The 243,793-nt window shown below is 42.1% G+C and overlaps 4 protein-coding genes, 2 long non-coding RNA genes and 2 pseudogenes across 14 annotated transcripts; 5 read left to right on the top strand and 3 right to left on the bottom strand.

Moving 5' to 3' along the window:
- The first annotated feature begins 1,065 nt into the window (after window positions 1-1,065).
- Window positions 1,066-33,176, top strand: LOC136152661 (RE1-silencing transcription factor-like). 8 transcript variants are annotated; one of them, XR_010660268.1, is made up of 5 exons: window positions 2,238-2,367; window positions 10,100-11,003; window positions 15,120-15,203; window positions 18,949-21,634; window positions 32,705-33,176. XR_010660268.1 is itself a non-coding variant. In XM_065913976.1 (5 exons), the coding sequence occupies exons 2-5, from the start codon at window positions 10,109-10,111 to the stop codon at window positions 21,138-21,140; spliced, it is 3,123 nt and encodes a 1,040-aa protein (XP_065770048.1). In that variant the 5' UTR covers window positions 2,238-2,367; window positions 10,100-10,108; the 3' UTR covers window positions 21,141-28,003. The 8 variants fall into 8 exon arrangements, 5 of the variants coding, with proteins under 5 accessions (XP_065770047.1, XP_065770052.1, XP_065770048.1 ...); XR_010660269.1 differs by lacking the exon at window positions 32,705-33,176 and adding an exon at window positions 30,238-30,256; XR_010660267.1 differs by lacking the exon at window positions 32,705-33,176 and adding an exon at window positions 22,814-28,006.
- Window positions 33,177-35,639: 2,463 nt separating this feature from the next.
- Window positions 35,640-46,137, bottom strand: LOC136153033 (nitric oxide-associated protein 1). Its single transcript, XM_065914675.1, has 7 exons — window positions 44,743-46,137; window positions 43,521-43,685; window positions 42,696-42,901; window positions 40,210-40,341; window positions 39,077-39,193; window positions 36,231-36,351; window positions 35,640-35,956 (listed from the first exon to the last, which is right to left on the bottom strand). Exons 1-7 carry the CDS (start codon window positions 45,998-46,000, stop codon window positions 35,760-35,762), a joined length of 2,196 nt encoding a protein of 731 aa, XP_065770747.1. The 5' UTR covers window positions 46,001-46,137; the 3' UTR covers window positions 35,640-35,759.
- LOC136153037 (uncharacterized) lies at window positions 36,359-39,070 on the top strand. Its single transcript, XR_010660322.1, has 3 exons — window positions 36,359-36,930; window positions 37,980-38,107; window positions 38,221-39,070. It is a non-coding gene; the product is annotated as an uncharacterized lncRNA (long non-coding RNA).
- On the top strand, window positions 45,565-90,193 carry POLR2B (RNA polymerase II subunit B). Its single transcript, XM_065914674.1, has 26 exons — window positions 45,565-45,688; window positions 46,693-46,882; window positions 50,652-50,724; window positions 54,329-54,479; window positions 58,686-58,798; window positions 58,925-59,144; window positions 59,497-59,655; window positions 63,076-63,240; window positions 64,977-65,173; window positions 65,324-65,443; window positions 66,207-66,393; window positions 69,152-69,295; window positions 69,538-69,677; window positions 69,774-69,885; window positions 73,202-73,356; window positions 74,464-74,662; window positions 74,961-75,129; window positions 81,520-81,616; window positions 82,791-82,885; window positions 83,882-84,132; window positions 84,213-84,302; window positions 84,759-84,866; window positions 85,741-85,854; window positions 86,262-86,422; window positions 89,228-89,423; window positions 89,942-90,193. The coding sequence occupies exons 2-26, from the start codon at window positions 46,864-46,866 to the stop codon at window positions 90,029-90,031; spliced, it is 3,525 nt and encodes a 1,174-aa protein (XP_065770746.1). The 5' UTR covers window positions 45,565-45,688; window positions 46,693-46,863; the 3' UTR covers window positions 90,032-90,193.
- Window positions 48,542-49,240, top strand: LOC136153021 (vesicle transport protein SFT2A pseudogene; annotated as a pseudogene).
- On the bottom strand, window positions 57,712-58,210 carry LOC136153054 (coatomer subunit zeta-1 pseudogene; annotated as a pseudogene).
- On the bottom strand, window positions 90,101-166,294 carry IGFBP7 (insulin like growth factor binding protein 7). Its single transcript, XM_065914677.1, has 5 exons — window positions 165,761-166,294; window positions 103,617-103,726; window positions 92,445-92,561; window positions 91,676-91,802; window positions 90,101-90,374 (listed from the first exon to the last, which is right to left on the bottom strand). Exons 1-5 carry the CDS (start codon window positions 166,233-166,235, stop codon window positions 90,355-90,357), a joined length of 849 nt encoding a protein of 282 aa, XP_065770749.1. The 5' UTR covers window positions 166,236-166,294; the 3' UTR covers window positions 90,101-90,354.
- On the top strand, window positions 114,755-127,286 carry LOC136152881 (uncharacterized). 2 transcript variants are annotated; one of them, XR_010660282.1, is made up of 3 exons: window positions 114,755-115,549; window positions 117,917-125,015; window positions 125,326-127,286. It is a non-coding gene; the product is annotated as an uncharacterized lncRNA (long non-coding RNA). The 2 variants fall into 2 exon arrangements; XR_010660281.1 differs by lacking the exon at window positions 125,326-127,286 and having other exon boundaries at window positions 117,917-125,079.
- Window positions 166,295-243,793: the final 77,499 nt, after the last annotated feature.

The raw sequence follows: 243,793 nt of genomic DNA, 5'->3' as shown, positions 1-243,793 counted from the left end.
AATTCTCCAGACCAGATTGGATAATCATCTGCTGTGACTGTTTCTAGATCCTATTAGAAACTAGCTTCCTCCTCTAAACCCCCAAAGCACTTGCAGCATGCTACCTCTTGTAATATTAGTAATAGTCCAACCTATCTTGGTCTGGGTAGTCAGGGCCTTGAATGCCATCCTAAGGAGTTTAAGGGAGTCATTAAATTTCTGAGGATAGCTGTGAATTACAATACTTAGGCATTTATGGGGCAAAAAGAAACTTTTTTCCCCTCTCTCTCCCTCCCTCCCTCTTCCTAGCCTATTACTGTGTGCCAAGTAGCAGGCTTGGTTACTCCACTTTATAAACATGGACGCAGGTTACTCTCCAAAACTTGCTCAGGAAGCAGCCTCCAAGTCCTCACCTCCCTCTTTACCCTCTGTAACCTGAGGGTAACTGCTGCACTGAAACGGTGCTTTGAAGGCTCCTCAATGACTTGATACCTTCCACGTCGAGGGACTTGTCCCCTCTGTCCTCATTCTCACAATTTTGAATCCACTTCCTTCCTGAAATACTTTGTTTTCACAACTTACTGCGTTTTTTTTTTTTTCCTGGCTTATAGCTTAAAATTTGGAAAGTTTTTTTTTTAATGTACACTCAAAACGAAGGTTAATTAGTTAAGGGTGGCTATGGGTCGAGATTAGAAGAGATTCTGAAAGGTATTGTTCAAGCATTTTAGACTTGAAAGGGAGGTGACAAAGCCTATAAGAGCGCTGCTTTTCAGAGCGCTAGTCTCTTGCATGCATTCCAGGGTTGGGGGATAACTTTTCTGTTGTTCGTTTATGAAGGAAATCAACAAAGGAAGCGGGGCTGGCTTCTTTTCTGACCTCAGAGCCCGAGTTCGAGACACTGGGGGAATTCTGGGCGCTCCCCCATCCGAAGCCCGAGCCCCCAGCAGACTCCTTCGCCCAGGGGCGGGGCGCGCCAGGCGGCTCCGCTTCAGGCCGGCGGAGGGGGCGTGCCCGGCGGGCGCGCGCGGGCGCGGAGGGGGCGTGTCCCGGGAGTGGCGGCGGCGGCGGCGGCGCGGGTCGGGTACGCGGCGCAGCCTCCTGTGCTGGAATGTGCGGCTCCCGCGAGCTCAGGGCGCAGGAGCAGAGCAAACGCCGCCGAGGCCTGGGGCCCCAGAGCCCGCTGTGGCTGGCGGCGGCGGCCCGGAGCGCAGGAGGCGAGCCCGCGGCCTGAACACTCTCTGCAGCCCCACTGGGTCTTTGCGGGCCTCGACGGGCCCAGCGGCCAACTTTTCCAGCGCCTCCCTCCCCTCCCCCGAAACTCCTGCAACAAAGAAAAGTAGTCCGTGAAGGAGCGGCGACGCGGGTCGTCGCCCCTCCTCGCCCAGGAAGGCCGGTAAGCGCGGCGCGGTCTGAGACACGGCCGGGTGGGGGCGGCGGGCCGGCCGGGCGGCCGTGGCCGCGGGAAGGGGAGGGCGCGGAAGGACGCGGAGCGAGGCGCTGTCCAGGGCTGATTTGCAGATACTGTGGCTCGGGCGGCGGCGAGCGCCGCGTCGGGCGGGGGCGGGCGGCCGGGCGGGATCGGGTTACATCGTCGCCGCCGGGGGGCTGGGCCGGGGGCGTCGGTGGGGAGCGGCGCGGCGCCGGGGCCCCCTCCCCAGTGGAGGCCGGGCCGCCGCGTCCGCAGACGGCGGGGATGTCTTGTCCTGAGGCCAGGAGCGGAGCTGCTTGGGGCCCTAGTCCTGAAACTTCCTCTCGTTCTCCTCCTGCTCCGGGTCCCGCCGCAGCCCCTCGCCTGCCGGCGGCCCTCGCGTCGTCCTCCCTCCGCGGCCTCTCCCTTTGGCCGGAAGGCGCCGTTGAGTGCGGCCGGGCGGGTTGAGTCAGCCCGGGACCCGGGCGGTTCCTCCAATGGGGCTGGACAGCGATTTCTGCGCTCGGGCCGCCGGGCCGCCGAGGCCCTGCGTGCGGGGTCGTCTGGCCGCCGCAGTCGGCGGGGCCGGGGCGCGCGTCCCGCGGGGCGCCGTGGGGGAGTGAGCCTGAGACTTCCGGGGCGCAGGGGGCCCCTCTGGCGCTCGGGGCCCGGCGCCTCGGGAGGGCGCCCGCGGAGGCTCCCGGCCCCCTGCGGAGGGCGAGCCCTGGGCGGGCGAGGAGCCGGACGACGACGACGCGGCAACTTCGCTCACTCTTCCCGGACTGGGGCGCGCGGGCCGGGAGGGGGCAGCCTGGACTGGGAAGACTCGGTCTGGCCCAACGGCGCCCCGAGTTTGCCCGCCTGGCGTCTTCCGTGGTGGGGAGCCCAGGAGACGCTTCAGGACGACCTGGTGCGTCGGTGGTGCAGCGAGCGGGCCGAGGAGAGGGCGCCGGAGTTTGCGAAGAGCTGCTTTGTGTTTGGTACGTATTTTGAGAAAATGGCCGAATGCCTATTTCAGTCAGGAATGCCGCGGCCGAGGCCGGCGCTGAAGGCAGCACGTAGGATCCGAGCGGCACGTTGGGCTTTCGGGCGGTGCGCGGACGGCCTTCCTGGGTGGTGTGGGGACGGTAGTTAGGGTTGGGGGAGAATTAGGGCTTGCGAGTCGCCTGGGCTGTTTCGTTAAGGCCTTGGACAGCCTTGCTTTGTGTGATGGCATTTGATTCCGACTTTCGTTGGTACCTATGACTCAACGTGTTCGTGTTTATGCACTTGGGTGAAACTGATTACTGTTTGTATTTTGGGTGTAAAAGTTTTTTAGCCCTTGCCACTTTGCTTTTTCTAATTCGTAAGAGAACGTCTAATTTGAGAATTAACACCTTTTAGGCTGGAAAGTAATGAGGTTAAGACACTTTATTAAAAAGCCCAACGTTTTTTCAAAGTGATTTTGTTATGGCTCCTCTAGGCAGTTGAGTCAGATCAAACACGAGGCAAGAAAGTTGCTAATTTGAAGATGAGTTATTCAGTTATGGGTGTTTGAAAGCTCTTGTGTTTTCATTTGTGTATATTTTGAATACACTAAACTTCCCTTTTCACAGGAAAAAAGATCTTTAATTTTTGTTTACTTTTAAACAGATCGTCAAGAAAAGAAACTGAAGTAGTACTTTAGTGGTATTATGTACTTTTTCAAAGTACATTGGACTCTTGAACAACAGGAATTTGAACTGCGTGGGTTCACTATATGTGGATTTGTTTCAAGAAATATATTGGAAAATTTCTCATAGATCTGCAACATTTTGCAGAAGTCTACAGATGACACACATAGCCTAGAAATATGGAAAAGTTAGAGAAAGGTACATCATGAATGCATAAAGTATACATAGATAATAACGTATTTTATCATTTACTACCATAAAATGTAACAAATCTAATAAAAGTTATCAAAAAGTACAGACCACCATGGCACCATTCCTGTCCAGAGAGATGTAAACAAATGTAAAGATCATTCACCCATAACTGCATATTAACTGTGGTCCATACTGTAGGTCTGTAATCATTTCATAGCTACCTCTTGTTGCTATTTTGGTGAGCCTCAAGTGTTGGAGGTATCCACTTAAAACGTCTTGTAAGTCTAATCATATCCGGGTGAGCAGTTCTCTCCAGTAAATTGTGCTTGCAGAAAAAAGCCACCTCTCCCATTTCCTGAGTGTGTTTCATTGTGTTTGTGGGATACCAGAAACGGGACCCACATAAAGTGCCACTGGTGATGCTGGAAATCCTCCCAAGCAGTAAAGTCGTGACATTAGAAGAAAGAGTTAAGTTGCTTGATATTGACCATATCAAGTTCTGCAGTTTCCATTACCCACCACTTTAAGATCAGTGAATCTATTGTAAGGGTTATTGCAAAAAAAAGAAAAGAAAAGGAAATTTGGACACTATCTCTGCATTTTTTCCAGCAGACACGAAAGCCTTACACTTTTTGTAAAATGCCTTCTGTCTGATATTAAAAATACCTTTTTGGGAATTCCCTGGTTGTCCAGTGGTTGGGACACCATGCTTTCACGCTTGAGGGTTCAGGTTTAATCCCTGGTTGGGGAACTAAGATACAAGCCACCAAGCCGCGTGATGTAACCTTAAAAAAAAAAAAAGAGAAAATGAAATGAAGTCATTGTATGACAATTTAAAGCAAAAGGAAAATGAAGTTTCTAAATCTGGAGAATTTAATGCTGGCAGAGAATGGTTCGGTAATTTTAGAAAGAGTTTTGGCTGAAAAAATATCAAGATAGGAGAACCAGCTTTGAGTTCCTGGATGCTGTTAACAAAATTATTGAAGAGAAAGGCTGTCTGCCTAAACAGGTTTTTAATACAGAGTAATGTGCCGTAATCTGGAAAAAGTTTCCAAAAAAGTCATTCATTACTAAAGAAGAGAAGTGAGCATTAATTTGGATTTGAGACTGGTTGAAGACTAACTTGTTTTGTGCAAATTGAGTTTTTGATCAGGACTGTTCTTATTTATAAAGCTGCCAAGCCCACTTTTTTTTTTTAAATGGAATTGTTTTTCTTTCATTCTTTGTCTTCCTTTCTTTTTTTTGGCTTGCAGGATCTCAGTTCCCCCACCAGGGACTGAACCTGGGCCACTGCAGTGAAAGCCCAGAACCCTCACCATTAGGCCACCAGGGAACTTCATAAGCCCACTATCCTTAAAGATATACACCAGTTACTATTCTTTTGGTTGTATAACAAGAAGGCCAGGGCAGTGAGAATACTTATCTAAATTGGTTCCATTGATGCTTTATCCCTGATTATGAAGTACTTTGCAGTAAGGGGACTGCATTTTAAGGTTCTTTGGTATTGGACAGTGACCCTGGCCCCCTTAACCCCATGAGTTCAACATTGAAGGTGTCAAAGTGGTATTCATGTGTGTGTGCTAAGTTGCTTCAGTTGTGTCCCACTCTTTGCAACCCTATGGACTGCAGTTAGTCAGGCTCTTCTGTCCATGGGGTTCTCCAAGTAGAATACTGAACTGGGTTGCCATTTCCTCCTCCAGGGGATCTTTCCGACCCAGGGATTGAACCCAGGTCTCTTAGATCCACATTGGCAGGCAGGTTCTTTACCCCTAGCACCACCTGGGAAGCCTGTCAAAGTGGTTCCCAAACACAGTGTCTTTGAATAAAGTCTATATTAAGGTATCATAAGGACCTTGAAGTCTCATTACACATGGTACTCTGTAGAAAGGATTGTCAGTGCTGTGGAAGACACCCCTGATAGAACATCATGAAAGTCTAGAAGGATCATACTGTTGAAGATGTTATCATTGTGATAGAAAAAACTATGAAGGCCATCAAGCCTAATACAAGTTTCTGCTAGAAGAGACTGTGTCCACGAGTCGTGCATGAACTCACAGGATTTACGGCAGCCGATCAAGGAAGTCATGAAAGAGATAGTGGCTGTTGGAAAAAGGTTGGGGGTGGGGTGGATGAAAGGCTTCAAGATACATATTTTGGGAATATTCAAGAGTTAATAGATAGCATAACAGAGAAATTAATGGAAGTTAATTTGGAGATGAGTCCTTTTGAACCAGTGCAAGACCATAAGGAAAAAGACATGGAAGAAGCAGTGCCAGAAAACAAATTGCCTTTAGACAGTCTGGCAGCAAGGTTCCTTTTATTGAGGACTACTTTTGACTTCTTTTACAACTTGGCCCCTTGTATGACACTTGTAGACACTAAAACTAAAGCCCGTGGTTGAAGGATTAGTACCAAATAGAGACATTACTAGAGAAGTAGAAAAGGAAAATTTGGACAGAAATTGAGATATATTTCTCTCAAGTTACGCCTCTTTCCACTTCCTCCACCTCTTCTCCCTCTGCACCTCCTTCTGCCTTCCCTTTCACTTCTCTGCCTCTTCTCACTGCCGCTCTTGACTCAGCAAGAGTAACCCCGTCCCCCATCCTCAACAGAAGACAGGAGGATGAAAACCTTGATGAGGATCCACTTCTCTGCTTAATGAATGTTAAACAACCATGCTGTTCAGTTAATAAACTTCTCTCTCTGTCAGGTATGCGTATGAGTGTCTTGTGAAAATCTAGTAATTGTACACCAAGAGCTGGAAGACATTGTGTCATCACCATTGTTACCTAAGTATTCATTGTGTGCAAGACTTGAGAAAGGTTTAAAAGTGATATTTAATATGAAATTTATAATGTATTAGTTTTTCTACTGTTGTATAATTTTCTTTTAAATAATTACATTACCTGGAACTTCCTTGGTGGTCCATTTGTTAAGAATCAGTTGCCATAGCAGGGGATGTACGTTCAGTCCCTGGTCTGGGAGGATCCTGCCCACATGCTGAGCAGCAATTAAGCCTCTGGGCTGCAACTACTAAAGCCTGGGCTCTAGAGCCCCAGCACTGCAACAAGAGAAGTCATTGCAACTACAGAGCAGCCTCTGCTCATCGAAACTAGAGAAAGCCAACACGACTCAGTACAGCCAAAAATAAATTTTCAGTCCAGTTCAGTCGCTCAGTTGTGTCCAACTCTTTGTGACCTCATGGACTATAGCATGCCAGGCTTCCCTGTCCATCACCAACTCCCGTAGTTTACTCAAACCCATGTACATATGCAACAAGAGAAGTCATTGCAACTACAGAGCAGCCTCTGCTCATCGAAACTAGAGAAAGCCAACGAAGACTCAGTACAGCCAAAAATAAATTTTCAGTCCAGTTCAGTCGCTCAGTTGTGTCCAACTCTTTGTGACCCCATGGACTATAGCATGCCAGGCTTCCCTGTCCATCACCAACTCCCGTAGTTTACTCAAACCCATGTACATAGAATCGATGATGCCATCCAGCCATCTCATCCTCTGTCGTCCCCTTCTAGTGCTTTCAGTCTTTCCCAGCATCAGGGTCTTTTCCAGTGAGTCAGTTCTTCACATCAGGTGGCCAAAGGTTGGAGTTTCAGCTTCAGCGTCAGTCTTTCCAATGAATACTCAGGACTGATTTCCTTTAGGATTGACTGGTTAGATCTCCTTGCAGTCCAGGGGACTCTCAAGAGTCTTCTCCAACACCCCTGTTCAAAAGCATCAATTCTTCAATGCTTAGCTTTCTTTATAATTTCTTTATAATAAGTCCAACTCTCACACCCTTACATGACTACTAGCCTTGACTAGAGGGATCTTTATTGGCAGAGTAATGTCTCTGCTTTTTAATATGCTGTCTAGGTTGGTCATAGCTTTTTTTCCAAGGAGTAAGCGTCTTTTAATTTCATGGCTGCAATCACCATCTGCAGTGATTTTGCAGATCACTGCAAATCACTGCAGATCACCCCCAAAAATAAAGTCTGCCAGTGTTTCCACTCTTTCCCCATCTATTTGCCATGAAGTGATGGGACCAGATGCTATGATCTTAGTTTTCTGAATGTTGAGCTTTAAGCCAAGTTTTTCACTCTCCTCTTTCACTTTCATCAAGAGGCTCTTTAGTTCTTCACTTTCTGCCACAAGGGTGGTGTCATCTGCATATCTGAGGTTATTGATATTTTTCCCGGCAGTCTTGAGTCCAGCTTGTGCTTCATCCAGCCCAGCATTTCTCATGATGTACTCTGCACATAAGTTAAATAAGCAGGGTGACAATATACAGCCTTGATGTGCCCCTTTCCTGATTTGGAATCAGTCTGTTCTTCCATGTCCAGTTCTAACTGTTGTTTCCTGACCTGCATACAGATTTCTCAGGAGGCAGGTCAGGTGGTCTGGTATTCCCATCTCTTTCAGAATTTTCCACAATTTGTTGTGATTCACACAGTCAAAGGCTGTGGCATAGTTAATAAAACAAAAGTAGATGTTTTTCTGGAACTTTTTTGCTTTTTCCATGATCCAGCGGATGTTGGCAATTTGATGTCTGGTTCCTCTGCCTTTTCTAAATCCAGCTTGAACACCTGGAAGTTTATGGTTCATGTACTGTTGAAGCCTGGCTTGGAGAATTTTGAGCATTACTTTGCTAGTGTATGAGATGAGTGCAAGTGTGCAGTAGTTCGAGCATTCTTTGGCATTGCCTTTCTTTTGGATTGTAATGAAAACTGACCTTTCCCAGTCCTGTGGCCACTGCTGAGTTTTTCAAATTTGCTGACATATTGAGTGCAGCACTTTCACAGCATCATCTTTTAGGATTTGAAATAGTTCAACTGGAATTCCATCACCTCCACTAGCTTTGTTGGTAGTGATGTTTCTTAAGGCCCGCTTGACTTTGCACTCCAGGATTCACTCTAGGTGAGTGATCACATCATTGTTATTATCTGGGTCATGAAGATCTTTTTTGTATAGTTCTTCTGTGTATTCTTGCCACCTCTTCTTAATATCTTCTGCTTCTGTTAGGTCCACACCATTTCTGTCCTTTATTGTGCCTATCTTTGCTTGAAATGTTCCCTTGGTATATAATTTTCTTGAAGAGATCTCTAGTTTTTCCCATTCTATTGTTTTCCTCTATTTCTTTGCATTGATCACTGAAGGCTTTTTTATCTCTCCTTGCTATTCTTTGGAACACTGCATTCAAATGGATATGTTTCTTTTTCTCCTTTACCTTTGGCATCTTTTTTTTCCTCAACTATTTGTAAGGCCTCCTTAGAGGCCTTTTTGCATTTCCTTTTCTTGGGGATGGTCTTGATCACTGCTTCCAGTACGATGTTAGGAACCTCTGTCCATAGTTCTTCAGGCATTCTGTGTTTCAGATCTAATCTTTTGAATCTATTTATCTCTTCTATTGTATAATCATAAGGGATTTGATTTAGGTCATACCTGAATGATTTAATGGTTTTCCCTACTTTCTTCAATTTAAGTCTGAATTTGGGAATAAGGAGTTCATGGTCTAAGCCACAGTTAGCTCCCCGTCTTGTTTTTGCCTACTGTATAGAGCTTCTCCATCTTTGGCTGCAAAGAGTATAATCAGTCTGATTTCAGTGTTGACCATGTGGTGATGTCCATGTGTAGAGTCTTTTCTTGTGTTGTTGGAAGAGGGTGTTTGCTATGACCAGTGCGTTCTCTTGACAAAGCTCTTGTTAGCCTTTGACCTGCTTTGTTCTGTACTCCAAGGCCAAATTTGCCTGTTACTCCACGTATCTCTTGACTTCTAACTTTTGTATTCCAGTCCCCTATAATGAAAAGGACATCTTTTTTGGGTGTTAGTTCTGGAAGGTCTTGTAGGTCTTTGTAGAAAAATAAATTGAAAAAAATATATAATACTTACATTACTATATGCTGTTTGAGAAACAGCATATCAGCCCATCATACATATATACAGTTAAAAAATATTTCTAATACTATATTATGAAGATGCCTTACACTATATGCCATAAAAATTTTATGACTCATTTGTTTGCATATAGTCTTGGCTACTGGGAAGCTGTCCTATCGATTGCAATAGATTTCAGTAAAGCAGTCATATCGTTGCTTCAGTGTTATCAGTGCTTTGTTATAACTGTAAATAAGTATGAATTTCTTTTTCACAATATCTTTTCTCTTTTGTTGACTAGTGTTAGTAATGTGTATAATATCTGCAGTGTTTTGTATCATACAGTATTGGTAAATGTATGACAGGTGTAATTCATCTGGTACACAGGGGTTGTAAAGTTACTGTATTTATAAACACAGTACTGGAAATGTAATCCTTGTGATTTTCTTAACAACTTTTTCATGTATCTATTATATAAATGCATGTAACATGCCAAATATATGTTTACTGACTTACCCTTAAGGCTTCTGGTCAACAGTAGACTATTGGTACTCTTAGTTTTTGTGGAGCCAAAAAAATGCGATTTTTAACTGCACTGGGGATTGGTGCCTCTAAACCGTTTGTACAAAGGTCAATTTAATTTTAATTAGCACTAAAAATGAAGGTTACTTACATTTTTCCAACAGAAATGGTAAAAGTGCTTGAGGGAAGGCACGCTGTTGGTAGACTTAGTTGATAGATGAGTTGTGTCAAACACTTGATAGAATTTCCTATAGGAGTCATAGAAATTTTTTTGATGACTGCAACAAAGAGAATTTGGAATTACAAAGCTATTTTAAAGGCTTATTTTCAATAGTTAATGAAGCTGATTGAGTTTAAAGATTATATGGGGAAGTGTATTTTTTTAAGTTACAAAGAACTACGTGATGTTTTGTTTTAGACCGGTACACGCTGTGCTTAATCTGGTGCTTCCGTGTGTTTTGTTTCATTTGAATGCAGAGCACAGACATGGCCACCCAGGTGATGGGGCAGTCTTCCGGAGGAGGAGGGCTGTTCACGGGCAGTGGCCCCATGGGCATGGCCTTGCCAAATGACATGTACGACTTGCCCGATCTCTCTCGAGCTGAACTGGCTGCGCCTCAGCTCATCATGTTGGCAAACGTGGCCTTAACTGGGGAAGTAAATGGCGGCTGCTGTGATTATGTGGTTGGCGAAGAAAGACAGATGGCAGAATTGATGCCTGTTGGGGACAGCAACTTCTCAGACAGTGACGGAGAAGGACTTGAGGAGTCTCCTGAGGTGAAAGGCGAACCCAGTGGGCTGGAGAAGATGGAACTGGAAAGTTTGGAACTCAGCGTTGTCCAGCCACGGCCTGTGTTCGAGGCGTCCGCTGCCTCAGAGACGTACAGCTGCAACAAAGACCTTCCTCAGGAGACAGCCGCAGCAGAGGACAAGTGCAAGAACTTGAAGACCAAACCCTTCCGCTGTAAACCATGCCAGTACGAAGCTGAATCTGAAGAGCAGTTTGTGCATCACATCCGAGTTCATAGCGCCAAGAAATTTTTTGTGGAGGAAAGTGCAGAGAAGCAAGCAAAAGCCAGGGAATCCGGCTCTTCTCCTGGGGAAGAGGGCGATTTCTCCAAGGGCCCCATCCGCTGTGACCGCTGTGGCTACAACACCAATCGCTATGATCACTACACTGCTCACCTGAAACATCACACCCGAGCCGGGGACAATGAGCGCGTCTACAAGTGCATCATATGCACGTACACCACAGTGAGCGAGTATCACTGGAGGAAGCACCTGAGAAACCACTTTCCAAGGAAGGTTTACACATGTGGGAAATGCAACTATTTTTCAGACAGAAAAAACAATTATGTTCAGCATGTTCGAACTCATACAGGTAAGAGGACCTTTCTCATTTATGAAGTGTACTGTACCCCCCAAAATGGAGCAGTCTTAAAAATGTGAAAAATTTCAAACATCTCAGAAGTAAAGAGAATTAAAGATGTGTAAATTTCATCTCAGAAGTAAATTACATCTCAAAAGTAAAGAGTAAAGATGGGCACGACAGGTACCCATCACCTATCCCCAACAGTTATTAGTTATTAACATTTTATCACATTTGACAATTCATGTTTTAAAATAACAGCTTTATGAGATGTACTCCCAATTCCACGCAGTTCATCCATTTAATGTTAGAATGCATTGGCTTTAGTATGTTTGCAGAATTGTGCAGCCAGTACCACAGTCAATTTTAGGACATCTTCACCCCAAAAGGAAGCACCTCTCAGTGGCTGCTCCTCATTTCCCCCAATACCCCTTATTTATTCATTTTTAAATTGACTTTCAAATCTTTATACTTAAGGGGTCTTATTTTTTGAAAGCAATGTTTATAATATTGATAGTTGCATTACAGTTTCCTGGTAAGAATTGGTACCTTTGAGGACCGATTACTGGTCTGAATAAGATGGATAGGGTAACCTAGTACTCTGCTCCTCCCATCAGCAGTGAGAAGGGCTGTGGCATGCTGTTTGCATCAGATCCCACTTGCAGTAGTTGTCACTCTGCAGCACTGAACCCTATGGGGAGTCCTAGTGAGGAGAGGAATGGATGTTGAGTGGTAGACATAAACAAGAAGACTTGCAGATGAAATTCCATTACAAGAAAGACATGTGTAGCAAGATTTCTATACTCCAACAGATGGCTTCTGTGTAATTTATTTATTTATTTTTAAAGGCAAAATAATAATTTTAATGGCTTCTGTGTAATTTAAAGCTTAAAATCTAGTTATATAAAAGAATTTGGAATCTCTTTGGAATTTGTTATAATCTGTGATTGTCTCTAGGCTTTGCAACCATTTTATCTCAAAAGTAAAAACGTTTCAAAATTACATGGCATAGGAAATGAGAGTTACCGGACAGAATCCTACACCATTAATCACTTAAAGAGTTTTAATTAAACAAACTGTTAGACTAAGGTTAGACTGAACTAACCTCACCTGCAGTATCATAAAACAAACCCCAGGTACCGTATACACTTCAGCCATAAGTACTTCATGTTCCTTTAACAGTCTTGTGAAAACTTTGGAGCCTGATTTATCATAGAATTGGCCATAATCTGTAGAGCTTTTAGGTAATAAGTGTGATATATAGCGTAGTACATGACTTTTTTGTGTACACATTTATGAATTTTTAAAAATTGAGGTATTGTTGACTGTGATGAATTTTTACAAATATATATACTTAATAACCACCATGCAAGTCACCATAAAAAATAATACCAGTGTCTTTATCTTACTAAATTTTTTTTGGGTGTCAGTTATATTTTTGATACTTTCAAAATTGTTGAGTCATTGAACAATTTAAAAGATTTTCCCCAAAATCTAAAAATGTTTGAACAATAAATTTAAATTAGTTGATTTAAGAGATTTCAGAGTTAAGGAGAATGGAGAGAACTGGAAAAATTTCAGTTTGGTACGTATTTCCAATTTCTTATGTATACTTTAAAAAAAAATAAAACATAGGATCTCTACTTTTTGCCATTTCTTCTTTTTTTCTTATGGTGGTTTATTTTCATTTAATTACAATCTAGGCAGCTAATTTTAATGGCTGTTTTTATATATTTCATCATTAATATTTTTTCTATATTAACTTAAAGTTGATATTTCCACAATTAAGGTTATGACTTACACAGCTTACTCTGGTTGTATGTATCTCATTTCACATTTAGTGTTAAACTTATTTGATCTTAATACTTTTTTTTTTTGACCTTAATACTTTTTAAAAGCTCCCTCACTGTTGTATTACCTTATTTATGGTTTTTTAAAAAAAATTTTTCTAGGCAATTTGGTGGTACATAAATAGAAGGTTATTATTTTAATTATTTAAAATCTGAGAGTATCAGTGGTATTAAATGCATGGTTCTAAAAATTGTATTTATGGAAAAATTAATTCATCTAGTGCTGAAGAGCAGAGATAAATGATCATCAGCAGGAATCCATTATTTCTTATCTCTCACTTAGGTAGCCAGCTTTTCAGGTTCACTTACCAAGTCTGGTATGTTTCTTTATTGAGTGCTCAGGGTTAGGTGCTTTCTTCTACTCTCTGCTAATCGTCAGAAAAATATGTTAAGAAAAAACAGTGAAGTGTTTATTGAAAGCCTAAAGTATTGTAGCCAGGGTCACATACAGCTAAGATTCAAAGTTCTGTATCTTTTTTTATAGGTAGTATCATGGTAGGGGGCTGAGAATTTTCATTTGAGTCTTCAGTAGAAAGATTTTTCATTTTGTGGTTTTGCTGTCTAACCAGTTCACAAATTTTATTTTGAAAGATGACATTTTTGCTTATATGTGTGAGTGAAAAATTACTAGTGTTTTTAGAGTATTTATGCCTATTTTGGTGAGTTGCACAGATAGATGCAATCTATTTTGTTACAAAGAATTTAAAAGTATCTGTAGTTGATCCTTCATGTTAATCTTTAGGGTATTAAATTTTTCTCAGCTTTTTTTGGTAGCAATCTGACTGATACACAATTGATACGCCGTAGAGTTCACTGAATTGAACTGTTCTGAACACTTCCTATCAATGGAGTCAGATAATACGGGGCCCTCAGTGGCTACCTTGTTTCATTTATGTTTTCAAGGTTCATCCACATCAAAAGTACAGTGCTTGTTTTCCTTTTGTTGCCAAATACTGCTCTGGAATGGGTAAGCAGCATTTTGTTTTTCTATTAGTTAAAGGATTTTTGGATTATTTCCACTTTTTGGCTGTTGTGAGTAATGCTGCTATTGCCATTCTTATGCAAGGTTTTGTGTAGACATATGTTTTTATTTTTCTTAGGTAAATACACACCTAGGAGTGGAATTGCTTAGCCATATAATATGGTAATTATGTTTAATCATTTGAGGGACTGACAAGGTGTTTTCCAAAGTGGCTGCACTATTTTACAGTCCCACCAGCACTGTATTAGGGTTCTAAATTGTCCACAATCTAACAAATAAATGTTAACATCTGTTATTTTGATTATAGCCATCCTGGTGGGTGTGAAATCATCTCACTGTGATTTTGATTTACATTTCTGTTGTGGCTAATGATATTGTGCATCTTTTCATGTGCTTGTTGTCAATTATGTATCTTTTTACAGAAATACGTTTCAACATTTTTTAAGTTACCAGAATTCTTCCAGGCTAAAGTAGGCGTCCTGTTGCCATGAACTATTTATGTCTAATCTATAGGTACCAGCTAATAATAGCTGGATAGCTACTAGGAACACATTTCACAGTTATCACCACATTCTTTCTTTCTTTTTTCACTTTGTCTTTTCCTTTCCTTGTTCCATGGGTTTTTTGTTTGTTTTTTGTTTTTGGCCAAGCCACATGACATGTGGGATCTTTAGTTCTCCTACCAGGGATTGAACCTGTGCGCCCTGCAGTGGAAGTATGGAGTCTTAACCAGTTCACTGCCAGGAAAGTCCCTCCTTGTCCCTTGTTATTAGATACGTCTGTTGCTGTAATGCATGATATAGACAGAATAATAACGTATTTATTGAGGGCTCTATTTGTCAGGCACAGGGCTGAAGGCTATCCATGTATTATCTTAATTTAAATTCTCACAATTCTAGAAAGTTGAGGTACTGTTACTTTTATAGATGAGGATACTTGCCTGAGGTCCTGATTGTTATCTTGTGGCCAAAAAATAGACAAATGTCAAGGTGTTTTTTTAGTATATTTTGTGGTCGACAACCCATGTCCAAAAAACACAATTTCTGCCTTTGAGACTTAGATTCTATAGTTCTCTTATCTCCAGTTGTTGTCAGTCCCTGTGGCTTTATGAGTATAACTGGGACTTCCCTGGTGGGCATGAGTTCGATCCTTGGTCTGGGAACTAAGCTCTCACATGCTGAGTGAGCAGCCAAAAAAAACCCCCCAAAACTCAGTATTAAATAATGTATGTATTGTTAGTGAGAATTGTGATTGCCTTATTTTATCATTTGAACATTAATCACTGTATTTTTGTAGGTGAACGTCCATATAAATGTGAACTTTGTCCTTACTCAAGTTCTCAGAAGACCCATTTAACCAGGCATATGCGTACTCATTCAGGTTGGTAAGAAATGGGAACTTTTCTATCATTTTTAGTAAACTACCATTATAAAGAAGTTGTTCTGTACCTGGAACTGGGTCATTACTTATGATTTGTTTTTGATGTAATTTGGATATTTATATATTTTTTACATATAATTTCAGTGTGTGGTTGCTGGGTTCCAGGGTTTCCTTGTTAGTTGCTTAGTTCCTGACATTTGGTTTTGTTCTCTTGAGAATTGTTAAGGCTTCTGAAGATTGATTTACAAAAGCCAAACTTTAAAGAGTGATGGATAATCCATGTTCCTAATTTATTCACTTATAATAAATAAAATATAGGACTATAGCCCCTGGGAGAATTGTCCACTCTAGAACTGAAATGATCATGATCAGCATCCAGAATTGGCCCCCATTATGAATGTATGAAGATTGCAAAGTTAAAAAGTCAGTATGTGTAGGTGGTCTTGAGTGGATAATTATTTCATTTTTGCCACACTGACCCTTGGGAGGTCCTGTTACGATCCACAGCTCTTCCTCTTCTAATTCTCAGTAGTTTTGTTACCATTTCATCTTGAATGAAACATTTAGAACTGGAGGGAATGTGTCCAATTTGCATGTCCCTTTGTAATATTTTTGTAGGTATCATATTGGATAGTTCTTCCATCCTGCTAGCACAGGAATTAATTTTGAATATTTTCCAATTACGAGCACAGTGAATGTTTGTTAAAGGGAATTAACATCTTACTGAATTCTGTTACGGACTACTTATTTTTAAGATGGAAAAGTAATTTTTTCAGCAAAAACTATTTTCCCTCCATTGAGTCCTTGGTGATTATTATGGAGGCTCTGTTTTTTTTCTTTCCTCTTGGCCAGGTGGCTCTCAGGATCTTAGCTCTCCAACCAGGGATCAAGCCTCTGCCCACTGCAGTGGAAGCATGTAGTCCTAACCACTGGGCCACCAGTGAATTCCCTGAGAGGCATCATGTTTAATAGCTGGTCATTTGAAACATACTATGCTTTGAGAGTCTTTTTGTGGATTTTAGAATAATTTTTTTAAAAGATTTATTGATTCATTTATTTACGTTTTTTGGCTGTGGTGGGTCTTTGCTGCTGCACGTGTGCTTTCTCTAGTTGCAGGGAGCAGGGGCTGCTTTCTGTTGCGGCACGTGAGCTGAGTAGCTCTGTGGCATGTGGGATCCTCCCAGACTGGGGATCAAACTGGTGTCCCTTGTGTGTTGCAAGACAGATTCTTAACCCCTGGACCATCAGGGAAGCCCTAGAATAACTTTTTAAACATATTTTATTAAGGTTTAATTTACCCACGTGAAAATGCACATGTATTAGGCATATAGGTCAGTGATTTTATGTATGCTTTCTCTTGTTTGACTGCCATTTTGGTGTAGATATGAAATATTTCTACTACCCTTAGAAATGTTCCCTCCTTACTCTTCCTAGTCAGTACTCCCATATTCTTCCATCAAGTGATACTCTGATTTATATTAAAGATTTAACATCCTTTTGTAAAATGTTTTCGAGAGTAATTTCATTCTGCGTTATCAGAATGTTGTGTTTATTGCCGAGTAGTACACCCCTATTACTCTTGAATTAAAAGTTCCTTTGTTTTTCTATCTGGGCTCTACTTAATAAGAATGTGTATAAGCTTATAAAACTCCCTTTTTGAATTTGCCTTACATTTATAAATTAATTTGGGAAGAATAAAACAGACACCTGGCACATTTACAAAGATGAAAAACAGGTAAAAATTTTTACTAGAACTGGAAAAGGAAATTAAATTGAAACTGTTGGTACAGGGCAAAAGAATCTTCATTCAGCTAGGTATTAATAAACTAATCAACTTGATGAATTGGTCTTCCGATGTAACAGATTTAATGGCAATAAAGCAAAAATAGGGTGGGGTGAATGAAGCAAGTAAATGACGCCATTGTAGTTTTATTTAAACAGAGTACTAGGAACTCCATTCCTTGATCATTTCACAGGTGAGTGCTTGCATCTTGCTTGATGCTGGCTGTGAAAATGCTCTCATTCATTAGGGCTTATAAAGTGACATTTTCTTTATAATTCTTTTAAGAGCACAAATATTTCCCTAACGAGATTGACTCCATTCATCAGCTCTTTGTTTACTCAAAGGTAAGGTTTATATAGTAAGGCAGGATAAGCACCTGAAATCTTCCTTTGTGTTTACCTATTCTATAGTATACCAGTTCATTCCAGAAGTCATAAATTACAGGTAATATGTATTGACTGGCCATCTGTTCTAGACTATAGCTTACAGCACGTAAGAATAGTTTACAGATGAGGAAATTGAGCCTTAGAGAGTTTTCAGTACCTTGCTCAAGACTTCACAGTAAGTTGCAGAGCCCTTACTTGATCCCTGTAGGTATTCTTACTGTGAAACAAGTTGTTAACTGTTATGTCACATATCTTGTTTCCCCCATTCTGTTTCTATATATATTAAGTTCTATATATATTATATATATAATAAATATACATGTATATTTATATATATATTAAGATGTTTGTCTCCACTGAAGTCATTCAGTGGGAAGGACAAGATAGCACCAAGTGGAGAGTAATTTAGCATATTGTTAGAAACCTCTCTTCATGAATCTGTTAGTGGACTAATGTGGAAAAGAGCTTATAGTTTGACACACTTGAATAAGTTTTTGTTTTTGTGGTCAACTATTCTGTAATCAGATATCTTCTAATCATGTAAAGCTTACTATCTATGGTTTTACGTAATGTCTGAGTAGTTTTGCTTTACGAAAAAATTTAATAAGATTTTATGTGAATTTGAGAATGTTGAGAGATGAATTTTCATAAATGTCAATTTCCATTTTTCTGCTCTGCATTCCATTGGACCAGTGGGGTTTGGATACCGTTTGGTAATATTTGCTAGACTGTGATCTAGATGGGTATGTATTCAGGTAGAATGAATTAAATCTCATGCCTTTAATTTGGGGGTGGGAGGGCTTCTGGTCTTGTATGTGCCTGTGATTATAACTTGTGCTTATTTTATATGCCATATCTATTTGTATGCCCCTGGTTTCTTTGCTCACTCACTAGAAGAAAGTGGGAGAAAATCTAGAAAGGATTTTTGACTTGTTATACTTTGCTGTAGAATAGCAGCTCTGGCAGTGGAAAAATTTGCTGAGTGAAATCTGATTCAGCTCTGCTACGATGGACAAAGGGTCAAAACATTGTTTTAAAGCTTTCACATAAAGGTTTGGGAGTATGGCCTAGAGTATGAAGTATTTTTTTTGAAGTCTCAAGGTTTATATTAAATGTACAGGAATTTTATGTTCTGCTCCTTTATAATTTAACTACATAAAAACGTTATAATTATGTTACCTTTTTGAGTGCCTTTGCCCAAGAATTAGCATCAAGAGCCTAAGTCACTTTTTCAGTAATTGTGTATTTCTTGATGAATCTGTGTTCTTTAAGAGTATTTGAGAGCACTAACCTGATGAACTTTTTAGAAGATGATTAAGATAATTATTCCTTTGTTTAGAATGAGAATCAGAAGTCAAGGGATAGAGGAAAGATACAAATAAATACGAAAGATATACAAATAAATATGGTAAATATAAGTTGCATGATAAAGTCTTCATGAAATAGTTTCGGTGGTTTTGTTTTATTTATATGTATATATCTGTATCTCTCTCCACTTCTTGATGAGCATATTTGAATAAATCTTGAATTCATTTCCTAACGTGTGCCTTCTGTCACATGTCTTGTCTGCCTTCAGGTGAGAAGCCGTTTAAGTGTGACCAGTGCAGCTACGTGGCCTCTAATCAGCATGAAGTAACCCGCCACGCAAGACAGGTTCACAATGGGCCCAAACCTCTAAACTGCCCGCACTGTGACTACAAAACAGCAGACAGAAGTAACTTCAAAAAACACGTGGAGCTGCATGTGAATCCACGGCAGTTCAACTGCCCCGTGTGTGACTATGCAGCTTCCAAGAAGTGTAATCTGCAGTACCATTTCAAATCTAAGCATCCTACTTGTCCTAATAAAACCATGGATGTCTCAAAGGTGAAACTAAAGAAAACCAAGAAGCGAGAGGCTGACTTGCCTGATAACAAAATCACCAGTGAGAAACCAGAAACAGAGCAGGCAAAAGTAAAGGGGGATGTGACTGGGAAGAAAAACGAGAGGTCTGTAAAAGTGGAGAAGAAAGAGAACGTTTCAAAAGAGAAACGGCCTTGTAGTAATGCCTCAAGCCAGGTGACCACCAGAACTCGCAAATCGGCCATGGAAGCTAAAGAAGTGGATGTGTCCTCAGGAAACAATTCAGAAAAGAGCTGCAGAAGCAAGAAAAGCAAAAGGAAGGGGGAAGCTGAAGCCCAATCCTTACAAGAGCCTGTTAATGATGAGGAACCTGTGACAAAAAAGAAAAAGAAGGCAGAAAGCAAATCCAAAAATAGTCAGGAAGTGCCAAAGGGTGACAGCAAAGTAGAGGAGAATAAGAAGCAAAACATTTGCTTGAAAAACAAGAGGAAAACTGTGAGAAGTAAACCATGTAAGAAGAGCAGCCAGCCTGCTCAGAGGAGGCCCACTCAGATGGAGTCTGCTCAGGTGGGGTGTGTTCAGACGGAGCCGCCCCCTCCTCCTCCCCCTTCCCCTCCCCCTCCTGTGCGGGGTGTTGAGGTCGAGGTTGTCCAGAAGGGGCCTGTTCAGATGGAGCCATCTCCTCCCCTGGAGCCTGTTCAGGCGACCCCTGTTCAGATGGAGCCTCCTCCTCCCATGGAGCCTGTTCAGGTGACCCCTGTTCAGATGGAGCCTCCTCCTCCCGTGGAGCCTGTTCAGGTGACCCCTATTCAGGTGGAGCCTCCTCCTCCCATGGAGCCTGTTCAGGTGACCCCTGTTCAGATGGAGCCTCCTCCTCCCCTTCCTCCTCCTCCCCTTCCTCCTCCTCCCCTTCCTCGTCCTCCCCCAGAGCCTGCTCAGGTGGGGTCTGTTCAGACAGAGCCGCCTCCTCCCCCTTCCCCTCCTCCTCCTGTGGGGGATGCTGAGATGGAGGTGGTTCACACGGGGCCTGTTCAGACAGAGCCTCCTCCTCCCACGGAGCCGATCCCCAGAAGGTCTCCTCGCAAAGATCATAGAAAGGAGAAGTCCAGCATGCTGAGTGAAAGGGCGCTTAAGGAGCAGGTCCTCATTGAGGTCGGCTTAGTGCCTGTTAAAGACACGCAGCGTCTAAAAGAAAGTGCCTGTGCTCAGGATCTCTTCCCACCATCACCACCCCTGCCAAAGGAAAACTTAAACGGGGAGGAATCAAAAGACCAAAATTTGTTCCCTGCAGGCGAAGGAAAGAAAGAAGCCCCTCTTCAAAAAGCGGGAGCAGAAGAGGCAGATAAGAGTCTAGCTGGTCTTGCTGCTGTTATCAAGGCATCTGCCAACACTTCATCCTCTGAACAAAACTTGAATATGCCAGAGGGTGAAACTTCAGAGGATAAACATCAGGCCGAAGCTATGCTCTGTGAAATGGAGGTGGACACTGACGGGAAGAAAGCAGAGAATTTCCCCAGCAGAGACGCGGCAGTTGAAGAACCAGTTTCACCACCACTTCCTGCTCTGCCGCTAGAAAAACAAGCCGTGTCCACAGCGGCTGTGGCGTCCCCTCCTCTCACCGTGGCAGTAAGTGAGTCTCAGGAAATGGATGAAGACGAAGGCATCCACAGTCACGATGGAAGCGACCTGAGTGACAACACGTCAGAGGACAGTGACGATTCTGGATTGAACGGGGCTCGGCCAGTCCCACAGGAGACCAGTGGGAAAGATGGAAAGGAGGCCTTGGCTGCCAGAGTGGCCGAGGGAGATTTCGTTTGTATCTTCTGTGATCGTTCTTTTCGAAAGGAAAAAGATTACAGCAAACACCTCAATCGCCATCTGGTCAATGTGTACTTCCTTGAAAAGGCAGCTCAAGGGCAGGAGTAATGACACTGTGGTCCAGGCTTCAGTTCTTAGTGGATGAGGTCTCTGACATTTTATATGCATTTGCAGTAGTAGACAGCCTTTGTTTTTAAAATTAATTACTGTCCAATCTTGATTTTTAAGTGGCACTCTTTTTCTTGGACTCAGTGTACCTACTCATGTACACATTTTAGTAAATCCAAGGGGGTTACTGTAGCAGACATCTAAATCTCTTTTTTTGCATTTAATTGAACTAAGGAGGCCAAGGTGGTATTAGAGCATTCTGTCAATTTGTTCAGCTATAACTTACCAGTTTTTTCCTCATGTTGTCTTCCTATTTCACTTTAGTTTATTCTTTGTTTATAGCCCCATAAAAATTGGCTTACTTAAATAGCAAATTACTTGAAGAATTTGCCTGCTTTATATAAAGTTAGCACTTTAAATTGTTCTAGTGATAAGAAGAGAGACATTGAATTTGAAGAGAAATTCTCCCAACAATGGATGTTCTATCAATCCAGGTATTTACCTTCCTGAATTTTGATCAGTATGTACTTTTATTTGTGTATGTGTTAATTGTCATGAAAACAATGGTTTTGGTGGGTTTTTTTTTTTTTTTTTGGTGCTTTAATGCCTTAAGATGTTGCACATTGTTTTTTTTTTTAACCTATGCAGTTAAATTTTTTCTAGAAATAGCATTTGTGTTGTAATACTTTATATATGCATGTTTATTTTGATCTCTCTGGAGGGATGCTTTTTAGTATTGTTTGCAAAAGGGGCAGTTTTCTTTTTCCTTGCCGCAGTTGTCTTTTTTGCAGAATAGTAGTCTCTAAAAATTTGTGAGCAAATGAAAGATGCAGGTTTAGTCCATTGATTTTGATTTTAACATCTATGCCAGAATCTGTATTTCATATAAGTTATTTATTTTAAATTGATGTAGTGAGCTCACACCTTCCAGTTTGAACTTTGCAGTAAATAAACCACTAGATCTATGTTGAATGGATTTTTATATCAAATACCAACCATAAGTAAATTTTTTGGCTCATCTTAGTACATCTACTTCCTCAATGTGTGGTGTTAAGTTGTATCTTATAGGAAACCTCTTTTCCTAGATGGTTGGTGTTTATTTATGTCTGCTCCGCTGAATAAAGAACTATGATTTTTATTTGGAAACTGCAAATCTGGAACTAGGAGGCATAATTACTCCTTCAAGTTACACAGAGTATCAGTTTGTGAGATTCCAAAGCCATAGCAGTTACACAGAAAACCTAGGATGAGAAAGGTAGTATGAGTGCTGGCAGCCCAGCTGCTCCTTCCTGTGAATATAGTGGAAAGGGCTGGCGAAAACTGAAGTTCAGTCCAGATGAAAAAATCACACTTTCTCAGGGATCTCCTCTAACTAGTGGGTGTCCTGGCTGTTACCGGGACAGCGTTTTGCTACAGGTGAGGCATCAAGTGAATAACTATTTTGGTGTTCCTACGGGACCACTTTGTATGGAAAAGAGTATGTGCTCCAAACTTGGTAGATTCTTTGGCCAGTCACCAAAGAATATGAAAGAATCTAACATAGGTTTTTGTTTTTCCTTGTAAAATAAAGTATTCCGGTAAGGAACCTTGATTCTTATCCTCCCAGGTTCTATTCTGAAGTAATCACTTTATATATTGTTTGTTTTCTTTTGTCTGATTGATCTCTGAGGCAGGTTTCAGGGTTTGGCAATGCAACATGAAAAATTAGGAAGAAGTATTAAACTGTGTGTGGAAAACTAGTTATTCTGAGAGTGGACGTTTAAGGTAAAGGACATTTGAACTTGGAATTGACTGGGAGGCCAAAGATTTAAAGAAGCAGAAAATTTTCTCAAGACATGAGTAAGTTGTGTATTAATGATGTGTGTTTTCTGTACATAATAGGGATTTGTAAATGATGTTGAATTCTAGGTGAATTCTCGGCTCCGACAATCATTGTCAAACAGATCAAGCTGCAGATATTTATGTTTTAAAACTTAAATTATAAAGCTAGTTAAACCTTTCTAACAACTAGATTTAATGTTCATGAGTACATTTTATATTAAAACGTTACCTTTTCCAGTACATACAAAAATATTCATATTAAGTACAAATTGGAGATTGGGAATCAGTTTGGATTCTTTGATACCTCAAAAGAAAAAAAATGACTTCTGGGGAATTGAACTTATTTTCTTATCTAGATTTTAAGACTAGAATGCCAAAATGAAAAATATGAAAGAAATTAAAACCCCTCATTAAAGTGATTTGTGAAAACATTGTTACTGGAAATTGAATGGACTTGAGGCCTTTCCTCCAGAAAACAAGGACTTGTTTGTCAGGCCTATATTAGGTTCTGAACCTTAGTGCCATGTATTTGTTCTTATTAAAAATCGTTTGATTAAAAAAATTGTTTCATTGAAAAATATATTAGTAATATGAACTTCTGGTCTAGTTCTTCCATTTGAAAAATGTGCTATTTGCGTGGGACTATTTGAATCTTTTTTTTTTCTCGCTTTCCCTTCCACTGGATAGGATTGAAGCTAGACTTTTCCCTTTTGATAAAGGAATAAAAAGTAAACATGTTGTAAACTGATGTTTAGTATTAAAGGTTGAAATACTTAGAATACCTTTATAAGCCTAATCCTAGGTAGCTTTGTAAAATATATCTCTTAACTGTCTTCTGAACCTATGTTCATGTTGCTTTTCAGGATATTTTAAGTTATGTTTTTTTCCTCTTTTCAGAGCTGCTTCATTGAGGCTTTTTTTTTTTTAATTGATGTGTAATTCATAAAGAGCTATTCTTTTTTTTTTTTTTTTTTGATTAGGCTTCTTTTAGCTATTGCCAGATGTTTTGCTCTAGTCTTCCAAGAAAGGCCATTTTATTTTTTAGAGTCACTTCTAAAGTCACGTGGTCTTTAACTTTGGGGACTCTTGCATCTGAGTGCTAATTCAGATTTAAGCCTAAGTAACCTCATTGCCTCTCACCCCAAGAATGTTGAAATGGAAGAAATATTTTGCTGTAGTTCTGGACTAAAAAGCTGGGGAAGAAACTTCATTTTCTTTTTTGCACAAATCAGAAAAACAGCTACTGTGCAGAGTTTCCTTTTTGACTTCAGCTGATGAACTGGACTGATAGTGTTAATTCAGATTTAAGAAATTATCTGAATCTTAGTTTGAATAGATTTGAGATCTGCATGTAATATTAACTAGATCAGATAGCTTTTTTATACTTTCACATGTATACATAGGCTCTCCCTACCCTTGTCAACATCATTAGTTATTGAACTTTGTGAACTGGCATTGAAACATTACAGCAATGTTTTGTTGTACCAGTGTATAAACTTTTACAGTGCAATACATGGTGTTTTTCAGAGACAAACCAAAGGTTTATTTCTCAAGGTTTCTGCTGTTTGCTTTAACAGCATTTGATGGAGAATCTTTTATATACATCTTTAATAGATGAAAAACCAGATTGCAAATCCTTTTTATTGTTTTTTGTTTTTTGAAGCAAACCATGTACCAGGTTTTTGGTCCCAATTGTGTAGGATAAGTTAAACTGCATTCTATTAACCCATATATGAGTGTATTTCTGTAAGCATAGTAATGTTGAAATAAAGTTTTAAAAAGCATTTATTGCCTTTGTTTATTTGTGGTACATCAAATGTTAAGGAACCCAAATTTATTTGGCTGGAACTAGAAATATTTTAATAATTCTCAAAACATTTTCACTCTGATAACCCAGGGTAAATAGGAAAGTGGTGAAAATCTTTGTTTGGGGATAACCAGTCTGTGGGTAGAAGTCCAAAGCCTCTCTTCCTATAGTCTGCTTTCTGGGAAGTGGATGTGTAGTAGGTAGGAGAGAAACAACCTGAAGACAATTTATAGGAAATTATATACTTCCCAGTCACAGGTCCCTTAACAGTCATAATCTACATGTCTGTTCTCAGTAGCAAGCCTGCTCTCAGTAAATATTCACTTATTGGAAAAAAGTGCATTGAACGGAAAATAAGAGGAGTTACACTGACTTCACTGAGTGCTGGGGCGCTGTTGTGACTAGTTTTACTCTGATGGAAGCCTGAGAAGGAAATGAAGTCCACGGGAAAGCGATAAGCCAGGTTTTAAGGTTTTGCTTCCTTTGTTGCTGCTGCTCAGTCACTTCAGTCGTGTCCGACTCTGTGCGATCCCATAGACAGCAGCCCACCAGCCTACTGTCCCTGGGACTCTCCAGGCAAGAACACTGGAGTGGGCTGCCATTTCCTTCTCCAGTGCATGAAAGTGAAAAGTGAAAGTAAAGTCGCTCAGTCATGTCCAACTCTTTGCGACCCCATGGACTGTAGCCTACCAGGCTCCTCCGTCCATGGGATTTCTCAGGCAAGAGGACTGGAGTGCGGTGCCATTGCCTTCTCCAGCTTTCTTTGTTACTGGAAATGATTGTGCTGTATGTTGAAAAACAGTGTTGAAGACTTAGGTATTTCTGTGGACTTGAGAGAAAAGGGAGAACAAATTGGAGAAACATCAGAACAACTGGATTGCATTTTGTCTTGATAGAGTAAGTGACCTAAAAGTTCATGAGTCAGGAAAGGATATTTAAATGTTATTGATGTGTGACTTGTTTGTTACCTTTAAGTGTGTTACCACAACTGTGTTTTTCCAATCCCTTGGGATTCCCTTCTCAGAGGCTCACCCTGTTATGCTTTTTACAAGTGTCCATTTTTCACTTAATCTTTGGCCATCCTTGTATTCTACCCAGGGGCAGTTAACGGTCCAGTAGTGGGCCCCCTCCAAGGGTACTCATCCTCAGCTCCATGAATGTAGGTTGGTGAAGAGGCTAAGAACAATGTGCTGATCTTTGGTAATCAGGGGAAGTTTCAGTGTAAACAAAAATTGCTTATTTAAAGGATTATTGTTGATGTTTGCTGTATCAAGTGCTCTGTGGCCCTTGCAGTTAGAGTTGGGTTCACTGTGGGCCTCTCTTCCTTACAACTATAATTTTGCAAATCATTTTTAACTTTGTTAAATCTGTTTCTTCATCCTGAAAATGAGGTCATGTGGTACTAGTATCCATATGGTGACTCTTGAGTGTTAACTGCTTTTGTTGGGTTTTTAAAATATCTTTTTGACTGTGCTACACAAACCTTGGGGGAATCTTAGTTCCCCAATCAGGGACTGAACATGGGCCACAGCATTGGAAGGGCTGAGTCCTAATCACTGGACCGCCAGGGAATTCCTGAGTGTTAAATTCCAGCTGAACTATTTCAAATCCTGAAAGATGAGGCTCTGAAGGTGCTGCACTCAGTATGCCCACAAGTTTGGAAAACTCAGCAGTGGCCACAGGACTGGAAAAAGTCAGTTTTCATTCCAGTCCCAAAGAAGGGCAATGCCAAAGAATGTTCAACCTATCACACAATTGCACTCATTTCACAGGCAAGCAAAATAATGCTCAGAATTCTCCAAGCTAGGCTTCAACAGTATGTGAACCGAGAACTCCCAGATGTTCAAGCTGGATTTACAAAAGTCAGAGAAACCAGAGATGAAATTGCCAACATCCATTGGATCATAGAAAAACATTTGCTTCATTGATTGTGCTAAAGCCTTTGACTCTGGATCACCACAAACAGTGGAAAATTCCTCAAGAGACGGAAATACCAGACCACCTTACCTGCGTCCTGTGAAACCTGTATATAGGTCAAGAAGCAACAGTTAGAACTGGACATGGAACAATAGATGGGTTCCAAATTGGGAAAGGAGTACGTCAAGGCTGTATATGGTCACCCTGCTTATTTAATTTAATATGCAAAATGCTGGACTGGATGAAGCACAAGCTGGAATCAAGATTGCCAGGAGAAATATCAACAACCTCAAATATGCAGATGACGCCACCCTAATGGCAGCAAGTGAGGAGGAACTAAAGAGCCTCTTGATGAAGGTGAAAGAGAAGAGCGAAAAAGCTGGCTTAAAACTCAGCATTCAAAAAACTAAGATGGCATCTGGTCCCATCACTTCATGGCAAATAGATGGGGAAACAATGGAAACATGACAGACTTTATTTTCCTGGGCTCCAAAATCACTGCAGATGGTGACTGCAGCCATGAAATTAAATGACGCTTGGTCCTTGGAAGAAAAGCTATGACAAACCTAGACAGCATATTAAAAAAGCAGAAACATTACTTTGCTGACAAAAGTCCATATAGTCAAAGCTATGATTTTTCCAGTAGTCATGTACGGATGTGAGAGTTGGACCATAAAGAAGGCTGAGTGCTGAAGAATTGATGCTTTTGAACTGTGGTGTTGGAGAAGACTCTTGGACTGCAAGGAGATCAAACCAGTCAATTCTAAAGGAAATCAATCCTGAATATTCATTGGAAGAACTGATGCTGAAGCTGAAACTCCAATACTTTGGCCACCTGATGTGAAGAACTGACTCATTAGAAAAGACCTTGATGCTTTGAAAGATTGAAGGCAGGAGGAGAAGGGGATGACAGAGGATGAGATGGTTGAATGGCATCACCGACTCAATGGACATGAGTTTGAATAAGCTGCGGGAATTGGTGATGGACAGGGAAGCCTGGCATGCTTCAATGGGGTTGCAGAGTCGGACATTACTGAGTGACTGGATAACAACAACAAATGTTTATTTGTTTATTGAGCACTTAGCCTAGTGCTTGCCATGTAATTTTAGTATTAAAACCTTTTCCACTAATAAAAAAAAACAACTAAGTATTCCTAAATATATAAAAGTGCTTCCTCTATTTGCCATAATTAAGGTGTATAATCCACCTGCCTCTCTTGCATGTCTTTTATAGTAGCTTTTAATGTTAAAATAGTGTGAAGGCTTTTGTGTCAAATGATATAATTGCTACTAGAGTCAGAATGATTTTGTTCTCACTGCTTAACCCAAGTACCTAAAACAATACATGGCCCTTGGAAAGGCAAATAGTTGTTGATTACCCAGGGCTACAGGTGTGTGTGTGTGATATTTTTCTGTGGGTGTGTTTCTCCTTGATTGCAACCAGTTCATATCCAGTGGTCATTTTACTGTAATTTTAAAATTCTGGTGATACATAAATACTGTTTCATAGACTGAGTATGTCTGAATGCATTCATGAGGCAAGGAGAGTTCACTCAGGTAGCAGGAAATAGCATGTCTTGAGAAAGTGACTTTGTTAAGAAACTGAGAAATGCTTAAGCTTACAGAGAAATTGTGGGAATGGTACCCTGAAATCTTATGTACCCCTTATTTGGGATCTACAACTCAACATTTGTTTTCTGCATATTATGTATATTATGTGGTGGAAGTCCAGAAATTAAGTTGAAAGCATACCTCTTCGTCTCTGATTGTTTGTATTTCCTAAGGATAAGAGCACTCTCTTATACAATCATCCTGTAATAATTAAATTCAGGACTTTAAAGATTGGTGTAGTCTGTATAGCCATAAGTTCAGATGGTACCAGATAACCTTAATAACTTTACATATCTCCCTGCTCCTAATTCCCCATTGTGTCTGGCTGTCACCTATTCATTTCTTTTAGTTTGGAACAACTCCTTAGCATTTGTGCTTCACAACATGAAGAGTTTGAAACTGTTTAAAGAAAGTTTCTTAATTTGAATTATAGTATCATAATTACTTTCTCATGCTTCAGGTTATGTGTCTTGGCAGGAATAGTCAGTACTGGTACATTACATCAGTACATCACATCAGAAGGCACATGATCCTGTTATTGGTTGTGTTAACTTTTATTGTTTGGTTAACGTGTTGTCTACCAGATTTCTCCACTGACATTATTTATTTCCCTTTGTAATTAATATTCCATGGTATTATATAGTGAAACTATCTTAATCCTTGAACAAACTCAGTGATTTTCTCATCTATTGGTTCTAGCTTGAGTCAATTATATCTTTTATGGTAACTGATACTCTTTATCAAGAAGAGCTTCCTTTCCCTTTTACCTATAGACCCAGGGCCTTGTTTCCTGTGGTAACTGGCACTTTACCCCCATTCATACAGTGGAAAGGGGAGGGGGATACTCTTTCAGGCTCTAAATGAGATTCTTAAGAGTGAGACTATTACACTGAACAATTAAAACTCATATATCACATTTCTCCTTGCTTATAACAGTACTATAAAATTTATGAAAGCTTGAAAGAGTGTCTTAAGGATTAAATTGTGCAAACTTACCAGTACAGGATTCTATCAGCAGAAGGGGCAATTTTAGAGACCAGTATCCTAATTCTTTATGTTGATTTTGAAATACTGCACCTTTGATTTCTTTTTCTTTGTGCTCTAATTACTTTTTAAAGATCACAATGCAGGTACAACAGCAAACTCATAACAAGTTAAAATCTATCGTAACTAGCTGTCTTCCTGCTAATCCTCTTAGTCTCATTTGTTTCTTCTGCAGAATTAATTACTGTTAATGGCAATTATTAACTCTTTGAGAGTGGACGGGCACGTGAAGTGAGTGGTTCAAGGAACCCATAAGATATTATAACCTTACAAGTTATGGTTATGTTTGTGTCCTTAAAATAGAACTTTCAGACTTGCTATAATGATCAAGTCTGTCCTCTTCATTTTTTTTTTTTTAACTGAAGATGTGTATATTTGGGATGTTTAATTTACTGTGGCTTAAAATAACAGAATGATGGGTAACATGTTCATGTAGCATTCAGCATTGATACAGTAGGGAGAGGAGATAACCTACATGTGCATCTGAATGGATTTTTTGCATTTTAAATTTATAGAAGTAATAGTGCACACTTTTCCTTAAAAACTTCCTAAAAGATTTATGATGAGATCAAAATCGCACAACCTGTGTTCCCTCCTGTTCTCAGTCACACGGCTGTTCTACGTATCTGACTCCTGAGGTAAACTTAAGTCAGCATCAGTTTTCTTTCACGTTCATTCATTTATCTGGCTGCATCGGGTCAGAGTTGCGGCACACAGGATCTTCACTGTGATGCATAGGTTCAGTTGCCCTGTGGCATGTGAGATCTTAGTTCCCCACCAGGGATCGAACCCACTTCCCCTGCATTGCAAGGCGGATTCTTAACCACTGCACCAACAGGGAAGTCCCAGCATCAAACTTCTTGTTTGATAAATTTACAGTGGGTTCTCTTCATATAGGTCGGAACATACAGCATGTTGTACTGCGTTTGCCTCAGGGTGATGAACCTGCTGAAACTGTGTGGTGGATGAAAGTGGATTCTTGGCAGCCTAAGTCCCCGCCGCCACCGTGGCTTGCTCTGACCAGTGGAACACAGCAGAGTGACGCTGTGGATTTGAGCTTCAGCCTGCAGAGGCCTTGTAACTTCTGCTCTTGTTCTTTCTGGACACCCATCACCTGTGAACGAGCCAGAACTGGCCTCCTGAGGGTGAGAGCCTAGGTGGAGAGAGTGACCCCTGGGAAAAGACCCAGGTTTCTCAGCTGTTACAGCCATCTCAGCTAAAGTTCCTGACATGGAGTGAGGTCTGCAAATGCATGTCCCCAAGGGCCGGAAGAACCACTGAGCTGAGCCCAGATTAAACTGCCAAACTAAAGAATCAGAGCAAAGCTTTCAATTCACTAAGTTTTGAGGTGGTTACTTACTCAGCCATTAGATGTGGATACAAACCTAATTATGCCCTCAATTTAGTTAAAAGAGAAGCATTTCCAATTGACAAGTGAGCAATTAATTACACCTAGAAGTGACTGAAGCCACTCTGAATGGAGGAGTTAACGGGTAAGTGGGACTGTTAAGCATCATTTTGTTGAACAATCTTAGCCAAGTTCCATTGTTGCAAGTCTTCAACACATTCCTCAGAACTAACTTTACAGAATAGCCTTCGTTGTCCAGTAAAAAAGCCATTTTTTTTAGTAATACTTCAGTACATCCTTCATCTGATATCTTAGGGACACTAGTCCCCATTTTTCTAATTTCCCTTCCTGTTGAATATTTAACCATAATTTAAACTCAAAGACAGGAAAAACAAATCTTTTTAGGCCCAGTGTTACATGCTGAGGAAAACTGGGCAACCAGGATCCCCTATTTTAGTTAAAGTAAATGTGAAAAGGAACAGGAAACGAGTGAGTGCTACACAAGTAGAAAAGACAAGGCCATTTGAACAAGTTCAGGGCCAAGTCTGGTTTTTGGAGCTATTTGATTTGTGAATACATAGGGACCACCAGTTCTCCTATGTCACTAAAGGATCAGGTTTTAGATCGGTTTTTCTTTTAGGATAGTTTCTTTCCTATGGTATAATTCTTTGGATGTTTGCATTACAAATTTCCTGTGTAATTTTCTATTAGAATTGTGGGTTAGGATCTCCTTTTATGCTGTGATCTGTCTGTGGTACTTAGCAGAGATCACTAACAATGTGTAAAGATTTTTAGCCGGCCATGAAAGTACTTTGAATTTTTTTGTTTTTTAAAAATGTATTGAAGTATAATTGATTTCCAGCATGTTAACGTCTACTGTACAAGTGACGCAGTCATACCTGTACCTGTGTGTGGGTGTAGACACGGCCCGGTGTGAGGCGCTCCCTGCTCCCCTCTGCAGCCCTCCTCGCTGACGCTCCCACTGCAACCTGAAAACCCTGGACTGCTCTGCTCCTCGCTGACGCTCCCACTGCAACCTGAAAACCCTGGACTGCTCTGCTCCTCGCTGACGCTCCCACTGCGACCTGAAAACCCTGGACTGCTCTGCTCCTCGCTGACGCTCCCACTGTGACCTGAAAACCCTGGACTGCTCCGCTCCTCCCGCACACCTGTGCCCTTTCCTCCCTTCGTTCCAGCTATTAAGAGGTTTTCTCCATTTTTTTTTGAAAACTTGATTCTGCCCTCCTCCCAGGCTTGGGCTATTTCCAAATAGAACTGTTTTGAGGTACTGCCTTTAGGCAGGACAGGAAGAAATCCTAGAAAAGTGTCAATGCTAAGTCAGCTTTTCATTTTTCAGAGAAGGCAAAATCAAGCCCTCAGAAAAGTCCCTTTGTTCTCCTAATTCATTGATACGTTGAATCCATACAGCTATTTTCTGGGGACTTAGTGAAAAGTTAGGAACTTTGGCTGTCTCATATGTCCAAAATCACCTGATAATGTGGTCTGTATCCCACATTGAGAAACATAATGTGTCTTTCTGTGTGTGTGCATGGCCTGTTTTCTCAGATCTACTAGTGCTCCTGGCCAGGGGTACTCTGTCTGTGATTAAGCATCATACCTATTGTACCTACCAGTGAGCATATTAAGACCAAAGAAATCTTTCCATTAGGTTTATGACTCAAGGCAAATTCTGAGAATTATATGAGAAACAAAAGGAAGCATCTGAAAAACAGGAACCTGAAGCTCCAAGCCACAGGTATTTGCTCTATAACTCTAGACTTAGGAATTGTCAGATCATGAAACTCTTGTATTAAATGAGAGAATATCTGTGGTCTCTGACATGATGGGGAAAAGTGATGCATCATTTGTACATGATGTTAAATTATTAATCTGTTCCCACCCACTACAGGGCATCAGTGAGACAGACAACAGGACAAAGATACTAAGAGCAGGCAGAGGTGCTATCTGTTGGTTTCACACGAGCCTGAAGTTTTGTTTTTGTTTTTATTGTTTAAGCATTACTCTGACATTTGAGAGAAAACAATCCCTCGGGGAGGAGGAGAGCAGCCAAGAGAAAATGGAGCAGTCTGAGAAAGAATGGAAATGATTGTTGTTCCACAAGACAGCCAGGTGGGAGGGAAGCCAGGGTAAATGAGCAGAGGCCATGTACAAAACAGCTCGCCTCAGCTGGAGCACGGGGTGCCTGCTCTGAAGCAGTGAGAGGTCTGCCACGTCTGGCCCCAGTGGAGCTCCAAGTCAAGTCATCTGCAGGAAACCAGCGTGATCATCCTGCAGAGAGTGAGTGATCAAGCACAAGCACTCAGGATGCGTCTGTGCTGCGCTTCTCGGCTGTCAGGGGAAGTGTTGCAAGTTACAGAGACAAATTAGACACTGGGGAGCTACACAGTAAAGCCCCACTGATGGGTAGGGCTTGCTGGTTATGGTGATGAAAAACAAAATACATTGAACTTCACTGAAACTTTGAAGAAAATGCTGTTATTTTAAAAGAGGAGAAAAAGAGAAGATGGACATGAGGGGCTGTCCTGATACCTTGCTGTTAACTTCTACTCTTTGCTGATTCCTGCATGCTGCCATGGTATAAATGAGTAATGCTGGAAGGGTCCTCTTCATATTGTGACCAGTGGATTAAGAAGTATCCGTAAGCCGATTTATACTCAGAAACCAGCACAGTAAGAGAACTTTCACACAGCAAATCCACTGTGGATCAGTTGGATAGACCAGCAGTGATCTGGGCTGCACTAGGTTGGCAGAATGTGGTGTAAATTAACAGCAAAACCTAGCACCAGTCTCTACTGTCTATGCCCAGAGGGCTTTTTTCATCTGAGGTCTTGTAAACACCCTTTCTTGGCTTCCCTGCCTGTTTTTGCTGAGAATCCTATAAAGTTAGGACTGAGAAATATATAGTGTAATTCCCTCATTTTATAGATGAGAAAATGAAGACCCAAAGAGATTAAAATCAGGGAAACTGAAACTTAACTTAGTAAATTGCACTGTTTAAAACTGCTAGCAAAGTACCTTGGAACATTTTTAGATGTGCCTCAGTGAAAACATAACCATTGAATTTTGGAGGTAAGAGAAACCTGAGAATATAAACTCTAAACATTTAAAAATGGAATCTCTGCTTGTTGAGACGTCTGAAAGCCTAAAGAAAAGGGAGAAATGTTCGGCTTTCTAAAATAAGTTTTCAGGGTAAATACAGCATCAGGTTTTGGGTTCTATATTTTTCCATAAATGCACGTCTACCATATTTTCTTCTTTTTAATCTAAAGATTCAGGCCTAAGCTCCAAACTGCAAACAGTACACAAATACAATGGTCACAGTTTTAAGTTACAAAATTTACAGTTTCATTTTCTCCAAAATAAACTAGAAATCAGCTACCATTTTCTTCACTTGGGAAACTGCCGCCCTCTAGAGGGTGGGTCTGGGAACGCCGGGGTTCTCCATTGTCAGTGAGGAATGGGGCAGGGCTGCTGCTAGTGGCATGTGGCATTTGGGGATGAAGGATGCACTTAGAGAACCACTTTCCCCAAGATGCCAATCGTATTCACTTTGAAACAATGAAAGGGAGACCTACGGTTTTTACAAGTAGTAGGTTTTTTTTTTTTAGTTTTTATTTATTTTTGGCTGTGCTGGGTCTTTGTTGGTGAAGCTGACTTTTTTCTAGTTGTGGGTAGCAGGGCCTACTCTAGGTGCAGTGCATGGGTGTCTCACTGTGGTGGCATCTCTTGTCATGGAACACGGCTCTAGGGTGCGTGGGCTTCAGTAGTTGCTGCCCTGTCTCTAGAGCACAGGCTCAGTAGTTGTGGCTCACAGACTTAGTTGCTCCACAGCACGTGGGATCTTCCCGGACCAGGGATTGAACCCGTGTCTCCTGCATTGGCAGGCAGATTCTTTTCCGCTGAGCTACCAAAAAGCCCTACAAGTTGCATCTTAAAATACTGACCATTTATCCTATAATGACCTACTTAGTGAGGGGGAAGGGGGGGCCTGGAGTATATATGTTGTCAGAGAATGCAGGACTATTAGAAAGTTAATGCTAACCCGAAGTCTACAGGAAGTTCAGGGATCTGTTTCAGGCCAGTTAGTCACAGCATTCATCTCGTCATGGGACCTGGGACTTGACTTGCCAATTCATTGTCCACAGCTGTAGGGCCACTTACTCTACTAGGAATGCCTGAAGGTAAAGATTTCTGACTGGTGTAATGTTTTATGTACAATATTTACAGACAAATGTTATAAAATGGTTGAAGTGCTCTGATCCTTGCAGAATAGACCTCAGATTCCAAAAAGATATAAATCCTTTTCTAAGATTTTCAGGCACTTTTAGATTACGTAAGGGAAATTTCTAATTGTTTTCCAGATTTCTTTCCCTGCTGCTTCCTCTAAGTAATACAAATCTGACTCCGCATTTCCGTTTACATCCTCCAGCTTCCTCATGGCAGGGTGTGGCCGTGGAAATATTGACCACTGGACACTGTGATGTGGGCAACTTCCAGCTCTTCCCTTCTTTCAGTGCGGTAGCTGCGTGCTTTTCAGTCTCTAATTTTCTCTTCCCATTGCTGTGAAAGGATGACAACCTGAGCAACCACCTTAGACCCAGAGACGGAAGCCATGGAGTGTTCCCCAGTTGGGTGCTTGGCTAACCACATAAAGTGCAGCCGTTTACTCACTTCTCTCTCATTTAAGCCAGCATAGTTTGGAGAAATTAACTTTCTGCCATTTTCTCTTAAGCCAACTGCTAAGCTCCTCTTTCAACTAGATTCTAAATGAGAAGTGCCATCTGGTCTCAATAACAAATACTAGTGGGAGAAAACAATGTAGCAGAACTCTTTTTTAGGTATGTTTGAATCACAGATACACACGTGTATGTACCCTCCTAAAAAAAATAAGGTGTTTACAAACTCGATTCATTAAAAAGAGGCATGGTCCTTGGCAGTTTAAAAAGGGTGAGGGGGCTTTATTATAGCAGTGTTTAATAAAATGCGGTGCAATGCACACAGAATGTTCTATACAGTTCATCTTCAGTGTGAACAGGTCAGCTTCACGTGTCTATCTTTTCTTCTGCAGATTGTACACGAGGGCCGGAGGCCTTTTGGTTTGATATGCCACACTTCCTCTGATGCGCTTTCCTTTGATGTTAACTATATGTGGCAAGAGAGGACGCCGGACGGTCAGAACTGTCCCTTGAGGTGTATAGCCTCGGAGGTGCAGTGTGTCCTCAAGCTGCGGTGTTACTGCTACCCAGCCTGTGCAGGCACACGAGAAAAAACAGACGGTGTAGGCAACCATCCTATCAAAAACACCAAACACAGCTCCAGATGGAGACCCAAGGGAGGCTACTGCTGCTTCACTCTATTTTTTCTAAAAAGCATCAATGCATTTGTGAAAATGTACAGATTCATTTTCAGAGCAGGTTGCATCTTATGAGTAATCTAACATGTATTAAAATATTTCGCTGATGTCAGTTAAGGCAAATCTGTATAAAAATATGCTAAACTCTTGTGCTTGGTGTAAAATTACCTGCAGAGGAGAACTTGATGTCAGCCACTGCTTCAGATTGCCCAAGTCCTCCATCTAATGTGATGTCTTCAGCAACAAGAGGAGGAAATCCTGCCATTCTTTCTTCTCCACCCATTGGTACCTTCCATTGGGAGGAGATAAAGTTATTTGGAAATTCAAATGAAACCCCTGATAACTAATATTAAAGATAATACTGTACAGGTATCAAAAATAAAATGCTTTTAACCATTAAACTATTGAAAAAAAAAATTCTCATTCACCTCTAGATCAAATGAAAAGCCCAGAAGCTCTGTGACGGGATGAAGCCTATGGATCCCAGTGACGAGGGCCCCAGCTGGTGGTCACCTCCAGACAGCAGAATCTTATTAGCTTACACTGTTTTGAGAGCCCTTCATAATGGTTTAAACATAGTAACTTTGGGCAATTAAGGCACCATCCCTCCAACTACCTTAGGTCTTACAGGCCTGTCTGGACACACAGGTTAATCCCTGCCTCATTGGAAATCAAGGGTACATGGATAATGGTTAACATCAGCTCTGTGTTTACAGGTGTTTCCATGTATTGGAAATAAGTGAATAATAATTTACTTATTTATTAATGGATTTCTCTGTGTTTATAACTAAGAATACAAACATAGATGTTACAGTATGGTCCCTGCTCCCGAGGAGATCAGAAGGTGGAAACAGCAAGTAAATAAAAGGTAAGAAATGTGATGAGAGGCAATCTCTTAAGTACTATGATTATGAAGGGAATAATGAATGTGGCTTGGTCAAGTAAAACATTAATGAAGAGCAGAATTTTGAAAAATAGATTAAAGTTACTCAGTGTTGAAAGGTATTCTGAGTAACGTACAGACATAAAAACTGGAAAAAGGATGATGAGTTCAGAGAATTGTAGTTTAACTGTGCAGAGTGTGTTGTGTGTGTGTGTCTGTATTAGTGATGAGGCTTTCAGTTTCGACTTCTCAGTAATGTGGAACTAACAAGGAATTATAAGCAGGAAAGAAAAAAGAATGAAAATACTGTAACCTGCTTTATATTTTGGAAAAACCTGTACAGTGCAGGATTTGTCAACTTCAGCACTACTGACCTTTTGAGTCAAATAATTTTTGTGTTGGGGGAGGCTGTCTTGGGTATTGCACAATTTTTAGCAGCCTCTACCCAGCATCCATTAAGTTGTGAAAACCAAAACTGACTGCAGGCTTTGCTAAATGTTGCCTTGCGGGAAGAGTCAAGCCTGGTTGAGAACTACAGCTGTAGTGGAGTGGGGGTGGGAGGAAGACAATAAAACTGGAATCTAGGAAATACCTCATAATCTCAGAAAGCAGGCTACAGTTTGGACTGTGAGCCTGATCTCAGTGGTGATTAGGAGGCAGGACTGACTTCGACTTGGGAGATGAATGAAAACCAGAAGGTAAGGCGGAGGCACAGAGCGGCCCAAGAAACTGTATGATGAGGGGAGAGAGACCTGAGTGTGGCTTTGAGAAGTATCAGTGAGTCCACCCTGAAGACTACACAGATGCATGAAGGTGGAGCCCTCCCCTCAAATCCTACATGTGTCTGGAGCATCAACTTTAGGCCAATTATTGCAATGGAGTCTTAATTTCACGCTGGCTTTTTTAGAGAGAAAGAAGCATTTGCTTCTGCAGTCAGGTTGGTTTTATCCTGGTTGAAAGGCAGGTGTGCGTTTTGACTTATTTATAGTTGTATGAGCATTCACTAATGTAAATCACACCTGCATTGGATGCAGTTGGTGTTTTTGCAGGAGCTCTGTCCCAGCCCCCTCCTCATCACCACGAACACTTACACGGCAGGGACAATGGTGCCCGGGCACTGGATCTTCTCCACAACCGCATGGTGTGGTCACAACAGACAGAGGTAGAGGACTTGCCCAAAGTCACCCAGCGTCACTGAGTGGGGGGAGGGGGGGCGGGCAGAGCGGGACGTGAACCCAGCCTAGCTCCAGTGAGCTGAACCGTCATGCATTACAGGCCAGCCGACGGTGTGTGCGCAGGTCTGCTGAAAGAGCCGCAAACCGGCCCCGCCTCTGGTGAACGTGGAACATTTCAGCCGCACAGAAAGGCCACGGCAGGGACTGCAGAGGATGGGAGGTGAGGAGCAGGAGTCGGCGTGATTGCAAAGAAGAGGAAGGAGCGGGACAGAGTTTTGTTTTGTTTCTGAAAGATCAGAGAAATGTTCACACACTGCTTCACAGGTCAAAGGAAGGATCAAGTAAGCAGGAGAGAAGATGTACGATAGTCTCTAAGTGTCTGTGATTAAGAACCTGGGAGGAGAGCTTTCCCACCCAGACGAGGGCTGCTAAGCTCAGCACTCACATGTGGACCAGATAATTCCCTGTTGTGAGGGGCTGTCCTGTGCATGCATTATGCTGAGCATCATCTCTGGCCTCCACCCATTACCTGCCGGTAGCATCACCCCGTTGTGAGAAAATCCAGTGTCTCCTCACTCACATTATCCAATGCAGCTTTTTGAAATGATGTGACTACTGGGCAGTTGAAAAGTGGCTACTGCAAGAACTAAATTTTAAACTTTTTTTAATTTTAATTAACTTACTGAAATAGCCACATGTGGCTACCATACTGAACAGTGTCATCCAGAGAAAACCCTCCTCTGTCAGTATCCTGGGATCAGTCCAATCCAACATCCCTTTTCTTATTAGAGCCTGTCTCACTTTATAGCCAAAATCCTCATGGTGAACAAGGTCAGGGAGAGCTAGCTGATGGTGTAACAAAGATGGTTTTGTCCAACAAAGGCTTTTTATCAGGGCTGTGGGACTACCAGGGTGTATTAAGGTAACTATTCAACCATCAAATCATATTGGCTCACCTTCAGTAGCATATGACCTGCGTGCTTCTGATACATAGTATCCGCCTTGTCCAAGGAAGTAATGTGAACAGGAAGGAAGTTGGAAGCCACAACTGTAAACCAAGCTGACTGACTTCCCTTAAGAAAGGAAGAAAGAACTTATCTGTACAATGAAAACTTGGAAAACCAGCACATTACAAGGTACAATTAAAAAATTTGGGGAATTCCCTGGCAGTCTGGTCCTTATTACTCTGTGCTTCCATTGCAGTGGCCTGGGTTCAGTCTCTGTTCGGGGAATCAACATACTGTTGGTTCTACATAGTCCTACATACTATGTGGTGTGGCCAAAAAAAAAAAAGAGGAAGGTAGGAGAAGGATGTCAGAAGCAGTGCACTTAACCCATGTAAATAAACCTATGATACCTTATATACACTTTGTGGATACTAAATGTCTGTTTTTATGAAAAATATGAAAATACCATCTGCTTTAATTGTCCCTGTATAAAGTTTGGTTTAAAATGTTAACATTGTATGATCTCTAAAAATGTATGTAAGGTTTGAAGTGTGTAAGGCCAAATTTTCAATAAATTATGAACAAACAGAAAGCAAGACGTGTGCTAAGGCAGCGCCCGCAGGTCGCACTGAGCGTGGTTGGACATATCCATCTTTCACTTTCCATTTTTCTGCTCACTTTGGCAAAAATGGGGAGCAGTTCTATAGATGCTCTACAATCTCTGAATGATGCTATGTAAATGAATACCAAACCAAAAAAATACATGTATAAAGGTATACATGTCATCGGATATAGAGTGTGGAATTAATTGAATGCATATTAACCCTGCCCCTAAACGTATGACCTCTGATTTCCACAGAAAAGAATACCACAAGAGAGGGAAACTCTTTTTTTAATGTCAAGCTATATGGGACATTGAACTGTTTTTTGAAGATAGTTTTTTAAAGACCTATTACTTTTTCCCACCATTTCATTATCCCAGGTTTCTATTACATACATTTCAAAACACACACATAAAAGGATATCAACCCCCACACAGTCATGACCTAGTTATCAACATTTTGCTAGTCTTGATAATATCTGCTTGCTTAAAGTAAATCCCAAAAATAAAGTCATTTTTCAATGGTACAGACTTTCCTTACCTTCAGAAAATCTATGCGGCCTAAGGCACCCAAAAATAGAACCATTCCTGGTTTTAGCATAAAAGTTCTTGGAATAATGGAATGTGTTGGCAATACAACATTTACTTCTTTTTCCGTTAGAAGACTTAAAATCTGTAAAGCAAAGCGCAGATTTTTTTTTGAGAATTACTTTCAATGAACATATGCTGTATCGTGCTTTACCTATAAGATAAAAAGTTATGATTATATATTCCAGGCTTCACAATACATCAAAGTATGTATTCCAGAATTTGCTGCACATAAAATTCATAGCTTCTGTCTGTCTAATGGAATCAATTTTTAGTTGGCTCTACTCTTGTTTCACAACTTAATCTTAAATAATGGCAATATACAGGTATATGAAACAACAGCATCCTCCGAATTTTGTCAAATTTGGTGTGATCTGAACACTCATGATTCAATCCCAGGATAGAAAAATATGTTCTCTTGTCAAGGCTTCTAGGGAGCAGCAGTTCTCAACTAACGGTAAGGTCATGTGCTGTGTTTTGTCCTCGTGGCAGCTATGTATGCATTAAATGAGAGTGATCACCCCATTCTAGGCTCAAGTGAAAAGCTTGAAGAACCTTTTCTAAACTCTAATACACTTTCCTTATTTCGTACAAATACTCAGCAAAAAAACAAAAAAACAAACACAAAGATTGGATCCTGTGACTTCTGGGGATGAAGATTCCTAAGTAGACTAGAGAAAGTAGAAAAGAAAAGCCAGGAAGTACAAGATTCTGGTGAGACTAAAATCAAAATCTGACTCAAAAAATGCGAGAAAGTAAAAAAATGGCTTTTTGTGAACTTGTTTCTTAAAGAAAAGTAACAAGAAAATTTTAAAAAATGTAATATCTGGGGAGACTTGAAAGAAAATATGTAAGGGGTGGCAAGTAGTTTTCTTCGATGCTTGTGTTTGAAAAGCACATTTAAAGCCCCTGACAGGAGAGAAATACTTTAACCCTTTTAGCAAAGACCCTCATACTTCCATTTGACAACAGAGTTCCTTGCTTTAGTTTGGGAAACACTGGTTCAGGCATTAAATAAATATATCAATAAACGGACAGAGAATCAAACTGCCTGAGAGAACTTTTCTATCTAAAAACTTGAGGGTCTCACTGCTGGCTTTAGTAGTTAGCAGATTCTTGCCTTTCTGACCAACTGACAAGAGGGTGTACCTGACTAAAGGAACTGAATCCCTGACCTGCTGCTGCTAAATCGCTTCAGTCATGTCATTGCCCTAACTGAATCTAAAAGTTAAAGATGAGTGGGTAAAGTTAAAGCGATAGAACATTACTAGGAAGCAGTAGGAATGTTCAGTAGTAATGGGAACCAGTTTCCTAAGCTGAAGCAAGGAACCCTGTTGTGAAATGGAAGTATTAGGGTCTCTGCTAAAAGGGTTAAAATAACTCTTTACTGCATGTGCTTTTCAAACACAAATACTGAAGAAAACTACTTGACACCTCCTTAGATTTTCTTTCGAATCTCCCTAGATACTACATTTTAAAAAATTTCCTTGTTACTTTTCTTTAAGAAACAAGTTCACAAAAGTTTTTTAGCCATTTTTTTTACTTTCTCAAATTTTTAAAGTCAGATTTTGACTTAACTCTTATCAAATTCTTGTACTCCTTGGCTTTTTCTTTACTCTGTGAAGTTCTGAATTGCTAAGGGAGTAAAGATTGTACATAAACAATGAGTTGATCCTATTCTAAATGAGGTTCATCTGCGGGGGGCACCTACTTAAGAAATTTAGTACTTTGTGTCACTTTAAGAACAAAAACAAATTAGAACTCATGCTGGAAAGTGTCCTGTATTCATAGCTATTCTCAGAATAGCTCCAGGAAATGAAGACAAAGCATCTGGATTATGTCAGCACAATCCCCATGTTTGTAGGACGAATTAATGACAGAGAAGAAAAGTGTAGAGTAAGAAAGAGAGGCCATTATACTTTAAAACATTTCAATGTCTGGCAAAGGGACCGAGGCATTACATTTATTCCATACACCTTTGGGGAACGATAAGTACAAAGTATGTACAGGGAGACTGCCCAGTTCAATATAAAGAGCAGGTCAAAGATCAAATGGGTGACCTCGGGACGTGAGGTGACACTGCTTTAGCTGAGGGGGAGTCCCTCCTTACTTCAGTTCAAGGTGGGTGCACCTCTTGGTGAATATGTTATAGAGGGAATTCAAGTATGGAACAGGTGGCTGGACCGCAGTGACATTTATGATTTCTTCCAACCTTAAAATCTAGGATTCTGTAACTATTTCTCTAACTAAGGTAAAAACCACAACGATAGAAGTAGGTTGTCAGCAGCGACGCCTACCAAATGGCATATAAATTCACCAAGGAAACAGGTGAATGAATCAGAACTGAGTCTAAAATGAAAGGATGCCTTTTTTTCTGCTGATTAAAATAATACTCCTGCACTTGAAAGTTAATGTTTCTAAAAGACATGAAATACATACACAATTTTCTTTTGTAATTCCAGGGGTGTCATAAAACCAGTGGGCATCTTTCACATCTTCTGGGGTCAGTTTTACTCCTTTGGTGGATTTATCTGCAGCCATAACAGGTTCATTTCCCATGTCAAAGGCTAATGAATCGGCATCAAATTCAAAGGCAGCTTTATCCTTCTGTGCTTCTGAATATGAGAATGTTCTTCCAACCCTTCCTAGAACAAGTTATACTGAAGTTAGCAGTCACTCGTTTAAAGCTTTTGACTCGTAATTTTTATGTTTGCTTCAAACAAGTTACTAAGACTAACTATGGTGTTTGGAGGGAAGTGAGACTACAGTGATACTTTTGCTGTTTCTGAATGCACCCGGAGTCAGACTCTTGCGATGATGAAATGCGTGTGGCTGGCTGTACACATCTGGTGGAGGAGAAGAGTGTTGGAAATCAGTTTTTCGTAAATAGAGGTTGGAAAGAGATACCAAGGAAAGGGGGACAATCCAATTTAAAGCTGTTACAGTTCAACAACGTGTATGGTTTGCAAGTAGGGGGCTGGTATCTTAGTACAGATACTTCTACTTCCAACAACAGCCAGATAGGCACTTATTCACATTTCCTTTCCTGGATTTCTTCAAGTAGCTACCGTCGCAATTTTCCCAGTGCAATGAATTCTGGACTTCCAAACAACAGCCTTGCCTTTAAAAGGTCTCTATGTTCTAAAAAGAGGAAGTGTCTTTTCCCATAAAAAACTGGCTAGCCCTAGAGAGCTGTATTTCAAAGATGCTCAACAAAAAATTTTAGCATAGAGTTACACTAGTTTTCCTATAGAAGACACTTACCTACTAAATAACCATGCTTTTTTAAGAGATTCAGTTTATTTTGTTCTTGTTGACTAAGATTTTCTTCTGCTTCAGTTGCATCTCTTTTAAGCCTTTCTTGCCTTTGAAACATTCTGTAAGGAGTTGGGTTACAAATAGGAAACTTCAGAAGGTTTAATGTAGTACCTGAAATACCAAATACATACACTGTTATAAACACTGTACAGGAAAATGGAATAAAACATTTAAGATGACCTATACTGTCTTGAGTACTGTGATTATTTCTCTTCACTTTCATGACAAAGATGAAAGTGAAGTGGCTCAGTCATGTCCGACTCTTGGCAACCCCATGGACTGTATCCACTAGGCTCCTCCATCCATGGAGTTTTCTAGGCAAGAGTACTGGAGTGGGTTGCCATTGCCTTCTCCAGGGGATAGTCCCTCTACAAAATTATTCTTACTCTACAGTTAAGGCAATAGGCTCAAAGACTGCCTCACAGGCTCAACTAGGATATGAATGCCAAATGTATAGGCCTGATCTCTTTCCATCTTCTGCATACTACTAACTGATATAAAAAGCACTTCTGTGCATAAGTCTCCCAAAGTCCAGGACAGAGAATACAGTTTACCATGCAAAGTTAAACACTGCTTTCAAAGGAACAAATGAAGTAGGTCATTTTGCCAACTGTTACATAAAAACAGGTCACAGAAGGATTCATTCTGCAATTACTACAGGTGTTTCTTGGAGCCACAAAGTTGACTTTTATTTTCAACAAAGCCACACATCATATTGCATCAGTGAATTATTCATATGTTAAATCTGTATAGAATTCTCATGAGTAAACTCAAGATATGAAGGGTAAGACTGAGGGATGGAAGGAGACTTTTCTCCACAAAGTAAAAGGACTTTCTGGAGAAACTTACAAAGGACTAAAACTACAAGGGAAACCTTCAAGAGAGCAAACACTGGTTTGTCCTCTGGTTCACCTACAGTGCTTAGAACAGTGGCTTGAACACAGGAATACTGAGTATTTCTATTTCTTTTGAATTCAAAAGTTACAACATATACTGACTTTGCAAGCACTAAGCTGCCACGGAAGAGAAATGTGAACAAAGAAGGTAGAGAATTTTTAAAGGGAAGCCTCCCACCAGCTCCTGATGGACATTAAGGAAGAGTACATGACTAGGGAGAGTGAATCACGATCAGGCTACCAGCTTCTCAGAATACGAAGGGGACGCTCACCAGGCCAAGGGGAGATGGTGGCCCTGTCGATAGCTTCAGAGCCCTTGGCGATGCAATAATCGGACTCCAGAAGCGTATTGAAAAGAGTGGATTTGCCAGCGTTGGTGGCGCCAACCAGGTAGACGTCGCCGCGGTAGCGCCAGGAGCGCTGGAGTGCGGAGATCAACTCCTCAACTCCATAACCCGTCTTGGCGCTGATGAGCCTCACGTCTCTGAGCACCGTGCTGGACTTCGATGGAAGATTCGCGTTGTCCTCCCCGTCCCGTGGCCGGTCCCCACTGGGATGTTGAGGTCTTCGGTAGCCGCGAGGCGGCAGGAGCCCGGCGCCGATACATTCGTCCCACATTCGCTCCCGGAGCCGCTGCCGGTAGTTGGGAGTGTCCTGGGGCAGCAGGTCCACCTTGTTTCCCAGCACGATCAGTTGCTTGGGGCCCACCAGGGCGGGCAGGTGGGGCAGCAGGGCGTCGGGCAGATCCAGCAGGTCCACCATGTACAGCACCAGGGCGGGTTCGGGCCGCCGCAACGCGGCGCTCACCAGCTCCAGGAACTGCTCCTGGCTCACCTGAAGGCGCAGGGCGCGCCGGTGATGCACCAGCAGCCAGCACCGCTGGCAAACGGTCCGCTCCAGTCCCCCTTCCTCCGCTACCGCGCTGTTAAACTTCTCGCTGGGCAGGTAGCCGGGCACGCCGGGGTCCTGGCAGTGCAGCTCCGCACCGCAGCCAGAACAGTTCTGGCCGCTGGGCGGCACCGTCGGGTCCGGGTGCCCCACCGCTGGGTGCACCCGCCGACCGGCGCCTAACTTCCGCTGCCGCCTCTCCTCCCGCCGCTGCTCTATCCGTTTCTCCTCCTCCTCCTGCCGCTGCTGCAGCTCCCGCAGCTGGTCTTGGAGGGTCGCTTCCGATTCCGAATCCGGGACGTACTCAGGGAACAGAAAACTCTCCTCCAGGTCAGCCCCTCCTTGGTCACCCCCAGTCGCCGTCGCGCCACGAGGAAGGCCACGTCCCAGGCCCGCTGGGTGTCGGGGGGAGGAATCGGTAGCGCATCTCCTCTGGAGGAGCGTCTCGCGGACGCCGTGGCGCGTTACAGTGGGAGTGGGTCCCCGCAAGAAGCCGCAAAGAAGCCTGCGAGCTAGGCGCGCGGGCAGCATGAGAAATGCAGCAGTGGGCAAAGGGGCGGAGCCACCTTTTCGCACGTGCACTGTGGCCCCAGATGAGCGTAAAACTGCAGAGACAGGCCGGGAGGACCTGAGAGCTGTCATTCGTCAGCGTCGCACTGAAGCGCCTCCTTCCACGTCTAATCTCGCGAGTTCCCGCGATGAAGGCTCTGTGGCCCAGAAACCTACTTAAAGCGAAACCGGGGACTTAGCTTAGCGTAGGTCGGTCGAATAGGCTAGTTAGTGAGGGTTTATCCACTTTCAGACTTGTTTAACGCGCTGTCCCTGGCACCACCTGCTGTTAAGAAATCACATTGTTAGAAGCTACGTGTTTGTCTTTTCAACTGGAAAATTAAAAATCGAATGTCGGAGACTTACAGCCACAATTAAAACCTTTTATTAATACATCCGCTTGGCTTTTTTCGGGTATCATTCATTATTCGTGCAACAGCATTAAAATCACATTTCTTAAACATTTTTTTTTCTAAAAAATATGACACATAGTTGGTGTACACAAATCCTTCTTAAAATCTTCGTGTTTTTAAATCTTTGGAACTGAAAAAAATAGAGCACGGGGACAATTAAATCTTTTATTATTAAATCTTTCTTTCTTTTTTTTGGTGCCATTATTTGTGCAACACTAGAAAACAAAGCTTCATTTGCAGGAGCCAGCTCGGAGACAGTAAGCAGCGGTTCTCCCACTCAAGAAGAGGAAACCTCAACCCATAAACCGCGCATGTGCAATACTAACCCTTAACCACCTTTTTTTTTTTTTTTCCCCCCTGCCCTTCGCGCAGGCGCAGACCTTAACTGGAGCCTTTTTGGGCGGGGCTTCGCGTGGGACGCAGAGTATTCTGGGAACGCCGGAGACGGAAATTACTTCGCCTCACTCCGCTGTGGTCGGTGGCAGCTACGCGCCTTTCTGTGTGTGATTTCGAGATTGAGGGGCTCGGGAACCGTTTGCCAAGATGTATGACGCGGACGAGGGTAGGTGACCAGTCAGGGCACTCCTCAGCGACACATTTAAAGGGGGGAAGCGTTGGGAGTTGGACGAGTGAAGGATTTGCGGCCCCCTCCCCAGCCTCCCCCACCACGTCCCCAGCCGTTTCCCCACATCCTCAGGCCGGATCCGAGATTTTGAGAGGTGGAGGGTGCGGGGAACGTAGCCTTTATGATCTCGGTCAGGAGGACTCTTGTTCTCTTGGTTCAACCTGATACTGCCTTCCCGTATTGAAAGTAGCCTGCAGAACCATACGACAGGTACAGTTTTGATTTCGTCTGAAGCAGAGCTCCTTTTCTTTTCTTTCTTCATTTATTTTTATTAGTTGGAGGCTAATTACTTCACAGTATTGTAGTGGTTTTTGCCATACATTGACATGAATCAGCCATGGATTTACATGTATTCCCCATCCCGATCCCCCCTCCCACCTCCCTCTTCACCCGAATCCTCTGGGTCGTTAAGGCCAGCGCTAGTGGATTTGTTGAATAGTTTTTGAGCGTCAGCCTGTGCCAAACATTGCGCTAAGTTCTGGAACTACACCGGGGACAAAGAATATAGTTTCTGTATATGTGTGTATGTGGAGGTGGGGCAGAGTTTGATCTAGTTTGGCATTCCCGGTAGCTCAGACAGTAAAGCGTCTACCTACAATGTGGGAGACCCGGGTTCGATCCCTGGGTCGGAAAGATCCCCTGGAGAAGGAAACGGCAACCCACTCCAGTATTCATGCCTGGAAAATCCCATGGACCGAGGAGTCTGGAAGGCTGTAGTCCATGGGGTCGCAAAGAGTCGGACACGACTGAGCGACTTCACTTCACGTTGTTATATGCCTAAGTAAATTATCTTAAAAAGTGATATTTACATTTTCTCTGACCACGAGATGACACAGTTCTCGATGGTATGTATTTTACTGAACAGGGACGCTATGTCTTTTTTTCTTTTTACATGTAGAAGTCTTAGTCATGAGTAGTGTATTTTCATTGTATATTTTTAATGCTCCCTCTTCCATTCTCCACAACTCCTTTTTCAGAGTTCATTTTTTTCAGCTCCCAACCTCCTGGTTGCCCCTCACTCTTCTGTTCCTTCACTTACTTCATGGAGAAAATAGAAGCAGAAACTTAAGGTCTACTGTTTAAACTTCTGTCTCATTTTTATCTTGCATCTAGAAATTTATTAATATCATTGTATTCTTTTTCTTCTATCTGCGAAAAAGATTAGAAAAAAAACCTTAACTTAATTTTTTAGTAGGTGATATATTCTCATTTCTCACAAGCTAGAAGACATAAAAAATGTTAAAAGGGATAAATGGTCAATAAGTATAAAACTAACTTCATTATTACAGCTCCTTTTCCAGCTTATTAACTTCTGTGTGCCTGTGATAATAACATCTAGTGTGTCATCAAAACTAGAAATCTCTTGAGCCATTTTAGATACCTTAGTTTTTTTTTTTAACCTCTTTTCTCACATGTAGGAGTCAGCAATTCCAGACAATTCAAGAAGCATTTATTAATATAATTTATTTTGGATTATACATCAAATTTTGAATCAGAGTTCTTAAGTTTTATACACTGTGTATATAGGTCAGAGTAGAAAAACAAACAAACGAAATTACAGCACACATATTCTTTAAGATGATGAGACTGTTTGTCATGGAGAAGCTTCCGCAGGTCCTGAGTGGCCATGACAAGGAGGAACAGGGCCTGACTCTGCCGGTCCTTGATGCCTTGTCCCTTAGTTTTAACACCAAGCTGAAGTGGTTTGCCTTAGGCTTCATCAGTGGTATCTTCTGCAACCTTGGAAATGGATTGCTGTGTCTCCCTGGAGGCATAAAGCTTTTTGCAGTGTTTTAAACCTTTGGAAATACTGCTACCTTAGCCAGTACATGCTTTTTAATGGGACCCGTGAAACAACTGAAGAAAATGTTTGAAACGATGAGATTTTTTGTAACAATTATGCTTTTGTGTTTCGTCCTCATCCTGTGTGCTGCTCTTGGGTGGCAGGAGAAGGGACTGGCCGTATTCTGCAGATTGCAGTTCCTGTCGATTACCTGGTATAGTCTGTCATACATCCCATGCGCAAGGGATGCAGTAATTAAATGCTGTTCTTCTCTCCTGAGCTGAGAACTCTTTGAAGAGAAGGAGACTGGAAGGACCTTTTGAAAGTCCATGTTCTGTTTTTGGTGACGTGGCCTTTTCCTGATACAGTGATCACTCCAGAACAACTGCAGCGACCATCTAAGACCATTTTGTATACTGATAAGACTACATACCCATTAAACTGTTAAGTGCTTGTGACAGTGAATTCATTATGTGCCATTAATATGCTCTTTCAGAGACAAGGATATTTTAATCATTGCCAATTGTAAGTGATTTTTAGCAAGTTTTAAAATCTTTTCTAAACAGCATTTGAGATGTAAATACTTAAGGATAAATCTACACTGCAAGATATAGTCAACTTTTTTGGTGGCTTCTATGTGTTTACATTTTAAAAATATCTTTTTAAAATAAAAACTTTAAATGTGAAAATTTTTACTTTAAGCTAAGCATTGCTTTATTGTATGTAATAAAAAATAATGTAGAAATTTCATAATTTTGAAATAAACCCACACTTGGAAAAAAAATTAAAAAAAAAAGATGAGACTAACATTAGGACCAGTACACACTGATTTTTTCCAGTGCTCCATTATACACATGACTATTGCTGCATGACTACCCCAAAATTTGGCTGCTTAGAAATTATTTAATATGTTCGTGAATTAAATGGGCTAGGAATTTGGGCAGAGCATGATAGGAATGGCTTGACTGTTGCCTGATGCCAGTGGTTGGCAGACACAAAGGCTGGATATTGACAGCTGGGGATTGTGATCTGGAGTGTTTACTCACACTCTGCTCTCGGTGCATCTGGCACCTAGCCTGGGAAGATTCAAGGGCTAGGATTGCTGACTGGAACATCTCTTAAGTGGCTCCTCTGCTTAGGCCTTCTCACCTAAGTATACCAGTCTTAGAGTAGTAGAGCTTCTTAATCACAGCTCCAGAAGTAAGTATTTCAGCAAACAAGGTGGAATTGCATTGTTTTTCCTGATCTAAAGCTTCTAAAATTGTGTAACATTGGTTCAACTGTATTCTGTTAGTTATGGGAGATTCAAAAACCCATCCGGAATCAAGGGGAAGAAGCATAGACCAACCTCCCCTGCCCTTATATCTTGACGGTAGGAGTGTTAAAACCACTTTATAAAAGCATATGTAAAATGGAAGATACAGTGTGGCCATCTTTGGAAAATATAGGCTGTCATCCCTGTCCGTATATGAAATGTTGCTGTGATAGACACTGTGCCTTAACGTATTGCCCAGCTACTGGAATCCTTTGCTGACTCCTCCCTCTTAGCCTGATCTCTGACTTCGGATCAGAGGACTGTGAGCTTGCTGTTAGTTATTATATATTTCGCTGTTAATAAGAGTAACATGAGCTTTCTGGAGAGGATGGAACAGTTATAAATTCCTATGACTTGTACTGAACATTTCTCATGAGACCTCTTTGTGAATTGGGAGAATACCTATGTGACATAGACTCATGTATGTGTACATACATATATACAGTATTTCATTACAATTCAAGTAATGATTGAGATTTTACAGAAATGGGGTAAAGCAATTGTTTTTTATTTAGTGTAGATAAATGTGTTTCTGCGACCTCACATGATAGGAGTGAGATGTGAACTAGTACTACTTATTGCAAGTGAGAATAATTTTTTTTTTTCAGATATGCAATATGATGAAGATGATGATGAAATCACCCCAGATTTATGGCAGGAGGCTTGCTGGATTGTAATTAGGTAATGTTTTAGACCAAACTGAATAAGTTTTAAAAGGCACTGTAAACCATCCAGTGTTTTCCTGCTTATTCTTTGCTTGAAAATTAGATGTTTTATGTGAATACACTTCATGAGTGCTGGCTTGTTATTTATTTAAGTATCTAACTTTAACTTGCAAGGTATTTTGATTTATAGAAAAATTATGCGAGAATTCATGTGTATACTTCACCTAGATTCCCTAAAGGTTAACCTAATGCTATGTTTTCTTTGCCTTATTCTTTATCTATCTGCATTTTTTTCCTGAAATATTTGAGACTTAGTGACTTACCTAGGAATATTCTTTCACATAATCATAATCTAAGTTATTAAAATAAGGAAATTAATTAATACAGTAATCTCATTTAACCTAGAGACCTTACCCAGATTTTGCTAGTGTCCCACTAAAGTTGTTTGGAACAAAACAAAAATTTTCTGATCTTGGATCCAATATAAGATCATATATTACATTTAGTTTTCATGACTTATTCTTTTGTGTCTTATAATCTAGGATAGTTCCTTAGTCTTCCTCTTTTTTGTTTGGTTTTTGGTTCTGAAACCCACTATCTTTCCAAAGCGTCCCATGGCCTCACTTTTTTTTTTGACCTTGATGTTTTTGAAGAATACAGGCTAATTATTTTTTAGACTACCCCTCAGTTTGGGTTTGTCTGATGCTCATAATTAGATGATTACTTTTGATAACAATGATGTTCTGCTCTCAGTGCATTATATCAGGAGGCATATGATGCCTGTTTGTTACATTACTGGTGCTGTTAATTTGATTCCTTGGTTTTCTCACTGTTTTAACTGGATAAAGTCATAACAGGTTGCATTTCAACCCACATTCCCATCCAAGTCTAAGTGTAATTAAACTGTTAATAAAACTGAGCAGGAAGCCTTACATATAGGTAAGAAAAATAACTTTTAAGTAATAAAGTCACTTCTTGCTATGTTAGGATGTAAAATGCAACAATTCTCCTCTCTTACCAAAGAGACAGTTGCTTTGTAAATAGTAATATGATGACGCCTCAGCCTCTTCTCTTTCGAAGAATACACACTTCTGGATTCTGCTAGTTGTATTTGGAGTAAAACTGAAGCTTTGCTGAAGATTGTTTTGTTAAAAATATATTAAGTTTGTGGGATGTAAGTATGTATTTATTTGTCCTATTAAACGTGGACTGTAAAGTTCATACCGAGACATTTACATCTTCTATGATTTTCAGTATTAAACACCAAGAGACACTTTACTAGCAAACGATAATCAGCTAGATGTTTGGAGGATGCCTGTATTTGGTGATCGCCAGGGAGAAAGAATGTTTTGATCTTAGCCAAAAAAATAATTGTTTTCAACTTATGTGGCAAATTGCTGAAGGATTAAATACACTGTTTGACAAGTCCTTGCATTTAATGTTTCTTAGAGAATAAAATATTGTTTGATTTTTGCATTTTAATTGATTATAGGAGCTTTATTGTGAGATGATGTGTTTTGTTTTTCCACTATTTGATATCAAGTGATCTTTCCCAGGCATTGTGAATGTGATAATACTTAATATCATAGTGACTTTAGTAAGATGACCTCTTGTACATCAGTCATGGTAGTTGTTATTTAGTCACTGTGTCCGACTCTTTTGTGACCCCTTGGACTTATAGCCTTCCAGGTTCCTTCTTTACGTGAGATTTCCCAGGCAAGAATACTGGAGTGGGTTGCCATTTCTTCTCCAGAGGATCTTCTTCACCCAGGGAATGAACCGATGTCTCCTGCATTGGCAGGCGGATTCTTTACAACTGAATCTGGGAATTCAGGGATACCATTGTAGTAGATACCATAGATAAGAACTATTTAAAATAATAACTATTCATAAGTAAGAACTATAGGTGTTTAAAGGGTGGCATTCTAATGAGGTACTGTTGTGATAATTTGGGGAAAAGTAGAAATGGTTCAGCTTCTTGGGAGGATGAAACTTGTCCTTAGTTTTTTAAAAGATTTTTCATTGTAAATTGTCCATAAAAGCCATTGTTGTTTACTTTGCAGCTAGTGCCTTCCATGTGTATCTTATATACCAATGGCTGACCCAAATGGTTGTGAGAAGTTTCTTTCCTGTTAGCTCACAGTCTCTACTGAAGGAAATTACCTTCACCATTCTATAAGTATTTACTTACTTTTCTTTATTTATTTTCTGTACCAGGTCTTAGTTGTGGCATGTGGGAATTTTTAATTTTGGCCCACGAACTCTTAGTTGTGGCATTTGGGACCTGGTTCCCTGACGGAGGGTCACAACTAGCCCCCTGCATTGGGAGCACAGGATCTTAGCCACTGGACCACCAAGGAAGTCTCTGCCTCCCTCTTTCTTGAAGCTGTACCTTATATACGGGTGATTGTTACTGTGTTCTCTGCCATAGAGAACTTGGGATGTTGGTAGCCATGGGTGACTGAATCAGGGTGGGACCCAAAGCCAGCCAATCTGCAGGCTGGCCAGCAACCTGTCAGATGATCTCCTGATGCGGAAATGGGAAGCTGATGGTTTGTTGGGCTATGCATGTCGCTCAGAAAATTGGTGTGAGATGAGGGAGCTGGTTAATAAGCAGAAGGGGCTAGAAGCTAGGTCCAGCTATGCAGCTCTTCCTGTGTGGTGGTGAGGGGAAAGGGTCTTCTTGCAGATAATAAGTTGTTTCTTTTTGAGCCTCTGTCCTTCATTAGCGCTTTCACAGTTTGATTTCTGTGTCTATACCACTAGGTCTTATCTCTCAACCTTGCTCCATTTCTAATGATCAGTCATTTGCTGAGTATTTTCACTTAAATGACTTTGCCTCATCTTATCTTTACTGCAGAGGATAACCTTTAACCTAAAATTGAAATTCTTAACATGCGCTATTTTAGTCACTGACATCATCATCTTTTTTCTTATTAAAATTAAAGTTCTTATAGTTGAACATCTGAATATACCACAGAGGGATCACCGCCAGAGTCTAGTTATCATCCATCACCATACATTTTACCCCCTTCACCAATTTCACCTATAACACTAACTGCCTTCTCTCTCTGGCAACCTCTTATCTGTTCTCTATGTCTGTGAATTTTTTTTCTTTTGTTTGTCTGTTGTTTTGGGTTTGGGTTTTTTTTCTTTTTTCTTTTTTTTTAAAGATTCCTCGTATGAGTGAAATCATGTGCTGTTTTTCTCTTATTTATTTCTCTTAGCGTAATATTCTCATGGCCCATCCATGTTAATGTTTTTCTCTTTGACTATACATTTTCTTTAGTTTCAAGAAATGTTTCAGAGAGACTGGATAAAGTTTATAAGGGATAGTTATAAGTTAGGGCTTCCTTCCTTACAGTTCTTATGTTGTGTTTTAGTAATTTTACCCACAAGTATAAGTCTCATTTCCTCATACTTAACAATAAGTTCTACAAAGAAAGTGTTCCTAGTCTCATCCCCTTTTTGGATACATGATAGTATTTTATATAGTGATGGGTACAAAGTAATTTCTATTTTATGATTAATATTTGTTGAATTTAATGATAATGAAAATGGGGAAATATGCTAAAAAACATCAATGAGTTGTAATTGATTGTAAACTCATATTTTCCCAGTTCCTATTTTGATGAGAAAGGTTTGGTGAGACAACAACTGGATTCTTTTGATGAGTTTATTCAGATGTCTGTTCAAAGAATTGTGGAAGATGCTCCACCTATAGACCTACAAGCTGAAGCTCAGCATGCTAGTGGAGAAGTTGAGGAACCGGTAAGATGGTTATTTTAATAAAGTAACATAAATAAGGGTATTGATTTGAAATTTCAGTCCTTTTCTCACCTGGCTTAAAGGTTAAAAAGAAAGTTGGTGTTTTTTGTAGTGTACTTAAAACAGTTTCTGTCAGCTCTTGATTTAATCTTAAGAGATGCATTTTTGCAAGTAATGCATAATTGTTAATTCTTATTCAGATAGTAGGTATTTAATAGTCAGGAAGAGGAAACAGAGATATGATGAGCTACTAAGAGAAGCAAGCCAGAAATAGTCATATTACTTCAGAAAATCCTCCATTTTTCTTTCCAAGCGTAAGGAATCAAAAGAAAAAGTAGATGAAGGACTTTCCCCTTGATTATTTGTTGCATGAAATACATTATTATATCAATATAAGAGATAATAAGGGGAAATCACCCAAATATATCAGCTCTTTTAATTTTTCTAAATTCGTTTGTAGTTTTTTTTTTTTTTTAAACACATGCATGTTTTCAGCATTGTTAAAATCATAGCAGGGCTGTCATTTTAGAATCAATCTAGTTTTAAGTGAGTGATTGTAAAGAAGTGCGTATGTAGTCGAAAATAATGACTGTCCCTAGTTTTTTTTTCCTTTTTTATTTTTAATTGGAGGATAATCGCTTTACAGTGTTGTTGGTTTCTGCCATATGTCAACATGAATCAGCCGTAGGTATACATATTTCCCATCCCTCATGAACCTTTTTCCCACCCCAGTTTTTGTTTTTGTTTTTTTAAAGCACTATTTATTTATTGGCTGCATGGGTTGGGGGATCTCAGTTTCCCCAACCAGGGATCAAATCCACGCCATAGCAGCGAAAGCCCAGAATCCTAGCCACTAAGCCACCTGGGAATTCCATGTTACCAGTTTTTGAGTAGAGAGACAGCTTGATTGCTCTTGAGGAACAGGGAAAACTGAAAACCAAAATGAGGTAGAAAAGAAGTAGAATTAGAGGGAGGGATTATTATTTCCTGCCAGATGAGTCCCTCTTTTCCGTAGCTCATCTCATAAGGGCTGGCGTATTATTCTCATTTTGGGTGGAGATATTGCATAGACTTTGCTCTTGAGAACAAAAATAATTGACTCTTCTGGCACTGTGTTGGAAAAATGGGTGTAAAATGTCTTTTTTTTTTATGTATGGCATTTTTTTCTATATGGTCTTTTCAAAATGAGAGATAACAATATAGCATATTCAGAGTTACAAAATAAGTACAATGGAAGGAAGAGATCTCTCAAGCTTTGGTATCAGAGCTTAGTGAAGAAGATGGGAGGGACTTAAGCTGACCATGAAGGGCGTTTGTCTTAGTAGAGAAAAGGTATTTAATCATTTCAGCAAAAGATACTTTATGTATTTGGCTGTGGTTGGAATGGAGGGACCACTGTAGTCAGTATATTGTTTTTGACTTGAGCTCTTTGATAGTGGAAGGTAAGATGGAACTAGGTTGTTACATGCGTGGATGTCATTGGCTGTCATGGGAAATTGTGTAAAGACTGTCAAAGAATGTATATAAGGCATTATTTTAAAAAGGTTGCTTTGGAAATGATGTTTACTGGGAATGGGAAGAAATTTTGAAATAGCTTAAGTTTCAGATAATAATGGCTGAATTCCTTTTGTTTCATTATCACCAGTAGTTCTTTTTGCTTTTTACCTACTCCAGCTTGGGAAACTTGGGTATTAATAATTTTCCTTTAGTGACCTGCTTAGTTCCATCTTTTCCTTTTCTGAGGTTTGATTTAGAGAGAAATTCTGTATCCATTTAACTCTGGAAAGTTCTCTTGGATCTTGTTTTATTGGGTAGCAGATAGATATTTAATTGAAAAATTTTTTCTTTTTTCTTTCTTTTCTTTTTTTAACTGTGAAATAAGCTATAGTCAGCCATGGTTGGAAATTCTCATTCCTTTATGTAGAATAGTAATTAGGATTTTCTGTTGTTGGTGGTTTTTTTTTTTTAATTCCTCTTTGCACTCAGTATTATAAGAAGGTGGCTATCATACTGATTCCATACATCTCTTACACAGAAATGCCCCCTCAAGGATTCCCAGTTATCTGCCCGTGGGAATTGGCAGTTAGTGAATGGGACAGAATGCTAAGTCTCAGGAAGGTTTCTTGAGACATTTTTGTGGGAAGTTTTGGGTCAAAGGGAGAGATGAAACCCAACAATGAGCATTCCATCCTTCATCTTCCTGGGGAAGTTCCCATCCCAAAGGTTTTCTGAAGAAAGGCACCTCTCTCAGCAACCTAGAGATGGGAGGTGTCCAGACCTACTGCGTGGATTGGGTTGAGGCAGAAGAGGACAGTGTTAAGCAACAGAGTTCACAGACCAGGGCAGAGAAATGAAATGCCTGTGGGGGAGAGAAGGGGACTAAAAGAGCCCAGAGGTCCAAGTCATAAATTCCACCCTGTCTCCAGTTCTGAGCAGAAACTCTTCTTCCCAAGACTCAAGTGGAGTTTTAATTCAGGGACTGGCTTTTCTCCAGGGCACAGAGAGGACAAGTCAGGCGGAGATCCGATGGTAGTGAAGGTGGAGAGTTAAGGTATCAGACACAGAGGCGGACACTCCCACAACAAACACAGACCTCAGCAGTTTGGAAGCTATAAGCCAGGATCAGGGTAAAAAAAATTTCAACTGTGTTTGAAATATAGAATTTTGTAGACCCTCTTCAATAAAATTTAAATCACTGCTTCCATGCTGCCCCTTCCTATGTTCCCAGTATTTTTTCCAAGACTAGAGGTCTGGGCAGTAAGAAGAAATAGGAGGAAATACCGACACTGGAAATGCCACTGCCCACCCCCACTATTCTATACAAACGAGTGCTCTCTCCCTCCCCTCGCTGTTGGGGCAAAGGCTGGGTGAAGGCAAAAGGAGGAGAAACCTCTGCACGGTCCTTCTCGCGCTTTGAAGTGTAGTTGCATCACAGGGCATAGAAGTGGTGGAGAAAATACAGGCTCTAGGAGATCACGGGAGCATAATCCCGTCAGAGGAGGAGGAGGGCGCTTTCTTCAGACGCTGCCTGTGTCAGATGTGCTCAGAGCCTGCCTTCCAGTGCTGCAAAGAGGACTGAGAAGGAAGGGGAGGCGGGCACCTCCAGACAAGATGGAGTCTTAGTCCCTGTGACCCCAGATGATCCTGCAGGCATCACTTGGGGGACTGGATGAGAAGTCACCCAGGAGCTCTTCTTGGATTTTTTGAGGGAGTGAAGAGCCAGGAATGGCGGTCTTCACCGGAGTGACTGCTGGATCTTTTCTTTGGCTGACTGCAGCACCTGATACTTGATCTGCTCCTTAATGCCACCAGGTGTACCACTTTATGGGAATTACTGTCTCGGATCACCCCTGCGTCCATGATTTCTTCCACAGCTGAGAAGAATGTTCACCAGCAGAGCTCGCTTTTCTACATTTTCCCTCAGCATCTGGCTTGATTAGTTGAAGAAGCAGTTCAAAACAGCCATGAACTTCAGCTCATTTTCATAGGAGCTGCCAATCATACAGAAATAGAGATTGATACTGCTTTTGTATACCACTTTCAGGCTTTCTAAAAGGGCAGCTTCACTGTCAACCCTATGGGTCTTGTTGAAAATATTCTTCTCAAAGGCCTTTTGCTTCTTGATGCTGGTATAGGTGTCATTGTACTTGGCAAAAGGTTGATCTCCATTATTGTCCCGAATAAAGACGGCTTTGATCAGTATACAGGAAGGGTTCCAAGATCAGCGCCTCCATTCCGCCCTGTGACTGGTGCTGACGTCTTATGTTTAATTGAAGAGTTAGGTCTACTTTTTCCCTTGTTCTGTTGATTAGTTTAGAACACGTTTCTAGTTGTATGAATTTATTTTTTCTTTGTTTTCCGGCAACTTTGTTAACCTCAGCTAAGGAGAGGGCACATGAAACAGCTATACTGATCATTAATGCAAATCCATTTTAGTTGCTTGACATGAATTCAGAGCCTATGATATGTGCTTAGTCTTTGCAGTCTCTTTTTGTCTTTCACCTTAAGAGAGTGATGAAGTGTAAAACTTGATGTCTATGGAATATGGATAGTGACTGTGGAGAGTCACCATTTTAGTAAAGTGGATGAACTTTGGCATTTTCTAGAGCTGTTTCTACTCAAAATGTTAATGTTGATTAAAACGAAATCATTAAATCTTTTATGGAAAAAATTATTTACTTTTTTCCATGGTTTTTGGTTTCATTTTAGCCAAGATATTTGCTGAAGTTTGAACAGATTTACCTGTCCAAGCCCACCCATTGGGAAAGAGATGGTGCTCCATCACCAATGATGCCAAATGAGGCCAGATTAAGAAATCTCACGTAAGAAACCATGTTTCTTTTCCAGCAGCTGATTTTGAAATAAAAATCAGAAAATAAAATTTTGGCCAGTTGAGAGTTTTAGCAAATACCTTACTATTAACTTGTGATCTACTTTTATTTTCAAAGGTACTCTGCTCCACTTTATGTTGATATAACAAAAACAGTCATTAAAGAAGGTGAAGAACAACTTCAGACACAGCATCAGAAGACTTTTATAGGAAAAATTCCAATTATGTTGCGTTCAACTTACTGCCTATTGAATGGCTTAACCGATCGTGATCTTTGTGAGTTAAATGAATGTCCCTTGGATCCTGGTGGCTACTTCATTATTAATGGATCAGAAAAGGTATAGTAGCATTATTTATAAAAAACACCAAATGATCACTAAGCTCATGAAAGGTGAAATTAAAAGTAAATTTTTGTGTAATAATCTGGAAGTAGCAGTTGAATTATTAGGGAGGTGACAGCTGAATTTATATTAGACCAAAACTGTTTAGCTATATATAATATACACTAGAAATTTGGTCACTTTGAGCTTAATGTGTTTCAGTGAAGTGTTTATGAAAGTGGAATATGTGAAGTTTAAGAATTGTTATCTCACTGAGCTTGTACAGTCAGATTAAGATGCAGCTTTCACTGTTCTTTCTAGTTCAAAGACCTTGTGTGTTTTATGGCTATAACTTTTATTGTCCATGTAGGTTCTGATTGCTCAAGAGAAAATGGCAACAAATACAGTCTATGTGTTTGCCAAAAAGGATTCTAAATATGCCTACACAGGAGAGTGTAGATCATGTCTGGAGAATTCTTCTCGACCCACCAGCACTATCTGGGTTAGCATGCTGGCGAGAGGAGGACAGGTATGGAATATTACATGATGTTGTTTGGGTTTATTCCTTCTGATTTAGTTCTGTAAGTTATCAGGCTGCATGCTTTGTCAAAAAGTTTTTCTGGAACATACAATCAGTGTTGTATGAAAGGCATTTTATTATTTATTAGTACTTATTGCTGTGTAACAAATGACTCCAGTAACAACATTTATCTTGTGTCAGTTTCTGAATGTGGATTAGCTGGGTCCTCTGGTCGCAAGGCTGCGATCAGGGTTTTTGGGCCACAGTCATTGTGAGGCTCCTTTTTGTGGTTGTCGGCAAGGTTCAGTTCCTTGCCGCGTGGCGCCCCTCCATATCGCCCCTGACAGCATGGCAGCTTGCTTGTCAGAGTGATTGAGCAGAGCCACAGAGCGTATGAACAAGATGGAAATGGCCATCTCTTATGCCTTAATCTTGGAAGCAACATCCTGTCGTTTGTGCCATGTTCTTTTTGTTAGCTGCACTTCAGCACATCCAGTCTATTCTCCAGGGGGACCACACAAGGCAGTAATAGAGGCAGGGATCATTGAGCACCGTCTTAGAAGCCACCCAGCATAGGCATGTTACTTACGATAATGTAATCTAACAGAGGCATTTCTTGACTATAGCTGTGTGCCAACTATGTTACTTAGGTCACTTGATTTAATTTTTGCGTTTCCCTGGAAATTTGTTGTAATTAATTTCATGTATGTTTTTATTTGTTAAAATTTTTAATGTAAGTCATATATGCACATTAAAGTGGTTCAGAAAAGTACAAAAAAAGTATTCTATAAAAATTAGTCTTCCTTTGACCTCCAGATCTCTTCCCTCAGAAGCAGCTACTTTTGATAATTTCTCATGAGTCCATTCAGAACTAGTCTTCATTCAAAAACAATGTTTGCACCTTGCTGGTATCTTTTAAGGACAAGTTTAGATCAGCAGTTTTTCATTATTTCTGAGATGCAATACTCCATGTATGGATGTAGTATAATTTATTGAGCCATTCCCTTGTGATGGACGTTTAGGTTTCCAGTCTTGTGCTCTTATAAACACTTCTGCAGAGTGTCGTGTCACTTTGATGTTTTATAAAGAAGAACTTGAACATAAGAGGTTGAAGAGCCTCAAGTTAAAAATCTCATGTAGAATAAGTGTTTTAAAGAATTTATTTATTTATTTATTTTTATTTTTTATTTTATTTTATTTTATTGTTTTAAAGAATTTAAATGGTTTTTTCTTGTGACTGGGGGTAGAATGGAGCCCAGCTACAAGTGTTTGGGAAAGATCCCCCGGTGATTGTGATGTGGATTCTTAATTGATAAGTATTGGCCTGGATTATGGAGGGCAGAAGTATAAGGAACACAGTATATTAGGGAGATTATCATGGAAGCTATGGGCAAAATCAATTAATCAGAGGCAGAGAAAGGAAAATTATCTAGTTTTAGTGATAAAGTTTGATATAATATGAGGATGACTCAGAATCATATGGTTCTTTCCAGAATTTTCATTTAATCAGTTGAGGAATTGGGCTTGGGGACTCATGTTGTATTTAATTCCCTGGAATATTCTCATGCGAAGCCAGAGTTGAAAATCACTAAGCAAAAACATAAGGTCTTTGTCTTATAATCATGAAATAAAATTAAAAGGATAACATTTTAAAGGGAACGAAATGAGCAGTTGAGGTGTATGGTCTTTATTTTGGTGACATTTCAATATACATGTATATTTCTATGTAGTTATTTTTAGGGGATTTTGCTTTTGCTCTTTCTGACTGCCATGTGGCTTGCAAGATCTTAGTTCCCTAACCGGGGATTGAACCCAGGCCCCAGCAGTGAAAGGGCTAAGTCCTAACCACTGGACCAGCAGGCAGCTCCCTCTATGTAGTGTTTTTAACTTTTTAAAATTCACAGATAAGTGTTCATAGTGATTCTGTCAACTTGGAAGTTGTGGCTAAAAGGTGTCGCCACCTGCCCGTTCCCGTCCTCTGTATGCTTATGTTGTGCTCTAGTCAAATCTGCCCGATACCAAGTGTGGGACGCTTGGTATCACAGCTCTTTGCATCAACCAGGCTTTGTGTAATCATTGCCCAGGGCCTCACCGTTTTTGGCCTGTTTGTGCCCACAGTAGCTATTTTATAAAAATCTGAAACCTTCCTTCACCTCTCGAAATTTACAAATTAGGAAATGGAGTTTAATTACTTGCATTGGGCCTTGAGGCTTGCTGACAAACAGACTGAAATTAGTATTCTCAGCCATTGAATTTCCTGTACCTTATTAAGCTCCTCAAGTGCGTGTGCCCCAAAAGATGACTAGTCAGTCTGCCTGAAGTGCAAACACTGTGGTTATGAGCGTCAATAGCCTATAGGCAGCCATGGGAAAAAAAAAAGATTGTATTGTTCTATCCTGAGGTTTAAGATAAAGTAGGGAACTTCCAAGAATTGATTTTTAGAGAGAATGTAGTGATGCAAGCAGTACATGATGTAGGCATTCTTTTTAAATGTTTTGCATATTCTGAAAAAAGGTCTATGATGAAACAGGTGGGATAATTGTTGAAACAATCGAATGGAGGTTGGAGTTGTGAGGATTATGGGTACAGGAAAAAGACCAAGGTGAAGATTTAGGTATCATTTGTGAAAAGTTGCTACTGAACACTCGTGAGATGAAATAAGGTTTCTAAGGAAGGAGGCCTGAAGTAGGAGGAAGACAACAGAAACAGTTATTAAATGGACCATGATAATGTAGGATTATGAGGCTAAGAGAAGATAGAGTTTGATGCTAAAGGAAAGAAATTTGATTAAAATTGAGATACCACGTGTTTGTATGCCAGTGAAGACTGGTGACTTATTTCATTTCTGTGTGCAATTGAAGAGAGAAATTGTAGAAGAGAAGCTTATATGAAAGAGACTGTTTTTTAATATTGAATAATCATTCATATTTGGAGATACCTCACCGACCAACTCTCCATTTATTTTTCATTCTGTTCTTAGATTTTTCCCACATTTGCCTATCTATTGTCTCTCTTATTTTTCCTTCATCAATTTCTTCCAAACTTCCTAATTTTTTTGATTGGAGGAAAGGACGAAGGGTAGTCTGTGTTTATGTTCTTTTGCAGTCAGAGTTTCCGGATACAGCCTTGAGGTGTTCTAGAGAATCTTGGCAAACAGAAAGTAGAGAATGGAAATTCTCTCAGGTCTGAATGACCAGCCTATCTGTCAAATAAGTAAACCTGTTGCAGTGGTTTTTGAAAAGCAGCTGTAGGAATATGAGTATTTCCTTAGAGTATGAGAAATTCCTTAGCGTATGAGAGGCATGAAAGGCATGAGAGGCGTGCTTTTTTTGAAATACATACAATGGACATTTATATGAAATCATTCTTATGATGTTTATATATGGCTGTAATCTCTGTATTCTCATTTTCTAATGATTTTTTTCCTAGGGTGCAAAAAAGAGTGCTATTGGTCAACGTATTGTGGCAACCCTACCGTATATCAAGCAAGAAGTTCCCATCATTATTGTGTTTAGAGCGTTAGGTTTTGTGTCTGACAGAGATATTTTAGAGCATATTATTTATGATTTTGAAGATCCAGAGATGATGGAAATGGTAATGTGCAAGCAAAATGTATTCATAGTGTTTTTTAAGAGATTTAAAGTTACTGACTGTTGTTAATCCTAAAACACAAAAGAAAGCTGCTCTGAAGATCAGTTTAACTGTTGTAAACCCCGTTCTATTTACTGTATAGCAAAAGCCTTCAGCCCTGCCTTGACTTCGTTTTCTGACAATGGTATGTAAAATTGACCTGAAAACTAGAGGCAGCCAGAGTTCATTGACAGCAGTAAAGCAGAAATAGTAATAAGGAAAATCGTAAAGGCACACTAGTCTGATGCAGTTTAGTAAGGGGAACAGAAGAGTTGGTGTCTTTAAAAAAAACAAAACACTTTTATTTTTAAAACATTTCAAGCTTACAGAAAAGTTACAGATAACTCTTATGTAGTCTGTGCCTGTCTTTAGCAGCTGTTACCTTTGCCACATTTGTTTTAGGATTCTTTTTATCTATGTATATACATTGTTTTTTTCTGGATCATTTGAAAGTGAGTTTTAGGCATCATGCCCCTTTATTCCTAAATACTTCAGTGTGTATTTCATAAGAATCAGGATATTTACCCATAATCATAGTGCAGTTTTGAAAATTGGTATTTTGGTGTAGTACATACTGTTAACCTGGAGATACTCAAGTTTTTGCCAGATATATTGATAATGTCCTTAAGGGCATTTTTTCCCCCTGGTTCAAAATCCAGTCAGTCATCTATTACATGTTGTTTTTAATGTTTGCTTAATCTCTTTTAATCTTTCCTGTGTCTTTCTGTTGTTTCATAACACTGAAGTATTTCAGGCGGGTAGGCCATTATATTTTGAAAATCCTTCAACTTGAATTTTTCTGATATTTCCTTATGATTAGATTCAGTTTACGCCATTTGTTGGCAGGACAAATCTAGAGGTCATATTGTGTGCTTCCCAGGGCATCACATCAGGAGTCACATGATGTCATTTTGTCCCATCATTGGTAATGTTAACTTCACAGCGGCAGCTGTTAGATTCCTCTACTGTAAAGTTACTCCTTTTATGGGAAGATTTGTTGAGTCTAGATAAATATGCATTTCCTCATCAATCATCCTTGTCTAAGGAGTACTTGGTATTCTTAAAGTTGTCCTGAATTATCCAAAGTCTTTAAGACTACAGAGAAATAAAGTAAAATATAGGCTAAATATTGGTCACAAAGTTAGAAAGTGAAGTATATTTTAGAGTATTGATATGATTACATGACAAAATGGATTCTGTTTAGATTTTACTTTAAGTTTTTGGCAATAGTTATGCCTTTTTTCCCCTTAATACTTAAAGATAAGTATTTAGATAGTTAAAAGAAAGGATAAACCTCTTAAACCAAGGCTGACAACATTATGACACATTTATTCATTTGAGCTTAGTTTGGGTGTTAAACTTCTCTAAATTGATTTTAGATATTTGAAAGGAACTTTTTTTAAGCTATTGTTTATTAAAATGTAAAAAAAAAAAAACCTCAAACCCACTGTGCTCTGTTATAATGGAATTATTTGTATTTTTCTGGGAAGTATGATTGTCCATGCTGATCATTTTTTTCAGAGTTCCCTAGATCAATAAGGTGTTTTTAAGTTCTAGGATTTTGTGGTTCCTTGAATTTCTAAAAATATATGCATATTTAGTTAGGTGTTCATAGGGATATTTAACATATTATAAATTGACAGTTGCCTTATCTTAAAGATAATGAATTCAAAAATAATTTTATTTTAATTAACAAATAGGTTAAACCATCACTCGATGAAGCTTTTGTCATCCAAGAACAGAATGTTGCACTAAATTTCATTGGTTCAAGAGGGGCAAAGCCTGGTGTTACCAAAGAGAAAAGAATTAAATATGCCAAGGAAGTATTACAGAAAGAAATGCTCCCTCATGTTGGTGTCAGTGATTTTTGTGAGACAAAGAAAGCTTATTTCTTGGGGTAGGTCATATTTCATTGTTTTAAGTTCTTTGCTAAGATGTGGTTGAGATGAAGTTTTTCTTAAAGCTGAAAATGTCAAAATTGATGTTTTTAATATATGTTAAAAAAGAAAGCCAAAACCATGTGCTTTCTCTTTTTCTTTTTTTAAAGGTACATGGTTCATAGGTTGCTGCTAGCAGCTTTGGGTAGAAGAGAATTAGATGACAGAGATCACTATGGAAACAAAAGATTGGACCTTGCTGGACCACTACTTGCATTCTTGTTTAGAGGGTAAGAAATTATAGAATGATACTGTTAAAAGTAGATAAATTTCACTTTAGATTGGTTACGGCACATGGGGGTGCTAAAAAACTATCTTGGCGTGCATAATGGGTACATGGAAGTTAGCTACGTTCTTTGCCAGTTGTGCAGTTTAGTTCTGCTTCATATCTGAGAATTTCAAGATTGTGGGGACGTTTATCACTTGTGTACATTTTCTTTATTCCTCTCCACCATTGCAAAGCATTTGAGAAAGCTCAATTATTGACTGACTTTCTGAGTGCTGATATTAGAATTTTTATTAACTCCTCTTTGTAGTTTATAAAAACACAAAAGCTAGAGAGGAAGCAGTGGTTGTGTCAGAATTAAGGTTATACATGATTTTTATTTTATTCTTCATATGTTTTTATATTTTCTATAATGAACATATACTTCTATAGTTGGAAAGACTTATTTGTAAAAATTAGGTAGACAATTCAGCACAAAAATGATATTAGCAATGTTTTGTATATGTTCTGTTATTTATTGTGTTGTATATTAGTGTTTTTCAGCCTTGTTTTGTTACCACCCACTAAGGAACCCTCTTTCGACTGTTTTTTCCCTTAATGCTTTGCTTGTGTATGTTTTTGTACTGTATGTACATCTGTGCTTTTTATATAAAAAAGAATACCCACCCCCCCATCTCAACCACTTTTCACCTCCTGTGGGTAACAGTGTCCTTGTTAAAGAATTCATATTACAGACCTTGACATGTTTAAAACATTTTATTGGGCAGAATGTTTAAGAATTTGCTTAAAGAAGTACGGATCTATGCCCAGAAGTTCATTGATCGTGGAAAAGATTTTAACTTGGAATTGGCAATTAAAACAAGGATTATATCTGATGGCCTGAAATATTCTTTGGCTACTGGAAACTGGGGTGATCAAAAGAAAGCTCATCAAGCCAGAGCTGGAGTATCTCAGGTAAGGATGTCAACTGTGACTACAGGTTTGGTAAGAAAGCATTACGAAACTAATAGAATCTTTATTTATTGAATATAACTTGCTTTCCCTTTTTTTTTCTTGGTCAGATATAAAAGCACCTGGAGGCCTTTGAATTATGAAGGTGAAAATTTTCTTAAGTTAGCTGTTAGCATTACTAAGAGATTTTAAAGTTTTGACTCTCATCAAGATATCTAGTAAATTCACATAGGTTCTTAGGAGGTAAAACAGTCTATGTTCATGAAATTTTTGTCTTAAAAGTTCCATATTAGAAACTGATACTGAGGGAATAAATTAATTTGTGTAATGTAATACTTGTAACACTGATTTCTGTATATTGCCCTGTTTTATGTACAGTGACTGCAGTAGGTACTCTCAGAATGATTAATGGGGGAAACATTTTACAAAAATGTCTCACCAGGTGTTTTTATTTTTCATAATTACTTTTCATATGAGATTTAAAACTTACCATGTACATGTTTAGCTTTATGGAAGGGATCTCCCCCTCATTTGCTTTTTTTTAAAAAAAAAAAAAAAAAAAAAAGCCTGCACCAGCATCAGCTGAGTAATTTGGCATTCAGACACCAACTTTAACCTTCTGATTCCTGGAAGCCTAAATATCTTAAGAATTATGGAAGCATGCTCATAGCCCAGTTAAATTCCTAGTTTCTTTTAGTTTAGTAAGGATTTGTTGACTCTAGTTGGTGTTTGTGATGCTGGGTTCACAGGTTGATTCCAGCCCTCAAGGAGCTCACCATCTATTAGAGGAAACATTTGCCCTTGTATGTCTCACCATGCCTTGAGCCGAATTATGATAAATGCCATCCTGCCAGTTGAGTTCAGTTCCTGGGTTGTGAAATGTGCCAAGAGCTCTGTCACACATTGGATCTGCAAAAAATGAGTAAAACATGATCCCTGGTCTTCAGTAGCTTACAGTCTGTACTCACAGATGTAAACAGATATTACGGCATGGTACAGGGAGTATTGAATGAGGACTATGCACGCTTGCTCTGTGGGCGTGCTGGAGAAAGGCATATAGCACTGCCCGAGAGTGTGAACAGAAATGTTTTCTTTAGGAGGTGGCACGTGAGCTGGAGTTTGAAGGTTAGTTGAGAAATAGCCCAAGCCTTGGAGGAGGGTAGAACCAATAGCTCACAGGAAAACTGGAGAAAATTTCTTTATATCCTGAAAAGAGGGACAGAGGGAGAAAAGGGCACGTGTATGTGGGAGGAGCTAGATCATTCTAGTGTTTTCAAATCAAAGTGGGAGAGTTAGGTGGGATTGGAGAAGGGAGTTTGGGAACACCTCGTAGAGGGGCATTCATTTTTGCTTTTAAGGTAGCTTCACAGTAAATGTCATTGTGGAGAAAAGATTTGAGAAGAGCATAGTTGGTGGCAGAAAGATTGTTGCAACAGGCTGGGTGAGAAGTGGTTAGAGCCTGCAGTAGAACAGTTCTATGGAGGTAGAGAGTGGTGTCAGATTTGAGAAATACAGGAAGTTTGGAAAGCTTTGTGATTGGCTGAATGATGGAAAACTCCATAGAACAGAGAGAAGAGAACAGTTCTTGGAGGTGGTCAGATGTCTTCTGAAGAAGTGGTCGAGTTTCCCCAAGCAGAGCAGAATGGGGCGTGCATCCCATGCCGTGGCAGTTGCGTGTCAGAGTTGTGGAGGTGAGGAGGGTTTTGGCAGTGTGGGTGGAGCACAGGAGTTCTGAAGACTCTGGGAGGGGAAGGCTGTCTGGGACTCCCTTGAAAAGAGCTTCAGTGTCATGCTCCTCTAGCTGGTGGCGAACTGTCTAATATTTTTTAATTCGGTGAGTGATGTGAACTTACCTGTATCTGTGCTTTAATAATTCTGGTAACTGAGCAGAGTAGATTGGGGAGGACATTGCGGGGACTTAGGAGCTGATGATAGTAGTACAGGTAAGAGGTGAGGAGCTGGTTTTTTGCTGTGACATTGGGAATGGACGGTTTAGCTTTTTGGGGAAGTTGGGAAATAGAGTTGACAGGATATATTTATTAATGTATGAAAGGAGGAAGTCAGAGACAAAGATGTCATGAGATTTCTAGATTGGGAGATAAAGGGAACCATGATAAATTTAGGAAGAGGAAAGAGGATGAATTGTTGTAGATGTGGGGAAAGAGGTGATGTGTTACTAGGTACACTGAGATGGTGTTGATTGCTTTATATCTCTCTAAATATTACCGTACTTAACACAAATCTTACCTTGCTTAGTGTTCTGTAAATATTGAATCTCTGTGTTGGGTTCAGAGGCCTCAACCTGGAAAAAGTTCTGGGATGGGTTAGTGATGCTTGCTATGGTCAAAGGAATGAGAGTTGGTAGCATGTAACACTTAGTGCCTGATGTTTGCTAAGGGCTGTTCTAGGTACTGGGATACAATGGAGAACAAAACAAATTAAAAAAACCCCACTAACATCCAAATGTTTGGAGATAGGCCATAAAACATTTATGTACAAAAAAAAAAAAAAAAACCATTTATGTGGCATGTTAGAACTGTGTATCATATATTTGCCATCCTTGCTGTAAGGGTCAGTTAAGTTACAAGAGTGAACAGAATTATCCAGGGCAGATTGGAGAAAGGAAGGATGGAAACAGTTGGACACTGAGTGGATTATATGTGAAAATATGACTTTGCCTCATTTTAGCATTTGCCAAAAATATAGTAGTGTGAGTAACAGAAATGCCTAAGCTCTATAAAGATTTGTTATTGTTTTCTAGGTATTAAATCGCCTGACTTTTGCATCTACTCTTTCTCACCTACGTCGTTTAAATTCTCCCATTGGTAGAGATGGCAAGCTAGCAAAACCCAGACAGTTGCATAATACATTATGGGGAATGGTGTGTCCTGCTGAGACCCCAGAGGTAATACATTAGAATTTATGTTCAAGACAAAAAGTACAAGAATTATCATGTAGAGTATAATTACTTTTATAAGTACCTTTTAATTTTAATTATCTAAGTGTAGTATAGAACGTAAGATATTATAATTTTGTTTTTAGGAAGTAAGAATATATTCTGAAATCAAATTGGAGGGGAAGTGTGGAAAAGAATTTTGAAAGGCATGTTAAATCAGTATGAGTAATATGTGCTTTATTTATTCCAAGGGTCATGCTGTAGGACTTGTGAAGAATTTAGCCCTGATGGCTTATATTTCAGTTGGATCTCAACCTTCTCCAATTCTGGAATTTTTAGAAGAATGGAGTATGGAAAATTTAGAAGAAATTTCTCCTGCAGCTATTGCTGAGTTTGTATAGATGCAGTTAAAAAAAAATTGTTAATTTTTGGTTATAGCTTATTACAGAGTTACTAAGTACAAAATACTTTTGGTTTTCTATTTTAGTGCAACCAAAATTTTTGTTAATGGCTGTTGGGTTGGAATACATAAAGATCCTGAACAACTTATGAACACACTACGGAAGTTGCGGCGTCAGATGGACATCATCGTGTCTGAAGTAAGAATCTTTAATTATTTAAGAGGATGTGATCTCTGGGATTTCTGAACAAGGCATAAGGCTAAGTGAAAGTTATCTTTGCATTGATATCTTTCTTGAACTGGTGTCCTTTGAATTTTAAAGTACGCTGTCAAAAGTCTAGATGATGTTTTGAGCTAGATTTAATAATAAGGTATTGCTTACTTTAATGCCTTAGATATATACATCTAAAGTTTTGACATGTAATTTATTATTGTATTTTGGAATTCAGATTACATTTTAAAGTATATTCTTTTGAGACTCTTTTTGTGACACTCACAGTGCTTTTAAAAAGGGAATGGTCATCTCTGATAACCTCTTTTGTTGGAATCCAGAGATTGATTCTTGAAATGTGGTACACCTCTATTAGATTCTTTTATGTTTAGGTGGATGTTGACGTGCTCTGGGTATAGGATTTTTTTTTTTTAATCATCAAAATGCCAAATGAACTTTATTCCTCCCCAAAATATGGCTTTTGCTTTCAGTATAATACGTTGAGGGCTGGACTCAGGCTTTTTTTAATTTCCCCAAATCTGCACCTTTGGGTCTTGCTGGGTGAAAGTGGATTTGAAGAGAAGCTAACACACTTAAGCTGGCCACCTGTCTACCTAGCATAGCAGAGAATCAGGTTTGGCTGCTCCAAGCCTTCCTCTAGCAGGCAGACTCTGGGTGTTGAGCCAGGGGTATTCAAGAGCTTGAAGTCAGGAGCAGCTTGCTTCACTTGAGGGCAGTGGGCAGAGATAAGAGAAAGCCCAAGAACTGGCATTGTCTTTTTTATGATTGAGAATTTTGTTAATGCCGCTTGTTTCTGCTGAGGTTTGCTGCTGTGTTCTCCAGGATAAAATTAAGTTCTTCCTGCTGTTTAGGCCTCTTTACCTTTCCATGGGCCCTTTCCCTCAACCTGGAATGCTGTGCTCCCTGTCACCCATGCCTCCTCAGAAACGGGTAATAGGGAGAAGGGGGTTTTACTTATTTTTAGCTAAATCTCACTTATTCTGCAAAACTCACTAGTATTAACTCTTGTCTTCTTCAGGATACTTTACCTGAGCCCCCAGTTTGATTTAGATCAGAGGTTGGCAAACATTTTCTTTAAAGGACCAGATATTAAATATTTCAGTCTTCGTTCGCCTTAAGTGTCTGTTGTGTATTCAGCTCTGCTGTTGTAGTGAAAAGCAGCCATAGACAGTACACAAATCAGTATGACTTTATTTTTTTAAAAATAGATGGCAGACAAGGGCAGGTTTGGTCTGTTGGGCTCTTCACTGAGCCCCTGATTTAGACCTATCTCTGTGACTATATATAGCATATTTTCCTTGAATGAGTTCTGACAGAATGCATATACCAGATAGTAACTATTGATTTATGTGCCTGCTTCTCTCACTATACTGTTAACTTCTCAGAGGCAACGAATGTGTCTTAATATGACTTTGTATTTTCAGCTCTGAGTGTGGTGCCTGGTATGTAGTGTCTGACAGTGAGTGAGTGTTGAAACTATAAATGGGCCCTGTGTCCTTGAACTGGGCTGCTTAATCTCCTGTTGGAGAATGTTGTTGGGAGCCTCTTAGTAGGAGAATTGTATATATTTTTAGGAGTCTAGTACTTTTTCTTTTTCTTTTCCTTTATGTTTTCTGATAACCAGAGGTTCTCATCTTATCCATTTCTGACTTTACCTTTGTGTTGGACCTGTTAGGCTTTCCTGTCTGTAGTCTCTCGAGAACACCTGTTTCCTTTGGAATACAAGATTTTGTTTGGCCTTTGAGGAGACACAGCTCAGTTATGTCTTTCTGTAAAGACAAAAGAGCTATTTTCTGTTATTGTAATATAATATTTTATATTCTATTAGGAATTCTCTTAAGGATTCAAGGAAAGCATTTGAGAATGCTGTTCATGGTGTTTTTGCTCACACACAGTTTCATCTCAGATTTTTTCTAAGGATAGGAAGTGGGCCTAAGAATGTGGGACATTTTTTCTTTCTTGGCTTTTGACTCTTTACACTTTGGGAGAACTTAGTGTTTTTTGATTAAGCTTTAATGATTTACTGTTGTTTTAAAACTGAATAATCCAAACTTTTTCTTTAAATAAACCCAATCTTTTTTTTTCCATGGCTATGTCACATGGCTTGTGGGGTCTTAGTTCCCCCACCAGGTTTTGAACCTGGGCCCCAGCAGTGAAAGCGCAGACCAACAGGGAATTCCCTACCCAATCTTTTCTTTAAGAAAAGTATCCAGTTGTGATTTCACTTTTTGAAAGTACTTTTATGTAGAAATACCTGTCTACTTTTCCATTTCCCAGCTCATTAGCAATTCATTTTTTAGTTGACTTTTAAGATTATATATTAGATCTAGAATATTCAATGGAAATTTTTATTTGTTACTTCTTGATATTGGCACTTCAAATTCTGTAGTGCTTTTAATATTATGTTCTTTATTGTAAATTTTTCCAAAATATTTTTGATATTTTCCAGGAATATATTTTCTAGCACTATCCGGTAGAAATACAATGTAAGTTACACAGACAATTAAATTTTTCTAGTAGTCATGTTAAAAAAATTAAAGGAAAAAAAAAAGGGTATTTCCTGGTGGTCCATCTATGTGCTTTCACTGCAGAGGGTATGAGTTCATCCCCTGGTCGGGGAGCTAAGATCCCACGAGCCACATTGTGTGGCAGAAAAAAAGAAAAGAAAAAAAGAAATAGATGAAAATAAATGTGTTTTGTTTAGCTTAATACATCAAAAATAGTACAAATTCAACATATAATCCTTGGAAAATTATTAGTGATAAATTTTATCATTGAAATTCAGTGAGTAGTTTATACTCACAGCATATCTCCTTTTAGAGTGGCCACATTTCAAGTGCTTAGTTGTGACCTGTGGCTAGTGACTGCTGTGTTAGGCATCTAGATTGTAAACCATTTGCTGATAGACTATCATGAGCAGTCAGGCCTACAACTGGGAAAGCTTGACTGAAGCAGTGACACAGGGCTGGATATTGAAAGGTTACACATTGAAGTATATGTAATTATCAGAGACAAAAATAAGAAATTGTCACATATTAGTGTTTTGATATCCAAAATACATTTTCTTCATATTTTATTTTGCATGACATTACTACTAGATGTTGTTCAGCTCTATAATTATCAAGGCTAATTTTAAATTATACCTAGGTTTTTAGCATACTGAACAATGATCAACTAAGATCTGTTAGTTTTATCTGATAATTTATTAATGTTATTTTATCTCAGCCTTAATGATACAGAGAAAATATAAGTTCATGAGACTGTTTTGTCTTCTTATGTATAGGTTTCTATGATCAGAGATATTCGAGAGAGGGAGATTCGGATCTATACAGATGCAGGCCGTATTTGTAGACCACTTCTAATTGTGGAAAAACAAAAGCTGCTTTTGAAGAAGAGACACATTGATCAATTGAAAGAGAGAGAATATAACAATTACAGGTAAGAACATGCAGTTAGGGGAAAAAATGAGATATAATTAACATGACATAAAACATTTTAAAGTGTGTCATTGAGTGTTTTTTAGTATAGTCACAAGATTGTACAACCATTGCCACTATCTAATTCCAGAATATTTTCTTTGACTCATAAAACAAAAAAAGAAACTCTGTACTCACAAGCTGTTACATTTGTTTTTCTTAATTTTTCTTAAGTAAGAGACTTGGGGCTTCCCTGGTGCTCAGATGGTAAAGAATCTGCCTGCAATTCAGGAGACCAGGTTTAGTCCTGGGTTGGGAAGATCCCCTGGAGAAGGGAATGGCTACCCACTGCAGTATTCTTGCCTGGAGAATTCCATGGACAGAGGAGTCTGGCGGGCTACAGTCAAGGGGTCGTTATCAGTTACATACGACTGAATGACTTAACACTTTCTTTCAAGAGACTTGTATGGTCTTATTTAAGAATAAAAGTCTTTGTGACATGGTAAAGACTATCTCTACTAATAAAAAATGACCTACATAGGACTCTGAGCTTCCACTGCTCGGAGGGGACTCAGGTTTGATCCCCAGGGACCTGGAATCCCACATGCCATGTGGTGTGGCCAAAGAAAAAGAAATAACCTATGTGATGAAATAATATATAACATATGAACAAAATAATAAATTTAATAAGAAGAATCTTTTACTTTTATTATTAGTGATATATGAATGTATATAGTTTTGTTGTAAAAAAAAATTTCAAAAAATAGGTGTAATAAAATGTATAAAAGCCTCTAGTTCACACCTTCCTTTTCGAAAGTAAGTTCTGTTACCAATTCGGGTATATGTTCTTCCAGACCTTATTCTTTGTTTTTATATACTGACCCTCTAGCCTCACAAGTAGGTTCTTTAGATCAGAGCAGATAAAAGCAAACTAATAGTTACAGAGCCATACTTTATGTGTATTTTTCAGTAACTTTTTTTTTCCCCACTGTTAACAGTAATATACATATTTTAGGACTCTTCCTATATGAGTACATACAGATACAGGAATACTGCATATTAAGTAGGGAGCCTAGTTAACTAAGATAGTTGAGGAGGTAAGGAAATTAAATGAATTCTTCCTTTTTAGTTGGCAGGATCTTGTGGCCAGTGGGGTGGTAGAATATATTGATACTCTTGAAGAAGAAACAGTGATGCTTGCAATGACCCCAGACGATTTACAGGAGAAAGAAGTAGCTTATTGTTCCACATATACACACTGTGAAATTCATCCATCAATGATTCTTGGTGTCTGTGCCTCTATTATTCCTTTTCCTGATCATAACCAGGTTGGTACCAGTTTTTAACTATGCTCTGTGAGGAATTGGGGGGGAAGTAGAATAAAAATTAGAAATCAGTCTATAGTTTTTTCTGAAAGAAAAGCCTTGTAGTGTAAAGACTATGGATTACAGCATTTAATATGCTTATTCTTATGTTTGACTCTTAAGAGCCGTAATTGCCTTATTCCAGAAAAAGTAGAAATTTTACCAACCATATTTTTGATTTATGAAGTACCCTGTAGAGTCTGTCGATTTATTTAGAAGTAAATAAATTTTCATTGATTCTACTTTTCATTTCTACTTTTAGTCCCCTAGAAACACATACCAGTCTGCTATGGGTAAGCAGGCTATGGGGGTTTATATCACCAACTTTCATGTTCGTATGGATACCTTGGCCCATGTTCTGTATTATCCTCAAAAACCACTTGTGACTACACGGTCTATGGAATATCTGCGATTTAGAGAGCTGCCAGCAGGTATGTTCAGTTTTGCTCTACATTTTGTAAGATCTGCCCTGGTTAAGGCATTTTTGTGGGTGCTTTGAAGGATTAATAAAATGCATATGACACAGTCTCTGTTCTCATAGAATTTACAATGTGGCAGGAAAATATGAGCACAATTAAATAAAAGGTAAATGTGTGGAAAGTGTTACAATGGAGATATAGATTCCTTTGGAAGCACAGAGTGAAAGAAATGACTGATTTCTATGGGAGTCTAGTGCCCATTTCACGGGGGAGGTAGCATTTTCACCTAGAGTAAAGTTGATGAAAGGGTAATTGAATTTGAGAGATGGTTTGAACTAGGGCCTGGATGCATGAAGGCAGCTGTCACTACATATGTCAGTTTAGTATGGCTGGAATGGAAATGCATGGGAGTGATACCTGATCTCATGAGATGGAGACAGCGGGTTGGATTTTATTTTGAGAATGAAAATGTCTAGCCTTTTTGAACAAGGAAGTAATACAATTGGAAGTTTATTTTGAATGTCATTCTGGCTACCACCTAAAAAATAGAGTCAGATATGGTATTAAGTAGGGAGATAACTTAGAGGTTCTTGCAGTGGTCTAAGTGAGAATTGGTACAGTTCTTACTAAGAAGTGAAAAAGTATAAGGGGTTGAAACACCTGTTGGAATACATTTGATAGGACTTGATTACTGATTGAATGTGAAATTATGAAGAGCGGGAAGAAAGGAATTGGAAATATTGTTGGTCTTCTTGGCTTGGGTGATCTGGCAGAGAGAGAGACTCTTAATAATATTGGGAGCATGTTAGGAGAAAGAAGAGGCTTTGTTTTTAAAATTAATTTTTATTGTAGTATAGTTGGTGTACAGTATTGTGTTAAATTCTGCTCTACAGCACAGTAAGGCAGTTACACATACATCCACTCTCTTTAGGTTGAAAGAAGAGGTTTTAGAGGTAAGATAAAACAAGTTCAGTTTTTGACATGTTGGTTTTGAGTTGCCGCCACAACATCTCAGGAATGATCTTCCAACAGTGAGTTGCAAATATAGTTAGAAGAAATGTCAAATCAAGAGCTGTGAAGTTTTTGATATGTTAATGATAATTATAGATGATTGTGAAATTGCTCAGGGAAAATTCAGAGTGAGAATAAAATCAGAGACAGCCAGAACTTTGGGAAAAGAAGTCAGGAGAAGAGATTTGAGATGGATCTGATAAGGAGAAAACCCTGGAATTTCCAGGAAGAGATTTCAGAACAACAGTCTCTTGAAATAGTGTAGAGAAATCTGAAGAGTATAAGAGAGTTGAATATAAAGGAGACAGCATGGTTCTTCTGCACAGTTGTCATCTTACCATATTATTAGCAGAATTTTGGCTTTGACTAAACATTATTTAGTAAAGTGTACCTTGTAAATGGCTTTAAATCATTTACTGTAATATGGGATCTAGCATTTTGATAGCAGAGTCTCACAGTTTAGAATGATTTATTTTCAGAGTCCTCCACAAGGGGTTACTCTTGTCTAGAAAAAGAAACTAGAAAAACAAAATCTGTTACTTTGTCTGCAGTGTGCCCTTATCTTTGGTCTGTGTTTGCAGTGCAGTGTTTTCTTCCGCATTTAGATGATACTTTCTTTATGGCTAGAGAAGAAAAGAAATATTGGTGGAGGATTGAATTTGAAATAAAATGTTCCTTTGGCACTGATAAAAAGTGGTGAGGGCATGGCTGGTAGGGACCACACGCCTTTCAGTTTTGTTACTGCGTCATGCCTTAATCTTGTTAGCTATTTAAAAACTTTATTTTGAGATAATTTAAAGCTTGCAGAAGAGTTGCAAGACTGTTAATAAGAACTCGTGTATACTGTCCATCTAGACCTCCGGGTTCACATGTTACCACACTTGCATTGTTCTTTCCCTTTCTTTTTCTTCCTAAACCGTTTGAAAGTAAGTTGCAGGCATGGAAGCCCCATCACTCTAGTTTCTCAGTGTATATTTTCTAAAAACAAAGACGTGCTTCGCAGTACATCTGTCACCATCAGGGGGTCAACACTGGTCCCCATCTAATCAGCAGTCCCCCAGTGCAGATTTTGCCAGAGGTCCTCATAGTGTCCTTTATGGGCCTGGGGTCTGATCCAGGGTTCTGCCTGTCTCTTTAGTCTGAAGCAGTTCTTTGGTCTTTCCTTGTCTCTTACGACCTTCACATTTGTGAAGAGTCCAGTCAAGTTACTTTATACATTGGACTCAATTTCAGTTGGACTGTTGTTTCCTGTGGTTTATATTCAGATGAATTCTTGTCAGGGCTAACAGAAGTGGTGCTTCAGTCTCAGGGCATCGTGTCAGGAGGCATATGCTGTGTCTATGTCCCATTGTTAGTGATTCTAATTTTATCATGTAATTAAGATAGTGACTGTCAGGCTTCTCCACATTTTATTAATTATTAGTATTGTGTATTTGCCCAGTTCTGTTCAGTCACTCAGTCATGTCCGACTCTGTGACCCCATGGACTGCAGCATGCCAGGCTTCCCTGTCCATCATGAACTCCTGGAGCTTGCTCAAACCCATGTCCATCGAGTTGGTGATGCTGTCCAACCATCTCATCCTCTGTCGTCCCCTTCTCCTGCCTTCAATTTTTCCCAGCATCAGGGTCTTTTCCAGTGAGTCAGTTCTTTGCATCAGGTGGCCCAAGTATTGGAGTTTCAGCTTCAGCATCAGTCCTTCCAATGAATATTCAGGACTGATCTCCTTTAGGATGGACTGGTTGGATCTCCTTGCAGTCCAAGGTATTCTCAAGAGTCTTCTCCAGCACCACAGTTCAGAAGCATCGGTTCTTTAAGTGCTCAACTTTCTTTATGGTCCATCTCTCACATCCATACATGACTATTGGAAAAACCATAGCTTTGACTAGACGAACCTGTGTTGGCAAAGTAATGTCTTTGCTTTTTAATATGCTGTCTAGGTTGGTTATAGCTTTTCTTCCAAGGAGCAAGTGCCTTTTAATTTCATGACTGCAGTCACCATCTGCAGTGATTTTGGAGTTCCCCCAAAAAAAACAAAGTCTGTCATTGTTTCCCCATCTATTTGCCATGAAGTGATGGGACCGGTTGCCATGATCTTAGTTTTCTGAATGTTGAGTTTTAAGCCAACTTTTTCACTCTCTCTTTCACTTTCATCAAGAGGCTCTTTAGTTTCTTTTTGCTTTCTGCCATAAGGGTGGTGTCATCTGCATATCTGAGGTTGTTGATATTTCTTCCAGCAATCTTATTAAGTAAGTAGTAAGTCTCTGTTAGAAGATACTTTGAGAGGATGTAAATATCCCATTTCTTATCTCACTTTCAGCCATTAGTTTACTGTGTGTGTTTCCAAATAGTGATCTTCTAATTTTATCATTCTTTCCTTTTTGATGCTGAAATTGTCCCAGATTTTCCAGTGAGAGCATCTTCAAGATGACTCTGTTAGGTCCTCATCATTCTTTAAGCACTTCCTTACCTTTTGTCTCATCTTGTGCTTTTCTTCCCCTAAACTTGGACTTGAGCGTTTCTTCTTTCAGTGAAGGATAGTGTGTGGAAACCAAAATCTGGGTGCTGGGCTTAGTCCTTGGTATTAGAATGTAATCATTTCTAGGTCCTCTCAGCTGCCAGAGCTAGGAAAATATGTGTGTGCATATACTTCTCTCACTTCTATTTTTATATCTATATATACTAAAGAACTGTGAGTTTATACCGTATCTCCCAGTACAGCACTGTAATGTTTATTTTAGAACTCCATTCTCTGACAGAAACCTGGCTCCCATTGTCCCCACTCTGTTGAGTTATTTGCTACGTCTGTTGACGTAACCAGTCTCCTGACCCTCCTGGCTAAACAGTTAGCTCTGTCCCTGCCTAATATGCCAGCTGCATTGACCAAATTCTGATCTCCTTAAGGGGAAGGGGCAGATTGGGTTATCTTAAGTGATCTTTTGATTAGTGTCATTCCTATTTCTATATGGTACTGTTACCTTGGATGGTATCTTCTAGGCACAAAGATCCTTGTGACAGAAGTTCACCTTGATTTAAAGTGGGTCAGGGTACTTAGAGCTTCCTTAGTGCTGAGCTGAGGTTTGAAGTGGGTGGGGACAGAGTCACTGAAAGGGTTTGAGCCTGACCGACAGATGAATTGTAATCCTAGGTTTCACATGTTGATAGTCTTTGAGATAACAGATAATGTTTTAAAAATTACTGATATTTTTTGAGCAGTTTGTGAAATACCATCCAAGGTACTTTACACATATTATTTCTAAGCATCATAAAAGCTTTGTGATGTTTTTTCATCTACAAACTGCCTCAAAGCTTTTGTGATGATTAAATGGTTACATCCACTTAAAACTCAAGGCTTTGTGCCTAGCACTTAATAAAGGAGAAATAAATGTTAGCTGATTAGTAATAGTGGTGGTTGTATCCCCTTTGTTTTACAAATGTGGAGACAGGATCAGAAAGGTTATTTGCCCGAAGTTGTACAACTTATTTTGTAAACCCAGAATGCAGACTCTGGCTTTTTTTTTTTTTTTTAAGACCAGAAATAGGTCTTTCCCCCATTTTCCTTTTTTGTTCTCTTTTCTCTTCACTACACTGTTTTTTGATTTGGGGCTTTTAAGCTAAGAAGAAAGTATTAGAGATAAAATTCAGAAGTTTACTGTTTTTAGCTAAATTTAGCTGATCTTTCAGACTTGCCTGCATACCTTGGATGAAGGTTGTAGGATGGAGGGAGTTGCTTCCTGGGATGTAGTGGATATAGCGTGTGTGGGCTGTCAGGGGTTGTCACAGCAGAGGAGGAAGGCCCTGCAAGGGCCAAGACCGTTTAGCACCTACCGGCTGTGTCACCTGGAAGGAGGGAGGGCCGTAGGGAGCACGTATGTCGTGAGGATGTGCCAGGGATGTCCTGCCCATTCCATGGATCGTAAACGTCACGTAAGTCCTGCTGCTGGCTTCTATAGCAGTAGGAGCACATCACATCTCCCAAGACCCTGGGATTTCTGCAAATTGTCATCTATCTTCAGATCCCCCCTACCTTGAGGATCCTGCATCTCTATGTGCTTTCTCTGCGTTATACAGCTTGACCATGTTGATGGACACTTAGGTTGCTTCCATACCTTAGCTACTATAAATAGTGCAGTTGTGAACATTGGGGTGCATGTATCTTTTTGAAGTCGCATTTTCATCTTTTCTGGATGTATGCCCAGGAGTGGAATTGCTGGCTTATGTGGTAACTCTTGTTTTTGTTTTTAGTTTGCTGATATCTTGTTGAGGATTTTTTTGTCTGTATTCGTACTGTGTTTGTGTCTGTGTTCATACAGGCATACTGGCCTGTAATTTTTCTTTTTTGGTATCTTTCTCTGGTTTTGATATCAGGGTCATGATGGTCTCATAGAATGAGTTTAGCAGTGTTCTGTCCTCTGCAGCTTTTTGGAATAGTTTCAGGAGGATAGGTCTTAATTCTTCTCTAAATGTTTGATAGACTTCACCTCTGTAGCCATCTGGTCCTACTCTTTTGTCTGTTGGAAATTTTAAAATCACAGCTTCAATTTTAGTACTTGTGATTTGTCTGCTCATATCTTCTAGTTCTCCCTGGTTCAGTCTTTTTCTAAGAATTTGTCCATTTCTTCTAGGTTGTTCGTTTTATTGGTGTATAGTCACTTGCAGTAATCTCTTCTGACTCCTTGTGTTTGTGTGGTGTCAGCTGTAGCTCGTCTGTTTTCATATCTAATTTTTGATTTGTACCCTCACCTTTTTTTTCTTGATGAGAGTGGCTAAAGGTTTATCAGTTTTGTTTGTCAGTACTTGATATTTTAAGTCTTAAGGTCTCATCAGAAGTAGTTTTGGCAGTAGCACCTAAGTAAAATGGAGGTAGAAAGATGCTACCCCTTTTCTTTGTAGTGTAAGGAGAGGCTCTAGGTGCAGAGCAGGCTGCAGAGAGAGGAGCAGGGCGGCGCCGGGTCAGACTTGTCAGGAGACAAGAGCTGGGACTCGACTCTGTTGCTTATTACCTTTGACATCATGGATAAGTTTTATTTTGTTAGATCTTTCTAATAATGCAAATAATAATATTGCCTTGTTTATGGCACAGGGTTGTAGTGAGAATCATGAAACCTGGTTGGGGGAGGGACTTTATAAATATGCGGTTACAGGTATATAATCACTGACTAGAAAGTGGATACATTGGGAGTGACTACTATTGGGATTTGCTCATATTAAACATTTAACCATCAGAGTAGCTTTCTCACAGATTGCTTTTCCATGAGGAGTAGACTTTGACAGTTACCATGGTGAAAATATTTGCAGTAAATATAGTTAAATAAGATAGGTTTAAAAGAAAGAGGTGATTTTTCTTTGTTTCTCTTGTGATGCTTTAATGTTTGCTATTGAATATACTACAGGTATCAACTCAATTGTAGCCATTGCATCATACACTGGATATAATCAAGAAGACTCTGTTATCATGAATCGTTCAGCTGTGGACCGAGGCTTTTTCAGGTCAGCTATTTATAACAGTTTCCAAAATACAGATATCGTGGAAATACTAATATTTTAATTTTTTTAAAAAGTGTTTTAAAAACAGGTGTGGAAATGTCCCTGGTGGTCCAGGGTGCCTCCAGTGCAGGGGGCATGGTTCCCCTGCTTGGGGAACTAAGGTCCCACGTATCATGTGGTCCAGCCAGAAAGAAAAAAAGGTGTGACTTGTGTGTGTCCAAAGTTTTTGGTGGTTTTGAATGTCAGGCAAGAAGAAATTTTGATCTGACAGCAGAGAAATTTTTCTGTTAAGATAGGGAATCTGTCTCCATTCATAAAACTTTGTGGATACCTGTCAGACACAGGTTGTTGTATCGTTGCCTGTATGGAGGTTAAAGTGGTGAAATCAGTGTCCTACTCCAGAACGTGGAAGGCTCGACTGATGGTCCTGAGCAGCTAAAGACGTTGCTGCTTGTATCTGAGTATTTTCAGGCACTAATATTTTATTTTATTACTTTTTTTTTCTTATTTTTTCAGGCACTAATATTTTAGTGCCACCCCCCCCCCCACCTTTTAATGCCAATAAATATTTGCATTTAGATAATATAGAAGTATCTAAAGAAGGAATAAAGATAAACCTAAGAGTTTTAGGGCCCTTAAATTAACTACTGTTAAAATTATAGTATGCTTTCTTTTTCAGCCTTATTTTCTGTTATTCAGTTTGATTATTGTCAAACATTAATCACAAATCCATGGCATGTGAAAATTGGTTAAAAAACTGAGAATTTAGAAGAGAGGATAGATTTTTTTCTGTATAGTTGTCAGAGGATATTAGACCAGAGGTGGACATTATAGCTTAATATCATAAATTTCTCACTAGAAATACTGGGGCAGATCCTGGGTGACCATCTATGAGGGTTGTTATGGGAGGGGTTCTTATTTTAGGTCAAGGGTTGGACTTAGTTTTCCTGTTCACACAGTTCAAGCTGTGTTAAGGATCAAATGTTACATGGGTGACCTGTGTAATAGCTCTTAGGACTTAAGTTTGACCCTTTATACAGTTAACTCCTGTCTTAGATTCATAGTTTAATTGCTATGGTTAAAATTACCAGATATCAACTAAGTAAAAATTATTGGTATGTTCTCAGTTGTATTATTAAAGGAAAATAAAGTTCACTTTAGAACCATGTATTTTTAGGTCTGTTTTCTATCGATCATACAAAGAACAGGAATCTAAGAAAGGCTTTGATCAAGAAGAAGTTTTTGAGAAGCCTACACGTGAAACTTGCCAGGGTAAGTGATACTGACAGTGAAATTATGGAATTCAAAGTTAACTCCTGATTAGTTTTTCTGGGTTTTGTCTTCCCACCCTCCTTTTTGCAGTGTGGGAGTATGTTTGCTTGTCATTCTTAGAGCTTATATTTAAGGAAATAGATATATTTGCCAGAAGTCTTTACACCTGGAGTGGGCTTGCTATAGTTCTTCTATTCTGCTAGGTCCTGCATTGAGGAAGGGATTTAGGAAAGTAGAGAGGCCATGTAATTGCATGGGACACACCCAGCCTCGTTCTCATTTGTACCATGCCCTTTCCCTTAGTTTATGTATTTGCACGGGAACTTCCTCCCCTCTTCACATTCTGATGTGACTGTAGTGTTTGTCTGGCCACAGTATATGTATATATTTAGCAGATAAATAATGAGAGAATGTCTACAGCTTTGTTTCTTCTGAAAACCTCACATTTATTTTCTAGTTACTATTTTTATAGACATTTATAAGCTGTATACAGCTTTTGGGATGAATGGGATGGTCCCAGGGAATATCTGCTACAGTTTTGGCTTCTAATAGTATTGCATGAAGTAAATTGTTGTTGTATTCCCGTTTCCTGTGGGTGCTTCTATGTAGTAGTGAACTGATTTTCCATGGAGTTAAGGTTACAGTTTAGATTCAAGTTTTCTGTGGGAGATTTTGTATAGAGGACATAGATAACTCTTTCTCATGTAATATAGGGAGCAAAAGATGGCAACACATTTTTTCAAAGTCACTTAGCAAATGGAGAATCTTGATTTTCCAGTACTCAGTCCAATGCTTTTTTTTAAAGTTCAGAATCGTTTGTAATGTTTGGAATAAGGGCATGTTACAGTAACATGTGTTAGACATTCCTATGAACTTCTCTCTGGTTAAAACTGATGTATATATTTGCTTTTTAATCTTTTTGAGAGAGGGATTATGTGACATTTTAAATACTTTTCTTTATGGTATTACATTTCAGAAAATTCTCTTTCTCCTCAGGTATGAGACATGCTATTTATGACAAGCTGGATGATGATGGTTTGATAGCTCCTGGAGTCCGTGTCTCAGGAGATGACGTTATTATAGGCAAAACAGTCACCTTGCCTGAGAATGAAGATGAATTGGAGGGCACTAACAGACGCTATACAAAGAGAGACTGCAGCACGTTCCTCAGGACCAGTGAGACGGGCATCGTGGATCAGGTCATGGTGACGCTCAACCAGGAAGGGTATAAGTTTTGTAAAATAAGGGTAAGTGTAGCTTTGTCATATTGTTGTTTGTAGAAAGTAAACCAGAATGACCTAACTAACTTATTTTTTTGTGAATTCAGGTACGCTCTGTTAGAATTCCACAGATTGGAGACAAATTTGCTAGTCGACATGGTCAAAAGGGTACTTGTGGTATTCAGTATAGACAGGAGGTAGGTATCTTTCATCACCTCTGACTCACAGTTTTATTGATCATTTTATTAAAATGTGCTTTAACTTAAGAGCCCAGAGGCAGTTAAAGGCTTTACTTTTAATTGTAGTGCTGAACAAGTAGGTGAATATCTATGTTGAGGGCTTCCCAGGCGCTAGTGGACAGTGCAGGAGACATAAGAGCTGCAGGTTCGATCCCGGATTGGGAAGATCCCCCGGAGGAGGGCATGGCAACCCACTGTAGTATTCTTGCTTAGAGAGTCCCATGGACAGAGGCGCCTGGCAGGCAATAGTCCATAGAGTTGCAAAGAGTCAGACATGACTGAAGCAATTTAGCATGCATACTATGTTGAACAGAGTTTAGGACATAGAAGAATTCAGATGAAGGGGAGTTAGTTCTAGTTCTGTAGCTAAGAGATTTAAGTTTTTAAAGTGTCTTTTAAAAAATTCCTTTATAGGATATGCCTTTCACCTGTGAAGGTATCACCCCCGATATCATCATAAATCCCCATGCCATCCCCTCTCGTATGACCATTGGTCACTTGATTGAATGTCTTCAAGGGAAGGTAAGAGATTTTCTTTACAGATATAGGTCTCAAATTGATGTTTCTTCCAAAGTGTTAGGTGATTTCTGTCTTTCTGAGCCAGGGTACTGTGGAAAAAGCCAGTGTGACACTTACTTTCCTGCTTTTAAATTGGTTTGATTATGTCTGTCTGTCTTTTTGCAAAAATTTGCAAAGTTACGACTAAAAATTCTTGCAAAATTTACTATATACAGTCTTTGAGTGTATGGTTATTCTTTTGATTGGTTCTTCCTTATAAGTGATGGTTAGTTCATTGTGACACTAATGGTTTTATAACTGTGATATTAGCTGTGCATGTGTCTTTCAGTGGAGGTTTTCTGTTTTTAAGGATCTTATTAAGGTGGAGTAGCTACAGCTTAACACATGGATGACTTGGTTTTAAGGATTAAAATGTCATCTTCCTTAAGTCATAGGAAGTATTAAGAGTCACATTCTTTTTGTATGTGGTCTCACAGAGAGCTTCCTATTTGAAGGCTTAATAGGTAGTTTGTTCCATTTTATGTAAGATGCTAATAAAATGCACCTTATGATGTTATAGCTTTCTATAACAGATATTTAAGTTAATTTGTAATCTTACGTTCAAAATCTTCCCTTTTTTTTGCACTCTTGCACAATTTTAATTCAATTCTTGCAAAACCAAAGTAGGTGAGTCAGTGACAGTGTTAACAGGACATATTCAAAGATATCCAGAAGCCAGGAGTAGAAGTGAGCTGGAATGCTCCTTATGGTGACCTCAATTCCATGACCCCAACCTTCCCTTTCTTAGAAAGGTTTTTTTTTAACCTGACTATATTTGTATTAACATAGACTTCTAAAGAGAGACAGAAGCAACCAAACACTGCTGTTCTTTTTAAAGGTATCAGCTAACAAGGGTGAAATTGGTGATGCCACGCCATTCAATGATGCTGTTAATGTGCAGAAGATTTCTAATCTTTTGTCTGATTATGGCTACCATCTCAGAGGAAATGAGGTATGTTTGCTTTTACATTGGTAATTTGTTAAGTATACTCTTTTTTTGCACATGTGTTATTTCATTCTTAAAAAAACAAATCTTTCATTGAAGTATACCGCATACTTCAAATATATACATAAACCATAAATGTTCAGGTTGATAAATTTTCACAAAGTGAAAGGTGTGACTGGCACCCAGATCTTGAAAAGAAAATGATCAGAATCCTTTTCTGCCTGATGCTCTCTTGTGTCCCTTTCCAGTCACTACCTTCATACCCCAACCCCAAGGTAATTACTCCTTTTATAGCGTAGATTATTTTAGTCTGTTTTCATTTGTATAGAAATGGAATGTATAGTATATGTACATATATTCTTTGAACTTGTTTAATAATTTTAAGTCTGTACTTCAAAATCTGCTTGTTTCAGGTCTTATACAATGGATTCACTGGTCGAAAAATCACATCACAGATTTTTATTGGCCCCACTTATTACCAGCGTTTGAAGCATATGGTGGATGATAAGATTCATTCTCGTGCTCGGGGTCCTATCCAGATTCTTAATAGACAGCCGATGGAGGGTAGATCTCGGTAAGAGAGCTGCATCATTGATCTTATATAAAAGCATGGTTCTCCTATTTCTTGATTACAGGATCCCAAAAGGCTTTTGTGTGGGAGCTGGTATCTTTTGATATTTATCATGTTAGAAATTAAAACTGAGAAAGGTTTAAAATATTTATGGTTTAAAAAATAATAGTAACAAATCCATTATACATTAACATGAATAACATTTTAAGTGAAAAATATTTTCCAGATAAATTTAGTGATAAGTGACATTGGTTTATCTTTTTGCAAATCTTCTTAATGAACTGGTTCATGAGAAGATAGCTAGATTCTTGATTCTTGTGTTTGCTTCTGCATTTAATCCATTGCAGGATTTTATTTTTTATAATTAACTATGTGACCTCACACATAGTTATGGTTGGAAGGGAAGAATATTTTAGTAATTTTCAGGTGACTATGGATTTTTTTTTGATGCTGCATAGAGGGACAGGTTGTCCTTTCTGAAAGGTTAGTTGTGATGTAGAATCTGGAACCACTTAAGTGAATCTTTTATATTGAAATCCATTGGCCTGTCTTGTACTTTGTATCTTTTATACTTACATAGTTTCGTAGTCTCGTAATTGGTTATTTGGAAAATATTTTCATTGAGTTGTGTAGATTTTTACATGTTGTCACATTTCATTATACCAAAAGAAATTTCACATTTGTGAATATCACCACCATGTCATCAGAAAGTTTTTAAGTATTGGGAAGTTATCAAGCTCAGAGTGTTGGATAGAGGTTTTCTTTTTCTAAAATTCTCCTTTTTGATTGAAAACTCAATTTTTAATAATTTACAACAAATATTTAAAATTGTTTTCCTTGAGTGAAAAAAATGTCTGCCAAATATCTTAAGGCTGAATTAACATAGTTGGTGCTAATGTTGGCAAATTAACATAATTGGTGTCAGCTGTTTTTTCAAGTATAAAAGATATTCCATGATAAAAGTGACTAGTTCAGAATTGTGCAAGCACTTTCCTTCAAGACCACCATCTTTAGTATACAACTAAAGTGCCTTATGAGAACTCATTTTATCAGAGTTAAAACTAGGTACTCAGGGGTCAAAGTTGAATAAAACTAATCATTTTTTAAAACTGCTTCATTAATGACATTGTTTATATAAAACTGGTTTTCTCACCCTTCAGATACACTGGAGAATATGATTGCTAGTAAAGTATGGTTCTGCTCACCTGATGTGTTCAGGTGCCAGGAGTTTGTTCCGTTACTTTTGCAACTGTCAGTGCAAATGTCAACACAGTGAAAGAAGCAAATGTCATTAGTATTACTGTAAAAACAGATTTCACCCTCCAGAGTCCACAGACCACACTCTCAGAACTCCTGCTTTAAAAGATAGGAAAGTTATAAAAGCAATCACAGTACCTCCTTAATATTATTAAATATCTAGTGTTTAGATTTCCTTGACAGTTGCATAGTTTTTAAAAAATGTTTGTTGGTTTCAATTAGGATACAAATAAGGCCCATGCTTTGCAGTTGATTGATACATCTCAAGTTGTTTTCCTTAATCTATGGGTTACCCTTCAACTTTTTTTCCTTGCACTTTATTTGTTGGATTGTTTGTCATGGAGGGTTTCTCACAGACTGGATTTTTTGAATTGTGGGATCTTAGTTCTCCAACCAGAGTTTGAACCTGGGTGCCAGCAATGAAAGCACCAAGCCCTAACCACTGGACTGCCAGGGAATTCCCTCTCACAGTTTGGATTTTTGTTGATTGCACTCCTGGGCTGTGTATGCCTATTTCTTGTAAATAGCTAATTGGATCTAGAGCCTTGATGAGGTGAAGGGTTTGTGTTCTTTAATAGTAACACTTAAAAGGCAGTATTCAAAATTGTATACTTTCCATATCTGGTTGTTTCTCTTTTGTGACTTTAGTAGCTATTAATGATCATTAATGTTCATTACCTAAAACCTTTAATTAAATAGGGATTGCAGACTGATGAGATTCTAACTTTATCATTCCTTCATTTATTGGCTGGGACAGTTTCATAGAGAGAAATTTTGTTTCATCATCCGGTTACCTGCTGACATAGTTCATATAGTAAAAGACATGATAAATGCTTGATTCTTTCCTTTTATTTACCAGTTTTCAAAATGATGAGTAGGTTACTTAGTATCCTCTAAAGCTGACCAAGTGTTTTGTTTTTGGTAATATCATTAGAAGCTCTTTAGTCATATGTATTTTATGTATATATATATTTGTGTGTGTGTATATATATATTCCCATGAAACCATTCTTTATCTTTTACATAGAATAGTAAGGAAGCCATCACCATCTACTTGCCTGGCCAGCAGAACAATGCATTTCATTTCACTTACTAAGCTGGGGAAACCTGTAACTGATTCACCTGTTCTTTCCATTACTTGTTCCAATGTGCATTTATTGTTTCAGGTTTGATTGCTTGGGAGTCTCATTCATGGAGAAGCTACTTTAGATTAACTTTTATTATTAAATTTTTAGCATACAGATGAATTCAAATAAGTTAAATGATAATCTTACAAGATTTTATTCTGTATGTCATTGTATTTTATTTAAAAAATTATATGCTATACTTAAGAAACTAATGTGTTTACTCTGTTTGGGGACCTTCTAGTGTACATCAAATAGTTGGTAGACTTCTTAGCCTCCTAACCATGTTGACAGGATACAAGAATAGAAAAATTGGAGTCTAGTTCTCATTCTTTACTAATGTTACTTTTTATGCTTGTCATTAGTCAAAAATGATATTGATAACAGAAAATCAGTACAAAATAGCATGTTGTTTTTTCCCGTAATAGTGATGGTGGCTTGCGTTTTGGAGAAATGGAACGAGACTGTCAGATTGCCCATGGAGCAGCCCAGTTTTTAAGGGAAAGATTGTTTGAGGCATCAGATCCGTATCAGGTTCATGTTTGCAATCTTTGTGGAATAATGGCAATTGCTAACACCAGAACCCACACATATGAATGCAGGGGCTGCCGAAATAAAACCCAGGTATGTACAGACATTCCTGGCAGTTATTGTCTATTCAGGACATGACCATGTTTGCCTTATCATCCAGGCAGATTTAGTGTGGTGAACAGATTGGTGTTTTCACAATTGTGGTACCATTTTTCTATAAGATTCCTGGTTTTAAATGAAGAAAAAGATATCAGTTCTGTTTTTCTAAAAACTAGTTTAAGTTTTAGCATGGCAGTTTCTCTAAGTTGTTCATCTTTTGGAAATAATAAGGTCTTGTACAAGGAATTTTAAACAATGAGGTTTTTTTTTTGTTTTTTTTTTAAACTTTTCATTGAGAAGGGTGAATATAAATTAAGTCTGACAGAAAGGGTAAAATACCAAAGCCTGTTAGGAGAAAGAGCCACCATAGGCCAAGGTGATAGGATGAGTGTTAGCAGCCCACTCATTTGTTCATCGCCTCTAGTACCAAGTCTGTGGCTTTTCCGGGGGGTAGGGAAGTGGGGTTATTTCAGTACAGCTTTGCTAATTGCCTCTTTTTTCTCCTTCCCCAGATTTCTTTGGTTCGAATGCCTTACGCGTGCAAACTGCTGTTTCAGGAGCTCATGTCGATGAGCATTGCACCTCGAATGATGAGTGTTTAGCTCTTTTAAAACATCTTTGTGTCTTGTTTCTATGATACAGCTTAAAAAAATTTTTTTTAAACAAAAATGTACTGTGCTGTGAGAAAACACACTTTATTTGTTTTGTTTAATGATATGCATGCTTTTCTTCTGTAAATAGACAATAAATTTTTGTAGATAGTCTTGGTGTGTTATCTTAATTTTGTATTTCACTGTGTAAAATCAGTGAATATAGCTAAAGTGTTAGTGGACTGGATGAAAAGAAACTGGTTACTAGGCAAGAACAGGGGGCTGTAGTTACTGATGACTACTTTTAGCTATGCAGACTAATACATTCTGCAGGTTTACAGCTCAGCACCTTCACCTGTTTAAAAAAAAAAGATAAAAGTTAGTTACACATATGGATATGGTTTGATTTTCTAATTTTGAGGTAGTGTAGTGTTTCCAAATAAATAAAGATGTTAAAATGTGGGGATAAAGAATGTGTGAGGATAAATTGATAATGGTGGATGGTGGGAGTGCTCTTTGCATTTGAACTATCTGTATATGATTTATAGATGTGGAAGGTGATTTTGTTGTACTGGTCCATCTGTAGGAGAGGGACCTTATTATAGAACTGGGAGAAGCACATTTCATAGATGAGCAAGATAAGCTAGAGAGAGACTAAGGAACTTTCCTTTGTCTTCCAGTTCTTATTCAGAATTGAAAGTGGAATAATCAGTGGCAGAGCTGATGCCTCTGAGCTACTGCTGTCTGTTCCATCACTTGGCTTTACATATCTTGGCTGAAAAGAATCTGACCAAACACATCTTTACTTCATATTTCTTCCTTTGATACCACAGCTGAGTGGTCCACACAGTGGAATGGTTTTTACAAATGCTCACAATAAATTTTGTTTTTATTTTTGGCTTAAGAAAAAACCAGTTCAGACATCAGTCTAGCATACTATATAAATGGAAAGTAGCATGACTCTCATTGACAGTGAAGTGGATAGAGGCAGAATAGAATTGAATACCTGCCAATATACTCTTTCAGGTTTTTTCTTATAAAAGCTCAAAGTGAAGGACCACAATTGTCTACAAATCACTTCCTTTTAAACGGAAATCTAATAGTCACAACATCAAGGAAAATGCGGTGAAGATAGATAGAAAGTTATGGAAAATATAAACCATTCTAATCAGGTTTGAGTTTTGACTCTTACATGTAAGATAAAGTGAAAGCACCTAAGTCATAATAATAGCATTCCATCAACCACTGAATGTTGTTTTGGAGCCATGCACTCTAAATTTTGATTACATACTTAATGCCATTTCCTTGTGGATTCCTAACATCAACAGAATTTCATTAAGAGCTGTCTGATACTTTTATACTTGTTTTTGTGCTTTATTAAACAGAAGCACTAAGGAAGCAAATGTTAATCGCTCAGTCGTATCTGACTCTTTTGCGACCCCATAGACTGTAGCCCACCAGGCTCCTCTGCCCATGAGATTCTCCAGGCAAGAGTACTGGAATGGGTTGCCATTCCCTTCTCCAGGGGATCTTCCCAACCCAGGGATCAAACCCAGGTCTCCCACATTGCAGGCAGATTTTTTACTGCCTGAGCCATAGGGAAGCCCAAACAAAAGCACTAGTCATTTTTAAATGCTTATGAGATTTATTAGCTACCTTTTTTCACTGGTATTTCATGTAAGGCATCAACCACTGTAATTTTTGCTGATGCTGAAGCCTGTCCTTGGGAGTTGGATGCATGGCACTCATATTCTCCGGCGTCTTCCTTACTAAGAGGAGATACCTGTGAAAGAAAAAAAGATCTTCAGTTTCTCTGTGGTGGTCATCTTTTTCCAGTGGCCTCAATTAAGTCATTTCATAAGTTTCCTAACATGACCAAGGGGGTTCATGGCAAAGATGCTGCTAGAAATAGTACTAGTCCTGTGCTAGGAGTAATTATGTAGCTATCAAATGCTCTGCCAGGAGGACTCCTACTATGAGAAAAAGCCATGGACAACTTTAGATCACACTGCATAGGTTAAAAACAGGATAGGTGCACATATCCTTGTTTGAGGGAGACCCTGGTGTAGGGTATGTGATCTAAGAACTAGGGACACTAGCCTTGCATGTCCATGGCTATCAAAGATCAAGTAAAATAAAGTAATAACTGATTAAGGCTTGGGTCATTTAGTTCCCTTTTGCTTTGAACTCCTGGGGGGCAAAAATTGGTTCTCATTTATTTGGTCGTTTCCAAAACATCCTAATAAACTCCAGCTGGTTGTTTTTTGTCTGTTTCCTCTGAAAGAGAAAGCTGCTCTGTGCTAAGACTGTTCTAAAGAGATGTGGAGGCGCAGGCGAGTGCTTCGAGCCTGGCAGGACTGGCACCTCCAGCAGGATTGCTGTGTCTTAATTCTAAGGGTGAAGCACTTGTCAGCTTGGTACTCACCAGCACCCAGCCAGTGACTTCATGCTTCTCTGGACCTCCCCGGGTCTGAATGGCCAGATTGTCTCGGTCGCCAGGCAAGAGTTCTGTTCTTTGAACTCCATAGTGACCCCTTTTTACCTGCAAAAAAAGCAGGGAGGTGGGGGAACAGTCTGAGTTCTCAGCACTGAATCATTAACTTGGAAGTGGCCAGTATTTCTAGAATTGCACAGGGTATACATCAGAATTTCTAACTGGATTAAACCTAGCAGTTTCCATATTACTCTCTCCTCCATACTTACATAGAATATACATTCTCTTTTATTCCTTCCTCTAAGCTTGTATACTTAAAATTAATGTATTTTTTTGCATGCTTGGGGAATATGAACTCGTACTTTCCTGCCACTGGCTGCCATCATTCACTCAAACCCTTGTAAATTCTGCTTGTCAGCGTTGGGCCTTGTTTGCCATATGCCATTTTGACAAACAGTCGCCGTCTTAGGTCTGACACTTGGGACCTTGTGTAAAAGCGCAACTCCTGCAGCTCTTCCCTAACAGCCTCATCAATAGAAAATAACGAGTCCAAAGCCGATACCATTACTCTGTTCGGAGGGCTAAGGGTTTGTTAATCAAATGATTTACTAAAAGGCCTGAGAGCAAAAATGCCTGTCAAGTACAAGCTGTCATTGTTCTCTTACAACAAAACTTGCTGCATATACCTGTGCATGTCATGATGAGATTCAGAAAGAGGAAGAAAAAACTCAGTTTCCTTGGCTTGAGGCCACTAGTGAATACTTCTACTTTCCTCCCCTCATTTTTTAAAAAGGCAAACTTAGTATCTGGTCATCATAGAAACTTTGGAAAATATATAAAGATTCACAAAACAATAAAATTTGCCCATAACCTCTCCATACATATACATTTAGCATAAATTTCTAGAAGCAGAATTGTTGAGACACAGAATATAAATATTTTAAGGCTTGTGATAACGATAGGTTTAAAAATATATATCAAAGAATACATGAGGCAATGTTTATTTCCATCCCAGGCCATCTTTAAGAATTAGGTTGATGTTTATTGTTATTAACCTTTGTAATTAGAAAGATGGATTTACATTCTCAAATAGGTAGTTTTCCTTTCCTCTTATAATTAAGCAAATCTTGAGTTAGACCACAGTACCTACTTTTTTTTGACACTTTACATCAGATTTGCTTCTCTTACTTGTGAGCCCACTGCCACCACACAGTTACTAAACTTGTCTCAGCATCAAAACCACCCTTTTATTTTCTGCTTCATAACAGCGGGATTGGCACTCTGCAAACCATGTGGAATCTAGGCTAACTCCTACTCTATAAAAAAAAAAACCCTAGGCGTTACTGATCTGGAGTGGCTGGTTTTCACCTGTTTGCTTTTTTCCCCCTGAAAGTCCCCATTTTGCCACTATTAGAGAAAACTAGGTATCTGAGTAGTTTCCTCAAATGAATTTTATAAAGGTAAATACATTTAGTAGGCCTCTTCTTCCCTTCCCTTCCCGAGGTAGCTGGCAGAAATGGTTTACACTAGTGCAGATTCTGAAGCAGTTACTTAAAAATGGTTTTAAATAATGACTTTAAGTATTAATTTGATTCAGTGGTTAAAGTAATATGTCTCTGGTCTTGATATTCAGAATTCTTTAAGGATTTTGTATGTGACCAAAAACAGAAAAACACTACTGCATCAGATAGTGAATCTTGGCAACTGAGCTGTTTGTCCTCAGCTCATGTAGCTCTCAGGAAACAACGTTCTCTGCCAATTAATGACTCACTCTGTACCAAGAAACTTTTAAGTACTTGATTGTAAAATGAATACCTATATTCAACAAAACTCATATTTAGTTAACAGACTGTAAAAGTTTTATACCATGTAGAAAACACAGAAGAAGTACAAAGAATTTTTACACGGAAAATTTTTTTTACAGCAAACTCCTTTACTGCATTACTTACATAAGGGGAACTTGTTGATAAATACATTTTCAGTTTGAGAAAAAGATGCAGGCTGGGCTGACAGAAGTTCTACATATGTGCCATGGACTGGAGGTTTGTACAGCAGAAAAAACCGCCTAGAAGTCACTGCTCACCACAGACTCAACTAGGGGGAGACCCAGATGGGAGAGACCCAGATAGTCACCTCAGCCCTCTCCAGTTGTATTTCAGCTGCAGCGAGCAATAACTAAGAAAAAGCTGCCAATGACTGCGGAATGATGCATTAGTCTGATTCCTACAGGTTGATAAGCTTCAAGCATTCGCTGAATTTCAGGGATCTTTTATGCAGCTTAGAACATATTTGCTGTGCCTTTCTGGTGAAGTTTCAGAACTTTAAGATGAAATAGAATCTGTAACTATTAAAATTTTCAGCCCCACAGCCACTGTAAACAAAAGACAAAATGGTTGTCTAGGAAAAAAATCTGTAATACATGACAAAGGGTCACTGCCCTGAATGTGCAAAAAACCACAAAATGATAATAAGAATCGACCCCATGGAAAAATGAGTAAAGGCTACAAACAGGTAATTCATAGAAAATCTAAATATGAAAATATTTTCAATGTAGTCAAGGAAATAAAAGCAATAATGATACTTCTACTCATCATTAACAAAAACTAAAAAGGGGTAATATTCAGTGCTGATGAGTATGCAAGGAAATGACACCCATATATTGCTGGTGGGGAGGGTGAACTGTTACAATGAATTTAGAAAGTAATCTGACACCACAGCAATCAGACAAGAGAAAGAAAAGATAATCCAAGTGGAAGGGAAGAGGTAAAATTGTCATTATATTCAGATGGCATGATTCTGTATATAGAAACCCCTAACAATTCCATAAAACTACTAGCACTGATAAATGAATTCAGCAGGATACAAGAATAACATACAGAAATCAGTTACGTTTCTTGACATTAACAATGAAATACTGAAAGGGAATGCAAAAAAAAAAAAAAAAACCTTTCAAAATTGCATCCCCCAAAATAAAACACTTAGAAACGAACCTGGGCAAGGATGTGAAAGACATATTCTGAGAACTGTAAAACATTAATAAAGAAAACTGAACATGATTCAAGGACATGGGAAGATCCCCTGGAGAAGGGAATGGTTACCCATGCCAGTATTCTTGCCTGGAGAACTCCATGGACAGAGGAGCCTGGCGGGCTACATAGTCCATGAAGTGGAAAAGAGTCGGACACGACTGAACAACTTTCACTCACTCACTCACTCATGTTCTTGGACTGGAGGAATTAATATTGTGAAAATGGCCATACTACCCAAAGCAATCTACAGATTGAATGCAATCCCTATTAAATTACCCATGATACAGAAAAATTACCTATTTTTCACAGAACTAGAACAAGTAATCCTCAATTTATATGGAACCATAAAAGACCCAGAATTGTCAAAGCAGTCTTGAAGAAAAAGCAAAGCAGGAGGCATAAGCCTCCAAGGCTTCAGACAACACTGCACAGCTACAGATATTGACACAGACAGACATGGGTCAATGGAACAGATAGAGCACAGAAATAAACCCACACACCTGTGGTTGGTTAGTATTTGACACAGGAGGCAAAAATACACAATGTGAAAAACAGCCTCCTCAACAAGTGATATTGGGAAAGCTGGATAGCCACACGTAAATCAATGAATTTAGAATATACCCTCTCACCATACACAAAATATATACAAACAGCTCATACAACTTAATAACAACAAAAAAAACCCCAATTCAATCGAACCGTGGTAAGACCTAAATAGACATTTCTCCAAAGAAATACAAATGGTAATAGGCACATGAAAAGATACTCAATGTCACTAATTAGTAGAGACACGGGAATCAAAACTACAATGGTAGGTATCACCTCACACCAATCAGAGTGGCCATCATTAAAAACTACAAATAACCAATGAGGATGTGGAGACAAGGGAACCCTCCTACATCATTGGTAAGAATGTTAGTTGGTGCAGCCACTAGGGAAAACAGTGTGCAGTTTCCTCAGAGAACTAGAATTTTAATTTATGATTCAGCAGTCCCACTCCTGGGTATATATCCAAACAAGACTATAATCCAGAAACATACATGCACCCCTATGTTCATAGCATCATTATTCACAATATCCAAGACATGGAAACAAGTAAATATCCATGGACAGATGAATGGATAAAGAATATATAGACTTATATACAGTGGGATATTACTCAGCCACAAAAAAAGCAAAATAACGCCATCTGCAGTAACACGGATCTAGAGATTATCATACCAAGTGAGGTGAATCAGGAGAAAGGCAAACACCGTATAGTATCATTTATATGTGGAATCCAATATGGCACAAATGAACCTATTAACACAAAACAGACATAGACCCACAGACATAGAGAACAGACTTGCGGTTGTAAAGAGGGGAGGGGTTTGCGGAGGGATGGAGTGGGAAGCTGGGATTAGCAGATGAAAGCTATTAATGCCACCATCTATCTAAATTCCGTATATATGTGTTAGTATACTGTAATGTTCTTTATCTTTCTGGCTTACTTCACTCTGTATAATGGGCTCCAGTTTCATCCATCTCATTAGAACTGATTCAAATGAATTCTTTTTAACGGCTGAGTAATATTCCATGGTGTATATGTACCACAGCTTCCTTATCCATTCATCTGTTGATGGGCATCTGGGTTGCTTCCATGTCCTGGCTATTATAAACAGTGCTGCGATGAACATTGGGGTGCACGTGTCTCTTTCAGATCTGGATTCCTCAGTGTGTATGCCTAGAAGTGGTATTGCTGGGTCATATGGCAGTTCTATTTCCAGTTTTTTAAGAAATCTCCACACTGTTTTCCATAGTGGCTGTACTAGTTTGCATTCCCACCAACAGTGTAAGAGGGTTCCCTTTTCTCCACACCCTCTCCAGCATTTATTGCTTGTAGACTTTTGGATAGCAGCCATCCTGACTGGCGTGTAATGGTACCTCATTGTGGTTTTGATTTGCATTTCTCTGATGATGAGTGATGTTGAGCATCTTTTCATGTGTTTGTTAGCCATCTGTATGTCTTCTTTGGAGAAATGTCTGTTTAGTTCTTTGGCCCATTTTTTGATTGGGTCATTTATTTTTCTGGAATTGAGCTTCAGGAGTTGCTTGTATATTTTTGAGATTAATCCTTTGTCTGTTTCCTCATTTGTTATTATTTTCTCCCAATCTGAGGGCTGTCTTTTCACCTTACTTATAGTTTCCTTTGTTGTGCAAAAGCTTTTAATTTTCATTAGGTCCCATTTGTTTATTTTTGCTTTTATTTCCAATATTCTGGGAGGTGGGTCATAGAAGATCTTGCTGTGATTTATGTCGGAGAGTGTTTTGCCTATGTTCTCCTCTAGGAGTTTTATAGTTTCTGGTCTTACATTTAGATCTTTAATCCATTTTGAGTTTATTTTTGTGTATGGTGTTAGAAAGTGTTCTAGTTTCATTCTTTTACAAGTGGTTGACCAGTTTTCCCAGCACCACTTGTTAAAGAGATTGTCTTTTTTCCATTGTATATCCTTGCCTCCTTTGTCAAAGATGAGGTGACCATAGGTTCGTGGATTTATCTCTGGGCTTTCTATTCTGTTCCATTGATCTATATTTCTGTCTTTGTGCCAGTACCATACTGTCTTGATGACTGTGGCTTTGTAGTAGAGTCTGAAGTCAGGCAGGTTGATTCCTCCAGTTCCATTCTTCTTTCTCAAGATTACTTTGGCTATTCGAGGTTTTTTGTATTTCCATACAAATTGTGAAATTATTTGTTCTAGTTCTGTGAAAAATACCGTTGGTAGCTTGATAGGGATTGCATTGAATCTATAGATTGCTTTGGGTAGAATAGCCATTTTGACAATATTGATTCTTCCAATCCATGAACACGGTATGTTTCTCCATCTGTTTGTGTCCTCTTTGATTTCTTTCATCAGTGTTTTATAGTTTTCTATGTATAGGTCTTTTGTTGTTTTGTTTTGTTTTGTTTTGTTTGGAATTTAGATAGATGGTGGCGATAACCCTATATGCAAAACAGAAAAAGAGACACAGAAGTACAGAACAGACTTTTGAACTCTGGGGGAGAACGTGAGGGTGGGATGTTTTGAAAGAACAGCATGTATACTATCTATGGTGAAACGGACCACCAGCCCAGGTGGGATACATGAGTCAGGTGCTCGGGCCTGGTGCACTGGGAGGACCCTGAGGAGTCGGGTGGGGAGGGATGTGGGAGGGGGGATCGGGATGGGGAATACGTGTAACTATATGGCTGATTCATGCCAATGTATGACAAAACCCACTGAAATGTTGTAAAGTGATTGGCCTCCAACTAATAAAATAATATTCAAAAAAAAAAAAAAAAAAAGAAAGCTATTAATGCATACAGAATGGATAAACAACAAGGTCCTACGTATAGCTCAGATCATAATATTCAGTACCCTATGATAAACCATAATGGAGAAGAATGTAAAAAAAAGAGAATGTATATATCTATAACTGAATCACTTTGCCGTACAGCAGAAATTAACACAACATTGTAAATCAACTACACTTCAATGAAAAAGAAAAGAAACAAGACAGAACTCCTTGAAGACAGGAACCAATGAGACTAGCAGAATGCATGAGACATTGCAGATAAGAAATAATGTTTATTGTATTCAGGGTACTAAGGAGTTCTCTCAAAAGGTACAGTGCCTCCAACATGTTTAACATTTTCATAATTATTAAAATCAGGTGGTAAAGTTTTTTTAAAAGAAAATATTCTGATGATGTCTATTAAGACTAAAATAAATCTTTTGACCTAGTCATGTATCTTTGGGGGAATCTATCCTATAGGGAAAAAAGTCAGCTGCATGTAGGATATGTACACTCAAATATTTAAGGTGATATTTATTTAAGGTGATGAAAAGTTAGAAACACAGAAATTGTGTTTAATAATTATGTAACACCCACAGTTGGAATATTATGTAGTCCTTGAGAAGCAGGCTTGGAGGGATGCCCATGAAATATTTCTTGAAAAAAACAATTTCAGAGTAATTGCAAACTTCATTCCCATTTCAACCCATACTCTGGGAATATGTGTTTGTATACATATGGGCATGAATGGGGTATAGAAAGATACAAAGTTCATATTGGTTATTTCAAGGAGGGGAAGCAGGTGGGAGGACATTATGAACATCTTTGGATAGTTTCTCCTTTAACAATCACTCTTTTTTTTTAAACTGAAAAAAGAATATTCTTAGAGGTTCTGAGCCCTAACCTGAAAAAATGTTCAGGCAGGAAAAGAATGGAATAGAAAGCGTCTTAATCTTGGAAACACCTAAATGTTTGGAAGGAATTCTGGTCTCTCGCCTTCCCCGTAAGCATCTCTCTGACTTACCAGGGTTAAGGTAAATACAGCTTTTTCAGTTCATTTCCCCATTTCAAAATATGGCTCTTGTAATCTTTGTAGGTTGGGTTTTTTTTTTTTTTAATAAAAAAGTTTTTATTGGGGTATAGCTGCTCACTCTAGAGCAAACTCCAGGAGATAGTGGAGGGCAGGGAAGGCTGGCATGCTGTGGTCCATGGGGTCACAGAGTTGAACACAACTTAGCAAGTGAACAACGACAGTTGCTTCACAACGTTGTGTTATCTTTCACTGCACAGCAAAGTGAGTTAGCTATCTGTGTGCATACACCCCCTCTCCTTAATCTCTCCTCCCCTCTGAGCTCACCCCAGGGCACTGCGGAGAATGCCCTGTGCTGACCAGTGCATCAGTTACCCACTTCACACACACTTCTCTGCTGTGCTGAGCCGCTCAGCCGTGTCCGACTCTTGGCAACCCATGGGCTGTGGCCCGCCAGGCTCCTCTGTCCACGGGGATTCTCCAGGAAAGAATACTGGAGCGGGTTGCCATGCCCTCCTCCAGGGGGTCTTCCCAACCCAGGGATCGAACCCAGGTCTCCTGCACTGCAGGTGGATTCTTCACTGAGCCCCCAGGGAAGCCCATTTTATACATAGATATATGCCAATCCCAGGAGTTTTGTTGAAAAAAAAAAGGAAAAAAAATATATGTATGGGACTTGTTAAGGTCACACGATAAGTACTGGTCAGAATAGCACAGCCCACTCAGCAGGCTGGGCCTGCCATAGAACTGTCCTCGTAGCCAGAAGGGCCTCAGAGAGAAGTCATCCTGTCAGTTCTGCTGCTGCTAAGAATCTTTGAGCAAGAAAGACACGCTACCTTCATGGAACCTCAGTTTAACAAGGGAGGATTCTAAGATTCATTTATGTCCAAAAAGCAGTTCCATGCTTAAATTGGATTTGACAGGTGATCTTAAGTATAAATCTGTATTTCTTAACAGTCTGGTTACAAGGGGAGTGGAGGAGAAAATAAATGGCCTGTTTAATTCTTTAGGTCAGTGACTTTCAAAGTGCTCTGACATGGCTCATAGTAAGAAACACATTTTGCATTGCTATCTGGAATATACAGAAGAAAAGTTTTATGAAATACCTTTACTAAAGGACTTCCCTGGTGGTACAGAGGATAAGAATCCACCTGCCAATGCAGTGGACGTGGGTTGGATCCCTGGTCCAGGAAGATCCCATATGCCTCAGAGCAACTACAATCCGGGTGCCATAAGTACTGAGGCTGCATGCCACAAGTACTGAGGCTGCATGCCACAAGTACTGAGGCTGCATGCCACAAGTACTGAGGCTGCGTGCTGCAACTACTGAAGCCTGTGCGCCTAGAACCTGTGGTCCCCAACAGGAGAAGCTACCCCAAGAAGCCTGTGCATCTCAACAAAGAGTAACCCCTGACTCACTGCAACTAGAGAAAGCCTGCGTGCAGCAACAAAGACTGTAACCAAACATAAATCAATAAGAAATAGCTTTACTAAATGTGCCTTTACCTAAGGCATTTTCTGTTCTATTTTTTAGTCTTTAAGAAAATACTGGTTGTGATCTCTACATTAAATTCTAGACTCACTGAAGGGTCACGGTCTATAGTTTGAACAACGCTGCTTTAGGTCATGCATGTGGCAAATTACATTATGAAGACAGAAGAAAATCAGCAGAACCTGGAAATAGGGTTTTTGTTTGTCTCAGACGGTCTATAGAAAAAAAATTTTTCTGTTTTTTTCTCCTCGTTCCCACTCCATCCATTCCCACCCTCCCCCAGAACTCCTCCAGTTGACAAGCCCTCAAGGGACCCAAGGGATCAATCCCAGAGGATCTCCAAGTGTAAAGGAAAAGATTCCTGAGGCTAATTTACTCCGTGTGTGTGGGTACATTAGCTGCAAGGATGGCCAGAGAAAGGACTGAATTACTCTCTGCCAAGATCTGTCATGACGTTGGGTCTTGTCAAGATCTTTCATGATCTTTCATGGCCTGGGTCACCCTGGCTTCTCACTGTGTGACCCTTAGAGAGCTGCACAGAGCTTTTCATGGGAATCCTTTGAAAAAGTTGTTCCTTACCTCTTCACCCCCCTGGAACAAACCAGAAACCTCCGAATAAGCAATGAGGAGCACCAGCAGCTTTCACTGAAGGCCAAGAGGAATACATCCACCAGTTGAGTTTATTCTCGTCACTGCTCCTGCCTTCCCTTTAAAAAAGTAGTTTACTGAGGTAAAGTTTCATCCCTCTGTTTAAAGAAATCTCAGCTGTAAAGGGCGGCTTCCGTCACCTCTGCCTACCCCTACCCCAGGCAGGTTCTGGAGTCACTCTTGTTCTGCGCCTACGAGGCTCCATGAGGGCGCCACACCCCTCTGGCCACACGGGGGAGCCAGAGGTTAGCAGGTGACCCAACCTGGGTCAGAGTCCTTCCCTGGGAATTTCACAAAGTTGCATGGGGATACCCTCTTTCCTCTGAGGTTTTTGGAGTTGCCGGCGACAATATCGCCCATAGCACGGAGGAATCTTTCTGAAGCACAAGGAGAAAACGAGACCCCCTACACCGAGAACAAGCAGCCAAGAGTTGGAGTTCTGACCCCACTAGGCGTCCGGACGCAGGTGCCCTTGAGGCTAGAATCATCCCTCTCCCCCACCCCCGTTTTGTTGTTGTTCCCTAAACTAGTGTGAAGTGCGTCTCTACAGCCTGCAGCAGAAAGAGTTCTGACTGTGGGAGCCACAACCACTCCTGGAGTTCCAGGAGGTGCTCCTCTGTTCAGACACCAAATCAAGTAATCAGGACAGGCGTCATCCACCTCAGAGCCTGCCGGAGAAGCAAACCAGCTGAAGAGGGATTTCTGGCTGTGCCTCTCAACTGAAAGAAGGTTTCCCTTCTGTTAGCGTGAGCTTGATGATATACTCCACAGACTTGTGAGGTTTAAACAAGTCAAAAAGTGCAAGGGCACTAATGTAATGTACTTATGACTGCGAAGTGTTACAGTATCACCTGATCTGGCCAATCTTTTCTCGTCCCTTCTACAGGCGTGCAAGGAATTTGTTGTCCCTCATGTGTGAAGATCACACTCATATACAAGATAACGCTCTTCAAAGGGAAACATTTTCAGGAAGAGTAGCTAACATTGCCTGAGCGCCAGTGATTTAGCCGGGCGACTTCCTATGTAATCTCTACAAGAATTCCAAGCTGCGTTCATCACACAGTGGAAAAACTGAGGGCTAGGGTGACCTTCTCCCCAGGGAACATTTGATAACGTCTGGAGGCATTTTTAACTGTCACAGTGGGATGTGTGTGTGTGTGTGTGTGTGTGTGCATGCACATGTGAGAATGCACACGTGCTCCTGGCATCTAGGGGGTAGAGGCCCGGGACGCGGCAAACTACGTACAGAGCACAGGGCAGCCCCTGCAGCAAAGAAGCATCTGGCTCAAGATGCCAGCAGTGCTGACGCCGAGACACCCTGACCTAGAGAGAACCCAGCCAGCCCGCCTGAGGAGCTCACAATCTTAAGCACCATGTTATACTGATATACACACGTGCGCTCAGAGGGTGGGATGTGTGCCCAGCATCACAGCTCCTCCAGCCCCTCAGGCTCGGAGCTGGGGGACTGCTAACAAGAGCAAAGAGGGACTATTCCAGAGGTCAGGGAGGTCGTTTGATGAGACACAGGGCCGGGGTCCGGAAGACTGTGGGAAAGCCTTGACTGGCTGAGGATTCTAGGCCATTCCTCTCCCATGCGGTCCAAATACTCATTGGTCAGTCTAGGGTGTCTTCCTGAAGTCTCCCCCACTGACCTTGTTCCAGATGAGGACAGGGGTGGGGATTCCGATGACCTCGCAGCTCAAATACACCTGGGCACCAGTGACATTCCAGATGTCCTTGGGGGGCGTCACGATGGAAGGACCTAGGGGAGGGTGCACAAAGCCAAATCATGTTTTTAAACAGTCTTTAACATCCGTCAGCACGCTAGAGATCTGCAAGTGTTACTAGAAGTAAATAATTGGTTATGTTTGGGAGACTGTCCCCTCCATAGGTTACCTGAAGTTACTTTCAAAGACCAGACCAGCTTCCCCCAGCCACCAGCAGGACTTTAAGCTATACTTTGGTGATGCATACATCTTGACACTCAGAAAACAATTAGGAAGAAAAATTTATTGCTTACAAAATTTTCTTCTCCTGTGATTCATGCTTAAATGAGTTTTAATTTACCAGCTGTTGTGCTTATCTGCAACTTCCCAATTAATATAGTGAACTCCCAAAATATTTAATGTTTTTCTATTTTATATACTAGTATTTCTGTTTGGAGAGGGGGGCAACAACCAATCTTTACTCTTTGGGTAATAAAAGGAAAAAAAAAGTCTCAGAAGATTTTTGCAAATGTACTCCACTGTTAATTCACCGGGCACAGCCCCAGGCGCCTGAGAGAGTCCACGTTAGAGGGAAGCAGCCTGGAATCCCGGGAGATAGTACAGTACTTCCAGAACCAAACCTGGCCCAAAGTCAAAGCTCGAGGCCATTTCTTCAAAGAATGAGTTAATTATTCCCTCTGAATTTCAGCTCTCCACTGCTTTGGGTCTTGGAGCTGAATAAAGTATCTAACTGCAAGGACATCTTGCATCAGAGTCCTGGGAAAGGGACAACCTTCCCTTGGGGCCTGGAAAGTTTTCTGGCATAATCAGCATTCAAAGGGCACGAAGTCTCCCCTCTTGCAACAGGCTATTTCCAGCCCACAATTAATTTCTTGAAACAGAAAGGAAATGACAACAGCATGTAAGAGTTTTCCCACTCATCTCAAGTACTGAAAACTGATTTTTAAAAAATCCCTCAGGGTAGTTTTATTTTTTCCCTTTGTAAGAGCAGGCAAAACATAGTTTTGAAAGCTCTAAATATATTTCTTGCTTCCTTCCCTCTAAAGCCCAGATCCGAAAGGAAGCATGTCTCTCGGCCAGGGGTCTCAGGCATTTCTGTGGCAAACGTGGGCACAGTGAGCACAGCGGGTGTGGACTGCTGGCTCTGCTTCCGACGCCGCCTCGTCTGTCCTCACCAACACCGGGCCCCCGCAAAGGGCAGGGCTGGGCCTCACCGCATCTTGGGCTCCCTCTAGGGCCCTGGGACCCAAAGAACTTGGACACCACAGAGCGGATCTGGCTCAAGCCTGAGGGCCCCGTGAGGCTGTCCTCCTTCCCACACAGACTTGGCGGGACAGCCTCAAAGCTCAGGGGATCTCAAGGGAGTGTTCTGAGAAGAATGCACCAGGGTTCGGAGACAGGGGGGGCCCGGGAACAAAGCTGCTTCTCACGTAGCAAAACCACACGGGGAGTGCGAGATTCCTGTGAGATTCGAGTGCCTCAGCCTTGCAACAAGCCACTTATTTCAACTCGCAGCCATTTCTCTATAGACGGAGCAAGGAGCAGGGTCACTGGTCTTACCCAAGGCAGTTTCTGAAGCCCACATGGAAGAACTCTAGCCTGATTTTCTGTCCCATGTCTTGAAGATATGTTATGGATTCTCTGACAGCCTAATTTTAAAACTAAGATGTCCTTAGTTTTAATATAGTCCAATGTATAAAATTTTTCTTTTATGATTGATGCTTTTACTGTTCTGTTAGATTTTTTTTTTTTTTTTTGGGCCCAGATCAAGCCCATAAAGATCTCCTGTTTTCTTCTACAAGCTCCATGGGTTCACCTTTCATATTCAGGTTTTGGTCCATCTTGAATTAACTGTTGTGTATGCTAGGAAGTAGAGGTCAAAGTTCATCACCCCTCCCCCAAAGACAACCAACTGCTTCGGCATCATTTGTTGAAAAGACTATCCTTTTCCTCCTGTAAGTGGTGCCTGTGAAGTAAATCCATTGCTTATATATATGTGAGTCTATTTCTGGACTCTCTACTCAGTTCCATTGCATTTAGCCTTGTACCAACAACCATGGTATGATTTAGAAATAACTATTAAAACTAAAGCACTGAATGGAGGCTAGATCCATTATATCCATCTCCCTTCAATTCTCTCCTTATTCCAAGAGGCAGAACATTTCAGGAGGAGCAAAAATTCTTTAAAAATATCTTAAGTGAAAGTTGCTCAGTCATGTCCAACTCTTTGTGACCCCATGGACTATATAGTCCATGGAATTCTCTAGGCCAGAATCTTGGAGAGGGTAGCTTTTCCTTCTCCAGGGTATCTTCCCAACCCAGGGATTGAACCCAGATCTCCCACATTGCTGGTAGATTCTTTACCAGTTGAGCCACAAGGGAAGCCCTACCCAGAAATACTTTGAATAAGCACCAGCCCCAGAGCGTTCAGATGAGGACAAATCATGCTGAGTTCCGACCCCCTCTCTCCCCACGCTTTGAACATATATTCAACCTCAGGTGAATGCGCTGAGTCAATATTCAGACCAGAATTTGTCAACTCTGCTACCAGGCCATGCCTAGAATTCTACAAGAATTCTATACCATGAAAATCTGTTTTACTCACTGACTCCTGTTGAGTTGACGGGGTGGAGAGGAAGGAGGAACCATTCGGACCAGTTCCCTGCATAACATTTATGAAAACCTTTGCTATTTTAAACATCCCTGAACAAATGCTGATCCACAGAGACACCAGGTAGACATGATTTGTATGGAAGTGAAGGATGGTGAAAACATTTGGGGCTGATGTGGTGGCAGATCCAACACCGCACCCCTTCCCACTCTAAAGAACCACCATCCCACATATTCCATTGACAAGCGGTTTCACTGCCTGAATTACCTCGAATTGCATGTGTACCACACAATTCATTTCCTGAAGGTTCTGTCCTACCTCACAAGAGCAGCTGACAAAATGACTCTTTACCAAATAACTTCTAACTCTTTCCATGTTGCCTTTTTTTCCCAAGAAGGCCAAAGCAGATCCAGAATTATTTCTGTTTTTAAGGATAAAGGAACTTCTAGTTTATTCTGAGCTTATTTTCAGGCAGAAAGCTCAAAATCAATCCTCAAGGCCAAGCCAAGGGTAATAAAATTGCCATCTAAATCATGCTCTGTGTTTGGATTCCATTTAAAACGAGTCACAGACTATTTAAACATATAGGGACAAACACCCGGATAGGTTCAGGTTCAATTATTTATTTATCCTGGTCTTTGTTCCAGTAAAGACTTCAAGCCACTCAAACATATGTCTAGCAGACATCCTGCACAGAGTAACTGCCCACTGCCTCTCTCTTCCCCTCCCAAACGTGGACAACTCCAGGCAGCAACCAAGCTGCAGCTGTGAGGTCCGGTGGCTGGAGTGGGGAAAAATCCATCCCAAGACCTTCCTCACTTCCAACTCTCCCTCCTTTTCTGTTTCAGATGAGTGCCTCCGACCAGGGTACTTCATGTTTCTTTCTTACCTTTCTCAACTCACTTAGTTCTCATTCCATTTCATTTGATCTTTCTCAGCTCTCTACATGTATTATATTGCTCCCTTATTTTTCATAATTCTTGCCTGGTAAGCTTAGGTGGTCTCTTCCTTTTAATCATTCCTTGAAGGGAAAGAGGAAGAAAAGGAAGGGAGGAAGGGAGGAGGCAGAGGAGAAGGAGAGGAAAGAGAAAATGAAATACAGAAAGAGCCAAATCTTAAAGTCGTAAGGAAGAAGAAAGTTCTAAGTTTGGAAGAAAAGTGAAATTCAATTTAGTGAGTCAGTGTCACCTTAAAAGTACCTGGAAAGAGTCAGATCATCCTAGGGAATGTCCACCTAAGTCTATGTTCTCCCCCTCAGACACTTTTTCTTTTGGCTGTGCCATGTGACATGTGTGATCTTCGTTCCCCGACTAGGGATTGAATCCACACCCTGTGTATTGAAAGCTTGGAGTCTTAACCACTGGACTGCCAGGGAAATACCCACTTAGAGACTTTTAATTAAGTTCTAGACAAATGACCTACAGACTACAGATTATTTGCTGCTATAAATAGCAATGTTCTGAGAAATCACTAAAGATACAGAAAAGGAAGAATTGTTGATAGATTTCAATTTGGAATATTTCAATTAGATTCTGAAGAGTTAAAGAAGGGCAGTTCCCACAAAACACACAAATGTCATGAGGAAAAGATCCTGAAATAGGATTAACTTTGAACTTGACAAGCAATTCATTTAAGCCAATCTTATACAAAGCTGTAGTAGAGAGGAGAGAGTTAAAATCTGTTGTCCTATAAAAAGCATGGGAATACTAAAAAAGAAATATGTGAACAATTTCCTAGTCTCTTACAGAACACAAAACACTCCCTAGACATGACCTGAGATGCCTTCACCATGTTATCATTAAAATAACAAACAAAACCCCCAGAGGTCTTTTGGGGAGAGAACACTTGGCCCTGGAGGCTTGTCTACCGCTTATAGTTAGGAGACCTTAGACAAGCCACTTAACCCATTTGTACAGAAGAAACTGGGGCAGGTCTGAGAATTTTCTTTTGGGTCAGAAGTCAATGTACCCATCAGAATGTGCTGTAGAGCACATTCATATGGCATCTTTAACATCCATGAAGTTTTGAGCTTCCACTGCCTGGTTCTGGGAGCTCTTACACCTCACAAATCAGTCTAGTGCACAATTTCATCTACCTAAATGCAATGTACATGACTCATAACAAAGTTCATTCTTCCAGTGATCAAGAAAAATAGAGCTTTAATTATAAAGGTATCCGTGGTTACCAAGATAACTAATTTGTTAATCTGAAAAAGCTGCACAGAAGATGTTGGGAGAGGTCATGCGTTGGAGCTAAATATGTGTACTCCATTGAACCTGGGAAGTGGTCAAAAGTCAAATTCTTCCTAATAGTTAATTTTTGTCCAGTTTTGTTGATATACTATTTAACCACATTTTCCTCTTCACTGCCTTCTTCATTTCTTCCATCATCTCTCCCATGTTTATCCTACAAATTCACCCTTCTTTCTTATTCTCACCAAAACTCATTCTCTGCTCCTAGCATTCATGCCCACTCCCTCATTACATGCTTATTGCTACTTCTAGAACCTTTGCTTATGCTGATGCACTTGCCTACATGGGATGTCCTCCTTCCTTTCACCTGTTATCTATATCTTATTCTTTATTTGGAGCTCTAAGGCTGAAATTTCATCTCCCTTTTGAAATTTTTCTCACAGCTCCAGTTCCCTCTTAAATCTCTGCAGTCTTGTTGGACTCAGAATTAGTGCCATGTGGCTTAGTGCATGATTGTTCTCTAATGCTTTCCCCAGCAGGGCTAATTGAGAGATGCCAGTCTCCTGACAGAATCATAACTGAGCCAGAAACTCTGGAACCAGACATACTTCCTGTTCATTGGTAGGAGGGACAGATAAGATTGTATACAGTGGAAAAAGGGCAGCAGAAAACTCAGAACATAACATGACTAGTTATATGGAACTAAGAAGATACCCACTGTCTTGAAAATACACCAGTGTACATACTGCCTAGGTACCTAACCAAAGTGGTGCTATAGTCACTTCTTATTTATCAGCTAGAAGATTATTCATTGTGATTTTCTTTAATCTTCCACTTGACTTCCTCTTCCTTCTAGGCTATTGTCCATTCACCAATGAATTTGCACATGATGAGGGATGCAAAATAATTTAAATCTATGTTAGCCAAGCAAGTCCCAAAGAGAAGGGTAGATCTGCTGTGGGGAAAGATCATCAGTCATCCTCACATCAAAAACAGGACTTTTATAATATGCAGGGTTATACCATTGACATTATAACTGAGTAATGATTAATGTGGCTAAGAGAGTCAAGTATAAAGACATCTCCAAGGTATGGTAGATTTGCAGACCACACTAATCTTGTCTCTTAATGATGCTGGGTCCTAAAATAGCTCATAGGGAGCATGTGCATTCATACCAAAAAAGGAGGGTTTAAAAACGAAGTGAGATACCACATATGGAGATAAAATGTTCAGACAACTTGGCAAAAATCCCCAGATTGGATTCCGATAACACACTGAAGGGAAAAGTACCAAACAAAAGTACGAAATGGGAAAAGAATAGTAGGAAGGCACTATGTCCAAGAGGTGGAAGGGGATGAAACACATGGACACTTCCTGATATTAAATAAGGGGAAGCAGGAACTGAACGGCTAATTAAAGGGCAGAGCCATCTGCCAAGGCAAGTCATTTCGGGAACTTCTGGAGGTGGGGTGACGCGGCAGCTGACCCCAGGTAGGGGAATCAGGCACACAGTCTCACGGGTGCAGGGCAGCAAGGGCAGGAGAAGAAGCACTATATCGTAAGCAGCACAGCCCAGGTGTGATTTCAGGGCTTTGGTTTAAGGCAACGTCACCTGGTTATGGACGCTCCAGCTGGTCGTTTACCTTTCAGTGTGAGTGAAGACGCTAATGCTTGTGTTCAGTTGCTCAGTTGTGTCCAACTCTTTGTAGCCCTAGGGACTGCAGCCCGCCAGGCTCCTCTGTCCATGGGATTTCCCAGCAAGAATACGGGAGTAAGTAGCCATTTCCTTCTCCAGGGGTCTACCCGACCCAGGAATGGAACCCATGTCTCCTGTGTCTCCTGCATTGCAGGTGGACTCTTTACTGCTGAGCACCGGGGAAGCCCTTATCATGACAGGGCTCTCTCAAACACTGCTGGGGTAAGAGTATGTAACAAATGATTCCTCTTCTTCAGATAACAATGCATTGAGGTGAGACAGGGATGTTTAACACATACAGACAGATCAAAATGCTACAGAGACAATAGACTATGATGAGCTTGTAGTGTGGACTTTGGAATTAGGAATTCTGCTCTACCTACCACTTCTGAGCTACGTGACATGGAAGAAGTTATTTGACATTTCTCAGTTTATTCATCTGTGAAATGGGATAATACCTAAATCATTAGATTATCAGAAAGATCAAACAAGATACAGCAATTAGCACAGGACCTGGCATGTTCGAGGTCAGTAAGTATTGCTGTGTCCCTGGGGATTCTCCAGGCAAGAATACTAGGATGGGTTGCCATGCCCTCCTCCAGGGGATATTCCAAACCCAGGGATTGAACCCAGGTCTCCCGCATTGCAGGTGGGTTCTTTACCAGCTGAGCCACCAAGGAAGTCCCAGTATTAGTTACTGCTTTAATTTCAAAGCAAATTCTTATGACTGAAGTTGATATAAATTGCTTCTTCAGAGAATGGAGAGGACACATGACTTGGGCAGGGGGTGGCTGGGAAAGGAGCTGGCATTTGACCAGGCCCTGAAGTTCAGAAGTCAGCCTCCTCTCAGGGACAGGTTTTCACTTTCAGAGACCTGCCTGAGCAGAGGTGTGCAGGCAGGAAAACACAGACCGGCTGATGGAACAGTGAGCACCCCAGTCCAGCTGGGGAAGAGGGAGGCAGAAGAGCTGAGACGCGGGTGCCGGGCACAGTGGAAGGCAGACGGGGTGGGGTTTGGGGCTCAGTGTGTCTTTGAATGTCAGAGAGATGAGATTCAAGTGGCGTTTTGGAGTTGACTTTAGAGGCCTTGACAGCAGGACTGGGACTGGTTAGGGTTTAGGAGCTTAAATCAAGGTGGTAGTAATGTGAACAGGCTAATAGAATTCTGCCAAGAGAATGCACTGGTCATAGCAAACACCCTCTTCTAACAACACAAGAGAAGACTCTACACATGGAGATCATCAGATGGTCAACACTGAAACCAGGTTGATTATATTCTTTGCAGCCAAAGATGGAGAAGCTCTATACAGTCAGCAAAAACAAGACTGGGAGCTGACTATGGCTCAGGTCATGAACTCCTTATTGCCAAATTCAGACCTAAACTGAGGAAAGCAGGGGAAACCACTAGACCATTCAGGTATGACCTAAATCAAATCCCTACCAATTATACAGTGGAAGTGAGAAATAGATTTAAGGGACTAGATCTGATAGACAGAGTGCCTGATGAACTATGGATGGACGTTCGTGACATTGTACAGGAGTCAGGGATCAAGACCATCCCCATGGAAAAGAAATGCAAAAAGCAAAATGACTATCTGAGGAGGCCTTACCAATAGCTGTGAAAACAAGAGAAGCCAAAAGCAAAGGAGGAAAGGAAAGATATAAGCATATGAATGCAGAGTTCCAAAGAATAGCAAGGAGAGATAAGAAAGCCTTCCTCAGTGATCACTGCAAAGAAATAGAGGAAAACAATAGAATGGGAAAGACTATAGATCTCTTCAAGAAAATTAGAGAAACCAAGGAACATTTCATGCAAAAATGGGCTCAATAAAGGACATTAATGGTATGGACCTAACAGAAGCAGAAGATATTAAGAAGAGGTAGCAAGAATACACAGAACTCTACAAAAAAGATCTTCATGACCCAGATAATTATGACGGTGTGATCACTCACCTAGAGCCAGACATCCTGGAATGTGAAGTCAAGTGGGCCTTAGGAAGCATCACTGCGAACAAAGCTAGTGGAGGTGATAGAATTCCAGTTGAGCTATTTCAAATCCTGAAAGATGATGCTGTGAAAGTGTTGCACTCAATATGCCAGCAAATTTGGAAAACTCAGCAGTGGCCACGGAACTGGAAAAGATCAGTTTTCATTCCAATCCCAAAGAAAGGCAATGCCAAAGAATGTTCACACTACCGCACAATTGCACTCATCTTACATGCTAGCAAAGTAACGCTCAAAATTCTCCAAGCCAGGCTTCAACAGTACGTGAACTGTGAACTTCCAGATGTTCAAGTTGGATTTAGAAAAGGCAGAAGAACTAGAGATCAAATTGCCAACATCTGCTGGATCATCGAAAAAGCAAGAGAGTTCCAAAAAACATCTAGTTCTGCTTTATTGACTATGCCAAAGGCTTTGTGTGGATCAAAATAAACTGTGGAAAATTCTGAAAGAGATGGGAATACCAGACAACCTGACCTGTCTCCTGAGAAATCCGTATGCAGGTCAGGAAGCAACAGTTAGAACTGGACATGGAACAACAGATTGGTTCCAAAAAGGAAAAGGAGTACATCAAGGCTGTATACTGTCACTGTGCTTATTTAACTTAAATGCAGAGTACATCATGAGAAACACTGGGTTGAATGAAGCACAAGCTGGAATCAAGATTGCTGGGAGAAATTATCAATAACCTCAGATATGCAGATGATGCCACCTTTATGGCAGAAAGTGAAGAAGAACTAAAGAGCCTCTTGATGAAAGTGAAAGAGGAGAATGAAAAAGGTGGCTTAAATCTCAGCACTCAGAAAACAAAGATCATGGCATCCGGGCCCATCACTTTATGGCAAATAGATGGAGAAACAGTGGAAACAGTGTCAGACTTTATTTTTTTTGGGTCCAAAATCACTGCAGATGGTGACTGCAGCCATGAAATTAAGATGCTTACTCCTTGGAAGAAAAGTTATGACCAACCTAGACAGCATATTGAAAAGCAGACACATTACTTTGCCAACAAAGGTTTGTCTAGTCAAGGCTATGGTTTTTCCAGTAGTCAAGTATGGATGTGAGAGTTGGACTACAAAGAAACCTGAGCGCTGAAGAATTGATGCTTTTGAACTGTGGTGTTGGAGAAGACTCTTGAGAGTCCCTTGGACTGCAAGGAGCTCCAATCTGTGCATCCTAAAGGAAATCAGTCCTGAATGGTCATTGGAAGGACTGATGTTGAAGCTGAAACTCCAATACTTTGGCCACCTCATGTGAAGAGCTGACTCATTTGAAAAGACCCTGATACTGGGAAAGATTGAAGGCAGGAGGAGAAGGGGCGAACAGAGGATGAGATGGTTAGATGGCATCACTGACTCAATGGACATGAGTTTGAGTAAACTCCGGGAGTTGGTGATGGACAGGGAGGCCTGGCATGCTGAAGTCCATGGGGTTGCAAAGAGTCGGATACAACTGAGCAACTGAACTGAACTAACGCAAACCGAGAGGAAAGAGGAAGACTTGAGAGATTATTCAGGAAGAACCAACACTAGCCAGGAACTGACTGGATATGGGGAAGAGGGAATGAGCTAGAAGTTGTAAGAGGGGGCTGTGACACCATGAATAGGAGCTGAATCTGAGGCGTCACCCTGGGCAATGAGGAGGTACGAATCCCACAGAGAGAAAGGAAATAGATGGGGACCAGTGATACCAAGGTAAACACGGTCTACTTTATGCTTTAGCCCTGGAAGGTTGGGTGGGTTCCCTGGTACAGAAGGAAAACTGCTTTCCTGGCTCTTCTCTGGACAGCTTCTCTGGAGGGCATCCCATCTGCTCACTGCTGACATCTGGCCCATTCTCACCACACACCATCCCAGGTAAAGCCGGGGAGTAGACAGCTGAGACACTGCTTAGCAACCTGCTACTCACCGCCAGGGGCAGTGCATCTGAGTGCAGACTGTCAAGTATGATACAACCCTAGTGATGGCAAACACAGATGCTGAGAATTCCATTTCCTGTCTGACAGCTAGTTACCTCTGGGTTAATGAGACACCCCATTGTGGTTCCAATCTTTGATGCCGAAAATCTTCCAAGGCTACATTTTCTGTTGTAGACATCATAGTATTCAGATGTCTCTCTATGACTGAATCTTGCAAGGTCTCAGAATTATCACAGGTTTGAACTGACCATGGAACATAAACAGAAAGTTGCTTCTTACAATCTGTTGCTTGTAAAGCAATCTCTTATTTGATGATGTCTTCTTATTCTTTTCCCCTAACATGGAAGAGCTCAACATAAGATGAACAGAATAATGACCAAGGGTCTGACTCCAGGCTGAGATTCCCATGCACGGGTGCTTCTGGTACATGCAGTCTGAGATTATCCCTGGACGAGTCCTGCATTAGGTGAAATAAATCCATGAAAGATTCAAAGCCAAGTTCAGACATGTAAGGTGAAGAGATCACTCGGGCGACCATGTGGGGGCTGAGCTAACCTGGGGCTGTGTCAGCAACATTTCCCATGGGTGAGCTCATGTATTCGGCAGAGCTCCCACAGAAGCTGAAATAGCCAGACTGCCTGTATGACACTGGACTGACTGACGTCTGCACAAGTTAAATGAGCGGGCTACATTTTTATTTGGTTTGAGCACAAGGAAGAACTGACTTCATACAGAGTACCTTTATGAATGGAAACGCCCAGGTTATGTAAGTGTACCTTGTTCATGCTAATGGAGCCTTGGAAATACTTTTTTCCCCCTACATTTCATGGGCCTGTCCTATTTGGACTATGACTCACCTTAAACCCAACATATTACAATTTTGGGTCAGTTTTTCCTAGTCTGCCAGCACAGAACTGGGTGGGGAAGTTTCCACAGGAGGACACTTACTGCTACCTGGATCTGGGCTTTCTAGAAACCCAGAGAGCGAGTTCCCCCAGGATACTTCATCTTTGCCTCCCTGCCTCCCAGTGCCTGGCGCTGTCAAACATCAGAAGTGTTTCTTGAACCGAGCTGTGAGCTGCAAGAGGAACTCTTCCAGAAACTGGAGGCTACCTGCCCCCAGAACTTAGCCTCTGTCCACAGGCCCTAAGCTGACTGACAAGCACTGCAGTCTGGGCAGATCCAAAGAAAGATGTTCCTGAACCTCTGCCCCTGGAGGGAAGGATGTGAGGGACTGTCCGGTGGCCTTCGACTTAAAAGAGGGTTGGACTGGCTAGAAGGCTGAAGGAGGCTAAGGCCTGAGCTCCCAGGAGGCCCTGGAAGGATCCCACCAGGGGGCCACTCCTGCTGTTTCTTGTCCACTGGATAGCCTGGCTTCCAGGGAGCTTCCCGCCGGGGTATTTTGTAGAAGACTAAAGTCATCAGCTCCCGGAGAATTAGGTAAGCTCTCTACTCCACTTTGTTCAAGAAGGAGACTTCTGTGGTTGGGAATCCCTCAGTCCAGGGTCCCCCTTTAGATGAGGAGTTATCAAAAAGAAGAGCTGTGTTCAGCCTCTGGGAGGTCATGCAGGTTGGAAGAGATCTCACAGAGGGGCGTCTGCAGGAATAACAGGTGCCAGACCATCAGAACCAAAGGCGCAAGCCCCGGCTGCCCGGGAACCTGCCGGTAAGAGGGATCCTATCCTGCTGTGGCTGCCAAGCCTGGCCCTCGCTGGGCTCCTCCGGGAATGTTTAACTGGACAAGCCCGGGCCTGGGCTGCAGTCCCAGAGTTTCTCGGTCTGGGCGTGGGGCCTGGCCCTGGAATTATTTTTTTTTCCCACTCCCCAGGTAAAGCCACTTAACTAAAACATGGCTGCAGAGGAGGAGATTCTCAGATGCTGAACACAAAGGTGGAGGGTAAGAGAGGAGGAGAGATTTGGAGAAACACTGCTCCCGAGTCTTCTTAGGGAGAGGCCGAGGGCAGTGGGAGATGCCAAGGTTCAAGGAGAAGAGAGGACAGTCCCCAGAACTGGGGTGAGGGGTGAAGCGTGTAGAGAGCCCATAACAACGCTCCTTAGTGTTACTATTACCGCATTAGCTCTCTGGGGCCATGTCTGACTTCCCCTCCTTTGTCAGGCGCTTGGAGTTGCCTGCTCTCAGAGTCTTAGCGGTCCTCCTTCGGTGCTGTTTTCCATCTTCCTAAAAATAAAGCGTTTGGCTCACAGCCCCAGCCCCGCCCCCGCCCGCGCTTAATGGCAACACCAGAGATGGGGCTCTGCGTGCGTTTGTGAATCTCCCTAAAGAGCTCACTGAATCTGGACCCTTTGCCCATTTAGAGTCAGCTCACCTCTCTGCCAAGACATGTTCAGCTCGCCTTTGCCAGGGCCCAGAGCTGGAGAAAACACAAGGGAGGCACCCCCCACCCCCACCGCCCCAGCCACAGGACACGGTGTGGGGTGTGCCGAGCCAGCCGCGCCTGGCTGGTTTTACCATGGGGATGTCTGCGCCCGTCAGGCCCCCGGCTCTAGAGCGCTTGTGGTTACAGTTGCCTCCTTGGCCGACAACCCCAGACACTCAGCAGCCGTGCCTAGCAGCTCCTCCCTTCCCTTTCTCAGTGGTTTTCCTCTCCTCTGGGGCCCTCCGGTTATTGTCTGTGAGCTCCGCAGACTCGAAAGCTCGCAGTTATTTACCCCAGTCTCACTCTGTTTATCTCTGCCTTGCTGAGTGTTCTCAGATCTCCTCCCAGCTTTCTCGGGGGGACTCAGCATTACTCCTCCCACGTTCTGCATGTTCCCAGCGCTGCCCTCCAGGCTCAGGCTGGAGCAGGACTTGTCTCACTTCGTGGGCTAGTTCTCAGGTGTGTCTCCGAGCCCTTGGACGACATTCGCTGCAGTGCACTCGCCTTGTGGACATGCTGTGTGCTCCCAGTGTAACAAGACCTTCTTTCTGAGTGCTGAGGGGAAGCATATTACAGGAGGTGCTAGATGAGGGTGCCATAGACTACCTGAGCTGGGAAGGGCTGGATTGCCCAAGGAGCCTCAGAAGTGTCAGGAAACACAGCTCTGGAAGCCAGCGAAATGGGCATGTCCCTCTGATCACGGGGGACGAGGACCTCTCCCATAGGAACTGGGGGATTTGAATAAAGGTTTTGTATTTTCATCAGTGAGGCAAGTCTTGCTTGCTCTTATCTGGTGGAGGCTGACCTGGAGCCCACCCTGCTGGGTGTGAGCTATGAAAAATGGAAACCAGGTAATGAATGGAAAGCTATGTCACCGCATGGGTGAGTAGTTACCCTAGAAGGAGGGCCCCTGGGAGTATGAGAAGGCTCTTTGCTGCTCTTGTGCTTCAGTGGTGTCCGATTCCTTGTGACCCCCTGGACTGTAGCCTGCCAGGCTCCTCTGTCCATGGGATTCTCCAGGCAAGAATGCTGGAGTGGGTTGCCATGCCCTCCTTGAAGGGATCTTCCTGACCCAGGAAATGAACTTGTGATTCTATGTCTTCTGCATTGGCAGTTGGGTTCTTTACCACTAGCACCACCTGGAAGCCCTCTTACTTTATAGGACCAGACAGCTTTACTTTGGCATTTTGATTTACTTTCAGACAGATTTTCTATAATTAGTGGTACTTTCTCTCTCTATTTTTGAGTTTTGTTTTCCTTGAGTTATAAATTCCTTTTATAATGCAGGGGGAAAAAAAAGAAGCTTTCATGGATTCGGTAGTAAACCGGGTTTTAAAGGTGAAGACATTGCGTCTTTACCAGGACTGGGAGCAACTGCATGTGAGGAAACCCACGGGGCCTGTGGCTGAAACATCCTTTCCCTCTGCAGGTGTTCCTTCTAGAGCAGCCATCAGCTCCAGCCTTGGAAATTTAATTCTTTTGTTTAAGTCAAGAAAAAGAATTTCCTCAGAGCAGCAGCTGGGATTTCAGACTTGGCACCTCTTCAGAGCAGCTATACATAAAAATAGGAAACTCATTCTTGACAAACTTGGGGGAGAAAATGTTCTTGAGGTTCCTGAAACTGATGTAGAAGCTGTGCTTTTTGCCTCCTTAGTCCGTGCCTTTGGGTATATTCTCAGAAAATCTTCAGCAAATGTGTGGCCCCTTTAGGAAGGTGGGGGCTTCAGAGATGAGGCTGGTTCATAAAGGAGCTGATGCCTGCTCTGCTTGTGAACAAGTGGAAGAGCTGGAAAGCAGTCCAGACCTGTCTAGTCCATGGGAAATGATGATGGTCCCTGAGCTTGGTTAAATCAGTTAAACTGACACTTGAAGAGAAGGAAAGTCAAAGTAGACTCAGATAACACACGACGAGACCCCTGGGACGAGCATGATGTTGATAAGTATGGCAGCTTGATAAGTTGACAGGTATGACGTCATGTAACCTGCCTCCACTCACTCACCCACGGGAACTTGGCCTCTGTGGAAACTGAGGGTCATGATCTCTGGAGCTGAGAGCTTAATCCCACTCACGGACAGTTCTGAATAATTTTTTGAAAAATAAGTAAGCAGCATTTTAACCTACACAGCAATAATGAGGAATAACAAATCCACAAATACGCCACGGTGTCAGCACTGGACAGGTTTCTCAGATCGTAACATGCTCAGATGATTAAAGAATGGATCTTTCTGTAACATATCGGTCATCAGCTATAAAACTGGACTGCCCAGAAATTTATCCCTAATAAGAAAGAGAAACATCATCTATTCATCATTAGTATTCACTTCCTGGAATGAGAACACTAATTTCTACTATTGCATAGATGAATTTACTCACTGAAGGAAAATCTCTGTGGAAAAATGTGTAAAAGTTGAGAAAGATTCACAATGATACTAACTAAATCGAATTTCAGCATTGCATGGCGCTGAGCAGGTGAAAGCATCGAGTGGATCCACGAACTAAATGCTGCGCTGGGTGACAGGAGGGATGGAAAGATGATGGGGTTGTCAAAAAAAAAAAAAAAATGATGGGATTGGATTCCTACCTGATGCGGATTTACAAAACACGAAGTATAGACAAGTATACAAGTACAGAAGCAATTATAAAATGGGAGGAGTGTGACTAGTCCTATGATATAAATATAAAAAGCATCTGGGGACTTCCCTGGTAGTCCAGGGGCTAAGAATCCACCTTGCAAAGAAGGGGATGCAGGTTCGATCCCTAGTTGGGGAACCAAGATCCCGTGTGCCTCGGAGCAACTAAGCCCGCGAACTGCAACTACTGAGCCTGCGCGCCGCTAGAGAATCCCCGTGCAGCAACCAAAGATCTCGCATGACGCACCTAAGATCCAACACAGCCAAATAAATAAACTTTCTTTTTTTTTTTAACACGCATTCTGACCAAGTAAGTCAGAACTGAATTCATGGAAGAGGAAAAGGGCTTTCAAAGTTAAAGCTAGTGGGTGGAGTTGGTGGGGAAATTCCAAGGAAAGGATCAGCCTGCTCAAAGAGGTGGAATGTGGCTTTATACTGGTATTAGGGTTTACAGCCCACAGAGTTTTTATATTCATTACTTCATTTTGATTTTCCCCAGTCTTGTGAGTTAAGGTAGTCATTTTACAATAAAGACACTGAGGTTCAGTAAGGTTAACTATTTTGTGCTAAGTCCCAGCCTGGTATGTCTGGAACATGAAGCTGTGTTTTCTAAGTCCAAACCCAGAGCTTTCCTAGGCTCCTGCGGAGCTTCTCTACATAACCCAGGATGAATGAAATGTTTTATCTTGCTTTGTTTTGCTAGAGATGAGGGATCTGGGGGCTTCCCAGGTGGTGCAGTGGTAAAGAATCCGCCCGCCCATGAAGAAGACTCAGGAGTCACAGGTTTGATCCCTGGGATAGGAGGATCCCCTGGAGAAGGAAATGGCAACCCACTCCAGTATTCTTGCCTGGGAAATCTCATGGACAGAGGAGCCTGGTGGATTGTAGTCCAGGGATTCACAAAGAGTTGGACATGACTGAGCATGCAGCATGAGGGGTTTGGGGAGAAGGAAAAGAAATCTTGAGAACTGGAGACCAGACATGATTGTAGAGGTTTTCAGTATCAAGCCAAGGAAATCATGAAGAAAAATAAGAGAATAAAAACATTCATGTATTTTGGAGAAAAGATTACACAATTATGAGAATCACAAACAGAGGGCACCATTCACATTCTGGCCTCAACTATTTCACAGGTATTTTCTGAGTTGTTCTGGGTAGGCGGTTTGGACTGGCAACCCCAGATAGGTGAAAATACCCTCCTTATACTGAATGCTGGGCACCCCAGGTGGTACTAGTGGTAAAGAACCTGCCAGTCAACGCAAGAGATGCAGGAGACTTGGGTTCCATCCCTGGGTCAGGGATGATCCCCTGGAGCAGGGCATGGCAACCCACTCCAGTCTTCCTGCCTGGAGATCCCACAGACAGAGGAGCCTGGTGGACTACAGTTTAAAGAGTCAGACATGGCTGAAGCAACTTAGCACCACACATACTGAATCCTGAGTAGATGTTAACCCTACTGTGATCACATGCTTAGAGTCCCACCCATGTCTTATTAGAGCAAAGCAATCTGGGAACTCCAGAACTTTTCATTAGATTTTAATGGTTTCAGTGAATGTTGTGAAAATCAGTATTTGGAAATATGCCTCATGTTTTGTTTCTTAAATCATTAAGAAGATGCCATCTTCTTAGAAAGCACCTTACATAGACAGCAATCCTATGAAAAATTTAAAAGTCAATGTTAACAGTCAGCAAACATTCCTGGGCAGAACCAAGCAATTCCCATATTAGTGAAAATATTTCCTCTTTGGGATTGGATATGTTTACCTCCTTAAAGATTTACATCCTTATCTTGAGAAAAAATTTAACGGCCAGAAAGGGGATATATTTATCTAAAGTATAAAATCCAGAATAAATAAGAGCTGGCCCTGAGTACATTCTCAGCTGATTTCTTGCTTCATTCCTCCTGAACTCTGAGCTCCACCCCTAATGAACTTCAGTCTTCCTCAAATGTGTCCTGTTCTCCCTGGCCCCAAGGCTTTGTGCATTTCATTCCTTTCCCTGGGAAATTCTTCTCCTTTCCCATTCTTCCCCATCTTTGCCTTTAGATCTCAGCATAGTTATCTTTTTGCATAACAAACCTCCCTTAACCCTTCTTTTCCTATCCTCCTCCCCAGACCCACTTAGAATGAGGGCCTCCTTCCTGGTTCTATTTATTCTCATCCCAACACCTCGTCTAAAGGATTTCCCTGTAGCTCAAATGGTAAAGAATCTGCCTGCAATGCAGGAGACATGGGTTTAATCCCTCAGTCAGGAAGATTCCCGCTGGAGAAGGGAATGGCAATCCACTCCAGTATTTTTGCCTGGAGAATTCCATGGACAGAGAAGCCTGGTGGGCTACAGTCCATGGGGTTGCAGAGTCAGACACAAGAGAGCATTATGTGCCAGGCGTGCATCATCTTGTGGTTCTCTTATTTACCTTCATCACAGCATCTTCTCAGGGCTGTAACTGTCTTTGCGAACCCCAGTATACTGTAGGATCAATGCTGGGAATGACAGGCCAACTTCTCTCTAGTCCTTTTTTGTATCCCAGTGCCTGGAACTAAGTAGATGATTAACAAACCTGAGTAGCTGAGTGAACTGATGCCAATACCTAAATATACACCAGATATTGTACTTCCAATTCAAGGTTTTAGGAAGATTTCAGGAAGCACTCCAAGAGATTGGCTTCCTTTGTTGTGGATTTTGTGGGGCTAGCTAGCTATAACTACTTTTGTTCAAGAATTTGTACAAAGGCGTGTCATTGGGCAGAGATTTTGATTACTATGGCTATTCAAACATTGGTCCTCAGCTGTTCAAAGGAACAAACAGGCCAATGTTTAGGGAGGCCCTGCTTATGTTCCTGACCCAGCTACTCAACTAGAGCAAAAAGATGGCCAGACTTGCTGATGCCATATTTTCACACTTACATTACATGGATCATATGTTAGAAATATCTACGAAAGGAGTAATCTCATTTAAAATTTAGATAAAACTCGGGAGACCAAAGATAAAGGCTGACCCTCTAGGAAAATGCTGCCTTATCAGTCAATTTATAAGATTTAAAAATTGAGGGTCATCGGTCAGACTTTTAGTAGGCGAAACCAGAGTGAAGTTGGGGGCAACTATTTAAAAGTACAAAAGTGCAAGTCTGTGTTGACAAGCAATAATATTATATTGGAAAAGATGGATTTAAAAGAAACAACCAGCAAAGCACAAACCCCAGTCCCCTAAAGATGTTAAAAACATTTATATGAGGTTTTAAGTACAAAAGGTCAACTTAAAAGTCTGTTTCCAAATGTGAAAGAAACACTGTTGATTCCACATGCAGAGGAAAAGCTCCAGCTGACAGACAGGCCCCTTCCAGGAGAATAGTCGCAGGAGACAGTACTGAGATTCTCCTCTTGTGGTAAATAACTGCTACCTCATTCTTAAATTATCATATAGCCAGCTACCTGTAGCCATGTAGGAGGACCCCAAGAACCATCTTGTCCAAATTCTCATTTTATAGATGAGGCTTGGGGATGGGGAGGGGATGGTTAAACATTTGCCTACTCACTCATCATTGCCAGGATGCTGGCAGAAATGGAACTAGAACTGTTTGAATTCATCTCCTTGTACTTTATTAATAATCAGAAAAAACATTATCTGCTTTCAATCAGCTGGCCACCATTTAAACAGTGTGAAGCTGAGAGATTAGAAAGGCGCTGAGCAAAAGCATTAAGCATGAACAGCTGCATTTCACAAGCAGAAGGGCAGCACACAGTTTAATTGTGGGAGGATGTCCAATTTGCATGAATGGAACAGGGACAAGATAAAACCGGCTCCAGAAAAGTAATTCCCCCAATTCCCATGAGCCTTGGATTTGGCAAACTGCAGTCTGCTCAGGGATTCGGGGACATGACAAATGGTCCTGGGTAGACCTCCCCAGATGACCTCAGCCCACGCATGCATGGAGGCTTGTCAAGGTCCCAGGTGCTGGCTCACCCACAGCTTGTGGCTGAGACAGAAAAACGAAGAAAAAAGTCTTCCCCACACATGCACATAAGCAAAAACTATCTTCCCGTGTTCTCTGCCAAGAGAGTTGGAGCCAAAGAGAGGAGTTCAAGACTCTGATTTATCCATCAAGACAAACAGACTCAGTCTAAGGAGGTTAGGAAGGCAATTTAGGAAGTAAACAAAAGTTGGGTTTCAGAAAGAAGCTTTGGAGAAAACAAAGAGGCTATCCCTGGAATTCAACTCCATAATGAAAACAGAAAAGCGCTGCTAAGGCAGGGAATTCTGAAAATGCCAACAGATGGAGGCATTCAACGGGGCAACTCCAGAGGCAAACGGCTTCAAGATGTCAGCCCTCCCACCATGAGGAGTCTGGTTTCTGAGCCAGTGCCTTGCTGAGCTGAAGAAGGCCTAACAGCACTGCTCAAGTTCAGCATCAGCAAAGCGAGATTGGTGAAAAGTGCTCCCCTTCCAGGAGTGCTGAGCTCCTGGGCTGGCCTGGAGCATCCACCCTTGTGCTTTTACTTCTATAACTTTTCTGGTTGCCTGGCCAGCTGTTCCCCTGTCTCTCCTCCCTCCCTCTTGGCCCCCATGCCAGCCACAGATGAGAGTTATGTCGACATGCGCTTTCTCTTTGCCTCCCAGGCATCACTAAGAGTATCAGGTCTGGGTCCTGTTCATCCCTTCTGCAACGTGAGTTTCCCATCTCCTTATCAAATTCTCCCTTTTTAGGTGGAGCCAAATCCTGCTCCCCTTGAATGTGAGCTAGACTTAGTGACTCCCTTCTAAGGAACAGAATGTGGGGGAAGAGACAGTGTGTGAATTCTGAGACCAGGTCATTAAAGGCACTGCAGCTTCCTTCCTGCTTCTTCTTAGATCACTTGCTCTGGGGGAAGTCAGCCTCCATGTTGTCAGGATGCTCAAGCAGTGCAATGGAGATGTCCATGTGATGAGGAGCTAAGTCCTCATGACAACAGTCATGTGAGTGAGCCGAGCCGGAAACAGATCCTCCAACCTCAAACCTTCAGATGACTAGTCCCCACTGACATCTTGACTGCAACCGCATGAGAGAGCCCCCGAAGCCAAAGACCACCTAGATGAGCCAGTCCCAAATTTCTGACCCACACAAACCGTATGAGATAACAGATATTCATGGTTGCTTTATTCAGGCTGCAAGTTTTGGACTAATTTACTGAGTAGCAGTAAATAACTAGAATAAATGCAACATCTTTGAACTTTTCAGTTGAATCATCAGCAAGAATTGTCCCTTGTTCATCATCTCTTTTTAGAGAAGGAGATTTTCTTGTTTGTTTTGTTTTTATCACAAAGTCCTTTCCTCAAGGGTTGGGGCAAAACCACTCATATTTATACAGTCCTCATGGAGGGAATTTTACTGCTTTGGGGTCATTACGGCTCAATCCTAAGGAGATGACAGTAATAATGATAGTAACTATTTTCAAGAACTGTTCTTTGTACATGCTATCCTAGAATCTCTTATGTTAGTTTATCATTATATTAAAAATATTGCACCTTACATCTCCCTAGTATCCTCCAAACGTAAGCCTTAACTGTGAGCATTTGTAACCTTAAACAGCCCATAGGAAATATAAGGGACTTCTTTTCCTTAAGAGTGTTGTATTTCCATTTTAGGAAATAGTGAGAGAGATTAAACTGCCATATACTACAACATGGATGAACCTTGAGGACACTTCGCTAAGTAAAATAAGCCAGTCACAGAAGGACAAATGCTGCATGACTTCACTGACATGAGGGGTCTAAAGCAGTTAAGTTCACAGAAGCAGAAAGTAGAAAGGTGGTTGCCATGGATTAGGGGGAGAGGAAGTGGGGAGTTGCTGTTCAATGTTCCTGCAAGACGAAAAAGTTGTAGGAATCTGTACACCAGTGTGCATATATGTAACAATACTGTATGTACACTTAATTTGTTAAGATGGTAGATTTTATGTTATGTGATTTTGCCCTTAATTTTTTTTTTTGCCCTTAATTTTTTAAAAAAGGAAACACTGAGATTAAAATGACCTATTTATTTCAAGATCCACAGTAGTGATTCCTTTTTTGCAATACTCCATGCCTCTTTCTTTTTTTTTTTTCTTTTTTTTCCCATGCCTCTTTCAACACACCATTAAGTGTCATATGCTCCCCCAAACTCTTCAAGCCTAAAAAAGTTTTACTTCTTTTTATATTAAAAACAGAAATGTTTCTCTCTTCTTCCTGCAGGATTCACAGGGTGGGTAAGGAGGGGTATCTCATACAAACCAGACATAAGGATAGGATCCTGCAACTCCCAGAAGTTTGGAAATCATGGATCTGAAGATGTGTTGAGGTTTCAGAAGAAGTGGTCTTTAAAAACATCTGAGTGTTTGAAATGCTAAATTCTAAAGAATTGCTGTCACCAGTTCACTATCTAATTCTCCACAAGAGCCAAGACCTGTAGACACAATGCCCAAGAGATCAAGGCATAACAGAAGCCAGTGAAGACTCAGATAAGCAATGATGAGATGCTAATGCCCAGATGAGAAGAACCTATTAATACGGAAGTGATGGAAGAGAAAAATAAGAAGGCTGAAACTCGTTCTATTTATTAAGACATGATTGAGGGGTCAAAAATGAGGAACATACAAATAGTGAGATTCTGTTCTATCATTTTCCATAAAAAGGAATGAAAATATCAAAAGAGAGGAAACAGTACACCAAGGGTTGATTATCGTTGCCAGGTAAACCAGGAGTGGGGTTAGTGGAAGGTAGGGAGGAAGTGAAAGGAAACTTTGGGTGTTAAACAAACAAGGAGAAAGGGACACATTATGTTTAATTTTCGAACATATACTAATGCTCTCAAAGTTGACTGATGACTGGAGTGTGCTTTCTCTTTAGTCATTCTTTAGCTAGCTACCTTTTTTTTTAAACATTAAAAGCTGATTTTGTGAAGCTTTTCAACTGCCACTCTGGGGTGCAAGATCCATCTGAAGGACATGGGAGAAAAGCCAAGCTCTAAGGAGGCCTTTCTGGCCAAGACTAGAGACGTGCTCAGAGCCTTTTGCTCAGACATATCAGAGGGTCCAGGGTGGGTGGCTTCTGTGAGGGGTGTCCCCAGGAGTCAGGGTGAAGGAGACTGTTGTAACCTCTTCTTGTCCAGTAAGTCCCCTACATAAGAACCGTCGTGAGCTTTCAAACATGCCAACAAGTCCCTGTATGCCGGCTGTCATACTGTACTATTCAATGTATTGTACCTTAAGATTAAAAATGTTTTATTTTTTGTGTTTTTTAATGTATAATTTTGTGAAAAGTATTATAAACCTATTACAGTACAGCACTAGATAGCCCACTGTGTTAGTTGGGTACCTAGGCTAACTTTGTTGGACTTATGAACAAACTGGATTTACAAACACACTCTGGAACTGTGAAACGTGTTCATATGTAGATGACTTAATGTATTATTTCAGGACAGAATGTTACCATGAGACACACTGACTTGTTAAGGAAGAAAACTCACATTAGTGTACAAGCATTAAGGCTTCTCTGAGTCTTTTGGGCCATCTGCGAGGCTGGATGGAGCAGAAGAGAAGAATTGTTCAGTTGCCCAGTTGCATCTGACTCTTTGTGACCCCATGGACTGCTGCACACCAGGCTTCCCTGTCCTCTACTATCTCCTGGAGTTTTCTCAAATTCATGTCCATTGGGTGATACCAGCTAACCATCTCCTCCTTCACCGGCCCCTTATCCTTTTGCCTTCAATCTTTCCCAGCATCAGGGTCTTTTCCAATGAGTCAGCTCTTTGCATCAGATGTCCAAAGTATTGGTGCTTCAGCTCCAGCCCTTCCAATGAATATTCAGTTCTTTCATGAATATTCATTGAAAGAGAAGAAAAAGATGGTAAATGAGCAGAAGCTGGGGAGGAACCAGAGGCTGGGCCACAGGGGAACCTCCAGTTACTGGGCTCTCTCTCTTCAGGTTATTTATGGTCCCTCACAACAAAACCCAGACGAGAGGCCGGCCATCAGAAGCCTTCAGCACTGGGAGTTCCCTTTAGATCTCCTGCAGGAATCTTAGGTGAATTTTCTTTCTTCTAAAAGTCCTCCCAGAGCAAGACGTTGTCTCTTCAAAATGCTCAGAACACTGTATAATGTCTTATTAAGAAATTAATTTTATAAAGAGGAGGCTGGTGTAAATAAAAATGAAAAGCAAGGAGACACTCATTTCATGTTTGACAGAGAGTTTTCTGTCTTTGTTTCCTCTATTCTGTCCCCTCCTCCCAAGTCTGATGAGCTTATTATATTCACACAGATTCTGTTTATCTATGCATTTCCATTATGGCTAACAAATTGAAAAAAGCGCGTTTCCCACTGAAAATCACATTTAACGGATCCCTTTGGGGACAGAAAGACGTGCACACCATTTAAAACGATTAGTTTGTGGGAGGAAGAAGTCAGCCCCCAGTCACTCCTCTGCATTAAGCTCTAGTTAAAATGAGGTGGGCGCCCCGGGCCACATTTATAATGATGGAAGCCACTCAATCTCTGACTGCAGTACTGAACCTCTATGAGACCAAAATCGTTCTCAACACTATGCAAAACCAAAAGCTTACATAAGAATGCTTCTCTTCTGAATGCCTAAGAACACTTGAGCCAGCTCACAAACTGCAGGGAGGAGTAATAAGCAATGAACATGGGATGGGGAGAGGGGCTCAGTGCATTTTCTATTAGATTAAGATTATTTCCTCCTGAAAAGCAAATGCAATTGACCTTAAAGATCAATGTTAAATGGTACAACACAATGTATTAAATAATTTATTGAGGGAACTTCCTTGGCAGTCCAGTGGTTAGGACTCTGGGCTTTCACTGCCAAGGGCATGGATTCAAACCCTAGTTGGGGTACAATCCCTCAAACCAGGCTGTGTGGCGAGAAAAAAGAAATTTATTGAAATAAAATTGCTAACTGAAAAGGCCAATTTTTCTGCATATGGACTCTCCCTATGTGTTCATTTTACACTACGTTCTATTTCTTCTGCTCTGAACACACCAGGCTGACCTGGTTAATGAAGCCCCTCAGTCTATTGCATATGGCAGCAGCGAAACCCGGCTGGAGGGAGTGTGTGAATGGGTACAAGATGCAGTACAAGTATATTTGAGTCAAAAGTGATGCCGATCAGCACACAACTCTAGGTCCTGCTGATGGTCCCGTCTATACATCCGGGGTCTGAAACGCTAGACTGGAATTTACAAAGACTGTTCCTCCTGCTACAGCCTTTGGAAAGCCTCTTCTAGTCAAACACTACACCCCAAGCTGCCGCTGAGTACACACAGGTCTCGTTAAATTAGGCGAATTATACAGAAGGCCTGCTGGGGCCATCTCCCTCCTCCATCTGTGCTGACCAGCGGATGTTCGCTTTCCGTCCGGCACTGTCCCTGGTTCTTGATCATTTAGGCTTAGATTAAGCACCCCCAGATTCTAACACACACAGGGTAAGACAGCCTCCCTTGGTTTTTCCTGGGTGGTCACTCAGTGGGCAGGCTCCCCCAATAGCAGGCACTGGGGCATCCTCCCCGCCCATAGTCCTGGTACCCAGCCCTGCAGAAAGGGCTGGCCTCAGTCCTATGGCAGGTCTAAGGGAGGCACGCTGCTGTAATGCACATGGTCCTCCCTCGGTATCTGTTGGGGGTTGGTACCAGGAGTCCTGTGGATATCAAAATCCACAGATGCTCACATCCCATATATGGAATGATACAATACAATGAATACAGGCAGCTCTCAGAATCTGAGAATGCAAAAATCTGTGGATATGGAGGGCTGACTGTGCTTGGCATAGAGGATATCTGGGTACTCAGGAAGGAAGGTCCACACTGGGTTTCAAAACTTTGAGTCTGCTTAGGAGGACTTGGCTTTTTGTTTTTTTTAATTGCAATATTTGCTTTATTGTGGTGGTCTGGAACCAAATTTGCAGTGTCTTTGAGGTGTGCCTATATATTCTTAGTTAACATCTTTATTGAGATGTAATTTACACACCATTCAATTCACCTGTTTTAAGTGTATAATTCAGTGATTTTCAGTGTATTTAGAGTAATGCAGCCATCATCACAATAGAATTTTAGGATATTTTCATCATCCCCCAAAGAAACCCCACACCAAATTTATTCCTTATCCCCACCATTTCTTGGCAACCACAAATCTACTTTCAGTCTCTGTAGACTTACCTATTCTGGATATTCCATACAAATGGAATCATATGTTTGTACATTGCCATATATAAAATAGATAATCAATAAGAACCTGCTGAATAGCACAGGGAACTACATATTTTATAATAACCTATAAGGGAGTCACTGTGATGCACACCTAAAACTAACACAACATTTAAATCAACTATACTTTAGTTAAAAAAATGGAATTATACAACCCGTGGTGCTTCCCTGTCGGCTAAGTGGTCAAGAATCTGCCTGTAATGCAGGAGGAGACTCAAGAGATGCAGGTTCGATCCCTGGGCTGGGACGATCCCCTGGAGAAGGAAATGGCAACCCACTCTAGTATTCCTGCCTGAGAAATCACACGGACAGAGGAGCCTGGTGGGCTACGTACATGGGGTCGCAAAGAGTTGGACTCAACTGAGGAGAACTTATCTTGAAGAGTTTTTCTCTGAGGATTGTGAACCCTTCCTTCGGGAAGAGAGGTGGCTATAAAGACAGCCTCAGACTGTCTGGGATTACCAGGTCTCTGGGTCTGCAGGGGCAGTGGGATGGGCCTCCTGGGCAGCCCTATAAGCTTGCACAGCTGCAGGGGGATTGGCAAGGCTTTGCGTCAGGCTGGATACGCCGCCACAGTCATAACCATCGCCTCCAAAGTCCCCCAGGTCACTGCCCACTTGTGGAGGACTTTCTAAAGTGTGTTATCTTACCTGCCCCACAGCACAGTGCTGTGAAGTTGGGTGGGAGCCTCTGTGACCCTAATGCATGGAGGTGAGGAAACCCAGGGGAGCGGGGGTGGCACAGGGGGTGGGACTCGGGGTGATCAGGGCTAAGTAACCTGCCCAGGCCAGCGGCTGACACAGCAGGTCCTGGTCTGAGCAGGAAGATCCAAATGGCCTGCCCTACTTTCCTCCTTGGAAAGCGTACCTCAGACCCTCTGCCCTTCCATTCCTCTCTTCTACCTGCCTTGGAAGGTATTAAAAGGTGGAAGTGAGCCATGGCTGGCGTCTGGGTTCTGCCTGTCAATCAGACACGTCTAACAGCACCACTGGCTTCTCTCGTTTATGTCTGTCAGTGTTCAGGAGGCTTCAGTTTCCTCTCCAGCCTGACTTCAGGGGCTTAACATCACTCTTGCCAAAACACTCCACTCCTTTCCTTTTATCTCTTGAAATTGAAGGAGGCCCTCCTTTCATACGATCACTTGCTTTCTGCCCTCTGTATACCACTCTAATAACTGGGCCCTCTTTTTTTTTTTTTTTTTTAAACACTTTTTCAGACTGCTTGCATCAAGTCTTTCAAATTAAAAGAAAAAAGATACAGCTCCTAAAAAAAGTCACCAGCACCTAAGTATTGCCATGCTTTAGAAACCTGTACTTCATTTGGTATAATCTGTGTTAAAACAATATAGCATTATCTACTGTGAATGCACTAGAAGCCCTCAGGGTAGCGTTTTTGTATGAGAGGTATTAAATCTGGCTGGAACTTGACAAGAAACAGTGTCATGTGGGGGAAATCCGTGCCCGTTGAACCCTTGACTGATCACATTTCAAAGCCTAGTGCTTTGCTAAAGGGCATCTTTCTTTAAAAAATAAAGCAATCCTGTTACTCAGAGCCTTCTCTGCACACCATAGCTTTGAAGGAATTTGATAGTTTGCAAATGCGAAGTTGAAAATTAAAAACCCACGAATAAGACCTGAATCCATTTATTCATGGTAAAATGAATATCGCTTTGAAAAGTCTATCCTCATTAGGATCATTTTGATGTAATCTGTGATCTGGTGTGAGTCTGTTTAACTAGGCTCTTGCCACAGAAAGAGACCCATTTTCTAAAAAAATGAAGCACTGTCTTCAAAGGACTCAGGAGGTACCATAGAATAATATTAACTGAAGTGCAATTCGTTTTCAAGGATGTTTCATTGTTTTCTTAATCAGTTATTTTTATTTTGCCAGATTTAGCGTACCTCTTCCCCTTCCCCCTCAAAGGCATTAAAATAAATCCTGGCCCCTGCAGGAGAGATCAGAGCCTCCCAGTTCACAGAGGAATGTCCGTCCCTCCAAGCTTGGGGAGGTTTCCTAACTAATGAACTAGAACACTGTCAGACGTCTCGTTGCCAAGTAATATATTAAAGTGCTTTTCTAGTGAGATTTCTGCAAGGTAACTATAAAACCATAAAAAATACACTAAGCTTCAGTGAAGCAAAAACATTAAAAAAATAATCAAATGCCTTTAAGGAAAAGAATTCAACACAGCAGTTAAAAAGCTGAAGAGAATTTGACAAGTGGAAAAAATAAAGCTCAACAATTTCACGTCTGAGAAAAAGGGTGGACAGAAAGCAGAGCAGTGCAGGGCGAGATCTGCCTGGTGATCTCCGTGCCCGCCTTTCAACATCTCCTTTCCACGCATTCTATTCATAACATGGGCCTGTGATAAACATGTCAACAGATGTCCCCTTGTATGGAAAGAAGGAATAGCTCTTCATTTTTAGAACTTGTGCCTGAGAATTTAGGAACAAATCTTGAATACCAAGGCTCTCTTTGTTAGACCAGCATAGCAGGAACTCTCACTTGAAATACAAACAATAGCAATGACACTCAGCCTCTACCATGGACCACTCAGAAAGTGTTTGGGGGAAATCCTTCGGTTGGCTCCTGCTTATCACTCGCATTTGTGCTCCGTCATGTCTGACTCTTTGCAACCCTATGAACTGTAGCCCGCTGGGCTCCTCTATCCATGGGATTCTCCAGGCAAGGAGACTGGAGTGGGTTGCCATTTCCTTCTCCAGGGGATCTTCCTGACCCAGGAATAGAAGAGTATCTCCTGCATTGGCAGGTGGGTTCTTTGCCACTAAGCTATCTGGGAAGCCCCCATATCACCCTGCATTTATAATTGAACCATGGCGCCCAGAATGACATCAGTGAATCTGAGAGGCTGGAGGTCAGTGTCTGGGTCTGCAATTGTGTGACCCTATGGCTCCAGTGTGTTCTGTACTGTTCTGTTCTGGCCAGTCCTGCAGCCCCGGGTCTTGTTCAAGAGGTTAAGAGTGGAAGCCACCCATCAAAGACTGGTGTGGGGTCTGAAAACCAACACAGAAGATGATGTGGGTGTTTAGCTTAAAGAAGGGAAGCCGGGGGTGGGAGACTACCTGTCAATATCTTCTAGCATCTGAAGGGGTGCCATGAGAAATCTTGATTTTAGTTACTCCTGAAGGAAGCACTATGATCAAAGACACATCACATATTTAAGGTCAAGGTAACAAAGCATTCATCAGCAGTTAAAGATCTCTAAGAATAAACAGACTTGCTTAAAGTGCATTCATGCGTGGATGAACAATGGCTGAGTTGCCAGAGATGAATTCTTTATTTTATTCACAATTGCAATCAAATCCAGTCGAACGATGAACTGATTCCAGAGGAAAGTTTTTTATTATCGGATATTATCATCTCTTTGAAACAGTTAACATAGTACTGGGAAATAATATACTCAAGTTTAATAGAATGAAAGTATTTTTCAAAATATGGTACCCTGATTTATATGGAGCAAAACCAAAGGAGGCATGTATTCATGGATATTAAATATCTGCTTCAAAGAGAACTTTAGAACACAATAATCAGTCCTGCCTTTGCAGAGATTCTCCAAGGAAAGACTACTTTAAAAAGTCAAATAATTGACAGAACAATGACCCTGACCCTCCAAGTCCAATGCAAATGCCAGGATGAAACCCTTCAGTTGAATTCTGTCCCAAAGCATTTGTCTTGGGAAAGTGATAGAAAATAGAAAGCAAAGGGAATGGAACTGCTGTGTTATGAACATAATCTCTGGATTCAGACAGATCTAGGTGATGTTGGGTAAGTTATCTAACATTTTGAGCCTCAGTTTTCTCACCTACAAAATGGGGTAATAATAAGTACCCAGGTCTCATGGGATTACTTTGTTACATGCACAGGGCTTCCCTGCTTTCTGGCACACAATGAGCACTCAATAAATGGTCACTGTTATTTATGATTTCAAAATAGTTATTTTAAAGTGGGATAGGATATGTTTTCCTGGTTAAGGAGGAAGCTGGACCAAATGACTTTCACAGTATCTAACCACCATATTCTATTGTTATCCCATTTCATGTTAACTGTTTCCCCTCTCAACTCAGTCATGCCCCTCACCTCCCCATCAGGAGACAACCAAGGCACAGGAAAGTTGAGTGATTTGCCTAAAGTCACGAGGAAGAGCCAGGATTCAGAACCAGGCAATTTGGTTCTAGAACGCAGGCTCGTAGCCAGCATCCCATATTACCTTATAAGTAACCTAAAACTCTGCCTCAACATATGGACCAACCAAATATAGTCAACTCTGTGCTGCAGCTGATGAGACAGTGGTACAAGATGCAGTGTGTGCTTTCAGTCTCCATCATAGATCTTCTAGCTTTACACCCCAGAGCTTCATTCCTAATCATCAATTTCTCTCCCTTCCTTCCCACAGAACACTCTTACCGGTGATGGACCAGGGACATAAATATGCATTCCCATTCACTTCTGGGTTTAGGGTTAAAAAAACTTGACTCTGCCAAGTTCCTCTGCTAGTGATACAGACCAGGTCCCTGGAGGGCTGGCTAACCCTGAGCTTAACAGAGCTCTGAGCACAGTCAGGCATCTCAGAAATGCACTTAGATGATGACGAGGGGGTTACTCTAGCAACGAAAAGTTCCCAATAAAGCTGTCAGGACTTGAGAGGACCAGCTCCACCACCCCACCCCTGCAGGCCTGGGAGCTGCCGCTGGGGCACTGCTGGCTCCCCACCCACAGGGAACCCAACCTCCTGGATCAACTAACTCCATGCCTCTGGCTGCGGCTGTTCGTTTCCTCTTGTTCCACGTGTTTGCTTCAGCATGGATGGCTAATGGCTGCTCTTTTAGAAAAATGACCTTGCTCTCCATGCAAGTAGGGGCCACCCATTTCATCTAAAACAGAAGTACACAGCTACTAGATTCAGCACAAGAATATCCTCTCTGCGGTCTTCCTGTCACTTTTTCAATCAAGGTATTACATTGTCTTGTCATTTCCTTTTTATCTCTTAAAATGAAAACAAATTGCAGGTGATCCCTTGCATTTTGTGTTGCTAAAATTCACATTCTGCTGTACTTCATCAGTAAAAGCTCTTTCTCCCCCACCTTTCAACAGGGCTCTATGAGATGCAAATAGAACCATTTCAGTTTTCCAGTTGAACAGCTAGGGAAAGAAGTAGAAAAGAAGCAGCAGCACCCTGCTTATCTCCATGTTACACATTAACATGGTTCTCCTTTGCAGAGGTTCTTCAAGGTAAGCACACTTTAAAAGTCCAATAATTGACAGAATAATTACCTTAGCACTCTAAGGTCAATGCAAATGCTGGGATGCAGTCTTCAGTTGAATTCTGCACCAAGGTGTCAGTCTTCAGGAATGTAATAGAAAACGGAATGCAAAGGGAACAGAATTTCCCAATTTGTCCACTAAGATGTGATTGAAAAATATAACAGAGCTTAAGGGAAAGAAAGCCCCAAAGTCAGGTTTTCTATGAAATTTTCCCAAGGTCTTCTGTCTGAGAATCTCTCCCCTGCTGAAACCTATCACTTCTGCTTTGCTCTCTCACTCCTGTGCTAGAGGTCTCATTAATAATGATAATCGCTAACAATGAAAACTATTACTGTTCTTACCATCGCCACTAATACTGCCTCTACCACCATTTACTGAGCTTAATATATGCCAGGCATGGCACAGGCTTTCCCATATCATCTCAGGAAACTCTCACAAGAATCCAATGAGGTGTTTATGTTCATTAGCCCCATTTTCAGGTGAGAAATCAGAAGCTCTGAGAGGTTAAATAACTCACACAGAGCCTGTCAGTCAGTAACAGGGTCAGGGGTCTACGGTAGGTTTAACTCCAGAACTTTCATCCTGATCATGATTCCCAGTTTTCTGAGTAACGGCCCTTTGACATGACCCTCCCACCACAGGGCTTGGAGGGCACCTGAATGAATGAATGACTACATGCAGGAACAAGCCAATAAACAAGTGAATGTGCTTTAAAGTAAAGTTCTCTCTCTGCCAGAACACCAAGAAATGTCTAAAATTGAGTATGGGAATTTTCATGACTTCAAAATGAGATCTTTCCTCCACATCTTTAAAATTCAGCAGAGAGGAACTGACATGATTGCATTCTACCTCTGTTGGTTCTCCGTGCTCCTGGCCACAGGCGTAATGGCTGAAATAACCGAAGCTGACATATTCAAAAGAACCTTGATTTCAGAGACATGAAGGTTTCCACCAAAGTTAACATCAATGTCTTTTCTTCCAATACTGAACTCGCTCCCACTTTAGAGGGAGCTTGCTGAGTGACATTTACTCTTCTTGCTTTTTATTTAGTATTAGGGATAGAGAATATCAATCTTTACCCACATCTCCTCCTGCCAACACACACCCAAACGACCCATGGGCATGAAAGTCCTCAAACCATTAGATCAGCACTACCAGTCAAAGTGCTCTGGGTCACAGAGGCCGTGCTGCTTTCTTTTCCCCCATGAAGGGGACATCTATGCTGGCTCCACGCTCTTCAATCTCTCCTCCCTCTCCTGGGCCAGCATTCCCAGAATTCCTTGGGTGGGCTGAGGATGCTGAGAAGGGCCATCTGGTCCACCTTACCTTTCCTCCTATGAGAGGCAAGGCCAATTTCCTCTACAGAGCTTCCCCCTTTTGTCAGCATAGGAAGTGAGCATCCCAACTGGGGTACTTACATTGTGCAGTAAGAGGATGTCTTTTGGAGCACTCCTGGCCTCTGGGTGGGGACCAGGGAAACCTGACCTAATTGCCTCGCTTAGCTCTAAACTTTCCTGCTAATCACTTTGGTAGTCACTTTGGAGTTGTCCGATCTTCACAGATCCCATTCCTCTCCTTTTTTTTGGCATGCACCCAGCTATGGGTTCTAAGTATAAAGCCTGGTAAGCTATTAAAAATGGCTGCTGTTAAAAATGCTTAAGAATTATGGAAGGAGGAAGCTGATGTTTGGATTTATTCCCCTCTACTCCCTCCCACTCACACCATAGACCGCATAGTTTCCCCTTAGAAAGGAAAACATTCTTGACCTCTGTTTAAATGTTTATCAGAAGTTGTCTCGACTTGCAGAGTCTCTGAAGTCACATTCAGTATTAGTCACATCCTTCTTGGTGTGTGGTGTAAACCTCCTATCAGGCCAGGAGAAATACTTGGACTTTCTGCAGAAACCATTTGGTGTTGGAAGCATCCATTCCCAACCAGGGCTTTTCCATTTAGTCCAAACACAAGCAGAATCTGAGCAAAGAACCTGAGCTTCCTGATGGCGTCAGGGCTTTGAATAGGTATGAAAAAAAATCCTGGGGCACCTTGATTTTAAAACAAAGCTCTATCTAGGGTGAAACAAATCACCAGCCCAGGCTGGATGCATGAGACAAGTGCTCGGGCATGGTGCACTGGGAAGACCCAGAGGAATCGGGTGGAGAGGGAGGTGGGAGAGGGGATTGGGATGGTGAATACTTGTAAATCCATGGCTGATTCATGTCAATGTATGACAAAAACCACTACAACATTGTAAAGTAATTAGCCTCCAACTAATAAAAATAAATGAAAAAAAAATAAAACAAAGCTCTAGCATTTGGAACCAGTAGAGGTTCCAGGTCCTCAGCACAAACTGAAAAACTCAGAGTTTTATCCTTGCTCCAAAACACTTCTACTCTGGAGTAAGAAGGCAAATCACTTTGCCTTTTGGTTTTTCAATACTGATAAATTAGCTTCAGAAGTTTTGTAAGTAGTATGTGTCTATCAGACCCTGTATCCATGGCTGAAAGGCACTGTATGTAGAATAAACTAGGTGACGCTGGTGTGTGTGTGAGAGAAAGTTATTACTAGGGCAACAGAAAGTGCACTGGTCTGGCAGGCAGGATGAGTGAGTTTTGGTTCCAGTTCTCACCAGAGCCAGGTTACATATTCCACCTGTCCCCAGTGTTTTCATCTTTAAAATGAGAGGTTTGAAGCAATTATCTTGGAGGTCCTTTGAGGGCCCAGAATAATTTCTGATTTTTCCCTCTAATATCTAAAGTTGAGAAAATAGGAATAAGCTTCAGTCCAAAGGACATCAGTCACAATAAGAAAGACTTTCCTGAGAACAATAGGGGTTTGCAAAGGACACTCTGGAATTTCACCCTCTAGAGTGGATCTTAAACTGTTGTCCAAGAGGACTCTTCCAGGACAGATGGTTTAGAGCTGTCATATTTGAAATCTCATAGACTGGGATGATGCAGAAAAGTGGGTAGTGGATAGTTAATGATGAACTAAAATATCACACGAGAACCATTCTAGATCTATGAGTCTATACTTTAATTAGGTTTTTCAGTAATTAAAAGAAGGGAAAGAAAATACCTTCATAACTTTAGCAGCTTTTATCATGTTACAAAGGGAACACCGATGCTATAATGGTATAGTATTTTTAAAAATTTTGTTGGTATTTAGAAAAACACAAAAGTACATGCTCATCAACATTATTTATGATAAAGACTCTCAACAAAGTGGCTATACATGGAATATACCTTAACATAATGAAGGCCACATATGATCAGCCCATAGCTAGCATACTCAATGGTGAAAAGAAAAATGTTTTTCCTCAAAGATTATGAACCAGACAAAGATACCCTCTCTTGCCACTTGTATTCAACATAGCATTGGTAGTCCTAGCCAGAGCAATTAGGCAAGAAAAATAAAAGCATCCAAATTAAAAAGGAAGCAGTAACACTGCCATTTTTCCAGATGATATAATGTTACATAGAGAAAACCTAAAAACTCTACCAAAAATCTGTTTGAACTAATAAACATATTCAGTAAAATTACAGAATGCAAAGTAAATATAAAAAAAATCAGTTGCATTTCTACATGTCAACAATAAACTATCAGAAAGGGAAATTAAGAAAAGCAGTACCCCCCCCCCAAAAAAAAAGAAAAGAAAAGCTGTCTAATTTACAACAGCATTGAAAAGAATAAAATTCTTAGAAATATATTTAGCCAAGAAGGGGAAAGATCCATACACTGAAAACTATAAGACACTGATAAAAGGAACTGAAGAAAATACAAATAAAAGAAAGGTATCTGTTGCTCGTGGGTTGGAAGCATTAATATTGTTAAAATGTCTATACTATCCAAAGCAATCTACAGATTCAATGTAATCCTTATCAAAATGGTATTTTTCATAGAAATAGAAAAAAATCCTAAAACTTGTATAGAAACACAAAAGACCCTGAATATCCAAAGCAATCGAGAAAGAAGAAGAAAGTTGGAGGCATCATGTGTCCTGACTTCAAACTATATTACAAAGCTGTAGTAATCAAAAGAGTATGGTATTGGCATAAAAACAGACATACAGATCAATGGAACAGAATAGAGAGCCCAGAAATAGCCCAAACACATGGTTAATTAACTTATGACAAAGGAGCCAAGAATTTACAATGGGAAAAGAATAGTCTCTTTAACAGCTGTGTTGGGGAAACTGGAGAGCCACATCAAAAGAATGAATCTGGATCACCATATTATACCACACACACAATTTATCTCAAAATGAATAAGGCTTGAGAAAGTAAGACCTGGTACCATAAAGCTCCTAGAAAAAAAACATAGTGGGTAAGCTCCTAGACACTGATTTTGGCAGTGATTTTTCAAAACTGACAACAAAAACAAGTGAGACCACCTCAAATTAAAAACGTTTTGTTCAGCAAAGGAAACAATCAACAAAATGAAAAGGTAACCTACCAAATTAGAGAAGATATTCACAAATCATATTATCTCATAAGGGGTTAATATCCAAAATATATAAAGAATTCACATTCAACAGCAAAAAAAAAAAAAAAAAAAAAAAATCCGATTGAAAAATAGGCAGATGATCTGAACAGACATTTTTTTTCCAAAGAAGACATACAGATGGCCAACAGATACATGAATAGGTGCTCAGTATCATAATCATCAGGGAAATGCAAACCAAAACCACAGTGAGACAACACCTCACACCTGTTAGAATGGCTACTATCAAACAAGAAGAAATAACAAGTGTTGGTGAGGACTTGGAGAAAAGCGAACCCTTGTGCACTGCTGGTGGCAATGTAAATTGGTGGAAAAAGGTAGGAAGGTTCCTCAAAAAACTAAAACTAGAACTACCATATGATTCAGCAATTCCACATCTGGGTATCTGTCTGAAGGAACCAAAATCACTAACTTGAAAATACACACACTCCTATGTTCACTGCAGCATTATTTACACTAGTCAAGACATGGAAGTAACCTACAGTCCCCTGATGGATGAATGGATAAAGAAGATGTGGTGTACATACACAATGGAATAATCTTGTACGTGTGCACACTCAGTCATGTCCAACTCTCTGTGAACCCATGGATTGTAGCTGCCAGGGTCCTCTGTCCATGGAATTTTCCAGGCAAGAATACTGGAGGGCATTGCCATTTCCTATTCCTGACCCAGGGGATCTTCCTGGCCCAGGGATCGAACCCTTGTTTCTTGTGTCTCCTGCATTGGCAGGCAGATTGCTTACCACTGTGCCACCTGGGAAGCCCACAAAGGAATAATACTCAACCATACAAAAAGGAAGTCTTGCCTTGCAACAACAGGGGTGGATTTTGAAGGCATTATGCTAGGTGAAATAAGTCGGACAGAGAAAGACAAATACCATCATGATCTCACTTGCATGCAGAATTTAAGACAAAAGCAGAACTCACAGCTACAGAGAACAGAGTGTGGTTACTAGAGGTAGGGGTGGGGTGAAGGGGACAAAAGGTACAAAAATTTCTAGCTACAAAATAAATAAGTCACAAGGATGTAATAATGTACAGCATGGTAACTACATTGATAATACTATATTTGAAAGTTGCTAAAAGAGTAGATCTTAAAAGTTCTCATCACAAGAAAAAATATGACTATGTGTGATGATGGATGTTAACTAGACTTATTGTGGTAGCCATTTCACAATATAGACAAATACTGAAGCATTATGTTGTACACCTGAAACTAATATAATGTTGTATGTCAATTATATCTCAATAAAGAGACCTTTAACAAAAATGATTATAAATCTCACTATATAATACTAAGCTATTATAAAACTTTTGAGGTTGGGGGAACTTCTGGTGGTCCAATGGTGGGGACTCTGAGCTTCCACTCCTGGGGGTATGGGTCCAATCCCTTCTTGAGGAATTAATATCCCATATGTTGCGCTGCACGGACCAATAAATAAATAAACAACTGTTGGGGTTGGAAGCAATCTTGAGTCATTTAATCCAACCCTAAAACTGGATACAAAAGTTTGCTCTCTACCAGTTTATGGTTCTCTGCAGGAACACTTCCAGAGACCCTCCCCCAAGGTTCCCAAATCCATTGCTGCATCTCCATTGTTGTTAGAAAGTTTTCCCTTAGGTGAACTAAAATCAGCCTTCCTGCAATCTCCACCACTGATTATAGTTCCATTCTCCAAAACATCATGGAATAAATTAAATTGTTTTTCAAGATGGTAAAAAAAGAAGTCCATGCTCATTGTAACAATTAAAACAATACACAGTACATAGAGAGGCAGTAAATTGTCTACTTTAATCTCATGATAATCTTAACACCACAGTAACCTGTTGGAGGAGGAAATGGCAATCCACTCCAGTATCCTTGCCTGGGAAATCCCATGGACAGAGGAGCCCGGTGGGCTACAGTCCATGGGGTCACAAAGAATCTGACACAACTGAGCAACTAACACAGTAACCTATGTTAACAGTTCATACATCCATATACTTTTTCAGTTTATTTTTTTAATTAAAATTTTCACATTTAGCCGACACATTGCCTGTTGTCCAGGAACAATCAGTGTATCATGTGATGATTTATTAGGTCAATATACATAAAACAACTTCATTCTTTTCAATAACTACAAAATGTTCCATAACATGGGTGTAGTTCTTTAAGAGCATTCAGAATGTTTACCTTTTTTTTCTGTATACAAACTGTGATACAATAAATATTCTTACACATATGTCCTTATGTATTAGAGCTTCTGTCTCTGTGGGATAGGCTCCAAGAAAAGTGCTTTCTGGGTCAAAGGGTGTGAGAATGCTTAGTTTTCATAGACATTCTTAGACTGCACTCAAAAAAGTTGTTAGGGATTCTTGTCTTTGGTGATAATATACCAGAGTGTTCATTTCCTCATGCATTTCCCAGCAGTGGGACATAGGGATTTTTAAAAATGAGGCCCAGTTGAAGGGGGAGACACTGTCCATCACTGTTGTTCTAATTCCATTTTCAGGACTGCTTGTGAAGTAGAGCAACTTATCAGGGCAACTCTTCACAAGTTTATTGGCCACTGGCAGTTGTTTTCATTTTAATTCACTATAACTTTTGTTTATTCATCTTTGGGCTTTTAAAAAAATCATTGTATATGAACTCTTGTTTATTACAGATATTTACTCTTTGTCATATATTTTGCAAATAATTCCTCCATGCTACAAATGTCTTTCAGGTCTGTTTTTGTTTTTTCACCATTTATTTGTGGTGGTGGTGTAGTGGCTAAGCTGTGTTCCACTCTTGTGACTCCAAGGACAGCAGCCTGCCAGCCTCCTCTGTCCATGGGATTTCCCAGGCAAGAATACTGGAGTGTGTTGCCACTTCCTTCTTCAGGTGATCTTTCTGACCCAGGGATCAAACCCACATCTCAGGCATTGAAGACAAGTTCTTTACCGCTGAGCCAGCAGAGAAGCCCCATTTATTTGTGGTACTGGTTGTCATGTAGCCTGTAAGCTCATTGAGGTTGGTTTATTAGCTGGTTTTTTAGCACACTGCTACACCTTCAGCATTTAAAACAGTGCCCAGCACATAGTCAGTTCTCAGTAAAAATGACTGAAAGAAGAATACACAAGCTTAAAACTTTCATGTAGCCAAATCTGTCAATCCTTCCCTTTTATGATTTCTGGGTTATCAGAATAGTTTTATTACTTTTACTTTTTTGCAATTAATCCTTTAATCCAGCTTGAATTTTTTGTCCAAAAAGTTTTTTTTTTTTCCTATTTGGAGTTCAGGGTCAAGCACTTTACCCTACTTCCTACCACATACAAATTCTACATTAATATAGGCATATACCCTATCACTTTATGTGCTATTAAAATATTTTTGGTTAAGAGCAGTGGCCCTTGAATGGCTCACTCAACTATTATGTGATCTCACAGTTAGAAATGTTTGGCAAAAGACTAGGGAAAGGAGACGAGATATTACACGTAGAAGCATTTACACTACTGCATCAGGAGAAAAAGGCGTCAGAGGACTACCACCGTACGGTGTGGAGGTCGAGAGGAAACCCAGCAGGTTATCTAGACAGAAGAGCTTAAACAAAATTCAGAGGAGAAAACAGAAGCCAACTGAAGAGCCATCAGAGTTTCTAGAAAGGCTTCATCAAGCTTATACACGCTACACAGATAGAGACCCTGAGACCCGTGAGAATGTAAGGATGATAAATAAGACCTTCACCAGGCAAAGCACCCCACAGATTACAAAATTATGGAAGTTAGGTTGTTTGAGATGAACCCTTCTCAATTAGTAGATGTTGTTTTTAAAAGTATTCAACCACAGGCAACAATGTCAGAAGCAAGGAGATGCTTGTTTTTCAGGTAGCAGCATTGAAAGCAAGTAACCTAAAGGAGGGCTTCCCAGCTGGTTCACTGGTTAAGAATCTGCCTGTCAATGCAGGAGATGCAGGAGATGTGGGTTCAATCCCTTGGTTGGAAAGATCCCCTGGAGAAGGGCATAGCAACCCACTCCAGTATTCTTGCCTGGAGAATTCCATGGACAGAGGAGCCTGGTTGGCTAGAGTCCATGGGGTTGCAAAGAATTGGACACAACTGAATGACTGAGCATGCATGCAATTCATTGTTAATTAATTTGGTTAATTCTATCTTTAATAGCACATAGAAATAACCAAATGAATTTAATTAACAATCAATTAACCAAAAAATAAAGATAATTTGCTTTTTGTGATTTTCTGTTATATTTCTCTCTCCAGCTCATTTTTACCTCTCCACTGGAAAATTTTTAAAATTTTTATGTAATTGGTGCTGAGTTGAGCCCTAGGAGAATAACTTGACAAGCGATCCAGGTGCTTCTTGAGAATAATTCTACTTAGACAGTAAAATTATGTCACAAGATTGAATGTGGTTGACTATATTATAGTCCAGGAACCTTAAAGATAGAAATCATACCTTATTCCTTCTATATCCTGCCATAATTCAAAGATCATTTTGATATATTGGTCAAGAAAACATATCTAAACCCCTTCCTTTTCTCCGGTTGTGGTTGAGCTGTCTTGCAATCACAAGGACCTCAGTCACTCCCCAACTGGCTCTGTCTTTCCTTCATCTCTACTGTCTCTTTCCTGCTCAGTTTTGATTCTATTTCCAGAAATTTCTCCTGGGTGAAGGACTCTGTCCTGGAAGGGAGCTCTAGCTGGTCAGTTGTGAGAATTCATGGGGCTCAGAGCGCTCCAGCTCCACAGGGCCCCCCACGGCTCCCCTGCGCTCACCGACTAACGAACTGGGTGCATCACACTTTCCAGGAGTGAGTACCTGTTGGCTATGCTGGAATTTTCTTGCTATCAGGTCTGTCATCGCCTCGTTATTTTCCGCTGCTTCCTTCTACAAAGCTGCGGACATCATGCAGGTCTTCCAGCAGCGCTGGCTTGCTTTAACCCACTTACTTCACAGGGCTAGCTCGCTACCTTTTGTGTGGTTAAGTGTTGTCCAGAGGTTTTTTATTTTGGTTATCTAGTGACTTTATTTTTACTTTAAAAAAACAGTAGTAAAATACACATCATAAAACTTACCATCTTAGCAGTGTTTGAGCATATAGTTCATAGGGCTAGGCATATTCACACTGTTGTGTAATAGATCCTCAGAACTCTTTTCATCTTGTAAAACTGAAACTGTATCTGTAGCCACTCAACAACTCCCCACTCCTCCTTTCCCCCAGCTCCTGGCAACCATCCTTCTCCTGGCTGTTTTTCTGAGGGGACTGAATTCAGAGAGATCAACAAACTCTGCTGTTGCCGCAGCCCCGCTATTAAATGGTAACTCTTGGAGGCTGGAGCCTGTGTTCCATGCGGGCAGGGCCAGGGTAGCACCTAAAACAAACCACTCCCATACTCAATGGAGGAGGAAGTTGTTCTTAATTCCTGTTCCTTTTGGCAGGGTGATAGGATGCTTTCTTGTACTCATTAAAGTGATTGATGGTTAACATAAAAGTTGCCATCTTTATCTGGACTGATGCCTTTCCAGGTCAACATGCAACACAAGCTCCTAGATGGGACAGCACTGCCAATTCTTCATTGCCCAACTAAGGGAGGGTGGGGGAAGGAGAGGCTAGCTCAAATGGATGCTGATTTTGAAAGCACCTTCTATTTTGCTGTGTATGAGTTTGTTGTGGCAGCTTTCCTTACCAATTACCTTTGGTTCAGGCTAACATTATAAAATAAGCAGTTTCCAGGCACTATTTGCTGGTAGTGGTTTGAAGGGAAGGTATACACGGGGTGGCCTATTAAAAAGTAGACATTTGACACAGATGTATACAAGGTAGTTAATTGGGCATATTTGAGAGTTGTTGCTATAGTAATTGGTGAGATCAAAGGGAATACAATCTTGCATTCATATAGGGCTTTACAAAAAGCCTTCAAATCCATTACCTCATTTCTTTCCCTTGACTCTAACCCTTGGATACAGGCCTTGATAGCGCCACTTCACAGTGAGGAAACGGACAGGCCTGCGAGGTTAAGTAATATAATCATACATCTAGTCAATGTATAATCAAGAATGTTTTCTTCTCAGATTAGCTTCTTATTTTAAAATTTTTAAATAATTTTATAAAAATTTATCATAAGTTTTGCCCTCTCCTTTTATTCTTAATACCATATATTCATATCCTCTCTTTTTAAATTTTATCATTATTTTTATTTAAAGTTTAATTGACCTACTAACATTATGTTAGTTCCACATATTAAAGCAAATAAGGCACAAACTCACAAATCTGTTAGCCATCATTTCTGTTAAAGAGATTTAAGGAGTGAAATATCGTTTCTTTCAAAACTGTCTCTATGAAGATCTCTGGCACCTTTCATATATGACTTCTTCCATCTTCCCACTGAATTTTGGGAATGACATTTTTCTAGAAAGCTCTTTTTTTTTTCAGTCATGATCTATTTTATCACCTGCTTCTAAAGTGATCGGTGATTGATTACTGTTCAGCGACCTCTGACGGGGTCTGGGGACTCTCAAACACTGAAGTCATCCCTTAAGTGAACTGTTTCTAAGACTAAAAACTGCTGCCCAGCTCCGGCAGACACTTCAGGTAGGCCCTGATGGCCTCCCTCTCAGTCCTTCCTGCTGCTAGAGGCGGTCAAGTGGCCCGTTTTCAGCCAATGAAGCAGACGCTTGCTGAGAGGAGGGTGTGTGGGAACCCTTTGCTCATTTGGTAGAATGGGACATGTGACAGGCACGGCCTTGGATGAGGCACTGTAGTCTCCCTGTGACCATCAAGCATGAGGTAAAAATCCACACCCAAAGGACGGCAGAGCACAAAGAATGGAGCTGGGTCCTCCACGCTGTTATCGTTGAGCTGGTAAACCCTCACCAACAGCTGTCTACACCTGACCGTTCCGCAGGCCACTAAACGCCCTCTGAGGGAGCCGCTGAAGCCAGTTCTCCGTTACTCCGGCTGAACACGCTCCTTACTGAGAGACCAACTGTTGCCCTTTCGGGTTATCGTTCTTCCTCCCCCTTCCCCAACTCCAAGCATCTCCTTAACCATTGTAGGAACTGGCACAGAATGGCACTTTCACATCAGGTACACATAACCTAAAAGTATCTACAAACTGAAATATAATGCACACTCAATTACATGACTGATTCAGAAATCTGCTGACAAGTGTTCACCACTGCCTAAGAATTTCTTCAGCCTGAGAATAATGTCACGCTTCCATGAGGCACCTACTGTTTCCCACTTTTTTTTTTGGCAGTGTGTGTCAGAGGTCAAGATCTTCTAGTTCTTATGATCTAGTTCTAGATCCCTAAAACCAACACATTCCACAGAGATATGAAGCAAATGCACATGAAGGTATGCGACACAAGAAAAAATATGAAATCTCTGAGACTCAGTTTTATTCAACTGATTAGAAATTTAATTTGTTCTCATGCTCTTCAGTGATACTGATTTTATTTTTTTAGAAAACATATGAAAGCAGAGATTTACCTGGTTACCTTTTCTAACTTTGCATTTTCCTCAGAACACTGAACGGCACATTGGTTGGTTACTTCACTGAGCAAAGCTTACGGATCCAGGCAGTGTGCTTGCTTTGGGAATTGGATCACTTGTAATTAACCAAGTTAATCACAAGCACTTGGGGAATAATTATATCATGCTATATTAGACAGATGCTACTGCCAAACCTTGAATTTCAGTTATTTACTAAAGCAACAGCTTTAGGATCTCTAGAGAGTGTTCTTAAAAAACACATATATGCTTTAACAAAACAAGCACAAGTATATGCATTTCCATACGTTAGTAATAATCAGAGTAACTTAAAATTGTGGAACCATAGTGTATTAGCAATACAGGCAGTTTAAAGCAGACACAAGTTTAGGAATGGAAACTGAAATTCACAGATTAAGAACTGGAATGAAATATTTCTTATGTTTAGCTGTCTCTGAAACTCAATGTTAGCTTCCTGTGGCTTTAAACGTGGGTACACATGTGAGTCCATCGACACAACAGCTCAACTGAAACCCTTGCTTCACTGGATTCCCACTTAATTAGGCTCTGCTTGGGCACTCAAACTGAATCATGGTTGCCTAATATATAATGTGAGGACAACACACCACAGGGTTCTGGTGGGGATTAAAAAGGTGTTATATATGTGCACATATGTGAAAATTCTTATAAACCGTACTGTGCTATGTTGAATTAAGGTCTTGTTAGTATTCCTCTCTCCCAATCAAATATGGGAAAAATTCCATCAGAACAATCACACACAGCCTTTCCATTTTATAAATATATTTTCTACACTGTTAAGTTGCTCTCTTAGCTGGAATAACTGCCTTACAGAGGACTATTGTTGCTGAATGTGCTGGAGATTAAAGGATTTAAGGAAAAAAGAAACGAGGCTTTGCCAGTTTCTAAGAACCCAAGGACAGCTCCAAGGACATGTGTAGTAAAATGCTGTAAGTAGGTCCTTTTCCAGTTTTATGAAGTGAAGCAGGCCACAGGCTCTCCCGGAGAGGTGGAGAGGAACTGTGCATCTCACCCTGAGACGAAACAGGGGTCAAACCATGGTCTCAGTATTATGCACAGAACTTGTATTTAAAGAGATGCTAAGAATCAACTATATGTGTACTTGACTGTATGTAGTCAGAGTTGTGAAGGCTATTTTTTTTCTTCTGTGAAAAAATACTAAAGACAAACCTTCCAAATTTCACAGTTTTTTACTGTTTATGTCTCACATAGATGCCTGCCACTGCAACATTTTCAAGCTAGACTGGCAGGGCTGCACGGACTTTTTTTAAATCCCAGTTCAGTGATGGAAGCAGAGTTCTAACTGATCTGGTCTACTCTCGATGCCTGGAAGTCTTGCATGCAAACTAGGGCCCTTGGGTTTTTGGCCAGTCATTACAAATATCCCAAATAGGGCTTAAGGAACAACTCCCAACAGTCTCCAGGCCATCAGAGAGGGTCTGTCACAAGTATGATCCAAATCTGAAGAGAATTAAAAAGTAATTTCAATGGTATAGTGAAATGTTTTGCTTTTGGCTTTTTGTTTTTAGAAAATGTGTTTAAATTATTTTGGAGAGACTAATTTTTAAACTGAAGTCCATCAGTGTCAATATATATCAACATTTTAAGAGAATCTTCACACCTTTGAATAAGTAAGTCTAATTTGGGATCTAGTCTAAAGAAACAATACAGAAGAAATAAGATCTATAAATCCAAAGATGTGAATTTATATTTTATTTTGGATAGAGGAAAACTGGAATATATTATGGCTCATTCAAATGCTTATGCAACATTATAAATATTTATAAAACATTTTAAACATATGGAAAATAATTATAAATAAAAACAAGATGCAAAAAATACTGTCAAAATGGTTGTATAATATATGCCTAGAAAAACACTAGAATAAAATATAATTAAATACGAACTTGGTAGAATAAAAACATTAATGATTTCAATGAATTCTACAATTTTATTTAATGTTTTTCTTAAATAACAAAAAAGGTCTTTATTGAAACTGAAATTTAATTCTGGGAATTAACATTCCTAGAACACTGAAATTAATTAACAGCTGAAATTAAGAGCTGAAATTAATTTAATTAACAAGGCTATGTAAGTCTAGAATTTATAACCCACTGTGGTTTGTCCAAAAAGCTAAACAACTGCAAAATATATCCACCTGGTCTCAATAGGTCATTGTACCTGTTTAAAACTGTGCTTTTACGTATTGCCAGGGCAAGGAATTTATTGCATATTTTTTCTTAGTGTTACCGAAGTATTTAAACACCATCTTAAAGATTCTTTTGAATCAATATTCTTCAATTCTGAGCTGATGAAAACAAAATTCACTCATCTCTCCAGAATGTCACTTTGGGCAAAGTAATAACTAACTTTATATCTTTACGCTTAGTATATTATTTACAAGCCCTTAAGTCTGTAGTTATGATATATTCTTAGGCCACAAACATGAATGTAACTTCACTCATCTTTTCCCTTCCAATATGAATTGCACAGAAAACACATCCTTCCAATGATGAAGAGTTGAGGTTAGTACATTTATCTGTGTGTATCCTTGGCTCCTGTGCATTCTTACAGACCAGATTTACAAGGAGCTCTTTTGTTTTATCCTAACTGCCACTTCTGCCTTCTCACACTTCACAAACCACCAGCTGGACCACAGGTTTTTGGGTTCCTTAGAGAAAGGGCACTATCTTTTTCCTCACTGCAAATTTCCTTGTGATGGCTCTTTGCCCAGCATTGACAAAAAGTAGGCACTTGACATGACTGACAGGGAAATTATGATAATTTTCCACTTCTGATGACAGTGAAGATCAGGCAACCTTTGTTTCCTGAGCTAAGTGATGGGTGAGCTCTGTTAGGCCAGGGCAGAGTTTAACTGCTCCGCATAAACCTGGAGAGGGAGGAGAGGCCTGGCTGCAGGCGAGGTGAGGGATGATATCCTGAGCCTGGCTCTGCGTGAGGGAAGGAAAGGCATGAGGGGGTCAGCTGGTGGGAAGGCTGGAGGGGAAAGTGGGAGGGCCTGCCTCCTCCCCGGGAAGATTTAGTGAAATCTGCACTTCGCCTCAGGGCCTGTGGAGTGGGAGTCCTGCTTGCAGGTGGGTGCAGGGCAAAGCTAGAGACTGGCCACGGGGACAGTCAACACAGGCATAGCACGTGTGTTTGATACCCTGGGTCAGGAGTTCAAGAATAATCTTCTAAGCGCTTGTTTAACAAGCATCTCTAGGCACCAGAACCAAGCAAAGGATGCATAACCCCTGCGTGTGCTCTGCTTTCAAAAACCCTGGCAGTTCCCTAAGGCTTATCACGATCTGACCCTTCCCACCAGTGCTGATTATCATCATTCATGAGTTCCGTATGTGCAAATCTACCTACTTGCTAAAATGTATTTATTGGTTCAGTTCAGTTCAGTTGCTCAGTCATGTCCGACTCTTTGCGACCCCATGCACCACAGCATGCCAGGCCTCCCTGTCCATCACAAACTCCCGGAGTCTACTCAAACTCATCTCCATCGAATCGGTGATGCCATCCAGCCGTCTCATCCTCTGTCGTCCCCTTCTCCTCCTGCCCCCAATCCCTCCTAACATCAGGGTCTTTTCTAATGAGTCAACTCTTCACATGAGGTGGCCAAAGTACTGGAGTTTCAGCTTCAGCATCAGTCCTTCCAATGAACACCCAGGACTGATCTCCTTTAGGATGGACTGGCTGGATCTCCTTGCAGTCCAAGGGACTCTCAAGAGTCTTCTCCAACACCACAGTTCAAAAGCATCAATTCTTCAGCGCTCAGCTTTCTTTATGGTCCAGCTCTCACATCCATACATGACCACTGGAAAAACCATAGCCTGGACTAGACAGGCCTTTGTTGGCAAAGTAATGTCTCTGCTTTTTAATACGCTATCTAGGTTGGTCATAACTTTCCTTCCAAGGAGTAAGGGTCTTTTAATTTCATGGCTGCAGTCACCATCTGCCGTGATTTTGGAGCCCCCAAAATAAAGTCAGCCACTGTTTCCACTGTTTCCCCATCTATTTGCCATGAAGTGATGGGACTGGATGCCATGATCTTAGTTTTCTGAATGTTGAGCTTTAAGCCAACTTTTTCACTCTTCTCTTTCACTTTCATCAAGAGGCTCTTTAGTTCCTCTTCACTTTCTGCCATAAGGGTGGTGTCATCTGCATATCTGAGGTTATTGATATTTCTCCTGGCAATCTTGATTCCAGCTTGTGCTTCCTCCAGCCCAGCGTTTCTCATGATGTGCTCTGCATGTAAGTTAAATATACCCCCCTCCCCCCCCAAAATAAGCCCATCCTTGGACGAGCACAGAGTGGCAAAAACCGTGAGGCCCCAGCTGAGGCCAAACAAGATGACATTCCACCTTCTTGTTCCTGGCCTCCCACTGGGACTTTGCAGTCTAATTCCACTGAGAATTCAACAAAACAGATTTAAAAAAGCCCTGAGCTCATGGAACTTAGGTTCCAGCGACACGACTGAGAGACTGGATTGCGTAGATTTAGGTGAATACCTAAAGCACAGTGGTACTCAAACTTTCATCACTACCATCAGTACTGATGGATGCAGGAACATTTTCATTCTGTAGATTCAGATTACGGCGCTGAAACAGTCGAGGAGATAAAAAGCTGCCAAAGCGTCAGCCTGCTTTTACTGTATCCAGTGACCATGTTTTCTAGGGCTTTCACTTCCTACCATGTATCAGAGAGCCTGAAAAGTCAACCCTGCTGTTAAACACTAGAAGCTGGATAAATCGGGCATAACTGGCCTCTTGTTATTATAATTATCCCAAGGAAACGGTGCTCCCTCAAAGACACAGTAAGTCTTTTTAGGACACTGGTTTGAACCTAGCCTGGACCTTAAAATCATCTGGGAAGCTTTATAAGGCTCACTGCCCAGGTAACAAAACCACTGAAACCAGAATCTTGGCATTGGAACTCAGGCGTCAGCATTTTATAAAATTCTCTAGGTGATCTGGTGTCCAGTCGATGTCCAGAACTACCATTGTAGAAGGTGCCTGGAGAGGCATTAGTCCCAATATTCTGTCAGCTTGTTACTCAAAATTCCTAATGCCCGGGGAATCTGAAAAGTTATCCAGCTTCTTAAATATTTTCTCCACACCCTCATTTCTTGTGCTCTCCCCTCCATCCTGGAAGGTGGATGTTATCACTTTTCAGATGGATACAGAGGACCAACCTAAGTGGGTGCCTTCCTGAGGCTAAATATGCCCATTGATAGTTAAACATTTCATTTTTTAAAATGAGCTCCTGCCAAGGCTAATGTGAAAGCCAAAGCAGAGATACATGAATCACAAGCAAAAGATTTTATTATTTCTACCAATGAGTCTCTACACGTCAAGGATAACACCCAATATGTACATATGGATAACCATCATACTATTCCTCTGCCAATCTCTATGATTTTGGTCCACCCTCCTCTTTGGAGACAGTACCTCCATTTCTAAAAAATGAACCAACCAACCAACAAAACCATGCAACATTTCCTATATGTTCATGGAAGAAACAGACCAGTAATGACTGAATTTGAGTGTCTCCTGAATCCAGAACATCCTCTATGCGTAAAAGATGTTATTAGGAAACACTGTGTGTGACCTGAGCTGGAACATGGAAATATTCCGTGCTGTGAAAACAAAGTGAACCCTCTGGCCAGCATCCTGGGGGTCCCATGTGACTGTCTGCATTTGGACTCCCTGCCCTGGAATCCTTGAAGAACAAGAACAAAAGCTCAATGGAAGTTTCCACAGATTTGTTTATAAGAACATCATCCTGCTTTTTTGTTTGCAGAGATCTAAACACTAGTTTTAGATCTCACTCGAAGATAGTCTGGATTGGTTAAAGTGAGACATCACATGTTACAGTCAAGGCACTTATAAACTAATTCATACCAGGGTTTATGATGCTAATACCAATAACAATCAAAATGAAACTGTATTTAATGAGACTTTACTATACGCCAGGTACCAGGCCTTTTCATGAATCTCACTTAAGCTCCCAATAACCCCAAGTGGCAGATGTTATTATTATATTTGTTTTGAAAGTAAGAAAACTAAAACGAGGTGGTTAGAGTCACACAGTTAAGTGGCAGAGGACTTTGACTCAGGTGGTCTGAGTCCCAAGTCCACACTCTTGACCGCTCTGCTATATTTCCTTACAAAAAACCAGCCATGTTTCGGCTTCTGTGCGACCAGCACTGTCACAAGAGGTGAAGACAAGGGTCAGACCTGGGGTCAGCCTTGGGGGTCGGTTAAACCCACGGTCACCAGGTGATATGCCTGCTCTCCCACACCCTGGACTGGGCCTGAGATGGGTCACAGGGTGTGGGGCTGATGCATGGAATGGATTAGGCTCCTAAAACACTGAGAAAGCTTCCTCCCAAAGGAGTGTCAATACAGGAAGGGACGGCCATCTCCCGCATGATGTGGGCTCAGCTGGCTGCCTCTAGGGGTGGATGTCAAGTATGTGCTTATTCACCGTCTTCTGCGAGAAGCCAGGCGACGGCTCATGAGTCTGGGGATGGAGTCGAGGGAGAAGACAGCAGACCTCACCATTTATAAAGTTGCTGGCCAGGTTCTGTAGCTAAGAGAGGGCTGAGAGGTGGAGAAAGAAAACCCCCTTTCTTTGCACTCCATCAGACAGGATAAAAGGGCAGCCTGTAATGACAGGCCAGGCAGAGCAGGTGAAAAGAAAGAAGCCTCAAATGAGGCAGGGCTGCAGGAGGGGGCTGCCAACTTGCTCACATCACGGCTGGGTCCCGAACAGGCCCGCCCGGGCCCTGACAGTTATCTTCTCATGAACCACAGGCTCAGTGGTGCAGCAAGAGCCAAGCCGGATCAGCTTCTGCCTCCTGCTCTGCAGCTCTGATTTGAGACACCCCTGAGCACAGAGGGGCCTCCGGCTTCACAGTCCCAACCCGTCAAAACTCAGGCAGCATCTTGATCTCTGCTCCGGCCCAGCCTCTCCAGCTGGGCTGAGCATCTCTAATAAGCGGCCTCACTGCACGGATCCCTCGCCCCGACTCCTCTCACTCAGGGCTGCGCTGCCACCCAAGCCCTTCATTCAGGATCACAGGCTCCACGGTTTCCTGAGGGGTCCTTTGGAAGCCAGGGCTGCAGTATAATTGCTACAGCTGCTATTGAAATTCACTCTTGGATTTCTGTTCCCTGAGCAGAAAGTTCTGAAAGCTCCCATGGAGAAGCAGCGGGCTTTGCATCCTTCAGGCTTGGGCTGTTCCGACAGATTCCTAAAGCCTCAATTCTGTGTGGTCTCTTTCAAAACCTTCTGAAGGTGCCAGGAGATCCACTTCTTGATAAAAATTTTCTCCCATGCTTGGGGTCAGGCCAGAAAATTGCTGAACAGATGTTAGATCTGAAGCTTTCTCAATTCAGCCACTTGACTGCCGGCCTGTTAATCTGCCCGGATGTAAATGAGATGTCTTTGAGCTTCTCTCACTCAGGGAAAAAGACAAGATTCCAAAAAAGCTGGAGTCATCCCCTCCTCAAGAAAAACAATATGAAAGAACAGGGTGATTGGAGTCAGCTGCATTTCTGCCTGTTAAGTCTATTAAAGTGCTCTTTTTTTTTTTTTTCTTTCTCAGGAAGTCACAATGGATTATACTTAATTGAGTCCTCAAACACCTACATGGATTTTTCTTCTTCGGCAAGTTGTCACTTGACTGACAAAAAATACGCTCCAGTCCCTAAAAATGCAAATTCCCTAAAGAGAGTATACGGACCTATGTATGATGAACTACTGCTCAGATATGGAGTAAATATTATTATCCCAGCCAGGGATGTTGATGATTCTGTGCTGGAAGGGCAGGCCTCAGTCAGCACGCGTGGCTGAAACCTCAGACGAAAGTCCACACTTGAGTGTGTTGGTGATTTTCTTAGGGATCTTCTCCTATACCCTACTCAGAGTTACCGGAAAGGCCTGGCCAATGACCAAACACCACACACAAACGGTATCTCCCAAGAGGTCCTGCTTGGGAGAATCTTCACGCCGGCTGCCCCGAGCATGCTGGATCTTTAAGAGCCTCTTGGTTGCGGAACCTCCCTGGTAGTCCAGTGGTTAGGAAAGAGTCTCCTGGCTGCAACTGAAGAGGCTTGCTCTTGGGTTTCCAATCTGACCCTGGAAGGGCCAACTCTAGACTGGGCACTCAGGGACCTGTACAAAGTCCCCTTGGAGACATCCATTCATAGAAGGCATACCATGTTTCACTGAATGTAACATATTTATCACAAGTTGCACCACACTACCACAAAAAGCCAGTTGAACCATGACATCAACTCTCTTATCATATAGAAATTCTCTTTTATGCTAGTGAAAAAAGCTCTTTCAGAGCAGTTTAGACAGGAATGTATCTTATATCCCTTTTGTTAACTCATCAAAATGAAAAGAGAAGGAAGATAAATTCATTAAGGTATTCCTAACACTTTTTCACACCCAGGAGTTTGACTTTTGTGAACCACTTTTAAGTTGTTAACTTTGAAATAATTTCAGGTTCACAGAAGAGAAGGACAATATATACAGAAAGCCGATGCCACTGGTCTGCAAACCACACTGTGAACGGCAAGGCTGCAGAATACCTAGATTTATGTCCTAGAACTGCTAGTTACTGGCTGTGTGACCGCTGACCTTCAGTTCCATTGTCTGGAAGCTGGGACAACAGCTCCCCTTACCTTCCAAGGCCGTTCTGTGGCTTCCGAGGCAGCATCCCCGGCAGCCAGCAGTAAAGCGTGAAACAAAGACCGGTTGTCATTATCACACCCTACAAGGCGCTCTGCAGAGTTCTGGCCCAGAGGAGTCCACAGACTCGTCAATAATGGCTCTGTACATTTCTTGGTGCTGCTCAGTATTACAGAATGATTTCACGTCCATTCTGTAATCTGACCTTTGTGATAATTCTGTGAAGTAGGGAGAATACACTGTGCCTTCACTTACGCAATTTACATGTAATAATATATCTTAATCTATATATACTAATTTAAGTATATATAATTAATATATATCTTAATTTATATATATGTAATGTTATTCTGAGGTTTTTTTGGGGGGTTGCTTTTTCATAGTGGTAAACTCTAGTCTGAACATGTCGACTCTCGCTGCCTTGCCAACACTCCTCTGTAAGTAACTTCATAGCATCTGAATGGGGCTTTGTCAACCCTGGGTTACTAGGTCTGTTTTACCTGGTCTGAACTTTCTTACTTTTCAGACAAACTTTGCAACCTGGCCCTGCTTTTGGACCCAGGCAGTTTCATGCATGACTCCTCTCTGTGACCCGTGACTTGGTGGAGGCACTGAGGAGGCAGGGTTCTTGGCAGGCGTCAGCTATTTCTGATTAACCCCACCCTGCTTTCCTTTGCAGGATGGTTAGGTCAAACTCAACAAGTTAAATATTTTAAAAGCACTACTTAGAATAAGAAGAAATTTCTCGGGCCTCGGGAATCCATGTCCTCTGAGCTCCTTTATTTAATAAGCTATTTTTGGCTGCACTGGGTCTCTGTTGCTGTATGCAAGCTTTCTCGAGTTGCAGCGAGCAGGGGCTCCTCTTAGTTGCAGCGCAAGGACTTCTCACTGTGGTGACTTCTCTTGTTGCAGAGCACAGGCTCCAGGTGTGCGGGCTTCAGTAGTTGTAGCACCCAGGCTCAGATGTCCATGGCATGTGGGATCTTGGCATCCGGACCAGGGATTGAAACTGTGTCCCCTGCAGGATTCCCAACCACTAGACCCCCAGGGGAGCCGAAGTTAGTGTTTTCAAAGGCATCGGATCATTTGCCATTAATCCAACTTGGGATAAAACAAAATTCAACTATTTTACACATTACTTTTAAGTCATAAATAAACACTCCCCCTGCTAATATCAACCTTTTTTCTTTTTCCTGACCACCTCACCTTCTCTCAGAGGCTTCATGGAGGTGATGGGATGCTGGTGGGGTGGTGGTCTTAAATCAGCCTGAAAGAGCTACACAGATCAGGCTTGGCAAATTTTCCCTTGGGTATTTCTATAGTCTTTCCCATTCTCCTATGCCCCTCATAAAGAGTAAGGGACTCACTGGAAAAACTTTAAAATTTCCTGATATAACCAGGCTCATTCATTAATGTGTTCCCAAATCTTCTTCCAAAGTCTTCTTCCATCTCAAAGCTTTTTAACAGTGCCACTCCTGATCTAAATTACAAAAGAAGGTTACACTCATATGCTCCCTGGCATAAAAGTTCTTTTGACAATATTTCAAGGTTTCCTTTTTTCCCCCAAACAGTTGGCTAAAAATAAGATGTTATTTGTCTTACAGTTAAAAACTCAGACGAGGTGAGATCATTTGTGGGGTAGCTTAAAGTAAAGGAAGCACCATAATCTTATCCACTGGGGGAGGAATTTAGAATGAGGGAAGGCTGGCTGGCCTTGGACTCTATTCAAGGGAGTTCTGTCACTAAACTACACAAAAGAGAGCCTTATAAGGTAGTTTCTTCTAGAAGGCAAGTCTATGATAAATCCAGAGGGTAAGCTCTAGAGAAAGATGGGAAAGCATATTTAAGGGCATTAAATAAATGCTTTCTCAGCTCACTCCATCTCATATGTCTAGAACGTAAAATGTCTTAAAAGACCTTTTATAACCTTATAACATTATCTCCCAGACACTTCCCCTCCTCCCTTAGGTTATCTCTCAGTTTCATAAGAAAGAATCTTTGAAACAGAATTCTCCTGACTCCCACAAGAGCACGTTACGGTATTCAACAGCTTTTACTGCAAGTTCTTACTTGTGTGTAATCTAAAAGTGCCTCCTGGCTATTTAATTCCAAGCCTGTTAATTTGTCTCCTGAAGAATGGTAGAACAGTAGGTCAGGCACCTTCCATTTAATAACTAATTCCTAACCCATGAAGAAATATTAACTTGTTCTTTGGATTACTTTCCTCTAAAAGAATCTTAAAGCAACATATGGAATGGGAGAAAATATTTGCAAGTGATGCAACTAACAAGAGTTCAATTTCCAAAATATAAACACAGCTCATACAACTTAACAACAACAACAACAAAACGATTCAATCGAAAAATGAACAGAAGACCTAAACAGACATTTCTCCAAAGAATACATACAGATGGCCAATTGGCACATGATGCTCAACAATACTATTAGAGAAACGTAAATCAAAATGACAGTTAGGAACTACCTCACACCAGTCAGAATGGCCATCATCAAAAGTCTACAGACAATAAATGATGGAGAGTATGTGGAGAAAAGGGAATCCTCTTACACTGTTGGTGGGATATAAACTGTTAGAGCCACCATGGGGAACAGTAGGGAAATTTCTTAAAAAATGAAAAATAGAGCTACCATAGACCTAGGAATCCCACTCTTGGGCGAACACCTAGAGAAAATCATAATTCAATAGATACATGCACCTCAATATTCATTGCTGCTCTATTTACAATAACTAAGCCATGAAGAAACCTGAGTCCACTGACATACGGAAGGATAAAGGAGATATGGTCCCCGCTCAGTCACTCAGTCATGTCTGACTCTGTGTGACCCCATGGACTGCAGCCCGCTGGGCTCCTCAGCTAGTGGGATTTCCCAGGCAAGAACACTAGAGTGGGTTGCCATTTCCGCCTCCAGGGGATCTTCCCAATTCAGGGATCGAACCAGTTTCTCTTGCATTGGCAGGTGGATTCTTTACCACCAAACTACCTAGGAAGCCTCAAAAGAAGATGTGGTACGTGTATACAATTGAATACTATTTAGCCATAAAAAAGAACAAAATAATGCCATTTGCAGCAACATGGATGCAACTAGAGATGATCATATATATTAAATGAGAAAGAGAAAAGACATACATGATATCACTTATATGTGGAATCTATAATATGGCGCAAACTTATCTATGAAACAGAAATAGACTCAGTGACATAGAGAACCAACTTGTGCTTGTTGGGGAGGGGAGTTGTCAAGATGCAGCCCCTCTTTCAGGATGCTCCCAGTCTAGTGGGGAAGACAGACATTCCAAGAGCCCTTTCCAGGCAGTGGAAGGCGCTACACTAACGGGAAGAGTTCCTTCTTCTCCCCGGAGCTCTGTTCCATTGCTGGAATCCTCACAAGGGCCCTCAGCACATCTTGGCCCACCCCCACTTAAAGCTGCTCATCCACCCTTCATTTCTATCCTATTTCCCTTGTGTACATTCTTCACAGCACATACTATGTGAAACTACCTGTTTGTTTATTTGTGTTTAAAGTTCATGGTAGGTGCCATGAGAGAGGGATCTTGTCTATCTTATTCAAGGCTGCTTACCCTGAGACTAGAAAGAGCACCTAAAAATTCATATATTCATTCATTCAACATATATTCAAAGCATTTACTAATGCCAGGCACTGATTTAGGCCCTTGAGGAGAAAACAGGGAGTGAAAATCCCCTTCCCTCATAGAGCTTGTTTTTAAGTTGAAAAATGACAACAATGGATATTCACTGAGTGCTTTCTATGTATCATCTTATTGAATCTTCACAACAGTTCTATGAGATAGGTATGATTATAATTCTTATATTACAGGTGAGGAACCAAGGCCCAGAGAGGTCAAGGATCATGCTCAAAGCTAAGTAAGTGGCAGAGTTAAGATTTACACCCGGGAGTCTGGTTCTGGAGCTCAGCATCTTAACTATTCTGCTAGAATGCCTTGTGCTCACATACACGTAGTCCATGTGCAATAAATATCAGCTAGAAAGCAGAGGAGCTGAATAGGTGTTTTCCCCAAGAAGACATACAGAGGGCCAACAGGCACATGAAAAGATGTTTAGCATCACTAATTGTTAGGGAAACGCACATCAAAACCACCATGAAGTATCACCTCCTGCCTGTCAGAATGGCTATTACCAAAAAGGCAAGAAATAACAGGTGTCGGTGAGGATGTGCAGAAAAGGGAACCTTTGTGCACTGTTGGTGGGAATGTAAATTGGTGCAGAAACTGTGGAAAACCATACGGATACTCCTCAAAAAATTAACAATAGAACCACCACGGGATACAGTTATCCCACTTCTGGCTACTTCCCCAAGAACACAAAAACACTAATTTGAAAAGATAAATGAGGTGGTTAGATAGCAGCACCAACTCATTGGACATGAATTTGAGCAAACTCTGGGGGACAGCAGAGAACAGAAGAGCCTGGAATCCTGCAGTCCGTGGAATTGGAAAGAGTCAGTTACAAGTTAGCAACTGAACAACAAAGTTTGAAAAGATATATGCACCTTATGTTTATCACAGAATTATTTACAATGGTACAGTAGCCAAGATAGGGAAACAACGTTAAGTGCCCAGAGACATATGAATGGATAAAGATGTGGTACACACACACACACACATACAATAGAATATTACTCAACCATAAAGAAGATTAAATCTTATCATTGGTGACAACATGGAATGGATCTGGAGGGTACAGTGCTAAGTGAAATAAGTCACAAGGAAAAAGACAAATACTGTATGATATCACTTATATGTGTAATTAAAAAAAAACACAAGACCCAAAATAAATGAACAAACCAAACCAAACATAAACAAACACGTAGCTACAGAGAACAGAGCCGCGATGACCAGAGGGGGTGGGGTGGGGTAGATAACAAAATGAGCAAAGGGGGTCAACTGTATGGAGACAGATGGAAACAAAAGTTTTGGTGATGAGCACCCTGTTGGGTATACAGAAGTAGAAATATAATGCTGTATACTTGAAATGTATCTAATGTTATAAACCAATGTTACCCCAATAAAAAATAAAGTAACACCCTCCACCCCCCACAGAGTGTATAAACAGACTCAGAACATTAAAAAAAAAAAAAAAAAGATCCTGGAAGCCTACACAAAGTTGAAGAAGGACAAGAACATAATTATGAGGGGTAGGGGGGTTATGAGAGACAGGGGGTTTCATAAAGACAGTGATACCAGGTGATCCTTGAAGGCTAAGAGTTCCAAGAATGGAAAGATAAGTGAGGGTGTGACTATAAACAATAGCCAAGAGCAAACAATTACTGTGGCTGGACCATAAAGGTGGTTGGAGAGAAGAGGCCAAAATAAGAGTTATTGTGAAGTGCTAGGTAGTTTTAACTTGGTCCTAGAGGTGCCAGCTGAGCTAGGCAAAATCCTTTAAGATGATGCTGTTAAAGTGCTGCACTCAATATGTCAGCAAATTTAGAAAACTCAGCAATGGCCACAGGACTAAAAAGGTCAGTTTTCATTCCAATCCCAAAGAAGGGCAGTGCCAAAGAATGTTCAAGTGAAAGTGTCAGTCACTCAGTACAGTCTGACTCTGCGACCACATGGACTGTAGTCTGCCAGGGCTCCTCTGTCCATGGAATTCTCTAGGCAAGAATATTGGAGTGGGAAGCCATTCCCTTCCCCAGGGGATCTTCTTGACCCAGGGATCAAACCCCAATCTCTTGCATTGCAGGCAGATTCTTTACGGTCTGAGCCATTTGCTTATTTCACATGCTAGCAATGCTGTGCTCCAAATCCTTCAAGCTAGGCTTCAGCAGAACGTGAACTGATAAATTCCAGATGTACAAGCTGGGTTTAGAAAAAGCAGAGGAACCAGAGATCAAATTGCCAACACTCGGTGGATCATGGAGAAAGCAAGGGAAGAACATCTATTTCTACTTCATTGACTATGCTAAAGCCTTTGACTGTGTGGATCACAACAAACTGGAGAATTCTTGGAGATGGGTGTACCAGACCACCTTACCTGTCTCCTAAGAAACCTGTTTGCAGGTAAAAAAGTAACAGTTAGAACCAGACACGGAACAATGGAACAACTTCAAAATTGGCAAAGGAGTATGACAAGACTGTATATTGTCACCCTGCTTATTTAATTTACATGAAAATTATTATTTATTTGTAGTCACTCAGTTGTGTCCGACTCTTAGCAATCCTGTGATCTGTAGCCCACCAGATTTCTCTGTCCATGGAATTTTTCAGCCAAGAATACTGGAGTGGGTTGCCATTCCCTTCTCCAGGGGAGCTTCCTGACCCAGGAATCAAACCTGGTTCTCCTGCATTGCAGGAAGATTCTTTACCAACTGAGCCACCAGGGAAGCCTATTTGCAAAATATATCATGTGAAGTGCTGGGCTGGATGAATCACAAACTTCAATCAGGATTGTTGGGAGAAATATCAACAACCTAACCTCAGTGGAGAAATATCAACAACCTCAGTTATGTAGATGATACTACCCTAATGGCAAAAAGTGAAGAGGAACCAAAGAGCCTCTTAATGAGGTTGAGAGGAGAGTAAAAAGGTGGCTTGAAACTCAACATTCATAAAATTCATAGCATAGGATCATGGCATTTGATCCCATCACTTCATGGCAAATAGATGGGGAAAAAGTGGAAGCAGTGACAGATTTTATTTTCTAGGGCTCCATAATCACTGCAGATGGTGACTGCAGCCATGAAACTAAAAGACACTTACTCCTTGGAAGGAAAGCTATGACAAATGTAGAGAGTGTATATAAAAGCAGAGACATCACTTTGTCCACAAAGGTCCATCTAGTCAAAACTATGGGTTTTCCAGTGGTCATGTACAGATGTGAGAGTTGGACCATAAAGAAGGATGAGCGCCAAAGAATTGATGCTTTCAAATTGTAGTGCTGGAGAAGACTCTTGAGAGTCTTTTAGACAGCAAAAAGATCAAATCAGTCAATCCTAAAGGAAATCAACCCTGAATATTCACTGGAAGGACAGATGGTGAAGCTGAAGTTCCAGTACTTTGGTCGTCTGATGTGAAGAGCTGACTCATGGGAAAAAGACTCTGATGCTGGAAAAGATTGAAGGCAAAAGGAGAAGGAGACAGCAGAGAATGAGATGGTTGGTTGGATGGCCTCACTGACTCAAGGGACATGAATTTGAGCAAACTCCAGGAGATGTTGGAGGAGAGTGGAATCTAGCGTGCTGAAGTCCATGGGGTCACAAAGAGTCAGACATGACTTACGACAGAATAATAGCAAACAACAAAGGTACTAGAAAGAAAGACTCATAAGAATGAATTCTGGTTCTACAAGTAAAAACTTAATTCTGAGGGAGAAGAGGGAATGAGACACAAGGACCAAGGGATTGCCAAGTAACTCAGACATAAAGGATTATGCACAAAAAGAGTAACCAAGACACAGAATAAAGAGGCATGGTGTTCTTCCCTGTGAGATTTTATTACACATCTTGGCATCTCTATTAACTTAAAAAAAAAAATTATTTGTTTGACTATGTGAAGTCTTGGTTGTGGTATGTGGACTCTTATTTGCAGCAACCAGTCCATCCTAAAGGAGATCAGTCCTGGGTGTTCATTGGAAGGACTGATGCTGAAGCTGAAACTCCAATACTTTGGCCACCTCATGCGAAGAGCTGACTCATTGGAAAAGACATTGATGCTGGGAAAGACTGAGGGCAGGAGGAGAAGGGGACGACAGAGGATGAGATGGCGGGATGGCATTACCGACTCAATGGACATGGGTTTGGGTAAACTCTGGGAGTTGGTGATGGACAGGGAGGCCTGGCGTGCTGCAGTTCATGGGGTCGCAGAGTCGGACACAACTGAGCGACTGAACTGAACTGAACTGGGATCTAGTTCCCTGATCAGGGATCGAACCCAGGTCCTCTGCATTGGGAGCACAGAGTCTTAGCCACTGGACCACTAGGGAAGTCCCTTTATTAACTTTTTATTAAACTGAATTTTCAAATCTTTTCTAGTTACTCATGGCTTCAGGGACCTCAATAAGATCTATTGGCACTAAATTCATGATGACAGTCTTAGGTGAGATTACTAGGTGAGATTACTGACCTTTCAGATCAGGGTTCTCCAGGGCTCCAGGAAAAGTGCTCTGGGTGACAGGTTTGTAATTTGTATGGATGCTTTGTTAATCAGCAAGATCAGACTTCTTCTGTGCATCCTCTTAACAGCACAGCATCTAGCAAGAATGCCGACACCTGCCACCTGCTCTCAGTAAATGCAGGTTAAGTGAGACAAACAGTGATGCCCTCTCCATCTCAGTACTTGAGGAGGCATAACTCCAGTTTCTTCTGAGGGTAGAAGAAGAACCCTTTCTAGATTGAAGAACCTGGAGAATGCATTTCTATTCTTTGCAAAGTCCCAGTACTAAATGGCATAGAGGTTAAAGGCACGCTGATGGGTTTGCTTCTATGATGTGTCAAAACACCTTCAGGAGTCAGGAGAAACAGATTAGATCTGGCTTTAGCCCCATTTATCTCTGCTGTGGAAATGTACCCTGGTGGACCTCACATTCTTTCCTGCTCTCCCCGACTTTTTTCTATAAAATGGTCTCAGGCACTAGACTCCTTATCTCTAAATTTAGATTGGGTTGGGGGACTAATTTATGACAAGGTTTCCAGTTTCAGAAGTTATTTCTCTTAACATCTTCCCAAACATAAAGGAAAACTAGGTCTGTATCCTCATGACGTTTAAAGTTTTGAGAAATGCTGAGGATCAAGGATTACATGATAATGAGGTTACATGACTACTTCTACATGACTATCAGTCTAAATATTTTATAATTGCACTGTGTGAGTGTTTAGAGATGTAAATAGCAATGAAAGAAGATGAATAAAACTAGCTACAGGCTAGAAGTGACCGTAATACTTAAATAATCTTCTAGTTAACCTTCTGCTCTGATAAGGCAAATTCCATTGATTTGGAGGCTGTGGGGAAAAATTCCCCTTGGAATGTGTAAGAAAAATGTCAATACTTGGAATGAATTCTTCAACTATGCGCATTTCTTTTTTCATGGTATGACCGATAAGTTAGATCCAAAGGAACAAATGCCTGTTTCTGTTGGAAGAGCATGTGGATTACTTTGCATGGCGGTTTTTCTAAGTTTAATGTGATGATAATATAAATAGTTAACGTTGGTTACACTACTTAAGGCTTTCAATCAGCAACAGATGACCTACTTGCTATTTGGACTTCTGCGAAAAACTCTAACAAAATAACTGCTTGGGGAGCTTGGAGAAAGTCTGAGCTGAGTTAAAAGAGCAACTGCTTCTGTCATTTCAGGAGAACTGCCTCCTCTCTCCCTTTCTCTGCCTTGGCTGGGACCAGGAATGGGGCTGCCAAGGTTGGATTTCTAACTTTCCCCTGAAACTGCTTTCTATGGAAAATGTTATTTCAGACACGAGAATTAAAAGCCCCCTCCTTTTGTTTTGCAAGTCCAGGCTCTCTTTATTTTCCCCTTTCATTTATGGCAAGCTTGGGCTTGTCTGGGATAAAATAAACAACCAAACATAACCTCAAAGGCATTCCTGCTGAAAAGTGCATCCTGGGGACAAATTATTCAAAAAAAAAAGAAAGAAAAGAAGGAAGAAGAAAGAAAGAAAAACAAAATGATCATAAGGTTCACAATATATACGACATCCTTAAAGAGGTTTTTTTTTTTTTAAACCCACAAATAACTAGCTAGTTTAAATTACTGTTTGAGAATCTGTTACGTTCAGTAATTGAATTATTTCCCTTAACATTAAGAAACCATGAAATGTAATTTTTAAAATTCTTACAATCTAGTTCATCAAACAGGAGACTTCTCTCTGAAAGGCCTTATTCTGTATTTCGTCGTCAAACTCCTTTTCCCTATCTCTTGCCTTCATCGCTATCTAGACACGCAAGCCAAGAAAGAATGAAGCGAAAAATGTATTTCTGGGCTCCCCAAAGAGCGGGGGCAGCTTTTGTGAATCGATTTGCCAGTTGTTAGTATGAGCGGGGTGGGCTTTGGGGACGGGAGAGTCTATGGTACTGGGACATCTTTTCCATATATACGCTCGCTCCACGAGTCCTCACTTTCTTGGCGCATGCATCGAACTCTCAAAATAAAATTACCAAAAAAAAAACAAAAACAAAAAAGAGAGAGAGAGAGAGAGAAGAGGAGGCGTCGCCCACCCCTCCCTCGCGGCATCCCACGACCGCCGACTCCCCCAGCTCCTGTCTGCTGGGATGCCCACGGGAGGAGCCGCGGGACTCAGCCGGGCGCGCCGGCCGCAGACGCCGTGCCGGCTCCGCGCCGCCAGGGGGCGCCCGGCTCTCTCAGGGGCGGGGCGGGGCCCACGGGGAGGCGCCGGTGCCCACCTTGCTCGCAGGTGCCCTTGCTGACCTGGGTGACGGCCTTCTCCCCGCGGCTCTCGGCCCTGAGGCTGGCGGCGCGCAGCTGGCAGCCGCTGGAGTAGGTGACGCCGTCGCTGCCGCACACGGGGTAGCGGCTCTTGCACACACACACGCCGCTCACCAGCGGGCCGCCCGCTGCTGCCCCGGCTTTACCCTTCCGCCTCTTGCGGCTCTTCACGCACTCCATGCCCGGCGCGCAGTGCCCCCTGCCGGCGCCGCCGCCCCCGCACGGCTCGCCCTCGCCGCGGGCGCACACCGGGCAGCAGCCGCACGCGTCGCGCGTCTCGCCCAGCTGGCAGCCCCGCGGGGGCAGGGGCGGGCAGGCGGCCGGCTCGCAGGGGCCGCAGGCGTCCGAAGAGGAGGAAGAGGAGAGGGGCAGGAGCAGGAGCAGCAGCCCGGCGGCGCCGAGGAGCAGGGCGGGCAGCGGGGGCCGCTCCATGGCGGGGCGCGGCGGCGGCGGCGGCGGCGGGCGCGCGAGTGAGCCGGGCCCCGCGGGCCAGCGTTTTAAACCCGGCCGCGGGAACCACACCCCGGGGCGGCGAGAGCCGGGCCGCCGGGCCCGCGCCGCCCCGCCCGGGAGCGCGGGGCTCGAGCGCGCCCCTGCTGGCGGGGCCGGGCGGGGCGGCGCGGGCCCGGGGATGCTCGGCCCCCTGCCCCCCAGGGCGGCGTGCGCCCCATCCCTGGGCCATCGCCCGCAGTGAGAACAGCTCCCCCACACCCTTGGCCCTCGGCTCTCGCAGTCCAAATATTCATACTTTTTCACAACAACTTTGCGGTGGCCTCCTGTGTAATCCATTATATTCTCGTGGGTCTGGGAGACCTGAGTATTGATCGTTCTGCGGTTTGCGAATCTCTTTTAAGAACAATTCGTCTTCCACACCCCACGTGGAGATTTTGTGTCCCGGTTGGCCACAGGCCCGGTGTGGTCATGGGTGCCAAGCTTAAAGGACAAATTGTTGCCAACCGCTCCTCTTTCTGGACCCGCATAACCGCCTGCTCCCCGTGTGCTTTCTCATGTCAGGTTTTATCTGTGAGTCCTGGAACCCATGCGAGAGCTGGTTGTGTCCTCAGCTTGTAATATGTGGTGCTGGACTGCCATCGAACCCGTCTGCAGGCCTGAGCACGACTTGGGGGGTGCGGCCTCCGAGGCCCCTAGAGCGCCCCGGCTTTCACCAGTCGTTCTGTTGAGGTTTTTTTTTTTTTTTTTTTTTTTTTTTTTTAATATATAAATGACTGACTGTTCCCCCTTAGTCTTCCTGAAAAGTACTCTGGGAACTCAACTTCAAAGCTTTTTTCCAAGAGAAAAGGCTCCATAAATCCCTCTTATTAAGCATAACTTTAAGTTGTTTTCATGTTTATGAAACTTACAGCACTGCCGTGTGTCATTCTACGCATTGCATTTGAATTCTTTGAATTCTTTTTTCTTAGCATAAGTCCAAGGCATTATAGGATTGCTAACTCAAAAAGTGTGCGGTTCACCATACCACCAGCAGTCTCTAGATGTCACTCTCGCCAGTCTTCCTAGGATAATTATTGTATAATTTTTTGAAAATTAGTCACAAAATTCAGAGAATAAAATATCAAGCATCTTCCTATTGGGAAAACTTAGCTCTTATTCTCTGGCCTCTCCTTAGCATGTTCTAGAAAAGTGGCACTTTTTTCTTTTAAAGGTCTATGTTGACAAGAAAATTGTTTATGAAACAATGAAAAGTCTTTAGAGCAGATTTTTCGTATGTGTTCTTACCTTTGTCTCCCAGTTATAGAGTTTACATGACCCAGTCTACTGTCCCAAATTCAGCCAAATGCAGAGAGGGCACTCTGATACTGCCTGTTCCATTTCAGTTTTATGAATTCCCTGGTCAAGGTCCACTAAGTTGATTTCATGACCCACTGTGACTATTGTAGTTTTCAGATCTCCAGATCCTGAGACAAGGGTTCCTGTGCAAGTCGTTTACCTGGGGTCAGGATGCATCAGCTGAGGGCAGGGGACAGAGGCAGGAGGAGGTGAGCAGGGGGGAAGACAGCCAGGAAAGGTGGTTGATTATCCAGCCGGCTCTGGGCAGGGTGGGCTCTGTGACCAGAGGAAGCCCTCAGGCTGTATGCGGTTTTGTGTAGGGAGGGTTTGGGGAGTCGGGGCAGGCCCCGACAGCAGCTGCACCACTGAGGGCTGGAGCTCACAGGGTTTTTCACACCCTGAGTGGAGTCAGCAGTAAGAACACAAACGCGTGGCACACGAGTGTGTCTTTGATGGGGGGACCTCATTTCCCAGCATGTGGAAGAGCAAGCCTGGTGTTTATCACTGAAGGGGGTGCCTTGGCTCTGTGTGATGACGCCAATCTGGAGGACCTGACAATAGAGCGCTGTGGTTATTCAGAAGGAGAAAAGGCAGGAAAGGGGAGTCTTTGCAAAGAAACTTGATACTGTTTCCCATTCAGCTTCAGCTCTGGTGAGAGGAAAAGCCTAGATATCTAGGTGAGATATGTTCTCTGCAAACAGAAGAATTTTTCTTCTTCCTGTTTTATCTGGATGCTCTCTATCTCTTTTTCTTGCCTAATTGCCCTGGTTAGAACCTCTAGCATTACATTATATATATAATATACATATATATATTATATATAATGTTATATAAGAGAAGTGGTGAGAGTAAGCATCCTTGCCCAGTTCTTGATCTCAGAGGGAATGCTTTCAGTCTTTTGCCATTAAGTAAGATGTTAGCTGTGGGTTTTTCATAGATGTTCCTGTTACATTGAGGAAATTGCCTTCTATTTCCAATATGTGGAGTGCTTTTATCATGAAGAGGTATTGCATTTTGTCAAATGCCTTTTTTTGCATCTATTGAAATGATCAATAAAGATGTATATTATTCTGAGACATAATGTTTTACATTAATTGATTTTTGGATGTTAAACCAAAATTGCCTTCCTGGAATAAATTTCACTTGGCCATGATATATAGTCCCCCCCCCCCTTTTTTTATATGTTTCTAGATGGGATTTGCTAATATTTTGCTGAGGATTTTTGCATCTGTTTTCATAGGAGATATTGGATTGTAATTTTCTTTCTGTGTGATGTCTGGTTTTGATATCACAGTAATAGTGGTGTTGTAGGATGAATCAGAAATTATTTCTTTATCTTCTGCTTGTTTTGGAGGTTTCTGAAGAATTGGTACAATTCTTCTTTAAATGGTTAGTAAAATTCAGTGAAAGACTTCCCAAAGAAATGCAATGCCAAAGAATGCTCAAACTACGGCACAATTGCACTCACCTCACACGCTAGTAATGCTCAAAATTCTCCAAGACAGGCTTCAACGATACGTGAACTGTGAACTTCCAAATGTTCAGGCTGGTTTTAGAAAAGGCAGAGGAACCAGAGATGAAATTGCCAACATCCGTTGGATCATGGGAAAAGCAAGAGAGTTTCAGAAAAATATCTACTTCTGCTTTATTGACAATGCCAAAGCCTTTGACTGTGTGGATCATAATAAACTGTGGAAAATTCTGAAAGAGATGGGCATACCAAACCACCTGACCTGTCTCTTGAGAAACTTGTATGCAGGTCAGCAAGCAACAGTTAAAACTGGACATGGAACAACAGAATGGTTCCAAATAGGAAAAGGAGTACGTCAAGGCTGTATATTGTCACCCTGCTTATTTTACTTATATGCAGAGTACATCGTGAGAAACACTGGGCTGGATGAAGCACAAGCTGGAATCAAGATTGCAGGGAGAAATATCAATAACCTCAGATATGCAGATGACACCACCTTTATGGCAGAAAGTGAAGAGGAACTAAAGAGCCTCTTGATGAAAGTGAAAGAGGAGAGTGAAAAAGTTGGCTTAAAGCTCAACATTCAGAAAACTAAGATCATGGCATCTGGTCCCATCACTTCATGGCAAATAGATGGAGAAATAGTGGAAATAGTGTCAGACTTCATATTTTTGGGGGCTCCAAAATCAGTGCAGATGGTGACTGCAGCCATGAAATTAAAAGACGTTTACTCCTTGGAAGAAAAGTATGACCAACCTAGATAGCATATTAAAAAGCTGAGACATTACTTTGCCAACAAAGGTCCATCTGGTCAAGGCAATGGTTTTTCCAGTAGTCATGTATGGATGTGAGAGTTGGACTATAAAGAAAGCTGAGTGCCGAAGAATTGATGCTTTGGAACTGTGCTGTTGGAAAAGACTCCTGAGAGTCCCTTGGACTGCAAGGAGATCCAACCAGTCCATCCTAAAGGAAATCAGTCCTGAGTGGTCATTGGAAGGACTGATACTGAAGCTGAAACTCCAGTACTTTGGCCACCTCATGTGAAGAGCTGACTCATTTGAAAAGACCCTGATGCTGGGAAAGATTGAAGGTGGGTGAGAAGGGGGTGACAGAGGATGAGATGGTTGGATAGCATCACTGACTCAATGGACATGAGTTTGAGTAAACTCTGGGAGTTGGTGATGGACAGGGAAGCCCGGCGTGCTGCAGTCCATGGGGTCGCAAAGAGTCATACATGACTGAGCAATGAAATGAACTGAAAATCCAGTGAAGCCATCTGGGCCTGGGCTTTTTCTGCTCTGGAAGTGTTTGGTTATTATTTCCATCTCTTTACTTGTTATAGGCCTGTGTTAGTTTGCTATGGCTACCATAGCACAATACCACAGACTGGGTGGCTTGTACCACAGAGGCTGATTTTCTCACAGTTCTGGAAGCTGGCAGTCCAAGATCAAGGTGCCAGAAGCGTTGGTTTCCTCTGAGAGTCATAAGGGTAAGCTCTTCCCCACTTCAGATGAATTGCCACCATAAAATACTAAGAACCTTCATCTCTTCACTGAACAAGACTGCTACTTTACCAGTTATAGCCTTATATTGCTCATCTTCCTTCCTTATAGATATGATGCATTGAGATACTCAGTCACTGAATTCTTTCTATCTAGGGCAAGCTCTGGCTTCTTTGAACCTTTCCTAGCCAACCCCAAATCCCATAATAGTTCTTTCTAACTCCCTCTTACTGGGACTCCCAGCAGTTCTGTATGGAGTCCGTTCTCTTTTGCTACGATGAGTAATAAACCCACCTTACTTGACTACAGGTATTTTCCTGGTGGTCTTTGGATGAAAGGCAATGACACATGAGCTATCTCCTTTTAGCTCCTTCTCTTCTATCCAGCTTCAGCAAAACTTTCTCCATCCCAATCCATGTATGCTTATTCGCTCATTCGTGTCTGACTCTTTGTGACCCCATGGGCTGTAGCCCACCAGGCTCCTCTGTCAGTGGGAATTCTCCAGGCAAGGATACTGGAGTGGGTTGCCATGCCCTCCCTCAAGGGATCTTCCCAACCCAGGGATCGAACTCAGGTCTTCCACACTGCAGGCAGATTCTTTACCATCTGAGTCACCAGAAAAGCCCAAGAATACTGAAGTGGGGGGCCTACACCTTCTCCAGTGGGACTTCCCGACCCAGGAACTGAACCGGGCTTTCCTGCGTTGCAGGCAGATTCTTTACCAGCTGACCTTTAGCCCCAATCCATAGTACACTCTAACACCCTTCACTGACGGGTCCTCATACCTGGCAAGCATCCCTCTTCGTGGGGCATCTTTGAGACTTCTCTGGCCAGCAGGCTTCAGTGGCATTCGTAGAAAACCCATGGGGCCATGCAGCCTACCCTGCTGTATTTCTCTGTGCCCATCCTTCTCACCAAATGTCTATTTGGAAAATGGAATGTTTGTCTCCCTGTATGGCGATCATCACAAATACATTGACTTCCCACTCCCCTTACTTGGCTTCTTTGGGTGGGGGAGGGTGGAGGGGGAGAGGCATGGGAGAGGAGGAGAAGCCCCTTGCATCCTCCAATAGGTTTTTACTCCCCAACCAACCTCCTTATATAGAGTGGGGGCTAGTGTGCTGCTGGGGTTGATTGGGGTAGGGCTATTTAGGAAAAATTTGAGGAAGAGTCTGCTCCAGTTCTTGGTGGCCCTTTTTCAGAATGTGGGGACACATTGTTTTGGGTTATGGATCCCAGTGTCATTGTCAGGCAAGAGAAAAGTTGTTCCATTCAACAGTCTGTTATAGTAATTATCTATCATCTTTATCATCTCACCTTTCCCCGCCTCCTTCCTCCTTCTTCATCATCATCAGTAAGATTTTCAGGGATGGGGTGGGATATGGGTGACCATCCCAGCCCAGATAAACAGCACAAGAAAAGGAATGAAGGCGGCGGAATCCATTTTGGTACATTCCAGCAACAGAACATGTCTAGCACAGCTGAAGGAAGGTGTGTGTTGGGAGAAATGGGGGGAAATGAGTCTGGAAAGAGGGGAGATGTCAGATGATCTAGGACTTTGCAGATCATGCCCAGGACTTTGAATTGCAACTTCTAGGTGACAGTGAGCTGCTGAAGAATGCAGGTAGGAGGCAAGATCAGGTTTGCAATGTAGGAAGGTCAATACAGAGGAGGGAAATGGATTCAAATGGAGAAGGAATGTAATGGCCACAGTGCAGAGGCCCCCTGAGGCCTGTGCAGTGGCTTCCTGTGAATTAGAAAGCAGCACCCAAATGAGCAGGTGCAGCACTGAGGGTACAAGATTGGTAAGCAGCTGGCACCAAGAACAAGGAACATCTTTCTCCTGAGAAGAGGACCTAGCCCCACCAAGGTGCGTGGGCTGGCAGGTGGAGGGAAGGCTGAACTTTAGCCTCACTTGTTCCCTGGGCTGGGCACCCTTGTGTAGTGTGCAAAGCCTTACAGGGAAGTTGGCTCTGGTGCCAACACTGTCTGGCTCAGAATTGGCACTCGATTAAAAAGCTTGGAAAGTAAATGGATGAAAGGGAGGATCATTTGGACAGTCTCAGCCACCCACTACTGCCAACTACTACCGCCATCCAGGCAGAAATCAATGAGAGCTTGGAGCAAGTCATAGCCGTGGAGCTGCAGGGCATGGACCACATCATTTCTTGTCCTTCCTGGACACATTTGTGAGCACGAGGAGGGCATTGTTCATAATTACACTGGACAACAGGCATAAATCAAGGTCGTCCTGGACACCAGGAACATATGGTCCTCCTAAGTAGAGAGGAAGGGATGGTTGAGGGGTCTTTAAGAGGTAGAATCTATCAGGCCTCAGGAAGCATCTGACTGGGAAGCAACTCAAGAGAAACCTCGACATTTCTTGCATGGAAGATGAGATGATAGCTGCTGCAGAAGCAGGTTTGTGTTGGGGGAAGGAAATAGCTATTTATAGGTGTTAATAGCCTATATGAAGCTGAAGCTCCAATACTCTGGCCATCTGATGCAGAGAACTGACTTATTGGAAAAGAGCCTGATGCTGGGAGAGATTGAAGGCGGGAGGAGAAGGGGATGACAGAGGATGAGATGGTTGGATGGCATCAACAACTCAATGGACATGAGTTTGAGTTAACTTCGAGAATTGGTGATGGACTGGAAAACCTGGCATGCTGCAGTCCATGGGGTCACAAAGAGTCAGACATGACTGACTGAACTGTACTGAATAGCCTGTAAAATTCAGTATTAGATACAGAACTTGGAGGACTCTCTAGAGGCTGTTGATTTTGGACATGCTGATTCTTTTTTGAGTTATTTAATTGATTTGGTCGTATGGAGGCTTAGTGTGGCATGTGGGTCTTTCTTTGAAGTGCACGTACTCTAGTCGTGGTGCGTGGGCTCAGCAGTCGTAGTCCACCGGCTTGGTTGCACTGAGGCTTGTGGGGTCTTAGTTCCCCAACCAGGGATCGAATCTGCATACCCCGCATCGCAGAGCAGATTCTCAGGGAAGTTCCTGGCCATGCTAATTCTTTACAAAACCAGGTCTGTCCTTTTTGTACAGTTCCAGAAAGGGAAGCAAGAGAAGTTCTCTAACAATTGCATCACATTGCTCTAGGGATGCTTCAGGGCCCTGACTAAGAGTCAGCCCTTGAAGTTTGTTTTCTCTGTATGTGAAGTCTCTCAATGATAAAATCTTGTTGTTTTATAAAGGACAGAAACTCATTTCTTATCAGCTTTCTATATCTGACCTCTTAAAAGACCTATTGCTATACAGGGAAATAGCTAATGATATAATTGAAAAGGTGTTAATAGCCTATAAAATTCAATATTAGAGACAGAACTTGGAGGACTTCTCTGGAGGTCATTGAAAGCTAGCTGACGCGAGTGTGCTGTTAGACCTGATCGAAGGTCATCAGGGGCACAGAGATAACCGAGAACTCTAAAAGATCGTCGAGGAAGATGGTCTTGTTTGTATTCTGCTCTGTTATTGACAGTCTTTCGAGATTTAAGAAAGTCACTGAATAATAAGCTAACTTCCAGATATACAGAGTTGCAAAGAAAATGTAGGTTTACGTTCTGGAGCTTCATTTACCGGCTTACTGTAGTAGATATTATCACGTGAGGATCTGAAACCTCTAGGAATTTCATTTCCCAGCTTAAAATTCATTATTTTACACCTTAACTTTGACGTAGACTCTTACATTTACATTCCTGTATAAAATAAATTAGACAGCATTGCTTTTTGTGACAACAAGTAGGAAGAAATCTCTTTGGGTTATTCCATAATTAGGCTCCATCCTTTTTTGTTGTGGGGGAAATGATATGATCATTTGGTGGTAAATGATGCAGTACCCTCACATTAATCTTCCAGTTCCCTGATTCCATAATTCACCTTGGCAAAGTAGAAGAGTAAAAAAGTAGACAAATGAAAAATGGCTCCTCAAGGTAAGTGGTGTGGGAGAACGTGAAACCAGGAGGGAAAAATCATTTTCGGGGGACAAGGGTTCAGTCACAAACTTCGTTATGCTCATGAAGGGGTTACATGGGTGTCTTTGAAAATTTGTGAGGATGTTTAGCCTGAATGCCTGGATCCCTTCCCTTCTGAACAGATCATCAGCTACAATGTTAAGAAGTTGAGTACCACATTTTCTTTCACTGATGCTGATTTTTTTCCTAAGCTTGTTAAGGGATTAGAATAGTAACATTCCTTTCAGTGATGCTAAAGATTGACTTTTGGAAAAGCTGATTACCCAAAGGACATGATTGTTGCTTTATTACATTCCCGCCATGGAGCTACCTCGCTGGGATGTCTGCCTCTTAGGGGAATAACAAGCTAATTCCAGTATCTTCAATCTCCATAACTATCAAATTTCAAATTCAAATCCCTTCATGCCTAGCCACTTCCCTCATTAGTACCTTCTCATAGTTTAATATAAATGCTTGCTTTTTAAGAGACATGGTGATGGGCCAGAACAGAGGGAATCCTGGAAAAGTATAAGACCTTCTTTTTGATTCTTGTTGAGTGGAATTATCTTAGGTCATTTGAGTATATTCCTCATGCCTTCTTGAGAAGTAACATTTTAAAGTTTTCTCCAAGGTTCAAAGGTGAAAATTTTGTGCTTGAAACTATCCTGCAAGCCCATGAGGTGCACTGGTGGGTTGGCTTGAAAGTCAAAGCTTTCAGGGGTGGGGGAGGTTTCCCAGTGATCTTCTTACTGCAGAAAAAGTAATTTGGGGATGAGATAGGCAAGAGAGGGGAGAGAGGAGATGACTTTAAGAGAAAGGAACTCCTTGACCCTCAGTGAGGTCACTGCGTGTGGTCCTTGGTCTCAGGAGTCCACCTGGCAGGTTAGCACAGAGCGGGGAGCTCTAGAAGGGGGCTGACCCGCCTCGGGGGTGGGAAATAGAGCCCCTGAGTTGTCCTGGGTGTGCAGTGAGAGGCAGGAGCGGCTTTGTGGGGGCGATGGCGCAGGTGTGGGAAAGCCTTCCACCTCTTTAGCCGCGGCACTGAGGTGATGGCCCCTCCAGAACCCAGGAAATTGACTGGCTGTGGGAAAGTGACACCTTCCCGCTTCATGTACCTCTCAGAAACCATCTTGCTGAATCTTTTTGGGTCACATTCTTTTCTTTACACTATTTATGGTTTTGCTGGGTCTTTGTTGCTGTGTAGGCTTCTCGTTGTGACGGCTTCTCTTGTTGCAGAGCACAGGGTCTGGGGCTCTTGGGCACATTCTTAATATGATTCTGTTGCACTAGCATTTGCAAGAAGAGCTCTTTGGGGCTGAATTAGAGCTCTTCTCAGGCATAGCTGCATCAACCATTTAGAACTTATAAAATTCTTTACCTGGGTTCTCTTGAGGCAGCTCTGCTTAGTCGAGGTTTTATTCTCAATTTAAATACTGTTGATTTACCACCCCCAGTTGATAGAAAAAAATGCAATACTTCTTATAATTTTCTTTCTTTCTTTTCCCAGCAAGGATCGAACCCTTACCCTCTGTAGTGTGGAAGTGTGGAGTCCTGACCACTGAACCACCAGGGAATTTCCTGACAGTTTTATTTATAAGGTACTTAGAACCTGTCCTCCAGTTGCATCCCTCCACCCTTCTCCTTTGACCTCCCTGATTTGCCAAACCGAAAGGGTTCCAGTTTCTTGGACATACCATCTTCTCTAGACTTCTCATGTGCTATTTCTGCTTTCTGTTGTTCCCTGGAGAAATTGAGCATTCCTCTCCTTCCCACGACCCTGTTTTCTCTGTCTGCCTCCTTAGCCTGGTCCCCTTCAGGGAGTGGTATTTCTGAGCCCCAGCCCCAGCGTCTGTCTGACGCCCACCTGCCCACAGGCGCGCTGTGCTGTCCACCCCACACGTTCAGTCCCTTCCTTCTGTGCGCTCACCTGAGCTGCTTGTCAGCTATGTGGATCATATTCTCCATGCACATGTCTACACCTCAGGCTGTGTCCCCCCACATCCTCTGAGCTGGTTTGCCCCCAAGGGCTTCCTTCCTGTCAGTGAGCACATCACACCCCAGCTTCCAGGTTTTCCCGTTCCACCCATCCTGCCTTTACCAAGGATTTTCTCTTTTCATGGGGGCTTTTAGGGTAAGAGGAAAAATAAACTTTGACTGGAATTTGCCTGTCAGAGTCTTCTTTTCTTTTGGAGTCTATTTTAGGACATTCAGGGTTTGAGGTGGGTGTGTGTGTGTGTGAGAACCATTCTCAAAGGGTTAAGGCATTCTGCTCTGATCCCCCAGAGCCTCCTTGCTTCTCCCTTGGGTCTGAGCTCAGACATTGCTCTCCGTGGGAAGAACATCCTCTAACCCTCAGATCTGGGGGAGTGGCCTCTCCTGGGCATAGTCTACCCCTTAGCTTCATTGCCCTGTATCCAACCAAAAGACTGTGCAATCTCAAGGATGATGAATGGCTTTAAAAACTGATTTACTGCTAATGCTCAGCGGTCAGCCCAATAGGAGCAGGCATGCATGTGTGAGTGAATGCAGGATGAATGGGTTCTCTATATACCTTCCACTGGTGAACTCTCTGTTGTCAAAGACATCTCAGTCACCAAACATTCTTCAGACTGTGTGTGTGTGTGTGTCTGAAGGAGTTCCTTTCTTCCCTTAGTCCAGGTTCCAGTTGTTTCTAACTGTATGATCTTGAGTAAGTAACTTAATCTCTCTGTGCTTCAGATTTTTCATCTATGACGTGAGGATAAGAGTAGCACTTACTTCACGAGGTTGTAGGGACATCAAGGGAACTAGTACACATAGGACACTTACAATAGCACTTGGGATCTAATTAACTGCCAATAAATGCTATTTTTCAATCATTTCCTGTACATTCCTTGCTGTTTTCAAAGGGTGACCAAATCAATGATTTTGTCAAAATTGATGGAATAAAATATTGTTGGACCTTTTCCTCTCACTAGGTTGGGGGGAGTTATGTGACTGCAGCTTTATTTTCCAGTTTCTTTGCTTCTGCATTTGACTCCTCCTGTGCTTTTTGGAGGGACTCGGGTTACTGAGGAGGGTGGGTGGGTATCTCTGTTGGTAGCCCTTAGGGCTAAATGGCTTTGCAAGCCACATTTAGGACATTAGTGATACCTGAGGTTTGAGACTTAAGTTTGAAGATGTTTTAACAGTTTTCCAAGGACCTCCCCATTAAAAAGCAAAACAGAACAACAAGCCAGCAGAAAAACACAACCTTACATGAACGGTAATAAAACGGTGCCTGGGACAAGATGAAGACTCATTTGTGTCAGAGCTGGTCTTCCTAGCCTGACTTGCAAGACTTATAGGCTGGATCTCTGAGCCACTGCTGATGGAAAGTCCTCTGGAGAATAGTCTGCATTTCTTGAAAAGCACTGCTTCCTCCAAGCCCAAGGAGTTCTTCAGTCTCAGGGTTGCTGCTTTAGGACCTACTGAAGTTTGTGGATCCTCCTTCCTCATGCTTTTAAAATAAAAAGGGTGAGGTTCCAAGGCGTCAAAGGGCTTTCCTATTGCTCTTTAATTCTCTATCTCAAAGAGTAGGAAATGATATTTGAATATTCCCTACACCAATTTCAGCCCCCTGATGGTGAGATACCTTTTTTTCCCCACGAGGCTAAATAGCTCTAGTCTTTCACTTTTAAGGGCAGAGTGGACACAGAGTTCTGCTCAGAAACAGAGGCCGATTCAAAGGGGTTGGGATGGGGCTGATTTTATCCCTTTTATTGTCTCCTATGTGGCAGAAGTGATGATTAGTGTCAACATCCAATGTGAATTTAATTAGTTCATTGAAAGCCCCTTCATAGATAAGTCCACCTCCGCTCTGTAGTAGCAGCATTGAACAGTAAATGGACACAGCTTTTGTGGACAGATGTCTCCCAGGAATCACAGAAGCATTACATGTTCCACCTGCTGCACTATTTGCCTTTTTGGAAAAGGTGATTGCATATCTGAGATCAACTTGCTAAATATTCGTAGATTCTAGTTCCATCTTCTCTTCCAGAGAGAGGAAACATTGTTAATTTTATAGTGAGTGTTGGGGGGGGGGGCGTTGCCTTAGGAATGTGATGAAGCAGAACCTTGATAAGAAAAGCCAGGAGATACTTTGGAAATGTCCTGTCCTGAATAATGGATGGGGTGGTGGTTGTATTAGCTTTCTATTGCTGCCTAACAAAAAACACAAGTTTAGCGGCTTGCATGATTGATTGGATTCTCTGCCTAGGCTGAAATGAAAGTGTGGGTTGGTTTGAGTTCTTATCTGGAGAATTTGGGGCAAGAATCCAAGACCATTCAGGTTGTCGGCAGAATCTAGTTCCTGCAGTTGTAGGACTAAAGTCCCCACTTTCTTGCTGGTTGTTGGGTGGTCAGCCGTCTGGTCCTTGCCTGTGTCTTTTTCCATCTTCAAAGCCAGTGCTTGTCAAATTCCTCTAGTACTTCAAATCTGTCTGACTTTTTCTTCTGCCACCAATTATAGAATACTCTCCGCCTTTAAAGGGCTCATGTGGTTGCAGTAGGCTCATCTGAACAGTCTCCTTTTGATTAACTCAAAGCCAATTGTTTGGAAATAATTAAATTATATCTGTAAAATCTCTTTCCAGATAATATAACCAGGGACATGATATCTTATTATATTTACAGTCCTGGAAATTTAGGTGGGAAATCTTGGATGGTCAGTTTAGAATTCTGCCTACAACAGTAGTCAAGTATTGTTTTCTCAAATTAACTCTTCACTGAAGCCAAGCTTCTGTGGTTTCCCTTTATTACTTTTATGTACCTGTGAACCTTGCAGTTTGTTGCTTGTGCTTTGTCTTATCAATGGAATTTTTCCTGTGGTTTAAAGAGGGTGCCAGTCTCCCAGGGCACTGATTCCTGGGATTCATCTGTTGGTTTTGGACTTTCAGGTTTGACGTTCCAAGTGCCCATCTTGGTTTGGACCACACAGGAAGAGCCATGAGAAGCAGATAGCAGTCAACAGAACCAGGGCTAACCTTCAAACCTGTGTGTTTTTAGTGTTAGAGGGAAAAAAGAAATTGCTGCTGTATTCACAGACTGATAATTATCTCATTAAATAACTTCTCAGACCTTGATTTAGCCATTATGAAAGATGTTTTGATCAAGAACATCTGGTGTTGTTTTCAATTAAATATTGTACCACTAAACTTTGATTAAAAACTGATTTAAAATTTTAATAGCCCCTTCTTTAGAAGATGGCTAAATGCAAAAAAGAAAAATGTCGCTCATTTAAATTGTTTCCCCCCCTTCTTTGTTGCTCTATTTTAGCCAGATTCCCATTAATGACTGTTTAAAACCCACACGGTTTTGGATGCAGTAAATCCAGATGCATAAATAAGATTACCATACCAATACTGCTGTTCTCACTCTTTTTCTATTGATACCTCATTTTATTTTTATGCTTTAATTAAATTGAGTGTATTTTATGTTTCAGCTTGCTTTAAAACAACTGCAGTGCATATAATTGACACTATTTCATCCCTGTTAGAAAGTGCTGAGTTGAATTAAACATACCAGTTCCATTTCCTTACATTTAATCTGTGGAAAAACTAAGACAGAAATAATATGAACTATATTTCTTTTCCAAGTTGCCTTGATAGGTGAAAATAATTAACCACTTAGTAATTACTAATAAAGGCTGAAATGAAAACTTTACTGTTATCATAACTCCTACCTATATAAAAATACTTAGTGGTATAAGGTAGTTTTACTTAGTAATTTTTCTCAGCTAATATGTAACAAATAAATACATTATTGCTATTTGATGTACTCCATATAAAGCGTAAATCCTCAAGCACATATTTTAATATATTTTTACTTAAGATATTTACTTAAGATATGTCTAACCTAAGTATTTTGGGTGGGGAAATGACATTATGCCATGCTTGTGAAGAGCAGGCTTGGTAAAGGGCTTGGTTAAGGGCTACATAGGAAATCGGGCTTTCCAGGTGCCACTAGTGGTAAAGAACTCACCAGCTAAATCAGGAGAGGTGAGAGATGCAGGTTTGATCCCAGAGGCAGGAAGATTCCCTGGAGGAGGGCATGGTAGCCCACATCAGTATTCTTGCCTGGAGCATCCCTGTGGGCAGAGGAGCATGGCAGTCTCCAGTCCACAGGGTAGCAAAGAGTCAACACAACTGAAGCACCTTAGCATGCACGCCCATGGGAAACGTTTTCAACTTTGTGGGCAGTATGATCTTGAAACTATACAGATCTGTTGTTGTACCATGAACGCAGCCATTTGATAGGTAAACAAATGAATATGTGGCTGTGTTCCAATAAAACCTTATTTACAGAAACAGGTGGTGAGTCCGGGGTTTGACCCATGGGCTGTAGTTTGCTGAGTCTACTATTGATGACAATAACCAAGCCCTGGCTAATGTCCACAGTTGAGAAAAATCAATTGGTCAATTGATGGGTTAGGGTCTGATTGGGGTCCTTTTTTTTTTTTCGATTGGGGTCCTAATTTGTGTTATCATAGATTTTTTTTTTTGCTTGCCTTTTTCAATAGTTTGTCTTAATCTATTGAGTCTCACATTGGAATTTCCTCTCACATCTTGCATTTTAAAATGGGTGTCTATGATACCTTTAGACCATCACATTTTTGCACCTGGTCTTATATCCCTGGATATAAGTGTCTCCTAGTTTATAGTCTATGGAACTTGAATAGAATTTGTATACTACTGTTGTTTGAAAACTATAAATCTTAATTATGTTGAATTGGTTCATAGTGCTTTTCAAATCTACTATATCCTTCTGTGTGTGTGCATGCTCAGGCTCTTTAGCCATGTCCGACTCTTTGCAACTCTATGGACTGTAGCCCGCCAGGCACCTCTGTCCACGGAATTCTCCAGGCAAGAATACTGGAGTGGGTTGGCATGCCCTCCTCCAGGGGATCTTTCCAACCCAAAGACTGAAACTGCGTCTTTATGTCTCCTGCATTGGCAGTGGGTTCTTTACCACTAGTGCTGCCTGAGAAGCCCACTATATCCTTCTACTTCTCTGTATATTCATTCTGCTAACTTTTGAGAGTTTGAGAGTGAAACTCCAACTAAAAATCTTAATTTATCTACTTAAAAAATAATTGTCCTATATAATGGAACTATATGTAACCTTGTTCTATATTTTCCAAGTCTCTTGTACATGTGTTATCATATTTTCATAATTAAAAAAAGAGAAAGTGGGAGTCTAGGGAATTTCCTTGTGGTCCAGTGGTTAGGACCCTGTGCTTTCACTGCCAAAGTTCAGTCCCTGGTTGGGGAACTAAGATTCTACAAACCACAAGCCTCACTGTGTAAGTAATAAATAAATAAGTGAAAAAAAATAAATTGGGGGTTCAGGCTCATCATTTCCACAAGTCTAAATGAAGTCCACAAATAATTATCCTGATTAAAATATTCTCTTTGGTGGTTCAGACTATAATGACAACATAGTTATTTTACACACAAAGTTGTCCAAAGTTAGGCTAGAATTTGCAGGTCTCAGTTCACACGATTGTATTTTAGGTTTAGCGCCAGTTTGAGGTGGGAAGAGGATCAAGCACAGTGAAGAAGCCAGGAAGCATTTCTTGAATGGAACTTGGGAACTGAATGTTGTTATTTTGCTGGTGAAAAAACAAGAAGGCTATTTCTCCTTACCTTTGATTCATGCAATGGATTTCCCCTCATACACAAATGTGTCTGTAAAATGCAGTAGGCGCCTGGCCCAGGCTCCCGGTACGTTCCCATAGCCTGTCGCTTTTTGTGGGCACAGCACTCTTATTCAAGAGCAGTCCCTGACAGCTGCATCAGTTGCTTTGTGGCAGAATAGCTATGCCCTGGTCTGGAGTTGCTGACACAACTGTTATTTATTAAGGGCATATCACCTCAATGAAAAGGCAGATTCTGGACGATGTTAATTTTCAGAAAAGTGTGCATCTAGCCTGACAAATAGTTTTCCTATATGCCTGGGCTGAGGTGGGCTACCCAGAAACAAAACCGCCTTTAAGGCACTAATATTTTGTCATGTAGGTAACATTGCCTGACATGTTTAAACCATACAGTGTTAAATATCAATCTGCAACAGATTGGGGGAGGCATTAATAATACTTATATCCACCATTTCGTGAAGGGTCCATCATGCCCTAGGAATTTTGAACGTGTTTTCTTTAATCCTTACAATAATCATACGAGACACGAACTATTAGCACCATCTCACCAGGGTGGAGGCTTGGAGATTTTTTTTTTTCATTTATTTTTATTAGTTGGAGGCTAATTACTTTACAGTATTGTAGTGGGTTTTGTCATACATTGACATGAATCAGCCATGGGCTTGGAGATTTTAAGTGACTTGCCAAAGATGGCAAAGCTGGTAGATGGTGGAGTTGGAATTCATGCTTTGGAAGCAAAGCCCGTGTCTTTCTCTTATGATAGGTGTTTTGACACGGATTTACACCAGTGCTTCTCCATGACCACGCCCTACCTCAGAGCAGTTAAGTCACAATCTCTAGATTGGGGTCTGGACTTGGGTAGCTTTCAAAAGTACTCAAGGTGACATTCATCATTGGTCTCAGGGGAGTGGTCTAGTGACACCTGCATTTGGGTAAAGACTGGGCTTATTCTGGTTGTTAATGCACAATTTATCTGTCACCCTCGGAGATCCTTTGGAGCGGGGCACGGCAACCCACTCCAGTATTCTTGTCTGGGAAATCCCATGGACAGAGGAGCCTGGTGGGCTGCAGTTTGGGTTTGTAAAGAGCTGGCCACAGCTTAGTGACTAAAGAGCAGCAGCGGGTCGCTGCCTCTGTCCATGCCCTGTGAGCTGCTGCAGCAATCTCCAGCAGCCTCTTAGGAACCTGTGCCCTCTCCAAGAACACACGCATGGTGCATCCTCTTGCACCTGGCATGGATGTCAGATTTCAAGTCTAGCTTACTGTGAGTCTTTGGGTTATCAACTTTGGTGTCTTTGTGTGGCATTTTATTACCTGATTCTTGTCTTTCTCTTAAAAAGAAGCCTGAAGTAAGTCCCAAATATAAGTTAAAACAAGGTGGTCCTTTGTTGGGGGGGAGGCGGGGAAGAAGTGACTAACTTAGAATTGCAGAATCCAGAAAAGAAGTGAAATCTCAGTGAATTCTGAAGTGAGGCTATAGCATCTACAGACTGATAGTGGGGCTGGGCTAGTTGGGACAGGCCTTTCTGGTAGAGAGGGAACAGCTTGAGGCAAGATCTGGAAGTAGGGGATACAGAGTGACCAAACAAAAATTGTTTTTTAACAAAAATTTTTGAGTCTGTAGTTTGAGCCAGGTGTCTGCATGGTGCAAGGCCCACGTGAATGGGATGGAGAATGGGTTGCACACACACTTGTGTACATGTGTGTGTAGGAGGAGGTAACTGCAAAGTGTCCAGCCCCCTCTGAGACAGGTTTCAGTATCTTCTCCATCCAGAGATCCCTCTAGAGACCCAGCACCTCCCATTCTCTTGGGAAGGGCTATCTCTGACCCCTTCTCCATGACCTGGCTGATTGGACCAAAGGCAGATGTCATAATTAAAGGCACAAGTCCATTGGTTGGCTAGAGCACCAAGCGGATGATCTCTCTTGGGAATTTGAACCAATGACCACAGAGATTTCACAGCAGATGGCAGGGTATGAAAGACCATGTGTTTACAGAGTGCTACCCCCACATGCTGTTTTGGGGCCTAAGGCTACAACAATGCACATGAGAAAGTCCTGTCCTCATTGCGCTTACATTAAAGTGGGGAAACAGCCAAACAAGAAAATGTCAGTGGTCATTGTCTTAGTCATTGTGGGCGGCTTTAACCAAGTACCATAGACTGAGTGGCTTATAAACAACAGGACCTTATTTTTCTCAGTTCCAGAGGCTGGGAGTCTGAGATTAGAGAGCCAGAGTGGTCAGGTTCTGGTGAGGACCTGCTTCTTGGTTTGCAGACAGCTGTCTTTTAGCTATACCCTCACACAATGAAAAGAGGGCTATGGATCTCTTCGGCCTTGTCTTCTAAGGGCGCTCATCCCATTCATGAGGGCTCCACCCTCATGGTTCAATTACCAAAGGCCCCGCCCTAAATAACATCACAGTGGGAATTCAGTTTCAATACTTGAGTTGTGTGTGGGGGAGGGGACATAAACATTTGATACATTGCCGTGATAAAGGAAATGGAATGATAAAACGGGGTCATCTGATGGGGTATAATTGGGTGAGATAGAGATCACCATATGCGGGGGTCAAGGAAGGCCTTTCCAAGAAGGTGACAGAAGCAAGTGGGCAGAGAGCCCATGGCAACAAGCAGGAAAGTAGTTAACACACACACACGCACTCACACACACACATTCACACACCCTCTCTTGAGCTAGCTGGAATGGGCCTCCCATTCTGCAAGCCAAAATGCTTTGACTAAGAACCGGGATGAATGGAGGAAGATTCTGGATGGCAGTCTACAGTTTTGGACTTCGCTCTGTCTCTGAAAGGGCTTTTGAGCAGGGTAGAGCGTGTCTTCATGCTCTAGTGTCAGGGAGAACATTCCTTTTTGAGAGTGGAAAGCTACTGATTGTATTGAAGCACGCCTTCCTCTGCCAGCTGCTAGAACAAGAGAAACAACCACCGCCATCCTGACTGCCAGCAATCTGGCCAGCCACCACCTGTTCGCAATGCCTGTGCGCTGTGTTTAGCTTAGCTGGGCAGCTCCAACAGCACCTGGGATGCAAAAACATCCTGAATTTCTCCAAACACTGCAGTGGGGCTGTTTAAACAGCACGATATTCAGGAAATAGTCATTATCTCCATACCTCCTGCATCCAGGGGAGTGGATTATTGGATGAGTTTCAGAGGGCAGTTCCAGTGAGTGCCAAGTCCTACCCACCTAGATCTTCTATCCACGGGGCTATGCTGCCAGTGGGGAGGTGGGGGCAATGGAGCCAGGCTGCTCCTCAAGATGTTGGAGAGGAATTTGGGCTTGATTCTTACTTCTGGGTGGGATCGTCTCTGCACATCAAATGATCTGTCTGCATCAGCACAAACAGAGGTGCAGATTTTCGAGGGAAGGGAAGAAACTGCTGCTTCTGCATATATTTTCCACGGGGGCTACTTTGGCCGCAACAAGGCAGGGAAGGTGGAGCTAGGCAGAAGAGTCTGGTTTCTCTTCACTTCCCTGGGAAAGAAAGAGGATACGCTGTCAGCCATCGCCTGGTGTCTTCCCTTATTTCCTCTTTCCCTTCCACACCTGGCAGTAATCAAAGCTGACCTCAGAGGGAAAGCAATTGCTATCAGCTTGGGCTGGATGAGGTTCTCATCAGAGACACAGAGGTTGGTAGTCAATAACTCTGTGAGACTTTAAAAATACTCTTCATTTTACAACCACGTACTGTCATCCTCTGGTGTACTCTGATGTGCACGCCTATGCTTTTGTGGTTGTTAAACTTTACTTAAAAGTCAAACCCTTTATTCATGTGAATTTTATAGAGCTGGATTAGGGAGCAGGTCAGCTGAGCTACTTCCTAGGGAGGCAACTATAATGGATTCTGGAATAAATCAGAAATAGGGTACTTTTAAACTCAGGTTTCCACTTGCTGTTATCTTCAGAAGCTTCAAAATGTTCATTGTTCCTAATCCTAGTGAAGTAGAGGCCTTCATGTGGAAACAAAAACAAAAGCACAAACACTCTTGGATGGTGATGGCCAATTTTGTTTTTGTGACTTCAGCACACATGAAATTCACTCGGCCCCCACCAAGCCTGGCTGGCCAGCCAGCAACCGGCCAGAATTCTGAAACCCAACAACACATCTCTGAGTCCTGCTTACTGAGGACAAATGCTTTATTTTATCACATGAATTTTAAGCCCCTGAATGTCTCCTAAAATATGACTGACTTGGCTACATCCAGATTTGCATCCTAAATAAGAAACGAACATTTCAGAAAAATAGAACGTTTTGTTAACAGAATGACAAAACAAAACAGGATAAAAACTCGCTGAAAAAGCCACATAAGCTGCTTTTATCCCAGTGAGTCTGAAGGGCTGAGTCTGAGGGCACAATACTTAGCAATTAGGAATAATGGAAAATCAGTGAAAGGAAAGACAACTGCAAATAAGTTGAAGTATTATGTTAATGATAAGTATCTGTTGTTCAGAACATAAAAACATAAATAAATTTTATCAACAGAAGTCAGTTCATTTCTTTTTACTCTGACAATATACTTTCATTTAATATTTAAAGAATTGGCATGAACCATTCACCAGACCAGAGAACCCACCCGTCCTGGACTAGCCTGACTAGGTGGAATCCTCACATGTGTAGAATGAGAGTAAGGTCTCTCTGGGTTGAAGTGGGAGCTGGAAGACCCACAGCCAGCTTTCTCCTCCTGCCCTGAAGTTGCTCTGTCTGGCCATTGTCTGATGATTCCTAATCTTCATCTCTTTCTCTATACTCTCTAGTCTGCACCAGCTCCATTCTTGTAGTTTCCACCACTTCTCAGCTGGTGGTCCCCAAATCCCAGTGCTCAGAGCAGCCTTGGACCCCAACAAAGTCCATACTACATGGCAAGCGGTGAGAGAAAACATAAATCACCCTGCAGTGAGTTTTTGCAAAGCCAAATTAATTAATAATACAAACCATTGTTTTTCATCATGGGATGTCTACCATACTTATATGGTTGTTAAAAAATTCTTCCTTTTATGAAATAATGAGAATAGCAGATTAAATAAATCTTTTGGAAGGCTAAATATAAAATTATTAACCCTGTGTTAGTTCTCAGGATTTTCATTAAAATTGTACTTGTCTGTAAGATTCTAAAATCTTGGCACCACTGTCTTAAGGTACATTTTAAAGATGCTGTATGCTTTATTGGAAAAAAAGAAATATGTTTTTTAAAAAATTTAGAAAAAAACAGTTATGATAGAATTGTTGACACCAAAAGTATAAATGTGTCAGTAATCACAGGTTTCCCCTCTCCCTCCCTCCTTTTCTGAGAAGGCTGGGCTCTAGAGTTATGCTGCGCTGACTGAGGAAATGTGAGGCTGCAGAATTGATTAGTAATAGAAACAGGAGAAGTAAAATACATGAAGTAGGTGGGATGGAAGTGCCTACAAATTTGGCACCAAAAGAAAAGAAACAGTGAATTTGGAAGCTTGGGGCAATTATTGGATCCATTTAGTGTAGAGTAGTTTCTGTCATAGAGACCCTGCTGAAAAGAGATAATAAAGAGGCCTCGAATACTCGCTCCATCTAAGTTTCAGTTGAGTTGGGGGAACCGACACTGTTCTGACTTGGGGGAAAGAGAAAGATGATTAAGTCATGAGTTAGACAGCTGACAACGATGATAAAGCATCGGTATATCTAAAGCGACTTATTTTTGTGTGTGTGCGCGCTGCTCTAACAACAGTATTTTACACTTTAAAAAAAGAAAGTGACGTCAACTGTTTGTCTTGCTGACTATATAAAGCATTAAATATGCTTTCCCCGACACTGGAAGATGTTGACTGGTATGGTATGTTTCTCCTCTTCCTATCCTCCATACTTCAAGTCTGTCTGCCCCTGGTCCTGTCTCCTTCATTAGGTACCTGGAAGCACCCAATGAAATGAGCTGCAAGACTGGGAAGGCATGAAAAGCCTCTTCGCAGACTTAGGTTCCAGCAGTGTCCTGTGGCATTTTACCACTGTCCACAGAACCTCTTACTGGGACTGATTTTCTTTATGAACTGGATTGGTGTTTTACTTGCACTGAGCCTGGGAAGTAGGTTATCTGCAGTGTCTTTCTGCATTTCTTTTCTGAGAGTCTTCCTGTTATTGTGTCTGTCCCTGGTCGGGATGTTTCATATTCTCATTAAGCCCTGTTCTCAGTGCCTATTTAGAGGACATCTCTGCTAAGGTGATATTCAGCCCTCCTAGTGGTACTAGAATTTCACAGGGGCCGTTGAGGAAACCCAGTTTGACTGGAGTGTAATGAAACACATTATTAATGGTAAAATTTTAGGTCCAATAGGCTCCCGGGGAAGGGTTTTAAGGGTAAACATTAGGAGCCCTTGAACTCTATCCTGTGAGGAACTTCGTTCTTAAAATCCCTGAGCTCACTGGACTCCGATGTCCTGGGGTTGTGAAGAGAATGGGGCTGACGCTCAGACAGACAGACCATTCTCATCTGCTGTGGGCCTACCTACCTTCTGCAGCATTTACAATTATTCTGGTAGCCAAATTATCCAGTAATCCTTAATTCATCAGAAACTGATAAAAACGGTTGGTGCGTTTGAGCAGCAAGGATGAAGTCTGGTCTGGCCTGGGGCAGGGGGTGGTGATGACACCCGGTATATATTCTGTCTCCCATTTGGTCCCATTCTCAGTCAAGCAGAAACTGGGCAAAACCTGCAGTGGGTCAGGACATCAGAGATTTCAGTTGTTAAATGGTGCCTGGACCTGGAATATGGGGTGACTTCTGAGGAACTCCGTTCTACAAAAGATTAAAGAGTATGAGGACGCCTTTATCTTGGTCAAGTGCAGACAATCAATCTGCCCTTTGCCTGTGATAAATCGGGACCTTCAAAGGGAAGGTCAAACAATCCAGGATGGAAAATTGGCTGCAGAGCATCCAGCCTGACCTGGATGTAGAAATTTCTCCTGCCTTGTCTCGTCTCTTGGTGCAAATCATCCTGCGAGGAATAGGCAACAGCAACGTCCACTCACACACATTTGAAGGATGGTGACTTGCGCATTATCCATGGTGAAAATCACAGCCAACAATCAATATGTATTTTCAGGCAAAGAACCATCATTCATTTCTGTTATCGGACAATCTCAGGCAGAAATCATATCTTTTGTGACTCGAATGCTCAGCATTCTCAACCCCTTTTATTACTGTGACTGAGAAGAGGGCTTTGCTTGGATTGGCATTGAGTAGCTGGAGTTTTCTGAACTGCCATTTCTATTGGGGTATCCAGGATCAGTATGAGTTTTGGGAGAAGTGAAGGGGAAGAGAGGGAAAGAAAAGTTGTCTTTAGGGAACAAGCTATTTTTGCTAGCTTGAAGCAGCTTAATCTGTTATCACTGATACTGAGTGTAATGTTGATTTAACTTTTGCATTTGGGGGTATTGATTTTACAGTGAAAAGCCAGACACCAGCCATTGTCTAACAATGACCAGCATGGTTAGCATTTCAGACCCAGTGTGACATAGAGGATGAATGGCTGCCAGAAGATAAAGGATCCTGTCCTGGCTCTTTGAAGAATTAGCTCAAGTGACACTTCGTTGTTCAGTCACTCAGTTGTTTTTGATTCTCCGTGACCCCATGGACTGCAGCACGCCAGGCCTCCCTGTCCTTCACTATCTCCTGGAGTTTGCTCAGACTCACGTCCATTGAGTCAGTGATGCCATCTAAGCATCTCATCCTCTGTCGCCCCCTCCTCCTCCTGCCTTCAGTCTTTCCCAGCCTCAGAGTCTTTTCCAATGAATCAGCTCTTTGCATCAGTGGCCAAAATATTGGCGCTTCAGCTTCAGTCCTTCCAATGAATATTCAGGGTTGATTTCCTTTATGATTGACTGGTTTGGTCTCCTTGCTGTCCAAGGGACTCTCAAGAGTCTTTTCCAGTACCACAGTTCGAAAACATCAATTCTTTGGTGCTCAATGAAGCATCAATGCTTCAGCTTGAGTGACACTAGCCAAGTCACTTTACCTCTGTGGGCTTCAGAATTTGCGTCTCTCAGGAGATGGATGTGAAATACATGATTTAAGATGCCTTCTAACTCCAAGAGTCCTTGACTCTATCATCAGGGTTGTTTTAGTCTTCATTAACATCATAAATGCCTAAAATAAGGCAGGTTTCTATTGAATGACAGCAGGCTGTTCCCAACTCTTTGCTGTGACAATGCTTCAGCGGACTTCAGGATTATACATATACACATTTTCATATTTGTGAGAGCATTTCTGATATTTCTGGAATTAGACTTGCTAGAATAAGAGTTATTGCACAGAAAAATTTTTTAAATAGATATTGACAAGTTACCTAACAAAAGCCATAATGATATATGCTCTGTTACCCATTAAGATAGTTTTGGTGTCATGTGATAGAAAAGTCAATCCAAAGTGGAGAAAGAAAATTTAATGGACCTTGTACCAAAGGTCGAGAGGAAATCTGGTTTCAGGCATGGTTCGATATGGGCTCAGAAATGATGTCATCTGGCACCAGTTTCTCTCTCCTGGCCTCTCAGCTCTACTTCCTCAGGCAAGTTTCCCTTCATGGAATTAACAGCTTCATCATTTCAGCTTCTGGTCTAGTGAGGAATATCACACATTTCTATCCCTGAAGTTTTAGTTAGTCTCTTCTCTTTGGCTTTAATGGGTCACGTGCCCATCTCTGAATCGCTGAGAATGCCCAGGGTAATGAAGGCTTTTACTGGCCAAACCTGGAGCTGGAAGTGTACCCAGCTCACCAGAACATCGTGATCTGAGGGTGGGACAAGATGGCTCACCAGTTAGAGTTGGCAGCTAGTTCTGCAAGTAGGGCCAATAGGTGGAGTGTGAAATCAATAAAAGTGTATGGAGTCCTACTTACGGAGACAGACTCTCTCATCTGGATTTAGAAGTTTATAGAGTGTGTTCCATCCTGGGAGCTGGCTTTCAGAAGAGCTGGCATAGAGGATCAATGCAGTGGTAGGATTTAAATGACATTCTTTGCACTGCTGGCTGGGACTGTAATTATGTACTACTGAAATGTTTTTAAGAGCTATCCTTAGATAAGATTGGCTTTATAACTGGAAAAGGAACACAAGTTTCTGTAAAAGAAAGGAGCAGATGTATTAAAGAACAAAAGCATCATAATGTTTTTGTTAAGGTTGCTATGGAAACGACTGAATGCAAATTTTATTTTAAGTCCCTTGAAGTTAGTCATCTGCATAGAGGAGAGAAGTTTGGAGCAGGTGTTCATTTTTTCATTTGTTTTTTTTTTTTTTTTGAGAGAAAGATACCCTAAGTTTGGGGCAAAAAGAATTTGAGGTATTTATCCTCCCCCAGATTATTTAAACACTTTAAAACTTTTTAAATTTTTTATACAATTTTTAAAGGTTACTTTCCATTTACAATTATTACAAAATATTGGTTATATTCCCCATGTTGTACAATACATCTTCAAAGATATATTGCCCCTTTCCTCCTCACACTGGTGTCCCTAGTTTGTTCCTTATTTCTGTGAGTATGCTTTCTTTTTTGTTATATCCTTTCACTTGTTGTATTTTCTAGATTTCACATGTAAGTGATATATAAGATTTGTCTTTCTCTGTCTGACTCGAGTTTGAGGTTTTTAATCTGGAAGAGAACAGATTATTTAGGCCAGTGGTTCTCATATTTGCAGGAGAATCATCTGGAAATTCCGTTAGAATAGATTTCTGGGCTGCATCCTAGAGACTCTGATTTAGTAGTTTTGGCCATTTAGTAGTTCTGACACACGGCCCATGTGTCTGCCTTCCTAATAAATTCCCAGTCATGTTGGAATGGAGGACCACACTTTGGGAAGCACTAATCTAGGCACCTTCCCTTTCTCTTAGTCTAAAACTTGGAGAGGTGAGGGGCTGGCTCAAGGTGACTCTGAGCATAAGCAGAAGAATTGGGGTTAGAGTCAACTCCATCTTCTCCCTTTCCTGCATCCCCTCTTAAGGAAATTGAGCCCCAGGTTGGCTATTGCCAAGGTCATAGAGCAGAGTCAGCAAAGAACCCAAATCTTTTGGCTTCTAGGCTTGTCCTTTCTTCATGTGTCTCCAAGGTTTCCACTCCTAGAGAAGTGTAGTCCCAGGGGATTGCAAATTTGCCCTTTCAGTAGCCAGGTTATCCAGAAAATGTTTCCCTTCAGAGCGGAGAACAAGGAGTTTGCACTGTTCAGTAAAATGAACCTTGAGCCTCATGATAGGGAAACTCAATAGTAATCAAAAGCCTCTCTGGCTTGGAATAAAAGGTTGTAGCTGGTGTTGGGGAGGAAAGACTTTCCCCTGCCCTCTGAAGTTCAGTATCTGGAGTATGCAAATTAAACTAACAAAAGACCAAATGGCAAGAGAGAATAGTACAATCTTATGAATATTTTATTTGCACACAAGTTCAAGAAAAGAAGTGAAACTCAAAGGCACAATGAGACTAGGGAGCTTATATGCCATTTTAACAAAGGAAAGTGGGTTTGGGCTTCAAGGGATGCAGCTCATGGGGAAGCGACTGGGAAACATACCGCAGAAACTAATGGAAGACCCAGGTTACTTAGTGAGGTCCGTTTCTGCAAACTCTTCTCAGTGTGATAAGAATGCTCTTCCCTTCTTGGTATGAGATGGGAAGGGGAATATCTTCACGGAGAGAAATATGTGCTTTGCTTGTAAGTGGTTAAGAGGAAGGGAGGAAACTCTTCCTGCATCTAATAGCTCTCAATTGCCTTTAGCCCAAAACAATCTTTATGTTGGCATATTTGGGGGGTGGCATATTCTGGATGCCTTCACTGAATTCAGAGACTTGCCAACATCAAGGGTGATGAAATTCAGATATCTGTTAGAGCATTATCACAGAGTTTAGGGTGAGAGAGTCGGGGTGACAGTCATCCAGCCCAAGGGGAGTTATGCTTAGATTAAGAATTACTGAAAGGGCTAATACAATTAGATTTCAAATGATTTTATTTATTTTTATGACAAAAATCTCCCCTTAATTGTGTGTTACGTTTTAGAGACTAGTACTTGATGATGCAGCTTAATGAATTATTCTATTTTGGCTTTTAGAAAATATCTATGTTAACCAGGCCCGGGTAAAGAAGAGTGACTTTTACCACCAGACAATTACTAAAGGACCATTATCTACCTTATCTCAATTATGGGCAACATAAGAAGGGAGAAATAAACAGCTGTAGAAGTGTTGGACTTGCAAACGCAAACCTATTAAGTGAAAGCAAATCTCACGATCCTCTTGCTTTAAAATATCTTCCCAAGCTGGAGTCCCTGTGCTTGGATTAGGCCCTCACCGCTCCCTGAGTTATCCTGCAAAATGTACACACGTTGTTTGCATGTCATTCTGAAGGAGTTCATTTGTCAGCTCACTTCTCTTGAGAACAGGATAGGAGACAAAGCAGAAAATGACAGAAAGGCGCATAGGAAGGGGTGCCTGGGGCCTGCAGCCCTAGCCACACAAATACATCATGCTAATTCAGTACTCTTCTCTTATGTATTCATTTTTTCTCTCCAATTTAGGGACTGTAGTTAGCAGTGGGCCAGGTGGGAGGAGTGTTTTGGGTACAGGGGACCATCTAAGAAACCCTGAAATCTCTCCCAGTGGTGAATCTGAAGTTTTTCTCCCACCTCCGCTCTTCCTTTAAAGGGGCTCACTCCTTCCCAGACCTTCTGGGACACTTGTGCGAGTGTGCGTGCTAAGTTGCTTCAGTCCTGACTCCTCGCGACCCTGTGGACTGTGGCCCACCAGGCTCCTCTGTCCATGGGATTCTCTAGGCAAGAATACTGGAGTGGGTTGTCATGCCCTCCTCCAGGAGATCTTCCCCACCCAGGGATCAAACCTGCATCTCTTAAGTCCTTCTACACTGGCAGGCAGGTTCTTTAGCACTGGCACCTGTGAAGCCCCAGTGGGCTTCACTGTGTGTTAAGCCACCCCACACCTGTGGTTAACACACCTTCCCACCTGGGAAGCCCTCTGGTTCGCTGTAGGTCATCAGCATTAATCTGGAGGGTCTTCTCATCTGCCAGCCCTTGGCGGTAGCATATACTGGTGCTGGATCGGATGAGTTCAACCCCAGTTCTGCCAGCTTGTGACCCATGGGCAAGTTGCCACACTTCCTAGAGCCTTGCTGTCCTCACTTGTGACAGGGAAATTATCTATCTTCTCTATCATCTCTATCTATCTACTCTATCACCCTCTTTCATGCAGTAATGCAGATCAAGAGGAGGCATTATCAAATCTAGACAACTGCAGACTGGGTTTTTCAGAAGCAGATGCTGAGATGGAGTTTGGGGCACATGACCTCTATAGGGGTCCTTCCTGTGAGTGGCAAGGGGAGGAGGCAGACGTGGGCAGAGGGAGAGCTGGGTTGCAGGGCAGGCCCCCCAGAGCCCTGGAGTGGCTCCTGCCCATCAGAGTGGCCCCAGGAGGGGCTGAGATGGCTAGCTGTCTCCATCCCTGCCTCACTCAGCTGCCCGACGACGCTGCCTTGAGAAAGGCGCATCCTGGGGGGAGGCTGCTCTTTCATCAGAGGCAAGCCCTGAGCTAACGTCTAGAGTTGTTTGCTGGCCACAATCCTTGAGCAGAGCAGCCAGGCCCTCCCTTAAGGCTGGGTTGGGGGTGCTTATCTTTACATCTACCAGGTAGGCACCCAACAAAATGCCTCCTCTGGCCACTGGAACCAGATCATTTTTTTCTTTTTTTTTTCCATCTTCTTTCCATCCTCCATTCATTTGCTTCTCTTCCACCTGCTCCTTCTGGGACTCCTGTTGCCCCCCATAGTCCTGAGAGCCCAGAGCCCCTGAAGTGTGTGGCTTCAGCTGTCTGTACAGTTCTCTCTAAGCAGGAAGTTCAACAGTTTTTTTTTTAATCCATTCAGATAATTTGCCAGTTACTCATGACTCCTCTTTTACTTTGGTAGAGAGGAAAACCAGCCAGCTCTATTCTGCTGAATAGAACAACACAGATGCTGGTGAATGTGCTGTGGGCCCACGGCCCGCCAGCTGGTACTAACAATAGGGATGAGGCTTGCATGCCTTGCTAACAGATTTCCAAGAACACCGTGGGCTGCCCAAAAAGCCAGTTGGGGCTGGTTTCTTTTCCCTCTGCTACCTCTCCAAGAGATAAAGAGGCTGATGGATCATGAACGGGAACACGGTTGTGATAACATTTGGGAGGAGGTGAATGTCAAGGGTGCTGGGAAGCCAATGTACAATATAGAGACTAGGAGAAGATGGTAGATTTCTAATGCCTTTGGCATCAGAAGCTGTTTTTGTTGGGAATTTGAAAATGTGTGGGCAACAGGAAGCCCAGTTATGGGTAGAGGGTGGGAAGCAGCTGGGAGGGCCCCCAGCTGGATTGGTGATTGGCTTCCTCTGATTTGGGCATCACTCCCTGGGGACACCTGTGGTTATGGGTGTTCTGGTCTGCTTCTGTCTGAGCCCCAGATCGTTCTAAAGATGGCAGAGAGGGAAAGCGTGTGCACCACTCGGCCGCATGACAGAGACGGCCACTGATTCTGTCTTCCGACGATTGATGTGCTCTACATGGAATCTCCTGCATCTGGGCTAGAAGCCCAGGTCAGGGGCTGGAAGAGACCACCAGCTCCCTCCATGGAGGGCAGCCATGAAATCCACCCAGTGGGGGCCTCTCGTGTACTAGCTTCCTTCAGAAGTCCCATGAAGGTGACTAGGGGAGTCCTAGGGAAGTGGGAAGTCCCTTTCAAAAACCATTTCAAGTCTTGGTCATTCTTTTTTTTTTTTTTATTTTTTTTTATTTTTTTTAATTTTTTTTATTTTTATTTTTTTTTAATATTATTTTATTAGTTGGAGGCCAATCACTTTACAACATTTCAGTGGGTTTTGTCATACATTGACATGAATCAGCCATATAGTTACACGTATTCCCCATCCCGATCCCCCCTCCCACCTCCCTCCCCACCCGACTCCTCAGGGTCCTCCCAGTGCACCAGGCCCGAGCACCTGACTCATGTATCCCACCTGGGCTGGTGGTCCGTTTCTTGGTCATTCTTTTTTAAAACATTTCTACTTTGGTAAAAACAGTTAACATGAGATCCATCCCTTAGCAAATCTGAAATGCATGCATTATTGTTGATTAGAGGTGCAATCAAGGTCTCTAGAGCTTGCGTGCCTGCATGCTAAGTCGCTCAGTCGTGTCCAACTCTTTGTGACCTTATGGACTGTGGCCTGCCAGGCTCCTCTGTCCATGGGATTCTCCCGGCGAGAATACTGGAGTGGGTTGGGATGCCCTCCTCCAGGGGATCTTCCCATCCCAGGGATGGAGCCCCCGTCTCTTATGTCTCCTGCATTGGCAGGCAGGTTCTTTACCATTAGCGCCACCTGGGAAGCCCCTCTAGAGCTTACTCATCTTACTTAACTGAAACTTTATGCCAGTTGGTTAATAACTCTCCACCTGTCACTATCATTCCAGGCTTCGAGTTTATGAACCTGTTTTGGATATCTCATATAAGTGGAAACATGCAGCGCTTGTCTTATCTGTGTCTGGGCTCATGTCACTTTGCATAATGTCCTTAAGGTGCATCCACATTGCTGCTTATTACACAGTTTTCTTCTTTTTTAAGTTAGCCCTTAGACATCCCGTGGGAGAAGCCAACAGCAGGACCCCCATTTAGTTCCATGTTTGGGGAGGTTAGCCTGGCATCCTTCCGTGCCTTGTGCAGGAAGAGGAGTATGAGGTTTGGGCTGTTGAAACTTGATTCTTGCAGCAATGCTCCACGTCATTCGAGAGGATGTGGGCACCTGGGGAGGCTGAGTGACTCGCCCTAGGTCTCACTGATCATGAGCTGTGGGGCAGGTCCCGCGTTTTGGCCCCATCTGGCTCCACAGCCTTTAGGTCTGTGGTGACTCTGCTTCTGATTTTCCTCCAATCAGAGAAGATGTGGGGTCATGGACATCTAACCCCATGGAGACTCAAGTCAGGCTGACTGAAAACCCAGGGCTTCAGAGGATGCGCTCATCCTCACATGTAAGTGCTCCCACATCTGACCTGCTCTGCCCTGTGCTGGCCGCCAGCCCGTGTGGACGCTGAGCCCTTGAAATGTGGCTCGTCCAGATTGAGACATGCTGCGTGAATCTTAAAGGCTTAATGTCAAAGAAGGAAAACTACCTCCTTCATGATTTCTGAATGGAGTATATGCCAAAATGATATTTTAGATAAACTGAGTGCAATAATTATATCTAAAAACTATACTTTGTATTTATAACAATATGAAATATTACAATTAATTTCACTTGGTTCTTCTTACTTTTTAAAATTGTGGCCACTTGAAAATTTAGAATACCCAAGTGGTTCACATTACATTTCTTTTTCAAATTTGTAAAACTTTTCCTTTTGTACTGGGGTATAACCAACTAACAAACAAAGTTGTGACGGTTTCAGGTGAGCAGTGAAGGGATCTAACCATTACATTTTTATTGGATTCCTCAAGATTCACCCACAGCCCTGCATGCCTTTACTCTATCTTTAGCTTCTACTTCTTCATTTGGTATCACTGCTACTGGTGGTTACTGAGTTCATCATCTGCTTTGGACCTTGAAGTTTAAGAGGTAGCCCACAGCAGGGTGTTACTTTATACTCAGGTACACACGGCTGGTGGAGAAGGAAACGGCAACCCACTCCGGTATTCATGTCTGGAAAATTCCATGGACCGAGGAGCCTGGTCGGCTACAGTCCATGGGGTCGCAAAGAGTCGGACACGACTGAGCGACTTCACTTCACTTCACTTCACACATGGTTGGGGCTTCCTGGGTGGCTCAGTAGTCAAGAATCCAGCTGCCAATGCAGGAGACACGGGTTTGGTCCCTGGGTTGGGAAGATCCCCTGGAGGACGGCATGGCAACCCACTCCAGTGTTCTTGCCTGGAGAATCCCATGGACAGAGAAGCCTGGCGGGTTACAGTCCATGGGATCACAAAAAGTTGGACACAACTGAACATGCATACACACACACACACAGGCACATGCACACACACAGTTATAACCAGGTGTTCATAGGGGTCTTGGCAGTTTAATGTCAATTAAGAAGTTTCCTGGGATTATTCACTCAATAGATATGTATGTAACATCTTCTTATTGATGAACTATTATGCCAGGTTCTGGAATTATGTTGAGAACAAGAAAAAACAGTCTCTGGGCTCAGGGAGCTTATAGTGGTGGGGCAATGGACTTTATGATGGTCAATGTTATGTGTCAAAAGACCTGGTCCGTGGGCTGCCCAGATATTTAGTCTAACATTTTTCTGGGTGTTTTGGGATGTGACTAACATTCGAATCTGTAGACTGAGTAAAGCAGACTGCCACCCCCAATGTGGGTGGGCCTCATCCGATCATTGGAAGGTCTGAATAGAACAAAAGGGCTGAGTGAGAAGGAATTTCAGCAGCGACCCCTTGAGATGGACAGCAGTCTGTTCCTGTCTTTGGACTTGTACTGGAATTTACAGCTTCTGCTCTCTTGGGTCTTCAGCTTGCTGGCTGCAAATCTTGAGACTTTTTTCAGTTTCCATAGTCATCTGTGCCAACTCTCTGTAATAAATCTCTTTGTCTCTCTCTGGAGAAAACCGACAAATCCAGACACTAAACAATGTACATACTGGATAATTATATAACTGCTTAGGGATGTGGCATGTGGTGAGCTGATATGGAAATATCTAGGGTCAGAGTCTATTCCACCATCCTCAGGGTTACCCTCGGCTCTGGCCTTTCCCCAGAGCATCCTGGTCCTCTGGGTCATCTCCCCCAGTCTGGCCTCCTCCTTGTGTCCACAGCACAGGACATGACCGACCACGTCTCTACCTTGTCTGGGCCAGAATGGATAGGCGCTTCCTGTGTCTTTACCACTCTCTGCCCCAGGCAGGGGAGGTCTGCTCTGTTTTTCTGTTCCCCTCATTTCCTTTTTATTATTTAAATTTCTTGTGATAAGGTGAATGAGTGAAAATGAACACCTTGAACACTTCTGCCACTTGGCATCATATATGTTTTATGAAGTTTTGACGGTGAAACAAAAAAGTCATCCTTCTTTATATAACTCAATATCATGTTTGCAGCTTTAGAAATGTCTCCCATTCCTAGTGGAGAGCCTGGGAGTGGGTCGGGGGCGGGTACCACACTGTGGATGTAAGCATGTGTGGTTTGGATGCGGTGTGGTCAGATTGGCGTGGGTGTCAGTCCTGGCTGTCCACTGTCTGTGACCCAGGGCAAGTCACGCAGAGCTGCCAGACCCCAGCTTTCTGGTCTGTACGATGGGGCTCATACTGTGTGCGAGGTGGGTTGCCAGGAGGATTCCTGAGAAGGTACTAGCACCAGCCTAGCACACAACCCATGTCCAGTTAGTGGTTTCTGTTGCCATGGTGAACACTTTTCATGGGGAGGTTCCTAGGCTCTCTTGTTCCTTTGTCCCAGTGAATCAGGTTGACAGAGGGTCAGAGCCTGAGCACCGAGGTTAGAACTGTTCTTCGCACTGCCCTAAAGAACGCTGTGCTGTTGTGCGCGTGGACCCTGTGGGTTGGGATTTGGACAACACGTGCAGGAGTATCTTCTCTGCTCCACCATGTCTGAGTGGGAAGACCTGAATGGCTGGGATCCAGGATGGCTGGGACCGGAATCATCCACAGGCTTCTTCACACACATCTGGCTGGGGGTGAGGTGGGTTCTCTGATGGCTAATGACACTGATGACCTTTTCATATGATTATTGGCCGTTTTTATATTTTCTTTGGAGAAATGTCTAGTCAAATTCGTTGCCCATTTTAACATTGGGTGATCTAAATTATTGACGTATATGAGTTCTTTATATATTCTAGATACAATTTCCTTATCAGATATTTGATTTGCAAATACTTTATCCCATTTTATAAGGCATCTTTTCACTTTCTTGACAGTGTCCTTTGAAGTACCAGTTTCAAAATTTAAGTCCAATTTATCTATTTTTATCCTGGTCAAAAATCAGTTGACCATAATGTTAAGGTTTATTTCAGACTCCAGTTTTATTCCATTAATCTATATGTCAATCCCTTTGTCCATAATACACTTATGCCACGATTACTGTAGCTTGCAAATGAGTTTTGAAGTCAGAAAATGTGAGCCCTTCAGCTCTGATCTTTTTCAGTATGTGATGTTTTGGCATCAAAAACATATCCTATCAACAAAGCCAAAACTCTAGGTAAAACAGTGAAATAGACAATTTTGGGCAACCTGCCTCCCTTTCTATACCCCTTTTCGTTTTTATTCCCTGTGAGCATTTAGACTCTACATGGTTTCCATCCAAGTCTTTATCAAAAGCTGCTCCCTGGGGATGAATATAATAAACTTTTTCTTACTTAGGTAAAATGACTAAAGAAGCTTAAAGTCATTACCATTCTCAGGAGAATTTGCTTTTTAAAAAAGGGAACAAAAATGTCTTAAACCTGAGGAATTACCATCTAATGGTAACATTTTCTCTGTAAGCAGGCATAGAAAGTGCTTTTTTAAGTCAGGGAAGTCATCATACTGCATTCAAAAAGATGTTATGGATGGGCCCTTATCCTGCCTATACCCATGGCCAACTTTGTTCAAAGTTTATTGATTCTTTCTTCCCCCACTGTGAGTTTTACACCCATCGCTTACTTGCTTCATGACCTTGGGCAAATTAACCTTTATGAAGCTCAGTTTTCTCTTATGCAGTATGGAGAAAACCATTCTCACTGCAAAAAATGCCAGGCATTTGTTCTGTTTAGCTATGAAAAATAAGAGAAATTTGGACTTAACAAGCACAACTCCAAAATCCAAATGACCTCATCGCGATCTCTCCAGGAACAAAGACAAGCTTTCTATTTAAGCGATTTAATTTTTCCTTTCGAAATCCCTAGGGATGGTATCTGAGAACCATTTAGGAAAGTCGGGTTTTATTGAAAACAATATCTGGGAAAGTGGAATAGAGATACTCAATCTCTCTCCTCCTTCCTAGCAACTGCTGAATGTGGGACACGTTGCTCAGTCATCTTTGATTTGGAATAAGAATTTTTGTTTTTTGCACCTAGTGAGGACCTGTTTTATACTTTCCACGCTCTTCCCAAGGATCAGCATATCCTCCAGGCATTCCTGCGAGGCCAACGTTACTGCCATGTTACAGATGAAGCAACTGAGCCCAGAGCACTAACAGACTTAATCCCCCAACCCTCCTTCCGTGCACTTCACAGATTTGTAAGGCTGAGTGAGAATGATCTTGGCCCTTAAGACTGTCACCTACGCCTTTCCAGACCCAGAGACCCATCTGTCTTTTGTTTCATACACTTTTTGGAGATTTTATCTCATTTGGCCAATGGGAGGGCTTCTGTTCCTAGAAGCCTCTTTGTTGATGTTTAAAGATGTGAAATCCAAAACCTATGACCCTCAAACACAAAACACCTGCATATTTTCTCGAGTTGCTTTGCGAGCGGGTGAGTTTTAGTGTTGCTGAGCCTGAAAACCTCTCCCTAAGAACAGATCCCGGTGTGACTGTAGAGCCGGCCGCGGCTCCCTCGGCACTGAGCTGGGGGGGCGGGAGCCCCCGCCCCCCGCCCCGGCCCTTCCTGCCCTCCGGCGCCGGGCTGGCCGAGCGTTCCCAGACTTGCCCGGCAGATGGCAGCATGATGCAGCCGATGGCCCGTCTCCCTGCACCGGCCCCGCTTTCCCTGTCCCCGTCTTCCGAGTGCTTGGCCGCGAGGCGCAGGTAACAGCTCCTCCAGACTCCCGGATGCCCGCCGTGCCGCACCGTCTACAGATGGTCGGTTCCTGGCGGGCCACAACGGATCTGAATCCACAGCATGGCTTTCACTCACGCTCGGGTGTTTTTGTGGCTTCAGGCACAACTGTTGCTTTGGCTGGCTAATTGGCCCAGATCGTTACCCCTCCCTCCGCGCCCTAACACAAAGAAGCGCAGGAAAGGCGGATGAACGTGCCCTATCGAAATGTTTTCCTCCCCCACTCCTTTTGTACCGTGAACTTTATCCTCGCGACCCCGCTGTCCCCAGCCGCTCGGGTCCCGTTTCTCTCGGCGGCAGGGACTCCGCGTGCCCTACGATTCCGACTACCGCCGCTAGAGGGCACCGACGTCACGTGCTGCGCTGGAGCCTGGCCGGGACAGAGGCCGGCTGTCCCGCGCCGCCCGCGTCCTCGGCTTGACCTTGGGACCTGCAGCCTCCAGTGGCCGCTGCCATTTCCTCTTCCCGGCTCTGTGGGCTCCTTTAGGGGTGCTCTGGGTTCCTCACCCTCAGAAATCTCCTCCCACGCATCCTCCCTCGCCCCGCCCAACTTGCTTCTCAATTTTGCTGAATCCTATCACCTTTGAAACATCTTCCAGCAAACCTCAGGCGAAAGGGAGGGAGGGAATCTTTGTGACGCTAAGCTCCTCTCTACTGTCTACCTCCGTTCCTCACAACACCTTCCCCCCACCACTAAGCTTTGAGTTGGCCAACTTCCTCAGTCGCCCTCACCACTCTTCCACCCACTCCCCTCCACTTCTCAGAAGCTCATCCTTAATTTTTGCATCTCTCTAGAATTGGCACCTGCTCCCAGACTCCAAGATCTACCTCACTTCCACCACTTTGGCTGTTCCTTTCTCTATTCTCAGAAATTTGCTTTCCTTTGCCAACCCTTAAATGTCTTTGGTTCCGGAATTCTATCTTTGGCACCTTCTCAACTTCCCTGGTGGCTCAGCTGGTAAAGAATCTGCCTGCAATGTGGGCGACCTGGGTTTGATCCCTGGGTCGGGAAGATCCCCTGGAGAAGGGAAAGGTTACCCACTCCAGTATTCTGGCCTGGAGAATTCCATGGACTGTATAGTCCACGGGGTCGCAAAGAGTCATACAAGACTGAGCGACTTTCACTTTCACTCTCCCCACCTTCCCTGAGAACCTGATTATGTGCCTGGAGCCAAACCCCACCACCACCTTCTCAACAACCACGAGCATTTGTTGATCACTAATCCTGATGACAGTCATGTTTTTGTCTCCCGCTCACATTCCTCTTCTGAGCTATGGACCCATTTCTTCATTTTGCCAGGTCAACAGGGGCTGCTTGGAAAATAGCAAGTAGTCTTTGGGCTGTTACATTGAGGGTGGTGGGCAGCCTTTGTATCTTGTTTAGCAATGTTTTGAGCTGACAACGCTTCACCCAAACAGCTGGGGTTTCTCTTTCAAGGCTTGTCCAAGATTGGAAAATGTCCTTACCCAGTACTTAACTGGAGATGCAGTGACTGAATCTAATCACTCCTTCTTGCTCTGCCCCATGCTTCGCCCCTGTGATGTGGGAAGCACATCCGGCCACGTGATCCTAACCTCCATCCCAGCCCTGGATGACTGGAGCTGGGCAGGATGCCTGACCCGAAGCTGCAGAACTGGGGTGGCAGTGGCATGATCCGAGTCTTCTTTTGTGATTTTGGGACTGGAATACTGAAAAGGTTGGTCTAGTCAGAAGATGGAGAGCTGAGCTGAAAAGTCACCTAAATTGGGGGAGGGGTATGTGAAAGATGAGAAAACAGAGGCAGCTTGCTGAATCAAGGGAGGAAGAAAGAGGGGAATGTCCCAGAATGTCTTCATTTCCAGTTTCTCAAGAAACCCAGCAGTTCTCTCTGCCCTTAGCTCCTGAAGGTTTTCCTGTATCCTGTCAGTGGCCTCTTCACTTTGAGCCAGTCCAGAATGACAGCTGTTTCATGAAGTGGAGGGTGGTAAAAGCCAAGAAAGAAAAGATAGGCTGCACAGAGGACCAGCAGCGCTGAGCGGCCGTCCCGGGGACTGAGGGAAGCGGAGAGGTCAGTGGCTGCGGGTGGCGAACGAGGCGGAAGCAGAGCCTCAAGCCCCGCCTCCACCGGAAGTTACGGCCTCTGTGACGGAGATTCTCTGTGACACAGACTCTCTGCGTCTCACATGTCACCGGATCATAGTTTGGTCAGGTATGGCTCCAAAAGTAATGTGTTCCGAAGTGTTACAAGACTTGCAGAATGGAATAATACCCAAAGACGGAGTGATATGAAGCGTCTGTTAAATACTTGTTTTATGTCAGGAACTGAGGTAGTTTCTGGGGAAACAGAGGTGATGAAGACATGGTCCTTAACCTCAAGGAGCTCAGATTCCTTCAGAGATCACAAATACACCTAAGTATAACACAGAGTGAACAGTCTAAAGTAGAATTATATACAAAATGCTACAGGAGTATAAGCAGGGCATGGGGAACTAAGATCCTGCATACCACGTGGTGTGGCCCCTCTGAACCAGTGATAGAATTTAGTAAATGTGAAGTTGTACATTTAGGGTAACATTTCAGTTGATTTCAAAAATTTATGTTCAGGGATGTTTATGGTCAAGGATATTTATGTCTCCATGTTTGTAAAAATATTAAGTGAAAAAACAGGGAAAATGAAATATCCAACTATGGGAAAATGATCAAATATCCTGTGTATTCAAAATTGGGTCCAAATCCCCACTTCTCCATTTACTAGCCTTTATTAACAAGTTTCATTATCTCTGCGTGCCTCTGTCTAGAGTGTGTGTGTGTGTATGTGAGTCGCTCAGTCATGTCTGACTCTTTGTGACCCCATGGATTGTAGCTTGCCAGGCTCCTCTGTCCATAAAATTCTCCAGGCAAGAATACTAGAGCGGGTTGCCATTCCCTCCTACAGGGATCTTCCCAACCCAGGAATCGAATCCAGGTCTCCTGCGTTGCAGGCAAATTCTTTACCATCTGAGCCACCAGGGAAGCCTTCCGTTTAGAATATAGGGTTACTAATACTACCTCATGGTGAAATATAGGCTTCCTAATACTGCCTCACATGGTAAATGCTACATAAGCACTACATTATATTATTGCCTATTAATATTGCATTTTTAAATATGCTTAATGTCATCTGCAAATGCTCAGTATATAATGGTAAGTGGGGAAAAAAGTCTACATTATGCAGTTTAATCTGATTTTGTTACACATTATGTGCCTTTGTGTTTGTCTGTAGTTTAGATCTGCTGCTTTGTCAGCTTGGGATAAAAGATGTGGTCACATGTCTCCAGTGAGCTAAGGAGGGCCCCTTCTCACTGCACATGAAAATTCCTTTCCCTTTCCCAGTGACCCCCATCCTGTGACACGTTGAAGACTCCTCTGCCCCGTTTGTTAAGAATCAGGGATGCTCCCACTTGCCTTGTGCAGACAACCTGGGGGAATAAGACTGGCCCCGGCCTGCGCTTGCTGCTCCCAGCGCCGGGTCTGGCAGAAGCAGTTGGCCACCACCTCCTCGGACCCTGCTGTCACCACCAGTCAGGGCGTGGTTCTCCTGGTTCTGGGGGGAGGGTGAGCCTTCTCACTGTTCTGTGTGCACCGTGGTCTGGGCTCCCGGCGTTTCAGTTTCCTAGTTTACCCTTGTGCACATTTTCCTCAAACTTGCCCTCGGCACCCTGGGGACCGCTGCAGTAGAGGCCTTCCATGTTGGCCTTGTGCTGTGTGAAATCACCTCCCCTCCGCACCAAGAATTCACTAGTCCAGACTCTTGCATGAGACCTGTTGAACTCATCAGAGACATTTGAAAACAAGTGAACCTCAGGAGAAGTTGTTGGGGGCCTTGATTCCTTTCCTCCTGGGAAGCTTCTGGGCTCTCTCAGATTGGCTCACTGATTCCCCAGTAACATCTGGCCTCAGGAATGGGGCACGTGATGGACAGCCTTTGTTAAGTAAAGCATTGCCTGTGACTGGCATTCTTGCTTCTGGTTGGTAGGTCTCTGCCTTACATCCGCAAAACTGAAAGAAGCTGCCTGTGTGATGGTTTCCAGAACAAAAATGTGTCCCCAGATGACTTGTTAGACATGGAAGTGGCTGGCAACTTTTAACTTGCAGATTTTCTTGCTAACGAAAAATTTTTTAAAGATTCTGTCTCATCAGGGACACTGCTGCATATTCATGAAAAAGAAATTGACTGGAAAAAACTGTACCACAGTATTAGCCATGCTTACCTCTGGGATGTGGGATTCCAGTAGGCTATTTTTTTTTTTTTTTTAGTATATTTTGTTATGTTTTCCAGATTTTCAACAATGAATATGTATCGCTTGCACAATTAGAACCATAGATCCTGCTAACAAACTTATTTAAAAAAACAGTCACATAGAGGAAGACCAGATGGGGATATCTGTGTGAGTTTTTGCCCCTGTCCTGGATCTACCCCATTTATGGCAAGTGACAACCCTATTTTCTGTAGGCAGATATGCCTCTCCCCAGCTACCAGTGAGAGGCCACTGGGACTGTTACATAAGGGTTCCATATGGTCACCAAGAGGGAGGTTTAGAATTAGTCTTTGTGTTGGGGTCTATGTCTGAGTTCTAAGCCTTCCAACGAGGCTGCTGATCACAGCCATCCCCTCACAAAGTCTGCCATTGGGATGTCTGTGTGAGGTCCATGAGGTTACCCTCTGGCTTGACAATTTGCTAGAAGCACTCACAGACCTCAGAAAAGCTGCTTTCAGCTTTCACAGTTGTGGTTCGTTATAGTGAAAGGATGCAGATTAAAACTGGCAAAGGAGATATCGAGTGGAGTCCAGGAGAAACCAGGCATGAGGTTCCAGCTGGCCCCACCCTGGAAGTGGAGTTACCTAATTCCCCCAGCAATGATGCCTGCTGGCACACATGAAGGGCTGCCAAATGGAATCTCGGTATGTAGGGCTTTGGGCTTTCCTGGTGGCTTAGACAGTAAAGAATCCACCTGCAATGTGGTTCGATCCCTAGGTTGGGAAGATCCCTTGGAGGAGGGCATGGCAACCCATTCCAGTATTCTTGCCTGGAGAATCCCTATGGACAGATGAGCCTTGTGGGCTACAGTCCAAGGGTTGCAAAGAGTTTGACACGACCGAGCAGTTAAGGAGAGCACACAGCATGGAGGGCTTGCCTGAGGGGTCTGTCGTTGTAGGCATGTGGTGATTGGCCTTGGCTACTCAGTCTCTGGCCTCCCCAGAGGTCAAAATGATCGAGTCTGGCCCAGGTGAACCAAAATAAGCACTTCCCAGATATCACAGTAGCATAAATTATCTATCTTGGCCCCCTGCCTCTGGTATACAAGATAGTCTTCTCAGGCAGGATGTTCCAATAGATTACAGGTTATTGCCCAGAGCTGCTCAAGGCCCTGCCTTCCTTTGCAAAGTGCAGAGTTTGGGCTCCCAAGCCTTCTGGGTTAACCCTTTACTGCCCAAGAGATCAGGCTTTACAAGCTTGGGCCTAACCTCTTTTTGTTTAGATATTAGAGTTTTCTTGCTGTTCATCCCTTTTTAGGTCAGGGGGCCTGAGCCAGATGGGCAAAACCCTGCTTTATCCTCCTTGTGGCTTTCACACTGCTCTCTAAGTCTCTGTTGCCTTCCTGGTGGCTCAGTTGGTAAAGAATCTGCCTGCAATGCAGGAGACCCCAGTTCCATCCCTGGGTTGGGAAGACCCCCTGGAGACATGATTGGTTACCCACTCCAGTATTCTTGGGCCCCCCTGGTGGCTGAGATGGTAGAGAATCCACCTGCAATGTGGGAGACCTAGGTTCGATCCATGGGTTGGGAAGATCCCCTGGAGGAGGACATGGCAACCCATTCCAGTATCCTTGCCTGGAGGATCCCATGGATGGAGGAGACTGTCAGGGGAGCCCGTACAGTATCCTCTGCCTGGCGGGCTACAGTAAAGCCCATGGGGTCACAGAGAGTCGGACACGACTGATTGATGTTCACTAAGGCTCTGCAGGAGGTAGATTTCTGTGTGGGACCTTGAGTTGGCTCGACATTCTGATAGTTAATATTTTATACCTCTGGAGCTGTGTCTCTGCTCTGGTCTCCCCACAAGTCTTTCTGAGACCCGTGGAAATGGGCGGTGTGGGTTATGTGGGGTTAGAGTGTGGATGGTTGATGGCCTGTGCTGAAGCCACACAGCTCTGCAGCCCTCCCAGGCTGGGCCAGCTTCCTTCTGCTAGCATGTCTTGCAGTGAATGCCAGTAGCTTACAAAGGAACTTACTCCCTGCTGGGTGCAAATCCTTAAATTAGGTGAAGGTCAAAGACGTCTGGAGGTTGTCGTTGACCAGAAGTTCTAATGAAAAAACAGGGAGGTAGTCGTTAAGAAAATATTAGGCAGTGACAGAGAGACGGACAGCATTGGCATCAAACAGAGCCGGATTTGAGTCATTGCTTAATTATTTTCTCGTTCTGTGAACCTGAGTAAGTTACTTGCTGTCTGAGTTTCAGTTTTTTTTCCCATCCTTAAAATGGGAATATTAAAACTGGCTGTAATTCTGATTAGAAAAAAAATTATATACATAAAGGCTAGCCCAGTATATGGCATGTGATGGGCTACAATGGAAAGTAGTTACTACTAATGTTATTTGGCTGTATTAATATAATAGGTCTTTCTAGATCAAAGGAGGTAGTTGACACACTCTCAGCTTCATCTGGGGACACATGTTCGATCTGAGATACTCTGCTCTAGGATATGCGTGCGTGTGTGTGTGTGTGTGTGTGTGTGTGTGTATGTACATGATTGAACATTTGGAGTTTTTCCAAGGATGGTGGCCAGGAAGTCAGAGAGTCTAGAAAACCTGTCATATGAAGGAAATGGGGATATTTAGCTTGGAAAAGAGAAAGCTTAGTTTGCTCTGCCTTTTAATGTTTTCTGGGTAACCATGTAGACACATGTGGTGTAGCTCCAAACAACACACTAGATCCCAAGGGGAAACTAGGGAGGCCAGACTCGTCAGAAACAATTCCAGCTGTCTAACAGTTAGAACTGTCCATAGCAGAAAAGCTAAAAAAACAAAAGAACGATACAGGAGTACATTAGACTCGCCCTGATATGTCCTGGTCCTGGAATCATGCATTGGAAGGTATGTAACAGGTATGAACTTGGAGATTTCAACTTAGGATGGAAGCCTGGCTGAGATCAAACTCCAAGGCTCCATATCTTAGTGTCTGTCTTGTCTGTTTCTCTTGTTAAGATTTGGTAGGAGGCATTACTCGTAAAGACCCCTTGATACTAAATACTGTTATAACTTTGAAGAAGCTGTAGACACCCACGGAATGTGGAAAGTGAAGTCCTGTTCTCTTCTACACAGTTGTCTCTCTAGAATGAAATTTCAGCTTGGCTTGCGAGAGAGTGTCCCAGCAAGTGCTTCTCTTCAGAATGATTAAAGTCATTGGGCCCATCTGGACTCATTCATTTTGACTATTCCATTTCCCAAGAATATCATCTCATTACTTTTTCAATGACCCAATATTTTCAGCACAAGTGAATGAATCTAGAAAGTCATTTCAGCCATTGATTATTTTTGGTAACCTTCTGATCCGTTCTGAATCCCTTTTCTTTTAATTTCCATTTATGTTCTCCTGTCTTGTCATCTGTTCTGAGCTGAAAATAGTAACTTGATTTGACCTTATTATCTACCATTTAAGATTTTTATAGTCTTTGGTTAAATCTCATCTTAATAAGTGTAGCTAGGATGTAGACTGTAGTTTCTTTTTTTGAGGCAGCTCTTTTAGTTCATATCTGTTATCACAGGACCAACTTTACTATCCTCCTCTAGGTATGCCAGAATCTCACTTTATCTTTTTGATAAGAGCTGGTTTCAAAGCCAGCCTTAAAAAAGATATACCTCTTTGCTTAGGGAAAAAAAAAAAATCACCTCTTTAGCCTTGAACTCTCTCCTAGATCTGTTTGTGAACATACAAAAAAATTCTTCCTACATGGGATTTCAAATGCCACTGGGCAGGACAACATACTAAATGGGGTTAGTTAGAACTGAATGTGGCTGGACTGATTAGCACCTTTGCTAGGAGTAAAATTTGATGCTGGATAAATGCTAGGGCAATAGGAGAACTCTGGGCATTTATTTGGGCAAATGATATTCTTTAAGCCAACATGTTATGATTCAGTCATAGGATATGGAAATAAAAGTGAAATAGACACAGTAGTTGACCTCAAGGAGCCCCCGTGCATGCGTGTGGTGGGACGGTGGGTTAAAACATGTATGAAAAGATAGGCAAATTTCAGAGCCTCTTAGAAGACACATTTCGTATTTTGAGAACAAGATCTGGGTGGCCTAAACTAGTTTTCATACTAAGAAGTGGGGAGAAAGGAGACAAAGACTGGTAGAAAAGAACAATTTTCTTCCAGCTCTCTGGGATGCTATTTTCATTGAGGAAGAGAATTTCTTTAAATTTTTAATGATCTTTCTAGTGTGTCCTGCCTGGCTGAGCACCACTAAAACCCATCCAGTTCTTTGAGATTTGGACAGACCTCTGATCCCTGTCCTCAGGGCCTGTCTTTGGTGGCAACTCCATGTAAGAGGAAGCAGCAAGTCAGCAGGGAAGGAAAAGACACCTCTTGCTTCATGTCGAGAGCCCTCCTCCTTCCTCTGCATGACACCGAGTTGTCTTCACGTCCCCAGGCCCAGTTCGCATTCCACCTCCCCTGGGACACCTTCTCTGAACCCGCGCTGGACTGGAGCTCCGCTGAGCTGCAGTGCATCCAACCAGAGGTTCCCCAGACCTCTCTGGTGGTGCTCACCACTCCTGGCTGGCCTCTCGAGCTGCCCTTCCTGCTTAGGGTGGGAGGGTGGCCACAGTCATAGAATCATCATCCCTCTCAAATAGTGGGGGAAAGGCTGCCAGGTCAAGGCGATGGGGATTCTTGCTGGATGGCACTCAGACTTGCCCTCTGTCAAGGGCTCACAGGCTAGTCCAGTCTTTCTCCAAATAAGATTTACTGGCATTATCTAAGGTACATGGATTCTATGAGAACTTTAAAACATTGTTTCTCTTTCAATAATAAAAATATTTTAATCAGTTATAAGGATTGAAATTATATATTTTTTAACAGAGATAGTTTGCTACTGATAGACATGTTCAAATAAGAATGAGCTATGTTATTTAAATTAGGGTTTTGTAGATAATCTCTGGGGTCAAGAGACTATTATTTCTGCAAAAGAAGTCCCTCATATTGCTCAAATTTGAGAGATGTTGGTTTAGTTGATATCATTCATTCATTGACTCCATAAACATTTATTGTATGTCTACATATCACTTGGCTCTTCCCTGGTGGCTCAGATGGCAAAGAATCTGCCTGCAATGCAAGAGACCCAAGTTCGATCCCTGGGTTGGAAAGGTTCCCTGGAGAAGAGAATGGTTATCTACTCCAGTATTCTTGTCTGGAGAATTCCATGGAAAGAGGAGCCTGGTGGTCTATACTCCATGGGGCTGCTAAGTCGGCTGAGCGACTAAAACATTCACCTTCACCTTCAAACGTCATGTGCTGGGCACTGTGTCAGGCCCATGAGCAAGTGGTCATTCATGTTCTAGGCTCCAACCTAGGCTCAGCCCTAAGAGTTGTTACTGACTTACAGGTGGGAGGCAGCACCTCCCACGTGGACCAGGTTGTCTATTTCTCTGTGCTTTGTTTTCTCCATTAATAAAGGTCACAGCATCTTATCTATTTCTGTCATCTCAGAAGTGTAGAAAAACAAACCCTAAGATTAAAAAAAAAAAAATCCCATGACAAATTACTTGTATCCAAATTTGGTGTTTCTAAGTCAGCTGCAGGTGCTAACTCCACATCTCTTCCACCTCCTGCTAGTCTCAGGATCCGGGGGCCATGGAGGGTCTCAACCAGTTTTAGCAGAAATGGGTTCTACACTGCAGAGCAAAAGATTTTTCACAAGAGCTATTTTCAGATTTGTTTACGCTGCCATCGACCTCCAATTTCACATTTCACAAACTCCCGTGGGGCTGAGGAGTTACTCCCTGGGAATCTTCTCTGCTTAGTGGGAACTCAAGGGCAGAGTTGCCAATGAGTCTGGTGTTTAAAGAACAATCTGTCACAAAGCTAAGAGGTTTATTACTCATTCTAACACTGAGCGCTAAATAAACACCAGACTAGATGAAGACATAACCTGGGACCTTGTAACACAGAGCTAATATGAATAGCCATTAAAGTAGCACATTTGCAAACCCACCACCCACGGAAACATCTCGTTGTTAACAATGCCTAACCATCCGGCAACTAGTTGCAGCACAGTCAGCAAGAACTACGGCGTGATGCTTACACATGCCAGAGTGAACCTCTAACAGGGCCTCTGCCTTGCTATTCCACTGCTCTCGGAGAATAGGTGGTATACCCTTTGTGTGAAGGGAGAAATTCCTTTTAAACTATGCTAACAGGCAGATGTGGACCCAGAATCTTTCAGTCTAGCTGGGAAAGTTTTCCTGATCCTGAACACTGTACCCAGTAGGGCAAAGTTTGTTTCCAAAGCTTCCAGGCCTTGAGCCAGACTTCCCTGGGTATCCGCAATTCAACCTGTGTGGGCATTGTTGGAGACACAGTATAGTCCTATCCATGGGCCACATTATTATTTACCAGGGCCTGCTGTCTCTGTGTGTGGGGCAAGAACTACTAGGAACTTTGTGGGGAGCACGATGCCTTCATTCATTCTGCCAGTGTCTGTTGAGTGGCTACTTTGTGCTAGAGCTGACACTGGACACAGAGGTGGATAGGACACGATCCCTGCCTTACAGATGCTTATAGTCCAGGTGGAGATACCAAGTAAGGAGGCAATTCTAACACAGAGCAATCAGTGAAGCTGATTTGACCTAGTCTTGGAGGTTTGGAAAAGGCTTGTTGGAAGTTCAAACTGAGACCAGAGGATGTATAGGATGTAGCAGGTCAGTATGAGGGGATGGGAATACCAGACCACCTGAACTGCCTCCTAAGAAATCTGTGTGCAGGTCAAGAAGCAACAGTTAGAACTGGACATGGAACAACAGACTGGTTCCAAATAGGGAAAGGAGTATGTCAAGGCTATATATTGTAACCCTGCTTATTTAACTTATATGCAGAGTACATCATGAGAAACACTGGAATGGATGAAGCACAAGATGGAATCAAGATTGCCAGGAGAAATATCAGTAATCTCAGATATGCAGATGACACCACACTTATGGCAGAAAGCAAAGAAAAACTAAAGAGCCTCTTGATGATAGTGAAAGAAGAGAGTGAAAAAGTCCAGAAAACTAAGATCATGACATCTGGTCCCAACACTTCATGGCAAATAGATGGGGAAACAGTGACAGACTTTATTTTGGGGGGCTCCAAAATCACTGCAGATGGTGACTGCAGCCATGAAATTAAAAGACACTTGTTCCTTGGAAGAAAAATTATGACCAACCTAGACAGCATATTACAAAGCTGAGACATTACTTTGCCAATAAAGGTCCATCTAGTCAAAGCTATGGTTTTTCTAGTAGTCATGTATAGATGTGAGAGTTGGACTCTAAAGAAAGCTGAGTGCCAAAGAATTGATGTTTTTGAACTGTGGTGTTGGAGAGGACTCTTGAGAGTCCCTTGGACTGCAAGGAGATCCAACCATTCTGTCCTAAAGGAAATCAGCCCTGAGTATTCATTGGAAAGACTGATGTGGAAGCTGAAACTCCAATACTTTGGCTACCTGATGCGAAGAAGAACTGACTCATTTGAAAAGACCCTGATGCTGGGAAAGATTGAAGGTGGGAGGAGAAGGGGACGACAGAGGATGAGATGGTTGGATGGCATCACCGACTCGATGGACTTGAGTTTGAGTAAGCTCCAGGAGCTGGTGATGGACAGGGAGGCCTGGTGTGCTGCAGTCCATGGGGTCGCAGAGTCAGATGTGACTGAGAGACTGAACTGAATTGAACTACAAGTCTCAAGGTGCAGAATAGCACGTCAGTTTGGAAATTACGTGTATTTCCAGATGGCTAGACATAGAATGCAAGATGGTATGATAAGAAATGAGATGGGAGAAGTAAACATCCTGGGTTAAATTGCCTTTTAGTTATTTCCCCCTGCATTCTTTCCCTGAGGCTGACATGGCAGGGTATATCTCTCTGTGCATTAAACAAAACAAAACCAAAAAATAAAAAAACAACAAAAACCCAAACCCAACCCATGAATAACCTTTCCAACTGCTTGGTTGACGGCTATTTAGAAGTAAAGTGATGATCTCTGCTTGCTCCAAGTCAGGTTGGGGAAAACAACACATGTGAGCTAGTTATCACAGGGGCTGTGACCTGGTATTTGCCAGCCTTGCAAGTGTTCAACTGAAAGTTCATTTTTTAAGAAAGAAAGTTACTGGGGACTTGGTATAGAAACAGAAGGAACTGCGCCAGAGGGATGCCAGGAGCAACTCTCACACGTAAACTCGAGACATCTGAATGTCTTGTGCTGCCTTCGAGACCTGCAGAGGCAGAAACTGCAGTCCTGTGAGTAAGAAGGTGACTGCTTTGTGACAACTCCGGTTGTCAAATCAAGATAGCAGATGTAATTAACAATAAGAACAATATCAAGTCTTGGCATAATGGCTTATGTATTCAAAGGATGTTGCAATAATTAAGACACTGGCTCAGTTGCTATATCAGAGAATAAAATAACAGTGGGTTTAACAGTATAAGAGGATTATTTCTTTCTCCCATGGAAATCTGAGCTGGTAGGTGGGCCAGGGGTGGTAGGCAGTTCTGCTTCATGAGATTGTACATCTTCTGTTTTGTTCATCCATTATCCTCTAGGGTAAAAGATGACCCTACCACCATCACATGCAACTTCCAATGTGCAGAGAGGAGAAGAGAAAGTAGGGCAAATGACTCCTTTTTAAAGGCGTGGTCTGAGAATATCTATTCTCTTTAAGTTGCCTCGGCCAGCAGTTGGTTGCTTGGCCACACCTAGCTGCAGTGAAGTCTGGCAACTGTAGCCTCTGAGTGGGCAGTGTGTGTTTAGCTGGAATTTGGGGTGTTATTGCCGAGGAAAGAGATGGGAATGGATAGTGGTGGGCAGCTGGCTGTCTCTGCATAGATGTTAATATCCATCATGTCATCTGAGCCTCTCAGCAACCTTGTTAAAGAGGTGCTCAGTTGCTCATGTCTGACTCTCTGCAACCCCATGGACCACAGTCCACCAGGCTCCCCTGTCCATGGAATCCTCCAGGCAAGAACACTGGAGTGGGTTGCCGTTTCTTCTCCATGTTAGAAATGAGGCAGAGACTATTTATCCTCCTGTTTGTAGACAAGGAAACTGACACAGATTGGTCAGTATATGCCTCATGGCACAGTAGGACAACCAAAAGCGCTCGGTCTTGAGGTGCCTTGGTTTCTAAAATGTAGTCCTCAGCCTGGGGATTGTGTTTCCGTGATGTAACTCCTTTCAAGAAGATCTTCAATGTAAACACAAGTTAGAGGCTCAAAGAGCACAAATTCAAGGGCATCTTGAATGTGGCTCTGAGTTTGGGCTGACCAGGTCACATTGTGCCTCCTCTAATCCAAGCAAAGACCTGGGCAAATAGGACAGTGGGGCTTAATGAGAGGGCACTGAGTTAGGGGTCAGGAGGTAGGGTTCCAGGTCTGTGACCCATTTAGTCATCTTTTATGACATCAATGGGCTGCCTAGGAAATCATGGACCCTAACTAAGGCTGACACCAGTGCGGCTTCCCATGTAACCTCAGAGCGACACTGTGAACTGGATATTATTTTATACGGTTTACACAAGATGCACCAAGGCCCAGAGAGCTGAGCTGGATTCCAGCCCAGGCCCTGTGAGCCTAAGCCCAGCGCTCCTCCTGCTAAAGCATGCCATCCTATACACCAAACAGCTGCTGGGCAAGCTGGGTCTGAAGTCAGATCCGTGACCCGCGGCATGCCTGGCCAACAGCACTTCTGCTCGGGACCCACAGACTTAGGTTGTGCCCTTGTGACTCTGCCATTTTGTGGAAGAAGCCCCGATACTGGAGGGCAGATCCCCTAAACCCACCTTCCTCACAGAGGCGGTTTACTGGACAGGCTCTCCCTGGGCAACTCTTTTTTCTTTATTAATTTCCTTCTCCTTTCAAAATTACCAAAGGAATACATGCTCACAAAATTCAAATACCATGTGAGGGTCTAAGATAGATTGTGACAGTTTCCCTGGCCTCCTCACCTTCCCTTCTAGTCCTTTTCCCCAGAGGTAACCACAGTTGGAAATCTGGTGAGAATCTTCAGGTGTTTTGTCTATCCATTTATTTTTGCCTAGATTCCTAATAAGTGACAGTGGGAATGTGTAGATTGTTCTGCAATTTTCTTTCTTCACTTAAATGAAAGCTATGTTGCATTTATCTTTCTCTCCTGGGACGTTACAGTTGGACTCCTTCTTGCTGGTGGTTGTCTATTAGACTGGCTATGCAGCCAACTTTGGATCCTGTTCACATTTTGGTATTGTATGATGTGTTGTTAATAGTGTGGGCTTTAGATCCATACCATTTCCCTCCTGAATCAATCCTGGATCCGTCACATTTTAGCTGAATGATGATGGGAACTTAACTGTGGATCCAGGGAGACTTAACTGCTACAGTTTCTTTGCCTGAAAAGTGAGGTTAGTAACAGTAACCTTCCTCATAGAATACTTGGAGGACTAAATGAGCTGACAATGTAACATACTTATATCCTGGCATATATGTTGTATGAGTGCTACATGAGGGTTAGCTGGTCTCTTTCTTCCTTGATAATATTTCATATTATGTCCAGTTTCCTATTACTTGACATTAAAATTGTGATTTCTCTCTCTCTCTTTTTTTTTTTTTTTTGCTAAAGCAAATGTTGTGATCAATATGTTTTTGCAAATACTTTCATACACATGAAGTATTTCTGTTGAGTAAATTTCTTGGAATAGTGTTAATGAGTCAAAAGGTATGGGCATTTCCAACAGTGATATAAGCTGGTGGGCTTTGCCTGATCATGCTTTTCTTGGTTCTTTCATGTCAGTTCACCCAGTAGCAGCTATTTGGCATCATGCCATCATCTTGTCCTTCACGTGGCTGGCGGCTGGAAGAGCTACGTGGCAACCAGCAGTCCTCTTTATCTCCCCAGATCCTGGCCCTTTGTGAATACAGTGGAATGGATGGCTTCCTGGCGACCCTGATGGGGATTCTGAATTGCCACTTTATGTTAAGTGGGTGCACAGCGGACAGGTGACCCTGGCCACAAGAGCCTTGAGCAGATCCCCCGCGCCCATTGTTAAGCTGAGGCTGAGATAGCCCAGGTGGTCAAGAGAACAGACATGCGGTTTTAGTCTTGAATCTGTCCAGATTCACCAAGGGCTTGATGACCTGGGACTTTTTTTCGGCCTTCATGTCTTTGCTGAGTGATATGGGGGGAATGAATATGGCAGTGTGGATGTGATGACTCATAGGATGTGGGTGCCAAGTGCACTCCTGGAAACATCAGAAGAGGAACGAGACAGAGCTGTGCGTGGCTGCTGTGCATTTCTCTTGGTCTAGTTAATACAATGGGCTCCCCAGGCAGCTCAGTGGGAAAGGATTTGCCAGCCAAGCAGGAGACACAGGGTCAATCCCTGGGTCAGGAAGATCCCCTGGAGAAGGAGATGGCAACCCATTCCAGTATTCTTGCCTGGAAAATCCCACGGACACAGGAGTCTGGAGGGCTACAATCCATGCAGTTGTACAGAGTCGGACATGACTTGGTGACTAAACAGTAAGAACAATTAATGTAACATGGACTAAGGAATAAATGTGATAATCTGACTTGGGGAATAAAAGGTTGGTGATTTATCTAATTTATGAACACTGATTGAGCAGTTACTTTATGTTGGGCACTATGCTTGTGATTCACTCGCGGAATGGAAATGACTAAGACGTGATTCCACCCTGTGAATATACCATAGATATTTAAGAGTCCTTGGAAAGAAAAATTTTGGACAATGGGAGTGATGATAATAATAATGCAGGTGGGGCCTGAGTTCTATCAATAACACAGATCTGAGTCTTGGGGGTAGGTATGAATGGTCGTTTTGGGGTCCCTTTGCAAAGAAATGATTAGTGGAGAGGACTTCTTGTACAAATATTATAAAATAAAAATTACATTCTATCTTCTTTTCCTTTGGTTAGAAAAGATACAGTTGTATAGTCACTTAGAAAAATGTAAAGGAAATTAAAGATCACCCATAACTTTCATCCAGAGGCAGCCATTGTTAACAGTAAGTTTATTTATGTTTGACCATGGTTATATGTAAGTATATGTCCACACGCACAAACACAGCCTTTAAAAATTATTGAGAAATGCACACGTTTACACACTCTCGGCTGATACCACAGCAGTAAAGGGCACAGGGATTTCAGCCTTAGCCGATGATGTACTCTGGGGAGGTGGCAAGGCCTCACTGATTGACTATCATTTCTCAGATGACTCTTGTTTTTTGCTTTTATTATCGTTTTTTTAAAGATTAAAAAACCTAGAGTTCTGAGTGTTGAACCCCCATCTTTTGCAAACATGGCTCACAGGCACACTAAACATCATCCCAGTGTCTACATTCATTTCAATATTTAAAGACACCATTGAGGGAAGACTCTGCACTCCTAATGCAGGGTGCCCGGGTTCCATCCTGAGGGAATTAGATTCCTCGTGACCCTGCTAAGAGTTCGCACGCCAGAAAGAAAAAGATCCCCTGTGCCGCAGCTAAGACCTGGCACAGACAGATACATATCTTTTGAAAAATCGTTAAAGAAAATAAAGACCATTACTGAAAAATGTCTTCCTAGAACTTGATTTGGACCTGTGGCCTGATCGAAGCTCTCGGCTCAAACTCACCACCTTTCCCCTTCTCCATCCACTCACCTGGCGCTGTTACCCTTCCCTGTTCACACACCTCCACGGCAGCTAACTCCAGAAACAATTTTCTTCTTTCAGTCTGCTCCACAGGCTACCCTCTTCCCCTCATCACTTCTCGTTTCTCACCTTGAAAATCTCTCCTTTGTCTCTTAATGGGTTCCTGAGACCTGAAAATAGAGGTAATTTAAATTTGGCGAGTGTGACGGCAATGAAACAAGTTTTGTGAAAAGCAGAGTTTAAAATTCAGGAGTTTCCTGCTGTTGCAACCTCACTCTCTTGTTGCCTTCCTTCTGTGGATACCTCTGGGAAGGGGGTGTGTCTGAGTTCACCCCTAGAGGATGAGAAACAGCGACCACACTCAGGCAGATGATTCCCACCTCCTGGAAGGGTGGGGTGGGAGTGGCGCCAACCAAAGTCACCAGGTTCAGCCTGGCCTCTTCAGCCTGGAGTGGCCTTCCTGACCCCTGTGTGGGATCTCTGCCCTGGGACTGTCCCACGCCCCAGCCCTGGGGTGGCGATAGGTAGCTGAAGTCAGAAAGGGGGTTGAGGAGGGTGCTGTTTCCTCTCTGCCAGTACCTACAATAGTCACCTCCTTCTGGGTGCTCACAGAGCCCTTTACCTTCTTTCCAGAAGTGAGGCCTTTTGAAGACTTCACCTTCTCCATTAGGAAGTATTTTGAACTTTCCAAAGTTAGCTGCAAACATATTAGTGTGTATGAACATCCCACTTCCCTGGCACTCATCTAGGCTACCACTTAAACAACGGGCTCCAACTCTCTGTGGGGAAAAAAAAAAGATCTGCCAAAATCTCGTTTCAGAAAGAGGACACGGGAGACTCAGAACGTGGAGCCCATCTCCCGACGAGAGCCATCTGTTCTCATTAGAGAGAGCGCGCAGCCTCGACTTGGGAGGGAGGGGCCTCCAGGTTCTCTGAAGGAAGCCTGCCTGCCAGTGATCCTTTTGGAGACTTTGCTTTTTCTGTTTTGTTTAGTTTTGTTTTTGTCTGGCAGGCTCAAAGAGAGACTGTCCTACTTTCCAAGAGAACGATGGCTCCAACATTTTAAGAAATTAAGTCCCTGGGGAAAAAAAATCTAGTTTGAGAGGGCTTGTAATGGCTCCTTGACCGCATGCTGGGCTGTCCAATTTATAAGGGAGAAATATCACAGGGGTTGGGAGCCAAAGTTGGTGTGCACAGCCATTGCTTAAAAAGGGACGGATGCTTCCCGGGGACTGTGAACCTCCTCCCCCGGGCCCCCCAGCATTTATTCAATCTGGAGAGAATCTGCTGCCAGGCTCCCACTCCTACATTCCAGGAAGAGCCAGGCCGGTTCATTGTCCTCTGTGTTTGGAAAGTGATAATAATTCCTCTGAGACCTAACAGGGCTGGGGAGGATGTGATCAGAGTCCCGCTGGTGATGGGAACTGCCTGTGGCGGGGTTTTATACATTTTGCAGGTGTCTTTCTATTGCAAGCCTGTGGGGATGCCCACTGAGTCAAAAATATATTACCATGAAAATATTCCTTTTGGGGGTATCCTATATCACATTGTAGGGAAAGGCAGATAAAATAACAAGAGCATTTGGCCTCAGATTGAAAATGACTTTTCCTGGATTTTATATTATCGGCTTTGCCTGCAAGATTGTCCTGAGGTCTAAAATGTGCCTCTGGGTTTCCTGCATATTTGGAATAGCTTTCTCCTCCCTTGGGGTCTCCCTCCTTCCTGGCCCCCAGCACCCCTTTCCAAGCTGCTGTTCTGCCTTCCATCAAGTGCTTGGCTTGTGTAACATGTCCTGTCAGTCCATTTCTGCTAAAATGTTAGCGGATGTTAGGATGTTTTCAAGCGGGGATATTTGCATTTTAATAGATGGCTTGAATATGGAAGAGCTTCAGCCTCAAGCTGGGAGGCCTCACTGGGGAAGAGGTGGGCAATTTTGGAGGGGGCAAGGGTGTGTAAGATCTGAGACATTATCAAATTCTACAGTGTGTATTCCATGGAACTAGCCCTTCTTTTCTCTTTTGTCCCCAAATCTCAGAGTATATGGCATCTTACACATTCTCATAGGGCAGAAAGGAAGGCTTTTTATAGGTTGGTGGGAAGTAAGACAGCAACTTTTCTGAGAGTACTGGAACTCAACAAGTCCCCTGGAGGCAGTATCATTGGGGAAAGCCCTCTGCACCTGCTCCTATATGAGGGGGACGATTTAAGCAATTTTTGTAAAGCACTAAGTAAAATTTTGCTCTGAAATTTGGTGAGGAGGTGTAACTGAGCAGAAGTCAAAGACAGTGAAAAGTGCTTCTTTCTATTCCTGACCCTGGGAGCAGATAGGGGCTGAGCGGGCAGCATGGTTGGCTTCTCAGCTTCCCACCCATGGACTGTAGGATTTAGCAAATGAAAATAGGGATGGCCAGTTAAGTTTGAATTTTTAATAAACATTGATTTTTTTAAAAACTGGAAATATGTCCCATGTGATATTTGGGACATATTTAAACAAAAACATTCTTGTTTATCTGAATTCAAACTTAACTGCATATCTTGTTGCTGGTAACCCACTACCACACTAGCTTTTTGCAGTTCCTTGCTGACAAAGGTCTGTATAGTCAAAGCTACGGTTTTTCCAGTAGTCACGTATAGATGTGAGAGTTGGACCATAAAGAAGTCTGAGCACCAAAGAAATGGTACTTTTGAACTAGTGCTGGAGAAGACTCTTGAGAGTCCCTTGGACAGCAAGGAGATCAAACCTGTCAATCCTAAAAGAAATCAACTCCAAATATTTATTCATTGGAAGGACTGATGATGAAGTTGAAGCCCCACTACTTTGGCCATCTGATGCGAAGAGCTGACTCACTGGAAAAGACCCTGAAGCTGGAGAAGATTGAGGGCAGGAGGAAAATGGGATGACAGAGAATGAGATGGTTGAATGGCATCACCGACTCAATGGATATGAGTTTGAGCAAGCTCTGAGAGATAGTGAAGGGCAGGGAAGCCTGGTGTGCTGCAATTCATGGAGTCGCAAAGAGTTGGATACAACTTAGCAGCTGAAAACAACAACAATATAATTGTTAAAAGAAATTTCTTTAAAAGGTAAAATTGTAACTCATACAAACATATAATAAACATATGTCAAAAACTTTTTCACTCATCGATTAATGAGAGAAGCAGTAAGATGTCACTACTGGCTCAAAAAAGATCTCAGTACAAACACACACACATCATAAAATGCTGAAATGAAATTTTTAAGAGATGTAAAACTAGCCATATTCAAAGAGCAACAATTAATTGCATTCCATTGGACAAAATTAGTTTGCATTTCTATGGACAGTACTATCAGTTTTATACAATTTGCAGAGGTTGTAAAACAGGCCAACAATAATAAAAGGCATGGGTAACCAGGAAGGGTATGCTAGACAGAATATCCAGTGATCATTTTTTGCCTATCGTCAAGTCTTTCATCATCATTTTTCCTGACAGTGTCACGCTTGCTCCTGTCTCAGAGCCTTTGCGAATGATGGTTCCCCTGCCTCCAATGTTATTGTACTTATTGTTGAGGTTGTTGTTCAGTTGCCAAGTTGCGTATGACTCTTTGCAACCCCATGGACTGCAGCACGCCAGGTTTCCCTGTCCTGCACTATCTCCTGGAGTTTGCTAAAATTCATGTCCATTGAGTCAGTGATGCTATCTAACCATTTCATTCTCTGCCACCCTCTTCTCCTTTTGCCTTCAATCTTTCCCAGCATCAGACTCTTACTGTTGATATCTTGTCTCAAACATCATTACCTCTAGGAATCCCTCCTTGACCTTAACTGAAGTCAAGATTCATGTGTTACATGCTCTCACAGGAGCATATTTCTTTCCTTAGAACATTTATGTCAGTTTATAATTCCTGTTCCTTACTGAGGTCTCTGATTCTTTGATGAGTCAAGCCCCTGTTCCCTCTAGCTTCCCTTCAATAATTATGCTCTGGTCATATTTTCTCCTTCCTGTTCTTTGACTATAGTAAATTCTCCCCTGCTTCAGGGACTTTGCATCTGCTGTTCCCTGTGCCTGGAATTTTCTTGTCTCTTGGGTTTCACATGGCATGTTTCTCTTCATCTCTCCAGTCTCTGTTTGAAAGTCAGAAAGGCCTCTCCTGATCATCTTCTCTAAAGACGCTCTCCTCCTCACCTTACTTTCCAACCAGGTGGTTCTTAAACCTTTAAGCACAAACCAGAGTCCCCTGGCAAGCTTGTTAAAACACAGCTTGCTGGGGCTTATGCCAAAGTGTTTGATTCAGCAGGTCTGGGGAGGGGTGTGAGGATCTGTGTTTTCACAAATTCTTGGGTGATGCCGCTGCTGCTGGTTTGAGCACCACTCTTGGAGAAACAAGATTACTTTCTCTCCAAACATAACATTATATTTTCCCTCTTTACAGATTTCCTTTCTGTCCCCTATATGACTGAAATTCTAGGTGGGGAGGGACGATGATGCCTCCATTCTTTCTTTTGTCCACAGTACCAAGGGCAGTGCCTGCTTTATGGTGAAAGTCACTCAGTTGTGTCTGACTCTTTGCAACCCCATGGACTATACAGTCCATGGAATTCTCCAGGCCACAATACTGGAATGGGTAGCCTATCCCTTCTCCAGGGGATCTTCCCGACCTAGTAATTGAACCAGGGTCTCCTGCATTGCAGGAGGATTCTTTACCAGGCAGGGTCTATCAGAAAGATGCTCCATAAATATTTATTGAATGAACGAATGAATCATTTTCTCTCTTCTTGTTCTGTATTGATTAAAGGTTTTTTTTTTTTTTTTTCCCTCCAAAGCACTGCTGAATTCAACTGCTGAGACTAAGCCAGATTGGCTATTGTTGCCAAAATGAGTTTGTGAAGGAGACCAGTATCTGATTAGTAGCTTGGATGAAGTCCTGTGATTGTTGGGGCCTGTGCTGTCCCATGAGCATGCCCTCTGCCCCAGGGCCACTGTGCCTGGTCTACAGTTAGTTAGATGGTATCAGGGCTTTGGGGACTGTTGGCAGTGGTGGGCTGCACCCTGCAAGCCTACAAGTCCTGCATTCGCTCAGCTTCGAGACTGAAGAAGGAGCCCAGAGTCAGTGATGGAAAATCAATGATCTAACGTATGGGGAAGCTTGTGTGTTTGAAGCAAGGGCCTGGAGTGACACCCCACCATGTGAGACAGACGGTGGGCAGGATAAGGCAGCAGTCTTCATTCTTAGGGGGACTGGAAGATTGCCAGTTACAGGAGGAACTGACATCTGGTTGGCTCACTGGTTACCAGGAGAACCACCCCTCACCACCTCTTTGATAAGGGCAATTGTTAGCTGGGACCTGGCGCAAGTACATAGGAAGGTCAGGCATGTGAGTAGGGTGTAGATGAAGCAGGCGCTGCTCAAACAGGGACTGAAGAGAGAGCAAGAGAAACAGCTGCCTTGAGTGGACTGACCATAGAGCAGGCTGACCTGGCTTTTGCTAAGACCAGCAGCTATGATGAGCTTGCAGAAGATGTAGGCAGGTGTGGAGAGGAGGGGCTTACGCTTAGGCCTCAGGTGGGCTACCTGGACGAGGCAGTGTGGGTAAACCAACAGCGGCAGTTGGAGCAGGGGCACCCTCCCTCTAAATGAGGCTCCAGACAGTGCGTTCACATCTTCTGGCATCTTCCTGAATGTCTTAAGGGTCCTCTGCTCTTAACTCTGGGCCTCCTGATGCAAACACAGTGTTCTGTTCAGAAGTCCGCCGCCCAGCCCTTAGAGTACATCCTCAGGCCTTCCTCCCCAGTGGGCCTCCAGGTTCTAGCTCTTTCTCATCGACTTTCTTCTGTACCACTCCTCTAGGCTTTCATCTTACCAGTTTATGTAGTAAATTAATAGAGCACACGGTGAAGTCAGCCTTAGATTTTGATCTTACTCCTGCTAATTCTGTGTTTCCTTGAGAAAGTTACTTAACCATTCTGTACATCAGATTGGGGAGATAATGATAGCACTAAATCTTAGGGTTGTCGCAGGTTGTCGCTGAAGAGATGATACCTGTGAAGAGTTTAGTTTGTGTGCCTTGGATTGACGGCCCCAGGATAGTGGCTGAGTACTCCTTAGGGAAAGAGTTTTCCATTTTAACAAGAGACTTCGGTAGACACTACTTTGCTGAGTCTTGCCAGGTTGGATATTGGGGGTCCTTTCCATGACAATATGTGAGCAGAAACCTCGTCCATGTGCATTTTAGAAGAACCTCTGCAGACCTCTCTGGGGGAAAGAGCACTGGGTGACTCGGCTATTGCCTCCTAGCTTAAGAAAGAAGCCCTGCTCAGACCCTGGCAATGGGGGATAAGACAATAATAGCAGTGTGGTATTCAGGAGCTTTGCTTTAAATAATCCTTTTCCTTAATAGCTTTGCCCTGGCGTGTGACAGGTGTTTACATTATTATGTAAAAGCATTTAAACAGCGACCTCCTTCGTATAAGGGTGAAGGAGATTAAAATCCAAGCAGTGCTCCAGCCATTTAAATCAATGAGACTTGTCAGATCGGTAACACATGAGCCACTTAGAGGGCGCAGGCACCTATTGTTTCTGAGCTTGAAGTAATGTCTCAATATGCTTGTTCCTTCAAAGTCTGCCAGGGCCCTGGGATGCTTGCTCAAGGCTGGTCTGGCCATGGCCTCTTTCCCTTTGGAACCAGCATTATTTAATAAACAGTAGCATTATTTAGTGGCAAAATGTGCATCAAGTAGCTATGCTATTAGGGAAGATCAGAGCTTGGGTTGATTCCTGTTTAGAGAAATGACCTTGCAAGGAATCCCAATGGCCAAGTCCCTTAGCTAATCAGAGGCAGGGACCATGAATGCTAGTCTTTTTCTGCACTAGGGGTGCTACACCAGGCTTCTTGAGTTGACTCCCAGTCACCCTTTCCTGAATTGTGTCATCCTTGTACTTTGGTACTTTGGCCACCTCATGCGAAGGGTTGACTCATTGGAAAAGACCCTGATGCTGGGAGGGATTGAGGGCAGGAGGAGAAGGGGACGACAGAGGATGAGATGGCTGGATGGCATCACCAACTCGATGGGCATGAGTTTGAGTAAACTCCGGGAGTTGGTGATGGACAGGGAGGCCTGGCGTGCTGTGATTCATGGGGTCGCAGAGTCGGACACGACTGAGTGACTGAACTGAACTGAACTGTCTTTAGGCACAATACCGGCATATCTTATGTCTACCAGCAGCACTGAAGAACAGTTTTTGAGACTTCTATTATTTTTTAAAGTTTCATATTCCTTATGCTCTCTTCATTTCATTTCAGTGGCTAAGTTGTATCCGACTCTTTGTGATCTCATGGACTGCAGCACTCCAGGCTTCCCTGTCCTTCACCAACTCCCAGAGCTTGCTCAAACTCATGTCCATTGAGTCGGCGATGCTGTCCAACCATTGCATCCTCTGTCGTCCCCTTCTCCTCCTGCCTTCAATCTTTCCCAGCATCAGGGTCTTTTCCAAGGAGTCAGTTCTTTGCATTAGGTGGCCAAAGTATTGGAGTTTCAGCTTCAGCATCAGTCCTTCCAGTGAATATTCAGGACTGATTTCCTTTAGGATGGACTGGTTTGATCTCCTTGCAGTTTGATCTCCTTCTTAAGAGAAGACTCTCAAGAGTCTCCTCTAACACCACAGTTCAAAAGCGTAAATTCTTTGGCACTCAACTTTCTTTATAGTCCAACTCTCACATCCATACTACTGGAAAAACCATAATTTGACTAGGTGGACCTTTGTCGGAAAACTAATGTCTCTGTTTTTAATATTCTGTCTTCTTTAATGATCAAACGTAGATTTTCTGTATTTGACAATGGAGAGGGAAATCTGCATGTAAGAATTGCAGCTGAGACTTAAAGATGCAGCTCTTATTCCTTAAGCTTTATCTTTCTCTTGGATGTCTCTAAGCTAATTCCTTTTCTTTCTAAAATAATATTTATTTATTTGGCTGTGTTGGGTCCTATGTAGTTGCAGCATGTGAGGTTTATAGTTGTGACAATGTGAACTCTTTGTTGTAGCATGTGGGATCTAGTTCCTGGACCAGGGATCAAACCCGGGCCCCATGCGTTGGGAGCATGCAGTCTCAGTCACTGAACCACCAGGAAGTCCTTATGTAGCTAGTTTCTGAGGTCCCACCAGGCTGGTTTCAGGGTGTTGATTCATTATTACTGCATGTGTGCTAAGTCGCTTCAGTCATATCTGACTCTTTGCAGCCACATGGACCATAACCTGCCAGGCTCCTCTGTCCATGGGATTCTCCAGGCAAGAGTACTGGAATGGGTTCCCATGCCCTCCTCCATGGTCTATTCCCAACCCAGGGATCGAGCCCAAGTCTCTTACATCTCCTGCATTGGCAGGTGAGTTCTTTACCACTAGCGCCACCTGGGAAGCCCCGTTATTACTGTTCCAGTTCTAAAGGAGACATCTGACTCTCCTTTTAATCCCTGGGACACACAATCGAATCAGCCTGGCCACCAAAGGGACTGCACGCAGGTGGGGTTACAAGGCAGAGTTCATTTTTCTTCCAGGTGTGGCCTCATATGCGGGCCTGCTGTGGGGAGTGGGCTGGACCCTGATCATCACTCAGGCCTCGGTTAGCAGATGGTGAGGAATTTCACTGTCTTGCGGCAAATTTCCACAGTTTTTTGTGATCCACACAGTCAAAGGCTTTGGCATAGTCATTAAAGCAGAAATAGAGGTTTTTCTGGAACTCTCTTGCTTTTTCAATGATCCAGCCACTGTTGGCAATTTCATCTCTGGTTCCTCTGCCTTTTCTAAAACCAGCTTGAACAACTGGAAGTTCACAGTTCATGTATTGCTGAAGCCTGGCTCAGAGAATTTTGAGCATTAATTTACTAGCATGTGAGATGAGTGCAATTGTGCGGTTTGAGCATTCTTTGGCATTACCTTTCTTTGGAATTGGAATGAAAACTGACCTTTTCCAGTCCTGTGGCCACTGCTGAGTTTTCCAAATTTGCTGACATTGAGTGCAGCACTTTCACAGCATCATCTTTCAGGATTTGAAATAGCTCAACTGGAATTCCATCTCCTCCACTAGCTTTGTTCATAGTGATGCTTCCTAAGGCCCACTTGACTTCACATTCCAGGATGTCTGGCTCTAGGTGAGCGATCACACCATCGTGATTATCTGGGTCGTGAAGATCTGTTTTGTATAGTTCTTCGGTGTATTCTTGCCACCTCTTCTTAATATCTTCTGCTTCTGTCAGGTCCCTACCATTTCTGTCTTTTATTGAGCCCATCTTTGCATAAAATGTTCCCTTGGTATCTCTAATTTTCTTGAAGAGATCTCTAGTCTTCCCCATTCTATTGTTTTTCTCTACTTCTTTGCATTAATCACTGAGGAAGGCTTTCTTATCTCTCCTTGTTATTCTTTGGAACTCTGCCCCAGCCCAACAGAGGGTGAGGAATTTCCTCTTCGGATGGTCTGAAGGCCTCATTGAAGGAGACTGATGTGGACACAGTCTTCGCTTCCGAGGAAATCCCTCTTCCTACTCAGAGAGGTAAGGTGAAGCTGTGCCTTCTTGTCTCTACCGAACTTCTTTGTGAAAATGCAGCATTGAGGGCTTCACACTGGAGGAGAGCTAAGCATAAATAATTCTGGTCACCCATAGGTTCGGGACCAGCAGCAGGGCAGCCGCTGCAGGCTTGTCAGAAATACAGCACCTCAGGCCCTCAGGGCTTCCCTGGTGGCTCAGTGGTGAAGAATCTGCCTGCGAATTCAGGAGACCCAGGTTCAACCCCTGGGTTGGGAAGATCCCCGGAGAAGGAAATAGCAACCCATTCCGGTATTATTGCCTGGAGAATCCCATGGACAGAGGAGCCTGGAGGGCTACAGTCCATGAGGTTGCAAAGAGTCAGACATGACTTAGCAACTCAACAACAGGCCCCCAGACCTGCTGCAAGAGGATCCGCATTTTAACAAGCTCCCCGCTGATTTGTGTGTTTGTAGAAGCCTGAGAAGCATTGGTACAACACAGAAATGGCCATATTGTCGGTGCCATCTCCTTCTATCACAGGGACAACTCCATTTAAGTCTAGCTCAGGGAAGAAAGTTCTAAGACATCCTTGCCCCTTGGAGCTGAGACACCAACGAGGGCTCTGGAGGGCTTTTCTGAAGTATGGCAGAATGACTGGGGACTCTTACATTTCTGAGATGGGTGAACGAAGGAATGTTAAGGACCTTCCGCATAGAACAAGGGGATAAGACTGTGCATTACAGGTGCGGTACTGCTGAACAAGGGACTTTGTTTATTTCCACAAGCCTGGTCAATACCTCCAACAGTGTTTGACCAAAGGTATGCAGGCCCCCTGGGGGCCTGGAGCAAGCAGGCAGCAAGCCTCCTGTGAAAAAGCCCTATTCAAAGCACCAGGAAGCCTCCCAGGCAAAGGAACACTCATTCAATTTCAATCAATTCTGTCAAAAGCTCATTGGAAAACATTACCTCCTGGGTGTCCCACTGCTCAGTCAGTTGAGTCTCCATCACAGTTCGGAAGCTTCTGATAAGTGCAGTCTTAAGGTATTGAAGGAATTCAGGTACTTATTCACAGAAGCAGTAGAAAACCCTTATCCTCCACTTGCTAATTCTGTGACTGGGTGCAATTGTTTAACCTCCCTGTCTTTAGTTTCTCCATTGTAAAATCAATTATCAGAATGGTACTCATAGGGGCACTAAATACTAAGCTTAGTATTCACCCCGTATAACACCCTGTATCACGCATTTAAAGTCATGACTACAGGAGGTAAGAATTTTACTTCAGGAGTGGAAGGAATCTTGAAGTCACCTGATGGAAAGAGATGAGAAACAATAACCACAAAGATGAAAAAGGCTTCTGTTTTCATTCTGCCAGAGCCCGGGGTTCCAACTCTAGGTCTGTTACACAAGCGTAACTTCCCAGGGCCTGTGAGGGACTCTGGACAAAATATGAGCTAGGAGGAGGGGTGGGCTGCTTCAGGTCAGCTGGAGGCCATCAGGCTAGTTAAGTGGGAAGATAGAGGAATCTATTTGTTATGGCAGAGGATCAGAAGGTCTGAGGTATCCAAGTGTTGGAAAAGAACATAATATTTTATTCTTGATGGTCAATATCACGGCAAAGGAGAAAGACATGGCCAAATACTATGCTGTGGGTTTAAAAGGTGCTCCCTCAGGGACTTCCCTGGTCCAATGGCTAAGACTCTGTACTCCCAGTGCAGAGGGGCCCAGGTTCGATCCTTGGTTGGGGAACTAGATCCCTCATGCCTCAAAGAAGATCGAATATTCCACATGCCTCAATTGATTTTTTTTAAGAGCTCACATGCACCCCTGTGGCTCTGCTCCTCTCCTGCTTGACCACCCTTTTCACTTCCCATGGCTGGCTGGGTGCCGTGGGGAGGAGGAGATCCCAGCACTGGAGAAGATTTTCCAGAGCCGTCAACAAGCCTGCGAAGGCCTGGTACTTTCTAAGGAACATTCATTCTTGCTGTGGGATTCCTGGGGCTTGAATAGTGGGCTGCTTTCCATAGATAAATGATCTCAGGTGGGGAGATCTGTGACCTTGTAAATATGGCATGTGCATTTGAATTTTTTCTTCTGGAAGCCAACTACTGAAAGCAAGCATTTTTAAAAAAATGATCTTCCTGTCTGATCTCTGGCAGAAGCTAAAAACACGGGAGAGGGGTTTTCATTTGGCAGTGGGGGCTGGGCTCCCACCTTCAGATTGTCATCTCTTTGATCTTCTATTCTCTGTATTCAGGAACCCCTTTGTGCTCACCTGAATCATGTGAAACAAATCATCTTAATTACCTCAGGTCTGGCTTCTTCCTCTGGTTCTCATTTTTTGAAATTCCTGCAATGGTTACCAAATAAATCTATGTCGAGCTCTACTCCTTGGAAACAGCGTGGAGGCACCTGCAGCGGGGTGAGGAATTTCAGAGTTAGTTAAAAGGCACGGGAGGAGTGAGGGGATTGAATGAGAACCCCCCTGGCTTGCAGCCTGCGGTTGTAATGCTGACTGTATCCATCAAGTCCGCGTTCATTGCAGGGCGTAGCCCGCACACCTTTCTTGTAGAAGAGAGAATACTTCATTCTGGGGCTCCCGGGTGGAGGCAGGAGAGCTCTGCCCCCGTCAGCCGGGCCTCAGCTGCTGTAGGAACCGACGAGGTGAGGAAGCCCAGAGAAGGAGGGAGGAGACGATGGTGTATTCTCGCCTGCGGGGGCTCCCGGGTTTAACCACTCGGACGCCCCAGGCAAGGCAGAGGGTCGCGGGAAAGCCGGCCACCTCCTGAGGCCTGTCACTGAGTTGGAGCGCGGTTGCGAGGGGCTGCATTTTAAGTGGGCCGTTCTGAAGGAAGAACCTTTCGGGCGGAGAGGTGCTGAGGCAGGCCAGGCTCTGATCCCCTACGCCAGCCGGGCGGTCCGAGGGGAGGTAATTAGGAGCAACGAGCTGAAACTGCGGAAAGGAAAAAGTAAGCGGCGCAGCATAAAAGCCTTCCCGACAGTGGTGTCTATTAGCCGTGGGCAGGCTCTCCTCAGGGGAAGTTCCGAAAGCCCCATTACCGGAGGCTTTAAGGGGGCCCTGGTAACCTCTGGGCCCGGGAAGGGCTGCTGGGAATTGCATCGCTTCCTCGCAGGACCCAGCCCTACCAGCGCCGGCTTGGGGCTAACTGCTTGGACCCCCACCCTTCCTGTGCTGTGGGAACGAACACTTAACACGAGCTCCTCCACAAAGGCATCACTTCCTCTTGGAGCGATCTCTGCCTCTGTAAAAGGAAGGTGCTAGGTAGGCACGTCTGTAAATACAGGCAGCACACTCCACAGCCCCTCAGGGGTGGGAGGGACAGTCAGATCCCAGAAGAGGAATTTTGAAAACAGAATTTTCACTGGTTGGGTGATAGTTTGCAAAATACTTTTTGAGGGAGTCTTGTCTGAGGTGGATAGGTTAACTCAGCTAGCTGCTTAATTTTTTAAACATGGTGATAAATCGGGTCAAGGTCCACCAAACCCCCCTCCCTGAGGGCCCCAGTGTTCTGGACACGAGTGACCAGGAAGTGGCTTCTCTTGAGATAACCATCATTGTCCCTTCTCTCTGCTTGTTTCTCTTCACAAAACTGCATGGCACCCTGGGCAGACAAAATGAAGTAGGTTTGGGCCCCACCAGGGCTTATTCCCTTCTTTCCCCTGCTTCAAAGGGGCTTTTGGTGGTTACTGGTGAGGCAGCCATTTAGGATGCAAAGCTGGACCAAGTCAACGTCTTGGACCTGTAGTTGCTTCGGGCTCCGGCTCACCCTGTATTTGGGCTTCCCTGCTGGCTCAGATGGTGAAGGATCTGCCTGCAATGCAGGAGACATGGATGTGATCCCTGGGTGGGGAAGATCTCCTGGAGGAGGGAATGGTTACCCACTCCAGTATTCTTCCCTGGAGAATTCCATGGACCGAGGAGCCTGGTGGTCTATATAGTCCATGGGGTTGTTGCAAAGAGTCAGACATTGCTGAGCAACTAACTCTTTCACTTCACTTTCACCCTGTATTTTCCTAGGCCATCAGTCCTGTAGCCCTGTTCATGGCTTTTCATAGCATTGCTCATGTTCACAGTCTCCGTCTCATGTTAGATGACCAAGGGCTCGCTCATTCCTGGGTAACTGCATGACTTCCCGGTCTTTATATCTGGTCCTTCTAATCCATCCTTCCACCCTAGCCAGATCTGTCTCTGGAAACCACCTTTTTATCATGACATGCCCTCTTGAAAAACTTGTCAATACCTTCCCATGGCTTCTAGGACAAGAACTGGGCTGGAATGATGGTCCTTTTCTACGTACAAAAATAGTTGGTTCTGGTAATATTTGGAGAGATTCAGACCTATTCATTTCAGAAATTGACAAGGATTGACATTAAGAACTGTTTATTTCCTATTTATGATTTTAAAGTATATCTAAACATTGGCTATCAAGGTACATTCTGAATCTTTTACCTTTCAAGCTCACCATCTTTCTGTAAGATGATGGGGTAGTAATAGACCAGTAGTCCTCAGCCCTGACCCCATGTCAGATTCATCTGAGAAATATTGAAAATTATGGCTGCTTAGATCAGAATCTTTGCAAGTGAGGTCTGGGTATTGGAATTTTTAGAGTTCCCAGGTGATTCAGATGTGTGGCCATTGTCAGAAGTAATATATTAGGATTATTTCTAAGACCTCTGTCATTTTATTTCAGATATTTTTTGGTTCCTATAATTCTTGCACTGTTCTAGTTCAACTCAGTAATTCTTAGCTTGCCTTGTAGTAGGATTTAGTTATATACAGTCTTAGATCCAAACTGATACTGCTTTTTAATGGCCACGTTAACCCCAAACAAGATTCTGTTTTCCTCCTATTCAAAACACAGTCACCCCTGAGATCATCTTCTTTGCCAGTTCACCCATTCCACAAGTGTGTATTGAGCACCTGCTGTATGCCAGAAACCCCATTCTAGATACTGGGAAAACATACAGTGGTGAGCAGGTCAGACAAGGAGCCTGTTTTCATGGATCTTATATTCTAGAATCACATCCAGATTAATATGAATCTCATATCTTGATCTTATTTGAATCACTTTCTCAAGTTTTCAACTATATTTTTCTGGTTTCTTATTCCTGCTTTGTCCCAGGGCATCAACGTAAAGTCCACTTTTTATACTTGACTATCTTTTTTTCTTTTCTTTTATTATTATTATTTTTTCATTTATTTTTATTAGTTGGAGGCTAATTACTTCACAGCATTGCAGTGGGTTTTGTCATACATTGACATGAATCAGTCCTGGAGTTACATGTATTGCCCATCCCAATCCCCCCTCCCACCTCCCTCTCCACCCGATTCCTCTGGGTCCTCCCAGTGCGCCAGGCCCAAGCACTTGTCTCATGCATCCAACCTGGGCTGGTGATCTGTTTCACTATAGATAATATACATGCTGTTCTCTCGAAACATCCCACCCTCGCCTTCTCCCACAGAGTCCAAAAGTCTGTTCTGTACTTCCGTGTCTCTTTTTCTTTTTTGCATATAGGGTTATTGTTACCATCTTTCTAAATCCCATATATATGTGTTAGTATACTGTAACGTTCTTTATCTTTCTGGCTTACTTCACTCTGTATAATGGGCTCCAGTTTCATCCATCTCATTAGAACTGATTCAAATGAATTCTTTTTAACGGCTGAGTAATATTCCATGGTGTATATGTACCACAGCTTTCTTATCCATTCATCTGCTGATGGGCATCTAGGTTGCTTCCATGTCCTGGCTATTATAAACAGTGCTGCGATGAACATTGGGGTGCACGTGTCTCTTTCAGATCTGGTTTCCTCAGTGTGTATGCCCAGGAGTGGTATTGCTGGGTCATATGGCAGTTCTATTTCCAGTTTTTTAAGAAATCTCCACACTGTTCTTCATAGTGGCTGTACTAGTTTGCATTCCCACCAACAGTGTAAGAGGGTTCCCTTTTCTCCACACGACTATCTTTCATCTATAGAAAAATACCAAATCAGATAAGAGATAACAACAATTGTGAAGAACGGCACCTAAAGGGTATTATGGTGCTTCCATAGCAGGTGGGATTCATATCCTCTTATAACTAAAAAAGTTTAGGAATCTAACCATCTGGTTGTATATATTTCACTCTGTGTTTTTAAGAATAAGTCTTTTTTGTTTTGGTAGTGGACATCTCTTTTTGCTATCACCATTCATTCACTCTTCTTAAATATTGGGAGGAGACATTTACTCCTCAGTCCTCCATTGTTGTGTGTAGGAACTTCTTCAGAGTAATAATCCAGGCTTCTTTACCCCCTGTGCCCACCTTCTCCCTTTGCTCCAAGGAAGGAAGAGTGACTTACCTGATGGATGAGTTTTGGTGCAGTGACCAGGCACTTTAAACTCAGCCCTCTTTTTTTTTTTTTGACCCCATGGACTGTAACCTACCAGGCTTCTCTGTCCATGGAATTTTCCAGGCAACGGTACTGGAGTGGGTTGCTATTTCCTTCTCCATAAACTCAGCCCTCTTTTCTGTATTTTTCTTCATCACCTACAATTTGCAGAGAGCGTTCTCTACTGCTCCATGCCATAAATCTGACAAGAGCAGTCCGCAGTGGGAGAATGAATGTCTGTGATGCGGCAGGTCCATCTAATTCAGGAGTTAGCAAGCCAACTTGGTTAAGAGATATGAAGATATAAAGGTGACATTTTTGTACCTCTCTACCTGGCTCCTGGAACCTTCAGTTAGTTCCAAGTGTGGGGCATTGAGCCTTCTCCAAATCCCAACAGCATCTATACCCCAATTCCCCTATTTAGAACCACCTTCTCCAACTCATAATTTGGATCACATGAAACTGATTCCATACATGAGACCCACAATTAGTTCCCCCTGGCTACAATGAGTTCAAGGTGAACATATGGCTCAGTCGGATCCAATGAGCCACAGAGATGTTTTCCTCTTTGAGGAACTCTTGATCTTCTCTGCTGGACACCTAAGAGGGTCAAGAGTTACAACCACTGCTGCCATTCCACTTCATCATGAAGCTGAGAGATGGAGGGAAACCGTCCTGACGATATAGCTTGAGCTCAGCATTCAGCCATGACTGACGCTCAGTGTGCCTCTGGACTTTTCATCTTAAATGAAACAATAAATTCTGTTTTTGGTTCAGTCAGTCTGTGCTCAGTTTTGCGCTACTTGCAACGGAAAAGGAGCCTCTCCTCATTTTATTTTCACAGTTTTCTTTTTATTTGGTTTTAATTGAGTTTAGAAGCTCACTGATCACCTCTATAACTCACTCTAGCTCCCAGGAGTTAGTGATGACTTCAGAAAAATTAATTCACCACAAGGAGTGTAGGTAGGTTATAATGTTGCATTATTAATTATTTTAGGTACTTTTCATGGCATTTTTCCTTTGCCTGTTTATTTGGAAAGATACTTTGATGTGATACTTGACTCAAGTCTTTAATCAAAAACATTCAAAATGCAAACAGCTTTTATTTTTCTTTGATTAACTGGAGAAGAATGAACATTGTTCTTTAAAGTTATAATGATGATAATAAATATCCTCAAGGAAACAATAAGCTCTTTGGAAGAAAGTTACTTACCAAGATAAAAGACTGGAATTTTTTTTAATTAAGAATTCTGGTGGAAGTGAAATGTAACCAGAAAGATGTTGAGGTTTGGCTGGACAACAAGAAGGGAGAAGAGCCTTCTGGTAATGGGGAAGGAAGTTAGCAGAGGAAGAGCAAGCCATATTTATGGCTGCTGCAGTGGAGATGCCCACAACAAAATGTGGCTTCCTTTCTAGTTTGTGGAATTAGGAAGTGGCTGTCCTGCCAGGGACCATATTTCTCAGCATCTTATGCATCTAGATATGACCATGTGATTAGTTTTCACCAATGAGATGTGAGTGGATGGGATATGTAACACTTCTATGCCAAAGCTTTTAGAAACTGTTTTGGTTTCTGGATATTTTTCCCCTTTCTATCTGTATAGATGGTCCTAGTGGTCAGTAGAGATGTAAAAGGTTAAAGTAATTTGGGTCCCTGAACACTGAATGAAAGGAAATTTGCTTTGGATTATTTTGTGAAAGAGAAATAAACTTCTATTGTGTTTGGCCACTATATATTTGGACAGGGAGGCCTGGTGTGCTGCGGTTCATGCGGTCACAAAAAGTCGGACATGACTGAGTGAGTGAGCTGAACTGAACTGAACTGTACATTTACAGATATATTTGATCCATGAGAACTCGGTGATGCTCAAAGTACGGTCACCAGATCAGGAATATCTGCATCACTTGGACTTGTTAGAAATGCATATTCTCACACACCATTCTAGATCTACTGAGTCAGAAACTCAGATCTAGAAATCTGTGCTTTAACAAACTTTCCAGGTGATTCTAATACATGCTGCAGCTTGAGGAAAACTGCCCTTTTTACTGATTTCACTGCCACCCTAGCTGATCATTAGGTATGAGTTATTACCTCAGTTTTTAATTGCTGGCTTTAGTTAGGAATGGTGACTGAAAGTTAACAATAAATTTAGAAAAACTGGTGCAGTTGGGAAGACATTAGGTGAGTTTGAAATTCCATTGAAATTTGAGAAGAAGCATCTTTGCTTTGAAATAACTCTTGTCCAGTTCTATATATTTTCATTGTTTAAAGGGCAAATATCCTAGAACAGGGATCACAACCCAAATGCCTACTAGGTGGTCTAATCAAGGGAAGTGAGCTGAGAAGAGTGAAGCAAACTACTCAGCTACAGCTGAGAATGTGGGCCCAGGGTTTTCAAGTCTAAATATTTTAAAGAGAACTGGAAATTTGGATTTTCATGTCAAATTTTCTGGTTTATACATCTTGGCTTACATTAAAAGAAAAATTACAAAAAACCTCAAAATTTTTGTTTGGTCAAACATGCCCAAGTATTGAATTTGGTCCCTGGGTTGCCAATTTTATAACATTTATCTGGAAGAACCAGGGAACCAGTCAGGCTGGCTGATGTCTTGTCTTAGTCATTAGGAGGCAAAACAACTTTTACACAAATGATGAGTTTCAAAGGAGGGAGGAGTAAGAGCTGTATAAGGTAGTTGCCAAGGTAACATCTTGCTGATCAGAAAGGGACCGCAGTTGGGTTTTATGTAGACGCAGTGGAAGAATGAAACATAATCTTTCTCTGTATTCTTTCTGTTTAAGATCAGTGAGGAAATGAATGTGGATGCAGTGCAGCTGCCTGAGATTAGCAGGAGGCAATTCTCCCATTTGAAGAGACCCCGGTGAGACCTGATCACCGACTAGCAACACAGTGAAGTCACACCTCTAACCTTCCAATTTGCTAGCAACAAATCAATGAACTCCGAGAGCCGCTGCCCTAAGCTAGTATCCAGGGGACTATGGACGAGCTATCTGAAATTTAGTGAAGGAAAGTTCAAGCTTTTTCTTAAAGCGGGGGAAAAATTTTTACTATGCAACGAGAGGAAAGAGTTGAAGTTTTGTGAAAGACAGTTGCTTTAAACTATCTTTACTTAAATGTGTTGGAAAACTATTCATAATTAGTGTTTTGTTGTTTAACTATACTAACACATTAGTTCGAAAGATTTCTATATTTAATTTAATTTCATTGAAGCTTACCTTAATTTTTTATTACGGAAATAAGACACTGTTGTAGGGCCTGCCAAATTTAGGCAGTCTCTTCTCTCTGGGCAAAATTAGACTTTGGTATATTTTCAGCACAGTAAGATGGAAATTTGAGGACACCAAAAGATAGATACTTTCTTGAGGAGTTTTACTTGTTCTTTAATCTCAAATATCCAGATATTACCTGTATTGCCTTGACATGCTGCCTGGAGGTGGGATTCTTTGATTGCATCAAATGGTTCTGAGCCCAAATTTCAGTTCAGTTCATTCGCTCAGTCGTGTCCGACTCTTTGCAACCTCATGAACCGCAGCAAGCCAGGCCTCCCTGTCCATTACCAACTCCTGGAGTTCACCCCAAACTCACGTTCATTGAGTCAATGATGCCATCCAACCATCTCATCCTCTATTGTTCCCTTCTCCTCCTGCCCTCAATCTTTCCCAGCATCAAAGTCAAATGAGTCAGCTCTTCGCATCAGGTGGCCAAAGTATTGGAGTTTCAGCTTCAGCATCAGTCCTACCAATGAACACCCAGGACTGATCTTTAGGATGGACTGGTTGCATCTCCTTGCTGTCCAAGGGACTCTCAAGGGTCTTCTCCAACACCACAGTTCAAAAGCATCAATTCTTCGGCGCTCAGCTTTCTTTATAGTCCATCTCTCACATCCATACATGACAAAGTTAGAGGTGGTCTAACTTTGTACTGGGGACAAATAACAGGGTGTTGTTTGTGACACTGTCAAACCTTTTTTTCACATAACAACCTACATTGGATGTCTTTTGGAAGAGATCTAGCTCATTCCTTTTAATAACTGGGTAGAATCTTGGACATTTGGAGGTCTCCAAATATTGATTGTCATTTGTGGTGTATGCTGTTTTTGTTGGGGCTTCCCTGGTGGCTCAGATGGTAAAGAATCTGCCTGCAATACAGGTTCGATTCCTAGACTGGGAAGATCACCTGGAGGAGGGAATGGCTACCCACTCCAGTATTCTTGCCTGAAGAATTCCATAGACAGAGGAGCCTGGCAGGTTCTGTTTTTGTTATTATGATAATATTGCACTAAGTACCCTAGCAACCTATTTTTACTTTCATGTAATATAGCGTTTTTGAAGGATAAATTCTTAAATGTGAAAGTAAAGGGTCAAAGTATATATGGATTTGAAATTCAGTAGTTATTATACCTAACTGCCCTACAATGAGATTATAACAAGTATATTTCTATCAATAGTTCATGAAACTTCTGGTTTCCTCTCTGCCTTACTAGATATATACATATGTATACGTATATATATATAATAAAATTTCTTATCTTTTTCTACCAGGTTAAAAAATAGGCAAAAACAGTGTTTTCTACCAGGTAAAAAAAACAGTGTTTCATTGTTCTATTTATTTTTCTTTCATTATTAGAGAGTTGAACACCCTCTCATGTTTTAAAGATTCTTGAATTTCTTTTTCAGTTGAATGTCTCTTCATATATTTGCTTTTCCAAAAACTGTTGGGAATTTTTTTTTATGAACTATGAAAGGTTTTCATATGTTAAGAAATTTAGCCTTTTAGGTAGGTTTGAAAAAAATAAATGTTCTAAGTATTTACGTTCTCAACCTAAGTTACCTGGGGAAAGTCTAGACAATGGTTATACATAGCTAGTTGCCCAGTGAAAATTGCATGAATCTCAGAGGATATAACCTAGAAAGACCTAATCTGAACACATAAATCTATAAGGGAAGACAAAGTCTTAAGACCATCTGGAGATAGTTACTGAGTACTGAGTTCAGTGTCATGGGCGCAGATGATGGGTGGAGGTGGTGGGATAAAGGCGTGGTGGGAGGGCAGTCTGGGCTAGGTGAGGTGGGAGTAATAAGAATGATGTGTATGCGAGCACCTCAGAGCTAGAAGTCTCACGGCAGAGGCTCTTGTGTTATTTCTTGCTTGTGCATGGAGGGCAGTAGTTTCCTTTTTTGCTGCCAGTGCTTTTCCAGGCCAGGGCTTTGCTTGCATTCAGAGGGATGCTCGTTTAGCCAGCACCAGACTCTCTTGGGGATAATAGACATATTTCCTTTTGGATACCCTATGTGGTCCCCACATGACACTTTCCCTCATTTTGGCTCCTAGGCTGGTGTAAAGCTCTCCATTAAAGCTAATGGTAAAACCACAATTAGACTTAACCCCATTTTCCTTCTTTGGTACTTCTAAAAAGCAATACTTAAAACCTTGAAATTTACTTAATTCACAAAAAACCACTGCCCTATTAATGCTTTCCTGGAGATGGTTCTTTCTTCTCAAATAGGCTACTTTTCAGACTGGAAATCGCCCCAAATCCTCAAATAGCCCCCTGTTTTTCACATGTGATTCCTGCAAATTGCTGTTTGCCTGATGCCTTAGTGGGGGACTCACTTAACAGTTAGATTTGTTACTGTATTTACTGACCTTTTAACATGACATTTTTAGCTGCCTAAATAATTGTAGTGTTTACCAGAAAAAAAGAAATCAGAGTAATGAAAGGTACTAAAATTATTCATATCTCAACATTACAAGCCTTAATTTCCTGCCTGAAGCCTGGTGAATGACTCATTTTTAAAGTCATCTCTAGCTACTGGGAGTCTATGGTGATGTATGTAGATGGTTTATAGATTGGGAAAATCAATGAATATCACAGATTGTCAAGATAGGCAGTGTTATTATAGAATAATGAGATCAGCTAAAAACATAGGGTCTCAGACATCTGAATTGAAAGGAGGAAATGAGGACTACCAAGTGGAAAATAAGTTCCTTAAAGTTTTCTGGATACCAAACAACATAGCAGCCCCTTACCCTGCATGTCTAAAATCTTCTACCCTCCAAAGAGATCCTCTGGAGTTCTTTTTGCCCTTACTACAGGCTAAGGTGGGGTGGGAGATGACTTTGCAGGAGCTGAAAGCTGTGACCTGGATTTCGGAGGATGGGCTTTCTGGTTTTACCATGACTATGCCCACTCAGGGAGAGGCAGTAGCAGCGTCTAGGTTAGCCAATCTCTGGACAGTTTGGGAAGTCCTTGTCATTTGAATAAATAAGTAAAAAATGCTTACTTGATCAAAAAATACATTTTTCTTCCCTCTTGATAGAAACCACTCTCAGTAGAATCACACCCTAAGGACTCATGAGTTTAAAGATGCATTTCAATAGGCTGTGTGCCTCTCACTGGGAGGGATAATACATTCCTAGGAAAAAGAAACATTTGTTATTCTCTCCCTTCTTCTATATCTGGTCTTAGAAACCCATGTGCATCTTTATGCCTCTAAGGTCTTTGCTCATATTATTCTCTTGGCCTGGAATAATTTTTCAAGGCTTAGATCAAGTATCACTTCTTCCTATGATTTTCTTGATCATTCTTCCTAAGTAGAAACAACACCTTATATATACCTGTACAATTCATTTGAGATAGATTGGCAACATACCTACAAAAGGATAAAGGAGGACTTGGGATCAAGGGGAAACAAGAACAGCAAAATAAATGCCTGCCACCCATTCTGGCACAGTTGTTCAAGAGGACTGCAGATTTGGACCTAAGCTCCTGGCAGCTAAAGCAAAAATGGAAACACAGTGAATTATAGAGTTTTTTTGTGTTTGTAAGACAAAAACAAATGAGCTGTTCTGAGAAAGCACTTCCTGAATCTGGGATCTGAGAACTTCTCCATGAGGTCCTAAGAAAATGAGTGCAGTGTCAGGTAGGGGATGACAGTTTCAACATGCCTTCGCTGGTTGTGAATTTAACTCCAGTCAGCAACTTAAAAATGTTGCTCAATCTTGGCAGACGATGAGACATCAAAGCACAATCAAGTAAAAGCTGCTTCATTGAGGTATGAAAACAAGACTGTGGCTCATGTTTTAGTTCTTCATAGATTTTTCTTCAAACTGAATTATGCTTCTATGTACATAAATAGTAAATTTTAGGCTATCTAAAGTAATAGATAGGCTGTTTGTCTTTTAGGTAAACTTCCATAAATTATTTATCGTAAGTGTACTTGATAAGGATTTTATGACTGAGAGTTCAAGGTTGCATTTTTTCCTCTGGCAAGAACCAGGAGTGCAGATAACCTGCAGCCAATCGGACAGATCTGAATGGTTTGTCAATCAATCTGTCAGAATGTGCCGGTAGTGTAGCACTTATCACTTTGTTTTATAGACATCTGTGTCCCTGGCATAACTGCATACTCTTCAAGGGCAGGAACTGTTTCTTTTTCGTCTTTGCATCTCTTAGCCCCTAGCATGCTTGAAACATAGCATCTCGGTAATAGACTTTGTTGAACTGAATCACCTTAAAAACTTAACTGCTATTATCCAATGCTACTTGGCAAAAATGAGAGTTCTGAGCAGAGAAGGACAGGGAACATAGGAGAGCTAAGCTTTGATGACCAGGAGAAGGTAGAGAGGCAGGACATGACTGGAAACAACTTTTTCCTATTACGCTGGCTATTGTCTGTTGTTCGTCCTATTCCTGTCCTTATTTCCTCTCCTCTGAATTGCAAGCTGCTGAGAACTCTTCTAGACTCCCTTGGTAGCTGAACTCTAGGTAGGGTTTGTCAATGGAAGCATTTGTGGGAGTTTGGAAGTTTGTAGGATTGGAAGACCATTTGGCTGTGATGGTGGTAGCAGTGGGTGGTGCCGTGGGTGACCAGAGCTCCCATAGCATTGGGGTGATTCTAGAATCATCAGTAGGAGCTTGGGCTCCTGGGTTCCTTGCTAAGCAGCCAGGATCAAGAACCCCCAAAGTGGCCTCTTGCTTCAGTATTCATGGCCTTGTGTAATCTTCTCCCCTAAAGTCACTTGCTGCTGACCAGTACTGAAGTGTTGAGGGATACCACTTCTGTGATTTGTTGCAGAAGATTTTGACTACTGTCTTCCTAGAAGACTCTCTCTGTTGCTCTGTTGTCTTCTCAGCTTGAATGATTTTATTTTCTTTGGCCACACTGCATGGCATATGGGATTTTAGTTTCCTGATGACCAGGGATAGAGTCCATGCGCTTCACAGTAGAAGCACTGATTCTTAACCACTGGACCACCAGGGAAGTCCCTCAGCTTTCATGCTTTGATGAAGCAAGCCACCGTGTTTATGAGACCCACATGGCGAGGAACTGAGGTGAAGTCTGACCAATGACCAGCAAGGAACTGAGGTCCATCAGCCTATAAGGAACTGAATCCTGCTGATATCCTCAGGAGGCTGAAAGTGTTGTTATTGTTGTTTGGTCCCTAAGTCATTTCTGACTCTTTTGGGACCCTGTGGACTGTAGCCTGCCAGGCTCCTCTGTCCATGGGATTTTCCAGGCAAGAATATTGGAGTGGGTTGCCATTTCCTTCTCCAGGGGAATCCCCCTGACCCAGGGATCGAACGCGTGTCTCCTATTTGGCAGGTGGATTCTTTACCACTGAACCACCTGGGAAGCTCGCCTGAAGGTATATCCTTCCTCATTTGAGACTTCAGATGAGTATAACCTGACACCTTGACGGTTTTCTAAAGAAATCTTGGAGTAGAGAAAGTGAAAAGTGAAGGAAAGTGAAGTCGCTCAGTCGTGTCTGACTCTTTGCTACCCTCTGGACTGTAGCCCACCAGGCTCCTCTGTCCATGGGATTTTCTAGTCAAGAATATTGGAGTGGGTTGCCATTTCCTTCTCCAACGGATCTTCCCAACCCAGGGATCGAACCCAGGTCTCCTGCATTGCACACAGATGCTTTAACCTCTGAGCCACCAGGGAAGTAGAGAAAGGACTCATCTGAACCATGTTAGATTCCTGCCCCACAGAAACTGTGAGATAGTAAA

Source organism: Muntiacus reevesi, chromosome 22 (genome assembly GCF_963930625.1).
Source record: "Muntiacus reevesi chromosome 22, mMunRee1.1, whole genome shotgun sequence".
NCBI lineage: Eukaryota > Metazoa > Chordata > Mammalia > Artiodactyla > Cervidae > Muntiacus > Muntiacus reevesi.
Note: the sequence above shows the minus strand (reverse complement) of the source record. Positions and strands in the feature narration are given on the sequence as shown.

What these genes read in the sequence shown, in the direction of transcription:
- LOC136152661 (XM_065913975.1), top strand. Translation starts at nt 10,109, where the DNA reads ATGGCCACCCAGGTGATGGGGCAGTCTTCCGGAGGAGGAGGGCTGTTC. An exon ending in GCATGTTCGAACTCATACAG is followed by an intron (nt 11,004 to 15,119) that starts GTAAGAGGACCT and finishes GTATTTTTGTAG; the next exon opens with GTGAACGTCCATATAAATGT. An exon ending in GCATATGCGTACTCATTCAG is followed by an intron (nt 15,204 to 18,948) that starts GTTGGTAAGAAA and finishes GTCTGCCTTCAG; the next exon opens with GTGAGAAGCCGTTTAAGTGT.
- LOC136153033 (XM_065914675.1), bottom strand. Translation starts at nt 46,000, where the DNA reads ATGACAGCTCTCAGGTCCTCCCGGCCTGTCTCTGCAGTTTTACGCTCA. An exon ending in CACCATCTCCCCTTGGCCTG is followed by an intron (nt 43,686 to 44,742) that starts GTGAGCGTCCCC and finishes TTGGTATTTCAG; the next exon opens with GTACTACATTAAACCTTCTG. An exon ending in GCCGCATAGATTTTCTGAAG is followed by an intron (nt 39,194 to 40,209) that starts GTAAGGAAAGTC and finishes TCCTTTCTTAAG; the next exon opens with GGAAGTCAGTCAGCTTGGTT.
- POLR2B (XM_065914674.1), top strand. An exon ending in GTCCTGCTGAGACCCCAGAG is followed by an intron (nt 69,296 to 69,537) that starts GTAATACATTAG and finishes ATTTATTCCAAG; the next exon opens with GGTCATGCTGTAGGACTTGT. An exon ending in TACACGTGAAACTTGCCAGG is followed by an intron (nt 82,886 to 83,881) that starts GTAAGTGATACT and finishes CTTTCTCCTCAG; the next exon opens with GTATGAGACATGCTATTTAT.
- IGFBP7 (XM_065914677.1), bottom strand. Translation starts at nt 166,235, where the DNA reads ATGGAGCGGCCCCCGCTGCCCGCCCTGCTCCTCGGCGCCGCCGGGCTG. An exon ending in CTGTCCTCATCTGGAACAAG is followed by an intron (nt 92,562 to 103,616) that starts GTCAGTGGGGGA and finishes CTTTTTTTGCAG; the next exon opens with GTAAAAAGGGGTCACTATGG. An exon ending in AAGTCACTGGCTGGGTGCTG is followed by an intron (nt 91,803 to 92,444) that starts GTGAGTACCAAG and finishes TTTCTTTCACAG; the next exon opens with GTATCTCCTCTTAGTAAGGA.